Source organism: Podarcis bocagei (genome assembly GCF_964188305.1).
Source record: "Podarcis bocagei genome assembly, chromosome: 11".
NCBI lineage: Eukaryota > Metazoa > Chordata > Lepidosauria > Squamata > Lacertidae > Podarcis > Podarcis bocagei.
Genome location: NC_138136.1, coordinates 43,582,521 through 43,870,878, shown reverse-complemented (window position 1 = coordinate 43,870,878; position 288,358 = coordinate 43,582,521). Strand labels below are relative to the sequence as shown.

The window sequence follows — 288,358 nt, the reverse complement described above, 5'->3', positions numbered from 1 at the left end:
TGGGGAGAGTTCTAAGGGCCAGGTAAAGAGATTCAGAGGTCTGCATTCCACCTCCAGGCCTGAGTTCCCCCATCTCTGCCAGAGCACTTTCTCATCTGGTCAGCAGACATTGGTATAACAAACCTAACACACAGCTCACAAATTTCATTGCTCATTCTGCCCCTGCTTTTGAAGCACCTGCTGAAAACTTTTCTGCTCCGTAAGGCTTAGGAGGGCAATTAAGAATATATCTTTCCACAATAGTTATCTGATTTCTGATTTCAACTTTTTAAATGTTTTTTTTTATTATTTGTTTTTATGTACAGCTGCTGTGACCCACTTTGATTTTTTTTTAATGAATTAGTGTTGTATTAATATTTTTATAAATAAATATTTTTATTTCAGTGGGGCTAATTACTGTTCTTAACTGAACACAACACAGCAGATTCTAAAAGTAATTTGAGGAATAATCATGTTAGATACTGCACTTAATATTACTACTTATTTGTAGCAACAAGCATTTCTCATCTTTATTTCTTGAAACCAAGCCAGCTGATTATGTATCTCGAACTGTAGCCATCAAATTGATTCTTCATTTCCTTCAATCATACCTTCATCACTGAAACCAGGTCACCATGTTATTTTATTTTTCAAAAAAAAAAATTTAAAAAATGGAAGTAATTATTTTAGCTGCACGTATTAATCAATAGCATCATTGTAGCATAGGAAGGGTCAGGAACCTATGATTGATGTGTTCTCAGGGACCGTGGTTTCAACTGCCAACATTTTGGTCCATTAAAGTAGTTTCTGTTTACCTTGGCTACTTTATAATATGTTGCCTGTGGGAAATATTGGCAATTATCTCAGCCATTAGGGACAGGAAGAAGCAAGGTAAAGACACTTGTTTATTATTGTTGCCTAGCAGGGATATGCCCCAAAATCAAAACACAGAAATTCAGTCCATTGATGTTTGTCAAAGATGAAAGTGAACCATTGTCAAAGTGCATCACAAGATTTAAAGAGCCTCTTTAGTGTATATGGAGGCCTGATTTCAATGTGACACTTGGTGTGCCAAAAAAATACACCCCTCCACAAGCATTCAACAAGCACAACCTATTGCTTAAACCAGCTGAAGTCACCTGAGAAATCTGTGGCCAGGGCAACCACTGCCATGCTACTGTAGCAGGTGCAGGATAACCACATATGCATCTCCTTAAAGAGAAAATGCAGCACCCAAAAATAGGACAAAAGAGGAGACAGATTTGCATACAATTTGTGCATACGTTATATTTATTTTTCGACTCCATTTACAAATTGCTTCCCGTAAAATATCTCAAAGTGATTTCACTGCAAAAGCAGCAGCAATAAGAACAATTTAAAATAATTCAATATATAAATATAATTTAAAACAATTTCATAAAGATAAAGGGACTCCTGACCATTAGGTCCAGTCACGGACAACTCTGGGGTTCTAGTGCTCATCTCGCTTTATTGGCCGAGGGAGCCGGCGTACATCTTCCGGGTCATGTGGCCAGCATGACTAAGCCTCTTCTGGTGAACCAGAGCAGTGCATGGGAACACCGTTTACCTTCCCGCCAGAGCATTACCTATTTATCTACTTGCACTTTGACGTGCTTTCAAACTGCTAGGTTGGCAGGAGCAGGGACCGAGCAACAGGAACTCACCCCGTTATGAGGATTCGAACCGCTGACCTTCTGATCAGCAAGCCCTAGGCTCTGTGGTTTAACCCACAGCACCACCCGCGTCCCATCAAAAACAAATTCACAGATAAAAACAATTCCAACACCAACACATACTGGGATAAAGATATCCACTTAAAAAGTCACATAGTTGCAAATCTGGAGATAATTCCTATAATTTTAAAATAAAGACGATCGATTGCATAAATAAGAACATACACAAAACCTCAAGAGCAGAATTTGCGGGGATGCAGGAGATTGTAGAGAAAGAAGATTTCTATGAGCAGACTTCCGGGTTAGCGCCTCCGGCAATGGCGGATTTCCTCTGATCGGGAGGAATCCGCTTTGTGGAAATTAGGGTCTGGACCGCCATGGCGAGGCGGAGACCCATCAAAAACCACAGGTGGGAGAAGCCTGTGGACGTGGGATTCGGCAGGCACCTTTCGCGCCTTCCCTACTCGCGGGGAAACCCGGTTTCGGGGATCCGGAGCGACGTGGGGTGAGTGGCGCGGTGCTTCGAATCGACTGCTCTTTTCACAGAGTGAAGCCGCATTGCTGTTGCCGGAGAGCGCTGACTTTTTCCTGTGGACAATTGGACTTTAAACAACTACCCGTGAGTAGAACGGAAAATTGGACTATGAAACATCTTAATTTGGCACCGAAGCGGGAAGGTTCTAAACAGGAAGTCTGCCATCCGCTTTTGTAAATAGTTTGAAACAAAGACATTGCAAGCTAAAGTCTGGAAAGTCTTTTGTAAAGGATTAAATCTCCATCGGCTAAAACTACTAACCCCCCCCCCCTTGGAAGCAGGAGAAGAGGGGGGAAATTTTAGATTGTTCAAGCCTGAAGGAAATTGGATAGATCCTCCTATGCAGGGCTGTTCTGGCTTCTGGGATCTGGTTCTGCGCCAGGGGGAGTCTGGAGTTGTCGGGGCCTTTAACTTTGGAGGGACTTTGAAACATGCCTTGAAATACCTTTTGGATTTTAGTGCTGACTATGGAGAATGGGCTGACCTGTCGAGAAGGGATAAAGACATTGTCAAGTTGGAGTCTCCCCGAGATCTACTCCTCAGCGATAAAGGAAGGAAATTAAGAACAAGATCAGCAGAAGACAAAGTAAAGTGCAGGTATAAATATGAAGAGGATCTGCAGAAGGGACATGGAAAAGAGTTAAGAGCCTCGGATAGAAGATCACCAGGTTGATGGACTAAATGGAATGGATAGAAAGGACTGACAGAACCCGAGACCAGGAAGAAGAGACGGTGGATGAAGATTGGAAGAAAGTTTAAAAATACATTTAGAGAAATATTGTAAAATTAATGAGTGTTAGAAAAAATGTTGGAATGAAACTATTTGGCTTTAGTAGAAATGCTATAAGGAGTTATGTACAAATAAGTTTTAAGTTTTAGGGCTTTTTATGGTAAGTTAAGATTAAAATAAATTAAGACAATTTAATGACAGAACATAGTGAAAGATGGAAAGGATTTGCTGAGATAATTAATAACTAGAATACAAAAAAGGGAGGTGTGAGGAGGTCGATGAAACAAGATAACGAAAGATAAAGATTTGGGAATATTGAATTTGTTTTTAATTTTTGTTCGCTTTTGTTTTTAGTTTTGATGTATTGTGTGTTTTGTTCTCTTCTTTCTTTTTATTGACTTGTATTGTTTAACTTCTTTTTTTCTTTCTTTTCTTTTTCTTTTTTTCTCTGTAATTTTAAATTCTCAATAAATATCATTATTATTATTTTTTAAAAAAGAAGATTTCTATGAGCAGATCTCCCCTCATGGGATCTCTGAATCCAACCCAATGGTGCTGATGATGGCACTGTATATAGCTAACCTGTCCATAATATGAATTTTGGCTACAGGGTTAATTTCAGTGGGACTAAATCATTGCAAAAGCCCACTGACTGACCCCCCCCACCCCACCCCATCTTTATCAGGAGCACAACATGAGTATGGTCACTAAGCTTAAGCCAAACGAGGCACTAATGGCAGTGTTGGATGTTTATCAACATTCAACTAAATCAATGGTCCCTTAGCCTAGTTACAAAGCGATGCAAAAACTAGAGATGGAAAAAACCTGGGTGAGCTCTTACTGCCTCTAGAGCAGGCGACCGCATGCAAATAAACATGCAGCTCATTGAATTGATTATTGCTGGCACTAAATGTATAAAACACTCGATGAAGAAGCCAGGCAGGGTAGCAGCAATCTGTCCCAGTTCTTCTCAATCCAATGGAAACTAGAAACTGAGGAATGCGAGTGTGGCCGCGAAGGGCAAGGCAGCCTTCTCTGAGTGCCCCTGCCCCTTAATGGCATCTTGAAAAACAGCTGGTCAAATGCACAAATATTGATTCAGTTTATGGAAATCTGGCATTACACCGTTGCTGTCTCTGGGCAAACACCTTATCTAAACAGATCTGACATGATTATACCATCTGGTTTTATTTCCGGAGTGCTTTCCCCCACATTTCTTTCTCTCTCTTTTCCCTTCTGAAATGGGTAGCCCAGGTGATTAATTGGAGTGATTTATAACTTGCATGTTCTCCCACACCAAATGTGCCCATTTGCTTCCTTCAAGGTGGCTGATCACTTTGCAGTAATAAAATTAAAAAGGCACAAATTTCGGCATCCAAGATGAGGAGAGTTTGCAGTTAATCGTTAACTGCATATAACAAATCTTGGCTCACGCATTCATGGGTGACTGCAGTGAGAGGTTGATAAGGTCTCCATCCTATATTTTAGGTGCTGTGTGCTTTTGACCATGCCACATTTACCACACATTAGTGAGAACAAACAAAAGGAGATGAGTGGTTCTGAAGAGACAAACAGGTAGCTGCCAGGCCTTTCACAGGGATTAAGAGGAGAACTGGAGATGAGACCAGGTGTGGGGCTTGGAAGATGTGATTTGGAGCTTCTTTTTATCTGTATGAAACTCCCCACACATTGACAGCGAGGCACAACATATTGACACCCCTTAACCTGCACAGGGCAAATGTGACTGAGGTGTGCATTCAGTAGGGATCGTATAGCCACATTCACACCATAGATTTATATCATTATGATACCAATGGTACTTTCCCCCAAAGAATTCTGGGATTTGTAGCTCATTAAGGGTGCTGAGAGTTCTTAGGAGATTCACAGAGCTGTAGTTTGCATAGTGGTTTAACAATCAATCCCTCTTCACAGGTTCCCCGACAACTGCTTTATATGGAATACTGCTTTGTCTTGGGGTTGCCATGTCCCAAAGATATTTGGCTAAGGGAGGGTGGGCTCCCACTGGTCTATATAGCCTACTCTATTCCCCCACGATGCTTGGGAGAATGATGCTACAGCATGACATTTCAAATGAGACACTGTGGGGGATTGAAGGAACACATACAGGCCTCAGATTATTTATTATTATTATTATTTATTAAATTTATATACCACCCTATACCCGGGGGTTAGGCTGAGCTGGATGAATCCCAAGCCGGAATTAAGATTGCCGGAAGAAATATCAACAACCTCAGATATGCAGATGACACAACCTTGATGGCAGAAAGTGAGGAGGAATTAAAGAACCTTTTAATGAGGGTGAAAGAGGAGAGCGCAAAATATTGTCTGAAGCTCAACATCAAAAAAACGAAGATCATGGCAACTGGGCCCATCACCTCCAAATAGAAGGGGAAGAAATGGTGGCAGTGAGAGATTTTACTTTCTTGGGCTCCATGATCACTGCAGATGGTGACAGCAGTCACGAAATTAAAAGACGCCTGCTTCTTGGGAGGAAAGCAATGACAAACCTAGACAGCGTCTTAAAAAGCAGAGACATCACCTTGCCAACAAAGGTCCGTATAGTTAAAGCCATGGTTTTCGCAGTAGTGATGTATGGAAGTGAGAGCTGGACCATAAAAACGGCTGATTGCCGAAGAATTGATGCTTTTGAATTATGGTGCTGGAGGAGACTCATAGAATCATAGAGTTGGAATAGACCACAAGGGCCATCGAATCCAACCCCCTGTCAAGCAGGAAACACCATCAGAGCACTCCTGACATATGGTTGTCAAGCCTCTGCTTAAAGACCTCCAAAGTAGGAGACTCCACCACACTCCTTGGCAGCAAATTCCACTGTCGAACAGCTCTTACTGTCAGGAAGTTCTTCCTAATGTTTAGGTAGAATCTTCTTTCTTGTAGTTTGGATCCATTGCTCCGTGACCGCTTCTCTGTAGCAGCAGAAAACAACCTTTCTCCCTCCTCTATATGACATCCTTTTATATATTTGAACATGGCTATCATATCACCCCTTAACCTCCTCTTCTCCAGGCTAAACATGCCCAGCTCCCTTAGCCGTTCCTCATAAGGCATCGTTTCCAGGCCTTTGACCATTTTGGTTGCCCTCCTCTGGACACGTTCCAGTTTGTCAGTGTCCTTCTTGAACTGTGGTGCCCAGAACTGGACACAGTACTCCAGGTGAGGTTTGACCAGAGCAGAATACAGTGGCACTATTACTTCCCTTGATCTAGACGCTATACTCCTATTGATGCAGCCCAGAATTGCATTGGCTTTTTTAGCTGCCGCGTCACACTGTTGGCTCATGTCAAGTTTGTGGTCAACCAAGACTCCTAGATCCTTTTCACATGTACTGCTCTCAAGCCAGGTGTCACCCATCTTGTATTTGTGCCTCTCATTTTTTTTGCCCAAGTGCAATACTTTACATTTCTCCCTGTTAAAGTTCATCTTGTTTGTTTTGGCCCAGTTCTCTAATCTGTCAAGGTTGTTTTGAAGTGTGATCCTGTCCTCTGGGGTGTTAGCCACCCCTCCCAGTTTGGTGTCATCTGCAAATTTGATCAGGATGCCCTTGAGTCCATCATCCAAGTCGTTGATAAAGATGTTGAATAAGACCGGGCCCATGGGACTCTTGAGAGTCCCATGGACTGCAAGAAGATCAAATGTATCCATTCTTAAGGAAATCAGTCCTGAGTGCTCACTGGAAGGACAGATCATGAAGCTGAGGCTCCAATACTTTGGCTACCTCATGAGAAGAGAAGACTCCCTGGAAAAGACCCTGATGTTGGGAAAGATGGAGGGCACAAGGAGAAGGGGATGACAGAGGACGAGATGGTTGGACAGTGTTCTCGAAGCTACCAGCATGAGTTTGACCAAACTGTGGGAGGCAATGGAAGACAGGAGTGCCTGGCGTGCTCTGGTCCATGGGGTCACGAAGAGTTTGACACGACTAAACGACTAAACAGCAAAAATACCCGGGGGTCTCAATCAAGATATAAAACCACAAAATACATAATAAAAACAAAAACCCAATAACCCCCCCCCAAAAAAAAAAACCCACACATTTTAAAAGGGCATAGGATGTAAATCAGATCAACCAAAGGCCTGGTTAAAAAGGAACGCTTTTGCCTGGCACCTAAAGGTGTATAATGAAAGTGCCAGGTGAACTTCCCTGCTAATAGGAAGTCAATTGATGTTTGTAGCAGGGGCCAAGCTATGTTTAAAGGAGATTGGAACTAATTCAGACAATGATTAGATTTGAAACTAGAATTTCTCCTGTCCCTTCCCTCAACAGTCCCAAACTCTCCCCCCCCCCTTTTGTAGCCTGCAGAAGTATGGGGACTTTTTAGCTCAGCAGTAGATGACACCCTTCATCCCTAATTAGTAAATTGTTGTCTGTACTCTTTCTGCCACATGGTCACTGTAGCTTGAGCCCGCATGTAAGTGCAGCACCAAACTCAAACCTTCAAAGGTAAAGTGTTGTGCTTAAAGCAAAGGTAATTCTTCCTTCCTCTTTTCCAACACGTGGCTTGCATTTCCAAACCAGGCATTCGTTATCTCATGTAGGCAGCAGGCTGTGCTGGTGGAAAATGGAGCTAGGGTACGAATTCCACTGCAGATGTCATTAGACCAAGGCAGCAAGCGTTCACAGAACATTCAGTGTGACAAAAAGGAGACAGGGTCATTTCAGGGGAACTCAACTTATTTCGTTTCTTACATTCCAGAACCCTGGATAGTTCACTGTGGGGAGGACTTGAACTTCGGCTATGTGCTAAAATGTATTTTAATGTTTCCGAATGTGTGTGTTTACAAGATTGTATTGTGGATTGCTTTAGGGACAGAAATATTGTTTGGGAAGATGTGGACGAAAGAACTACAAAACGAAACCCCTTTTTTTCCTTCCCTTTCAAAATGTTGCCCAGTCTAGCAAATCAATAGTGTGTCTGACAAGACAATAACAAGCACCTAGAGAGGAATCTCAGTGCTATGGCAATCTTCTTCCATACTCCCTTCTTTCATGAGAGGATGTAAAAGTCAGGGCTCAGTCTGCTCATGGGAAATGTTTTCCATCATGTGGAGGGGGTTCCTGAACACGTTATCTACTATGTCCTTCTGCTTATATATACTGTTTGTGTGTGTGTGTGTGTGTGTGTGTGTGTGTGTGTGTGTAAATTTTATTATTACATATAAAAAACTCCTTGCCTCCAAGGAGATCTAGATGACTTACATTGTTTTACCCCTCCCCATTTTCTCCTCACCACCACCCTGTGTGGTAGGTCAGGCTGAGAGACAACAACTAGCCCAAGGTCACCCAGTGAGCTTCATGACTGAGTGGGAATTTGAACCCCAGTCTCCCAACATTATAACCACTATGCCACACTGGCTCTGCTAAATTACACTGAAGTTGCCAAAGAATAAAAGGAGGGAAATACTGTATTTTTCCATGTATAAGACTAGGTCCCCCCCCCCCAAAAAAGTCAAAAATCAGTGGGTGTCTTATACATGGATAGTGGCGAGGGTGGACTGGCAATTGGTTGATTCCCCCCCAAATAGGGGTCATCTTATATATAGGGGCATCCTATAGACAGAAAAATATGGTACACTTAAAAGGTCAACTGTGTAGCTTTTCATCTGAAAAGAAATCCTTCCTCAACCGCAGAGATACTGCTAAAAGAGCATTTGGCAAGTCCTCACGGACCAACACAACTGAAGAATGTATGTGGGGGATTGCACATTTGGAAACACCCTCACACAAAAATATTTTTTCGTGTGTAAAGCTTATGCCTCTGGGAGAAGACTGCCTAACACACACACACCCTCCATGTGCCTTCAGAGTTTGTATTAGCTCATGAGGACATCTCATCATGTGCTCTTTTAAAATGTTTTAAGCCAGGTCTGATCTGAAACACACTTATCTGTGTATGTGCACCCCTTGATGTCTTGCCCCTCACCTACTATCCTTCATCAAGGATTTCAGATTTCAGATGAGAGCATCGTTTAGGTCCTAGAACATGTGTGGTCCAGGGCAAGGTGGTGCTACTGAAATGTGCAAATAATGTCACATTCATGAGGGTGCCATGTTGGTACAATCCGCCCTCTTGAAGAAGACGAATCATGCAAAAACACAATCTGTGTCGAGTTTGTGTAGTGTTAGTCCTAAGGTGTCGTGTGCATGGCCAAGTGGGAAGTCCTGTTTCCGCACAGTTAAGTTATAATTCTGGTGGCAACAAGCCCAAGAGATATACTGTACTGAAAAGGCATTGCTCCATTTCACCACGACATTTTGCAGTAAGTCTGAGGAGGAAGGCAGTTTTCTCGCACAAGACCCCTTCTAATTGCACAACCTGAATTTGCTAGTAAACGATTGAATCCCACCCCAAAATAGCAACACTCTGGAAGCACCCATGGGATACCTCCGAGAAGGGCTTCTGCAGAGGAAATTTTTGACCTGCCCAGGTGACAACACAAAATATAAAGAAAAGATGAAGGACCACCACTATGATACAATAGATAAAATCCCCCAACTTTGGGGGGCAATTGGCTCCCCACCAAAAAGAAAAAGAAAAAAAGAATCGCCGCAAGTTTGTCCCTCTTTCTACAGCACCTGATGAAATGTTAACCTAAGCTCAGAGAACTTTTGCCTGAGTATTCAGTGCTCTAGTTATCCATTGGATTGTTCCCAACCCACCTTTCCTTTCTTTGGTTCTTAAATCTCAGTTGGGAAGTTAAGATAGTGAAACTTAGTCTTTCCCCTCCCTAATGTAAAGTCAGTGCAAATTCACCAGGGATAATTTTGCCCACAGTCTGAAAAAAAAGTGTGTTATTCGCAGAGCTAGATACCAAGGGTGGAAAGGCATCAGGTTGAGAAGTAATCAATATGTGTGGGAGGCTGGAAGGGCGAAGCAACACCAATGTCATCAGAAAGTCATGAAAGAGGAGGTGGGAAAAGAGTCCCCATTGCAAACTTTCTGCTTCCTCCCAATTAGAGTGTTTGACCTCTTTTGTTAACTGGTTCTTTTGTTTTGTTTTTCATTCTGTGGTTAAATCCCAAACTTATGCGCATGGTACTCGTTCCTACTTACACTTCTTTGCGCAAGGAAGTCTTGTGTGAGAAGAAGGAAGAAAACACTTCGAATGAAAAGGAAAAACTCCATTGGCATTTGTCTCCATTTAACACTAACTATGATCTCACAGGTGTTATAAAAATAGCTCCACAGCCAGTCACCCACCAAGCAAGGTCTGACTAATGTATTATCAAGACTACAGAATGCTTGGAAGATACATGGGCCAGCCTATAGCACCCAAATTGTTACAGGTTGTTGAGAAGGGGCCATAGCTCAGTGGTAGAGCATCTTCCTTTTATGAAGCGGATCTCAGATTTAATCCCCAACATCTCTAGGTAGAGAGATGAACCACAGAGAGCTACTGTCAGTCCATGTTGGCAATACTGAATGAGATGTATGAATGGTCTGACTTGGGATATAGTAGAGGATATAGTGGGATATAGTGGGATATAGTGGGGATATAGTAGGCTGTCCTTGCATACTATAGTGGGATATAGTGGGGATATAGTAGGCTGTCCTTGCATACTATTAGCATGAGACAATGGGAAACAGCTCATCCAACAGTACTTTTTCACCCAAGGCACCATGTCTCAAGGGCAATCCTCTTCAACCTGGTGTCCTCAAGATATTTTAAACTGCAATTCCCATCAGCCCTGGACAGCATAGCCAATGATCAGTGATGATGGTGCTTGTTAAAATAAAATAAATGTGCCTTGATTCTGTTTATTCCACCCTAATCATTGCCACCAGTCAACATAAGAGAAGGAAGAAAGCTATTTCATTTTCCCTGCCCTTCAGAGGATGAAACTTTGTTTTGGTACTTCTTAGAGGCACCATTGCAGAGGAAATACTGGTCTTACATTAGAATTTGTACTTCTACAATCTGAAAAGCAAAACAAAGAAGCACATTCTAAATATCTGCTTGTTGGGAGAGGAGACCTTCATGGTGAGCTCTGGGACCTCTTTTTCTATAAAATTAGCACTGATTGTATTGACAAGCTGCAATGTGTGCATAGGAGGGTGACCAAGATGATCAAGGGTCTGGAAACCAAGCCTTATGAGGGAGTTGGGTATGTTTAACCTGGGTAAGAGACGACTGTGAGGAGTTCTGATAGCCGTCTTCAAATATCTCAAGTGCTATCACACGGAAGATGAAGCAAGCTTGTTTTCCCCAGCTCAAATGGGTTCAAGTTACAAGAAAGGAGATTCCAACTAAACATCAGGAAGAACTTTCTGACAGTAAGAGCTGTTCAAAAGTGGAACGGACTCCCTTGGGAGGTTGTGGACTCTCCTTCCTTGGGGGTTTTTAAGCAGAGGTTGGGTGACCATCTGTCATGGATGCTTGAGTTGAGGTTCCTGCATTGCAGGGGGTTGGACTAGACGACCCTCAGGCTCCTTTCCAACTGCCCGGACACTGAGGTCCAGCGCCAAGGGCCTTCTGGCGCTTCCCTCGCTGCGAGAAGCCAGGTTACAGGGAACCAGGCAGTGGGCCTTCTCGGTAGTGGCACCCGCTCTGTGGAACACCCTCCCACCAGATGTCAAAGAGAAAAATAACTACCAAACTTTTAGAAGTCATCTGAAGGCAGCCCTGTTTATGGAAGCTTTTAATGTTTAATGTTGCTGTTGTTTAGTCGTTTAGTCATTTAGTCGTGTCCGACTCTTTGTGACCACATGGACCAGAGCACGCCAAGCACTTCTGTCTTCCACTGCCTCCCACAGTTTGGTCAAACTCATGCTGGTAGCTTCGAGAACACCATCCAACCATCTTGTCCTCTGTCGTCCCCTTCTCCTTGTGCCCTCAATTTTCCCCAACATCAGGGTCTTTTCCAGAGAGTCTTCTCTTCTGATGAGGTGGCCAAAGTATTGGAGCCTCAGCTTCAGGATCTGTCCTTCCAATGAGCACTCAGGGCTGATTTCCTTAAGAATGGATAGATTTGATCTTCTTGCAGTCCGTGGGACTCTCAAGAGTCTCCTCCAGCACCATAATTCAAAAGCATCAATTCTTTAATAGGTTTAATAGGTTTAATAGGTTATTGTTTAATAGGTTATTGTATTTTAGTGTTTTGTTGGAAGCCGCCCACAGTGGCTGGGGAAACCCAGCCAGATGGGCGGCATATAAATAATAAATTATTATTATTATTATTATTATTATTATTATTATTATTATTATTATTAGCATTATCATCTACAGTTCTATGAAATGTTCCCCATCCTGTGCTCTCATAATTTAATCCCATACTCAGATGTACCCCACTATCGATTTACCTCCCTGAACTTGCACCAGTCTTGTACACATTTTTGGTTGCATACATCCACTTCAGCCTCAAACTGGCGCATAACAAGCACATAAAAATTAAACCCGCAATGACCTCGTCCCAAAGCTACACGCAAGCGCCAGCCTCTCCTAGGACTTGATTCTTCTCACTTGCGCTCGCCACTGTGAGCTCTCTTTTTCTCTGGTGTCAGCTGCTGCCATCTATCAAAACAACACCTTTAAGAAGAACAACTGAGTGCCAGCACAGGGCTGCCAACCCTGAGAAAAATCAATCATAATATTGAATGTCCTGAGCTGTCTTTGCTTTGCTTTATGGTTGGAAAAGGAGGGGGGAACTGTGACAGAGGGCATGCTGACATTTCTTGAGCCATTCTTTTTCTTTTAGTTGTGGGCAGGTTTAAGAGGTGGATATTGAAGTCTACTCTGGACGCAGCGTGATAGGGCTGATAAAGAGCAGAAGCCATGCCCATTTGGGATGTGACCTTTTTCTGACTTTATCTATTCCTGACGCAAGGCGGGTGGAACGCACCCTTCTTTTATGGACTAGAAACGTTGCCGTCTCGTGGAATAACCAGACTCTGTTAATTAGACTTCAGTCATACTGGAGATCATTAACGGGAAAAGGTCAGCCTTTGGCAAAGGACGAAGGCAGCTCTATCTGAAATGTGCCATCTCCCTCTCCTAAGCCAGCAACGGGCAATTATCGATCTCCTTTGGGCTGCTTTCTGTGTCACAGCTTGCAGTTTCTAGTCTGTAGAAAGATGTAGCCATAATGCAAGCCTGTGAGCGAGCTCACAGGGACCTCTTTACTCTTTCTTAAGAAGTGGGTACCGTATTTTTCGTCCCATAGGACGCTCCGCCCCATAGGACGCACCTAGTTTTTTGGGGGGGGAATAAAGGGGAAAAATTTGTCCTTTATTCCCCCCCCCAAAAAAGCAGGCCGGGGAAACCAAACTAGGTCGAGGAACAGCGGGATGGCGGTGCTGCACCTCCCTGCAGTCCCCCGAGCTTGTGGGGCTGGCCGATGTCTGCCCGGAACGAGGGGCGCTCTGCTTCAGGGTGCCCCACCCGCCGGGCGGCAGGCTGCTATCCGCACCGTGGGGAGCCCTGCGGGGAACTCCCGCAGGGCTCCCCACGCTGCGGATGTTTGCCCGGCACGAGGGGCACTCTGCTTCAGGGCGCCCTGCCCACCGGGCGGCAGGCTGCTCCCCACGCTGCGGATGTCTGTCCGGCGCACGGGGCACTCTGCTTCAGGGCATCCCGCCCGCCGGGTGGCAGGCTGCTATCCGCAGCCTAGACATCCCTGCGGGACCTCCCGCAGGGCTGCCTAGGCTGCGGATGTGTTCCCGAAGCGCCAGGCGCTCTGCTTTCAGGGCGCCCAACGCTCCAGGAAGCAGGCTGCTATCCGCAGCCTAGACAGCCCTGCGGGAACTCCCACAGGGCTGCCTAGGCTGCGCACCGACCCCTCTCGCTCTCCAAGCTTCAGCGAAAGCCTGCATTTGTCCCATAGGATGCACCCAGATTTCCCCTTCATTTTTGGAGGGGAAAAAGTGCGTCCTATATGGCGAAAAATACGGTATTCTGATCATCAGTCATTCTCTAAGCAGCCAACCCACATAGAACTAAAAGAGCATCTATGGTTGAGAAATCAATTTTTGATTAACTATATTAGGGGGTGAGCAAACTGTTTCAGCTGGTGGGCCAGATCCCAGGATCCCCAGATCCTCCACCCCTGGCAAGTTTCTTTGACAGGGGGATAGGGCCAACTATCTGTCACTCACCTGGTGTGGTAGTGTTTGGATTTTATATCCTGCTTTATCACTACCCTAGGGAGTCTCAAAGAGGCTAACATTCTCCTTTCCCTTCCTCCCCCACAACAAACACTCTGTGAGGTGAGTGGGGCTGAGAGACTTCACAGAAGTGTGACTGGCCCAAGGTCACCCAGCAGCTGCATGTGGAGGAGCGGGGAAGCGAACCCGGTTCACCAGATTACGAGTACACTGCTCTTAACCACTACAACACCCTGGCTGTAACCACCACCACCTGCTGTCCATAGTCCCATTTTCCCTTTGTAATGGCTGAGTTCCCAGCAGAAGATGGCTGAGCTACAGAATTCCCCATTTCACTTGACGTCAGAATTCCCAGCAGGTTTAAAGTCAGTGCCTATCAGCTGATAGGGGACTAACACAAGCCATGCTGTTAAACCTTACAGTACACAGAATAAGTGGATGTGAAGCTTAGGACGTAGAGAAGGATTGACCTCTAAATTTTAAATGGTGGGAAAGAACTGTATACGAGGATATTGCCTCAAATGTTGTCACATGAAACTATCATGCAAAACTCCCAAGTTTTTCTGAGTTAACAGGGCAACAAAAAATATATATTTTTCTATAAACAATTAACAAAGAAATGAGCACTAAACCTCCACTAGATTTCCAGCAGTGGCTTTTACATCATGTGAATAATCACATAAAATATGGAAATTATCAGGAAACAATCCAATTTGAAAAAGAAACAGTAGCTAATGTGGCAACAGAACTAGACATCTGGTGATAACTTTACATCGTCTTAATCACCTAGGTGTAGTTTAGGTAGGTTTTGGATTCTTGTGGACCAGCACCAGAAATGTACCTTTACGAAACCATCTGTTCCTTATCTATTTATCTTCAGGCCACCCTGTAGCAAGGATCTCAAGGAAATGGGCAATGGGATGGACAAGTGTGAAAAAGCAAAAAGTGAAAGCTGTCAAACCATCCAGGAGTAAAAAGAGAATCCACAGGAGTAAAAACAAAAAGAATGCAGACCTTACCACCTAGGGGGGAAAGGGATAGAATTATGCAATGGCAGCTGCATGAGAGGTAACCAACCAAACTTTGCTGCTACATGGTCCAGAGAATATTTAATGTCTAAATGGAACTTTTAACATTTAAAAAGCCCCAACAGGAAAACCTTTGCGTTCAGAAGGACATTTAGCTATAACTGTGCACTTTGAAGAGGCGGTAATAGCAAGCTGGAAGTTCCTTATAATACCCCTTAAGAAGTTCTGCTGGATAAATTATGTGCAGTTTTTTAAAGGATTTATTCAGGTATGTCCTTTAAAAAAAACCATACAGAAAAAGGATGGAAGAGATTGCTCCAGTGAGCAAGTAATGGCAGTCAGAATATTGTTTCAAAGATCTCTGGGAAGCACTTAAGCAGGGCAGGAAGGCAATAGGTGTCTTCCAGAATTGCTCCCCAGAAGCTGGTCTTCAGCCAGATCCTCTGAATCTTAAAGTTCAATATAGCTATCAGGACCAGTAACATTTGATAACCAAATCTTACTAAGATGGAGGGGTCACTACTAGCTTCTGTTGAGAAAAAAACTCATGGGGAGTATCTAATCACCTTTCAGACCAGTTAAGCTAGTAGTCATCCCCACACCTTCTGGCCCCAAATTTAATAAATTGATTCTGCATCGTGCAAGTAAGTGCTTTCCCATTTCTTGGTTCATAATTGCAACACAAGCAGAGAAGCTCTGCTGGAAGCTGCTGGGGTGGAGGGGAGACAACAGGATAATTGTCCAGGTGCATATAAATAAATGCATATGTATGAAGCACACAAAGACAGGGCGCTGGGCACAGCCAGCCATTTTGCAAACTGAAGCTGCTGAAGCATACTCTGAACCAGACAACGATGCACCCCCCCCCACCCCAGAACTTCCTTAGCCAAAAGAACAACCAACTTCTTGGTTTTTAAACCCTTTTGAAGTATAATAATATGGCGAACAACAGGTGGAGCAGAGACTTTGGTAGAGTTTGGCATCAGCACCTGGCATTCTAGGGCAGCAGTCAGCCCTGATATTTGCTCCAGGCCCATCTCATCAAGTAGCTGTGTCTGCAAACCTCCATTGTCATTTCCCATAATGCCCTGGAGTGGCACTACAGCAGGCATACCCAAGCATTGTGGAAAATTAAAATGACACCTCCCTCCATGTTGTGCTACCACCATCACTCTAAGTAAGCTTGAGAGAGTCCATGAGCCTAAGTAATATTAACCACCTCTGACTTCAAATATGATTGGAGGCTGGAGTTGGGGAATAGGCCTTGGTATTCCATGTTGGCATCTCAGGGTCGATAGGCCAGCTGGCTCGGCCCAGCTGGAACGTCTCCCTCTTAGCCTTGCCGCTGCGAAGGTTTCCTCGACCTCTGCTCCAACGTACATCAGCGACTCAGGCTTGCAGACTTGAGCACACTTTACTTAGCAGTATACAGTGGTACCTTGGGTTACATACACTGCAGGTTACATACACTTCAGGTTACAGACTCTGCTAATCCAGAAATAGTGCTTCAGGTTAAGAACTTTGCTTCAGGATGAGAACAGAAATTGTGCTCCGGTGGCGCGGCAGCAGCAGGAGGCCCCATTAGCTAAAGTGGTGCTTCAGGTTAAGAACAGTTTCAGGTTAAGAACGGACCTCCGGAACGAATTAAGCACTTAACCTGAGGTACCACTGTATACTGTGCAATAGTAGAGGCTTGAGGCTGTAGATACATACTAAGCTATGGATTTATTAAACATAAATCAGGACAAAGAAACATGTCGTCTCTCCTTGCCATCTTCTCGGAAGTTCCGCTTACGCCAGCAATCTGTGCTGGAATGTAAACAGAAATGTGACATGCAACAATATCATGTCTGCAGCAAAAGGTGGAATGGAATATCCACAATGTAGTATATGTAAGGAGCATGTCCCCATTTTTATCTGCAAAATGTTGGGGATCCTGCTTTCCGAACAGGAAAATGTGACCCAAGAATCAGCAAACTTTATCAGCAGGGGGCCAGTCCACTGTCCCTCAGACCTTGTGGGGGGCCAGACTATATTATTTCTTTTGGGGGGATGAACAAATTCCTATGCCCCACAAATAACCCAGAGATGCGTTTTAAATAAAAGGACACATTATACTCATGTAAAAACACGCTGATTCCCAGACCATGTGCGGGCCGGATTGAGAGGGCGATTGGGCCGGATCCGGCCCCCAGGCGTTAGTTTGCCTACCCATGACAATTTGTGAGCTAATGGGACTAGCTTTCTTTTCTGTCAGTTTTTGCTATTATACTTTCACTATGCCTAAAATTCTTTTATCTTTTTTTTAACCAAAATGTTGAATAAGGGGGAAAGGCTGGACAGATGCTGAGTCTGCTTAAAACAGAATTTTTTAAAAGAGGAGGAGGAGGAAGAAGAAGAGCAAAGCCTAGCTTCTTTAATCTGATGTCTAGGCTGCATTTAAAAAATTGGATTGAAAAGAATTAGATTAGATTAGACCTTCTGGATTTAAAAATGTTAAAGCTCCATTTAGACCTTAACACAATCTCCTTCCATTCTCTGGAGCCATCAAGCTGAGCAGCCCCTCTCACAACTTGCCCCCTCCCCCAGTGTTATTAAATTTGCTGCTGCTGCTTCTTTTTTTTTCATTTTTATATATCCTGGTTTCATATTGGTAATAGCAAGAAATCCTCTGAGACAGATCTAAAAGTTCCTTTTTGACCTGAGTGGAAGAGCTAGCATTTAAGCTCTGGATTTTACACATATTGTACGCCACTGCAAATATATAAATATTAATAGCTAGGTGGTGGTGGTGCTTTTTTTTTTTTCCTCTCCTCCCCAGAAGCGGAATATGTGAGAGTGCTTTTAAGTGCTTGGGGTTTTTCAAAGAGCAACGATGTTTTACAGGACGGCTTATTTATAGTGCATTATTATGAAGAAATGTACCATTAAAAAGCAGCCGTACACTTTATACCATTTCTGAAGTACCTCTCTCCTGCAGTACCTATAAACAAAAATTACCCAGTTATATATGCAAGCTACTCTATAGCACTCCAAACATGCAGATGGAGCTACACTTATATCGTAAAAAAAAAGGTATCAGATTGCATTTCGGATTAACACTCACCCTGATCCAATGGAAGTTGGATTGACTCTTGGCACAGGAGTGCAACAGACAGGGGGAAAATAACATTGCACCACTGTGTGGGCTCTCTGAATGAGGCTCCTGTTTGTGAAGGTGATCAAATGTTAGGCAGTGCCTAACATGGTGGAGGTTGTCTGTTTAGATCAGGGCTGGTGGTCCTTCCTCCTTCATTTTCCATGCCCAAGATATAATCAGTGGCATCTGAGAGGCATCTAAGGCAGAGCTATGGTATCTTTTTCAGGCTGAGGGCCACATTCCCTTCTGGGGGCCACATAGAACAATGAATAGGGATTTTGCCTTTGTTTCCACTTACCCACCCATCTCCGTTCCTTCATCCAGGCAAGCGAAAAACACAATCAGAGTTCAATGAGAGGGTCCAGCCAGGCAAAAGCCATTCAAGGAAGGTGCAGATCAGGGCTGGTGAGAGATTTGACTTGGAAGGAAAAGCCTACATGCTTTTCATATGAGGGTGTAGATTGGTCCTGCTAGATCATCAAGGGGGAAAGACAGGCTCTGGGGTCAGAGGCCTCTCTGTATAGCCTCTTCTGTTGGTTACGCTTTCTCATTTTTCCAGTCCTAAATTCAGTTCTCCATAATTCCAGTTTGTTGATTTATTTTATTCTTTTTTTAAAAAAAAAAGTCCTTGTGAAAATCCATAAGCATTTTAAAAATTCATAAGCAAATTTCTCCTAAGTACACATTTTTAGTATACTTTTTTCCCCTAACATACACATTTCATGCAAGGCAATTTCCCCCCAATATAATGCATTTGGGTATGCTGTTTTCACAAATATATGCATTTTTATGCACCATCTCCCCTAGTATATGCATTTTTGTACATATTACTTGGCTGGAGAACTGTACTGAAGAATTTGTAGAGCTGCAGATTTCCAAAGGAAATTCTGTTTTGCAGATTGTTTTGCAAAGTGCAAACTGAATTGAATTGAATAACTCGTCTCTACTGCCCACCCCTATATGGGACCTGGAAGAACGCCTGAATTTCCCCTTCATCTGGGGAAATTTTATTCGCAGCTTGGGACCTTCAAATGGGCATTTCTGCCATTGCCCCTATACTCTGGCATGCCTTTCCCTCTACCATACCTGAAGAATCATGTGGCATTTCCTTCATTCACATTGCCCTCACATATCTTTCTGCCCAGGCTTTTTCGTGACCCACAAGGCTAAGCCCTGTTATTACTGAATGTCTGCTTTTATCTGTTTTATAATAACTTTATTGGTTTTATGTTTGTGTCTTTGTTTTTATGATACCGCTTTACTGTTTTTATGTTGTACTTTTTATGAAGCATAAAAGATTTTTAAACACTTAGCAGTTTAGAAATGCTTCTGAATTAATTTGTTTTTATATGCAATGATGGCAGCAAGAATATTATTGGCACAAAAATGGAAGCAAGAAGAATTACCGACGAAAGAAGATTGGAGGATGAAATTGATGGACTATGCAGAATTAGATAAACTAACGGGAAGAATTCAAAGCCGGCGGGACCAGAGATTCACAGAAGATTGACGTAAATTTATGGACTATCTGAAAAGTAATTGTGATGATCAGATTACATTTGTAGGTTTGCAGGAAGTTTTGTTAGGTGAATAATTTGAATTATTGCATAATTGGATGAAAAGGAAGACGTTAGTTAAGATAATTAAAGGCAATATGAATTTAAGAAATGCAGAAGAAATCATAAAAATGGGGGAATCATCAGAGGTGCTGATGGAAGTCCAAAAGATTGTATAAGATGAGAAATTTTGTGGTATGTACGACAATTAATATGTTTTAAAATGAATAAAAATTATTTTTTAAAAAAAGAATTAATTTGTTAATAAAATGACGTTTACAAATGTACAGACTGAACTGGCATGGCAGGATGGCGGGAGTGTTGCCAGTCCGTGTAGACAATACTGAGCTGGCTGGGACGGTGGCCTGATTCAATATAAGGCGGCTTCGTATGTTCCTAGAATTTGGCACTGAAGTACAGTATTGACCAGAAGTTTCCTGCAGGAATTTCAGCGATGTATCAACCATACATTTCTCTTTGAATAACCTATTCACTTCCCCAGCAGTGCATGTGTAAGATACAATTCAGCAATTGCCCCTAAGAACAAAGCAGTGAAAAATGGACACAAAAGGCTTGTTCATACATTACACTAGACACGGGTGCAAGCTGCCTCGACAAGTGTAAAAGTGTTCATGTGAAAGATGGTGGATTTGTGGATTTGCACATCTCAGCTATTCTGCACACACTGTACACTCGTTGAATGTTACGTGTGAATAGCAGTAGTAGTAGTAATAATAATAATTTATTATTTATACCCCGCCCATCTGGCTGGGTTTCTCCAGCCACTCTGGGTGGCTTCCAACAGAATATTAAAAACACTATAAAACATCAAATTTTAAAAACTTCCCTAAACAGGGCTGCCTTCAGATGTCTTCTAAAAGTCAGATACAGTGGTACCTCGGGTTAAGAACTTAATTCGTTCCGGAGGTCTGTTCTTAACCTGAAACTGTCTTAATCTGAGGTACCACCTTAGCTAATGAGGCCTCCTGCTGCCGCTCATGCAATTTCTGTTCTCATCCTGAAGCAAAGTTCTTAAACCGAGGTACTATTTCTGGGTTAGCGGAGTCTGTAACCTGAAGCGTCTGTAACCTGAAGCATCTGTAACCCGAGGTACCACTGTAGGTGTTTATTTCCTTGACATCTGATGGGAGGGCATTCCACAGGGTGGGCACCACCACCGAGAAGGCCCTCTGCCTGGTTCCCTGTAACCTCATTTATTGCAGTGAGGGAACTGCCAGAAGACCCTCAGCCCTGGACCTCAGTGTCTGGGCTGAATGATGGGGGTGGAGACACTCCTTCAGGTACACTGGGCCAAGGCAGTTTAGGGCTTTAAAGGTCAGCACCAGTACAAGGGCACAGCTCAGCTATCTCTGTATCTCTGTACAACAGACTGTACACTTGTTGAATATAACATCTGAATACCCCAATAAGTGTGAGCTGGCATTGGCTTTTATTTTGACCAATTTCTTCCTTGAAATGATTTTCACCTACGCCCAAGGCCTTTGCACAAAGTGCTATTGTGCTTTAGTTGGAATCTTTGGGTACCAGACTTTAATTTGATTTAAACAGCACATTGGATGCACTTATCCTTATGTACTGACACACATTTCGCTGTGCATGTTGACAAGTCCTCGAAGCGCTGCCTCCCCCAGCAACCGCTGTTCCTTCTAGTGCTGGTAGCTCTTCTTGACCTCCTTATAAGTATTTTCCCTCTTTGTTCAGCTTTAATAAAAAAATAAAAATCAAGATCACACTGTGAGATGCCTTGACTGACACTCAACTGCCATTCAGAATATATAGAAAGAAAGCTGTTTCCTTGGCAACAGTGGCTTATGTGTTGTTGCACGTCACCCCAATCTTCAAGCAGTGTGAGATTCCAGAGGTCCCAAAGGACCCTTGGGAATGAGGCACCGTGGAGAATGTGGTGTCTTTATGCTATATGGTTTATTTGCACATATATACAACCTGGGCCTACAATGGAGGGGATAACAGCATTAATATCCCAAAAAGGTCTAATAATAATAATCTATTATTTATACCCTGCCCATCTGGCTGGGTTTCCCCAGCCACTCTGGGAGGCTCCCATAGATAGTACAGGAAATTCAATATTTTGGAGTGGAAATAATATGCAGTTGAAAAGAAAATTTAAGAAACCAGGGGTGGGGGAAAGAAATATATGAAACCAGGGGAGGGAAGTCACGGGATTCAGAGAATCCCATTTTATGGATTTGATATTGTTTTTGTGTATATTTTTCTATGTTTGTTGTTGTTGTTGTTGTTGTTGTTGTATTTGTTATTGTTTATTTTTGTTATTTTTGTTGAAAATTTTAAAAAGAAAGAAAGAAAGGATCACGCATACGACCATCTTCCTCCCCGGGAAACTCATAACTGTATATACACTACTTTGCCTTTACATTTTACTCTGTGCATTTCAGATTTTCTCCCATGTGTGGATACGTGCATAAAGACTTGTGCAGATGAAGAAAGAAGCCACAAAATGAATGGTAGTCAGTGCAGAGGGACTTTCCAAATATACAGGGAAGTAACCGCTCCTGAGAATTTCTTCCAGGAATGCAGCAGCAGACAACCCTGGCATGCCTTTAAAAATATTACACAAACATTCTCATATGAGCAATGTGAGTTTGGAGTGACTCATAGAACATGTCTTCTTCTGTTGTGTGAACTAGAAAATATCAATGCTAGATTTGCCAGTGAAATAGAGAGAGCAGCTGTGATCTTACTATGCTGTGGCACCCTTTGTGTGAAAAGTCTTTTGTGTAAGTTTTTATTTTCCTTGTAAAAGCAAGCCATATTGTTGGAGCTGATCCAGGAATCACACTGATATTGTTTGAAATTCTCCTCACCTCCACTTTACCAAGAAGCGCTATAGGCAGTGCTGGCTCTACCATTAAGCAAAGTGAGGCAATTGCCTCAGGCGGCAGATGCTGGAGGGGCAGAGGCAGAAACACTCTTCCTAGCCATTCCCTAACATACACCCCTAAACTAGATTTCTGACCAAAGAGAGGTGGGATTCCTACTAAGTTCCTGTCAGTTTCACATGGAAATGGAAATGCAATGAAGTCCCTTAGAGCAAGTGCCTGAAAAAAGACTGTCTGGCAGGTCTTCTCTCTTGACCATGAAATGGAGAGAAGAGTTGTGAATGGGAGGGGGCGAGTACCCATTACTCATAAGGCCACATCAGTGTTGTATCCAAAGGACAGCAAAATTCATTCCTCTTTTAACCTAGAACTCAGCTCAAGTTTTCATGATTTTTCAATTATTTTAGTATGAACAGTTTTATACAGTGGTACCTCGGTTTTCGAATGTAATCCGTTCTGGAAGACCATTCGAGTTTCAAAAGGTTCAAAAAATGAAAACTCAATGTGGAAGCCTCAATACAGAAAACTCGATATGGAAGTCACGTGGCATGTTCGACTTCCAAGGCGCGTTCAAAAACTGAAGCATTTACTTCTGGGTTTATGGCGTTCGAAAACCGAAATGTTCGTCAACAGAGTCTTTCGAAAACCAAGGTACCACTATATATGTAAAAAATGAGTACCTGCTAATCTACATCCACCTTCACCAGTCTCGAGTTCTACAGATGTTTTCGATGAGGGCCCAGGTTGGGGAAGAGTGTTCTTTGCAGAAGAACTATGTTATAAGGAAAGAAAGGGTTTAGTTCAGTATTTGCGTAAATCAGACTTTGATCCATGTTTCCCTCTCCGACCTTTCATTTGTGAGCATACATTTTTTTTATCAGAGAAGGAGTTCTATGAAGTAAGCCCTTGCAAGCAATTTATCTTGAACTCTGGGCTTAGCCTTATGAGTTCCTTTCTCCACCATTTCATTGTTGCTTTTTAAAAATACAACATATATATGCTTATTTCTCATTATAAAAGATCTTCATTTTCTCTGAAGGGTATCCATATTCTTTCTTCTCTTTCATGGTCCAGATGGGAGGGGGTGGTGGAAACAAAAAGAAGAACACTTTAAAAAAGAAAAAAAGATGAAAGGATGAAAGAAGATCAATGTTCCAATTAAGGGGAATATAAAATTCTACATCCAAACTATACTTCACTGAGTGTGCTTTTGTGTGCGCGCCGTGCTTTCTGAAAGAAATGTATGCATACTAATAAAAAGATAAGGGTGGATCAGAAGCCAAACACATAGGCTGGTCAATATATTACTGGAAATAATAGAAAGGAGTATTGAAAGAAAGAAAGCTGTTTTTGAAATTGGCTTGACTGTATGAGCATGAAGCAAGTAGCTTGTTTATTTGATATATGAAAACCTAGTAAACATAATGTGCTCTTATATACAGTGGAACCTCGAGTTACATACCGTCTTCCTTACGAACACTTTGGGTAATGAGCTCTGCTAACTCGGAAGTAGGTGCTTCTGGTAGCGAACTTTTCCCCAGGATACGAGCGGAAGTCGCGCAGCAGCGGCGCAGTGGCAGTAGGAGGCCCCATTAGCGAAAGCGCGCCTCAGGTTAAGAATGGTTTCAGGTTAAAAATGGACCTCTGAAACGAATTAAGTTCGTAACCGGGGGTACCATTGTACTTATGTCAGGAAGGAGAAACCTGTAGCCCTCCAAATATTATTCAACAATAACTCGCATCTCTCTTCCCTGACCATTGGCTGTGCTGGTTGGTTGAAGTCAGGAATCCAGCATAATCTAGAAAGCCACTGAGAAACTATCCCTGATTTAAATTTATCAGTCTATCCTATGCTCCTACGCAGTGCTTTCTTTCTGAGGGGATTCAGGGGTACGCATTCCCCTAAACATTTTGTGAATCTAAGTTTGGCCTCATTGAGGGGCAGTATTTCAATACAGTGGTACCTCGGGTTACATACGCTTCAGGTTACAGACTCCACTAACCCAGAAATAGTACCTCGGGTTAAGAACTTTGCTTCAGGATGAGAACAGAAATCGTTCTGCAGCACAGCAGCAGCAGGAGGTCCCATTAGCTAAAGTGGTGCTTCAGGTTAAGAACAGTTTCAGGTTAAGAACAGACCTCCAGAATGAATTAAGTACTTAACCTGAGGTACCACTGTATGTGTAGGAAAATGAGCGTACCCCCAAACATCTTTTTTAGAAAAAAGCACTGCCCCTACCCCAGGGGCTCAGAATAGTTGACAATGTCCAAAATCAAAATGAACCATTGAGCTACAAGATACCTTGAATATCATGTAGCACAATTCTCTAATTTTGCCACCCACAAGTATGGTGGGATTTTTGAGGAGGACATCACTGGCCACCTCATCTCCTGGTAAGTTGTCCCCCCTGCCCTCAATGTACAAGGACTTCCTCTAGCTTTCCTCCCTCCCTGCCCCAACCCAAAATGGCAGTGAGGGGCGGTGGCAGTGCCAGATTTATGTACTGTATAAGCTAAACAAGCTACAGCTTAGGGCCCCACTCTCTTGGGGGCCCCAAAAAAATTTAAAGGGAAATAAACTGGATGTACATTTCCAAAATATAAGATAAAAAACAAATAAAATAAAACCTACATACAGCAACAGAGTTTTGTGTTGTAGGGGCTCCTTTGATGTAAGTAATGGACCCTGCCTGTCAGCCTGCTCCCTGAAACATCACTGGTTTTCTCATTTCTATATAATAGGGTGCCTACATTCTGCATGGACTGGTTGTAACAATTACTTTGATAAAATAAATATTTTGTTATGTGCAAATGGCTTTAGATACCTATTTGTTGTTGACAAAGGACAGCTGGACATATAAAGGGCCCCATTACCTTCAGTAGCTTAGGGCCTCACCAAACCTAAATCCAGCCCTGGGCAGCGGGATGGAACCCCCAGCACAACATGTGGGAAGAGGATAGGGCAATATTGAATTCCTTCCTATCTCCACCACAAACACACTGCAAGTGCCTGGCTCTAAGGTGCAGCCTGCAGGATTGCATCCTCTGGTGAGTGGAGAATTCAGTTCTCCTGGGTTCTGCTTCCCCAGTTCATTCCTTGCAGGGGAATATATTGGGGCTGCCTGCCTCTCCTTTTTCCTGCTCTCTGACTGCCCTAGATTGCTCTGGGAACAGGGCGATCCAGGGTTGTCTCCGTCCAACTTGGGCAAAATCCAGATTCCATCCCCCCTCCCCAAAAAACCCCCACCTGGCCCAATTCAGTTTGGGATAATTCCAATGCACAGCCGTACTAAATCAACTGGCATGAATTACTTAAATTCTCAGAATCTCAGAACCAGCCTTTTCCCCCCAATAAAACCACCCTGATTTTATATTATTTATTACATTTATATCCCACCTTATCTTCAATGAGCTCAAAGCAGTGTACAAAGTTTTACACTCTCCATTCTTACAACAACCTTGTTAAGTAGGTAGGCCTGAGAGACAGTGACTGGCGCAAAGTCAGCCTGTGTGCTGAGACTTTAGCGTAGGTCTTCCCCAGTCCTTTTAGGTTTTTAGCTGGCATTGCCAAATTGTGGAGTAAAGCAAGTGCACTTAGAAGCAGCTGTGCTGAAGGATAGCTCCTTACGACACCAGGACGGGTCACCAAACGCAGTTGCAACAAAGGGCTGTGACTTGGATTGGCTGCCATTGGCAGACAAAGGTGGAAAGGTCCACGACATTGCTGCAAATTGGGAGCAGAAACAATTCCCACAGTGCTGCACTTACCAATATTAGTTCATAAAAGTAAAAGGAATTTGTTTTAGTCTCGGATAATCCTCGTACTTCTTCAGTAATAGAAATACAGAGATGGAGCTGCAGCCGTTTAATACCTCGGGTGGGATGCACGCAGGCCACTTTCCTGCAGAATGGTGAAAACTGTTCTAATTCCATCTGACAGAAGAGGAGATCTCTGAATTTAAAGAAGTGTAACTGCAATCACATTTGGCCCATAGCGTTTGGCCAGCGGGGGATTCCTGAGGATTTTGGCAGAGGGAGGGAATTCTATTATCTCTTTCCCCGTAGGCATCTCTTAACAGCAAATCAATGAAACTTAAAAGAAAACCCACAAATGTCTATTCCAAAATTAGAAATACCATTAAGGGGACAGAGACAGGCTAGAGGCCATCTTTAATATATATGAAAAGCTTTCTGTAAAATTTGAAATGTTTCTAGGTGATAGCCAAGGAGCAAGTTCATGGATTTCATGACCACTCTTGGGCTTGCCAATCGGAAGGTCGGTGGTTTGAATCCCTGTGTGCTTGTCCCGGGGGTTAACCAAGAGGCGAGGTCCAAGTCCAGTCCGTGGTTGATGATGCAATAAGGAGGCAGTCCGTAAAAGTTGACACTGGGTGCAGGGCAGGGTATAGGCAGGAACTGACAACCAGCAACGTTGCTCCGGCAACTTGGGACTGGGGCTGGCTGGCTGCCCCGGGGCATAGGGCGGCCCCGATCCTCAGGTGACTCACCTCTCCTGGCCTGGAAGCAAGCACTCCTCCTGTGGGAACTTAGTTCCCTCCGCCTCTCTGCCCTGAGCCTCTGCAGCTCAGGAGAGGCTGGAGGGTTACCGGACCCAGAGGCAACCTCAGCTTCCTCTGACAGGGCTGAGAGTGGAGCACCTGCAGGCAATGGGTCCTCGGGAGCCAGAGCAGACTCAGCTGGTGCCTGCACCTGAGATACAACTGGATATGACAAAAATCAAGGGTTGAAGGGTCCACAGGTGAGGACCCTTCAAGCTCATGCCCCAACCCCGGCTCAGCTGGTTCTGGAGGCGGGGAATCCTGTGCAGGCTGGGCTTCCTCAGGTTCAGCATCCGAATTCGAATCCCAGGCCATCACACCTTGCAACAAAGTGAGCTCCCATTACTCTGCCCCAGCTCCTGCCAACCTAGGAGTTTGAAAGCACACCCGTGCAAGTAGATAAATAGGTACTGCTGTGGCGGGAAGGTAAATGGTGTTTCCATGCACTCTGCTTTCTGTCATGGTGTTCTGGTTCACTAGAAGAGGCTTAGTCATGCTGGCCATATGACCCGGAAGCTGTACACCGGCTCCCTCAGCCAATAAAGCGAGATGAGCGCCGCAATCCCAGAGTCGGTCACGACTGGACCTAATGGTCAGGGGTCCCCTTACCTTTACCTTTAAGATATATTGCAGGCCTCATCACAATGCAGATTGGAGTATGGCAATCAGTGCTATTTTCCTAGAACAAAAGGTGCCGGAGCTCACCACAAACTTCTCCCTTGTTCTCTTAGAATGGCAATGGTGCCCACCTGAGAGGTGCTGGAACTCAGCTCTGGTGAGCTCCAGATAAAGAAATGTCCTGATGGCAATTAGTGCCATGTAAGAGGTTGTCCACGCTGTGCAACATGCAATGTTAGGCATACCATTAAAAGATACAACTGGATATGACAAAAATCAAAAGTCAAGACCCTCCAAGTCTCCCTGTTTTCCACGGACACTCCCAGATTTACAGAAGCCGCCCATTTCTGATTTGATCCCAGAATGTCCCGCTTTTCCTTAGGGTGTCCCTATTTTCATCAGAGAAATGCTGGAGGGAATGGAGCTAAGCTGCCCCTGAGCCAAGGAGACAAGTAACTACACAACCTTTAGAAAGTATCTGAAGGCAGCCCTGTATGGGCAATTTTTAAAATGTTTAAGGTTTTATTATGTTTTTTATTTGTGTTGGAAGCCACCCAGAGTGATTGGGACAACCTAGTCAGATGGGTGAGGTAAGAAGAAGAAGGAGGAGGAGGAGGAGGAGGATGTCCCTATTTTCAGCAGCGAACTGTTGGAGGGTATGAAAGTTACAGATGTCATAGAAATGTTAAAATGGATATGTGCAGGACATTTGGAAAGAGACAACTCAGGTTGATGGAATAAAGCAGTGTTAGGATAGAGACACAATAATTTCAAAAACCAAGGGGGCATCTACCTATGTGATAGATGGTTGACATATATTCAAAGATGGTTGCGAGATGTTGCAGGAGAAGAGGTTGTCCACTAGGGGGCAGCATTTCAATAAATGACCTTTGCACACAGTGGTGTCTTAAGACTATATAAAAATGTAAATTTGGGAAGTCTACTTCTAAGAGGAGGCACACATTAAGCAAAATGCTGCAAGCAGGTGAAATCTCCTCAAGATACGAAGTGTGAACTTCCTACCCCTTGTAGTAATGTGGATGTCTGGATGAGCTATTCTACTTTTATGAGTGCCATAAAATATTTACCAGGCCTACATCTTTGTGGATTTTTCTCTGTGAATTCCGCATGCAAATAGTATTGTCATGGTCAGTTTATTCCTATGCCGCATGCTGTACTCAAAACAGTTCACAAAACGTTCAAAGTCTAAATACAACAAAACATAATAAGGCATGTAATACCATGGCAGCATATCACTAAAAATTAATAATCAACAATTAACAGTTCATTTAACTTATATAAACATTTAAGTAAGCATACAGCTTACTAAGAGGTCAAGTCAAAGTATAGTCATACCTCGGGTTACAGACGCTTCAGGTTGCATTTTTTTGGGTTGCGAACCGCCGAAACCCGGAAGTACCAGAACGGGTTACTTCCCAGTTTCGGCAGTCACACATGCGCAGAAGCGCTAAATCACACTTTGTGCATGCGCAGAAGTGCTAAATCGCACTTTGCGCATGCGCAGACGCGCAGATGTGGGTTGCAAACGCTGCAGGTTGCGAACGTGCATCACATTCACAACCCGAGTGTCCACTGTATCCATTAAGCAGCTCCCTCTCTCCCAAGCAGTTCAGAAGGGGAAAGGTAGGTTTGCCATATTTCAAAAAGTAAAGTTCTTGAGCTTTTAGGAAACCACTGCTTTTTGGGGGGGGAACCTAACCCCAAAATTGTGATTTTAAGCTTTTTGAGCTGTTTCCACTGCTTTTTCCATTGCGTTGCCATACACCTGGGTTTTCCCTGACATTTTGCCAAATTGAAAAGTGTGGGATGAAGTTATCTGACCACCACCCCAAACCGCCTGAAGGCAATCCTGTATAATGATCAGAGTGCTGGGACAACCCCATACAATATGTGGGGCATAAATAGTAAAATTATCTTTATGGAATGGGACCTCCCTATCTTCATCAGAGAAATGTTGGAGGGCATTCAGGTGCTCTGCTGCTAAAATGTGTGGCCCTGCCCCTTGTGCAAGTCAGTCAGGATGACCGTTTACTAAATACGTCCTGCAACCTCTGGAGGGCCACTTCCTTATGCATCAGCTTTTCTGCGAGGAGATTGTCCATGTGGGGAAAACTGTTGTGTGTGACACAACCTTGAGGACTGAATCCTTCCTTACACCTAAGAACTCAGGACCAAGCAAGGGAATTTATGACGCTTCCCATCCCCTCCACCCCCCTTTAGCCACCAGCTAGATTTCATTCATATTCAGCATCAGCAAGGAAGTGCACTCCAGGCATCCAGAGCTACATACCCAGGTACCAGTTTGTGATTTGATTAACCAGCTTAATCCCATTAGAAACTGATCTTTTAAACAGCAGGAAAACTGCTGACAAAATGCCAACAGGAACATTAAAATTCCATCCGTGGATGGAATTTAATATCACAATTAGCTGCAGCAGTGCACAAGCATGGCAGGCGTTTATTTGTATTTAGCTGTTGGCTCAGTCAGTTCTGGGCTGGAGGAAAGGGTGCCTCTGGTTTTTGATATTTGCTCATTGTCCAATAAAATCGAAGGATTTTAGGACTGGAAGGAACCTCAGAGGTCATGGAGCCCAACGGCTACCCCAGCGTAGGATCTAAAATGCCAGATGCAACTGCAGCATCCCTGAAAGGAGGGCACTCTGGATTTTCACACAGGTGAAGGTCCTGTGTGAGTGTCTTGAGGTGGTTGGAGGACGGATGGTGGCTAACAGATTGAGGTTGAATCCTGACAAGACAGAAGTACTGTTTTGGGGGACAGGGGGCAGGTGTGGACGATTCCCTGGCCCTGAATGGGGTAACTGTGCCCCTGAAGGACCAGGTGCGCAGCCTGGGAGTCATTTTGGACTCACAGCTGTCCATGGAGGCACAGGTCAAATCTGTGTCCAGGGCAGCTGTCAGGGCAGCTGTGTCCAGGCCACCCGCCCTGTGGAACACCCTCCCATCAGATTTCAAAGAAATAAACAACTATGTGATGTTTAGAAGACATCTGAAGGCAGCCCTGTTTAGGGAAGTTTCTAATGACTGATGTTTAAATGTATTTTTAATCTTTTGTTGGAAGCCGTCCAGAGTGACTGGGGAAACCCAGCCAGATGGGTGGGGTATAAATAAATAATAATAATAATAATAATAATAATAATTATTATTATTATTATTATTATTATTATTATTATTATTATTATTATTATTATTATTTCACTAAATACCTATCACCACAAGAGACAGACTTGCCTATTGTTGAATGGACTTTACCAATAGGAAATCTGCTTCCTTGCAATTTCCACCCACGGCTTCTAGCCCTGTCCTCTAGAGCCAGAGGCAACAAACTGCTGAGCTGCTGCCAGGCCAAGTCTGGGGTGATATGATGCAACCTTGGGGGCTGCAGGAAGGGAGTTGGAGGAGGGAATGGCTAGGTGGCTGCATGGGATTCAGGAATCCATGGAGCTCCTGAGCCAAGGCAGCTACTAATGATATTGCTGGGTTGGATACTACCCAGATTCTTACAAGTCTTATGGCCCTTTAACAGCAAAATGACCGAAATATCCCTCAATCAGAATCTTTGCTTTGTCAATAAATGGAACAGGGAAATAAAGACCTAAACCTAAAATTCAACCCTAAAGCTTTAAAATAGGAAGCATCTTCCTGTTTTATTGAAGCATGCGTTTTGTGCAATACACTTCTTAATGCACAGCACTGAATTATATACCTTTGTTTTCTTAACTAGATTTTTCATAATGGGCCCTGTAACTGAGACCAGGAGCAGAACAGAATAAATCAAGCAGCTTCTGAATATGCATGCAGACCTGCTTCAGCACATGTGGCTTCTTAGAAAAATGGGACGATGGCCTTGGAAGTGTGTGTATTCTGTAGAGCCCTGAATATAATTTACCATGTCTGTACATAAACATTTTTATGCTTATAACGTTGCACTACAACCACCTGAGCTTTTGAGAGCTCTTTTTTTATTATTTAAGAGGAAGAGATATAAACCACACATGTAACCTATTCAGTGCCGGCTACTAACAAATCTAAAATATCTGTAGGTCATTTACTGCCCTCTTTTGGATCAATAATAAGAAGTAGGGAATGAATAAGCCTCAATTCATCAACTGTTAATAAACACTGCATATTCAGTCCAAGCTATAGTATTCTATACAGTATATTGATCGCTCTCGTTTAGTTACAACAGCACTTCTCAACCTTCCAGATGTTTTGGGCTGTAACACATCAGCCCCAGCCAGTTTGGTAGTCCAAAACATCTGGAGAAGTATGCTGTATAGTTATGGGTTTATCAGCCCCAGCCAGTGCTATTTTTCTAGAAAAAGAGGTGCCGGAACTCACCATGAACTCCTCCCTTGTTCTCTTATAATGGCAATGGTGCCAGTGGCGTAGCGTGGGGGGTGCAGGGGTGGCCAGCCGCACCGGGCGCAACATCTGGGGGTTAGGGTTAGGGGGCGCAAATCCACGGGTTAGGGCGCGCAAATCCACGGGTTAGGGGGCGCAAATTACTTGCCTTGCCCCGGGTGCTGACAACCCACGCTACGCCACTGAATGGTGCCACCTGAGAAGAGCTGGAACTGAGTTCTGGCTGGGGGAAAAAGCCCCAGCCAGGAATGATGGGAGTTGTAGTCAAAAACATCTGGAGGGCACAATTTTTGAGAAAATAGTTGCACATGCCACCACAGAAATCTTAAAACCAGTAGCATAAAGTGCAAGTGTCACGTACACACAGAGATAAAGTCTAGAAGTTCATTTTAAGGAGGCTATGCTGTCTGGGCCAGTTTGCTAAAGCATGTTCACATCAAAAGAGAGCACGTGTTGCGGTTGGGGCCGAACAAAACCCCATGTTAGTGACCAGGCCATAGATGGCTAGAGGCCTGGGAGCAGATTGGAGGTTGTTGTTACTGGGTCAATTTGGATGTTGCCAATTTAGGGGTGGGATCAATGGCTTTATAAGCAAGGTCCACAGCTTTCTCTTTCTCTTTTGCTGTGGACACCGGATCTCCCGCCCGCCCTCCCTTGCTTGGGCTTGCGCCTTGACCTTGCTCTGCCTGTCATGGGGTCGTTCGCCTTGGTGCGGGGGCCCAGTAGGAATTTTTCCAATTGGCTGATTAGTGCGTGCCTTTTGGGTTTTGCCTACTGCTTAGCAAATCGTCACAACTTGTAAGGTTGGCGGTTAGGCATTGGTTTAAAATTGGTTGGTGGAGGGGTATGGATTGGCTGTGCCTGCCCCTCCAATGCTGCTGCAGACGGGTATTCCGTTAAAGGAATTCTGAAGCTTACCATCCCCTTCGTCCAAACCCTTGGAGCAGGGTGCGGGCCGCGTAAGCTTCAAGGAGCAAGCGCGGAGTAGCTGAGGGCCTGTGACGCAGCTCCAGCTGACTCTGTCCCTTGTTCTTCCGGGACTGACTAGGGAGTCAGTGCTGTCCCCCATGGCGGGGGGGGGGACAGATAGTCATAACCAATGCCTAAGCAACCACTCTCAATTTGTATTCAAATAAAGTTGTGGCCAAAATTATGCCAAAAACCTAAACCAAAAATTATGTGTGATGTGTGAGTTATTGGGAAGGGGGGGTTTTGGTGGACCTCAACACGCAACACACACTAAGATAAAATCTAACTCTTTTGCAATGGGCTTCCAGAGAATTGCAAAAGTATTTTGCCCTGACAGGCCCCACCAAGGTAGCAGAATTTCCCATGTGAAGAGTTACAACACAGATACTGTAGCGGGCATAGGGTAGGAAATATTGCAGAAAATCTTCAAGTTTTTGGAACAATGGCCAATCATTCCTGAATAATTGCCCCTTCTGTACTGGAGCCAATGGATGAATTTTAGTTTAGGAGGAAAAATTAGTCATAAAGCGGGATTCCATATCAGAATATAAACAGCACGCTTTGTCGCCTGTTTCTCCGCAAGGAAAAAAACATTGGCCTGCTTGCCAGAAGATCTATTTGGGAGACCAGAAGGAGAATAACAGTAATAAGTTAGGACGCTGGCCAAGGACACTGTGATTAATATCAGCAGCTCAAATTGCCCATTAGGCCATCTTGCAAGAGCCTGTTTTGAAACGACTGCATTTCTAAATTAAGGAGATTGTGCTACAAAGGACAGGTTGCTAAAGATAACATTATTGTGTGCTTAAGGAACGGCTGTTTGGACCACTTCTGAGCCACTGTGTGGTGCATAGGTTCAAATGGAGTGCTGGACTGTCCAGTAGAATCTGTTATACTCCTTGTTGTGGGGAAGAGGGGAAGAGGAGAAAACATTATCTAGGTCTTCCCCTGTTTTTTTAAATACCCAGTACAGCTATCTATATTTCTGTCTTTTATCCTAAACAATGAGTTCAGGGGCTAGAGTCACAATCTCAGGAGATATAAGCCTCTTTGCAAAAACACTCGCCAGAAAGGAGGAGTTCACAGGTACATCACAATGTGAAGCATAAAGAATCATAGAACCCCAGAATGGATCCCCAGGGTCATCTAGCCCAACCCCCGGCAATGCAAGAATCTATATGGAGCATCCATGACAGTCTTAAAACCTTCAGTGAAGAATCTACAATCGTCCATGGGAGTCCATTCCAATGTCAGACAACTGTTACCAAGAATGTTCAGTGTAAGTCTAGAATGTGATCCAGATACAAGATCATTTAATATTTCCAGATCAATATCACCCAGAGTTCAGGAATCATACAGGACTATGGTATCTGTCGTCTCAACCAGCAGGAGACAAAACCTGTGTTATTTCTACCAACTGGAAGGTTCAAGAGAGACCTTATATGGTCTGGCCTCCTTTAAAAAAAATTAACATATACTTTTTATTTATATACATTACAACACTTATTCAAACATAATTCTAACATTTCAAACTTCAACTCCCTTCCCCGTCTTTTTGTGGTACTTTACATTTATTTTCATCCTTTCCTGCATACTCCAAATTATCTTAATTTATTTTTTATACACCTATTCTCATATGTATCTCATATGTGTTTTTAAAACTACAGGTTTCTACAATAATTCTGCCAGTGTCTTAATCTGTTTACAGTTTGTTTGTAAATACTCAATAAACCATTTCCATTCCTTTCTAAACAGCTTATTATCTTGATTTCTTATTCTCCTGGTAAGTTTTGCCATTTCTGCTTACTCCATTAATTTCTGTAGCCCTTCTTCTCTCGTCGGGACTTCTACTTTCCAATTTTGGGCATATAACATTCTTGCAGCTGTAGTTGCATACATAAATAAATTTCTAAACTGTTTAGGTAGTTTTGAGCCCATAATTCCCAAGAGAAAAGCTTCTGGTTTGGTTTGGTTTTTTATAAATGTTATCTAAAAAATCTTTTTCAAGGTTCAAGAGAGAGACTTTATACAGTCTGGTCTCCTGGATCACACCCTAACCACAGCTGATGGCAGTGAAGGCATTTAAGGGATTGCTTTAAAGGTAAAGGTAAAGGGACCCCTGACCATTAGGTCCAGTCATGACCGACTCTGGGGTTGCGGCGCTCATCTCGCTTTATTGGCCGAGGGAGCCGGCGTACAACTTCCAGGTCATGTGGCCAGCATGACTAAGCCGCTTCTGGCGAACCAGAGCAGTGCACAGAAATGCCGTTTACCTTCCAACTGGAGCGGTACCTATTTATCTACTTGAACTTTGACGTGCTTTTGAACTGCTAGGTTCAACTGCAGGAGCAGGGACCAAGCAGCGGGAGCTCACCCGTTTAACCCACGGAGCAATGAAATCCCTTACTTATAAGGGTGCCTGGATGTATGCTTGTCATGGTTCTGTGGCCCAGACACAGACTTTTTGGAGTTGGTGAGGATGCTGAGCATTAGGATGGATGCTCTTGTACTCATGTCCTGCTTGCAGGTTTCCTACAGGTACCTGGATGACCACTTTTGATAACAGGATGCTGGACTAGATAGGTCTTGGCCTGATCCAGTAGGGTTCCTTTCATGTTCTTATACATGTACCATGTGATTTTCATGATGAAAACAGAGCTAATCCTAGTTGCTTCCCAGAATCTTCCCCCCATCTCTTGTAGCTACCATTAACACAGGTGGCGCTGTGGTCTAAACCACTGGGCCTCTTGGGCTTGCCGATCAAAAGGTCGGCAGTTCGAATCCCTGCGACGGGGTGAGCTCCCGTTGCTCAGTCCCTGCTCCTGCCAAGCTAGCAGTTCGAAAGCACACCAGTGCAAGTAGATAAATAGATACCACTGCGGCGGGAAGGTAAACGGCATTTCCGTGCGCTTTGGTTCCCGTCAGTGTTCCATTGCACCAGAAACAGTTTAGTCATGCTGGCCACATGACCCAGAAAGCTGTCTGTGGACAAACACCAGCTCCCTCGGCCTGAAAAGCGAGATGAGCGCCGCAACCCCACAGTCGCCTTTGACTGGACTTAACCATCCAGGGGTCCTTTACCTTTACCTTTTACCTATCCCATAAGTTGTTGTTCTATGTATATGTGCCTCTCTCTCTCTCTCTCTCACACACACACACACACACTAGCTTGGCTTGATTTTGCTTAATATGGAAATGCATTCCTCGGGTTTTCAGAATATTTTCTTCCTTTTCCTTTGTGCATTTTTAAAATACCACCTTTAGAGGAAACAACTGGAAAAAGACCTCAATCTTAAGAAAAGGAAGTGATTATCTTGTGCGAACTAAGGACTCTTCTCTGGTTGCACAGCATCATAGCTCTTTCATTGCCATTCCCAGGCTGCACCTCTTTTTAAGAAAGAGGACATCCATTGTCTTTCAAAGAATGTTAGAACCAGTGCTACTTTATCACATGTATAGTCAGTATATACCTTATAGTAGCTTGAGGATACTCAAGGGGTTAAGATAATAGGAAAGACAGAGAGAGAAAGAGAGAAGGTGAACCACAGCTGTCAGCTATTTTATGCTCAATTCTAGTTTCCTTAAGGGGTTTCAAACTGTCACTGTGATCAAAGGCTTGCCACTTAAGGCAGCCCCTCTGCAGCAGAAGGAGAGCAACACTGATCTCTTTAGTGTCTTCTCTATCAGAACCCATAATCTAGAGGTGGTGCATAACCTTCATCTTAACAGCATTTCCATATTGGAAATAAAACATATTGGCAAATGTATGCCTTGCCACAAATATGCACTTTTCCTGCATCAGCAGAGTAGCAGCAATATGGAATTATAGCTCAATATAGTGAACAGCTGCCATTTATGCAGGTATGGGCTCAGCCCATCATCTGTGCTCAGTGTGGAGGCGAAGGGAAAATGTGTGACACCATCTTTGTGTTCCACTAATCCTGGAAATAGCCATTACCCAGCCATAAATCTAAGCTGCAACTTTCCATTTTTACAATGTGTGCCTGCTTTGGAAAGCCATCGCTCAGCTAAGCCTGCTGCTTTCAGAATGGTACTGCTACCCAACGGGACAGCTGGCTGAAGTTAGATGCAATGCAATGCAAAGCGGGGGGAGAGAGAAAAGGGAGCCAAACAACTAGTATATTGTAATAGCTACAGGGATGTCTTTGTGCCAAAGGCACAAAACCTAACAAAAATGAGTTTGTGAAAGGGGATCTAGCTCTCACCTAACTCAGACTGAATTAATTCAGACTGCAGAGGAAAGTCCTTTACTGAGAGATACTGTCACCTCAAGCATTCCGTCAAATGTCCCATAGTACTGAGGTTCTGGAACTAAACCTTGAATTAATCCCTGCCAAGACAGCCTCGTGCACTATGGATAGCCATAGTGAACTATAATGGTGAACTATAATGGGTAGCCAATGATCGTCCACCAGCAAAGATACAGAGATGACTGGGCTGGTATGAAGTGACTCAGCAAAAGCAACCTTCTTGGAGCAGTACCCAATTTGCTTGCCCAGTCCCATGGCTCGGGATGCCAACCACACAAATGACTGTGCCCACCTCACTCTTCAAAAGGAAAGCTTTGAGGCCATGTCAAGTATTGGATCAACATCTTGAGAAATGACATGAGAGCCATTTTCAAGTATCTAAACAGGCCTTTGGCTGTTAAAAAATCCATGGCCTTTTGAATGTGCGTGTTGTGTTATTGTTTGTTGTTCTTATGTTATGCATTTTCTGTTTTTATGTTGTAAACTGCCCTGTGCTCTTTGGATGAAGGTGGGTATATAAATGTAATTAATAATAATAAACGGCTGTCACGTCGCAGTGCCAAATTTACATATAAGCTAAGCAAGCTATAATTTAGGGCCCCACTCTCTTGGGGGGCCCCAAAAAAATTAAAGGAAAAAACTGGATGTACATTTTCAATATATAAGATAAAAAACAAATAAAATAAAGCCTACATTGTTGTTGTTGTTGTTTAGTCGTTTAGTCGTGTCCTACTCTTCGTGACCCCATGGACCAGAGCACGCCAGGCACTTCTGTCCTCCACTGCCTCCCGCAGTTTGATCAAACTCATGCTGGTAGCTTCAAGAACACCATCCAACCATCTCATTCTCTGTCGTCCCCTTCTCCTTGTGCCCTCCATCTTTCCCAACATCAGGGTCTTTTCCAGGGAGTCTTCTCTTCTCATGAGGTGGCCAAAGTATTGGAGCCTCAGCTTCACGATCTGTCCTTCCAGTGAGCGCTCAGGGCTGATTTCCTTCAGAATGGAGAGGTTTGATCTTCTTGCAGTCCATGGGACTCTCAAGAGTCTCCTCCAGCACCATAATTCAAAAGCATCAATTCTTCGGCGATCAACCTTCTTTATGGTCCAGCTCTCACTTCCATACATCACTACTGGGAAAACCATGGCTTTTACTATACGGACCTTTGTTGGCAAGGTGATGTCTCTGCTTTTTAAGATGTTGTCTAGGTTTGCCATCGCCTTTCTCCCAAGGAGCAGGCGTCTTTTAATTTCGTGACTGCTGTCACCATCTGCACTGATCGTGGAGCCCAAGAAGGTAAAATCTCTCACTGCCTCCATTTCTTCCCCTTCTATTTGCCAGGAGGTGATGGGCCCAGTGGCCATGATCTTTGTTTTTTTGATGTTGAGCTTCAGACCATATTTTGCGCTCTCCTCTTTCACCCTCATTAAAAGGTTCTTTAATTCCTCTTCACTTTCTGCCATCAAGGTTGTGTCATCTGCATATCTGAGGTTGTTGATATTTCTTCCGGCAATCTTAATTCCGGCTTGGGATTCATCCAGCCCAGCCTTTCGCATGATGAATTCTGCATATAAGTTAAATAAGCAGGGAGACAATATACAGCCTTGCCGTACTCCTTTCCCAATTTTGAACCAATCAGTTGTTCCATATCCAGTTCTAACTGTAGCTTCTTGTCCCACATAGAGATTTCTCAGGAGACAGATGAGGTGATCAGGCACTCCCATTTCTTTAAGAACTTGCCATAGTTTGCTGTGGTCAACACAGTCAAAGGCTTTTGCATAGTCAATGAAGCAGAAGTAGATATCTTTCTGGAACTCTCTAGCTTTCTCCATAATCCAGCGCATGTTTGCAATTTGGTCTCTGGTTCCTCTGCCTCTTCTAAATCCAGCTTGCACTTCTGGGAGTTCTCGGTCCACATACTGCTTGAGCCTTCCTTGTAGAATTTTAAGCATAACCTTGCTAGCGTGTGAAATGAGTGCAATTGTGCGGTAGTTGGAGCATTCTTTGGCACTGCCTTTCTTTGGGATTGGGATGTAGACTGATCTTCTCCAATCCTCTGGCCAATGCTGAGTTTTCCAAACTTGCTGGCATATTGAGTGTAGCACCTTAACAGCATCATCTTTTAAAATTTTAAACAGTTCAGCTGGAATACCATCACTTCCACTGGCCTTGTTATTTGCAGTGCTTTCTAAGGCCCATTTGACTTCACTCTCCAGGATGTCTGGCTCAAGGTCAAAGCCTACATAGTTAGATGGTTATGGAACACCGGTATCAAATTTACGGCATGTAATGCCTTAAAGGAAAACATTATGAAAATGGTATACAGGTGGTACATGACCCCAGTCAAGCTGGCAAAAATTTATCATTTGCCCGATAACAAATGTTGGAAATGCAAAGAGACTGAAGGTACCTTCTACCACCTTTGGTGGACATGCCCGAAGATAAAGGCTTTCTGGGAAATGATCTATAATGAAATAAAAAAGGTACTTAAATGTACCTTTCCTAAAAAACCAGAGGCCTTTCTCTTGGGCATTGTCGGCCAATTGGTGTCAAAGAAGGATAGAGCTTTTTTCATGTACGCTACAACAGCAGCAAGAATACTCATCGCAAAGCATTGGAAGACACAAGATCTACCCACTCTGGAAGAATGGCAGATGAAAGTGATGGACTATATGACACTGGCCGAGATGACAGGCAGAATCCGTGACCAAGGAAAAGAGACAGCGGAAGAAGAATGGAGAAAATTCAAAAGTTACCTTAAGGACTATTATAAACTCAATGAATGTTAGAGTGTTTTGGTTCTTAGGAACAAAGGGATACAGTGACATAAGGTTAGAATATAGAGAGGACTAAGATGACTGAGGTTGGAAAGTAACAACTGGGAGTTGCTATAAAATTATGGACATTGGGATGCAGAAAGGGGGGGTATGGGGAAGTCCCAGAAAAGAGGTTTATGAAAATATGTTACGAAATTATACGTGTATGTTTGTTTTTTTAAGTGTTTGTTTGTTTTTTAAAAATTTGCAAAACCAATAAAAATCTTATAAAAAAAAAAAACAAAGCCTACATAGTTAGAGCTTAATAATTATTTCACTATTAATATACTTCTTCTTAATTGTACTTCACTATTACTATACTTCTTCTTAACAGTATTTCTGTTCAACAATTACATTGATAAAATACATATTTTGTTATGTGCAAATGGCTTTAGATACCTATTAGGTCCATAAATTACCATATAGCATATATTCAACACAAAAAACAGCGACAATTAGTTGTTGACAAAGGACAGCTGGGCATATAAAGGGCCCCATTACCTTCAGTAGCTTAGGGCCTCACCAAACCTAAATCCGGCCCTGGCCACGTGGAAGATGGAGCAAACTTGTTTTCCTCCGCTCCAGAGGATAGGACCCAAACCAAGGGATTCAAATTATAAGAATGGCGATTCCAACTAAACATTAGGAAGAACTTTCTGATGCTAAAAGCTATTCATCAGTGGAATGGACTCACTGGAAAGGTGGCAGACTCTCCTTTCCTGGAGGTTTTAAATAATGGTTGAATAGCCATCTGACAGGGACTCTCTGGCTGTGGTTCCTGCACTGCAGGAGTTTGGACTTCCAATGCTACAATTCTATGATTTTCTTAGCTTAAGTCTAGCCATGTATTTAGACTGCTGTCACACCTGTAAACCTGAACAGCTACCCCTGTCTCAAACTGGCCTACACATTAAAGTTGGGAAGCTAAGTACTACACCCACCAGTGAGGGTTGAAGCATGTACTTGAAGCATGTTTGAAGATCAGGGCAGATGGGAACAAGCCAGAGAGTGCACACAGTGCCTTCATATAAAGAAACACTAGCCTGTGAGTGCTCCAGTTGGAGAACAGCCTTTACCAAAGGTGTCATGGGCTTTGAAGACACTCGAACTCAGGATGCAAGGGAGAAACGTGCTAAGGGGAAGGTACACTTGGCAAATCCACACCGTGATCAACTCCCACCAATGTCCTCACTGTGGAAGGACGTGTGGATCCAGAATTGGCCTCCACAGTCACTTACAGACTCATTGTTAAAACCGTGTTTATGGAAGACAGTCTTACTCAGCTACGAGTGATCGCCAAAGAAAGAAGATAAAGAATCAAGAATCCCTGAAAATTCCTGCACATCTAGAATTAGGGAAGAGCTAATTGACTGCACACTTTCCAGTCTGAAGATATGAGTTTTAAGTCGTCAGCACTAGGGATGGGCAGATCAATGTATTTGCAGTCCATGTCAGTTTCGAATGTTCAGTCATCAGTCCACCTTCTCTTATTTTACTGTTTTTGTTTTGTTTTGTTTAAGTGCATGGAAATCTTCATTTAAATAGCATGCATTCCCCCCTAAAAGTAGACCATATTGATCTACTTTACAGGATTGTGAAAGGGAAGTTTGTGTTAATGAATGTGAAGTTTGTCACACTTGATTCAAAATGGCACCTGGCATCCCAATGGTACACAGATACCACTGCCTTTGCCTTGGGAAGCCTCATACCAGGATTGCTGCTAATATCGTGAAAGGTGTTTATAGCCACAGACAGACAAGCTACTTTATAAAATATATAGCTGATTAATTATAATACCTCTTGCACATCATGGTGTTTTGTTTCCAGAATTCTAAATGTTTTGTTATGTGGGGGGTGGGATGTAGACTGTAGAAGTAAGAAGTTTCTGGTTCTCTTTTGGGGAGAGGAAAAATGTCCCTTTTTATGGGAGGGAGGGAATAGCTCAGGCCACTGACATTTCAAGAAATTGCTGCTCACACTGAGAAGGCCTCCCGCCTTTGTTAGGCAGTGACATTACTGTCGCAGCTTGGCACTACAATATAAAGAAGATGTGCTATTGACATCTTCCTTTGAAGTGAACTCCCAAAGCTTTAATGCTGTCGGGGGTAAAAAAAAAAACACCTTTGCTGAAGTGTCACTCTGGTCCTGTTTCCTGTAACTCAAATATATATAGTCTTCTCCACAAATCTATCAAAGCCCTGGTAGAAATCCAATAAAAGATGTTAAAGGCTGCTAAGACTATTTCAGTGCCATTCTAGTCTCTCTCTCCTTCCTTCCTTCCTTCCTTCCTTCCTTCCTTCCTTCCTTCCTTCCTTCCTTCCCCTCCCAACTTTTGAACTGTTTTGTACAAGTTTGCAAGAGCTAAGTGCTATGGCACTTCATGTCATCCCCTGATTGGCTCATTTCTGTCATGCTACGCTAGATGGAATGTGACAGAACTTTCCATAGCATTAGAAGACAACATGGCCCCATGGAACTCGGGACATAAGCAACTTCGCTTCAGTGCTTCTTATTTTCTACCCTCCCGATAAAAGTTTAGCGCAGCTTGTCGGACAACATCAGTCAACTCAAATGAGTGATTTCATGACAACGTCCGGTATAATTCAGCACGTCTGGAACTAACGGCAAGTAGTTTCAAAAACAAATGCACTCTCTGAGGTACAGGCAAGAAAGTATCACACAAATGGAATGGTATTGGTAATGTGCACTTCAGACTGGGGTGTGAATGGGTTACCATGTTTGGTACCCCAATAGTGGACACCCCTGGGTCTGTAACATACAGGAAGAGGAGGGAAATCACCACAAGAAATCAAAACAGAAAGGAGAACAGGCCCTGGTGCTTGCTGGTACAAGACTTTTATTTTAGCTCTATGCATTGCAGAGTGAAATGCTCTTTCTCCAGATGTTTGAAAATCTTGCAAGTCATGTCCTCCATCATGGAAGGCATGTGTTGCGGTGAGATCACCAAAACTGGCTCCTGGTTGTTGGGGAGGGACCGTTTGGATAGCCTCAACACCCCATTGGACGCCCCTCGGTTGCTGGGGCAGAAATTTGGCTTTGGGGGAGGCTATTGGCTACCAAAGGGCTATTTAGGCAGCTGCATGTCACCTGGAGCTTCCTCTTCGTCGCAACCCTCCTCTCCCTATATTTAGGGTTGTTTTCTGGCCTTGCTATGCCTGTCTAGGGGTCGTCTGTTTTGGAGCAGGGGCCCGGTAGGAATTTTGCCATTTGGCTGATTGGCTGGTGCCATTTGGTTTTTGCCTACCGTGTAGCAAATTGTCACAACTTTGTAAGGTTGGCAGTTAGGCATTGGTTCAATGTTTTTTGGAGGGGAAGTGGTTGGCTGTGCCTGCCCCTCCATTGCTGCTGCTAGGGAATTCCGTTAAAGAAATCCAGGGGCTCGCCTTGCTTTCATCCAAACCCTGTCAACGGGCCTAGGGCCACGGCAGAGTCCCTGAGAGCATCTGGGGTGAGCTGGGAGACTGAAGCCAGCTTCGGGCTCCCCCAGAATGTTTTCCCTTACTGACATCTGGAGGTGCCCAGTTGTCAGTGCTGCCCTGCTGAGGTCGGGTGCAGCCTAAGCAACCACTCACATGCTGTAATCAATAAAGTTGTGGCCAAATTAATGCCAAAAAACCTTAAACTAAAATTCTGTGTCTATTGTCTATTTATTTGGGGGTGGTTTTAGGGGTCTTCACACACAAGTCCTTTAAATTCAGAAGCAGCTTGTTCTGAAAATCTAAACCTTGCACAAATTGTGAGGCAAATCTTTTTTATCTCCTCATGAACTCATTGGAAAGCTGTTAGGGACTGGAGCTGTTCTCCACTCTTTCTGACATTCCTCTCCTGCTCCCTTTTGCCACTGCCACTTTCCCCCTCTCTCCTTCTCTTGCTACGATTTTCTCTTTCTCTTTTTCCCCCTTCTTGCTAACCACATGAAATTAAGCCAATGACTACATGGAAATGGGCTGAGGCTGAAATTTCAAGTTGCCCACCTGTGATTTAAAACAGCCCTTACCATAAAATAACATAATACAGTAGTAATGGGGAGGGGGACAAGTGCAAACAAAAATCAATAAATGAATTATAACCAATTCACAAAGCAAATGCCATTCCAATGAGAAATATTAGTTCCAGATTGCAGAAGACCAATTTTATATTAAAATTATACTTAAAATGATCTAATTTTACATCACCTTAGCTTTTTTAATAAGGCCATGAAATCATTAAAATAATGTATTGTTAAAAGCTATGCAATCTTTGGGTTTGCCAACATAATGCCATATAAACTGATTCAGACCCTGAGATCCTCATCTGAGGCCCTTCTTTGTGTGCCCCCTCCATGAATGGTCTGGAGGGTGGCAACACAAGAACAGGCCTTTTCTGTGGTGGCCCCCACTTGCCGAATATTCTCCCCAGAAAGGCTTACCTGGTGCCTTCGTTACATACCTGTAGGCACCAAGCAAAAACATTCCTATATGGGTCCATCCCACCCCTTCCTTATCTCTTTGTGTTCTTTTGCTTGTGTGCAAGGTGGGGAGGACAGTTAGGTGGCTCTTGCCATTCATGGCCTTGTTTCTGGTACTTTATTGGTCTATCAACAATTTACATTATTAGTTCAGGGGTTCCTTCTTGATGTGTGTTTCTGTGGAGGTGGAGGGATCAGGAATCAAAAGTTTTGTGTCTCTTTTGTAGGAAATGTATACTTGTTTGTGCATTCTGCAATTTCCAGTGAGGGTGGAGGCATGCTGTAAAATTAATGGGGGGAAATGTCAGTAGAATGTTGCTGTTGTTGTTTTTTTTAAAAAAGAATGGCTTGTAATTTAATGCAGTCTGAAAGACAAAAGCTGGCCACAACACCATTCTATAGATTTTGTTTGTTTGTTTGACTTATATATACTGCTCATCATCATAAGATTGCAGGGCAGTTCACAAGATAAAAAAATACAAGGCAGGGGTGCCAACTTGAATAAAATATTGTGGGGGCTTAGGTAAGCCCCCACCCCACATAATTGATCACATGGCACAGTACACAAACACCATTTGAATGAGGATGCTCATCAACTTTGTGGGAACCCAGCCCCCTGAAATACTTTATTGTGGGGGCTAAAGTCCCCAAAGCCCCTAGGAGTTGGCTCCTATGTTACAAGGTAAAAGCACAAATAAATAGATGAAGCTGTACTAAATATATGTGCACAAATGTGCACCTTTTTTTTTTTAGCATCTCCCTATAACATTTATCATATAAATTAACTGACTGCAAGGAGAAAGCAAAAGTCAAAGAAAAAGAGCATGTGCTCATCAAGCGGCTGATGACTGTAAGTTACTGTCTGTATTTTTTCTGGGGAACACTCTCTCTCTCTCTCTCTCTCTCTCTCTCTCTCTCTTATTATGATTACCATTATTCACACCCAGGGCCGGTTATGACTATACTTCAAATTACAGTAAGAGACAAAAATGGAAGAGGTCTATGGAGCCGTTCTGCGGGAAGAACATTGTGTCATGCAGCCCAACAGCAAAATAGAAAAATTGCATGTAATTATTTCCGAAGCTGAGCTTGATGATGATGATGTGCATGGGAAGAACTAATGGTGATGCACTCTGCTTGTTAGACGCCTTCCTTCCTGGCACCTCAAGGTTACAATAAGTGCACTTTGCGGGGGCTATTCCCCCGCCCTTCCTGCTACAGCCAGAATGTCACATCCACAAATAAATTCTGCATAGAGGGGGTTAATAATAATGTCTCCAAGATATTCTTAAAAATAATTTTAAGCAAAGTCTGGTGCAATGCAAGGCTGGCAGCAATTTCTCCGCTTCCCCCTTTAACTTCAGGCATCCTGTATTGATTGATTAATTATTCTCCCAATGAACTAACAAATATTGACCTCATACAGTTGAGCAGCATTTAGCCAAAAGTCCATAATCTACATTGATCACTTAATGGAACATCAAAGCTCAGCAGCTCTGACAGTTTTATGTCATTCAGCAAAAATCCACCCAGGCCTAGACGATACCCTGACCTTTCCTGTTAGGCATCCTTCGCAGTAAACTCAAGCAGCGTAATAAAATTAAGGATTGTTGTGGCTAACGCTTTGTTGCAGGGATAGGAGCTGTTGTTGCCCTGATCACATTGGCCATCCCAACAGATTTACCAGCAAGATCACGGAATTTGCGTGAGCAGGCAGCGACCACCCCAGCCCCCAGGGACCACCAGAAAGGAATAATGACTCGTGACAACGTGTTATGGAATCTGGCCACAACTTTATTAAACTTTCAAATGTAGGAAGAGCTTGGCTTAGGCATTGGGTGTGTATCCCTCCCAGCCCCCCAGCCAGGGGAACTGGGGCTCCTCAGGCTAAATGGGATATGGGGGTGTCCTGCAAGACGCATGTGTACGCAGGCAGCCCACCCCCATATCCCCGTACACAGGGTAGTTCACTGACAACCTTTCAGTGTATGGCCAGTGACACCCATATTACAACCCCTTTAAGAAGGGACCCTGGAATCACCGCCACGCAGGGGCACCAACTTATAAAAAATATTGGGGGGGGCGGAGGAAAAGAGGCGGCGTCTGTGGGCGTCCTTGTTCAAAACTGGTTCCCTCTGGCCATTTGTCTACACCCTACCATTCAGTTACGAGCTCCCCTTCCTAAGCCACCCTTGGGGGGTGTCATTCAGTGCCCCCCATTTCCCTCCTGCCTTGTCCCCCCCTTCCCCAGAGTCCACGGGTGGAGGGCGACAGGAGACCCCTTAAGGGTAGGGCGAGGTGGAGGGGGCTCGCGCCCCTCTTTTCTCCCATGGGGGGGGGGGAGAGATGCTTTTGCCCAGCCCTCCTCGCCTCCCTCTTTCCGTGGCTGACTAGGCCGCGTCTCGGGCTCACCTCCGTCCTGCCTGCTCGCGGCTCCGCCTGGCCGAGGGATCTTCCGCTCGCCCCTCTCCGAGAGAGAGAGAGAGAACATAAAACGTATAAGGTATATCTATATCTATATATGGCTGCTGTCCCCTTCATCCCTCCTTTTGGTTCCTCAGCATCAGCGGTCGCCGAGAAGGCGCCGGTGGAGGAGCGAAGCGCCCGTGTAGACGGGCCTGGGCCTAGGCTGAAGCGCCTGCGCGCCCCTCCGAGCGGCGGGGGGCGCTGGGGGCCGGCCCGGGGAGGGTTCTCCGGGCGGAGACAGGGCGAGGTGCGTGGGTCGCCACGTCGGCAGGCGCCGAAGGAGCAGCTTCCACAGCAACGCGAGGGGAGCCCGAGTTCGCTCCGCGGTGGGGGAAGACGCTGCTGCCGCCGCCGCCGGCTTACTACCATAATAATTATTTGTTTTAACTCATTACTGAATGTATTTTAAAAGGTAACTATCGTCAAACAAGGAAAATAAAAAATACCAACATAATTTTGTGATTTTACAAAGCATAATATAACTAATAATTTTCTTAAATTATTGGGGGGGCAGAGCCCCCCCAAATGAATTTTTGAGGGGGCTCGGGCCCCCTCAGGCCCCATGGAGTCGGTGCCTATGCCACCACGGGAGGGGGGGTGAGTCACCACTTCACGCTCCCCCCCCCATTTTAGGGAAGAAAAGACAAAAGGATTCCGCCCAAGGCCTTAAACCACCAAAGTTGTGGCGAATTGCTACGGGGAAGACAACACCTGCCAATGCAGGAAAAAAAATTCCCAGTTCTTCAACAGCAACCAGTCAAAAGACCGTAGCAGCACCCGCTAAACAGGAAGAAAAAAGGTTAAGAAAATTTTTTTTAAAGGGAAGGTTGGGTGGGTGAAACTCCTGAGCTGACTGCCTAGCTGCTGCTGACTCCACCCCCTATTTATGCGACTGGCTCCAACTCCCAGCCATGTAAATTGACCTCCAAAGAATATCACTGAGAGGCAGGCCAGCTCATACAACTGGTAAGTTCCCTGGGGTCCGAAGCGCCATGCGTGATCCTGTAAAGGGCACCCACGGTGTAAAGTGTGAGTGCTCATTATCTTCAGTCAATGTTTCTCTCCCTGAAAGTGGGAGGGTTTTTAAAAAGCAAAAGGCGGAAGGAAATCACTGAAATTTTGAGTTGGAAAGGACCAATCAGGCCCTAATATTGCCTGGCCTCTTCCTTGCTGTCCTCTTCCTTCCCACAGGGCAAATTATAGCCTTCCTACCCAAATCTCCCTCCCTCTCACCCAACCAACCAACCAACCTGTGAATCTCTATCCTACCCAGTCATCTGTGCAACTTGCTACTCTTGCCTTGACTCCTGCTCTGGCAGAAGAGAGGCCTCTCTCTTTCCTCTTCTCCCAACACTTACGGGACTCCCATAAGGCTTACTGCCGAAAGTTCATGAAACAGTTTAAACAGTATAAAGCATTAGATAAATGCTAAGATGGTGACAATGATCCCACTTGGATCAACTTATTTTATTTCCAGAGGACTCAGCTCTCATTAATCTTCTCGGGGACCATTTCATCGTATTTAGCACATGTGAAATTGCAGGCTATTTTCAACACCTGGAATAAAGGACATTGTTTGTAAATCACCTGCACAAAAGGCACAAATGACCTTTTCGCATGCTGCTGCTGCTGCTCAAGTGTGTCTTTTGTATTTTCTGCAGGTTGCAACCCCAACACAAATCTGTTTGGGGGTGTGTGACTAATTTATGTTTGCCCAAGTTGCAGTCTTGAAAATGGTACATTCTGCTGCCGCCTGACGACATCCAGCAATCAGTGTCAATTACGCGTGGTTGCCATGGTGACTAGAGAGCCAACAGTTCTTAAATCTTCATTGGACCACGAGTTTTATAAATACAGTGCCATTACGAAGGGCTTGCTTACAATGGGCAGGAGTAAAATTGCTCCCAGGTCTTTCGCACAAAGTTTAAGAAACTGCTTTGTACAAATAATTCTATAAATAATGCCATTCATTTCTCGAATAAAAAGGATCACACTGTGTTGCCTCAAAGATAACAGATGTGTCGTCATCCCCTCATCTTCCCAATGAATGAAAGAAATACCAGTTAATTTTCTATTTCAGGGTATTGTAGCTTAGGAAGGTATCAGACAGACAGACAGATATTAAGAGTCAGTTTTTGAAAGTTTGGGCAGTGTGACTAAGAAAACGAATTCTGTATGGGGCTATGCAGATGCAAGTGTTAAGCAATACAGAGAGGATCAGGCTCAATTTGCAATCACTTATATGGGGGGAGTAACCTGAAGTGTAGGTGGGTTCAGGCATGACCCAAGACCAAGATTCAGCTCAAAAGGGATTTATTGGAGCATCAGGAACAAGAAGAACAAGAATGACAAACATGGGCACTTGCCCATTATATATACCTTAAGCCGGCCCAGGCAGGTGGGATGATTAACAATAATCTAGGAATTGAGAAACACTTGAGAGAATAAGGTATTTATAATGTGACCTATTGCCATCAATAACATGGCATTCCTGTCTCCTTTTTTGTTTGTTGATAAGGGGCTTTTTTCTTCTGTTCTTCTTACTGATCTGCTCAAAAGAACGTGTGCTTCACAGTGGGTTGGTGTATAAAACATCATCTACATGCTAGGTATTCTTTTATTTGTCCTGAACTTACTGCCAAACTTCATTGGATGGTTTCCAAATTCTAGAGTTCTGAAAGAGAGACGTACACAGAGAATTATTTCTTCCGCTTAGCGCTGCCATACTGTTCAAGGATGCACACTTAAAAGAAAATAGCCTTCGTTAGGATTCCCCTTGATTTCTTTCTTCCCTTGCCTGCAAGTTGTAGGCAAATATAATGGCAAGGGATACATCAAAACCCACTAAAAGGCTCCGTAGTGCAACCATTGTCAAACCACTTTAAGGATTTTCTAATACGCGGCTCCTATTTTTCTCAATTGACATCATAGTGGGTGCAGCTAATGGAAAGAGACATGGGACATAATGGACCAACTAGCTCCTGGCTGGGAAGAAGCAAATGGATCATGAATCCAGCTCTGCTCGCTAAAACAGGCCTAACACTGAATAGGAGAGAGGATAATTCCCCCCCCCCCCGCTCCTGCCAGCCACATTCCCTTCCAGACAGAAACCAAAAAACTGCCTCAAAGTGTTTTGCTTTCCTCATTATCCACCTCCCCACTCCATCATAAAAGCCAGCCAGGCAAGCTCAAGGCTGTTTGCTTTTAAATGAATCATAGCAGTACAATAAAGATGCAACACAGAGATTAAGTATAAATCAATGACATAAGCTGATGCTCATATCCAAATGTCCCAAAGAGCAAAAAATAAATAAATGCTCACAGTCATGAAAGGTTCCACCCAATAATGTGCCACAGAGGTGAGCTTTGAGTAGTATGGTGAGTCCTGTATCAGACCTGCTGCTCCTAGGACATGATTATGGGACTTGTGGGCATTTGGTCATGTGATCCTGTCAGCAGTTCACAACATTTCCTGCCAAACATGGAGACCTGATAGCTGTTTAAGGAAGACATGAGTTCTCATTAGCTCAGGTAATTTGGACTCTGGGAAGGGATGTTGCAAAAAGACCTCTCTCAAAAACACACCAACCTATTCATGGGCAGAAGAATCAGGGTGTGTGGGCAGGGGGAATAATTTCTCTGAATTTTTCCAAGGGGTGGAGAAGTGGTTTGTTGGTTGGTTTGCAGCATTTTTTAATAACATTTAATTTAATTTCCCAAAAATAGCAAAAATAAAATAGTAGCAATATCAAAACAATACAAAACAAATTGACTTCCCTCTAGTCCCTTCCTTGGTTCCATTCTTTATCAAAATACTGCATGTCCGTTGTAAAGTTATAAACCATTGTATTACTTATTATCCATTCAAAATTAAATTACAAGTAGTATTAAAGCCCTGCCAATGTATTAACCTGAGTACATTGCTTTTGAATATATGCAATAAACTCCTTCCAATCTTCCTTAAATTCGTTATCGTCTCTTCTTCTTAGTTTCATTGTTAATTTTGCCATTTCAGCATATTCCATTAATTTAACTAGCCAATCTTCTTTAATTGGGACACCTTCTTCTTTCCAATGTTGTGCTAGTAATATTTGTGCGGCTGTAGTTGCATACATAAATAAGTTCTTTAGTGATCTTGGTAAAGCCACTCCAGTAATACCTAGTAGGAAAGCTTTTGGTTTTTTTAAACAAAAGTTGTTTTAAACATCTTCTTTATTTCATTATAAATCATTTTCCAATATTTCTTTACAATTACACTATCTCACCACATATATAAAAAAAGTCCCTTCTGTTGTTTTACATTTCTAACACTTACTTTTATACAATTTTGCTAATTTCACTGGAGTTAGATACCATCTATAAATCATTTTAATATAATTTTCTTAATGCTGCAAGCAAGCAAACAAAATTATATGTTTGCAGCATTTATACCCTGCCCTTTAACCAAAAGGGCTACTAAATGGCTTACAAAAATCTTTTCTAAGACCGTTCCTCCCTTGAGGCTCATGACAGGCGAGGAAAAAGGAAAAGGCAGGAGAAGGAGGGGAAAGCAAGCTCAAGCTACAGGGTCAAATTAAACATCGTGCTATGACAAATGTTCTGTCTACACAAGCATTTCATCTTTCCAAATGAAATCAGCCCCCAACCCCCCACACTGCATACTGTTTTTGGGGTTCGTCTGACATCCCCACCACCACCACCTTGAGGGGCATGAGAGGCACAGCGCAAGGAGGGGGGAACCCATTGCACAAGTGGAAGTCCGTACACAGGGCTTGCACAGACAAGCTTGTGAGGTGAATCCTGCCCACAGTTCTTGAAATCACAGCCGATGTCAGTGATGGTTCTCCTTGCCTTCCCTTTGATTTGGCCTGTGTCATGTTTGGAAGGTATGCGGTCCTCCTGCCCACTTTTCAGAGTGGCTCATGGCCATAAGGCTGGCCCTAGCATGAGGTAGGGGCATGTGGCGGCCTCTGGTGGCAGTATATTGATGGAGGGTGGGGAGAAATGGGATAGTTTTAGAAAACATCTGAAGGCAGCCCTGTTTAGGGAAGCTTTTAATATTTAATAGATTATTGTATTTTAACATTTTGTTGGAAGCCGCTCAGAGTGGCTGGGGAAACCCAGCCAGATGGGCGGGATATAATTATTATTATTATTATTATTATTATTATTATTATTATTATTATTATTATTATTCCATTTGGCCTCTTAGCCAGCCTGCCTTCAGGCATGGTGAAGGACACTAAGTGTGGCCAACTGCAAGAGCAGAGCCCTGCATTCTGATAATACTAATTCCTGATGGGGGTGTAGATTTTGTCCCTTCCCCCCTTACTGCCCTCCTTTTAAAATTGCCCAAGCTCTGAATGCAATGCTTATCCCTTTAAGACCTGAAAGACTTGTACATATATCAGCCCTCACAGTGAACTTGCCACATGCTGCCACAGAGCTATATTAGCCTGCTTTTCGACAGCCTTAAGCCAGATATTCAGAAATAGAGTCCCTGCCTTGGCAAGTAATATGTAGCCATCTAGGTGGTATGCCCTGATTTACATTTGGCTTACTCCATATTTTCCACGAGTGCATAACTCTTTTCTAGGTTTCCCTGAGTAAGTAAATTTAACTCCTACTGAAAGCTCCAGTAACTGCTTTAAGCAGGATGGATTTAGCATTTGCAAATGTTACCTTTACAGCACTTTTTGCAGCCTCTGCATTCCTGAAATTTGCAAAAGGACAGTGATAATGGTTGCTGCAAACATTTTCCAATAGCAGATTTTTACTAGTTTCTTCCTCTGAAACTGTCAGTAACAAATGATTCAGTAATGATAGATGGTTGCTCTCGCCGTACACTCTTATGTTGATTTCTTGTATGGTACACGCAGCTTTGATTTCTTGGGTGCCTTTAAAGCACATTTCTTGTAATTGTTTTCTCAGAACGACACCAGCAAGATTGTCAGATAAAACAGTGGCCTCGTCCTCCACCATTTCTTTAAGGCCAGAGGTAGGGCAGTGTTGTGAGGTGGGGCGGCTGCGGAGCTCTGGATAAATGTTAAATGGTAAGAAATGTTCACATACCCTGGGCCACCTCACAGCAATAAGGTAAGCTGAAGCTCCACCCCATGCCCACTTAAATTATGAACAAAATAAAGTGCCCTGTAAATGATGCAGAAAAAACAGAAACATCTTTTGTGGGGAAGAAACCTTTAGAGAAATTAGATAAAAGGTTTTGGCACAGCACCGGCACACATGGTAGACTGGCCATGTCAACAGTTCGTTATAAGCCTAGATCACAGGCAAATTGTTTACTCAGACTAGAGTTTCGCTAAATCCACATTCAGTCCATGCAAATGGAACATGTCAGCACCAGTGGTGGGGGTAGGGATGGGGTGAAATTTCAATTCCGTTTGCCTCTCAAGGTGAGCCTACCTAATTTGGAGTTTCCAAAACAATGGATGAACCAAAACACTGTCATCCTTCATGATTTGCATTTCTCTGAATTTTGCAATACAGTTCTCCAGTCAAGTAATGTGGGCAAAAATGCATAGACTGCAGTTGAGTGTCGATAAAAATGCATATATTGGTGCAAATAACATACAAAAGTGCATTAGTTATGGGGAAATTGTTTTGCCAAAAATATTTATTTTAGGCAAAATTGTGGACTTTTCTCTAAAGGAAACTGAAGTGGGAATGTGAAGAACTGGATTTAGGACTGGAAAAATAAAATAAAAACTACATGCAACCAAAACTGACAGATTCATCCATCTTTAGATGTGTGCATGGAATCGATAATACATACTAAGGAGTACAATTCTGATGGCTTTAAAAGGAATTTAGACAAACCCAAGCAGAAAAAGGGCTATCAATGACTATTGGTCTGTATTGCTTTCAAATATCTTTACGTTGCTGTACACTTTCCCTCTGCAGGAGGGCAGTAAATAAATACTTACGTGTGTGTGTGTGTGTGTGTGTGTGTGTGTGTGTGTAATACAAATATTAGTCATGATGGGTTTGTTCTACACCCTGTGTCAGAGGCAATATTCCTCTGGGAATCAGAACTGTGGAGACTTCTATTGCACTTTGGTCCTACTTCTGGGCATCACCACTGGTGGAGAAAGAGGAGTGCGGGGGGAGCGCACCACCCCCGGCAGTGTGATCCCCAGGGTGCCATTGCGCCTCCCCCCCCCCCGTGCTGGGCACCATGCCCCCAGGATGCGCACCACGCCCCCGGGATGCACACCAGCCCTGCCCCCGCCTGCTCTCCGCCCCCAGTGCCAGAGCATGAAGCTCCACCACTGGGCGTCACACAGAAATCTTGGTTTGCAACTGTGAGAAGAAAGTGCTGGAATAAAATGGGCAGTAAGGCTGTTCTTATGTTCTTAATCCAGCCAAGTCCCGTGCTGGGACCTTCATTTTTCAAGCCTGGAAAATGTATTTGTTTTAATATGGATTAAAACCAAATTGTTGTCTGAGTGCAGTTTTATCTACCATCTAGAGTTCTTCTCTGCACTTATGGTCAACAGAAACCTGACTGCGTTTCTCACCAGTTATGATAGCTATTCCATAGTGTGTCCCTTTATTTTCTTGGGAATTAAATCTCCTCTTGGGAAGTGCAGTGGTCCACACGGAAAGTCAAGGCATATGGCTCTTCAGCTTGTCAGTGAGTACAAGACTAATTTCCTCTGAGTATTGAAAACCTTATCAGATGAAGGTAGATTCTCTGCTCACAAACCGAGGAGGTGGGGAAAACACCTGCTAGGTAAATTGGAGTCATATTATTAATACATAAATTTAAAATCCAAGCAGAGAGTTTCTCCTTGGGAAATTAACATTGCCATTTTACTTAAAGTGAAATGAATGGCATGAGGTTACTCTTCTGCATATCAGATGCATCAAACACAGGAAGGGGGTGGGAAAGAAACTCGGTCCTCGTTCTACTGAATACAGAGAAAACCCTGAAGTCACCATTGGGTCAATTGAATCAGGGACGATCCGATCGTCAGAGATAAAAACAAAACAAAACCACATTAAACAAATGAGGGTCTTTTACAACCGGCTGTGTGATTTAAAATTCACCTTCTCCCAACTCAAGGTGAACCATGTGGTTAGGGGTTGATTAGACGAGTTGTCAGATTTATTAATAAAGCATTGGGTTTTTCAAGTACCATTCAGGACCAAAAGAAACTGGACTTTAACAGCAGTTGTGCAAAAACTGAAATAGCACTGCCCATTTAAACAGATGGTTGTTTGTTTATTTTGCTAATTATGCTTAGTATTAATGGTGGCCAACAATTTGGTGTGATATCTTTTTCGTTTTTTACCAACAACTACAACAACAACTATTCCTATCTGGTAGAACCTCCATTCCTACCTGGTAGAGCATATTGGGTGGAAGTCAGTGTCACACAATTACGAACATTTGCTCTGCACAAGCATTTCCCCTCACCAGGTGGAGTGATTCCTCCTTTCCTCCCCCTATGTGCTGTTCTGGAGGTTCTTCCAACCGCTCCAAGCTAATTTCAGCTACTGCAGGGGAGAGGGGCAAAGCTCCATTGAGCTCTATTAGCTGCAGATAAGTAAGGACTAGCAGGTGGGACCATTTATGGTGACCAGCAAGCCAGAAGTGTTCCTCTTCCTGTTCTAAATGCATCAAAGGCTCTGTTGATCTCAAGGTCTTAGAGCTTCAACACTCCTTTTATATGATTGGCTAGGGCCAGTTCTTACACTGTAGGATTGCCAGAATTGCTATTTCCCCTTTCTAGATACAACCCACATCATATACACTCCAACATACCAGGACACATGTCATTCATCACTGTGCTCTTGCGGCAGCCAGTTGACTCATGCGAGAGCACGGTCCCCAAAAATGGGTGTCTTTGGAGGCCGCGCTCTCATGGGAGCCAAAACAGGACAATCAGAAGTAGGGGTGGCTTCTGTAATTCCAGCATGTCCTGCTCAAAGCGAGGCAATAGATAGGCTTGTCATGTTGATATTTTAAGATGGGTGTGGGACCTTTTTCAGCCTGAGGGCCTCATTCCCTTCTGGGCAAGGCCAGTGGGGCCAGAGGCAAATATGGGTAGAGCAAAGAATGTAAATGTTACCTTTGTGTAGCAGGTTAGCTTTTACATGCACCCCTCTGTATCCTCCATCCAGGCAAGCAAAGGGCATTATCAGAGTTTAGGGACACATTTCAGCCACACAAAAATCCTCCAGGATGGTATAAAGCAGGGGGAGTGAAGGATATGAACTTAGAACATGGGATGTGGCATGAGAAGATTTCCAAGGGCCCAGAGCCTTTATCAAAGGTCATTGCAAGGTGGTGGTGGTGGTGGTGAACGGGTGGGTCAGTGCAGTGCAGGCAAGTGACTACTGAGCAGCCAGCACTAACTTTGTGATAAATAAATATGGTAGAGGGAAAGACAGACAGACAGAGAATGTGTCCCACTCATACGTTGTCATTGGTAGGTGGCCAGTAAACCCTTCCCTCCAAGGGAATGAGGTCCCCAACTCCACAAAGGTACAGTTGGAGATGATCATAAAATTTATCAGTGGGGAAATTGGCTGGCCAAGGGCTTAGTTAGTTGTTTTCTTTGTCTAGCAACAACCACAACACTGAAACTGTCTCCTCTCGTCCTACTTTCTTACAACGGCCATCCCAGCATATAGGAGCATGATAAATCCTCATAGAAGGTGAGTGTTATTTTCAATAACGATGAAATATGGTCTTCCCACTTCCACCCCCAAACCAGCTAGATTCCTCATAAATATTATACATCCATGCTCTTGCATTTCCTAACACTTGGTAATCTAGAGCACATTGCTGTGGAGATGCAACACCTCCCTCCACAAAGCTCATATGTAAATGCATGGCACTGCTGAAATTTATGAAGGTGCTTTAGGCTGTCTTGAAGTATTTACTTGGAAGGAGACCAACAGAGATAAATTTAGTTGGTACTTTCTCTCAAAAATGGAGTTATTTGTTACCCAAATAAGCAAAACTTTGGCCAGAAGTAGACAAAGTACTTCAAATTTATTACTTATGCATGAAGTGTGACTTAACTTATATTGGGGGGGGGGTTTCCATAGACATTCCTGGTTTTTCACTTTTCGCTTGCTTTTTTTCATTGTGTTCTAATTGTTATGGTTAAGAATGGCCTTTTGGGGGGTACTGTTTAAAGAGAAACTTGCAAAGAAATGAGGGTTTAGGCCATCAAAAGTTTAATTTGGCAGACGTCAAGGGAAAGACAACCCTACCACAGCAAATGAATAATTATTCAGATGCATAGTTTGAGCATCCTCTTACTTAGCTATTGTATACCCAGTACTGTTATTAACACTCCTATAGGGCAGGATTCAACTAATGAGTCCCTTTCAGTGGAAGCCCTGTAATTTGTTTGCACAATGGGGTTCCCCCCTTCTCTTCTCCAACATGCCCCTTGCCACCCCCCCCCCAAATTGGGAGTCAAGAGAACCCCAATGGGGGGTGGGGAGGAATCAGTTCATCCAGCAAACCAATCACAGAACCATCGCCTTAGCACAATGTTCAATTCCTCCCATAATCCTTCATGGCTGGTTGCTGCCACTTACCTCGATTTAGCATAGAGTTGCTCCCCTTAAACCATGGGTCCCAACACACTTCCTGGAGTTTCTGTATTTATTCATTTATTTCCCTTCTGTTATGTACTGAAGTTCTCACCCTGGGCTAGCAGGGGGATACTGTGGATAGTTTTCACTCAGGTCCACATATGCAAATAAGGGATTGAAAGTGACGTTCAGTGATTGGATAGTTACAGAAAGTGGTTACAGTTACATTGTACTGGAGCTCTATATAAGCAGGCTGGCTGAACCCTTCAGTTCAGTTCTTTTCTGGCCTGTGAATAAAGAAGAGTTGTTTGAAGAATCGCTGTGTCTGATATGTTCACTCACAACTTAACATCTTCTTCCCAAGAGCTCAGGGTGGTGCACTTGCCCCTCTTTTATTATCACAACAGCCCTGTCAGGTAGGCTAAGCTGAGAAGGAGTGACTGGCCAGAGGGTTTAAATAAGGACCTGCCTATTTAAGCTCAGCACTCTTAACAACTGCACCACATTACACTGCCTGATTTATAAATGCAGACTTGAGCCAACCTCAAAGGAACTGAAAATGTCATGCCCTAATGTGTGGAACATGTGACATATTTTCCTGAGTTCAGTCCCAGAGCCCTGCCCTGTACATAACAGATCATAGAAAAGCAAATTTTATGTATTATCACACATTTAAATATTAAGGTTTCCTAAGTTTCCAGACATGATTTCCAAATCATGCACAGCAGTGATCGCACAGCTGGGGGGAGGATAGCATGTAAATCAGCTCTTTGTATCTGAATTCTTGGAAGGATTTACAGTAAATGGAAAATCTGCTGGGAATTACGTACGTATCTCAATTCCCAGTACAAGCACTAATATAAAGTAGTAAAAATGCAGACCGAAATTCCAGAAGAAGTTGACTAATACAATGAGATACGTAAAAGACTTTTTTTTATTTGCCATAGTTCGGTTTTTCATTTCCTTACTTCCCTGACTGTTTCATTCCCGACTGTCATTATTAAGTCCCAGAGTGGAACTTAACCTTTGAAATCATTTGCACAGACCTACAGGAGCTGTAGCAAGTTATAGATGCACAAACACTGGTGGAGCACTGCACTTGTTCTGTGCAGAACTCTGAGTTTTTCCTTGACCAAAATATGTAATTCTGTCCCTGTCTTTCTCAGTTCTACCTGGAAATACCCTGGATTGCACATGATGCCTTTTGCATACAAAGTGTGCTCTCTGCCAGTGAACTATGGGCCTCCCTTCAAAACATCACATAACTATCAAAGCCAGCATCATAATCAAACTTAACATCTGCATAATGCATAGGTCTAGTGTCAAAACAGAATCCAGAGCCCAGGCAAAGTCGTCCTTAATATATTTTATTCTGTAAAACTAATACAAAGTGAGAATGAATTTCTTTAAAATCTGGCTCTTGCAAAATCTTTTTATGATGCTCATTGGAACAAAACTTTCCATTGGAAATTGTCAGTTTTAATTACAGCTGGAAGGGCAGCTGCAGTACTTTTTATAGACCAGCAATGAAAACAGACTAAGCCACCTACTTAGGCAGAATGATTACATAAAACATAGAATATACTGAAAACAGTAAACGACCCTAACAGGCCAGGCTAAGGCTGCAACAGCAAAACAAATCAGATTTGGGCAGGAATGATGACAGTGTTGCACATTTGTAGGAGAAGAAAAGCAGGAAAAAGAAAATTATATATATATATATATATATATATGCTTTCGTAGATTTTCACGGGTACAGGAATGCAGGTTTTGGTGTCTTCGGGTGTCTTCCCGTGTAAGAGTTGGGGTGTCTAGGCGACGTTTCGACGAGGTCTCACTCGTCATCTTCAGGCTGGTGCTTTCGGCTTCTTGTTACTGGAACAGAGCAGGATCTCAGTGTTTGAGTTCCTATAAATACTGTTGAGGGGGTGTGGTGTATAGCCTCCAACGTTCTGGGCAGAGAGGAAGTTTCCAGGTTAGTGTGCCTTTTCTTCTTTTGTTCATTAATTACTTGAGGGATATCTTGAGTGATTTCTTGAGTGATATTCTGAGTACCACTTAGGAGGGTCGTTAGGTGTGGATTAGTTGCTAAAGCTTTCGTGTCTTGACCTCTTGAGCTTGTGAAGAGTTTTTTCTGAGAAGATGGCTGTACTGCACTTAGTTGTGCTCTGGCTTGGCTTCGTGTATAGGGGCGAGCTGTGGTTTTGTGCCCTGTGTCAGCCGGATCTGTGTAGGGATTGCAGGGGGGTGCAGCATCCGGAGGTGCCACTATGGTTTGGCTACTGGATGGTGTCTGTAATTTATCTGTGGAGAGGGTCTGGGTTTGGGTCTGGTGTGGTTGATTGGAGATGGCGTTCTGTGTGCCTCTGGTTCTGGTGTCGGTTTTTGTGGGGAGGGCTAATTTCCAGATGTCTGGCAGGCGGGACGTGTCGTCACGCTTGTTCATGTTGTGAGGGTGTTTCTCTATCTCGATGGCTTCCATGATTATTCTCTTGTGGTGATGTTCCATGTTAAAGAGCAATTTGGAATCTGCAAAATTAATTTCGTGTCCTGTTTCTTTCATGTGTTGGTAAAGAGAGGAAGTTTTTTCTTCTTTTTTGACGGCATTCTTGTGTTCTGCGATACGTGCATTTATTCGTCTGTTTGTTTGTCCAATGTACGTGGCTGGGCAGACTTTGCAGGGTATTTCATAGACCCCTTGGTTTTCTAATTGGATTTTGTCTTTGGGGTTTCTGAGGATATTGGCTATTTTTTGGTTGGTGCAAAAGGCTGTTTTGATATTGTGTTTATGGAGGATTTTGCTAATTTTATCTGTAGTGCCCTTGATATAAGGAAGGAGGGCCATGCCATTGTTTTCTTCTGTGTCTTGGTTTTTGGGGGGTGTTTCTTTTTGGATTAGCTTCGTAACCCTGTTTTGCTGGTATCCTAGTATTTATAGGAACTCAAACACTGAGATCCTGCTCTGTTCCAGTAACAAGAAGCCGAAAGCACCAGCCTGAAGATGACGAGTGAGACCTCGTCGAAACGTCGCCTAGACACCCCAACTCTTACACGGGAAGACACCCGAAGACACCAAAACCTGCATATATATATATATATATATATATATATATATATATATATATATATATATATAAAATTTCAGTGGGGAAATAAATTGAATAAATTGAAGGAAATAAAGAAAGGGAAAAGGAAGAAGTGCTTGAAACTGTAATGCAATGCAATATACAATATATAAGTAGTATGATTATTCCAATTAATATAAAATTATTAACAAGATGATGATGGTATCTTAACAGGAGGAACGCCACAACATGTCTCTCACATGGGTTAATACTTAAGAAATAAAATGATAGGAAAAACCCAAATATGAGGATGTGAGTCCTGGGTGAAATAAATGGGGTTCAACTTGCTCCAGTCAAGTTTATTTGCCTAAAACTGACCTGGAAATAGATCAGTACAGTATAATGTTCATCATAAAGAACTGCATTTATGATGGAAACCTTTCAGAGCTAAAACAGCCCAGTGCCCCCTAATCTGAGACAACAATCTGTCTTATTTATTTTCCATTATATAACAACCGGCACTGCTCTTATCTTGAAGCAATTAGCTTCAGTTTCTGATACTAAATCCCTGCATTAGGGTTTTGAGGCAATCAGAAGGGCATATGGGAGCTGCCAAGGTTCCTGTGAACAACATGATGCTGTGGTGAGGATATATCTTTAATCACAAGCACCTGATCTGTGTATATGAAATAGTACATGTAACCAAGGTAAGGGATCAGCCTTAACTACTGAGTAGAAAAAAGGCTGTTTATATGAAATTAGCCAGCATACAAGATGAGACCCAAAGCTGTGAATATGAGGTATTGGATAAGAAGGGAGAGGTCAACAGAAGGTAATGTCCTTCATCTTTTCTTTCCTAGCATAAATTCAAAACAGATGCAGTACAATGTTGTTTTTTCCTTAATGTTGTTGCGCCCCCAGGCCCCCAAGCCCTTCCCCAAGTAAATAACTTCACACTGACACATAATTTTGGCTTAAGGTAATGGGCAAAATTTAGGAAATTTAGACCACAACTTTACTGATTACAGAAAAGTGAGTGGTATTGGCTTAGGCATTGGCAACAGACTATAACTGACTCCGGCCTCTCTGGCTGGTAAACACCAAATGAGAGAGCAACATTGATGGAAATCAACCGAAGCTCATCCTGTGGTCCTGGCATGGCCCTAGCCCAGGGGTAGGCAACCTAACGTCCGGGGGCCGGATGCGGCCCATTCGCCTTCTCAATCCGGCCCGCGGACGGTCCGGGAATCAGTGTGTTTTTACATGAGTAGAATGTGTCCTTTTATTTAAAATGCATCTCTGGGTTATTTGTGGGGCCTGCCTGGTGTTTTTACATGAGTAGAATGTGTGCTTTTATTTAAAAAGCATCTCTGGGTTATTTGTGGGGCATAGGAATTCATTCATTTTTTCTTCCAAAATATAGTCCAGCCCATCAGATGGTCTGAGGGACGGTGGACCAGCCCATGCCTGAAAAAGGTTGCTGGCCCCTGCCCTAGCCCCTCAAGTGGACTTCGGACGAGATCCAGGACCCCCAGATTCCTTTACCAGAATACCCTTATAAATGGAGGGGCAGGTGATGGCCACACCTCCTCTCCCACACACTTCAGTAAGCCAATGCCTAACCAACAAACCTTACAAAGTTGTGACGATTGCTAAGGGGGTAGGTGAAAACGAAGTGGCCACTGCCAATTTGCCAAATGGAAAAAATTCCTACCTGGCCCCTGTTCCAAAACAGGTGACCAACCAATATCCAAAGCAAGGCCACAGCAGCAACACCTACAAATAGGGATGGGAGGGCGGGTATTCAGCAGCACGAAGCAAGTGCCTCATTCACATCGCGCTGCCATTTTTATGGGCCCCACCAATCACGCCACCTGTGTTGACTGGCTCAAACAGCCTGGCGTGATTGTGGGGCCGACTGACAAGGCCTGGGCCACACCCAGCACCTTCAACTTAGTGGGGGGGGGGGTTCTTAGAGGCCTGTGAACAACCAGGACCCTCATTAAAGAGGATCTCATTTATCCATTGGATCGTCCAGTGACTCATCTGAAGTGACGCACTGGCCGCAACTCATTTGACCATAAGTAATATGGCCATAAAACAAGCACAAATGGAGTAGATAACCATGTTGTGCATATTCATTCTCATATTACTTTCGGCTACAGTAAAGTTTCAACAATGAACATTTCTTCTGAATATGCAAACCCCACCTCCATTACAACCGACACTGTGGATTGTGTTAGCTCCCTGTGGAAAAGAAGGCACCTTTCACCATATGTGGTGGACATGTAAGGCAGTAAAAGAATTTTGGGAAATGATATATAATGAATTGGGGGGGGAGTTAAAATAACCTTTTCTTTTAAAAACAAACAAACGAAGCTTTTCTTTTAGGAATTTTAGGTGCCGAAATCCCAATGGAGCAGAAAAGACTATTTATATATGCAACCACTGCTGCTCGGATGTTAATCGCCCAGAGATGGAAAGAAGATAAAGTCTCTACCAGAGAAGAACAGCAGATTAAGTTGATGGATTATGCCAAATTGGCAAATATGACCGGAAGCACCTAAATAAATAAATAAATAAATTTGTATACCACGCTTCATCCATAGATCCCATTATGCTTCTGCAGAGCAGTTGATGGGAATTGCAAATCTGGAGAGCACTGTTGTTCTCAGTCCTGCTATCAGTGGCAGACTGACCAATCTACATGGTTACTTCACCGCCATGGCTCTTGACTGGCTCCTCTCCACCCTGCTACAGAACACCAGAGGTGTCGAGTCTGGGCGGAAAATACAGGAAGGTTAAGGTCTGTGGAAGGTCAAAAGAGAGCAGTCCTGCTATCACCATCATCTTAGCAATACCCTTGGTGCCTTACATATGGCAGAACATGGAGGCCAGTGGGGTTCAAGGATATGCATGTTTTAAGTCAATATATACAGTACTGTAATTTGGTGGTTCTGACCTGATCAAGCTTTTCCCCTATCAGCCCACCTCTTGCACTGAGAGCCCACTTATGTCTGAACTGCTTATGCATTGCCAGTTTTTTAAAAAATAAAAATAATTATTATTATTTTGTGTGTGTAAAATTTTGCATAGAATTTTGCATGCATAGAAGATTTACATGTATATAATGCATATGAAGGATTCAAGCTGCATGCATAACTTTAGAAGTATTAACATACGTATTATTGCCAATTATATGCATTGTTATATACATTTGTCTATGTGCCTCTATTTTGGGAAACCTCAAGTAAGTATGCTTATAACAATGTGTATTACCGTATTTTCGCCCTATAGGATGCACCGGCCCATAGGACGCACCTAGATTTTTTTTGGGGGGGGGGGGGGAATAAAGGAAAAAATAAATGAAAAAAATTTTATCCCCCCCCCCGAGCTTCCCCCACCCCCAGAACAGGCAGCTCTCCACAAACCGTGGGATCCCAGCGCGAAGTCACGCCGGGCTCCCACAGCTTGCGGAGAGCTGCGCGAAGCCCGCTCTGGGAGCATGCGGGGCCTTAAACAATGTCGGGGGACAGCAGGAAGGCGTGCTGCGCCTCCCCGCTGTCCCCCGAGCTTGCGGGGCTGGTGGTGGGGCTCTCCTGAAGCCTGGAGAGTGAGAGGGGTCGGTGCACACCGACCCCTCTCGCTCTCCAGGCTTCAACGAAAGCCTGCATTCGCCCCATAGGACACACACACATTTCCCCTTCATTTTTGGAGGGGAAAAAGTGTGTCCTATAGGGCGAAAAATACGGTATATACATAATACATATTATAAACATATAAAAATGGTTTGGATTTTTGGTAGAAACGGTGGGCGGGAAACCTCATTTCTCTTCAAGTTCAAGGAGCAAGAAAAAATTGCATGGATAAGCTCAACATCAAGATTGTTCAGAAAATTCTATCTCTAATTATCAGCATGGGAAACAGTTCCCTGTATGTCAAGAGCCATGGATTGCAGTAGGAGACTTGTCTATGCATGCAGCTCTGAATCAAAACTCCAATGTAGTCATCATTTTCTGGTATGAGATCTAACCTTTTAGAGAAAAAGTTGTAATTCCATGATTATTACATGCAAAAAGTAGGCAACAAGATGTCACAGCATGGAACAAAGGAACATTGTGACATTATTGGCAGGTTCTTGGGAGAAATGTATAATCTCCTGTTTTTGTTATTATTTTCAAATCCTCTATAAATCAGAAATCCTCTATAAATCAGGAAAAAAACTGGTGATCTATGAGTATTTCCACTTCTTAATAAACAGCTTCCTGTGTTCTGTGTACTTCCTGTTTCAACAATTTTAGGCTGAATTGTCTATTATTATTTTTCTGTGTGGATTTAATTGGGTCATGCTGCTATCAAAAAGTGGGTCACTTTCTCCTATACAGAATCTGTTTTGTGCCTGCCCATTTATAGTTCAGTGGCTCTATTGTTTATTGGCCAAACTCTATTGTTTGTTGGCACTGTCCTCTAGCTTAGCCAAGAGGCACTGATGTCCCCAAAGAGCAGTATATATGGATTGTCACATATTAAGAAAAGGGTATGTTTCAAACAAGCCCAAGACTTGTGCATGTTATAGGACAACCATGAAACATGGACAAATCAGAATTTGCTTCAGGCTGACCCCACAATACCCGCTCTCTTTCAGTATAACACAATGCGTCATCTGAAACAATGCCTCCCTAGATTGCCAGGATCACTGGCAATGAGCTCAGTTTTAGGTATATCTTAATGTGACTTTGGCTTTGTTGTAACTCCCAGAACTTCCAGACATGCTCAGCCAAACCACAAAATTGGTAATAAGCAACTTCCCATGGGGAACCAGTGTGCCTCTTCTTTCTGCAAAATACTTGCCTTTTTAGGTAATGAAGACAGAAGGACAGAGGAACAACTATTATTATTTGGAATACAACTAAATAATACAACAGCAGGTTCCAGCCATGCTCAGTCCTGCACCAAACTCCCATCCAGTTCTTGTTTATGTAACAAATCTGTATTTTTAGAGGGCTGCTGGAGGCTGGCTTAAAACCACAAATAACAATAAACCACAGAGACTCAGCTGCTGTTTGGTGCCCTTTAACTCAGGGCAAGGTACACCATCATCTTTGTCCCAGCTCCTGCCAACTTAGCAGTTTGAAAGCATAGTGGCGCTAGTAGATAAATAGGTACTGCTGCGGTGGGAAGGTAAATGGTGTAACCATGTCATCACGGTATTCTGAGCGCCAGAAGCAGTTTAGTTATGCTGGCTACAGGACCTAGAAAAGCTGTCTGCAGACAAATGCTGGCTCCCTTGGCCTGAAAGCAGAGATGATTACCACACCCAATACTCAAATTCAACTGGACCTAACCATCCAGGGGTCCATCCATCATCTACTATTTAACATCTGTACTCCATAACAAGGTATTTGTATCTAACTGAAAGGATATCTGGTAATCAAATGGATTCTTCCCACTGTGTCTGCTCTCTTCTAACCTTCCACAGACCTTAACTTTCCTGTATTTTCCACCCAGACTCAACACCTCTGGTGTTCTGTAGCTGGGTGGAGAGGAGCCAGTCAAGAGCCATGGCAGTGAAGTAACCGTGTAGATTGGTCAGTCTGCCACAGAATCTTAGGACAAATATTTATCACAAGGATGGGGAACTCCAGATGTTGCTGGGATACAGCATCCATTATCCCTCACCATTTGATATGCTGGCTGGAGCGGACAAGAGTTAGGGTACAACAACATCTGGAGGTTTATGGAAATGTCATGTTCCACAGAAGCTTTAGAAAAAGAAAAAGGTTTCCATATTGATAGAGGCTACCATTAACCCAAAATTCAGGTTATATATCTATTTGCTTAACATCTTACTATGGGAAATCATTTTAATAGTACTTTAAGTCAACAACGTTATCATGCTTTTATGGACTGTTTGATTGACATAAGCAGCAACTCTAGCTTGAAACTGAACCCACTTTTTCAAAAGCAGTATAAATCATCAGCTTTTACAACTTCTTGATTACCTCCTAATGTTCGCAGAAAACAAAGATAAAAACTAAACAAAAATCACCCTCTGATGAAAGCCTGCTGAGCACTCGAAAGAAACTTTTATTAAACAATATCTAGTTAGCAACACCCTATTGGGCCATCAGTGAAGAGTGGTGATTATGGAGTGCTTTTCTGCATAAACAGAATGCATTTCATAAACTGTTGATGAAGGCTCTCTGGTGTATCATATATCTACCAACTTGCTCCCAGTAACAGAGGGAAATTTGATGCAGTTTGTTGCACTTTTAGGACATGCAGTAGCATATAAGAAAAACCCTGCTGGATCAGACCAAAGGCCAGCAGCAGACTTTGGTAATGGGACAAAATTTGGTGCCCCCGCAACTTTGAGTAGGTACTCATATAAATATGGATAGTAGTAGTAGTATGATGCACCCCCTCGATTCGGCACCCTTTGTGGGGGAACCACCCACACCAACCTAAATTTGGCAATGCCGAAAACCCATCTAGTTTTTACAGCAGCCAAACAGATGCCTATGCAAGCAGGACCTGAGGGCAGAACTCTTCCCACTTGCTGTCCAGCAACTGATATTCAGAAGCCTTCCTAATGGATATGCCACTCAGGGTAGAGAATTGCACAAGAGAGATCTTCCTTGGACAAGTGTCTGAGCCACCAGCAGGCCTCTCTATAGAGGGCTATCAAAGGGCATCCCTCTAGTTAAAGGCGTTCTCTTTTTGAAAGTTTGTCTGGTTTGAGGATAAAGAAGGAAGAGCAAAGACATTGAAGTTGCCCATCCACAATTAGAACCTGGGCAGCAAACTCATCAGGCACACAGACCAACAGGTCACACCTTTCTTTCCTCAGTATGGCGAGGTGTATTTTTATTTAAATTACAATAAATGTAGAAATTATCTCTAAACTTGCATCTCCTTACAAAAAATAGCATGTGCATATATTATGCAAATCACTGTCATCTTGCATTATGCATTTGCTCTTTGAGAGGGCAAGTGGCAACCCTACAGATAATTAAAGCACATATTACATTTGCCACAGGAATGCCACCTAAAACCACCTCCTTTTGGTGACTGATCCACACCTCCATAACTTACGAAAGTTGTCACCATGTGAAGCATGTCCAGTGTGTGTGTGCGTGTGCGCATCCGCATGTCTTCAACAATTGCCTGGAACATGGAACAGGTAAGTGGAGATTCACAATGTGAACTAGATGGTGAGAACTTCCATCTGGTACAGCAAGGAGAAGGTCAGTCATCCTAGAGAGGCTGTTTTCCTCACCATTAAATCACAAGGAAAGCCCTGGAGGATCAAATCATAGATCTGTATCATCCTGCTTCCCACAGTGGTCAACCAGCCACCTTTGGAAAGCCCAGAAGCAGGTTGTGACAGCAATACCTGCTTTAGTTCCCATAAAATGATACAAGCTCCCTCTGATCCTAGAGGTAGCATAAAGCCATCATGAGTAATAGCCTCAATAATTTGGCTCACCCCCTTTTGTAGGTATGCACTGTATGAAGAAGTGCTTCCTTTTGCCTTTTAGTTCTGGATCTCCCACCATTCAATTTCACTGGATGACCCTCAGGTCTTACAATATGAGGGGCAGGGGACTTCTCTCTCTCCACTTTCTCTGCACCAGCCTTCCACAATTTGGTGTGCTCCAAATGTTTTGAAATACAACCAGGAGTGACTCACCCAGTGGGGCAGATCCACAGGTTGCAATTTATAAAATTATTTAACCCATATCTGCTTCGTAATACCATTTTTTAAAAAGTCAGTTGCACAACTCACATGAAACACAAAATCCATACCATAGAAATCAACACTTGGTCCTTAGAATACTATCCAACAGGTCCTAGATATGTTTGCTCCAAATCATATCCTACTGAGTTCAGGAAGACTTATTCTAGTTCTTAGGGCTGCAGCTTAATATTCCTCCACTGACTTCTTTGCTCCTTTGGCACGATTCATGACTCCGCACAACACCAGCCATATAATTTAGCAAAGAAATATGTTGGTGGATGAGATGAGAATGGACAGAGTCCAACTTGGCCCTGCAGAGGTAAGCAGAATGTAAAGGCCTGATGTCCTTGGCTGATGTGGGAAGGCACAGTACAGAATAAATGCTTGAAAAAGCAGATCTATCCAAGGAGAAGGTGTCATTGCCCCCAAAGCTATTGTTTCTGGGTTAGATATTGATTTAAAGGACAGCTGATAATCCAGCACCAGAATTTCGTGGTTACTGAAATTACAAATGATGCAATATCCCCATAAAAGCTGGAAGCTGCAGTGAATTCAGAAAGGTCACCTTATTTTTATAGAAATACAATATTTATTGTATGGTAATACCACCTGTCATTCTGAAGCCCATATTTCTTCATTCTCGTGTGCTGGATCCATGCCTAGTTTTTGTTTCTATTGGAGTGGCAAAAATATCAGGTTTCCATCAGAAGCATCTGAAGGGGGAAGGCAAGTTACTCTAGGCTTGAAGTTAGCAGGACACACAGGAACAGCAAGAGAATGTGAGTTGTGGCCTATTTGATCAGTCCCATAAATTGATTCTGTACCTTGTCACTGAACTGACCAGTGCCCTGCAGTATTTGCTTAAAGGAAATCACTCTACTTGAGATGGGAAGAAGAGGCAGGGAGTTATTTTTGTTGGAGAATTAACTGCATACCATGAGTGATCCAGGGTTCAGGAAGGACTCTGATCAAGCACTGGTCTGTTTGACAATGATAGCTCCCATGCTTCAGCCCTCCACTGTTTCTGAGGCATCGGTATTTTACAACAGAACTTTTGCATAACATAGTGCTATATTATTTAGCAATGCCACTGTCTTTATATAATATTTACTCTCAAGCACATCCTGCTCAACAAAGTCCCTTTCCGATGTGAATTAAACTTGCCTGTTTTCAGGTCCTGCCTACAGAAAAAACTGGACTGCAACATTGTTTTCGAGAGGCGAGTGAGCAAAACAAAAGTAATTCCAGAGCAAAGGGCTTGTGTGGAATCAATAAGAGCAGAGATTGGAACATGCTATTTTGCTATTACTATTAATATCGATTGGATTTCCCACCCAACCTTCGCCATAAGATTCCAGGGTGGTTTACACAACGGTAAAATTAATATGAGTCAAAACAGTTTACAACCAAAAGATTAGGGTGGGATAAATATACCAGGTGTCAAAGCCAGGGTAAAGAGGCGTGTCTTCAGCATATGGCAAAAGCTATATGATGAAGGTGCCATTGGCACTTCTGTGAAGAGGGAATTTTATAGTTTAGCTGATGCCTTCTCTTGGACTTCCACCCCCACCCCCAAATGTCTGAGAATGGCCAGAGATCCTGGAAGTTGCAGTCCAACAATGTATGGAAAGATACAAATTCTCCATGCCTGAACAAGAGAGGCCAACAAAGAGCTTCTACCAGCACAATCCTTGGCAAAGTTGGCACAATGCACAGTGCCAACTTTGACCTCCCAATGCTGAAACAGTGCTATCGTCCTCCACAGTGCATCCCACGCCTATTTACATGTTTAGAAGAATGGAATCCTAACCCACTCATCTGGGAGTAAACCCCGCTGAATTCAATAGGACTGATTAAACATTCTATATCTATCTATCTATCTATATCTATCTATCTATCATCTGTCTGTCTGTCTATTTGCCACCCATTTGACATGGTTGCCCCATCCACTCTGGGCAGCTCCCAACAAAATATTCAAAACATCAAACATTAAAAACTTCCCTCTACAGGTCTGCCTTCAGATGTCTTCTTAGGATTGCTCTGATTATGTCCATTGGGTCTATCATCATAGTTAGGGTTTAGACTGCTGCCCTATATATTAGTTGTCCTTTGTGGCAGCTTAGAACTTTGAACAACTTGCTTGCCTTCCCTGTCAGATGATCCTATTTGAAACCTGATAGTTTAGTCACTCCAATAGAAACAAAGGCTAGGTACACACATTTACTCCCATTTACTCTACCTCTCATTTGCTCCCACCACTGGTTTGGGAAGTTGTGCACATGCAACATGACCCGCAACCCATATCCATCCTGTATCCTTCCTTTTGTTTCTTATGGAACACTGTGTTTTGATGTGTCCCCCCCCCCCCCACAAACCAGCTTCAATCCGAATTGAGTAAAAGAACATCCTAGTTGCGTTTTTAGACGGTAATGTGTACACATCCAAAGCCTAGGCACAGATGCAGTACGTGAGGTTGAAGAAATGGGGGCCTCAAAAATAACAGAAGACATCACCATACAGCAGTTTCATGTGCTGACTTCCTCAGCAACCTGTTAGCAAGAGGCTTCTATATGTCTCAAAAAGACTCTGCAACTATGTATGGAGATTTTAGCAGGGGGTCAAAAAACACCTCCCGTTCTTCTTGCTTGCTTGCTTGCAATAACAGGGGGCTTTCAAGAAACTGGTAGGCCATAATTTGATGGTGGTGGGATGTTTTCAGCTTGATGGGTCACGAAGTGTGCAGGCCTTTGTCTGAGGGATTGTTATAAATGTGCCCAGCAAGCTAGCTTAGAGCGTAAGAACATAAGAAGAGTCTTATGGATCAAGCCATTGGGCCCATTGGTCCAGCGGCATCCTGTTTTCACAGTGGCCAATCAGATGTTCCAATGGGAAGCCTGCAAGAAGGAGCCAAACACAAAGGCAGTCTCCTCTCCTGCAGATTCCAGCAGCTGGTATGCAGAAGAATTAGTGCCTCAAGCTTCTTCTCAATGGTCTCTTTTGCCTGAAAATTCCTGCTTTCCCCAGGTCAGCCTTTGATCCATCTCAAGTAACGGTTAGCTTTTACCATTTGTTAGACTAGCTGCTGCTATTAACTAAGAAGACATGCTTTACTGGTTTGTATTGGGAGAATCTAATTAGACATTATTGTGTCTGCATTGATTTTAGCTAAAGTAGTGGAGCTCAGTCCCTCTCTCTTTTAATCAGAGCCTAATCTAAACAAATGAATGCATCATTACTTCAGGTGTCTTTGAGAAACAAACTAATTTTGTTTGTTGTATTTATTTAAAAAAAACCAAACCACCACCGTTTAGCATTTAGCACTTGAACCTTAGTGCATAGCAGCACTTTTCAAAGGGTGTGCGTTTCTTATAGATTACTAGAAAGCAATTGTGTAATTCAGAATTATATAGGCTGTGATTCATATACCCACAAGCATATGAGTTCCAGCTGGAAAAAAGCCCTGCATTTCGGGCTTTAAACACTGATATGAGCACCTTGAATTCAGCCTGCAAACAACCAGGCAATCCATGCAGCTGTTTTAGAACAGAGACTACTATCAGCAGCAGCAGCAGCAGCATCTCTCTCTCTCTCTCTCTCTCTCTCTCTCTCTCTCTCTCTCTTTCTTTCTTTCTTTCTTTCGTTCTTTCTTCATATTGAATTTATATACTGCCCTATACCCGCAGGTCTCAGGGTGGTTTACAGAATAAAATCAAAATATAAAACCACAAAATCCATAATCAAAATAAAAACAACAACAACCCAATACCCCCCCCCCAATTTTTTTTTAAGGCATGTCAATCAAATCAATCAAAGCTTGGTTAAAAAGGAACGTTTTTGCCTGGCACCTAAAGGTGTATAATGAAGGCACCAGGTGAACTTCCACAGATGGGGAGCCACTGCAGATAAGGCCCGTTCTCGTGCTGCCACCCTTTGGACCTGCACAGCTCTGGCTATGTGAAGTTTCCAAAAACTTTGCTTCACAATAGATGAAAAACCCTTCCGTTTTCGGAAGTGCCTTAGTAAAGTCCCTCAATTTCTCATCCAAGACCTTGTCACTAAAAGGAAGTCTGCAAAAGCCCTCAAATATGACTGTCACAGAGAGTTGGGAAATTTAGGGTTTAGTTACAGAAAACACCTAAATATTTAAATCCTATCGTAAGTAATCTGTGGATAAAGCTTACTGAGAATATATAAAGGAGTGTCACCTAAGCTTTAGCTCAGACAGGAGCTTTGTCAGACAAACTCAGGGATTTCACAGCTCCTTTATGCTCAAGCCTGAGGCACCATCACTAAAATGTGCCCTGTAGGCTGACTCAAGGACTACATCATTTACTGGAGCCTTAAGAATCAGCCTTTAGGGGCTTTTGCACAGCTCTTCACTGTGATTATTACTTTCCAAGATGAAAGGTGCTCAAATCTGTCAATTTTTGTTTTTCTCGGTTTCTCATTTTTTTCAGTCATAAGTTCAGTTTTGCACATTTCCACATTGGTATGATTAAAACTTCCTCACGAAAATTTATTTACAAATTTATCCCGGTATGCACATTTTTGTGTGTGCAACTTGGCCTAATGTGCACATTTTAGCAAAGCATGTTTCTCTAACAGAATATATAGGAATGTTGTTCTCGCTAACGTACGCTTTTTTGTTCACACTACATTCATTTTTGTACACGTTACGTGGTAGAAGAACTGCATTGCAAAATTCAGAGAAGCTCACATTTGGTTCGCATGCTATTTGGAAAGTGTGGGGTAGCTGGGAATATCTTTAAATATGAACTGGGTCGAATTTCTCTCCCACCCCATCCAGAATTTGGATAAAAAGGAGGTGTACACTTTAGATTTGTGTGTGTGTGATTTGATTTGCTGTTCTCTCTCATGAATGTGTTGGCATACAGGAAGAGAGAGAAAAGTGAAGTGCACAAAATTTGGCTCACCTCTAGCACAAATCAAACTTCATTTATGAAGCCAGTGTAATTCCTTGGGCTTTTAAACAATGGCATGTGCTTGTTTGGTTTGCTTCCCTTTAGCCCTGGTGGGCCCTGTCTGAATGTTCGTTTCAGTTGCCTTCATATTAAGCACTGGCATGATGGCAGCCTCTTTAAATAAATGCTGGCCCTGCTTTTCCACCTGACTGGAGATTAAATACTCAATGACCTCTTGCGAGCACATCCAGCTCTTCAGACACACAAATCCTATTAAAAGGAAACAGAATTTATGTATGTACTTCACACAGACTTCTTTGAAAAATATTCACTCTGCATCTCTCTCTCTCTCTCTCTCTCTCTCTCTCTCTCTCTCTCTCTCTCTGTGTGTGTGTGTGTGTGTGTGTGTGTGTGTGTGTCAAAGCTTACAACTTGCAATCCTAAGCACACACACACAATCAGGAGAAAGTCCTACTGAATATATTGGAACTCGCTTCCAAGTAAGCAGGTACAGTGGTACCTCAGGTTAAGTACTTAATTCGTTCCGGAGGTCCGTTCTTAACCTGAAACTGTTCTTAACCTGAAGCACCACTTTAGCTAATGGGGCCTCCTGCTGCTGCCACGCTGCCAGAGCCTGATTTCTGTTCTTATCCTGAAGCAAAGTTATTAACCTGAAGCACTATTTCTGGGTTAGCAGAGTGTGTAACCTGAAGCATATGTAACCTGAAGCGTATGTAACCCGAGGTACCACTGTACAGAATTGTGCTGAGCTACTTCTAGCATCTTATTGTTCAGAAAGCTGAATGCAGCTGAGCTTTTTGCCAGGATTTGTAATAAATAGTGCTGAATTAGTAACTTCCAGAAAAGGGGGGGGGGGAGAGAATATCCTTTAAAGCACTCCATCCTTTCTGTGAACTCCTTGCTTAATAACACAGTCTCCATCCCCTCTTATAAGCATTTTCATTTCTTGCTGTTCTTCTTTCTCCTGACCCTCCCATTCCCTCCCATCTTCTATTCTCTCCCCATTGTTAAAATGTATGTTGGTTGTAAGGGCCAAACTGGCATGATATGGCAGGTGTGGTCGTCAAAATTCTTTGTGTTTGTAAAACAATAGCAGCTGACCTCTCCCGCTTCCCACTCCAACAAAGCATACCTTCTAACATTTCTCTGAAGAAAATAGGGACATCCTCTCACTTGTGGGGTGCCTCAGGGTTCTGTCCTCTCCCCCATGCTTTTCAACATCTACATGCAGCCGCTGGGAGAGATCATCAGGGGGTTTGGGCTGGGTGTCCATCAATGTGCAGATGATACCCAGCTCTACCTTTCTTTCAAATCAGAACCAGTGAAGGTGGTGACGGTCCTGTGTGAGTGTCTGGAGGCGGTTGGAGGATGGATGGCGGCAAACAGATTGAGATTGAATCCTGACAAGACAGAAGTACTGTTTCTGGGGGACAGGAGGCGGGCAGGTGTGGGGGATTCCCTGGTCCTGGATGGGGTAACCGTGCCCCTGAAGGACCAGGTGCGCAGCCTGGGAGTCATTTTGGACTCACAGCTGTCCATGGAGGCACAGGTTAAATCCGTGTCCGGGGCAGCTGTGTACCAGCTCCATCTGGTACGTAGGCTGAGACCCTATCTGCCCGCGGATTGCCTTGCCAGAGTGGTGCATGCTCTGGTTATCTCCCGCTTGGACTGCTGCAATGCGCTCTACGTGGGGCTACCTTTGAAGGTGACCCGGAAACTACAACTAATCCAGAATGCAGCAGCCAGACTGGTGACTGGGAACGGCCGCCGAGACCATATAACACCGGTCTTGAAAGACCTACATTGGCTCCCAGTACGTTTCCGAGCACAATTCAAAGTGTTGGTGCTGACCTTTAAAGCCCTAAACGGCCTCGGTCCAGTATACCTGAAGGAGCGTCTCCACCTCCATCGTTCTACCCGGACACTGAGGTCCAGCACCGAGGGCCTTCTGGCGGTTCCCTCACTGCGAGAAGCCAAGTTACAGGGAACCAGGCAGAGGGCCTTCTCGGTAGTGGCGCCCTCCCTGTGGAACGCCCTCCCACCAGATGTCAAAGAGAACAACTACCAGACTTTTAGAAGACATCTGAAGGCAGCCCTGTTTAGGGAAGCTTTTAATGTTTGATGTATCATAGTATTTTAATATTCTTTTGGAAGCCGCCCAGAGTGGCTGGGGAAACCCAGCCAGATGGGCGGGGTATAAATAATAAATTATTATTATTATTATTATTATCCTATTCCATAATGGTGATGGTGGTGATGATGGTGATGATGATGATGGTTTTATTTTATTTTATTTTTTATACCCCACCCATCTGTCTGGGTTGCCCCAGCTACTCTGGGCAGCTTCCAACATATATAAAAATATTTTTAAAAAACATTAAAAAAAACTTTCCGCATACAGGGCTGCCTTCAGATATCTTCCAAAGGTTATATAGTTACTTATCTCCTTGGCTGATAAGTCACATAACTCCATACTCTCCAGCATTTCTCAGATAAAAATCAGGATATCCTAAGAAAAAGCGGGACATTCCAGCATCAAATTAGAAACTGGTACAGCTTCTGTAAAAAAATATGCATTATAAAAAGGGGGGTTTGTTTTAATTTTATTTCTTTAACAACATTTATATGCCACTTGATTTGTTGTAAACCTCTAAGTGGTTTACTAGAAATGTTTAAATTATCAGTAAAAAGCATCGCTTGTTGTTGTTTTTCCTGTGCTAAACAGTGTGCAGGTTGTGCAGATAGTGAGAAGAAGCTCTGAAGAGGTTAGATGCTTTCTGGCATAATTATATTTATTGAAAAGAATGGCTAGCACAATTTCCTCGGTTCAGAATATGGACCATTTCACGTGAACTCCCAGAACATAACACCTGCACAAGGTCCCTTCTTCGTCCTGCCATCAGTCACTTACAAGGCACAAAGGCTGCAACTTCAAAGGTCGATACTCCCACCTTGTGGCTGATGCAGGTAAAGTATATGTTAATAAAAGTCCTGAAATGAGCAATATCACTGCAAGCCACGGATTTCTATTGTTTACTATTAGGATTGCATGAAAAGCAAGAGCTGGGGTACTATAGCAGTCAAGAGCATCAGTTATGAGCTATAAAGTCTCTTTGTTCAAGAAAGCTCTCCTAGTGTGTGATCTAGTCACCCATGGAATATTGTTTGCATATATGTAAATATGGTTTTATTGCTTTTAGAGCTTTTAAGAAGTGATTTTATTGGATTTTTTTATTTTTTAGTGCTTTATACTATTTTTACTGTGATGTGGGTGGCACTGTGGGTTAAACCACAGAGCCTAGGGCTTGCCGATCAGAAGGTCGGTGGTTCGAATCTCTGCGACAGGGTGAGCTCCCGTAGCTTGGTCCCTGCACCTGCCAACCTAGCAGTTAAAAACCACGTCAAAGTGCAAGTAGATAAATAGGTACCGCTCCAGGGGGAAGGTAAACGGCGTTTCCGTGCACTGCTCTGGTTCGCCAGAAGCGGCTTAGTCATGCTGGCCACATGACACGGAAGCTGTATGCCGGCTCCCTCGACCAGTAAAGCGAAATGAGCACCGCAACCCCAGAGTTGTCCGCGACTGGACCTAATGGTCAGGGGTCCCTTTACCTTTTTATATTATTTTTATTTTGTACACCCCACTGATGGCCTAGGACCGTGAAGCAGTCTTCATATCTGTTAAATAAATGCAAATGTAAAGTGTCTTCTTCTATCTCACCTTAGCCCTAAACTCACTTAGGCAAGACTCATTCAGTTTACCATGCCCTCCGACATTTCTCCAATGAAAATAGGGACATCCTAAGGAAAAGTGGGACATTCCGGGATCAAATCAGAAACCAGGGCGGATTCTCTAAATCAGGGACGTCCCTGGAAAATGGGACACTTGGAGGGTCTGATAGCAGTGTCACAGCTTGGTTTGCTATGTTACTTAAGGGCATTTATAGGATTCTTTCTGAGTTCAGTTGTTGAAGAATTTCTGCATAAAATATCACTGGGAAGCAAACCCTTGATTTATCTCCAGAGCACTTTCAGAGCACAGCGGTGTCTCGTCCTGCCAGTGTGGCCTAGCTATCTTAGAATATATGAATCTCTGTCAAACTAATGAATAAGTATCATGTAAGCACCTGAGTTGGAGAGCCTTTTTTCTACTTAAAGTGTTTTCATATTTTAAAATAAAAGGAAGCATTTGAAGACTTGAAAATGAAGACATACATATGACTGGATCCTCCTGCATGTTTGCAGGAATTGAATTCTTGAGGAACGTATAGAAGTCTACTTGCTATCTCAGCTGGCAGAATATTGTTAACCATAACTTACATAGTGTATTGGCAAGGCAGCTACAGCAATGGCTCACCTCTTCAAAAGGGGATGGGAGAATGCAATGCTCATGTTCAATACCACGATGAAGGTCAACCAGGCTTGGGTGTTGAGCACGCTGCTTCATGGAAGTGAGTCGTGGGCAACTTACAACAGTCAGGAGTGACGCCTCAATGCCTTCAACATCAGGAGGATTTTGGGCAGTGCCGGATTTACGAGAGCCAGTGTGGTGTAGTGGTTAAGAGCGGTAGTCACGTAATCTGGGAAACTGGGTTCGTGTCTCCGCTCCTCCACATGCAGCTGCTGGGTGACCTTGGGCCAGTCACACTTCTGTGAAGTCTCTCAGCCCCACTCACCTCACAGAGTGTTTGTTGTGGGGGAGGAAGGGAAAGGAGAATGCTAGCCGCTTTGAGACTCCTGAAGGGGAGTGAAAGGCGGGATATCAAATCCAAACTCCTCCTCCTCTTCTTCTTCTTCTTCTTCTTCTTCTTCTTCTTCTTCTTCTACGTATCAACTAAACAAGCTATAGCTTAAGGCCCCACTCTCTTGGGGGCCCCCAAAAATTTAAAGGGGAAAAAACTGGATGTACATTTCCAAAATATAAGATAAAAAACAAATAAGATAAAACCTATATACAGTGACAGTGTTTTGTGTTGTGTAGGCTCCTATGATGTAAGTAGTGGGCCCCGCCTGCTAGCCCGCTCCCTAAAATATCACTGGTTTGCTCATTTCTATATATACGGTGCCTACATTCTGCATGTGCAAATGGCTTTAGATACCTTTTAGATCCATAAATTACCACATAGCATATATTCAACACAAAAAACAGCGACAATTTGTTGTTGACAAAGGACAGCTGGACATATAAAGGGCCCCATCAAACCTAAATCCGGCCCTGATTTGGGGTTTTACATGGCAGGACAGAATTTAAAACAAAGATGTGCTCTCCGAAGCCCACATTCCTAGCATCTTTCCACTGCTGCCTCAGCAACTTCTGTGCTGGCTTGGTCATGTCCAAACCTTGGTCGAAAAAGAGCTCTGCCTTGGGCCCAGGGAATATTTGCCACCTCCAATAAGACTGAGGTGATTAGCATCCTGCTGACCTCAGTCCTCCTCAAAGGCATCTGAACAGGGGCTCTCACTTTTGCAAGAGCCCCATAGCAAACGCTCGCAGCATCCCTAGGATAAAAAGCACCTAGAGGGCAAACTACAGGAATAAGGGCAGTGGGTCCAGCACCCAATTGGCCTGCAAAAGAACAACTCGCCCTGGTTTCGCCTGCCTGAAGGGCCTGCTGTCTTCACATGCAGCTTAGGCCTATGGAAGGCTGAAGGCAAGAGAAAAAGAGCTCCACTTTGAGCTGCCAGTCTCTTGTCTGCTAAGAGAACACAGATGAAGGACCCGTTATTAGGATTAGTCCCAGAGCCCAGATAACATGCTGAGACATACACAATGACCCAATTACAACACCAAGACCGAATAATTTCAGTACACGTCGTGCCTGGAGAATTACACTGTTACCATTTTACACTGAGAGTAGAATTGCACACTTGTTAATTAGCATTCCTACTCTTCTTTTTCACATATGCAATTATAACGTATTTTGTACTTGGGTTGAAAGATGCATGCATGGTGTGATATGGGAACGGCCCATGCCAGTCTAATTTTTGTCACAGTGTTTGCTTAGCAGGCACATTAAGGAGGCATGACATGGGCCAGCTGCCTGAAGACACAACTGTGGAAAATGCTGAACTGGTTGACTTTTTTTGCCTGCCATTCAGCTGTTAAAGACATCACCTCTCTAGAAGAAAATGAAAATGTGACCGCCCTTTTTTGTTACTGTCCTTCAACTACAGAAGGTCAATGGGTAATGCACACTATATACACCTTAGGCTTTTTTTTTTTTAAGGAAGGTTTAAAATCTAGCCTTGGTGGAATGTCTCTGTTTATACAGAATCATAGAACTGTAAAGTTGGAAGGGATCCTCTGAGCATCATCATTCTAGCCCAACTCCCTGCAATACAGGAATCTTTTGCTCAACATCAGGCTCAAACGCACAGACCCTGAGATTAAGAGTCTCATGCTCTACCGACTGAGCTATCCATAATTAGGCAAATTGAACATGGAGAACAAAATGGTCATGGGAGAAGGAGGAAAAAGAAATCATGTTGTGGGGAGTACAGAAAGAACCTACAGACTTTGGACTAGCAACAGCAGCTCCTCCTCTCCCAACCTGGTGCCCTTCAGATGCTATGGACTAGAACTCGTGTCAGTCCCAGGCAGCGTATCTGGAGGGCACCAGATTGCCAAATGTTGTTCTACAACATTGCCTTCTCAGGTGTGATTATAGTTCAGCAGATATTAATGCTAGAGTCTGTGTATCACATAGCAGGAACAGAAACCAGCTCTTCCACTGACTTAACCTTGCAGGTTAAGTGCCACCTAGTGGCTCATCTCTAACTGATGTCACATCTATTTAGGACCGTTGAACACAATCTTTATCTATATAAGGACATGGTTTCTAAATGTAAGGGATAAAACCATAGTTATTTTGAGGTAGGCAGGTATTCAAACCATCAACTTTATTTTAATCGCATATACCAAATATACGTGGATCCCTAGTTGTGATAGCAGATGTCACAGAACATGTGCTTTATTCATTCAGATAGGATAGTTCCTCCTGGCTCCTCCTTTATGTCTGTGTGCCACTTAAAATGCTGAGAAACTGAGATGGGACAATCTTTTGATGGAACTGTACCAGCTCCAGATTTTTTATTTTTTATTTTTATTTTTTTGTTTAAGGTGTTGGAGGTTAGGTGTTTCAAAGCATGATGCCACAGGAATCTTTTTTTCAAATCTGCAACCATTTCCCACACCAACATTTCCCACCTGATGCTCTCCTGATCCATGGTTGCATTAGCTGGAGCAGATGGGAGTTGTAGTCCAAAATATCTGGAGAACATCGGGTTGAGGAAGGTTGTCCCACACAGTCCCACACAGACACATGGAGCAGTAGCACTTACCGTACTTTACGTTATAGGTGAAATCCTAACTTTACGGTTTGTGCCCAGAGAGAAACCAACAATAAAATCAAACATCCCCTACAAATAATAGTCATTCCAAATCAAACTGTTCTTAAAAGCACTCAGGTTAAATTTTCAGGGATTTGTTTGATTGTTTTATATCCCAATCCTTCATAAATTGCTCTGCACACATTTTCCTAAACGTGGATAAATGTCATCCAGGTTCACACTGAGGACTGGGAAAGAGGAAATTGTAGCTCTTTGAGGGGAATAGGGGTCTCCTAACAAAACCCGGAACCCTTAACAAACTACAGCTCCCAGAAATCTTTAAGGGAACCCATGACATCGCATGTGCAGTGTGAATGTAGACAGTGGGCCTCTGAGATTTCACACATCAAACCGAGGACACATTTACTAAGGTGAAAAGGAAAACGACATTAGTTCCTAGAGATGGTTGGACCAATATTGTAATCACATGCCATATTAAGCACGGATCTTTCCCAAATGCTAAACTAGAATGTGTGTGTGTGTGTGTTGATGTATGTTGACAGATGTACATAAAAATACAGAGCGATGATAAATATGCAGTCCACATTGCAAGCTCAGTGTAATTGCTATGGTCGCACTGCAAAGAAGCTCTTCCACCTGAGGACAGATCACTCAGTTCTTCCTTTACTGGCAAAGAAAAGATCAACATGGCTTATTTCAGTATTAGTGCAATAAACACAATATCCTAAGGAAACTGGCTGGGCTGCCATCTGGATAACAGGTGTGCTGCCATTTATACAGTCCCTTGGCAGGGGTACATATGCTATGCCTATCTCAACTTCCATTTCAGATAGCTTCTGCCCTGTGTCACCTTGAGCTCAAGAAGGTGGTACTTAGTTTCAACAGCTGGATCTTGTTTCCACTCCACCAAGAGCAACTTCTAGGAAGTACAGAATTTGCTTCCTAGTTTTAAAAAATAACCATTTATATCCTACTTGAGGAACAAACCTATTGACATGTTGTGTACATCATATATTTAACACAGAGAGAGAGAGTTGTTCTTCAAAACAGTAGTAATATCCTGAAGAAGGAAGTGATAAATAATGGGGATTTCCTCGGCCTCTTTTAAACAAGAGCTTCCATGGCTGTCTTCTTAATAAGTTTCAGGTGCAGCTGATCCCTGGAATCTGCCAGAGGAAGTGAAAGCTTTTAAGATGCCTGCAGATAAAACACGCCAGGGCAGGAGAACAGATGTGCTTCTTTCTTGTGGTTGCATTGGGAGATGCCGTAAACATAAAGTGCAAGGAAAAGATGAAGCATCATTCATTGAATCCGTATGACCTCCCACGGTCACACCCTTCAAGTTTGGTTGAAACATTGCCATCCTATTTGGTGATCCAGTCAACACAGAATCAGAAGTATGCATTTGATTCATCAAACTTGGTTTGGTTTGCTTGATTATTAGTGCAACTGACAAAATCTGTAGGCTTGGGGTGGCATTCAACTACCGCATCCCAGAATAGGATGCTGGATTAGATTGGCCTGACAAGGGAAGTAATAGTGCCACTGTATTCTGCTCTGGTCAGACCTCACCTGGAGTACTGTGTCCAGTTCTGGGCACCACAGTTCAAGAAGGACACTGACAAACTGGAACGTGTCCAGAGGAGGGCAACCAAAGGCCTGGAAACGATGCCTGGAGAAGAGGAAGTTAAGGGGTGATATGATAGCCATGTTCAAATATATAAAAGGATGTCATATAGAGGAGGGAGAAAGGTTGTTTTCTGCTGCTCCAGAGAAGCGGACACGGAGCAATGGATCCAAACTACAAGAAAGAAGATTCCACCTAAACATTAGGAAGAACTTCCTGATAGTAAGAGCTGTTCGACAGTGGAATTTGCTGCCAAGGAGTGTGGTGGAGTCTCCTTCTTTGGAGGTCTTTAAGCAGAGGCTTGACAACCATACGTCAGGAGTGCTCTGATGGTGTTTCCTGCTTGGCAGGGGGTTGGACTCGATGGCCCTTGTGGTGTATTCCAACTCTATGATTCTATGACCCAGCAGAGCTCTTCTTATGTTCTTAATAATGCAATCTGTATTGATCTGTGGTCCCTGCAGCTGCTCCCAGTTACCAGTCTAGCTGCCGCATCCTGGATTAGTTGTACTTCCTGAGTCACCTTCAAAGGTAACACCACGTAGAGTGCATTGCACTAGTCCAGGCATGGCCAAACTTGACCCTCCAGCTGTTTTGGAACTACAACTCCCATCATCCCTAGCTAACAGGACCAGTGGTCAGGGATGATGGGAATTGTAGTCCCAAAACAACTGGAGGGCCACATCTGGCCATGCCTGCAGTAGTCCAAGCGGGAGATAACCAGGGCATGTACCACTCTGGTGGGCCAAAACTAACAAAATGGATTTCAATACAGTCAAATGTAAGGTTCTACACACAGGCAGAAAGAATCAGCTGCACAAATATAGAATGGGGGGACCCCTGGATTATCAGTAGTATATGTGAAAATGATCTAGGGGTCTTAGTAGACCACAAGCTAAACATGAGTCAACAGCAGGAAAAAAAGTGCTAATGCTATTCTAGCCTGCATAAACAGAAGTACAGTGGTACCTCGGGTTACATACACTTCAGGTTACATACGCTTCAGGTTACAGACTCCGCTAACCCAGAAATAGTACCTCGGGTTAAGAACTTTGCTTCAGGATGAGAATAGAAATCGTGCAGCGGTGGCACAGTGGCAGCAGGAGGCCCCATTAGCTAAAGTGGTGCTTCAGGTTAAGATCAGTTTCAGGTTAAGAACAGACCTCCAGAATGAACTAAGTTCTTAACCCGAGGTACCACTGTATAGTGTCCCAATCAAGAAAAATAATGGTGCTGCTCTATTCTGCCTTGGTCAGAATACACCAGGAGTACTGTGCCCAGTTCTGGGCACCACAATTTAAGAAAGATATTGAGAAGCAACAACGTGTGTAGAGGAGGGCGACCAAGATAATTAACGACCTGAGAACCAAGCCTTATGAGGAACGATTGAGGGAACTGGGTATGCTTGGCCTGGTAAAGAGGAGACTGACAGAAGATATGATCGCCATCTTCCAATATCTAAAAGGCTATCATATGAAAGATGGAGAAAGCTTGTTTTCTCCTGCTCCAGAGGCTACGTCCCAAACCAATGAATTCAAGTTACAAGAAAGGAAATTTTGGCTAAACATAAGATGTTAAGAGCTGTTTGACAGTGGAACAGGCTCCCACAAGAGGTGGTGGACTCTCATTCCCTGAAGAGGTTGGATGGCCAACTGTCATGTATGATCTAGCTGAGATTTCTGCATTGCAGAGGATTGGACTATATGATCTTTGGGGTCCCTTCTAACTCTACAATTCTATGATTCATGATGTACAGGCTCCAGGATCAGATGTACCATGCCTCGGAATACCAGTTACCGGAAACACAAGCGAGAGAGTGCAGTTGCATTCATGTCCAGCTTGTGGGCGACCCAGAGACATCTGGTTAGCTATTGTGAGAACAGGATGCTAGGCTATGTGGGCCTTTGGTCTGATCCATCAGGACTCTTCTTATGTTCATGCATCCATATGGTGAGCAGGCAGTTTGTGAGGGAAGCCAGAAATATATCCAGTTACAAAGGATGAACCCTAGGAAATGGATATAACAATAAACATATGTTCAAGGTACACCATCAGTATCTATGAGAAACTTCAACAGATATCAGACTGCTATACAAAAGACTTGGCCCCAGGAATACATTGTTTAATATCTGTTCTATTGTGCATTTCTTGTGGCACATTAAAGGCAAGAAACACAGGGACTTAGGTGGTCTCCCACTGGCCATATTCAGACCTTCAGCAAGGTTCCTGTATCATGGGCCTTCAGCCCATACCTTTAAAATACATAAAACAATTGTCAGAATGGTTTCTCCACTTCACCACTTGGTTTCTTTATGGATTTGAACAACTTCTGATTGCTCAGTTGGGTGCTGATCATCGTAGGCACCTTAAAATCATTGTAATCATGAGTTGGTAGATTAAATCAGGAGTTTATCTGAGATGGCACTAAGCTTAATATGTCTTTCTCAAACATAATGGTAGAAGTCTGCTGAAGCCTATGAACCTGTCAACAATAGTTGCCTCTTCAAATATATAAAGTTACAGAAAGCTTATTATGGAACCACTCAGATACGCCTTACAAGGTATAGGTGTATGCAACTGAAATAGAGTAGACCCATTAAATTCAATGCATCTACTCTGAGTAGGACTAACATTGGTTATAACCATTTGTATAATGAGGGAAGAAAAGTGAGTGTAATGGTTATTATAGACTTGGGCTGTTCTTGTTTTCTAAAAAAGATATTGCATCCTTGGGTGTTGTTTTGTGCATCCTTGGAGTTCCCCCAAGCCTGCTGCAACCTTCCTCTTGTTTCTAAGTGTCCCCATTGTGGCCCCTACCCTATCAGCACTACAACTCACATTCACTACGAGAGGGAGCAATATTGCAGATGAAGGCTGAGGCTTAGAAAGTATGTCTTGCCTAAAAAAACTACTAAACGAGTCTGTGGCTAGCGTAAGACTTTCTGCCTCACACTCTTAGCCACTATAGACTGTATAGCATAAGACATTCACTCTGGATAGCTTTAATTTAATGTTTATGCTGTTTTTACAATGTGGCATTACCAGCATGACCCTTCAAGAAAGGGTTAAAAACCTGACTCTCATAGATTCTGATGCTGAAGGTTTGGCAAGGAGTCAAACACAGAGATACATATTAGATGGAAGGGAAATTGTCTTCAGCAATTGGGCTTCTGAGTTTGACATTTCACTTTACAGCCACCAGATAGCAGAAGAACCGTTGACTTGATCTGAATTCTGGATGGAGCAGGAAAAGTTTGATTCTAATGCAAAGTGAAACAAAACATATCCCAGACATTTCTGAGTGACCTGCATGCCAATATTCTGCTGTGCTTGGAAATACAGTGGTGGGAACCTTGAACATGGTTTAGGTTACTGTGTTAATCATAGGAGTACTTCACTTTACTACTTCATAATCCCCACGTTGCTGTGTCATTGCCATGTAACACAGCATATGTTTACAGTAGGGAAGGAATTCCATTCTCTTTGAATATGGATTGAAATGCAAGTTAAAAAGAACTCATCAATTATCCTTCTGCATCCATCTTGGAATGAGCTTTGTGTCCTGATGACTGATACATAAAATGACACATTTACTGGATCTTTCACCTGTGTTTGTTTTTAGTTCAGGGTTGGGGAAGGTTTTTTCAGCTCAACAGCCACATTTCCTTGTGATTGGCTTGCCTGCCTTTTCCACTAATTGGTTCTAGTCCTGCCCTCTAGAGCAGCAAAGAACAAGACTGTTCTCTCTTCTGTGTGTCGCAGCCCTTCATATGTTTGGTCCTCATCCAGCCTATCATTCAGACACTGTGTGCAGCTGAAGAGGCAGAGGGGAGTTCCTTACCAACCATTTGTCAAAGAGAAATAAGTGCTTTGTCTAATACAAGCACACCTGAGTTTGTTCTCTCCCTAAATCACACCCCACCTATGTGTGAACTGTCCTGCATCAGTTTTGTATTAGATAGTCCTATGTGGCAATGGCATTGTGATGGACCTACAGTATATTTGCGGGGGGGGGGGGGGTTGCTGAAGCTTGAACTGTTAGGGGAGGCCCTTCACAACCAGCAACGAGGTCTGGGTAACCACTCTTCACTTCTTCAATGGGGTTGTTCCATGACAGATATTGTTATGTACTGAAGTTCTCACCCTGGGCCAGCAGGGGGATACTGTAGATAGTTGTGTAAATAAGGGATCAAAAGTGACGTTCAGTGATTGGATAGTTTTAGAAAACTGTTACAGTTACGTTGTACTGGAGCTCTATATAAGCAGGCTGACTGAACCCTTCAGTTCAGTTCTGTCCTGGCCTGTGAATAAACAAGAGCTGTTGAAGAATCTCTGTGTCGTCTGATATGTTCACCCACAACTTAACAGATATCACCACAAATTTTCTGTGAATTTGTATTTTTGTGAACTCGTCGTCATTCCTCTAGGGTCTTGACCTCTGTTAAAAAGGGGAGGGATACATTAGCCACAGCAGAGCAGCCAAATTACTGCAACACTCCACCTTTACAACATCAGTGCTACTGACAGATGCTACTGACAGTATTTTTGTTGTTGAAATTACATATATATATATATATATATATATATATATATATATATATATATATAAAATTTGCTTTCGTAGATTTTCACGGGTACAGGAATGCAGGTTTTGGTGTCTTCGGGTGTCTTCCCGTGTAAGAGTTGGGGTGTCTAGGCGACGTTTCGACGAGGTCTCACTCGTCATCTTCAGGCTGGTGCTTTCGGCTTCTTGTTACTAGAACAGAGCAGGGTCTCAGTGTTTGAGTTCCTATAAATACTGTTGAGGGGGTGTGGTGTATAGCCTCCAACGTTCTGGGCAGAGAGGAAGTTCCCAGGTTAATGTGCCTTTTCTTCTTTTGTTCATTAATTACTTGAGGGATATCTTGAGTGATTACTTGAGTGATATTCTGAGTACCACTTAGGAGGGTCATTAGGTGTGGATTAGTTGCTAAAGCTTTCGTGTCTTGACCTCTTGAGCTTGTGAAAAGTTTTTCTGAGAAGATAGCTGTACTGCACTTAGTTGTGCTCTGGCTTGGCTTCGTGTATAGGGGCGAGCTGTGGTTTTGTGCCCTGTGCCAGCCAGATCTGTGTGGGGATTGCAGGGGGGTGCAGCATCCGGAGGTGCCACTATGGTTTGGCTACTGGATGGTGTCTGTAATTTATCTGTGGAGAGGGTCTGGGTTTGGGTCTGGTGTGGTTGATTGGAGATGGCGTTCTGTGTGCCTCTGGTTCTGGTGTCGGTTTTTGTGGGGAGGGCTAATTTCCAGATGTCTGGCAGGCGGGACGTGTCGTCACGCTTGTTCATGTTGTGAGGGTGTTTCTCTATCTGTTTGTTTGTCCAATGTACGTGGCTGGGCAGACTTTGCAGGGTATTTCATAGACCCCTTGGTTTTCTAACTGGATTTTATCTTTTGGGTTTCTGAGGATATTGGCTATTTTTTGGTTGGTGCAAAAGGCTGTTTTGATATTGTGTTTATGGAGGATTTTGCTAATTTTATCTGTAGTGCCCTTGATATAAGGAAGGAGGGCCATGCCATTGTTTTCTTCTGTGTCTTGGTTTTTGGGGGGTGTTTCTTTTTGGATTAGCTTCGTAACCCTGTTTTGCTGGTATCCGTTGGCGATTAACACATTTGAGAGATTCTGTAACTCAGTTGTCAAGTGGTCTTTGTCAGCCAGGCGTTTGGTTCTGGAGATGAGAGTCTTGGCTACGGAGTTTATTTGTGCAGGGTGGTGGTGTGATTGTGCATGTAAGTAGCGGTTGGTGTGTGTTTTTTTCCGGTAGATAGTGTGTCCTAGGGAGCCATCAGGTTTTTTGTAGATTAGGACGTCAAGGAAGGGAAGTTGGTTGTTGGCTTCTATTTCCATAGTGAATTGTATTTTGGGGTGTAGGCTGTTGAGATGTGTGAGGAAGCTATCTAGTTTTTCCTTCCCGTGTGGCCAAATTACAAAGGTGTCGTCAACATATCTGAGCCAAACACAAATATATATATTTGCTTTCGTAGATTTTCACGGGTACAGGAATGCAGGTTTTGGTGTCTTCGGGTGTCTTCCCGTGTAAGAGTTGGGGTGTCTAGGCGACGTTTCGACGAGGTCTCACTCGTCATCTTCAGAGTTTTTCTGAGAAGATGGCTGTACTGCACTTAGTTGTGCTTTGGCTTGGCTTCGTGTATAGGGGCGAGCTGTGGTTTTGTGCCCTGTGCCAGCCAGATCTGTGTAGGGATTGCAGGGGGGTGCAGCATCCGGAGGTGCCACTATGGTTTGGCTACTGGATGGTGTCTGTAATTTATCTGTGGAGAGGGTCTGGGTTTGGGTCTGGTGTGGTTGATTGGAGATGGCGTTCTGTGTGCTTCTGGTTCTGGTGTCGGTTTTTGTGGGGAGGGCTATTTTCCAGATGTCTGGCAGGCGGGACGTATCGTCACGCTTGTTCATGTTGTGAGGGTGTTTCTCTATCTCGATGGAGATGGACGATACGTCCCGCCTGCCAGAACACTAACCTGGGAACTTCCTCTCTGCCCAGAACGTTGGAGGCTATACACCACACCCCCTCAACAGTATTTATAGGAACTCAAACACTGAGATCCTGCTCTGTTCCAGTAACAAGAAGCCGAAAGCACCAGCCTGAAGATGACGAGTGAGACCTCGTCGAAACGTCGCCTAGACACCCCAACTCTTACACGGGAAGACACCCGAAGACACCAAAACCTGCATTCCTGTACCCGTGAAAATCTACGAAAGCATATATATATATATATATATATATATATATATATATATATATATATATATATTTCAGTCAGACTAGACCCCCACAATTTAAGCAATGTGGATTAAAGTCATCTCTGGAGCCCCTCCAGGATTAGGGGCCCTGAAGCTTAAACTTCATTAGCGTCCCAGTGGCTTCAGATTGGATGCTTATGCAGTTTAATGATGAAGCATGTTGCTGTTGGCACTGCAGCAGCTACAAAAAAACTCAGGGAGAACATTTGTTATATTTTCCCTTCCCGTTTAACACACAAATGTAGCTCTCCCTTACTTCAAAGACAAAAAGAACACTTCTAAGGCTTACCCAAGTGCAGCATGACACAGGGGCCATGAAACAGAAAGTCTGAAACCTTGTTATGGTGTGGGTGGGAGATTACAGCAGCAGTAGCTGAACAGTTACACTGTCCAGTCCCGGAAATGAGGAAATGACGTTTAATCAGATGCAGATGGCAAGCAAATGCACCGTTTCCAACTATAAAGCACACGATTCTTCTCTTCCCCTGGAAACATGTATGCTGGCGCTGCAGAACTTCTCTTGCAAAAGTTCCAGGGAGGGGGGAATTGCAATGTGGGTGACCGTTGCCAACAGCGTAGGTCCAAATTAAGAAGCAGTGAACTGTGTTCCCAGGATCGAAAGTATAGCACAGCTTATTCTACGTTGGGAGCGGGGAACCTCAACCTCCCCAAACAACTTTATGCTTACCATGGGAAGTCAGCTGTGTCCTTCTGATCCAGATTGTAGAGATCATTGTTTATTTATTCCACACAATTTATACACTGCTTGACTGAATGCTCAGTACAATGATGTACCGTATTTTTTGCTCTATAAGACTCACCTTTTCCCTCCTAAAAAGTAAGGGGAAATGTGTGTGCATCTTATGGAGCGAATGCAGGCTGTGCAGCTATCCCAGAAGCCAGAACAGCAAGAGGGATTGCTGCTTTCACTGCGCAGCGATCCCTCTTGCTGTTCTGGGTTCTGAGATTCAGAATATTTTTTTCCTAGTTTTCCTCCTCCAAAAACTTGTGGTCTGGTGCGTCTTATAGAGTGAAAAATACGGTAATTGATAACATGCCATTTTATAGATTCTGCCCCAGCAAAGAACTCTGTGTAAAATGTATACTGCAAGTCTCATTTTTCCACAAGCCTTGGAGAGAACCTGTAGCTTTGGGTGAAAATGTCTGGTGGTTTTTCTATTCTTGTGCACTTAAGAAAACACTAATCTGCCGCAAAAGGTTTGGGCCTTGAACCAGAAATGCTGGTATAACAGAAACACTCATAAGTATTCATACAAGGAGACTCAGATGCTCCAGAAGGCAGGACTGGAACTAAATGGGTGGAAATGACAAGGAAGCAGATTTCAGCTGAACGGTAAGAGTTGTTTGCCAGTGGAACAGGCTACCTTTAGGTGAGGGTTTGCCTTCCTCTTAGCACATTTCTCCATTTTCGTCCTGAGTTCAAGCATCTTCAAAGTCCATGACACCTATGGTAAAGGCTGTTCTCCAATTGGAGCACTCGCAGGCCAGTGTTTCCCAATTGTTGGTGTTTATGCTACATTTTTTTAAGATTTTCCTTGAGAGAGTCTTTAAACCTCTTTTGCTGGCCACCAGCATTATGCTTTCCATTTTTAAGTTTGGAATAGAGTAGTTGCTTTGGAAGACGATAATCAGGCATCCGCACAACATGACCAGTCCAACGAAGTTGATGTTGGAGGATCATTGCTTCAACACTGGTGATCTTTGCTTCTTCCAGTACACTGGCATTAGTTCACCTGTCTTCCCAAGTGATATGTAAAATTTTCGGAGACACTATTGATGGAATCTTTCAAGAAGTTGGAGATGGTGTTTATAAGTGGTCCATGTTTCGCAAGCATGCAGTAAGGTTGGTAGTACAATAGCTTTGTAAACAAGCATTTTGGTTTCCCTGTGAATGTCCTGGTCCTCAAACACTCTGCAGAGTTCTGATGTGTTGACATTGATATGACAGGTAGATTTTACTTCTAGCATTCATGTGTTGCATTTGTACTCTCAAAGCAACATGCAGAATATTAAATAAAAATAAAAATCACAAGGAAACAAATGATCAAAACAGGTAATAAAGGCAACATGGAAGCATATAATTCATCAAAGTGATCAGTGGAACTGTCTCTCTCAGTGGCTGTGGACTCTCTGTAGTTGGAGGTTTTTAAAGCAGAGGTTGGATTGCTATCTGTCATGCTTTAGCTGAGATTTCTGCATTGCAGGGGGTTAGACTGGAAGACCCTTGGTTCCCTTCTAACTCTATAATTCTGATTCTGTGATCAATTACATCATACAGATGACTTTAGAAAGAAAGTTTGCTTTTGATCAAAATCACATGTGGAATGGTCAAACCGAAGGGAGATCCAAAGGGTAAATGTTACAACTGCAAAGCCCCCAGTGTTGACCCCCTCCTTACTATTGTAACCAGACTAGAAGGAAGGTACATCAAAAATCCCAAAAGGTAACTCAGATTAATGTCTGGTGAGATCCCCAAGTCTTCTTAATATACACTTAAATCAATAGGTTCTACTTCTAACTAGCCTCATGCATGTTTGTGTGTCTGTGTCCTCGATGTATGTGTGTTCTCTATATGCATATGTTGGAGCTCCTTGGGTGCTCAGTGTCTGAAAACAATCAATAAGTAGGAGAAAGTGTGTTAACACAGATGCTTTGTTAGGCAGATTTATGGGAGAAAACAACTTTCTCATAGATACTCAAGACACAAAGGGAAAGGAAGTGGAGGAAGCTGATGAAATCAGATCCATCGTAGCTTTGATATCTCATTCAAAAACAGAATGAGATATGGCTCAGTTTCAGAGGCAGGACCTTATGATTCCATGTTTCCTGCTTCACTGGAATCATTGACAAAGGACAATGACTATCTATTCCTTAGAAGCAGGGGGTGGAGCAGAGAGCCATACATGGGCCATCAAGCCAATAAGAAAACAGAAAAGAAGCAGAGAGACTAAGCCCAGTAATTTCAACAAACCATGCTGGATTCTAAATGCAGGCAGCTGCTTTTCATTCATCCACCCATTTTAATTGCTTCAAAATCTACCTATTTCTTAGCATGCCAGGGGCTGTGTCGATGCCATTAAAAAATACTTTCTAGATCATCACACACACTTAGTTGTGTTGAGTTCAGTAAAACTGCACTCCACCGATGTCTAGAAAAGCTTTAACTCAACAAATGTGATAGTGTTGTATTGTCTTATTTATGCAAATTGATTCTCGCTGGAGTTAAAGATCTGACTGGGACAAACCTTGCTATGCTGAGCTCATATTTTGCACAATTTGTATACGGTGTCTGTGTGACAATGTGTGGTTTGCTATGCCTAATAAAGGATTTTTAAAAAATGTCAAAAGGTTAATGCAGCTTCTCGACCCTCTGCTATCAAGGTGTTTTGAACTGTAACTTCTACCAATCCCAGATAACTGTAGCTGTAGCCTAAAATACCTACAGTAGAAGGAACTAGCTTGGGGAAGGCTGGGTGAATGGTTTCTCCTCGAGGATTAATAAAACAACAACTGACTTCATGCAAACTTTATGGTAAGAAGCATAAATGAGCACTTGCCTGCATAGGGTATATGTGCAGTGCTTTGAGATAAAGGACAGATTGGATTTGAGTCAACGGCTGGAATGCCAGTGGAGAAAAAGCAGAGGGGTTGGAGAGTAGTCTTCTGCCAGATGCCAATGAGAAGGAAGTGATGAAGGGGAAATCCTAGGGAGAACTAGGACCACAAGAATTGGTCATGGTAGAAGACAGTCTTCAGCAGCCTAAAACACAGGTGAAGGGAAGGTGCAGGAGCAAGACATAATAATATTTAATGCTGTATTGTTTTTCACTTGATTGGAAGCTGCCCAGAGTGGCTGGGGAAACTCAGCCAGATGGACGGGGTATAAATATATTATTATTATTATTATTATTATTATTATTATTATTATTATTATTATTATTATATCAGACTGATTGGTAAGCAGCAGTGAGGAGTGTCTTTGTCACAGTCTGGGTTACAGGCAGTCAGAGTCCCGGCTTGGTACGTCGGGACCAGGGTAGAGGTCAGGAAGCAGGAAGCAGCAGTCTAGGATCAGCAGTCCAGGAGTCAGGAAGCCAAGAGTCCAAGGGTCAGGAAAACAGTGGTCAGGAAGCCAAGTGTCCAAGAGTCAGGATACCAGGAATCAGGAAGCCGAAGCACAGCTAGATGGGTAGTGTGTTGCTGTGGCAAAGAGCCATCGGGAAATGCTGGCCTTATATACTCCTCCTGGCCCTTGTCAGCAGGTGCTATGAGTCTTCTGTCAAGCTTCACCTGTGCAGCCACCGCGCCTTGCCTTTCCAGGCCAAACTCAGGAAGGCCCCAGTCCTGTGAGGCCCTACCAGTCACAGGGCCTAGCTCCTGCACATACTCCTGACAGTCTGCAGCATATTGCAAGATGTGATGAGCCTCAAATGAAGAGCAAAGGATATTCCAGCTCCAGGTCTCCAAAGAAGGGTTGGAGACCCTTCACTCTATTCATCTGATTAGGAACCACTGTCTCCTTTAAAGTACTCAAAGCCCACCATGCTACTCAGCATAAAAGAGGGCTATTTCACTCATGTCCTGCTTTAAATGTAAAATAAAAACATCAAATATTAGGCACAAATGCCTAGACTTTCTGGAGAATTATTTAGCCTCATTTATGTCATCCCTCTCCTGCCAACCTAGCAGTTCGAAAGCACGTCAAAGTGCAAGTAGATAAATAGGTACCGCTCCGGCGGGAAGGTAAATGGTGTTTCCGTGCGCTGCTCTGGTTCGCCAGAAGCGGCTTAGTCATGCTGGCCACATGACCCAGAAGCTGTATGCCGGCTCCCTCGGCCAATAAAGCGAGATGAGCGCCACAACCCCAGAGTCAGTCACGACTTTACCTTTACCTTTATGTCATCCCTACTAGGTACGAATCTGAATGCTTGTTTGCATTGATTCACCAATTTATTCTATTTGTCCCATTCATTTGCCTTTTTCTTTTAGTTAGATGTTCATGAAAATGCCATGAACTTACCATAGACTGAAAAGCTTTCACAACTGCATTCATTTACTCAATACATATCTATTACAATATGCAAACTTCAACATGGAAATAATAATGTAAATGTAAATCTACTGCCAAAAATGGAACCAACATCACCAGGATCATTTGGGAGGATACAGAATAGTTCATAACATAAAGTGTTAAGCCCAAGTTCAGACCTTCCCCCAGAGCTGCCATTCAATTTGCATTGATGAGCAATGTGGGATTCTTCAATCCTCCAGACACTGAATATCAGTGGTGAACTAGACTCTGCATAAACACCTGATTCTGTTGATGAACCAGTCCTTCAAGTGGAGTTTCTTATTCATGCTCAGTGTTAGGTGCATACTAAGAGGGAATGAACTTGCACTGTTACTCCATCACACAAATAGAACAGGTGAACAGGGGCAGGTGTAGCGAACTTGGCACCCTCCAAATGACTGCAACTCCCATCAGCCCTTGTCATCATGGCCAATGGTCAGGGAGGGCAGAAGTTGTAGTCTACCACCATCTGGAAGGTGTTGCATTGGCTGGTCCAAAGGTACAAGCAAACTTGTGGGAATTAAGCAGGCCTAGGTCTGGTCAACGTCTGAATGGGAAACTACCTGAGAACAATATGTGTTCCATTATGACAGAAAAGAAATGTAATTAACAATGCATAGCTTCCAACTTTTGATGGATAGAAGAAATTCATGGTCAATTTTTATTACCAGTTTCTTGGTGTATGCAGTCAAAGATCATTTGAAACATTATCTTCTAAGTGTACACTTCCCGGTGGATTTTTGCATATATTCATTTCATTAAAGACAAAAATGCTTGTACATATTTAGTGTCTTTTAACACTCTAGTTTAAACATGCTGAGTTCTCAAGCAAAACAGAAAGTGGTGTGCCATCAAAACTAGCTTGGTGACTAAACTCCAGTATTAGCTATAGCTTCAGAACATATCACCAACTGATGAAGCCAAAGATAAAACATGACCTGAGCAACTTAAATAAGTAAAGCATGACAACATGAGGATGGATCCTGAATTAGATTGTGTCACATCCACTGCAAGTAGCTTCGCCTTCTTATGTGGTTAAGAGATTCACCAAGCATCCCAAAAGCAGAAACCAAACATCCAGATGAGCAAATCCTGCTTCTTCTTCTTCTTTTGACAGCTTTTTCTTCATATTGTATGTGGCTTAGAGCCATCTCTGCGAGGGCATACAATGGCTTCTCTTTAAAAGAGAAGATCCTCGCAGAGAATTTCTTTCCCTTTTGGCCCTCCACAGGAGGGGCCAATCACACCCATGTTTAGCTTGTTTGTGTTATCAAACCATCTGTAAAAACAGCACAAAGTTCAGAAAAGGACTCTGGGGCTCGGTCACTTGGAGACATTTCCTGTGCAACACATTTCCTTTGGGTAACAGCAAGCATAACATGGGATACAGTTTGTTTACCTATTGTGACTCCCCGTGAGGTTATAGCAGCCTTCCCCACACTGATGCCCTCCAGATGTTGTTGGAGTACAATTCCCATCATCACTGGCCATTGCTTGTGCTGACTAGGGCTGATGGGAGTTGTAGACCAACAATTGGAAGGCATCCCATAGCAAAAGGTTGAGTTTTAGTAACTGAAGCTGAACACCTCAGGAAAGGTACTGGGTATTTTTACTTGTTTGGTGCAGCAGTCAGTCACCATGGAGGGCAGGGACTATCCTAAGAACAACTTCATCAGCTCAAGTCTTGGGTCTCAGTGATAATACTGTAGATAGAAGCTCTCCACACATTCTGCTGATGTGTGAACTTGGAATCACCTTAGCAATACCAACTTTCTTGCTTTTTTTAAAGATTTCATGAAGGTATGCAAAATACTACAACAAACAAGAAATAATGCCATGTTCTATCACTCAGATAGCATCAAAGCATATGGTTATGTCACTGGGGGAAGTCTTCAGATGTCCATACTTCATGCATTGGGAAATTGAGAGAGTTATGGAGATCCTTTGAAGTTGTGCAAGAAATAAAGTCCCACCGTGCAGCCTGGAAATGCTCTGGGCTTTGTAGTCCATTATAGACTCTCATATTGTGCATTGTTCTTTCGGCAGTTTTTAGATTCCAGATGTTCTCCTATCACAACGGTATTTGCAGACCTTACAGCACCAACAACTTTCTCAGAGAATTCTTGGGCAAAGCTCAGCTCTTTTCCAGGATTACGCTCCTCCCATCTCTGAGTGCCTCTCCCACTTCAGGGTTGATGGTGCTGTGCACATGTGGCTAATCATATCACACAGTGAGCAATTTACAATGATACACCAAAAGCCAACTGAGACTAAGGGTATGTTCACATCGCCACTTACTCAACATCCAGCACGCTCCTCTGCTCGTTTTTAAAGCAGGCATAGGCAACCTTGGCCCTCCAGATGTTTTGAGACTACAATTCCCATCATGTTAACTAGGGATTCCCAGGTCCTGTTAGCTAGGGATGATGGGAGTTGTAGTCCCAAAACATCCGGAGGGCCGAGGTTGCCTACGTTTTAAAGCTACATTCAAACAACATTAGCCACAGTCCATATAGATCCTGTAGTTTATTGAAAATAGAAACATTTTCTTTTTCTTAAGCCAGCATCAATCTGACCAGAAAACTGAATGTGGCGTAAGTGGTAAAGTGAACATTTGAGACAGCCGTCATGTGTGTACATGAGTTTGAATGCTCAGATGACAACTTCATAGATAGAAATTCAGGGTGTGGTGTGTGCAGTGGAACCAAAAGGGTCATGCCGTTGGGTGAAGACATCCCCACCCCCTCTCTGGTGAACAACAGCATGTACATGCAGCTTGAAATGCAGTGGAGGGAAATGTGAACATACCCTAAATTTGAAGATATGACAGTGGCATAACATAAACACTAATCATGGTCTAGTTTTCTTCCTGTGGTTTCTAGAACCACCTGTAGTGTAGTTCAGCTTAGCTTAGTCATTGCCCACAGGCTTTCGGGTAAACTCTGTGTCCATGGATAGAGGCAGGGGGATATGTACATTCCCTTCCCCCAATGCCCTTGAACTCCTTGTAGATGCATTAAATAGAATATAGCAAAAAGTCTAGGCCAGGCATAGGTAAACTCAGCCCTCCATATGTTTTGAGACTACAATTCCCATCATCCCTGACCACTGGTCCTGTTAGCTAGGGATGATGGGAGTTGTAGTCCCAAAACATCTGGAGGGCCGAGTTTGCCTATGCCTGGCCTAGGCCATGGCAACTTTCAACCCTTCCATGGGCTAATTTCATTCAATCTAGATTGACTATTGGCAAAGAACTGCAAATGGTCAAAAGGGAATTTGTAGTGAAAGTCAATCCAAGCTGAGTTCCACTTATGGTGAGGGCACATACATAACCACTTCATTGTGAGGCGATGCAGTTGTGAGCCTGTATGGACCTGTATGTTTGCTGCAGCCATTATAGACTAAAGTGGCTGTAAAGATGAGGCCATAACTCATTCTGACTTAGAATGTACAAGGAGGGGCTTTCTTTGGTAAGACTGCCATTAAAGAAGTGCAAAATAAGACGGCCTGCCACTGTGCAACCCATATATAACCAGCTCAGCTTCTCCACTGTCTTCTTAAGGTGAGCTCTCTTAAATTGCTTAACAAAACAAAACCTTTCAGTACTGGCAAAAAAATAAATAAGGAAATAAAACTGCTCCTATTCCCTCCTCTGACACTCCCCCAAGGGTTTTTATTCATACCCAAACAGCATGGGATTTATGGCTGACACAAAGGAGTTTTTTCTTCCAAATGAATTTCATTTTTATTATTCTGCCTCTGTTTTCTTCTCCCTGTCAGGCTATTGCTCAACTAAATCTTCATTTTATTACCTAGGGAAGTTGTGCTCTATGGTGGTCTATCTGCTCCAATATCGAAAGAGAATCTTTCCCACCCCCCTCTCTCTGTTTTGAAAACTCATTCATCACAATGGAGACGGCTCCATAACGAATCCTTCAAGCAGCTATCACCACAGTCATTAAATGTGCAACACAAGCCTTAAAAGGCAGGTTTGGATGCACTTTGATGCTTTGCTATAATCGTTTTATTGGGCCTGCAATGGGTGTCCAGATAGCTATCATGGGGATCTCTTCTGGTTGATGCACTGCTACCATAAAACTGGCATTTAGTTTCTATGAACTAAAAGCATTTGGGAAATTTAGGCAGCATGTCAGGCCATCAGGAATGCCATACAATAAGGAAGGATACACTATTGTATTTTTCAGCAGAAATATGTCTGGTGCTATATATGTTTTTATTTAGGCACATGACAAAGCAATGTCCCTAGAATCCTTCCCCAATGTAATTTCACATGTGGCATGAAGCATCATCTATAGTGCGAGAGACACCCGAGCTTGTCAGATGCATGTCCTTACATTCTGAGGTCAGCCAAGAAGAAGTGTGAGAGATAGCATTCCTGGGTCTTTCAAAGAGTGGGAAATCTGGAGACTGGGTTTTCCCTACTTTCCCAGGAGAAAGCATAAATATTAAGCCAGCCTATTTGAGAGACAGAAACAAACATCTGGAGTTTAAGAAGAGCACCGCTGCTTCACATGTTGGCATGAAATAGAGCGGCCTTCCCCAACCGGGTGCAATCCAGATGTTTTGGAACCACAACTTCCATCAACCCCAGCTAGCGCAACCATGCTGGCTGAGGCGGATGGGAGCCGTAGTCCAAAACATCTGGAGGGCACCAAGTTGGGGAAGGCTGCATCAGAGGTTTAGATGCTTCTGTTTGTTGTCATAGTTGTCAACATCACCACCGGCATTGGCTTGGTATCAGCAAATGACAAGTGTCAACAGAACTGTGTCACCAGGGAATGGCGTCTACTGTTCTTTGGGAGTTCTTTGGGAGAAGTCATGTGGTTTAAAGCTGTATTGGATGTGCTATAAATGTGTGGTGTGGACCCACCAAAAGGAGATGGTAGGAAGTTTGTTGTCCTAAGCAACTGGTTTCCAAAGGCAAATGGGTACAATTGTATATTAAGGGAACCATAAAGTTGCTGCAGAAGAAGAAGCACCTTGAGAAGCTTCTATTTTCCATTTCTTTTGAAGGGCAAAAAGGCTGCATTGATGTTCCTTTCTGAAAACATTTCAAAAGTTTGCAATGAGGAAACAAAACTTCATTTCATTAAGTAAATTCCGGAAGTAACATTCACATCTATGGGTCATAGTGGTGTAATAAGTTAGTTAACCACACAAACTATTATGTTTAAAACAAGAAATCCACATCTTTTTTCGTATGATCCTTGCTTTGTGATAGAAGCAAATGTTCAGACATAAAACTAAATACTCTTTTAGTAAGTAATTAAATCCAGCAAGTCAAATTAAATTATGTAGTAAATGCAAGATTGCCAAATAACTGTTCTTCCAGTATCTTTAATATGGAGCGTTTAAAAAACAACAACTTGATTTCAAAACTTAAGATGAACATTAATTCAGTTTTCATTTTCTTAAGCTTTTAAGAAGAAAAAATGACTCAAAAAACTTTAGTGCTTTGAAACCACAAGCAGATACAACTTGTATACATGATTCACAAATACATTTTGTGAAGGTTTTGTGAAGGTTTTCGGGCTGCAAATTCTGCAAACACTTTCCACATGCCTGCTAAATCAAACTCAGTTGCCTAAAAAGAAAAAAGGAAAACACATGGGTACTTAGAGGGGACTTAGAACTCAGAATGAATAATTTCCGCAAACACATTTCATGTTCCAAAATTTCATCTGGTTACACAAGCCTCACAGACTGTGGCTGGTATGCACATTTCATCGCAACCAAGTTACAAAAAGGACCAGCAACACTTTGCGTCATTTGGGGGGGGGCACTAATGTTTTGCATAAACATCAAAATGTTTCCATAACTTCTGGAAATGTATCTTACGCGATGTTTAGGAAATCATAGATGAACAAGACATTATGGGAGCTAAGCTATTGCTTTCCATTGTATTTCTCCTTGGCAATAAGAAAACATGAATTCAGGTTCTCACCCATCTATGAACTCTGCAAGATATGAGCTTTAGGCTGCAACAGTCCCACTGAAATTATTTATTAATCACTATTATTTATATCCTGCCTATCAGGATCCAAATCCTTCCAAGGCAGCTTAGAAAAAAATTAAACTACATTAAACACACACCCCAATTTATTATCAGCATTAAAAAGTCATCAGCATGCTTTCCAGCAGGATACTTGCCGTATTTTTTGCACCATAACACTCACTTTTTTCCTCCTAAAAAGTAAGGGGAAATGTCTGTGCGTGTTATGGAGGGAATGCCTACGGGTGGCATGCCTACGGATTTTCCTCCTCTAAAAACTACGTGCGTGTTATGGTCGAGTGCGTGTTATAGAGCGAAAAATACGGTAATATGTGTCTTATTTTTATTTCTTAAAAAAATTGCCTACTCCCTCTTTGGAGGAGAGGAGTGATGATTTGGTCGCATACTGTTTGGGAGGATATGAGCTGTTTACCTTTCCTTCTCACCTTTACTATTTTATAATAGATTGCTACTTATTTTAATAAGCTGACCAGTTTGATCACTAGGAGATTTAGTTTTGTCCTGCCATTACCTTCCATGTAATATTTTGTGTGTTCTCAGCTGCACGTCTGCTTTGTATCTCTTTTTGGCGGGTGAAACGCAGAAGAAACAGGAAAGGCCGGTCAAATTATGGATGTTTTAAGAGGTCAGCGTTATGCCTTTCAAGGCATGTGGAGGAATTTTAAGTATATAAACTCATTTCATGTTCTGTTATGGGTAACTAAAACAGAAAGGAACATGACATGACCTCTTAGTCTTGCAGTCAGTGACACTCTGGAATGAGAAAGAAGACAAAATTTTGGATAATATCACTGTGTCCATAATCCCAGTCTTGGCTGCTGGCTTAGTCTCAGTAGTTTTGCAGGAGCTAGCATATACCTAAGGAAGGGAGAGAAATTTGTTCACTCTTCCCAAAACCAACATGTTAATGAAAATTCAGCGTGTAAGACCCCTTCAACTGTGTAAATAGCTAGGTTGGTTAGAGCATCGTGCTTAGTGCTTTTTTTCAGGGGGTACTCAAGGATCTGCAATAGCAGCACTTTTGTTGTTGTTGTTCTTAAAAAGTGTGGCACTTACTGTAACGACTTCATGTTAAGTACCAGCACCTATTTTTCTAGGAGGGAAAGCACCGATCATGCTGAAAATGCCACAGTTGCAGGTTCAATCCCCATAAGGGACAGCTGCATATTCCTGCACTGCAGGGGATTGGACTAGATGATCCTTGGTGTCTCTTCCAACTCTATAATTCTATGGTGTTAGCTTTCCTCTGAGTAGATTGCACTGTCAAAGACTGTGTTCTTTCATCAAGCCTTTTAGCTCTGCATGCTTTCTTAACACCAAAACCAGACATTTCTGCTGTTTACTCCCTCTTTGATCCACAGCAATGCTGATCTGTGGGGCTGAATAGCGACTTTAATTACGAACTATAAATAAATCTTTAGAAAGCCATACGAAAATGCAATATAATCTTAATTGCCACTGCAGATACTAATAACTGCCTTCCAGGAGAGAATATATATCATCTTCAGCAGAGCGCACTGTAACTGGTAGTTATGGAGCAAAATGAGATAGCCTGATGTATTGGAGAGCTAAATGAGCATTTCCTCTTATTGAGTGCTTGCCGCTGCTCTCTGAAATGAAGCATTTACTGAAAAAGAAGCAGACGAAGGTAGCTAGAGACCTAACATTATGCAGCAAGAGACTGGCAGTCTCATACTGATCAGGTGTTCCAGGTCACTTCTTATTGTACCTTCCTAACCTGAGTTCACAAAACATGTGTAGGAAAAACACAGTAAATGGCCTCCTTTCCCTCTACAAAAGTACATGTAACTGCATGTTAAACACAAGGAGAACCCTCTGTGTGTTCAGGGAAGGCCCAGCTTCAATGCTTGGTGATAGGAGCACAGTGACTGGAAAAGGAACCCTAAGTGGATGGAACAGATCATGGTTTACATGCAGGCTTCCCAGGTGGGGTGGGCCTTGTATTCTCTTCATGGGGAAGTCCACAACCACATTTCTTAATTTGCTGAGGTTAATCTGGTGCATGTGAAAAGTTGCCAAGAGGTGGTACAGTGGTACCTCGGGTTAAGAACTTAATTCGTTACGGAGGTCGGTTCTTAACCTGAAACTGTTCTTAACCTGAGGTACCACTTTAGCTAATGGGGTCTCCCACTGCTGTCGCGCTGCCACTGCGCATTTTCTGTTCTCATCCTGAAGCAAAGTTCTTAACCCGAGGTACTACTTCCGGTTAATGGAGTCTGTAACCTGAAGCGTTTGTAACTTGAAGTGTCTGTAACCTGAGGTACCACTGTATCTGTGACATCAAGGTAGGCTTGCCACAGACTCAGGATCTCATTGCCCTGAAATCCCAGGCCAATGGTCAATGTCTCCAGGCTTGTGAGGACATTGTTGGAGTCTTGTGGGGGGCAGGGAGAAAACCAGCCCTGGAAAATGTGACCTCAGGAGAGTGGGGTGGTCCATCATGCACCCTCTACCAAGGAAGAGGCACCGTCACAGTTTGAGGACACATTGCAGCAGAGGAAAGCAGTGAAGAAGGGTGCAAAGTAGAGCTGGGGTGGGGTGTGTTCTAGGTTGAGACCATGGCCAAGGAGAATCCCAAGGGCCCTAGAAAGGCCTGAAGGGTTGCACTTGGCTGCTGTGCCTGACATTCCCCACCTCTGCCTTACCATAAAATATAAATTGCCAGTGTGGTATAGTGGTTAAGAGCGGTAGTCTCGTAATCTGGTGAACTGGGTTTGATTCCCCACTCCTCCACATGCAGCTGCTGGGTGACCTTGGGCCAGTCACACTTCTCTGAAGTCTCTCAGCCTCACTCACCTCACAGAGTGTTTCTTGTGGGAGAGGAAGGGAAAGGAGAATGTTAGCCGCTTTGAGACTCCTTCGGATAGTGATAAAGTGGGATATCAAATCCAAACTCCTCCTCCTCCTCCTCTTTATTCTTTATTCTAGGCGATAAATTGAATTTTTGTACACACACACACACACACAATAGTTGTAGAATAGCGTCTTAGAGCACTTCCTTCCATGTTCTGGGTCAATTTTAACAAAAGGAGCATTTGCATCCTGCATTTCAGGAAAAGGAGTGGCTGGCTTTCGGCACTAACTTTCAGCAACTGCTGTTTCCTAGGACTTGCTTCTTGGTCACAGCTGCCACAGAGAAACGTTGAATGCCTCCTCCACAGTTCTTCCAAGTGTATAGAATCCGTCTGTCTTATATTTCCTGCAGCCAAATAAGAAAGACGTGGATTCCCTGAAAGATATTGCTAGCATGTGAATAATCATTATATGAATCATGTGATAAATTCAAAGCCAGCCAAGGCACATCCTAAATGAAAACTGTAGTTTATTTAGTTTTCGTTAGCATGACTGTGCTGTGTCTGTTGGGAAGGAACGAGATTAGAATTTCTTGGTCTTTATGTATTTGGAAATATTTATAAGCTGTTCTTCATGTAAATCAGGTGTGGGAAACCTTTGTCCCTCCAGAGTTGCTGAGCAACAACTCCCATCAACCACAGCTAGCAATGAATGCTGGGAGCTGTAGCTCAGCAACACCTGGAGGGGCAAAGGTTCCCCACGCCTGATCTGAATAATACCAGAGCTGTTGCGTGTCAAGGTCCCCAGGGCCACCCCAATAACTCACACATCACACAGAATTTTTTGTTTAAGATTTTTGGCATAATTTTGGCCACAACTTTATTAAAATACAAATTTGTGAGTGGTTGCTTAGGCATTGGTTGCGACTATCTGCCCCCACCATGGGGGACAGACTGACATTCCGCACGATGCGAAAGTCAGAATAGGGGAATACACTTGGGGGTAGCGACGGAGCAGGGAACCTGCCCTCACCCCAAATGCAACCAGGAGCTCATTGCTATGGCCCGAGCCCCCTTGACAGGGTGGACAAGCAATAGTTAGCCCCCAATTCCTTTAATGGAATTCCTTGCAGCAGCAGCATTAGAGGGGCAGGCACAGCCAATCCATGCCCCTCAACCAACTAAACCATAAACCAATGCCTAACCGCAACCTTACAAGTTGTGACGATTTGCTACGCAGTAGGCAAAAACCAAATGGCCCCAGTCAATCAGCCAGATGGACAAAATTCCTACCGGGCCCCTGCCCCAAGAGCAGACAACCCCATGACAGGCATAGCAAGGTCAAAGCGAACAACCCTAATTCTAGGGGGGGGGACGGGCAATCCGATGCACGGGCGAAAAGAGGAAGCCCTAGCCTCGTGCAAGGAGTTTTAGCATTTCTGGCTGTCAATCAACAAATGGCAACATTAACTTCTCCCCAACAACAAGGGAAGCCCCAATCGCATCAGTGGCCAACGATCAATTAGCCCGCCCCCAACTTTGGAGTGTCCTGGCGGCCCCCACCGCAACACGTGCTCTCCATGAAGGAGAACACGCTTTCACAAAATGAAATAGGATGAAATACGCATTAAAGCCAATTTGATCAAATCGTATTGATTTTTATTATCAATAGCACAATAATGCCACATACTTAAACCAGAAGACCTGTTTTCAGAAACCATAGTAAGTTAGGCAGATTCCAGAAAACTGAAAATCTACCTGTAGATAGCTGACTCATTGCTATGCTTGTTTCTGTGCCCTTATTTTCTCTAACAATTATCTGTTTAAATCCTAACCGGTATTTTATTATATATTTTTCTTATGCTGGTCTGTGACAGTAATAAAGTTAAGAGGAAGAAGACTCGTTGCTAGATTGAATGTGGGTGTACAAGCACCACCAATCATCATTGTTGTCAAAGGCAATTTTTTTAATATATCACTTTCTCCACAAGTAAATCTGTGCTCAAAGCAGTTCACACAAAAATCTAAGTCTAAATATAGGAACACGATAACAAAACACAATACAATCTTAATGTTTAGGGAAGCTTTTAATATTTGATTAATTGTTGTATTTAATATTTTGTTGGAAGCCACCCAGAGTGGCTGAGGAAACCCAGCCAGATGGGCGGGGTATAAGCAAATTTGTTGTTGTCTTCTTCTTCTTCTTCTTCTTCTTCTTCTTCTTCTTCTTCTTCTTCTTCTTCTTCTTCTTCTTCTCTCTGCCACTAGAGAGGTCTGGGTGTCTGGCTGACTTATGAACAGCCATGTACAGGTTTGGCAGGAACACTGAGGTTTGGCAGGCCACCCATCCCATTTGGGCTTCCATTCATGGTTTCCATGGCATCTGACCCATGTCTCCCTACATTCTGGTTTCCCTCTTGACTAACCTCAGTTCTGCCTTTGCTGACCAAGCAACTGGGACATGGTTGGATTGAATCCTTCTCCTATTGAACCATGAGGGTGGTCTTCTACATGACCACTGGTTGACCATCATTGGAGTCGTAGCAGGAAACTTCCTGCTGCATCCCTGCATGGCTCACTACTCTGGCTTTCTCTCTTTGCAATTGGGTTCAACAAAAGGTGAGTAACTCTACCATCTCTCTGCATCAATTTTGAATGGAACATTTAAGCACGTCAGACTGGCTGTGCATCTCTCATCGTGTTTTGGACCATTGCTTTTCCAACCAGGAGGCGTTTACGGAGCACTAACTCACACAGAATGCAAGGGGTGTACTTTTCTTAGGGAAGGGCTCTTACCAGTTCCACATGCTAAAGTCAACACTGGAGATGTTAGCAATGAAAAGTGCTGCCAGTTATCAAGGCTTATCCTGATACATTCTGGTGCCCTTCTCCCAAGCCAAGGTACCTTAGTACCTAAGGCTAGTCAAATTATTTTGGTACCTTAGCGGAAAATCCTCACAGGTGCTTCTCTTTAATACAGATATTAAATTCCTAACAATTTCCTTCCCTTTCATGATACCCGAAATAGCTGCCTGCAGTGGCCACCTCATTCTGCAGAATGAAAAAGGAAAGGAAAGAGGAAGAATGCCTGCTTCAGTTATCAGAAAACAGGGGAAACACTAGGTTATTGTCTGTGACAACATTAGTGGAGAACAGTGCAGTTTGCTTGCCTTTGTGAACTTCTTTTTTCTCATTTTCATGTCCTTGGTGGCTGCCCCAGCACGTGAGGAATTGAGTCTCTCCCACCACCACCACCACAAAGACCCTTAGTTCCTTCTTGTCATTCCTTATTTCATTTTTGTCCTTGGTGCCTTCTTGTACTACAATAACGGAGCAAAGTGGTGGTTCAACCTTACCTGCCTATTTTCTGATAACTAATATTAGCACACTTAACAACCACTCCAAAGAAACTTGAATGCAGCAATTCAAGTTTCTGCTAAGCCGCCTACATGCATGTATTTGGAAAATTGTAGGTGACCTCTCAAGTCAGCTCTCATCTCACCGCAAGTCATACGTATTGGCAAAGCCTGAATGTTGAAGGTTAGACTACCAGAGTGAGTGGAGGGACCTAATGCTTTTTCCTACAATGTGAAGAGCAGAAGTGTGCCGTGCTAATAAGCTTTGTAGATCACATTTTCCCCCATAATTTTATTTTCCAAAGGTACACAATATTCAGTTAGCAATAACAATACAAAATAATAACCAAACAAAAACAAATCATACACTCATGTGGCTTCCCTCCCCCAATACTCGTCATCTCTTAATCTTTAGATTTATAACATTGCATCTTTAGGTCATCCTTAATATCCTTAATATATTACTTTTTTCTAGTTCTGCTTTACAAATTTAGTCTATACATATCAACATATTATCCTTAGAACAGTGGTTTTTCATGTAATCCTCAAAGCATTGCCATTCTGACCTTAAATTCTGATTAGTTTGATGCCTTATGGTTGCTGTTAACTTTGCCAACTATGAATTTGCTTAATTTACATATCCAATCTTCCTTTGTGGGAATAATATTTCCTTTCCAGTTCCTTGCAAGTAGTAGTCTAGCATATAATGGCATATAATGTGAAGAGCAGAAGTGTGCTGAGCTAATCTGCTTTCTAGATCACATTTTAGCCCCCCTTTTCCTAAAAGTACCATAGAATGCTTCTCATCCTCATTTTTATGACTTTTCATAAAAACCTAAGAAGAATCCTTCTGGATCAGGCCAAGGATCCATCTACTATAGCATTCTGTTCTCACAGTGGCTAACAAGATGCCTGTCAGAAACCCATGAGCATAGGGTTAGCTTGAGCTTTTGGAGGCCAAAGTTGTTGAGTTGGTTTGTTTGTTGTTGTCGTTTGCAAAATCTCCCCCCAAAAAGAAGTTTTTGAGCTATTTGGGGGGGAAATCCACAACAAATCTTCACTTCTAATGTGGGCTGCCTATACATTTTAACCAGTTTTTGAACATTTCCCCCGGATGCTATTTTCGACAGACGAATCCTGGATATGTCCTGGAAAATCTGGACGTATGCCAACCCTACATGAGCAGGAAATACAATACTTCTCTCACACTTACCCAAGCAACTGATGTTCAGGATCAACCTGCCTTTGACATTGGATGACAACATAGCCAGCAGCCTTGAAGCCATTCTCTTTCATAATTTGTCTAATGTCGTTTTTAAGCAATCCAAGTTGGTGGCCATCCCTGCATCCTGTCACAGCAAATTCCATAGTTTAGGTGGGCACTGTGTGAAAAAGGACATTCTTTCTTTATCTTGGATCTTCCAACAGTCAGCTTCAGTTTCTCTCTCTCCATTTACTCTACACCATACATGATTCTATACCCCTCTATCATGCCACCCCTGACCCTCCATGGCTTTTTTCACAGTGAAAAGGCCTCAGATGTTGGAACCTTTAGGATGCTAAAGGAGTTCCTTTCTAGGACCTTCTTCATGCAGTGCAGATGCTCTGCCATTGAGTTACAGCCCTTCCCTAATGTCTGCCCTAAGTTCTCCCGCCATTTGCCTTCATTGAATGGATAGCTCCTTGGGAGCCAACTCCTAGGGTCTGAGGTCCCTTCGCCCCCCCCCCATAATATATTTGAGGGGGCCAGAAACCCCCCCAAGTTGATAGGCACTGTCACTCAAATGGTGCATGTGTGCAGTGTCTTGTGATCAGTTATGTGTAGCGGGGCTTACCTGGGTCTCCCCCCCCAATATTTTGTTCAAGTTAGCACTCCTAGATAGCTCAATCTATGATTCCAGGCTCTGGTATTTCTAGAAGACGGAGAGAAACCTCTCCCTGTCCACTATGCATATTTCTATAAGCCAAAAAATCTATTTTTATTGTGGTTTGTCAATTTGGGGTCAGGGGGAACACACACGATGTTTACTTTGGCTCTACAATTCTACGATACTTCAAATCAATGTCATCAAGCCACAAATATTCACAAGCTGAATGCACGTTCTAGGTTTAGGGTTAATGAATAGCTAACCATAATTCCTAAAACAGTTTTTTTTAAAAAAAATCCTTTAAAAAAAATCAACATCAAAGCTACGTACTGATTTTTAAACCAAATATTGCATGTATATTAACAATGGGCAATTTCCCCCAGTCTTGGAATGATCTGGCAGCCCTGAATGAATATGGATGGACGTAAGAGCATTCATTTCTCTGTACCTTCTGGCAGGGTATTGCAATTTAGTCTTAAATAGTTGCAGATTCCTGAAAATTGCCTCTTTTAGAGCACTGACATAGAGAAAGTAGGTTCAACATGTTCTCACAAAATCCAAGACCGAAATAGCAGCTACATTTTAACTAGTGCTTGCAGTCATTAGCAGCCGTTTTTTATTACTCTCAAAGGAGCAGAGGAAAATTCCATGAACTTCCGATTATTCGCCAAAATCCTGGCTCCAGCTCAGGAGGGTGTGGGTGAAGAGAGTCATTACTAATCCCAATATCTCCAAATATTTGAGATAAGTCTGGTTTGAGCTGCATGCTTTTGCAGCGCTGCAAAAAGATGTGCTCTTAGCTCCTACTGTTTTGCAAACAAATAATACAATGAGATCAAAAGCTGAACTGCAAAAGAGGCACTTTGAAAGGAAAGTGATTAGAGAAAGGACTGTATAGAGAAAGTTTGGGTGGGGGAGAGAGAATTGCAAACTAGAGAGCTAACATTGCGAAGCAAACATTTAAAAATGGCCAGAACATGATAACAGCTTAGGAGTTTAATGCTAGCAGAATATATGGAGAATTTCCAAGAGGAAGGGTTTAAAGGACCCTGAAAAGGAATCTAAAATCTGTATACTGAGTTGAGTTAAGTTTTGGTTTTTGCTTTTGTCCACACTGCAAAGCATGTCAGAATAAGAGCAACTATCTCTACTGACTTCAGGGTTTGGGGGGCCCTAAGCTGAGACACGGGTGGCGCTGTGGTCTAAACCACAGAGCCTAGGGCTTGCTGATCAGAAGGTTCAAATCCCCACAACAGGGTGAGCTCCCATTGTTTGGTCCCTGCTCCTGCCAACCTAGCAGTTCAAAAGCACATCAAAGTGCAAGTAGATAAATAGGTACCGCTCCAGCGGGAAGGTAAACGGCGTTTCCGTGCACTGCTCTGGTTCGCCAGAAACGGCTTAGTCATGCTGACCACATGACCCGGAAGCTGTCTGCGGACAAATGCTGGCTCCCTCAGCCAGTAAAGCGAGATGAGCGCCGCAACCCCAGAGTCGTCCACGACTGGACCTAATGGTCAGGGGTACCTTTACTTTTACCTTTAAGGTGAAAGAAGTTGCAAACTGAGAACTCTCTGAAGCTGTATCTGATCTCCTTGAACAACCTGTGCAAAGTGGAAACAGCACTCTGAAGGCAGTGGGCCCACTGTGGGTTTTGGGGTCCTGGCACATGCCCAACCCTGTCATCCTCTAGAGCCAGCCCTGGCAACTGTGGGTAATGCTGGATAAGATCTGGGTTTCAAACACTATATTCTCAAGTTGATTCTTCAAATGGCTCTGGGCAATGTATTGTTAAGCCCAAGGATAGCCCTGCCCTGTTTAATTACTTTTAGATGAGAGAGATCTGGAGACTTAGGGTGTCTTTGTTATATTTAGGTTTCTTACATTCAAAGCTGGAGAAAGTTAATAAATCATATATCCTTAAATCTCCCAAAGCAGCAGGAGCTAAGGCAGCAGTTATGACTTGCCCTGCCTGTCCCCCTTCCCCAGACATGTAAGCAACCCCTTCCCCCAACCTGCTATAACTGATCAGGCATGGAAGCTGTAGAGAAGGGCTGCCTGAGACTTACTGCAGTGCTTCATTCCCTGCCCCTTTCTCTGTTCTAGGTCCATTATTTAATGTATTTTCTAACATCAATGAATTTACCAATGTGGTTACAGCAAAGTGTAGACATTCTCTCTTACCACCGAGAGCCCTAAATGTCTGTGCCAACCCCCCTTTTTTCCTGCTGCCCCCAAAGGCAAAACATTTGGCAAGCTAAAGCTTGCAATTCCTAGACATCCCAGTGCTCTATTGCTGGGAGCATTGAGCACCACCATCCAAACACATTTCCCCATGCAGAGTAAATTACTCCACACTGGCACAAATATCTCAAAAGGGTGCCAGCAAAATCCTTTGTGGTCAGTTTTTGAGGCAAATGCATATTCCCCCTCCCGGGCTTTTGCTATCGCCAGTCCCCTGAAACGTATCTTTGTTCCAGTCGATAACTTCTCGTTTGTCTCAAATGTCAGTTTATCATGATTCTAACATACCCCATTTAAATCGGGTGGGGAAGGGTTGTGTTCACCCAGTACTATTCCCTTGATGAGCTTTGGCTTCTCTTCACTTTTGTCCTTTGGCTGAATAGAATTGTTGTATGCTTGTGTGTGATTCCTGATGCTTGGCAAATGATCTCTGGCTACATTTCCATCATAATCATCTAAAAATTCCAATCACATTCTCAGTGAAGTGGTCTTTGCCAAGGTCTCCCATCATGCGTCGCAGCAGGCATCTCCATATGCCCCAAAATCACAGGACTCCTCTCATCTACTCCGAAAAGGGTACCTCTTTCTTTCTCCTGCTGCTCCTGAACTGATTCCCAGGCCAATCTAACTCATACCCTAAAACCAACTGTAGATTTAAGGCAGCCTTCTCAAAAACTGGTGTGCCCCCCAGATGTTTCAGCTACAACTCCCATCAGCTCCTACCAGCATAGTCAGGAATGATGGAGGTTGTAGTCCCAAACCTCTGACATGTGCCAGGATGAGGAAGGCCAATCTAAAGCCTTGAACAATTCCTTGCCCCAGGGTATGCTGTGCCAGGTCCATTCTGTCCAAGCAACTGCAAGTAAACTCATTTTCTCTCCATTGTCCCAGTCCCTATAGGGGCAAGGGTCTCTGCTGAGGAAGATAGGCTTTGGGTCTCATTATTCTTGCAAAATTCATGATTACACAAAGGCGAGATACCAGCTCAGAACTGCGCCACTGAAATCAATTGACTTAGGTTATTTAAGTCCATTCATTTCAGAGGGTTTACTCTGAGTATGACTGGCATTGGATATCACCCTAGGCACCTGCCAGTATACATGAGTTTTAGGGAACTGATCCCACCCACTAAAATACTCATAGGAAACAACTGGATTAAAAAAAACACAACTCTATATGGTCTCTTTCTTCAGCCAGGTCTGCAGTTTGTAGCTCAGAACTTGTGACTCTCCAGATGTTGCTAGACTATAATCCCCATTGTTCCTGACCACCGGGCATCCTAGCCAGAGCTGTTGGGTGTGAATCCAACAACATATGGAGGGCCACAAGTCACCCATTTCTGCTCAGCCATTCCCTTAATGAGTGGGCTGCTAATCATTTATCTCTTCCTGTAATTTGATTTCCTAGCAGCTTCCATTTCTTGGGATTGTTCCACCACCTTTGCATTCCCACCACTGTTGGCAGTCTCCTGATTAGATACTGGCTGTAATATTCCACAGTCCAAGCATATCAGTTGCTGATCCGCCTCCCGGAATTCCTCAGCTAGGCACAACTGGAATCTCTCTAGCTAGATGTTCACCCTTCTCTTTAAACCCCCCTGTTCTCCTTCACTTTTATTTTAGGTTCTTCCTCAAATGCCTTACTTGCTTGGTTTCTCAAGGATGTTCAGATTTATGTTGACTGCTGTGATTCACTCCATCCTGCTGCACACACCTGCTCAGTTACTTTCCAAGGTTGCAGAGCTATGTGATCCACAATCCCCAGTGGTAAGAAGGGCTATGTTGCTTGTTTTGAATTATTTACGGATACAGTATACAAGCAGTACATATTGGAAGTGCATAAACAGACTATCCATGTGCCAGATTTTCAGGCAAAGATTCTGAAAAAGGCAGCTGTGTTGATCCATAAGGGACTCCACCCCCACCCCAAAATCCATAGTTGGCCCATATCTTTATTAGGTCCAACAAAAATGTCACACAATAGTGAGCAAGTTTTTGAGTTCACCAGACTTCTTCCTCACATCTAGCCTCAGGAATAGTTCTGGACAGTTCAGAAGCCTGCTTGCTGTTTTGGTTGGTTCCTTAATCCCAAGGCACTTCATCTGAAGGCAAATCACACCTCTCTGCCCATCTCTCTGCCAAGAGGGTGCCACCTTCACAAACCCCAGTGTGTTTTTCATTCTAGGCTGTGCAGGGACTCCCAGCTGTCAAAGAACACTGAAGCAATACTATGGCAAAATCAGAATAACAAATTGGTACAGAAGTGGATTGAACATTGTTGGTCACTGAACAATTCAGAGTATATAGGCTGTCATGGGGGGTGGGGGTGGGATAGTCACCAAACAGGAGACTAGAATTTTCATTAATGATATAGCACTTTACTTGGTCTTACTATAGCTCTCTGAGAGCTGTCTCTGTTATTCCCAATTTACAGCTAGGGTAACTGAGGCTGAAAGATAGCAGCTTGACTGCAGATTTAAAACTGTATGTGACAAGGCCTGTAGAGCAATTTATGCTAACATGAATGATCCAAATAAGCAGTAGGTGTTAATCTTAAATGCAAATTGCATGAGAGAATTTGCAGTCTCCGCCACTGCCAGCGCCTGTATATACAGAACAGAAACATTTTTAAAGAGTGATGTAAGTGGAGGAAAAATTAGACCCACAAAGGGCAGCTTCAGCGTGGAAGTGTCTTGAAATCTGAATTTGACACACACACTTCTTAATAGGGACCTCTGCAGTCTTGCAAAGAAGAGAGTATTATTTAGGACCGCGGTTTGGGAAGAAAGGTGGGGGTGGAGGGAAAGAGAGAGGGAGAGAGAAGAGGTTGTTCCCAAAACCTGCCTTCTCACTGTCAGCATTTGGTAGGAGCTGGCTGGTAGCTGGAGACACCCATTAATTATAAGCATGCAGATGTCCCTTTAAGGTTTGCTTCGCAGCCTGCCGACTTCAGCCTAAACACGAGCTGTTAAAGATCTGACTTTATTTGTACATGTCTCTGAGCTCCGGGATCCAGCCACGTGGGGGTTTCAAAGGCTCAGAGCCCACTTGGAAGAGGAGAGGGAGGGGGGCTGGGGAGAGGGGGGTGCAATTCATCTTGATGTGTAGGGGGAAAGAAACTTAAAGGGCTTGAACAACAAACAGGAAATGCCTGGCTGGGCTGCTGCTGCTGCTGCTGCTGCTGCTGCTAATGCAGAAGGGACCAGAAGCAAAAGCGGCAGCGGCAGCAGCAGCAACAGGACTGTGAAGTTAACAGCCGAACAAGAGAACCCCTGTTGCTAACAAGGTTGCCTCGTTTCTTTCTTATTTTTCCCCTGCACGGGTTCCTTTTGCAATTGCAACCATGGGCTCCTGTCCCAGCGGCAGCATTCCAGGTGTCGCTGTCCCCTGCTTGGTACTGACAGGTGAGAACATCTTTCTCTTCTTTCCGAAGGCTTCGCATCTGCCAAACTCTCCTTCTGCTTTGGGATTTCCCCAGAATTGAGCAATTCGTCATTTCCACTTCTTTCAGTCTGTCTGCTTTTCAGCCAATTCCACACACACCCCACCCCGAGTTTTAAGTCAACTTTACAACCAGCGATTCAGTGATTTTGGCTGACAGAAGCCTTAAAACTAAACAGAAAGGTGCAAAGAAAGAGGAAAGTGGGAAATAAGAAATCATAGAACTAGGCAAGCAAGGAAAGGGTGACCGGGTTGAAATGTACTGTTGTGCAAGCTTGGTTTTCACTTTTGCAAATCATTTTGGACAGTGAAGCAAATTGCGCCCCCCTAACTGCACAGGAGATAAGGGAGCTGATTTACTCTTACTTAGCATAACACTGCCAGTGAAACATGTGGTGTTTCCATTTCAGGATTCCCTGTTCTCGAGGATTTCTTAGAGCACCATAGACTCAGGGGAGTTCAGCTTTTCCTGACACAAACCATTTTCTGTTTTGGGGTGGTGGAATGGGAGGAAATGGAAATGGGGGTGGGAGAGGAAATGAACACAATTGCAATTGCTCGATGCTTTGTGGGTCTCGGAGGGATGGTTTTGCTGAAGTATGTGGGCGAAGCAAAAAATAAAAAAATAGTGGGGAGGGGAACATCACATTGACAAAGGCTGAGAGTAGCCAGGAAATCTTATAGTAATCACCCCAAGGGGAAATGAAAATATTATTTTCTGTTGCTTGTGTCTTTTGTAATGTTTGGTTCTAGTTTGTAACTCACTTTTGACAGGCTGGTTTTATTTATTTTTAATAAGACAACTCTGGGATGAGTGGTTTAAATTTTCAACTTTTTGTCTTTGCTTTGGGGGTTGTTCTTTGGAAATGTGCACTGCAGTTGCAGCAATGCCTGATTATAGTGATCCCAGCTTACCAAGCAATGGCATCACAAGTCATATTATTATAACATCCAGAAATTATAGCATGGTACTATTCTCCTTCCTATACACAGTGTTGGCGATGTTTAAGGATGTTTTTCATACAGATAATGAACTGTTTTGTTACTCCGTTTCTGGATTTCTTTTTCAACAAGCTCTGCAACACCTTCGAGCCACTAGTAGTTGAATAATTTACTGTTGAATTTACTCTGAGCTCTCTGAGCTGAACATCTAAATACAAAGGTAGGCCACTTGGTTGAAAGGAAGTATTGGACCTGTACAGCAGTATATAGTCAGTGCATAGATTGTTGGTCATTAGGTACCATCCAAGCTCCTGGAAGATAGCAGAGAGTAAACACAGGGTGGAATATTCCATTATTGCTTTAGGTGGTTGGTTATTTTCCTCTTCAGTATACAGTGGTACCTCGGATTAAGTACTTAATTCGTTCTGGAGGTCTGTTCTTAACCTGAAACTGTTCTTAACCTGAAGTAACACTTTAGCTAATGGGGCCTCCTGCTGCTGCCGCACTGCCGGAGAACGATTTCTGTTCTCATCCTGAAGCAAAGTTCTTAACCTGAGGTAATATTTCGGGGTTAGTGGAATCTGTAACCTGAAGCGTATGTAACCTGAAGTGTATGTAACCCGAGGTACCACTGTAGTATCCATTTATGTCATTGTTGAAGACAGGATGGAAGTTAGAATTTCTAAGAATTGTGAACGTCTAAGAAGTGTGGGCTGCCACATGTCACGCCCTTCTCATCACTTGATTCGCCAGTTCTTGATAACTTGCAAGCTGGATGTCTAAACTGTTTACCAGATAATGTTTAACATAATGTGAATACAGAAATTTAGGCTGGTGTCGTGTCTCATTCATACACGCAAGAAGCCGCAGGCTTCAACTGATGAACAAAAGTATGAATTGAGCTTCAGGTTAAGTTTTTGCTTGTTTGTTTTCTCTCCCCCCCCCCCCAACTGATGCTTTGCCTGGGTTCAGTTTTTACGTTCCTTACATGCAGAACCAAAACTGATGTAGCTTAAACATACTGAGTAAGAGATGGATATAGGGTAAAGGAAGTATAGAGCAAGATACCCTTGTTGATTATACTGAAAGACAAAATCTGATAAAAGCCAGCTCAACAGCAACATCATAGCCATTGCCAACATCTAACTGAACAAGAGTTGAAGCTAAGATTACAGATCTAAGAATGCTTCATAGAAAGCCGGTCAAATATGTCTAAGGATTGAGCTATAGGCCTGATAGGGTCACTGCCTTCCAATTTTCCTTCCCCTTTTTGAAAACCAAACAGAATATAAAAGTTAAGGATTTGCAGGATAATTCTGCACACTTGCCATGGTAGTTTCTGAACTGATGCTAAGCAAAATATAAACATGAACTTTAAAGATTTTCAAATGTGACTGAACAGGAAAGGGTACACAGCAGACATAAATGAAACTTTTTTCTTAAGGCCAAATTCTGATCCCAAATACAGAAGCCCCATTGTGTCTTTTATTAGGCCAAAATTATAGTCCAGTAGAAATCAGCTATTTGGCATTTTCGAGGATTTTATTTAAAGTTCTCCAAATCTTTCTTTTTAACGTAGGCTCATCGACTTGGTATCTTTCTCAGAATATTTATTTCCCTTTTCCCTGTGCATGTGAAGAACTGAGCTACAGGTGATGAAAATCTGTGTTTTTCTGTACTGAAATAGCATATTGTTGCAGAGGTTGCATGCCACCCCCAACCTTTGCTGAGCAGTAGCGAGATTCCAGGGGGTTCCAGACATTTACCCAGGGCCATGTTTCCATTGGGAATTCAGGCCTGTCAGAAATGGTAGTGTTTTAAGATGTATGATTTATTTTACACCTATATACACCTGGGTCTAGGTGGAGGAAGAGAATTCACAGCATTATCTCTCAAGAGGGGCTTGTTCCCCATAGCAGCATAGCATTGGGGTCCAAGGCATTTTGCACACCATTACTGTGCCTCTAACCCAGCCTGGTAAGATGGTTCTGCCCCGCATGCCCTCTGCCTCAGTTCTAGCACCATCTTTCTCCCTCCCAAGAACCTTTGCTAAGTGGCCCCTCCCCTTCTCCAAACCTATTTCAAAAGGGACACATTTTTCCTGTTTGGCACCATACACACCCGGTAATAGCAACCCCCATTTTGCACAGACTCAGACTCAGGGTTATTTCTTCAATGTGTTGATGACTCACCATTGTTTCATCACCATCATAATTTATTACTTGTACCCCACCCATCAGAATGGGTTGTCCTAACCACTTCCAACAGAATACAAAAAACACACGATACATCAGACATTAAAAGCTTCCCGATACAGGGCTGCCTTCAGATGTCTACGGAAGGTTGCATAAATGATTATCTCTTTTGACATCTGATGGGAGGGCATTCCACAGGGCGGGTGCCACAACCGAGAAGGCCCTCTGCCTGGTTTCTTGTAACTTCGCTTCTCCCAATGAGAGAGCTGCCAGAAGGCCTTCATAACTGGATCTCTGAGCTGAACAATGGGGGTGGAGATGCTCCTTCAGGTATACAGGGCATAAGCCTTTAAAGGTCAGCACCAACACTTTGAATTGTGCTCAGAAACATACTGGGAGCCAATGTAGGTCCTTTAGAACTGTTATTATATGGTCCCAGCAGCCTCTCCCAGTCACCTGTCTGGCAGCTTGCATTCATCTAGTCTGGCCAGGCTAGTTTGTAGGAGAATTGCTGAAGCCTGTATATTCCCATCAATATTCCAAGTTTTAGCTAAATTCTGACATTCATTAATTTATAACATTCACTGACTTCCTAGAATTATGAGCGCCTTTGCACCCCCAGACTTGTTTTAAGAAGTATAGGTAGCTGAACTGCAGAAAATGTTACAAATTTCTACCGTAAGACCATCTGTTTCTCAACAATCTCCTTTCCTATCTTATTTGCTACTTATCAAGCATTTTCTATTCCTATACTGTATAACAAAAGAATAGTCTAATAATTTGTTGCTATTTCTCCCTCCAGCAATTGTTTCCAAGTTTGGGTTTCAGTTGAGATAATATCATGATGTATCTCCATAATAATGGCAATAGTATTTCATATTAAGCCTCAGTACTATTATTGTTTTGAAAACACGATCCTCTACTTCTGCCTTTAAAAGCTGTTTTTTTTAAAAAAAAAAAGTAAGCTAAATGACAAAAATGGCTTTTGAAATGGCTGACGTTACAGCTGTAAAATAATGCCATCAATTTAAATATTTGTCAGACTAGGAGTTATAATAAAAAGTGGTGAACCAAGGGGCTGCCATATGCTGCAATGGAATAGTTTCACTGTTTATTACCTGTTTTTAAAAAGAAAAGATGTTAAGGCACATCATTTTCTATTCAAATGTTCTTAGAACTGAAAAAACAATGACTTGACTTGCAATGAAACCAGTTACTAATATATTTTGAGACTGTTGTTTTCAACTGAGTCCTCTTTTGCATAGCTGGTTTTCCTAATAAATAAACCAAAGTTATTGCAAAAGTATTTCCTAATCATTTTCTGAACATTGCACAAGGGTCAACTGAACATCTTCAACTGAAGACTGCATAACCCACTTCTTATTAAAAAAAACAACCACAATTTTCTGGGTTGCAAAGTAGATCAGAAACCTAATCTATTACCTTGAACAGGAGGGCTAGTCCTGCAAAAAATTTTACTTGTTTAGTTGGTTTTTATCACAGATTGTTGATTGCACCATTCTAAGAGTTAGAATGAAGTCACTTGCAGACTACCTGTTTACTGGTCACTGATCCTGATTTGTTTGCACAAAGTTTGTGGGGAGGTTATATGATGTCGCCTCAACTACCTGTCTTCCCACACTTTCCCATGCATTCATTGCTGCAAATGTCTGTTTTTAATTTTTTAAAACAGGGTCCGTTGTGCAAGAGCCCAAACCTATTTTAAATGCACAACCTGAATTTGCGGTTATGCGTGGAATCCCACTAGCAAAAAGCAAGTCAGGAAGCACACTGAGATTCACATAGAGCTACAGTTTTTGCTTTCAGAGTAATTTATATAGGTAATTTATAGCAGAGGATGCTTAAGATTGGCTGTTTCTATTGCCTTTATATGGCATGCAAGGCACTATGCAGAAACAGTGGCTCTGCCTCAGTGGCTCAGCAGGTTTCCTACTAATGTCATCTCTTCCCACAAGCAGGATCTGAGCACACTGGAAAGATGGTGCAAAGCATAGGGTTACTGTGCATATAACATACATTTAAAGCACATGGCTTCTGCCCCCTACCAAATTGTAGTTTGTTAAGGGTGCTGCGAATTGTAGCTCTGTGGTGGGTAAACTACAATTCCCACAATTCTGTGGGGGAAGCAATGTGCTTTAAATGCATGGTGTGTATGCAGCCAGTTTTTCCAGACCAGCGGTTAACAGATCATTTAAATATGGCAAACAGGATACTGGAAACCAGTTTTGAGTTTTTTATGGATTTTCCATAAAAAGGATGAGGGGGAATATAGTCTAACAGTCTGATGCTATCAAAGTAACGTGGACGCTGTGAAAAACGTGCATGCATGAGCAGCAGCAATCCCTTATTAAATACCAGTCTTTAAGCATCCAGCGGCACTTAAGCCAGAGTATTACCAGCTCCATTTAAATGTTTTGCTGTTCGGGGGCTGTTAAAGCAAGAGATCAGGAGCTGGGAATGTACAATAGTTCCAAAACATAACTGTCAACTTTTCCCTTTTTAAAAAGGAAATTCCCTTATTCCGAATAGAATTCCTCGCAAGAAAATGGAAAAGTTGACAGCTATGGTTTAAGAACCAGCTATGCCAGGAGAAGTGCCGAACAGCTGAAAAACACCTTATTTTAATCATATTTTTGCACAGCCCGCTTCTCCTGTGCATATTTGCGCGCAAGCAATTCTAACTGAATAGGGCTTACTCCCAGGAATGTATGCACTGCAGAAACAAAGTCTTTCTGGAAATTATGTGGCAAGAATAAACTCCACTGCATGTAACGGGATCTACTCGCCTTGTGGGCGAGCAAAAACTCGCAGTGTCACGCAGCTCGAGCGCATTTCCTAGAAGAGGCTATTCCCTCTTAAACTTTTTAAACCAGCAACTTGCGCGGCGGAGGGCAAACGACGCGCATGCACTGTATAGCACCAAGTCAGCGAGCCGCTCCCAACTCTGCTGCGACCGCGATTCCCGGGCAGAGCCGGCCGGCCGCTCCGCGCATGCGTCGCGGGGCGCGGCTGGCGGAACGTCCGGCCGCCTTGCCAGCCGGCGGCTTCCCTCTGCCGGATGACGCGACGCGAGGAGCACGGCGCAGGCGCTCCTAAGGCGGCGGGAGCGCAGTGACGCCAACGCGCGTGCTCGGAGGGAGGGGAGGAGGAAAAGCCGCCGACTCTTGGCCTATCAGGACCCGGCGGGCGCGCAGGCGCAGGGGAGAAGCGGCCGGAGGGCGGCTGTTGGGCCGCCGATGCTGAAGTGATGGGTTGCTGAGGGGAGTTTTCTCTCACACGCCGCATCGAGAGGCCTCGCCCTCGGCAGCCCAGTCATGAATAGCTGACCCCCCCCCTCATCCTTTTCACTCACTGAGAGGAACCAGGCCTCTGAGGCGGCGGCCTGGCGTGTTCCGCTCTTCCCGGGGCTTGAGCGGCGGGTGCGGCAGGGCCGCCCGCCTGCCCCCTGAGGCGCCGGCGGGATGAAGCTGGTGCGGAAGGACATCGAGAAGGACAACGCCGGGCAGGTGACGCTCATCCCCGAGGAGGCCGAGGACATGTGGCACGCCTACAACCTGCTCCAGGTCGGGGACAGCCTGCGGGCCTCCACCATCCGCAAGGTGCAGACGGAGTCGGCCACGGGCAGCGTGGGCAGCAACCGGGTGCGCACCACCCTGACGCTGTGCGTGGAGACCATCGACTTCGACTCGCAGGCGTGCCAGCTGCGCGTCAAGGGCACCAACATCCAGGAGAACGAGTACGTCAAGATGGGCGCCTACCACACCATCGAGCTGGAGCCCAACCGCCAGTTCACGCTGGCCAAGAAGCAGTGGGACAGCGTGGTCCTCGACAGGATCGAGCAGGCCTGCGACCCGGCCTGGAGCGCCGACGTGGCGGCCGTGGTGATGCAGGAAGGGCTGGCGCACGTCTGCCTGGTGACGCCCAGCATGACCCTGACTCGGGCCAAGGTGGAGGTGAACATCCCTCGGAAGCGGAAGGGCAGCTGCGCGCAGCACGACCGGGCGCTGGAGAGGTTCTACGAGCAGGTGGCGCAGGCTATCCAGCGCCACATCAACTTCGACGTGGTCAAGTGCGTGCTGGTGGCCAGCCCGGGCTTCGTGAGGGAGCAGTTCTGCGATTACATGTTCCAACAGGCTGTGAAGACGGACAACAAGCTGTTGCTGGAGAACCGCTCCAAGTTTTTGCAGGTAAAGCTCAAGGCAGCGTGCTCCGTTTAAGTTCAAGGGAGGGGTGATCGTTATTCGATAGTGGAATGGATTATATATATATATATATATATATATATATATATATATATATATATGGGCGGGTGTGCAAACATGGTTTGCCAGAACATGCAAAATATCAGCACGTGTCTACATAGAACTAGGTGAATGCATCTAAGACAGCCACACACAAAAATGTTCACAGTACATTAATGGCCATCCTATAATATTCACTTGTTTTAAGTAATGGTAATAATAATAATAATAATAATAATAATAATAATAATAATAATAATAATAATAATAATAATAATAATTTATTTATTTATACACCGGCCATCTGGCTGAGTTTCCCCACTCACTCTGGGCGGCTCCCAATCAAGTGTTAAAAACAGTACAGCATTACATAGTAAAAACTTCCCTAAGCAGGGCTGCCTTCAGATGTCTTAAAGATAGGATCCAAATCCTTTCACAAATGCTTATTCAGCCAACTTGGGCATCCTTTCACAAATGCTTATTCAGCCAACTTGGGCATCCTTTCACAAATGCTTATTCAGCCAACTTGGGCATCCCAAGTTCAATGCTGTGGGTTGGATGTGGATGCAGGCTTATCTGGGAGTAAGTACCATTGATTTAATGGGGCTCACTTCTGAACAGACATGCATTGGATTGGGCAATTATTTAAAGTAGACCTGTCAAGATAAGTGGGACTTAAAGTCCTTTGAAGACTTTCTTCCCATCCACTTGGGATAAGTATCTGTAAGACTGATGCTTTGAATCCCTTCCTCTGAAGGCTTCAGCCCTAAGCATGGTTACTTTTAGGTAAGTTGACTGGCTTTTGTGGAACTTATTTATGAAAAAAGCATGTTTAATTGGCTGATATACATCAGTTTCAGATGCCAGTCTAATACAATCTCATCTTGTTACTTTGGTTGCAGTCCTGTGTCCCTTTACCTGGGGATAAACACCATTAACCTTACTGAGACTTACTTTCTTAGTTGACATGTGTAAGATTGCACTGATAATCACTTCTCCAGACCTTTCCCTTTTTTGATGCCAGTTCCCTTGGAACTTGTATTTAGTGTACATTGGTTGAAATAACCAGAAAACTAGTTTGTGCCTAAAGCCCTGTCATGAATGATGTAAGGAGACCCACTCTTCAACATTTATTTGATACATAAATCTGTAGTATTTATGCATGCTAATATAAGTTGCATTGCATTATTAGATTGCTCAGATTTATTAATTTCTGCTATGCAGTATTGTAATTGGTAAACTTAATATCTTTCAAACTGTATGCATGGTCCTCTGGAAATTAATGTACTTGTAGGCTTACATGACAGAGCTGAAACTTTTGGTATAAGAAGTAATAAGATTAAAACAGCTTTAAAGCATGGCTGAATAAATACTGCTCAACAAAAAGAACAAAATCTTGTGGGTTGTATGTAAATCCATCAGAAGTATTATTTAACTTTACATGTAGCTTTTGGAAAGGAGAGGTGCAAGCATGCTTCTAATGCCAATGAAACCTTCCCCAAAATTAAGATTCTTTAACTATATATGTGAAAGGAGAGTGGCAGTATTAAATACCAGTTTTTTATTCTATATTTTAAAAATGCCTGCATGAGCATGAAATGTTTGAGCTTTTTGAGGCAAATTCTCATTCTAATGAAACTGTGTCCTATTGTGCTACTTGCACTTAATATGGAGGGTGTGATTAAGAACTCTTCCTAGCGGGCCATAAAGTTTGTGAAGTAGTGTATGATCCTACATATGTTTACACAAAAGTTATTCTAGTCAATTAGACTTAAAACTAGTAAGGATGCTTAACATGGCAATCCTTCTGATGGTTGTAAAAAGTGAAATGCTCTGCAACAGTGTTGGAGAACCTGCCACCTTCCAGATATTTTTGAACTACCAGCATTGCCAGTGGTTAGCTTGTGATGGGAGGTGTAGTCTGGCAACATCTGAAGGGCTATGCATTCTCAACCCTTACTCTATGTGGTATGTGCATCACTGAAATTTGTTCAAAAAACCTTATTTGTAGGAAGTCACCAGTAGCACTGTTGTTTTTAACGTATCTAGCAAAGCTAAGCATAGGGCATAGTTACAAATGGTAGGATGTAATCTCACAACTTTCCAGTAACTGAACATAAAAACTTCTTTGAATGATGTAAATAGTTATCATTATCGTCAGTCATCATGTCTCACCACAACAGGCAATCCTGTAACTTCAGGGGCTTTTGCATTCGAGAATCTTTACCTGACTTGAAAACAATTCAAATTTAAGGAATTCAGTTTTCAAGAGAAATAAAAGTCATTATCAAAGTTGTTTCTTTTCTTTCTTTTTTATTCTAGGTACACTCTTCCTCTGGACATAAATATGCATTAAAAGAAGCTCTGTGTGACCCAGCTGTGACTAGTCGACTTGCTGATACTAAAGCAGCTGGTGAAGTCAAAGCCTTAGATGATTTCTACAAGATGCTACAACATGAGCCTGACCGGGCTTTTTATGGTCTCAAGCATGTGGAAAAAGCCAATGAAGCCATGGCTATTGATACCTTATTGATCAGTGATGAACTTTTTAGGCATCAGGATGTGGCTGCACGCAGTCGTTATGTCCGGCTAGTTGATAGTGTGCGTGACAACATGGGCACTGTTCGCATCTTCTCTAGTCTTCATGTGTCTGGGGAACAGCTTGGACAACTAACAGGTGTGGCTGCCATTCTGCGTTTTCCTGTTGCTGAGCTCTCTGATCAGGAAGAAGATTCCAGTTCTGAAGAAGATTGATGGTGTACTCATTCACCCTTCTCATGTAATGACTGCTTCAGCAGGGAAGGGTGTGTCTTTGTCCCAAATATTTTATGCTTCTGTACCATGCCTTACCAAAAGGAAAAAAACAATGGGAACACTATTTTTTTAAGTGACTGGTAAGGTGAGCATTTAGTGTGCTGCTCTAGAAAATTGCATATTTATACATTTTCCTTGTGTGAGTGGTAATGATTATGATAGTTCTCTCTTAGCAAAACTGGACTGACATAACTAATTTGAAAACATTGCTGGTGCTTTGTGGAACATGTGGAAAACCAATAAACTGAAACCATGAAAGAAGATAATGTTTTGCTTAAGTATTTTCTGTGTTGCACACACACAAAAGTTTCTCTCCCCTCCCCCCTGTTATCATGGGAAATTGTTTAAATGCTAGGATATTATAAATGATTATTGTTGAAGTGTTTATTAAGTTGAGATTGTGTGACATACTGTAACTGTAATTGTGTTTTATTTGTAATTTGTGTGTCTGAAAGATTGTGGCTGATTTTGCACAATCCTTTCAACTTACCACTGAGATGGGCACAAGCTACAGGCACTCACATGTAGCTGTTTTATTCCTTTCTTCACATGAGTGGCAAAACAAAGGTTAATGGCTTCCAAACAAGCCAGTATACAAAGCCACAATTTAAAATTGTTTGGAAGCCATTGATTCAAGTAACAGGAAGGTATGGGTAACTGGATTCCAGTCTTGTTTCCTAACTTACATGAACAGAGAAGTGAAGTGGGAGCAAAGGGGCTGGATATGGGTGCATGATGCTTGAGTATAGATTGCTTATTAAGTTGTGATTTGATCATGCCAACACGGCCATTGATTTACTTTGCTGTTGAATTGAGAATTTTAGTTGCAACAAATAACTATTTTAAAAAATGAAAAGCAAAAATAATACTTGATTTATTAAAAAAGGATTTTAAGCAGAACTCCCATGGACACTGTTAATGCATAAGGTGGGTCGTGTGTGGCCTACCCATATTTTATTAAATACTGTTATTGCTGGGTTAATCATAACAATGGCACATTTCTCATGGCCACCTAGATCATAAAAGGCAGTTTTCATAGAATAGCGTAATCACTAAAAAGCTAAAACCTATGTTTTAATAAAATGTTGGCAACAAACTTATTTTGTGAGGATTTTACTAGTCTTGCTCATGTGTCTTATTAGTTTATTTTATTAGGAAGTAAGCACGGATTCAATAAGTGAACAGCTAAACAAAATCAGTGAAAGAATGAGCTGGGAGGTGGTTGGGTTTGGGGAACCAAGTCTTTGTTCCCTGTGTGCAGTCTGCTGATCTAAGGCCTCAGTTCTAGGCACCTTTCTCTAAAGATAAGTTCCATTGAACTCTGTGGGCTTACTTGCAAGTCAACATACATAAGATTGGGCTGTTATTCAGGAATATTTTCTCCTCCTTGTGGGATTGGATTCTGCAATCCCAAAACTTAACGTGTGTGTCTAATCTTCTGGATTTGGATTATAGTCTCTTTACTTGAACTCTAGACCTAAGACCACCAGAGGAATACTGATAGCCATTTCCCTCTCTAAATTGGGTTTATTTCAATATTCCTACAGTATTCAGTACTTTCAAGGACTAATTAGTGTTTTTTATGAGAGATGAAAACTTTTACAACACACAAGTAGCCTCTTTGGACTAGAACACTGTTTGCCTTGTGCTAGGTGAGTTTTCACCAACCTGGCAATTTCCAGATGTTTGGGATTACAACTTCCATTAGCCCCAACCACCCTCAGTTTGGTAAAGACTGGGCTAGATTATAAAGAAGGATGTTGCTGTGCCAGGTCCATGATATTTGTATTTAGCTATATTATTTATATCACTCAGCAATTGCTGAGGTCTTATGTTAGTCATAAGTACTGATTTCAGTAGGCCTACTCTGAATTTGACATAGTTGATTCCTGTAACTCGTGAATGTTATTGCAGTTAATGATCAATTAACATACTAGTATTTTAAATGAAATATCTGAATGCAAGACCACATGCAGGCTATGCTAGTTGCATTAACATGACAAGATGGTTGAGATACAGCTAGAAAGGATAAAAACAGTATGTAAAATCTCTCCCTAACATTTTGCACAAAACAGGTATTTGCTAAATATTCCCAAATCTTTTTTACTTTGATTTTGGGGGAAGTAGTTTTGGGTTAAGAAAAAGTCTAACTTAACAAGGCTGCTTTTTGTGGCCCTTTTAATAATTAATTTAATAACCTGTCATTGAGGAAATTCTTAATGAATTTACACTCTGGTACATTTATTCTTTGATGTATTCATGCTTTGATGTATTCTGTATTTATTAAAACGGATTTGCTGCAAGTAGTTGGATATGTGGAAGGTGGTGTAGGCCACAATCCAATGCACACAGGAAGGAGAGTGGTCTCCATGGAAGAAACCCTTGCATGGCTTAAATTTATGATTGATTTTTATTTATTTATTTATTTTGCAAAAGCACTGTTAGATAACTGTCCTTAACCTCCGCTTTATCTCTTTGATAGTTATCCATTTATTGTTGAGGCGTATACTTGTATCAGTTTCTCACAACAGTTTTTCAGATAGTTCCTTCCCTTATTTATTGCACTTGACCACCTTGCTTTTAAGGAGCTCAAGACAATGTCTCATAATTTTTCTCTGCTCCTCCCAACCTTTATACAGTGGTACCTCAGGTTAAGTACTTAATTCATTCCGGAGGTCCGTACTTAACCTGAGACTGTTCTTAACCTGAAGCACCACTTTAGCTAATGGGGCCTCCTGCTGCCACTGCGCCGCCGGAGCACGATTTCTGTTCTCATCCTGAAGCAAAGTTCTTAACCCGAGGTACTATTTCTGGGTTAGCGGAGTCTGTAACCTGAAGCATCTGTAACCCGAGGTACCACTGTATACGGTACCTTTAACAGCTCTGTCATACAGTGTCCACCACCTTCATGCCTTCCATCATCCTTGACTATTGACCATCCTGGTGGGACCTGATAGGAGTTTTGGTCCAAAACATTTGGAGGGCCACAGGTTGGGGAAGGCTGGTATAGGTCAATAGAGTGGTGAATATTCAGCTAACTTCATTGCAGAAAAGCTTTCTTCACTGGCTTATACTGTTATTTGCACTTCTCACTGCTCACCAGTGCCTTGTTAAACTGATAAATGTACTAAATCAAGGCTTTGTATCTTTTCCCAAGCTGAGAAAACTGGGAGACTATTTTGTGGGGGGCAATAAAGCTCAAGAAAATGGAACTCAATTAACGGTATACCAAGGCAGTATGACCTAGTGCCTTTTACCAGTTGCTTGACACCACAGGAGGGGAGAGTGCTCTTGTGGTCTGTTTCTGCCTGCAGGTTTGCCACAGGCATCCGTTCAGTAACTGTGAAGATAGGAGGCTGTACTACACAGGCTACTGGGTTTATGCAACAGACTCTTAGGTTGAGATGAATTAGAATTAAGGTGCCCTGAGTTTTGAATTCCCATTATTTGCTGAATTTGAACAAAGCCTAGTGTTGGATCTGAACAACTGTTAATTATAAAATCTGAGTCATCTGCAAGATCCTTAGCTCTGTTTTGCTCTAGTAGACAGTTGTCTACTTTTTTACAAACAGCATTCTATTTCTTTTGTATAGTTTACTGGAAATTCTCCAGAATCTTAGTTTATTATTCTGCAAAGGTTAAAGATTAAGGCAGAGAAGCTCAAACAAAAGTTCTTTTATGGTCTGTAGGGGGGGGGGGAATTGGCAGATTTGAATTCTGAGCTAGAAAACTGAAAGATTTGTATAAGGTTTTATCTGAAATACTGGTGTTTAGTCACAAATGAAATTAATTGCTGTATGAATTTCAGTTGCAGCATTTTGAGAGAGTGGGTGTGGCGTTTGCCCTCCTAGGTGTGTGACATCATACTGGGTTCATAAGGAAAGGGTTAACTTATTGTAAAATGACTAACCAATGGGAACCCCAGGGGGCAGAGTTAACAGGTATAAGGTTTAAGCACAGAGGGTTTTTGGAGGAGTTAGAGTTAGGGTGGTAGAGAAGACAGTCTGGAGTTAGAAGAGACAGAGAAGATAAGTCTGTGGGTTGGGCTAGTCTGGTGTGAGTGAGTGAGAGAATTTGTTAAGAGGAGTCAGTCAGACAGTTGAGATAATCAGTCACTAGGAATTAGGAAGGTATAGGCCAGTAAATAATAATAATAATAATAATAATAATAATAATAATAATAATAATTATTATTATTATTATTATTATTATTATTATTATTATTATTATTATTATTATTATTATTATTTTATATACTATACCCATCTGGCTGAGTTTCCCCAGCCACTCTGGGCGGCTTCCAATCAAGTGTTAAAAACAATACAGCATTAAATATTAAAAACTTCCCTAAACAGGGCTGCCTTCAGATGTCTTTTAAAAAGAAGATAGCTGCTTATTTCCTTCACATCCGAAGGGAGGGCGTTCCACAGGGCGGGCGCCACTACTGAGAAGGCCCTCTGTCTGGTTCCCTGTAACCTCACTTCTCCCAATGAGTGAACCGCCAGAAGGCCCTCGGCACTGGACCTCAGTGTCCGGGCTGAACGATGGGGGTGGAGACGCTCCTTCAGGTCCTAAACTAAAGTTAAGATACTGACAGGAATATTACCTGAGAAACCGTAAACTTGTTAATGTTTGTAAAATAAACTTGGTTTTTTGGTTCACTTTTAACAACTGACTGGACTCCGTGTTTTACCAGAGAGTAACTGGTTGGTGGCAGCAGGGAAGCGAGCACAGTGGTGGCACAGGGATCAATAGACCGTTAAACGTCCGGGGACCCTGTGTGATCGCCACAGTGGGGGTTACAAGAGCTCTGAAAATGCACATATTCTGTATGTGATGTACATTTTGCTGGAGGAAAGCTGGGGTTAGAGTAATATGTGACAACCCAGAAATGCTTGCTGTTGCATTATTCTTGCATGTTAAGCATCCCCCCGGGAACTGCAGTGTGCTGTGAAGTTGATTGTATCAGTGGTGCAGTTAAGGACTGGAAGAAGTCAATGAAAGAATTAATGGTTTCAGTGTTTAGGAGATGTCTGGATGCCAGGTGTAACAATGGAGGAGTAGATTTAGTGTACAAGAGAAGGCCAGAGCTCAGTAGTACAGTATCTGTTACACATGCACAAAGTCCCAGGTTCAATCCCTAGCATTTCCAGGTAGGGCTAGGAATGTCCTGTTTGCAACTGAGTACCGTCCGTATTTTTCGCTCTATAGGATGCACCAGACCATAGGAGGGGGAGAACAGGGGGGGGAAATTCTCCCCCTGTCTGCTCAGCGCCCCTTCAGCGAAGCGGCAGGAGAAACGGAGCCCCTTCCATTTCTCCTCCCGCTTCACTGAAGGGGCGCTGCACAGCTCTCCCTCTCTGCTGAAGCCAGGAGAGTCTTGCTCTCCCGGCTTCAGCAAAAGGTACCTGAAGCCTTCGGAGCGCAGCGCGAGTTCCCGCTGCGCTCCAGAGGCTTCAGGCGGCCATCCCTGAAGCCTGGAGAGCAAGAGGGGTCGGTGCGCACCGACCCCTCTCGCTCTCCAGGCTTCAGCGAAAGCAACGCGAAGCCAAGGAGCGCGGAAGGAGCTCTCTGCGCTGCGGAGGCTTCGCGTTGCTATCGCTGAAGCCAAGGAGCCTGCATTCGCTCCATAGGACGCACACACGTTTCCCCTTAATTTTTGGAGGGGGGAAGGTGTGTCCTATAGAGAGAAAAATACGGTAGTTGCATCGAGCTACTGCAAGCAACACTGGACCAATTCATTACTGTTGCTAAAAAATAAAACTCCTGCAAATGTCCCTGGGTGGACACACTGTTGCCCAGCTGACAATTGCAGACGGCCCTATCTTATATCCCTGGGAACAATAGTTTTTCAGTATGAAGCAGGAAATTCCCTATCCAGGCACGGAGATAGGGTCCTCCCCCTTTTTTATATCATTGTCTTTGCCCTTCAGGTTGCTCAAATCCATTGCCTCCTCTCACCCTTTTGACAGTTCCCCATGTGGTGTCTCAACATCTCATGCCATTAAGTTCTTATGCAGCCTTTTTGGGAGCTCTACCCCAAGGGGATTTCTTCCAATATATGTGTGTGTATTTCTGAACACCTTGAGAATACCCCGAATTTGCCGATGCTTCCCTCTTGTTTTGGCTGCATAAGCATTGGTGCTTGGGGAAAATTAGTTGGCAATAATATATAAGTAACAACAAGAGACTTCACTTTTTCAGTGGCTTTCTCTCTCTCATGACAATAGTTTTCTTTGCATTCAGGTTTTTACTTCTACAGCCTTCTAGCGGGCTGCCACCTGAAAGTATTTTGTTAGAGAATACAGTAAATAACACAGCAGTGTGATTCATTTTCCTTTTATTTATTGGTCAAAAGAGCAGAGCCAACAAAACGTCTCTTCCTCTCTCCTTTACTGACAATAACTTTTAAAACTACTTTTTTGCTATTTTCTGGGGATCATAAGAGCACTAATGGAAACAACGAGACTTTTACAAGCAATAATTCTGTTCTTTTTATCCACTTCAACTACTGTAAAAGGCACTGAAAAGCTTGATCATGGCCTCATAAAATGCATTGTGAATCCTAGCATCACTTAATTATCAACAACTTTTTATGAGATGCACTCTTCTTCTCCAGAGAACATAACCCACAAGAAACACCTACATTACAAGGCCCATTAAAAGGAATGGGAGGAGCAAAATAAACGGGATCATGCTCCTTTTGCATCTCTTCTTCATTTTATTTTGGCTTACATAAGACGGGGCCCTTTGACTCTTAGCCTTTACTTGGAGATCCTGTAGTCCTCTAGAAGTTTTGCACTACAACCCCAGAGAGCCAGTGTGGTATAGTGGTTAAGAGCGGTAGACTCGTAATCTGGTGAACCGGATTATTTTATTTAACCTATTTAACCTATGAGAGCCATTGTGGTGTAGTGGTTAAGAGCAGTAGATTCATAATCTGGGGAACCGGGTTCGCGTCTCCATGCCTCCACATGCAGCTGCTGGGTGACCTTGGGCTAGTCACACTTCTCTGAAGTCTCTCAGCCCCACTCAGTGTTTGTTGTGGGGGAGGAAGGGAAAGGAGAATGTTAGCCGCTTTGAGACTCCTTTGGGTAGTGATAAAGCGGGATATCAAATCCAAACTCTTCGTCAGTCAGCAAGGCCATTGTTTGAAGATTGTAAGAGTCGCCGTCCGAAACATCTGGAGGGCACCAGGTTGAGGAAGGTAGCCACTGAAGAACAGAGTCTGTTGTTTAGATAAAACACCATGATAGGCAGTGTGGTCTTACTTTGTTCCACTTGAATCAATCCTTGGAAACCTATGATGCTGAGCTTCTCCCATCAAGCCCCTCCCCTCCCCAGCCTCATGCTGTTTTCCCACTGGGTAAATGAAGCGCTGGGCTTTGGGAAAGGGATGTAAGGGCTCTGACAGTCCTAAAGTCCTTCATCTTCCTTTCCAAAGCCTAGTTAGTGCTTTCCCAGCTTTGAGGAGGAGGTAGAAAAGTTCAAGGACTCAGACATGAGTCTCACGCCTTCCCCAAACCCAGTGCCTCACTTAGCCAGCTTTGGGAAGACAGCATGAAGGTTGGACATCAAATTTTGGACTCACTTCCCCCCTTCCTTCTGACACGACAAGGCAGTGTGCAGCCCACAGGTTCCATGTCAAAATACTCTTGCAGCCCACTTGGTATGAAATGTTGGACCACCCTCGTCTAGCCACTTGATAAAACTGGCCATTGGCTGTCACAAAGGCAGAGTAATCACATTTGCACATACACTGAACACACCATGTGTCATCTAGTTCCATATCCTTCTCTTATAGTGGTCAGCTGTGACTACGATGACTGTGGGAAGCCGCCAAGCAGGACATGAGCACAACAGCCCCCTCTCTACTTGTAATTCCCAGGAACTGGTGTTCAGACATTGACCCCAACAGTGGAGTCACGGTGATTCATATTCTTTCCCCTACATTTTTCTTTTCTTTTACACAGTGCTGCTGCATCTTGTTCTGTCGTTCAATGTTGATGTGAAAGATACAATGACCTTCAGTGGCCCAGTGGAAGATATGTTTGGATACACTGTTCAACAGTTTGAAAATGAAGAAGGAAAATGGTAAGTTTTGGTTTTTTGGGATTCTTCCCCTGCCAGAAAAACATACACACACATACATAAATGTAAACCTTTCTCACCTATGTTTTACTCTGGGAACTTAGCTCTGCATATTATATGTTCTGTGCAACTGATCACATTTATTTTATTTTATTTAACCTATTTATACACTGTTCTTCATCTGAGCAAAACCAGAGCTGTTAACAGTATGTAAACGTAAAACAACAGCCCCACACATATTAAAATATTTAAAGCCACATTAAAATTACTTCCATTGTGACACAATATATATATAGGAAGCTAAGGAGTTGCAGTCCAGAAATATCTTCAAGACCACGGACTCCCTGTTCCTGCTTTATAGGGAACAACAGTAAAATTACCTGCTATATTGAAAAGATGACAGGCTCTTTTCTTGTTGTTTTTTCAGGGTGCTTATTGGTTCTCCTTTAGCTGGCCAACCTCAGAAGAAAACAGGTGATGTTTATAAATGCCCTGTGGGACAGGGCCACGGTTTGCCATGTGTAAAACTAAACTTACCAGGTAAGAATGTAAGTGGCTGGCAGAAATTTGGAGTAGATCCAACATAGGAATGTTTAAGACCTTGTCTGTATTTTCTTTGTAATTCTCTGCATCATCGTAGGGTTGCGTCACATATGGCATTCTTCCTCGATCTATATTTATCCATGGAAAATATTCTCATGTGCATCACTACATGTAAAATATGATGTTTCTTCTCTCATGCAGGCCCATGTTTGTTTTTAAGGCAGGTTTGCACCTTGTCATTTTCCCATACCCATGCAGATTACCTGACGTTGTGAAAAAGTACAAAGCAAGGCAGTATATGGGACGAACCAGAGCAATTTGTGGAATGGGGTAGCTTGGGGATAAATGCAGCTGAGATCACAGAGGAGCAGCTCCATGATGCTGCAGTGTTAAAACTAATGCGCCTCCTTACAGTCAAGCACCTGAATGCAATAGTGTGGAGAAAAATAAGCAGGCCTTGAACTAGTCTCTATGAGATACACACAATATAAACAAGATATTTTGTGGTTCGTGCATTTTGCTCTCCCTTTGTTAGATCCCTCCTTTTGTTACTGTAAACAACATGCTAAACCTTGGCTTAATACTGCACACTACTGCTGAAACAAGCCTGAGCAAAGCTTTGGGCTTGTGTGTTCCTCTTACTTCTCGCCGGCAGCTGGGAGAAGTACTTTGGCAAAGTTTAATTTTAGTTTTCGCAGAATCCTGATGAGGTTCAGTGAAAGTTCTTGCTTAATACTAACGGGCAGGGAGTTCCAGAGCATAGGTGACACCATACTAAAAGATTGATTCCCTGCAAGTGCAGAAAGAATATTATATGGAAGTTGTAAAACTGCCACTTCAACATATCAGATCAGTCCAGTGGGTACGTATGGTGTAAGACGATCTTTTAAGTAAACTAGTCCTAAACTGTTAAGGGATTTATATACAAATAGTAACACCTTGCTTTTGGCCTGGTAACAAATCAGCAGTCAATGCAGATCTTTGCATAGAAGTGTAATATGCTCTGTGTCCTGTTGACAGTCCTGCTGCACCATTCTGTACTAACTGCTTTGGCTGCTCTCTGCCTTTCTTCCAGAGTGTGAAAAACGTTTAGCTATCAGGCAGGCCTCTTAGTTTTCAAATCATGCATTAAATTCCTGCCTGTTTCTTTTCTGGAACATTTGCAAAGCTGTTGACAGACCTGACTTCACAGGACTTTTATGACTGCACATTTATACATAAAAGCAGGAACAAGTGTTTTGGGGTGTTTTTTATTTAAAAAAAACATTTTTTGACACCTTTATACATACCTGGCTCTAGAGTGAAATCTGAATCAACTCTTGAAGAGGCTCAAGAGGCAAATTGTTTACTATGCTTTCAGACTGCTCCCGCCAAAGTGCCTGGTATAGGGTGCCATTCAACTAATTCTTACTAAGTCCTACTCTTAATTTTAACGATCATGACTAAGTTTGGTCCATTTCAATGGGTCTACCTGAGTATGATGTTGTTGAGTCCAACCCATATGTCAGCCAGATAGTTGCATAATATATGTGGGCCCAGCAAAGGCTGAACATCTTAGAAATATGAATTTATTCTATCCAGAGCCGAAATCAAAGCTCTGGCTCTCCAGCCCAGATTCCATTAGCCTGGAGGCTGTTTTCTCCTGGAGATAATGTTATTAGCACACCACCCTCTTCTGTGGATTGAGAACAAAGACTCATACAAAATGGATGCTCACAGATTAACATATGCATAGGGCTAAAATTCAGTCTTTTTCATGTGACTTAAGTTAAACACCTTGTGTCAGAGCAGCAGAGATACATTATCAGTCAATAATTAACCTGTTAGGCGCTCTGAGAGATTTTGTTTAGCTCAACAGATGTTTCCATATTATCCCTCTAGCAGTACACATACAGAGTGACAGTGGTACCTCTGATTACAAACTTAATTCGTTCTGGAGGTCTGTTCTTAACCTGAGGTATCACTTTAGCTAATGGGGCTTCCCACTGTCGCCGCGCCGCTGCTGCACGATTTCTGTTCTCATCCTGAGGTAAAGTTCAAGGTACTACATCCGGGTTAGCGGAGTCTATAACCTGAAATGTTTGTAACCCAAGGTGTTTGTAACCCGTGGTACCACTGTATTTTCCATTTCAACGTACAATTAAACAATTTTACTTAAGTGTGTCCCTACATGGGTCAACTTACTAATAGGGGGACCGGTGTGAATCCTAATACATTTCCTGTCCAATAACTATTTCACCTTTCTACCCATTGAACTGTCATGAATGCTGCTGATTTTTTAATATCCTATCAAATAATTTAGTAGTTTTACAAGAGAGGAGCTGGAAAGGTTTGATTTGTTCTCATTTGTAATTTATGTGAATGCTTGTCTCCTGTTGTCACTGCATTGCTGTTTTGACATCCTCTTTGAGGATCAAGAAAACTATGTGAAGCAGTGTCCCAGACAAAGTTTCTGGGATGAGAGCCAGGCCTTTGACTTGTTCATCAGAATCTGAATCAAGAGGGAGGAGGAAGGGGAACAGAAAAAGACTGTGTTTTATATATAAAAGGTTGGGTGTTTTAGTTTAGAGAAACTGCTACATGATTTAACATCTTGCTTGCACGTTTCCACATATTTTACATTTCTGATCTATTTATAGATGACATCTCCATTCCTCACGTTGCGGAAGTAAAGGAGAACATGACCCTTGGAGCAACTTTAGTGACTAACCCAAATGGAGGATTTCTGGTGAATGAATAAAGTATTTTAAGGAAACAAGTGACCAGCAGCCTCATTCCCACCATTGCTTGGCAATTCTGAGCGGGGGGATATCAGTGCAGTTTTGAAATCAGTGCAGTTTTGAAATGTTCAGTCTGCCATATTGATTCAAAATGGTGTCCAACTGTATAGACGTATAGATGAAAATCTACTCCTTGATCTCATGAACCTACAGACAAAACCTTGTTACAGTATCTTAAGAAGTACCCAAATGCACCACAACCACAAAACTGCTTTCCAAAATATTCCGTAGATGTGTTTATATAATGGCTTGGACCAGCAGAGTCCTTCTATTAATGGAGGGAGTCTTTCAGCTTAAAGAAATGTCCCTTCTCTTTGCAGCATGGGCTTGGATCCAATAGAGTTTCTGCAAAAAAAGTATTGGAAAGAAGCAATACTCTCTTCCCCCTCCCCCCTTTGTCGCCTCTGGGTGGTCCCCCAGCCCAGGGTTGATTGTGTGGTACAAATTTGTTTCCTTGTGCATATTAATGTTGGCACTAAGCTAGCCTAGCAGGTCTATTGACTTCAGTGGGTCAGTCTTGAGTATGAGTGAGGCAGATACAACTCAAAGCATGGAACATCTGTTTCTTACAAGTTGAGGTCCAAATTACAAGAGGGTTCCAAATTTTGTATATATTTTTTAAAAATTAATTTTATTTTCACAAATTGTTATGGGGAACAGATCTGGTTCATGGGTCGTCTATTAGCCAGTCCAGATGTAGTTAAGGTCATCTCTGCCTGGCAATTACGTTTATTTTATGTTTTCATATACCACTTTTCATCACCAGAAGAACTCAAAGTGGTTCACATAAGGATATATAAATCATAACACTGAAGCAACGACATGATCCTTAATGTGGCATCACACTGGTGTTGCCATGTGTTTTATGCTGCCATTTTGTGATATCCCCAGACCTTGAATTATTATGAAGCTGACTTGTTTAAACTGTAACCTTTTTCTCCTTTACTTAAGGCATGTGGGCCTCTTTATGCTTACAAATGTGGGCGCTTACATTACACCACTGGTATCTGCTCCAATGTCAGCTCCACTTTCGAGGTTGTAAACTCCATCGCCCCATCTGTACAAGGTATGTATATGAGAGCGCTGCTCTTCTACGTGCTGAAATTATTGAGCACCGAGGGAGACAAACGTATACACAGAAGCATACCAAAAAGCAGAAACTATTTTTCAAGGCCACCAGCATTACCAAGTTAAGTAAATGTTATCATTGTCTGTATATTACCTAACTGCTTGCTGCTTCTGGCTGCTGCTTAGCATAAACAGAGTTTGGGATGCTATGTCATGAGCAAAGATCAGGCTAAAAATAATCTTTATGTAGTCACAGCGAACGGAGTGCCTCTTTAGATTAAGAAGACAAATGCCCTCATAAACTTGTTTTGTTGACTATTTTTTGATATCTGGAGTGCGAGAGGTCCTGCTCAAGTTTAGATCCCAGAAAAAAACTCCCTCGAAAACAAGGGGCAGTGTCTAACTCACTTGTTCCATCAGTTCAAAGATTTCTGCTTGCGAAATGGAACTTCCACTGCCTCTCCTACTCCCATGTGTCCCCTAAATCTCTTCTGGGGTTTTCCCCAGTCCCCTGGAGCAGATTTGGGGAGGGTGCAGGAGCAAAAGGAGACAGTAAGTTCTGTTGCAGAAGTAGAAATCCTTGTGCTTACAGAACAAATTGGTTCTGGTGCAATTGTGTGCATTTGGGTGATCATAAGGTCGGTGGTTTGAATCCCTGCAACGGAGTGAGCCCCCGTTGCTCTGTCCCAGCTCCTGCCAACCTAGCAGTTTGAAAGCACGCCAGTGCAAGTAGATAAATAGGTACCACTGTGGCAGGAAGGTAAATGGCATTTCTGTGTGCTCTGATTTCTGTCACGGTGTTACGTTGTGCCAGAAGCAGTTTAGTCATGCTGGCCACATGACCCAGAAAGCTATCTGTGGACAAACGCCGGCTCCCTTGGCCTGAAAGCGAGATGAGTGCCGCAACCCCATAGTCGCTCTTGACTGGACTTAACCGTCCAAGGGTCTTTTGCCTTTACCTTATCTACCATTAGTAGTAGTAGTAGTAGTACCCACCTTTTCCCTTGACAGTAGTCCATAGAAAGACATGTGATTCTATGTAGAAAGCTGGACTAGATGGCAAATACATATTTTCAGCTGCTATAACTCACCCATCATGAAACATCATAGCTATATCTCAAAGGAAGCTTTTATATTTTTTGTTCCTAAGATTTATATACCACACTTTTGCCACCAGGTAGCAGGGCAACTTATAAGAGAAAAAGTCCAGAATATATATAATAATGATACAATACTAATTTACAGCACAGCAACAATTTAAAACAGCAGTGGAATGCAGCACATAAAACCCAACAAAGCATAATAAACATGTTAGTTCTCAACAGCTTCAAATAATTCAAAGGCCTGGGAAAATGTCTGCACCAGACACTGAAATGGCATCTTCACAAGGGGCCAGGCAAGCTTCCCTTGGGAAGGCATTCCACAAGCTGCAGTATTTTTGCATAAAATGGCCTGGCGGCGGCTGCTGCTCTCTCATTCTATCTATTTCTGATGTTCAGGCTGTGAACGTCATTGGTTTTGTTGCCAAAAGGGCACCCCATGCACAAAATAAGATATCAAGCAGGCTTGGGGGAACCCCAAACTTTGCAGAGAGATGTGAAACCTCTGAAAGAAAATGCTAGGTGAGGATTTGGAATGGGGAAGAAATTTGGAGCCAAAACACAGCCATCCTTGGAAATTTGCGTTTGCCTGAATTTTGAGGTGCGGTTCTCAAGCCAAGCAGTGTGTACAAAAAGGCATATAATGGAGCAAAATGTCCATGAAAACAGATATTTTAGTAAAAAATAAATAAATACAAAAATGCATTATTGTAGGGCTGGCATCCCCAAACTTGGCTCTCCAGATGTTTTGGAACTACAATTCCCATCATCCCTGGCCACTGGGCCTGTCAGCTAGGGATGATGGGTGTTGTAGTCCCAAAACATCTGGAGGGCCAAGTTTGGGGATGCCTGTTGTGGGTGAACTGCTTTGGGAAAATGTGCTGGGCAAAACAGGATGCAGACATTTATATTTTAGGAGAAATTCCCAGTAAAATGCTGGTGAATTTTCTTGGGAACAAGAGGAAAAAAATCAGGAACCGATGTGAAACATTGAACTTTAGATTGGGAAAAAAATGAGAAAATGAGAGAAACAAAAATTGACAGTTCCATCCATCCCTAGCGAGGACCCAAAAGAATCTCTTTAGGAGTGGGCATACTCAGTGGCCATGGAACACTGACTGAATGTTTGAGGTGAAGGAATTCATAGGTGGTGCTAGATTGGAGTGGCTGGAATCCTAAACAATGCTACTTCATCCTGCAACAGTGCATTTCAGATCCCACTCATATAAACCCTACACTACTAGAGAGGTTTTTAGGTTTCTCCTGGACCTTTCCAGTATGTGACTTGACTGGTCTGCAAGGCAAGATGTTCAACACATTACCAACCTGTCCTACTGTTATTTTGATGGCATTCCATTATCTATATTGATTCCCAGAGGTAGATCCCATTGAAGAAACGCACTGTCTTGCTTTCAGAATTACTTTATGATCCGTTTTCCAGAGAGCATGCTGTGGGAACATATGGTTTTGCTTCTCCTTTCTCCAAATTCTTCTTCTTGCTCCCTGGCTGAGGACAATTATAAATAATGCCAGACTAACCATATTTCTTTGGTTTTGTCTGAGTCATCACTGAGGAAGCCAGAGCAGTTGTTTTCTTGACTTCGGGCCACTTTGAATGTTGCATACCTCGCACCCCCCTGACATATGTGACCCATCCCAGACATTTTTGCACATGTCAAAGTATGTGAGAGCCAGGAAATGCTGGATGTTATTAGTTGCTGCAATTCCTGTGATCTTGGAGGCATCCTTTCTTTTGGAAATCACAGACATTTCAGCCAGCCAGTAACAGCAACTTGGATCACGTGTTTTATTAATGTGCATAATCACATGCTCTGGGATAGCCAGCAACTGAAAAACTTGTGGCAAGTGTAAAACATCTGAACTATCTATTGGGGATGATCACTAGTGTAAAATGCCCTTTCTGAAACAACTGGGAGCTAGAATCCTTGCTGATCTACTGCCAAAACAGTCAGATGCCAACATCACCTTTGCAGTTTTGTGTTCATCTTGGTTCCCACCCCCCAAAAAATGTATGTGTTTTTATGCAAACATTCGCTAGTATACGCATTTGTGAGCACATTATTTGGCTGCAAAATAGCATCACAAAATTTGGGGAAGTGTGAATTTCAAAGGGTAGCTGTGCTTCAGTTCAAATATTGAACTGGGTAGTTTCTCATTTGGAATGCCAATGAAATCCTGAGCTTATCCCTAGTGCATTAGGGATAAGGCCAGCTGTTCCCTCTGCCTGCAACACGGTTCTAGTAGCACAAGGAAAAAGGCCCTAGTGTGCCACTGCCAAAGTGTCCGGGTTCACACTTCCACTGCCTTAGATACATCCCAACAGAAGTATCTTCTTCTATGTACGACTACTGTAATAAATTTACTGTTCCTTCCTAAACGCCACCCTCAGCTGTATGTCCACTATCTGGTTGGCAAGCATGCATGTGACAATTATTGCACACAGTGACATGCATCGGAATATAATCTATCAGGGAAATTGGATATTAACTTTTCTACTCAACTTTGTCATCCTAATGCTCTTGCCCAGCAACCAAGCTGCCCAGGCTGCTCTAGGCACTGACTTTAAAGGTCAACAACTGAGTATCTTCTTCTTCATTAGCTCTGGGATGGGAAACCTGTGACCTTCCAGATGTTTTTGAATGCCAACTCCCATCAGCCCCAGTTAGCACAGCCAGTACCCAGGGGTGATGGAAATTGAAGCCCAATAAGACCCGGAAGGCCACAGGTTTCCTCCCTATACTCCTGCTTTCAGAGTTCCCATCTAGAATCTCAGCAAGTCTCAGTTGTAGAAATTAGCTCCAGAGGAAGAAATGTCAATGGGATACAGAAGAAGAGGTATAAGTAACGCCATCAAGACCGAACAATTAAATGTTGCAGCCTGTGATATCAGCATATTTACCTAAAAGTAATTTCCCCTGAAAGTAAAGGGGAGGGGTCCTTGCAAGTAAAGTATCGAGAGTGCCAGCTAAGATTTAGTTTAGTTTTTTCAAAGGCATTATTAATTTCCTCCTGATGCATTGGGGCACTTCTTTAAGATCCAACAATTCACGTTGCAGAATGCAAGACCCAGCTGGACATTGTTATTGTTCTTGATGGCTCCAACAGTATTTACCCATGGGAGAGTGTCACTGCTTTCTTGGACAGCCTGCTGAGAAATATGGACATAGGCCCCAAAGAGACACAGGTATGGTGAAAAACACGTTTTGTCTTCCGTTTTTGATTAGGGATGAAGGGAAAAGAGTAAGGCTGAAGTCCTGAATCTACTTAGCTGGAAGTAAGTCTCAATGAACTTGATGGAGCTTACTTCTGAGTATTTGTTAAATTTCTAGCTAAAAATGTGCAGCATTACACTGTAAGCTAGATAACCAATGATATTTATGTTCCAGGCATATAGGGTTGTATCCAATGAAGTCATGTCATTAGCGCAAGGACTTCTACTTATGCAACAGAACTTCCGCTCCCTCTCCTTCCAGCCCCCTCAAATCTGCTTTGGGAGAGAAGAGGAGAGGGAGGGGAGTCCTTATGATAATGCTATTAAAAGTGTTGGTTATGGCTGAAAATATCCTTCACCGACCTGAAGGTCACTTTTCTCCAATATTTGGCAGCCTATGTCCTACCTCAATCTAAGGTACGTGGTGAGGACTTAGAAGAGGGCCTTTTCAGCGGCTACATCCAGGGTCTGGATCTCTTTTCCTAGAGAGGTTCATCTAGCCCCTTTACTGAATTTGTGTTGTTATTTACATTTTTAGCCACCTTTCTTTTAAAAAACAAAACCCCCAAAAAAGGTCTCAACGCAAAATTTGAGTACATGGAAACAAAGATCTCAGTAAACACCAGAACAAAGGTTATGTGTTGTGGGTCTCAAATCTACTACTTTTTTGTTACTGGTTCACGCAGTCCTGAATTCTATAACTGGTGGAGGAAGAATCTTTGTATCTAATTTCTTTTCTGCAGTAATAATGTGAACTTGCTCCTTCTCATCTCCTGCACCCCGGTCTTCAGCCTGCTTCCTTTTTCTTCTAGCTGTAACGCATTTGTAAAGGCATGTCACACCTGAAACAGAAACCTCATAGTGAAGGGTGGAGGTTGGAATGACTGCAACTTGCACCAGGAGTTTCAGATTTGTAATAAAATAACTATGAAGTGTCATACTAACATTTTATTTTCGTAACTGTGGTTTTCATGTTTCCTTCAGGTGAAACTCTATAATTGCAGTAATAACTGTGGTATCATTATTTTAATTTTTGCAACCGTAAAACATTTGTGCTTCCATTGACGTTATTCGGTTCAAATGGCACCAGTGAGTGCCAGTAAACAAAGATGTTTTTACTAAAAAGAGATGGGTTATAAAACTGATTGGGAAGCACATCTGCAAAGCCTAAACTAAAAATGCAAACTGGCCCGGCTATAAAAGAATACGATTAGATAAAACCTGTAGAGGCCTTATTGATATTCAATCTGTCAATGTTACAGGGCTTTTAATAATAGATGAGGAACAGATAAATATGCCAAATCAAGGTGCATTTTCACCCCACAACTGAGCAGCGTGTACTCAAAATATCAAAGGCAAACATAAACTTGAAATATGCTAATGGAACATTGCGCAGATCACCTCTAGTCAAGAACCTCCCATAACATCAAAGCAAGTGGAGATGAAGAAAGAGGTTATTTTTCGGGGTGGGGAGAGAGTTGTTTATCTTTCTTTTCTGTTTCATGTTTCTTTTACAAGCGAAGTTGGGGAAATTAAGGGACTTTGCGTACAGTGTGTGTTTGATGAGCACGCATACGTGAAACTGTACTGCCAAAAGCGCAAGGGGTCAGCTGCCACCAGCAGTGACTTCCTGCCATGTGTTCATGTGATGGATATGTAAGGATTTGTTACAAGTATGATCCATGCAAATGTCCTACCCAGAACAGGTTTTCCATTAGGAAGCTTTTGCCAAGTGTGAATCAGTTTTCACATTTTAGATAGCTTCTCTGTCTTGAGCAGAAAGCAAGAGGAACCCACTATAAGCGCATAGATGTGGGCTCTGCACAACCCCATTTGGGGCCCGATCTGGTGCTCTGGAGTGGCCTTGATTTGAAGGCCTTGCACTTCTTTAGTTGGGACCCTCCAAGTGTCCCTATTTTCCAGGGACATCCCTCCTAGGTGGGTCATAAGGAAAGGGTTAAAATGAGTGTGATGTGATTGGCCAGTGAGAATGCAAGGGGGGAGTAAAAGTTAGAGTGGGAGGTTTTGAAAGTCAGTTGAGGTTTGGGAGTTGAGAGTTGAGGTTTGGAAATTGGAGAAGGAAGAGGGAGGAATAGGCAGTGGGTTGGTCAAGTTGTATTGTGAGAGAGTGAGAGGAATTGTTAGGGGGAGTCAGATAGATTGTTGGAATAATCAGTTTGGAGTTGTTAGGAATTAAGATTAAGAAACTGGCAAGAGAAAAATAAACTGAAACCATACTCTTGTTCCTCTTGTTTAAAAATAAACTTGATTGTTTGTTAATGTTAACAACTGTCTGGACTCCATGTGTCCCCGTGAGAAGCGGGGTAGTGGCAGCGAAGAAAGCAATCACAGTGGTGGCACAGGGTCAATAGACCGTCAAACGTCTGGGGGCCCTGTGTGATCGCCACAATCCCTGATTTAGAGAATCCATCCCAGTTTCTGATTTGATCCCAGAATGTCCCACTTTTCCTTAGGATGTCCCTATTTTCATTGGAGAAATGTTGGAGGCTATGGAGTTATCCGAACCCTGAACCTCCTGAAGGCAATCCTGTATAGGGAAGGTTTTTTATGTTTAATGTTTTATTACGTTTTTATATAAGTTGGCTGGGCAAGCAGCCCAGTAAGATGTGTGGGGTATAAATATTAAAATTACCATTACGGATTCAATATGTTTAAAGCTAAATTAGAAAGAATGAAAGATGTATGTATGTATGTATGTATGTCTGTTTGTTTGTTTTGAATTTTTGGGACATCAATAAAAAATGGAAAAAATTATCATTACGGAATGGGACGTCCCTATTTTCGTCAGAGAAATGTTGGAGGGTATTGGCATAAAGCATGCAGTTTGGAGGGCAGGAGAAGGAGATGCATGCAGACTGCCACTGTGTGTCTCCTTCTCTCTCCCCCCCCCCCCCGCCATTTGTCAGAGCAGGTGCCAAGAGTGGTTCTATTGTGTTTTTGTATATTCTGTTGGGAGCCACCCAGAATGGCTGGGGCAACCCAGGCAGATGGGCGAGGTACCAAAAAAAAACAACAACCTCCTCCTCCTCCTCCTCCTCCTCCTCCTCCTCCTCCTCCTCCTCCTCCTCCTCCTTCTTCTTCTTCTTCTTCTTCTTCTTCTTCTTCTTCTTCCATCATTGCAATGCTTACTTTAGCAGACATTATGTGTTATAGGTTGGGATTGTTCAATATGGAGAAAATGTCACCCATGAATTTAACCTCAACACATATACAACTACGGAAGAAGTGCTTGTTGCAGCAAAGAAAATTGGTCAGCGGGGAGGACGCCAGACCATGACAGCTCTTGGAATTGATACAGCAAGGTAAGTACTGCATACTGTGCAATATTTATCAAGGTTAAGATGCAATACGAGCCCCCATGAGCTACCATGCTGGTTTTTCATATGCTCACCAATTGTCACCAATTTACAAGTTGGTTTTGTGCAAGTTGATATTTGTAATGCGGTCCTGTGATACTAGAATTAACTTGGTCTATCTGCCTTGAAGGTAGGGTTGCAGGATCTGGAGGAGTGTGGTGAAAAGAAGGGGGAGGTAAAATTCTGATCCACAAGTGGAAGTACTTGCACCAACTTTGTTGGATATAACTCCAAGTTTGTTTACTTATTTAGAACATTTGTTTACTGTTCTTCATAATACAAAGTGGGTAAGGAAGGGTGACTGACCCAGTGAGCTTCATGTTTCAGCAAGGATTTTAACCCAAATCAAACACCCCAACCTAATGCTGGGGAGACTGTGACCTTCCAGAGGTTTCTAGACTACAACTCCCATGATCCCTGACAAGTCGTCATGCTGGCTGGGGCTGATGGAAGTTGGGAGTCCAGCTACACTAAAGGGTGACAGGTTAGTCATCCCGGTTGCAGAGACTCTGTTCAGCCAATATAATTCTCTTGGTTCTACAGATGTAGTATTAGGCTTTAATAAATGATTACTTATTGCATGCCATACTAGCTACTGTTGATCCTGCTTAGTTTGGTACTTGCTGCTTATAATTGGTTGCGGCCCTTAGCTGGGAGAATGCCTGCAGCTGCTTTTCTCTTGTGCATCGCTCTCTTTCTCTGACTTTTTTTAGGAAAGAAGCTTTTACAGAATCTCGTGGAGCACGCCCAGGGGTCCAGAAAGTCATGGTAGTTGTGACAGATGGAGAATCTCACGACAACTATCAATTAAAGAAAGTAATTGAAGATTGCGAAAAAGAAAATATACAGAGATTTTCGATTGCTGTAAGTGGCACTTTCAGGAGCCTAAAGATCCATAGAATTCTCTCCTTCCATTCTCCTCAAGTTTATCTGGAAACATGCTACATTAGCTGCATGGCCATCTTTTCAGAATAATGGTGTAGCACTTTGCCTACAGCATCTCAGTAATTCATACCACATACAAGGTAGATCTATATTATTTTCTTCACTTTGCAGATGAAGCGCTAAGTGAGGGAGGACTTTATGTGCTTGTACAAACTGTGCACATAAGTTTGATTCTCTTTGTTTGGGTCTGAATAGAGATAATGGCCATGGAGATCTGTTTGGCAAAGCTTAGCTCCTCTTTGGGAAATGGATATGTTTAGCTTTGGGCTTCTCCCAGTTCCCACCATAATAAATCCATGTAGCACGTTTCTATAATATAGATCTTATGGATGATTTCCATAGGCATCTGGTTGGCGACAGTGAGACAAGGATGCTAGACTAGATGGGCTGTTGGCCTGATCCATCAGGTTCGTCTTACGTTACATGGCCAGCTCCCCTTGTACAATCACCTATTTGGCACCCACAAAGCTTTTCCTTGCTGTGGCATATTGTTTCTCAAAATTACAATGGCCAGTGAAGCAATAGTGGTACAATACGGTTGGCTTTGCAACCTTGGACAGTGCTCTCTAGATCATGGTCAACATCAACAGATGACATAGCCAGGCATCTGCCAAGGACACACATCCCAGCAGAAGGTTCAGTAATGGGAGCCTCCCAGACTTTCTCCATCATGCAACCTGATTGCTGATCTCCACAGGCCAGGTCCAGACTTGAGTGGTGTTTCTGGCTGGGCTGGTCACAGCAGGTCAATTTATATAGTTATATAACATCCATGACTAAGCGATCTCCCAAGGCAATGGTTCCTGTATTTGCTTCTTCAGTTTTCCATGTGGTACCACTTGTGAGCTACAGGAATGTCTTTTTGAACCTTGCAACACTAGCATGTCTTTTTGGAAATGCCATAGATTCTTGGCCACTACAACAGAGGCAACCTAAGCACTGAAAAATTGGTTGAGGAAATAAAATCGATTGCAAGTGAGCCAACAGAAAAGCATTTCTTCAATGTCTCGGATGAATTGGCCCTGCTTACTATTGTTGAAGCTCTTGGAGAGAGAATATTTGCTCTAGAAGGTATGTTCGGTCGCCTCTTTTCTTTAATTTGAATGTTTTCCTGCATTATATTCATGAGGGAGAAATGGTTTCCTGCTGCTGGAGTTTTCCATTATGCAGTTGAATCAAGAAAGGGCAATTCTGGAATTCATCTTCTTTTTACTCCAGGGTCAACAGTGAAATTCCCTTTTTTCATTTTTCAGGAATACAATAAAATAACAATTGCTGCATGAAGCCAGACTAATCAGAGCTGGTCCTATCATTAGGCGGTTTGAAGCATCTGCCTCATGTTGCACAGTGTCTTGGCCAATCCTGTGACCAATGGTCCATTTGGTCCATTTGAACTTTCATGATGTGGCAGCAGGATTCAACATTGGCTAAAAACTATTTGTTTTGGACTACAAGTCCCATCAGCCCCAGCCAGACTTCAGCTAGTAGGGAAGATGACACAGGGGTTTTCTGCCACAGATTCAATGACTGTTCTTAGGCTAGTTGGTTAATATTATGCCTCAGTGTTCCTCAGCTGTTAAATGTCAACTTAAGTGACATAAATGCAGTTTAGTGTCTGTGCAGGATCTGCTTGCAGCTTGCTTCCCTGCTTTTCTCTTCTGTAACCGTGTTCTCGCATGACTTTTAGTTGTTACTTTCTACTCAGGGTGCTGTTGAGTCTGGATTATGTCTTATCGCCCCCTTGACATGGTGCTGGATTCGATACTAGCCTAACCTCTTTATATAGATCGTCATCAATCTATTACATTCCAGAAGCCAGAAAAATAAAAGCATCCAGTATACATACCTTCATCTTAACAACAGAGCAAAAAAACAAACAAAGCAAACCATATTGCAAACACCATCAGCTCAAATATTCACATAATGATTATTCCAGCTTCAGATGGTTAATAGGTTCTCACTACCATTGCTAGAAAATTGGTCGCTGCTAACACCGATGGGATTTTATTTCCCAGCAAATATTTAACATAGCATTGAGCTGACCTTCCTGCTACTTGGGACAACAAGGGGAAATTATTTGATGACGAGCTTCAGCATTAAAAGGGCAAAACATGTTGTGCAAATTCCATCTCCTGGTTATACAGGAGTGACCCTAATCTGTGAAAAGGTGGGGAGGGTATGTACTTTTTGTCATGCCACCCTTCCCCACAAGGCTACGTGGTGCCTGGCACTACTCAGACTCACCCCAATGCACCTGTTTACTCTTTGTAAGATGTACGGATCTGAGCTGGGTCTCTGATAGAAAATCTGTTACTGCTGCCACCACAGTACCTCGACATTTCCCACTTCTAACCATCATGTGCTATAATCCAACAATTTATTAAGACAAATTGTTGGGAACTGCCATCGGCTCAGGGGCGAGAGGGGGAAAGCCGGATGGATTACAGAGAGCCCCCAAAGATTGTGGGAAGCAGCACTTCCTCAGTGGAGAAAGGAAGCCACACCTCTAGTGGAGAGGAGATGCAGGGCTCGGAGGAGGCAAGGCGGTGCCAGGACACATTGCCTGAGCAAAGCAGGGAGGAAGAAGGTCCTCCTTTACCCAAGCCGTCCATGCGCAGTAGGCTTCCGCGCAGAGAGGGGAGGTGCAGACTGGGGGTCAAGAAACTACTCTGCTGGGGAAGATTTAGGCACCGCCCACTCTCAGATTCTGCCAGTGAATGAGCAAGACACGGAATAGAGGCGCTCTGCATTCTAAAGGTTTTTACCACCAATAAGAAAGCTTTAGAACAGACTAACTGGACCATAAAGAAGGCTGATTGCTGAAGAATTGATTCTTTTGAATTCTGGTGCTGGAGGAGACTCTTGAGGGTCCCATGGACTGCAAGAAGATCAAACCTATCCATTCTGAAAGAAATCGGCTCTGAGTGCTCACTGGAAGGACAGATCGTGAAGCTGAGGCTCCAATACTTTGGCCACCTCATGAGAAGAGAAGACTCCCTGGAAAAGACCCTGATGTTGGGAAAGATGGAGGGAACAAGAAGAAGGGGGTGACAGACAAGATGGTTGGATAGTGTTCTCGAAGCCACCAGCATGAGTTTGACCAAACTGCGGGAGGCAGTGGAAGACAGGAGTGCCTGGCGTGCTCTGGTCACAAAGAGTTGGACACGAATAAACGACTAAACAACAACAATTGAGGCATATTGCCTGATTGCTCTCGAGCAACCAACCGATACATCTAACACAAATAAATAAGCATTTTTAATCACTTAGTGTACAGAGACATATGGGGTCAATTCTGTATTATTTGATTTGTTATTTCTTATCACCAAAAACAATGACTGATATAACAATGCTGAAGTTACTATCAAACCAATCCTGCTGCCATCCAAATGCTCTCTCCACCTACAGCTTTCACTGCAGCTACCACCCATTCCCAAACTCAGCTGACTCTTAAACTGTCTCCCACCAGGATTCAAACTTTCTAACCCTTATCCAATCATTTCCAACTTTCCCAGATACCCTCTCCCACCCACCTACCCCCAACCTACACCTACATGTTATACTTACAAACACTTTCACCCTAAAGTCACTTGTATTGTTACATATTGTTGTCATCCATCTGTCTCAAGAGACAGTGGAGTGTGCCTCCAGGGGTGAAGTCAAACCACTGCGTAGCAGCATCAAAGTGACCTCCCTGGACGCAAGCCTGAGCAGTGTGTATGGAGGCTCTGGGCTGCCCAGGTGACCTCTTAGCTTAGCTGATGTGGTCTAAAGTAAAGCAGAGCAATCACGTTTGGCACCAGCTTGGCTGCAGGAGTTGCCAGAAGGAGGCATAACAGGGGTCATCCAATCACCTTTGGGACAAATGCAGAGTAATTTGTTTAGGGTTTACTCCTTAGCCTTTTCTTCTCCTGAAAACATCCCACAAGGCAGCAGAAATATTATATATGCACACAGTATTATTTACAGAAACACCAGAAGATCACAGCGTTGCACAGGCTGGAATCTTTGGAACCAAGATTCAGGGCCTGCTGTGACCCAAAGCCCTGGCATGTTAAATATCAGTCAAACTTCTGTTCTTGTTAATCTTTTGCAGGCCTCTGTTCTAATCTGTTCGTTGCTTTCTAAGCCATCTTGGCATGAACAGTGTTGCTTCTGTGTTCTTTCTAGTGCTTAATGTGCTAGTGGTGCTTTAAAATGTTATGCAGCAGTACAAGTAATTTGTAAATGATTATATTTCCTAGCAGGGAAAACATCTGTGGATACTTCACATTTAAAAATCTCAGTCTTTCCTGAATAATCATTATAGACTTGCTTGTGGGTGACATTTGCAGCAGTGTCAACAGAGAGCATAAATATAGGAATTCACTTATGAAAATACACAAATTAGCATTTCATTGCTAACAAATAATTAGGAACCGCATTAGAATGATTGGATTTGTACAGAAACAATGTTTGCGCACAATGGCTTCTCAGCATTGCAGCTTGTTTCAATTAAGGGGGATATATATATTCTTGGCTAGTGAAAAGTATTCATTTCCTCACTTATAAATTGGTTGTATTCCAACCAAGCTCTGTGTATCTGTATGTGCAAATGGAAAACAATCTATACAGCCAGATATTTTGTTGCCATTTCCACAGCAGCGCTTCATGCTGCTGAAGAGGACAGCTGCATTTTCTGCAGAACCATGGCTAGCCTCTTCAGTGGTGTGACGTGGGGATTAAGCAGAGGCTGGATGGCCAACTCTGAGCGATTCTGTGGAAGTAGTAGAATTCCTATGGCAGGTGATGTCCTTTGAAGTCCCTGTCAAGTCTATGAATAGCTGGCGTAGAAATTGCAAACTGTAACGTTTTAGTGTTGCTTTTTATTTTGTAAATGACTTTCAGCTTCTTGACTGGAAAGAAGACTATTAATGATTTTAACAAATAGCTAGATCCAATATTATATTCTTCCTCTCAACTTAATGAGACTGCCCTTAGTTCAATATACCAATGCCTATGAGTGAATCTTCCAGTTGGATTTCTTTTGATGTCATAACTTCCAGCCCACAACTGGTTAAGTTGCCTGGTAGTGCAATCCATAAGATAATAATTCTGGTAATACATGTGGTGTTCACTCTCAGCATTTATAGTCTGCTGTTTTAAAAAAACAAAATTGCAAAATAATCCAGCTGCATGATATTCCTATCCTCTCGTCCTACATGTAACTGGAGATGTTAGTCAACTTAATGACCTGATAAAAATAACTTTCAAACCGCAAGATAATGAAACAGAGAACACATCTGTTACTTATTATCCCTGATTGTACTTTTGAAAATTAATAGCTTTGGCACTTTTAAAGAAGGGAGACAGTTTGTGAGTTGCCAAAAACAGTGCATCCTCCCCAAAGGGGAAGACAGGGCACAGATTTGCATAAAATGTTTGAGTTGTATTCAATTAAGTTTAACTTTGAGTAGACCGTACTCAATGGTTCTGAGTTAATCATCATGCTCTCCCTTAAATGACTATGTTTAAACCAGACTTGGACAAGACACCTTCAGACATTTTATTTTCACAGCAACCCTGTGAAAAGGTTAGTCTGAGAAGTAATGACTAGCTCAAAGTCACCTAGTGAGCTGGGTAGGGATTTGAAGACATCTGATGGATGACAAGGCGCCTGATGGGAAGAATTCAGGATTTTGCTACTTGAGAGAACTGGATAGATTTTTGACATTTCTTCTAATAAAATATATCTGTTTGAAATATTTCTCTCAGTGTCCAAGTTAAGGTGCTGGTAACTCTTAATAAACGGTCTAGTCTTTCCTCTAGTTTGGAATTATTTATAGTCAGCATTTTGATCCATTTGTGTTGAAACAATAAGCATTTCCTGTTTTATAGCTACGAAAGACCAGCTGGCATCCTCTTTTGAAATGGAAATGTCTCAAGCTGGAATCAGTGCTCATTATTCCCAGGTAAACTAACCAGTCATCTATGGCTATAGCTATTCTTTAAAATAAATTGTTCTTCAGAAGGAAGCTCTTGAATATCCCCAAACAGAAAGATCACTGTAATGCTTTGGCCAGGTTTGTGTTATTTAAAAAAATTGCCATTAACCCACAATACGGATACCTCCCTCCTTTCAAACTCCATACTGTACAATTTCTAAACACTTCCAAACAGTATCATTGCGCCATTCAGACACGTCTCATTGCATTGCTGCACGGTACAACTTGATGACTTTCCCCCTTTTGTTCCCGCATATGAACATGGCAAAACATTGGGTGTGTGCAGAGACTGCATTTCTGATGATCTGGGGACACAAGCCCTATTCAAAACTAATGTTCAAGCAAGAAGAAGGGAAGCACTGATGGGTCCAACCCTCAATGGCTTAGCATGACAATATGCAGTGGGGTAGATTTCCTGTATACATCTGTGCATGCAAAGTCATCCATGCAACCTGGAATCCTGTGCAAATGGGGTTGCAGATCACATGGACAATTTTGCACATACAGTTGCACATGTTGCTCCCTGCAGGCGTTTGTGCTGAATGTGCAGGTGCCAGGCATGGGGGCAAGCTGGCATGTGCAAGGTTAGGGCTGGAGCTAGTTGGCATTTTGATTTACCACATGAGTGCTAATTGGGGGGAAAGTGTGGAATGAGAGATTATTAGCCACCTTGAAAACAGGGGCAACATATCGTAGTTGAAAATGAATAAATAAATAAATGAAATTTATATCTCATCTTTCTATCATCATGGAACTCAAGGTGGCATGTGCAGTGCTTTTTTCTGGGGGGACGCAGACCCCTAAACATTTTGTGAAGCTAAGAGGAGAAGAATCTTAAAATTTTTAGTTTCTTCTCTAGCACAGTGAATTGTCAGTTCCGTTGCTACCCCTGACAGTAGCCTCATTTCCTGTCACGGTGTTTCCTCAAACAGAATGAGAATACCCCTAAACATTTTTATTTTATTTTTTTAGAAAAAAAGCACTGGGCATATGTACGTATAATTCCTATGAAGTCACCCGCATAGGGTTCCTATATATCCTCTTTTTCCAGGACACGTCCTCTTTTTCATGGATATGTAAAATGAGAATTGTCGTAGAGATACATAGTTAAAAGTAGATGGTTTATGTAACTAATTGATTTCTCCTGCTATGTAAGGATTGGGTTATGCTTGGAGCAGTCGGAGCATATGACTGGAATGGAACTGTCGTCATGCTAAAGGACAATGCCTTTCAAATCCCGAGAAATGACACATTTTATAACAAGTCTTCAGAAAGAAACGAGCCTCTTGCAGCATACTTAGGTGACTCCAATATTCCAGTTCATTCTTTTCTCTCAGCTAGCCAACCTGCTGTATACCCTTAGTTAGGATTGCACTGCATTGGCCTATTGGAAATATATTTATGCATTCTTTTCCTTTTTTTAAAGAGGCACAAGTAGCTATTATCAAAGTATCCTGAGAATGAACGTTGTCTCTCCCATTCTTTATTTTAGGTTATACAGTAAATTCAGCTTCAGTGCCTGGAGATGTGCTGTACATTGCTGGCCAACCTCGATATAATCACACTGGTCAAGTTATCATATATCGAATGAGAGGAGCAGATATAGAAATACTTCAAAGATTAAATGGGGAGCAAGTAAGTAAGTGGGGTTATTGCAATTCACATACTTCAGAATGAGATATATTTGTCCCATACTGAATATTGCCAGAAAAAAAGTGTAGAGAAAAACCAACAGAGCATGAATCATTGCTGCAGTTCTGAACAATTCTACCCTGTGTCTGAAGCCGCTTATAAATCAGTAATGCTGAATGTGTGACTACACAATGTTCATTTCAAGTATTAGATGCAGTCATGTATTCAGATAGTAAATTCAGCAACAGATAATTGAAGGAGGTGGTGCCCTAGTGGTAACTCTCTTTGGGATCATACCTCGAGAGTTCCTACAAATTGTAGGAATTGAGCCTCCAGGGTTAGGCCAGCAACAACCTACCACACTGCAGCAACCCTCTTATCTTTTTTGTGGGTGGCACTATGGGTTAAACCACTGAGCCTCTTGGGCTTGCTGATCAGAAGGTCAGCGGTTTGAATCCCCACTATGGAGTGAACTCCCGTTGCTCTGTCCCAGCTCCTGCCAACCTAGCAGTCCGAAAGCACGTCAAAGTGCAAGTAGATAAATAGGTACCGCTCCAGCGGGAAGGTAAACGGCATTCCTGTGCACTGCTCTGTTTCGCCAGATGCGGCTTAGTCAAACTGGCCACATGACCTGGAAGCTGTACACCGGCTCCCTCGGCCAATAAAGCGAGATGAGCGCCGCAACCCCAGAGTTGTCCGCAACTGGACCTAATGGTCAGGAGTTCCTTTTTCCTTTACCTAGACAAGTCAGTAGCTGCCGCTGTTTCCACTCTCCACTTCTAGAACCAGAAACAGCATCCTCCTTCTTTTACTTTTACTGAGTATCTTTTCATTTTGAACACACTGCTTTGACATCTTTAATGATACGTGGTTTATACATTAAATAAGAATAAAATGCGTATTGAATACAAACAGGAGGGGATCCTATTTTGTACAATTACAGATTGGCTCCTATTTTGGAAGTGTTATCACAACCATTGACATTGACAAAGATACATTCACTGATCTTCTTCTCGTGGGAGCACCTATGTACATGGGGACCGAAAAAGAAGAACAAGGCAAGGTGTATGTTTATTCATTGAACCAGGTAAGGAAGAAATGAACTGTGTTGGGATTTAAACGTCAAGAGCATAAGACAAATCCAGCTAGATCTGTTATATTAGGAATCTTAGGTGAGATACCCATGCAGTGGATGTTGCTCCCAGTACCAGTCAGAAGCAGAGGAAGGTTCAGATTGTTTACTATTGCAGAAGATAAGGCTCAGTAAAACAGTTCTGAATGTAGATATATATAGCTTGCAGGCTTTTGCAGATACAGATATATATATAGATACATACGACGACAAAATATCTCCGTTGCACTAAATAAGTTCAGCAATTCAGGACATATCACTGGAAAAGTAGTACCAACAAAAGACAGACTAGCTTCAGTCTCACAGACTGACTCACCGTTGAACTGACATGCATTAATCACAGATATAGTTGGGATCCTCTTCCATTACCATAGCAACTGGCTTAGCTGAACTTGCACCTGCAATTAGCTTATCCATGGCGAAATTTATGGCCATTAAGCCTTTCTCATGTCTGATTACTCCAACATGTCCAGCATCCTTTTCTCACGTTGGCAACCAGATGCCTGTGGGAAGCCTGTACTGTAAGCCAAATTTGGGTACAACGATGCGCTCCCCAATTGTGATTCCTAGCAAGTGGTTTGAAGGTAGAACATTACTATTGTGGCTAGTAGCCATTGATAACTTTATCCTGCATGAATTCATCTAGCCCTCATTTACAGCCATCCAACCCTGGTGGCCAGTCTTGGAGGGAACAGATTCCATAGTTGCATTGTGGGAATAAGATCTTCCTCTGGTCTGTTCTGAATCTTCTAAATTAGATGACTCCGAGTTGTAGTATTATGAGAAGGACTTCTAGAATTATGGGTGAGATGCACTAGAAGAACATCTACCAGGAAAAGTTAGCAAAGTAGACAGAAATCCATTGTTATTTTTTCCACAGAAGACATTTGAACATCAGATGACCCTTGAGCCTATAAAGCAAACATGCTGCTCGCTACTGAAGCACAATGACTGCACAAATCACAACAAGAATGAACCTTGTGGGGCCCGTTTTGGAACTTCAATTGCTTCAGTAAAGGACCTCAACCTTGATGGGTTTAATGATATAGTCATTGGTGCCCCCCTTGAAGATGATCATCGAGGAGCTGTGTATGTTTACCATGGCAATGGAAACACTATAAGGAAAGAATATGCCCAGGTATGGAAGAAAATTAAGAGTATGTCTAGATACAAGAATGGGGTGGGGGTTGATGGTAGGAGAAATGGGGCACTGTTAGAAACTTGGGAGTACTCAATTTTGCAAAATTCACAGACTCTAGACTGACTTTTTATGTTTAGATTAATTTAATATGTTAGCAAATGACACATTTTGATGAATATCAATCTGAACTTGGCTTAGATTCATCTCTGAATGTCAGCATTAACCAGATTTTAGATACTTCCTGTAATGTGAATATTTGGGTATTTATAAGGCTCTAAAATTCAATTTAAATAGTATTTTTGGGACTTGGTGCCTGTCTGGTGTCATTCATTTTTAAATACAGGAAAGAATTTAATTATCCAAGAGTGTTGAACAAAAAAGTAAAGAAATAAGTAGTATCCCTATCCACACTGCCATCTTGAAGTGTTAAATCTTCTGTATTTCCCTGTTGACTATAATAAAGTCATTGTGCTTTCCACAGCGCATTGCATCAGGTGGTGATGGGGAAAAGATGAAATTTTTTGGCCAATCGATTCATGGTGAAATGGATTTGAATGGAGATGGACTGACAGATGTCACTATTGGAGGCCTTGGAGGGGCAGCACTCTTTTGGTATTTATGATAAAGCTTTCACTTTAAAGAATGCTCAGTTTTTCAGTAATTGTTACCTGGGACTTTTAGTTAACTCGTTCCTTAAGTGTGTGGATCCTTGTCTCGCCAAAACAAGCACAAACATCATTCATATTGGCTAGGACAGAGGCAAAATTATCTACACTATTTCTGGGTGGCAAAACTGCAGCGAGAGGCCAAATATTATGAAGGGAGAGGTGAAATTCTCCAGCTGTTTTGCTCCAGAGACTCTCTTGTCTGATAAATTTCAGCTTGTTTAATTTTGTATTAACAAATTGTTAGTTCATATTGGTAGATGAAGGAAGGACTGGGGGACAACTGCAGAAATGTAGGACAAGCCCATTGTATTACATTCAGTGTTAATCCTACTCAGAGTAACATGACTAAGGGGGCAATTCTAGGGCAAAGATCCACTGAGATGAGCAGAATAGGAGGCAGCAGATTGCTGGCTCAGTCAGCTGATTCCCAGCTCAGCCAACATCTGCAGTTCTGGCTCAGCCAAAGATGCAACAGTGTAATTTGCTCATCCTTGCTCAGCCAGGGCTCAGCTACCTAAATTGAAGCTGGCTGATCCAAGACTTGTGAAAGTCCCCCAGAAGGGGCATTCTGGGGATGTGGCAGGGCAGGACCAGAGAGGGAGGTACTTAGGTTGGATCCTAAGCCCATATTGCTTAGTCATATGACCTGGTGTAGAACACTATTCTAAAGCAGGCATAGGCAAACTCGGCCCTCCAGATGTTTTGGGACTACAAATCCCATCATCCCTAGCTAACAGGGCCAGTGGTCAGGGATGATGGGAATTGTAGTCCCCAAACATCTGGAGGGCCAAGTTTGCCAATGCCTGTTCTAAAGCCTTGTTTTCCCTCTGCTGAATGGGGTTTGGATCTAGTATAACTTTATGCCAGCTAATTTACACTAACTTGCTTCATGCTAGCTTCTTATGTATAAGATTGCTCTCTACCTTAGGTCCATTAATTTCAATGGGTCAACTCAATAACTTAGATGGATGCAACCTATTATTTCTTTCAACAATATTAAAATACTGAACAGTTTTGAAAGTGAGTCCACATTAAAAATGACAAAATTGGGGAGTCCATATCTGTTATAATCTGGAGGAGGACTGAAATTCACCAATAGGAGGGGCTCTAAGAAGAAAGAGCATTTTTAAATTTAAAAAGTTAGAAAATGCTTTTCTGAGGAATCTCATGTTTGTGTTTCATGGACGGCATCTGTCTTAGGTCTCGAGATGTTGCTGAAGTAAATGCTTCCATGGAATTCACACCCAGCAAAATTAATATCCAGAAGATAAACAATGACATGCAAAAGCAACGGGTGTTCATCAACGCCACAATTTGTTTTAAAGTCAAATTAAAATCAGAGGAGGCCACAATGAATGAAACAAGTAAGTAGATTGCACTGAATTTTGCTATATAGATTGTCTACCAACTTTTCTTTTTTATAAAAAAAACCCTCTCACTTTAGAACAGTTCCTCGAGAATTTGCTGGAGAACCTACAGGTAAATGACTGTAGGCCAAAGGCTTTACTGCATATTCATTTGCTGCCTGCAAAGATACAATAGAATTACTGTTTTATAAACTGTTCTTTCCGTTACACTATTGTATTTCATATTAGACTAAAGCAGTAATCAGGAGATTCCATCATCTAAAGCATGGTAAACATTAATAAAGAGAAGGTCAGTTCCCATGTCCTAAAGAAGCAGAAATAAGGGAAACATTATGGATTTGTGTTTCCTTTTCCATGCTTGATTGAACCAGGACTGTGGGGTTTAAGCTTCACGCAGGCATTCATAATTTAAGTTATTTTTTTACAATGTTATATAGAGCTCCCAGGCCTGGGTAGAGATTCTCTTAAGATGGGACACAGAGGAAGGCCTCTCCACTAGATTCTAGGGAGCAGGCAGGTCAGCATGGAAGATGACAGCCTTTTAGATGGTAGTGTTTGTTACTCATGTATCTTCTGTCACTCCTTCAGACTATCTGAAGTGGCCGAGAAAATCAAGAAAGCAAAGGACAGAGAAAGAGACAATGGATTGTACCCAATGTTGTCATTCCACTCTTGCAAGAGGCTTCTGCTTCTCCAATGACACTTCACCCTCGTCTCCTCTCGCCTGCAACTTTCACACACCTTAATTTCTTGTCCAGGGAGTTGGGGAACCATTTGGAGCAGATTTGGGGGGCTTTCAGGGAGGAAAACTATTCTGGGGTCAAGCTCTACAAATGCAATTAATTGTACCTGTTCACCCCCCCCCCCTTAGGTATCCAGTATTGGATTACACTTGACGCCCAAAGAAAGTTGTCACGAAGCCTTTTCACAGAAACTCTTGAACGGAAGATGCAAAAAAATATCACAGTCAAAGGGTCAGAATGTGTTAACCATAACTTCTACATGTTGGCAAGTAAATCATATCAAGTGGCTCCCCTCCCCTCATTGCCTTCTCTCCCCCCCCCCCTTTTTTTTTTTGCATTAGTGGAAAGGATGCATACAATTAAAAAATAATGGTGGTTTTTATGTAAGGGATTAGTTAGAGAGAATTTATACTGTTCTTGTATGCGGACAATATTCTCTTTACTCTCTCATTTCATTTCTCTTTATCAGAGCTCGCAAACAGCCCAACAAGTTTGCCATGTATTGATTTCTGTATATTAGACTGATGATTTATTGACAACTCCTGATGTCTGTTTGATTCCTTTTTAGTATGAAATGAAGCTGCGTATAATTCTAAGCACCCTATCTTATGCACACCTTTATAAGCATTTTTGTACAAATGATTCGATTGGAGGACTTAACGGTGTTATTTTTATGGTGTTCAAGTTCCCCAACTCACTGAGGAGTCTGATTTGCATCCCTGTGTGGGACAGGCAGAGGGTTACATGCTCTTTTCATATGCAGCTTCCTTGTGGGATGGGATGGCTCACTTTGGGAGGGGAGAGCCAATCCGCTCTAGTTCTTGGACTTCCCAAGGCAGGGAGTGGACCAGATTGAAGACTCCGTTTGGTCTGGTCCAGTTCCAGATTATAAAATGGATTCCCCCCCCCCCAATTGTGATACATACTCAATTGTGGTACACAAGTAAATTGTATAAATAGATAAATGCAAACCGAACCAGATTTCTCTCCATCACTTTTATATCCCAGACTAGCTATATCTGAAGACAGTGGGACCCTCAAGAGTATCATTTTATTTGATGATAAGGGTTGTTACCAAAACAAAACAAAATCATTACACAGGCACTTTGTACATGCTTGAACTTCTTAGGACCCCAGCCTTAAAAAATTCTGTTGGTCTCTTACTAAGACCCAGCCATCTTCTTTGGGATGCAGAAAAAAAGACCTGTGCTCCTGGGGATTATTTTCCATTGTTGTCATAGCTGGCACACCAGACTGCATCTTAAATTCTCTCTATTTTTTAAAAGTGTTTGTGGTCTGAGGCCTGCTACAATGAGCCTAGCTGAAAAACCCTGAAGGTTGCTTTTTATTCAGTGAAACCTGGGCTCTGACTCATAGTCTGCAATTTCAAGATAAGAAAAAGGGTCAGTTGGAGTCCATAAGAGAAAATCCTTTGGCTATGTTGTCTAGTATGGTCCTTAAGCTCCCTGTTTTGTCTTGAATTTGCTGTTTGGCATGTTTCCTTTTAGGTGAATAATGCAAAGTATAGACCACCCACCAATAGTCATTTTAAAAGCATGCCTCTTTTTTTTTAGTATTCTGATGATTGGAAGAAGGGGAAAGGTTGCAATGACTGTTTTCTTTGCCTTCACTTTGTCTCTAGGACCAGCCTGACTTTCGTGATTCTGTAAAGGTTTTGTTGGACTTCAACTTTTCTGATCCAGAGAGTGGACCGATCCTGGACAGTGCAATGCCCAACTCAATATATGAATATGTGAGTCGCTACAATGTGGAAAGTGGTCTGGTTTCTTGATCTGATGTGTGAATTAGTGCATCAATATATTTCTGTATTTATTTAATTTATAAACTCACATAAAAAATATCAAGGAGGTAGAGAGCATAAGATACCATAAAACAATACAAAATGATGCAATAAGATACCACAAAACAATGCAAAATAATCACAAAACTGACTGGCTCAACTAAAAAAGAAAAGAAAAAGAACTGAAGAGCCTTGTCAACATTAAAACATTAAACATTTAAAAAAATATATACAAGAAATATCTAAGGGTTAACATTGAGCTAAGCTGGAGCAGTAATGTCCCAAATTATTAGTACAGTGGTACCTCGGGTTAAGAACTTAATTCGTTCTGGAGGTCTGTTCTTAACCTGAAACCGTTCTTAACCTGAGGTACCACTTTAGCTAATGGGGCCTCCTGCTGCTGCCACACCGCCGCCATGCGATTTCTGTTCTCATCCTGAAGCAAAGTTCTTAACCCGAGGTACTATTTCTGGTTTAGTGGAGTCTGTGACCTGAAGCGTCTGTAACCTGAGGTACCACTGTATGCTCTTCAGCAAGAACTTCTGAGGCATAGAGGAACTTGTTGCAAAGTCCATAAACTGCTTTGTAAACCACTTTGAGGTTTTATTACAGTCAAGCAACATATAAAGGTTGTGGAATATATGAATGAATGAATGACTAAACTTCTTGCAGATCCCTTTCACAAAGGATTGTGGAACCAAAGAGAAATGTATTACCGATCTTCAGCTGACTGCCAATGCAGCCATAGAAGGAAGCAGGTAACATGGACAACGCTAACTTTCTATATACACACGTAAAATTATGCTTGTATAGATATCTTATACAACATTCAGCATGGTTGGGTCAATGAAACTATTGTTACAGAAATCATAAGCCAGAACTGTTTTAAAATTGTTTATTACTTAAGAATGTTTTGATTTCTACTGATTAAATTGATGGATTATGCTGAAATGGCAAAATTAACAGGTGTGCTAGGAAACCAAGAAGGGGGCAAATTATTAAGGAGTGGGGAATATTTGTGGAATATTTAAAAAAATCATGGTATAAAACTAAGTGCATTGGTATGGTTGACTTAATTGTCAGATAATTCAGAAATGGAATAAAGTGGAAAATGCAGTTTTAAAAATTTAGGAACCATAAAAGGGGGCGAGGGAAGTCTGATATGTATTTGTATTGGAAGTATGTGACTGTAAGATGAGTATTTGTAAACTCTTGAAAACTGAAAATAAAATTCATAAAAAAATAAAATGTTTTGTTTATTTTTCAGTTCATCACCATTCATTATCAGGGCGAGCAATCTGAAGTTCTGGGTCCAGATGCTTGTTAAGAATAAAAAAGACAGTGCTTATAATACCAGAGTCATTGTTCAGTATTCTCCAAATATTATTTTTGCTGGGATTGAGGTACCTGCTTTAATTTTAATAATAATAATAATAATAATAATAATAATAATAATAATAATAATCCTCTTGTCTTGTTGTGATGGAGAACTAGTAGAGCCAGCTTGTCTGTTTGATGGAATTTATATGTATAATAATTCAAGTTAGAGAGCCAGGGATTCCTATGCAATTGTTGATTTTTCCTTAGGTAGATATTGGTACTTTGCAAACAGTACTAAAGAAAAATATGTGTGATGTAAGAAAGACACATATAACTGTATATTATTGTGTTAGAGCCAACATGATGAAGTTCAGGGGCAGGGAACTCATGCCCCTCCAGATGTTGGCCTCCAACACCCATCAGTCCCCAGCCAGCATAGTCAGTGTTCAGGGATTATGGGAGTTGTAGTCCAACAACTTCTGAAGGGACCTAAGTTTCCCAGCTCTGTTGTAGTGGCTTGAGTGTTGGACTTGGACATCGGGCTGGGTTCAAATACCTGTTCATGTATGAAGTTGACTTAAGTCAGTGTCTCTCAGCCCAGTTCACGCAGTGTTGGTGAAGATACCTCTTCACCATGAGCTCCTGAGAAGAAGAAAAAGGTGGCATGCAAATATGCCTGTTACAGTCTTCTTTGGGGATATATTACTGAATTTATGGGATGCGGGTAGCGCTGTGGTCTAAACTACTGAGCCTAGGGCTTGCTGATCGGAAGGTCAGCGGTTCGAATCCCCACGACGGGGTGAGCTCCCGTTGTTCAGTCCCTGCTCCTGCCAACCTAGCAGTTCAAAAGCACTTCAAAGTGCAAGTAGATAAATAGGTATCGCTCTGGCAGGAAGGTAAATGCTGTTTCCATGCGCTGCTCTAGTTTCGTCAGAAGTGGCTTAGTCATGCTAGCCACATGACCTGGAAAAACTGTCTGCAGACAAACGCCGGCTCCCTCGGCCAGTAAAGCAAGATGAGCCCATGACTGGACTTAACTGTCAGGGGTCCTTTACCTTTTTTTTTTTTTAACTGAGTTTATATCTTCAGATTTTGCAGGTTTTCACTTCAAAAATAAATCAGAAATAACTCACATTACATCAAGATGAAATAATTTCTATCATTTTATGTGCAGAAAATATCAAAAGATAGCTGTGAATCTGGGCCTAATATCACTTGCAAAGTGGGCTACCCTTTCCTAACACCTGGAGAGGAGGTAAGTTGTTGTGAATGGACTGTTTTGGTTACTTAGATTTTTCTAACATCAGGCTCTTTTTGAGCCAAAGCTTGCTAATGTGTTATTAATGAAAAATATGTATGTCCCTGTCTTCATGCCCCACCATTGGCAGCTAATGACATTTAAAACACCATAATGTGAAAACAAATACCATAGATCAAACATTCAATAACAGTACAGAGGCTGAATTCTGACCCACCTAAAGACTTGAGTAAATAGAGATGCTTTCTATATTGCTTTTTATTCGTACAAGTAATAAATACAGGAAAATGTCACTTTTCAGAGGTGAAAAGCGCTGCAGATCTGTGGTAGAGCATATGTGTTACAAGCAAAAGGACCCTCACTGCCACGCCGTGGGCAGAATCCTGCTCTCTAGGGCATGTTTAAGAGTATCTATAGTGATTCTTGTGCCACTTTCCCTGTCCTATTCATCACCTGTTTTCATACCATCAGAACACTGGATTGGAATTCCCACTCTACTTTTAATTGTATACTGGAGATTGATTGAATTTGTGTTCCTTTAGTATTGCTGCTTGCTAACCACCACAATTTTTCTCTCCTGGTTACTTTGAGTGTCACCCATGAACCATGAAGCATACATTTGGGACACAGGAAGTGTTTTTACAACAGGGCTGAAGAAATAGCGTGTGATGTTTGCCTTGGACATTGCTTTGAAGCTCTGACTGTGCCAGAATTTGAATCCTAGGAGCATGGTGTACATGGGAATATATAAACAGTAGCTTCTAGAGTGGTCCTAGTATCTGACGGCACCATCCTGTAGCCAGCATATTTATTTATTGTTTAATCCCTAAGTCAGAAAGGGTCCTGTTGCAGAAGTCAGAGGACCTTGCAGTCTTTGCCTTGGGATCTTCTTAGTCTCAGCAGCTGCCCTTGCAACCTTTGTACAACGGAAGAGTCTCGTTTCTGCAGATGGACAAAGTTTATGCAAAAGATCCCTTCATTCAGCGCTTCCGCTGAAGACCAGAGATCTTATTTCAGTGTATGTAGGAGGAAAAATGCACTTTGGCCTACATGCGCACACTACAAACTTTCCTTGTTAGCAAGGCTTAGGTCACATCATTTATCCTGTGCAGAGGACATAAACCAAGCCCATTCGTCCAACCAGTGGAAATCATATACAGTGATTTCTCTTCATTAGGCCTTGCTGACATACTTTGAAGCTTATCTTCACTGAGTAATGGCTAGAAAACAACCAGTATGGATTTGAAAATGAATCCCTATGGCAGGAATGGGAAGTCGCAGGCCTGTGAGCTGCATCCAGATCTTTAGACTCTCCCCACAGCAGACACTCGCCAAAGCCACACTCTTCACAAATTGCCAGCATGGGGGCCCAAGCAGTTTCAGGATCCTAGCATGGGGTGGGTAGAGGCTCCAAGCCTACAATGTGGGCTGGGGAGCTGCATTCATTTCAAATCAGATGACTCAGATATCAGGTCTGATAAACGCTGAGACCTTGTGTTTCTGTATTCCGCCTGAGGGTCTAACAGATGACCAATTACAATCCTTCAGCATGTCATCTTTTTTTGCTTTGGGGGCACACAAAAAACCCAAATTAAAAGATTATAGCACACTGTATTGGCCATATGCAATAACAGGGGTATGTTCTTAAGGTGTGAAAATACAGCCTGAAAAGGAGATTTGTGTAGGAGGTGAAACTACCTATTACTGTTGCTAATAGGATTTCTCACCTGCCCTCAGGTCCCAGGGTGAGTTACAGCAATATTAAAATGCAGTATTTAAATCAGTAGGGTAGTTCACAAAATATATATCCCTCTGGTGTCAAAGATAAAGAGTCGCATCTTCAGGATATGACAAAAACTAAGCAATGAAGGTGTCGGGTGAATCTATGTGAGGAGGGGATCCCACAGAGTTGCCACAGAGAAAGTTATTTCCAGAGCACAATGAGGGCCCCCTCTACTAATCTGAACACCCCAGAGGGTCTGCAGGGAAGGAGTCCGTCTTTCGGGTATTTGGGGCCTCAGTCATGTAGGGCTTTAAAAAGCAATGTGAACACAGGTGAACAATGCAGCTAGATCATGGAAGTTCTGGAACCCCAGCCAGCAATCTGGCTGCTGTGTTTTGGACCAGACAAAAATTCCAAGTTGTCTTCAAGGGCCATCCCACATAGGGCGTAATGCAGTCTAGAAGTTACCAGAGCATGGAATAATACAGTGGCCAAGTCACCTCTGTCCAAAACAGGCCATAGCTAGAAGCACACACTCCTGAGCCTCCAGTGACAATGGTGGAGCCAGGATCAAAATCACAATCTAGGAAAGCCCCTGACCAGTCCACCAAAGCCTCTGCTGGAAGTCTAAAAGCACTAGGAATTAAAGTGCTCAATGTGTTAAAACGTTAAGTTTATCTGATTTTCTTCACCCTGGTTATCTGGAAAGGCTCTGAGGCTGAGGCTGACAGCAGCTCTACTCTGGTGACCTCAAATATTCAGCTTTTATATTAGCCATGGAACTCATTGCTCTGTTTTTAAAAGTGAAATTCTACACTTCGCCAAGGCTTTTAATAACCTTACAAAAACAACTTGTGTGGAATTTCAATTTAGTCCCAGTTCCTCATTCTGTGACCTGGCTCTGTTCTCTTGACACTAAATTGGCTGACGGCAAACTTTCCCACAACTTCTTCTCCAGGGACTTAAAGGCAACACGATTAAACAATTGCAGTGTCTCTGTGCATTGTTTGCGAAATACTTTTTAAAGGCCCCGATTATGCTGTGGTAATTCAGAGTCAATGCGAGGGAGATAATAGCTTGGATCCATGCTGCAATAATGGAAAATACGCTGCCAATTGCCACTGGCCTCTGTATAGATCAAAAAGTCTCTCCAGGCGGTTGCAGGAGAACTACCAAATGTTGTGGACCGTTAACTTATGGAGTAGCAGTGCGAGAGGGGACTTGTCGAAATTGGGCACCTGTATGGTATCAGGCAGTTCCTTGCAAGACACAGACTTTGATGTTTGGAGGGTTCCCCCCACCAGCCCTCTGGATATGCTTTCCCACTGATAAAGGGGGCTCCGGGGGGAGAAGGGAAAGAGCCATTGCGAGCTGCCTTCCAGGACAGATAAAAGAAATCACGACTTCATGGGTTGCATGGGTAAGCTATGCTACCCACGCCCACAGGAGCCAGGGATGACCACCAACTTGAATGGCTTTAAAAGAGAATTCAACAAATTCATAGAGGATAAGGCTATCAGTGGCTGCTACACATGATGGCTATGCTCTGTCTCCACCATTGAAAACAATGTGCTTCTGAATACTAGTACAGTGGTGCCTCGCAAGACAAAATTAATTTGTTCCGCAAGTTTTTTCTTCTTGCGAGTTTTTCGTCTTGCGAAGCACGGTTTCCCATAGGAATGCATTGGAAATCAATCAATGCTTTCCTATGGAAACCGCCTTCAGACCAGGTCCGAGGACAGTCTGTCCCCCGACCTCTTCTGAAGGCTGGGGGGGGGGACAAGGGCTTTTCTTCCCACCGCCAGCCTTCAGAAGGCTGTTCTGAAGGCCGGCGGTGGGAAGAAAAGCCCTTCTCCCCACCTCCCGCCCCGCAAGCTCCGGGGACAGGAGCGCTTTGCTGCCGACCGCCAGCATTTTAAAAGCCCCCGCTGTCCCCATTTTAAGATCGCCCAGGACAGCGGAGAAGTCTCCGTTGTCCCGGGAAGGCAGGCGGGGGGGGGGAGCAAAGACTTTTGCCCCCCGCCGGCCTTCAGAAGAGGTCCAGGACCTCTTCTGAAGGCCGGCGGTGGGCGAAAGTCTTTGCTCCCGACCGCCAGCATTTTAAAAGAGGTCCCCGGAGATTTCCCTATGGGCTTTCTTCTTGCGAAGCAAGCCCATAGGGAAATTCGTCTTGCGGAACGACTCAAAAACGGAAAACTCTTTCGTCTTGCAAGTTTTTCGTTTTGCGAGGCGTTCGTCTTGCGAGGCACCACTGTAAACTAGAAACTACAGGAGAGGGCTCTGGTGCTCAGGTCCTGCTTGTGGGTTTGCCATGGCATCGGGGTGGCCACTGGAAGGACAGGATGCTAGGCCATTGACCTGGTCAAGCAGGCTCTTTTTATGTTCTTAGGTTCACTCCTGCAATCTTCGGTACAACTCGCTATACAGTGGTACCTCTGGACGTGAACGGGATCCATTCCTGAGCCCTGTTCGCATCCTGAAGCGAACATAACCCGCGTCTGTGCATCTGCGCGGGCGTGGGTCACGATTTGCTGCTTCTGCACATGTGTGTGACATCATTTTGACCGTCTGCGCATGCGCGAGCAGCGAAACCCGGAAGTAACGCATTCCGTTACTTCCGGGTCGCCAGGGAGCGCAACTCGAAAGCGCTCAACCTGAAGCATATTTAACCCGAGGTATGACTGTATAAAATTGGAACCAATGTTCCGAGTTAAGATATTGTACTGACTGAAAATACAGCACAACATTACGCTAGAGTAATTTTCCTTCCCCTCCCTCCCTCCTTCCCTCCCTCTCTCTCTCTCTCTCTGTAGGTGGGAAGGTGGTAGAGTAAAGTCACCAGATTTTTTTCAATGATTCCGGGGACACTTTTCAACTTCAATGGATTTTGTATGGGGACTGATTTGTAAATCCAGGGACTGTCCCCGGGAAACGGGGACGTCTGGTAACCTTATGGTAGAGGGGAGGGAGGGAGGGAGGGAGAGAGAGGCCACTCCAGTTAGGAACAAATGAAATGGATATTTCCCCCCTTGAGATCTTTAATGGAATACAACATTGCCCCTTCCATGTTCAGATTTTAAAATACTACTGGAAAGGTCTAGACATGCATCTGTAGTTGAGAGTCACATTTTCTTTGGCGTTTGTGTCCCTCCTTTCAGACCAGCACCCAATTCTAAATGATCAGAATTTGCGGCTGTATTTCCTGACAAGGTTCAGTGGCAGCCTGAGGGCAAACTTGGTGTGCAGCCCTCATTCTTAATGGGGTGGGTCTCCAGTCTTGTCATTTACAGTCATACCTCGAGTTACATTTGCTTCATGTTGAGTTTTTTCAGGTTACGAATGCGGCAAACCCAGAAGTGTTTACTTCCAGATTTGCCATTTCGTGCATGTGCAGGAGCACTCTATCATGTCACGTGCACACGCAGAAGTGGTGCTCTACTTACGGACTTTTTGGGGTAAGAATGGCACCCCAGAACAGATCATGTCCGTAAGTAGAGGTACCACTGTAGTTCCACTAATTTACAGTTCTGTGTGTCTGCACATAGGACACCTGATTTATTAATATTTATTATTTTTTTATTTCTTACCGTAAATTTCCATACCGCTTTATATTTTTAATAAAAATCTCAAAGCAGTTTACAGAATATTAAATCAATAAAACAATAGCCGGGCAATGTTTCTCTGGCCTCATGAGGAGCCTCTTTAGTAGAGCTGGTGAGTCTGGGCCCCGCCCCCTAGGCCAGGTGTGGCCATTTTTAGGTGCTATTTTCATCCTGTCTTCCGTCATGGAACCCAAGGCATTGTGCATGGGGTTACAAGGCAGTCATCCATCCACATAATCACCAAACCCAGATCTGCTTAGCTTTAGCAAGGTGGTAGTCTCACGTGCTTTCAGCCCATACTCTGCATCTGGGGAGTGACTATAAACTGCTTTCTATTTCTATTAACATTATTTTACAATTTAGACATTTTGTTTCAAATAATTGTGAACACCATTAATTTGATGCACTTTTCCTTTAGATCTTCTTCGACATAGCATTCCAATTCAATGTGTCTTCACTTCTGGAAAATACTGTGATTCAGTTTTCTGTCACCAGGTTAGTTCTGACCATTATTTGTAGTGTATTGTTAATCTCCCCACCAATGCCCAATTTTGCTTCCTAGGCTACTAAGTGAGATACCATTTCCATAAGAACGTTTATGAAGGCCCCATTTATAAACTGACAGTAGCTGTTTATTACATGGATGGTAACAAATCAAGTAGGTTAAAGAAATAGATTCCGGCTAAATATTAGGAAGAACTTTCTGACGGAAAGAGCTGTTCAGTGATTGAATGGATTTCCTCAGAAGGTGATGGACTCCTCTTCAGAGGTTGGGTGGCCTTCTGAAAGGACTCTTTAGTTGTGATTCCTGCACTGCAGTGAATTGGACCAAATGATCCCTGATATTCCTTCCAACTCTACAATTCTATGTGTCTGTATTCTTGAGGTACAAGTGCATCTGGTTTTATAGCTGCCCCTTGGCAAAGTGTTCAGAAAAATGATTTATACTTTAACATAATTTAATGTCTGTCAAGTTGAGCTCTGTGGTTCAAACAACTGCTCAGCTATAATCATTTTATTTCCTGATGCAATATTTGTTGTTGCCAGAAATTCCAGAGAAGAAAATTATTGGGTAGTAGGACAATTCTATGTCTTCAGCAGTTTCTCTTCAAGTTTTTTACCTGAATGTGGAGCTTAGTCCGATATAATTTATTTTTGGACACATATCTCATTTTATGCTAAAAACTGCTGTAGCTTAAAGCAATGGACAAATAGATGTGTTAATCCACAACAGCAAGCATTTCAGTCTAGCAAAACCTGACCTACCTATAGTGCATGAATTTCATATTTGATCTTAATTTTTCGTTTCAGTGACAGTGAAGAACACGAAGAGACCCTCGCAGATAACAGAGGAAGCATTGCAATACAAGTCAAATATGAAAGTGGATTAATATTTAAAAGGTACCTCTATATATTTTGCCAGAGCAAAATTGTCCTACTGCACAATTCTATACATATTTACTCAGAAGTATCATCAAACGGGGCTTGCTCCCATGTGGGTATAGGATTGCACTCTGGTGGTATAATTTTATGCAATTTTACTTAGACATAACTCCCACAAGACTTACTAGGGATGTAAGAAGCATTGTTTTCTGTCCCACCCTGTATTGGTCACATGCAGCACTGTTTTCATTCTGCTGCAGTTCATCTGACAAAAACTATATTATTCTACTTGGTGTCTGTTTTGGTGTATGTAAGTTACATCATTTATGTAATGAATTACATGCATTGCTACATCATTACATGATTCCACCACATAAGTTTCAGTGCAAAGGAAACACAGTGAAAATACTGTACACATCAAACTGAAAGCAAATACAGCAAATGCCAATCATATTTGGTGATTTGAATTCTGTTCTAGACATGGGACACATAAGGGAACAATTTCTGCTCCCATTTCTGTTTTCAGCTGAATTCTCAGACAATCTTGCTTCCTAATAACCATGTTTAGGATTTCAGCCTTAGACATAGCTTCACCTGAAGCAAAAAGGCACATATTCTATCCCACATAAGATGTAAGAAAAGCCCTGCTGGATCAGACCAAAGGCTTATCTAGTCCAGAAATCTGTTCCCACAGTAGCCAACCAGATGCTTATGGGAAGCCCTCTCAATATTTTAATTATTTATTACCTCTCTTTCACCCTAGAGTCCCAGGGCAGGTTACAACATTAAAACAAAATATTAAAAACAGTTTAAAACAATTTACAGTTGCAGAAATAAGGTGAGGCCTAAAAATATACATCTCAAGTGTCAAAAGCCAGGATTAAGAGGTGCATCTATTCTCCATGTTCACTAGAAGCTGTATTTGACATCTATGGATGTTAGTGAAAGAGCATGATTTTTGTTTAATTACTGCATGGTTTTCTCAGCATCAGCACCAGCCCCTATCTAAAAACATGGGTATATTGAGCACTGATCTACCTTTTGAGGATTTTATGTTACTGCATTGATGTATGTGGGAAATTTTGAAAACTTTTGTTTCTTTTTCAGAGAACCCAGTTCATTTCACATCATTATTGCTGCAAATGATACTTTCCCTAAATATATTAATTCCACTGAGAACATCGGAGATGAAATTAACATAAACTACATGGTAAGAAAAAGCCTGCAAGCATTTACTGGCTGCTGTTCTTTTCCGTGTGTGTGTGTGTGTGTGTGTGTGTGTGTGTGTGTGTGTAAAAGTGAAATTTTGCCTATGTAAATCTACCCTAGCCTTTGACGGTTGAAAAACAGGTTGTGGTGGTCAACTTTCTAATTGTCAAAATATGGGTTTTGTTTCATACACTGTTTTTATTTGGTTTTGAACTGTATCACTTGTGTTTTGTAACCCACTCTTAGGCACCTTAGACTGAAGGGCCATTTTCGATTTCAGTCAGTGTGTTGGCATGGGGTGAAAGAGATTCAGTGGGAGACAAGAGTGATAGCAAAGTCAAATCCTCACTCATGAATATATTCAAAATTTAATTTCAAACAGAGCCAAAAGTAAGATAATTACCCCCCACTTACATTTTAAATGGATACATCCATACATTTCAAGACCATTTGTCCTGGTTACATATTTGTACCTCTGTGTATTAATCCAGGAGTAGCATATTTAGCCAGAAAAAAGAGCCGAGATACTTCTTGGCACATCTTTCTTAGCCATTTATTTATCAAAAAGTATGACAGCTGTTCTTTATAATTTACCCTTTTATGCCATTTAATTTACCATTTATGAAATTATATAATTTATACAGAGTATACTATGATCTGATGTTGTAAGGCTTTGGGATTGCAAGAACTAATAATATCCTATGGGCAGGTGCCAAACCATAGCTAGTATTCTGTATTCTGCACAGTCAATAGGCATTGCCCCCCAGCTTATAGTTCAAAGAGGTCTGGAGTAGGATGGTGCTGGATATTGATGAGGCCATTGGCACTGAATGGACTAATCAAAGTGAAACTTCCATCCTTTTGTCCATAGATTGAAAAAGGTGACCATTTTCCAATGCCGCCGCTTACACTGCAAATCTTATATCCTAACCTGACTTCAGTCGAAAACTATATCCTCTACCTGACTGCAATATCTTTCTCAGAGGTAAGTTAGTTATATGCAAACAGCATTGCCCAGTAATTGGAAGTTAAGCTTCTTATCTGCATTGTGTGGATTTAATATTGTGAATGACAAGAAGTTCCATGTCTCTTTCCTTTGACTTTTCTAAATGGAAAATGGAAAACCATAATCTTTAATATTTATTGCAAAACGCTTAGAAGTTTTTGCTACAAGTGGCATATAAATTTTGGTAAATGAAATAAAAAAAAATACTAGAAAGTTTAAGGAATAAGAATAGAACAGTCTCCTCTGTTCAGGTTAGAAACCAGAAAATCCATGATGTCGTCTCTAGCTTTGGACCAAATATTGTGGTCTGGGCAAGAAATTTCTTTTTACATGTCCAAGCACACTTTGCTGTACCCTTTTCTGTTTATTATGGTAAATTTTTCTTAGCACAGCACTATTGTGTTATTTCTATTTAAAATTATTTTGCTTTTTAAATTACTATTTTCTGATCCTTTATACAGCTTATAACAACTGCAGAGACATAAGCCAACTTATTTGTGAAATTAACTTAAACATTGTTAAAACTGTCTTGGACTGCCAATAATATTTGTTTCGTGGTTGCTTTCTCCGCTAACAGAATGTAAACTGCAATTCCAGCCACTCCACAAATCCTTTGAGAATTGGTGGTGACCCTCCCTTCGAGACATCAGGAATAAGACACCCTCTAAAGGATCCAAAAATAGTACGTTTTTCTGAATGTCTGTCTGCTTGGGGAGGCTGAATATTATCACAGACATGACTAGTTTCAGTTTGGGTTATGTTAGCAAACATTTCCCTGTCATTGTCACCTGTAATCATAATCATATTTTTCTTAGCCTTTGCTGGGAATATTATGCACAGGAGTAAGAAATGCATAATAAGGAGAAGCAGGTTAGTGGGAGGGGCAGGAAGGGGCAGTGAGATGGTAGGGAGGTATGTACAGTGCAAATGTACATAGAGCCAATCCAGCTCTCCTGCTGGTGCATTTGCACCATGCTGACCTCACCATTGCCTTGCCGCTTCCAATAACTCTTACCTATGGGACCGCCTCTCCCGGTATGCCCCACGGAGAGCCTCAAGGTCCATAAATAGCAACACCCTAGTGGTCCCAGGCCCTAAGGAAGTTAGATTAACCTCAACCAGGGCCAGGGCCTTTTCAACACTGGCTCCGGCCTGGTGGAACGCTCTGCCTCATGAGACCAGGGCCCTGCAGGATCTGATTAATTTCTGCAGGGCCTGTAAGACAAAGTTGTTCCTACTGGCCTTTGACTTGGAATCAGCCTGATCCCCTCCCCCTCTTTCCTTTTCCTTCTGTGATGGAACCCCTATTTGGGGACTTCCTTGGCTTTTTTCTGGCCCACGTAGGACCAGTCTGGATGGTTGGCCTTGGTGAAGATTTGACATTTTCTCCCCCAAAACAGTTTTTGATCTGGGCTTCCACTGAAATGAACTTCCACTGGGCTTCCACTGAAATTTTAAGTTGTATTTTAATCCTGTTTTTAAGTTGTATTTTAATCAGTTGTTTTTATACTTGATGTTAGCCATCCTGAGCCCAGTCTTGGCCGGGGAGGGCGGGGTATAAATAAATAAATAAGCAAAAGCAACTCAAATAAATAAATAAATAAGCAAAAGCAACTCACCTGCCTGGAAACAAGCACTGTGGCTCTGCTCCACCCAGTAAGCCACTTCTGATAACCAGCACATGCAATTACAATAGCCCCATTGACAGACGTTTTCACCTTATTTAGATATGGTGAGCATATACTCTTAGGAGTATAATTTTGAGGGCCTTTATAGCCTTTTGGATCTGAGTTTCCTCCATCTTTCCATTGCAGTGAACAGAAATACACACTGATTCTTTTTTCCATTATTTTATGAGTCAGAAATATGCGTACTGGTTTAAGTTGTTCTCTGTCTCAGAATCTGTGGGACCCTTTTTCACCACATACCCTATACGATTGCCACTCTATGCATTTCAGTAGAAATAATATATAATAATAGATGTTGAATAACATGTATTTCAGTGGGGTGAAGAAAATGGCTGTCAGGATATCTGAAGTCAGGCTCTTTGGGGCAGTCATGTTTGGCAGAGGTTTAATTAATAATGTCTGTCTATTATCCTTCAAACAGAACTGTGATTTTTATCGCTGTGAATCTATTAACTGTACGGTGGCCCCATCGAATATAACTCATGTGAACATTTCATTCCGAATCTGGAAACGTACCTTTAAAAAGGTAAGTGAACTGCCAACTTTGTTACAGTCGTGAGTCCAAAACCATGCTATGCCACTGTCACAGTTCTATATGTAGGTATGATTGCCCAATGTATCTATTAGGGTTGCGCACTGGATTTGGCCAAGGCCTGAGTCCACAGCCACATCAGCTCTACCTAATTTGGGTGTCAGCTGCAGTGCCGGATTTATGTATAAGCTAAACAAGCTATAGCTTAGGGCCCCACTTTCTTGGAGGCCCCCCCAAAAAATTGTGGTTTTTATGTTGATCTTTTCTGTGAACTACCCTGAGGCCTCCGGGTATAGGGGGTATAGGGCAGTTTATAAATTCAATAAGTAATAATAATAATAGATACTGTTAGCTTTTAATAAATGAAGAAGAGGTTAATGACAGACAATCAGCCTGTTATAAAGCAGGACAAAGTAGCAGAGAATGTTTTGTTTGCTTGTTAAAAACACACACACACATGCAAATGACACACCCTATTATACATCACTCATGCTGCAGTTAGCTTTATGGGAGAAAGGTATCATTGGAGCATACAGGGATGTTCATTGGGATCACAGCTGCGGGAGAAAGGGTTAAACATCAGTACAGTCCCAGTGAAAATTTCCCACTCCACCCTCTATTCTGGAGCCTATGGTCGAATAAAATAAATACACTGGTGTAGTTCTGGTGGTAGTGGAGGGGAACAGCTGGGGGCAAGTGTTACAAAAAAGCACACAACTGAAGGAACCACTAACTTGCTCCTTTATTTCCCACATTTTACCAGTGAGGAAGAGGAGCTGGACAAGAAGCAAGTGCCAAGGCAATCTCAGCGAGACAGCAGACAGTGGCAATGAATGTCATAAGTCAAGGGAGGGGGCAACTTTTATCAGACAGAGGGTTGCACTGGTACATGCTCAGCACATGGCTGAGTGGGTGGGTGGGATAAGAACTGTAGTTCTCAGAACCACCTCTCAAGCAGGTTTTCCACCTGCTGTTCTACACAGTTTTAAACAATTTCCTCTTAGAAGCAGAAATCATACTCTGTTCTGATTCATCTCTGGAAACTAATGCTTCATCAAACTGCTTTTCTTCTGCTTTATTCTAGGCAAATCTTCATAGTGCAGAGGTCAATGTAAGAGCATTACTTAGGAGTGGAAACTCATTACTAATATTGAAAAAAGAAAATGAAAGAATAGAGGTAAGTCCCACCAGACTCTTTATTGGAAGCTCAATCCACAAACCAGTTAAGGCAGGAAAAAAGGCTGCCATCCTAACCTTATGAATTATGCCATAAGGCTCACTGAATTTACTTCTAAGTAAACATGCAGACTGGCTGCTCATTTGTCCAGAAATATTTGTCCAGATTCACAACTACAATCAAATGGAAAGGTAGTAAAAACATTCTGTTCATTGATTTTCATGATGTGGAAAAGTAGCCACCTAATTTCTTCTCTGCCACTGCACTCTTAGTTAAATTAGTGCATAATAAGGGTGCTTATTTTTAACATTCGCGGCTTTGCAGCACAATTCTCTGAATATTTATCCAGAAGTAAGTCCAATGGGGCTTTCTCCCAAGTAAACACTTACTTCTGAGTAAACATGCCTGTGGTTGCATCACACAGCAGCTGCTCAGATCTCTTGGGATGCAGTTCATTACAAAGTTTATCGGAAGGAAGTCTCATTAAACGTATTTGGATTCACTTCTGAGTTAGCATGTATAGGATTGTGCTGCTAGTATGCCTTGTTTGTGAATTCAGCCTAAAGTGATTGGTAATTACATTTCATTGACTTCAGCAGTACTTGTATACACAAAACCTTGAGATCATTTGCAGCCGTTTTTATTTCAAAACACTTTTTGGGACGGCACTAATTTGCACAGGTAACTAGTAGAAGCAAAACTCTCACACAGCTTTCCCCTGGATATTATCCCACATAATAGGCTATGAAAAGCCTCTCCTCCCCTCCCCCTCACTTGCTTTTGTGTATTTGCATGAAAACTTAAAAATTAAGTACAACTAAAAGTTTGTGTGTGTTAAGACACAATTAAATACAGATTAGACCTAGAACCTTGTTCCATCATTACTGAAATACTGATTTATTTGTGTGTGTATTTTCAATTTTCAGACCATTATTAAAATTTCCAAAGAGCTTCTTCCTGGTCATGTACCACTATGGGTTATTCTGCTGAGCGTTTTTGCTGGACTTTTGATTCTTACGCTGCTTATATTTGCATTATGGAAGGTATGGTATATACATTGTTCGTTCCATATTTGAGTTTAGTGTTTCAGAATTATTCCCCCCTCAGTGAAAAATCAGGGTGATCAGTAGTAAAGCAAAATCTGATTGCTCCCTACATATTATCTTACTGATAAAGATAGCCTTGTGCCTCTATTGTTGCAGCAGGAATATCATATAAAGGAATAATGATCTCAGTTCCCCAAATGTCGGTTCTTATACAGCCAAAATAGCACTATCCATGCATAAGGAGGGAGGTGTTAGTGGACTTCAACAAACCTGAAGTTTTGCAGAAGTTAAAAAACATATTTTAAGGGAGGGGGGACCCTAAAGGGTGAGGAGGGCTCCTGAAACAGAATGCTGACAACAGCTACAGCTACAGAATGCTGACTAAATGTTACTCATACTCATCCACTGGTTTCTAACATTGAATATCACCCATAGTACATAGTAACTGATTACTTCCATTGCAGTAAGCATCTGGGTGGCATTAAGCATTTGACCACAAGTGGGAGCCCTTGTCAAAGCCAAAGAAAGAAAGAAAGGGAAATAACACAAAGCAGATTTAATATGTATACAGTGGTACCTCGGTTTAAGAACAGTCCTGTTTACGAACAATTCAGTTTATGAACTCTGCAAAACCAGAAGTAGTGTCCCAGTTTGCGAACTTTACCTCGGTCTAAGAACGGAATCCAAACGGTGGAAGGGCACCGGCGGCGGGAGGCCTCATTAGGGAAACTGTGCCTCAGTTTAAGAACAGTTTCGGTTTAAGAACGGACTTCCAGAATGTATTAAGTTCGTAAACCAAGGTACCACTGTACAAAATTTGAATCAAGTACCTTAGGAGTTGCACAATGATCGTCTTAATTCAAGTCTTTCTGTTCTTTGCGTGACTGAGTGTCCTATTTCTGATGTTTTATAACAACTAATCGGTTATTCCAAACTGAATTTTGATGGCAAAACCTCTCTTGACAGAGAAGTGCATGTTAAGTAGTTTGGCCTTAAATACAAACGGAAATGAATTTCTTCCCCCATCCCTGTACATCCCTGCAAGTTTTCAAAGCTGGATTAAAATGTTGTTACCACTTTCCTTTCAGGCTGGGTTTTTCAACAGGCCTTTAAGGAAGAAAATGGAGAAATGAGAAGGGGAAACCCTCCAGAAGAAAACTAGGAATTCTACAAGGACTTGTCCTCAGGTCTTCCTCAGAAATGTGACTGTAAAACACTGACTTGGAGCAATCTAGGTGGTCACAAAAGTTTTCTTGAACACTAACAGAAAGTGCCTAACACTAAACACACACACAAACAAACACACATACAAACACATGAAGCCAACAAATCAATGATAGAAAAGGGCACACAGCACATTTTGTGTGTCTAAGGAGACTTTGGGCTTCTGCATCTCAAGCAACCCATTTCCATGGGGCATACAGACTCCTTTTAAAACCGAGGAGAGCTTTAAAAGCAATCTGGGATATGGCCAGAATGGAGAGTGGTCTACAGAGGAAAGGAAACAACAGTGGAGTTGTGGGTTGGGACCAACTGGCTGAAGGTAGCTTAGCTTAGCTCTGCAGCTCTGTAGATCCCAGTCATCCCCCCCCCCAAAAAAAAATAAAAAATTGGTGTTTGCTTTCAGAGCAGCACTCCTCTAAAGCTGTCACATTTATAGGGCAGTGTGTTCTGTTGAACTAAATGGGATGCACTTCCTAATAAGACAGGTTTCCTACCCATCTGGCGCTCTCCTGATATTTTGGAATACAGCCACGTTAGCCCCAGACAGCACAACCATCCGTCCCCAAGCTGAGAGCGAGTATTGGATTTGGGATCAGTCTCTGATACGTACAGCAAATGTTTTGTAAAGTTGCTGTTCTGTTGTTCCAAAAGAGGGGTGAAGTTGCAGAATCATTTCCCATAAGTAAAAGAATTCAAAGCTTGGTACTTCACTGTAAGCCTGAATTTCAAATATAGCTGTTGGTTTGAGCGGTAAACATTTGCTTCAAAGAATAGCACTCAGAATGCATCGTTTTGAAAGGGAAAGATTTCCCTGCTCTATTTATGATGAGACACGCAGATGTGTTTCGATCAATTTATTGCATGACCATCAAAATATATATATACAAGTGCAGTGCTGGTGCTGTCCATTCCTGACGCCACCCAAATTTTTCATTCATTCACTATTGTACAAAAGGAGGTTTTGTGCCTAGACAAACTTAGTTTCTGTGGTTTCACTAAGATTTTTGAAAGGATAGTCAAATCTGCACACACCTTTTTTGAACATTTAAGAGATGGGGAAATATATATGGGTGGTTGTGAGCTCTATGGTGCTGGTGGGCATTTAACCGTGGTTGTCATATATTTCCTCCATTAATCTGGCAATTATATTGGGGGTGGGTAGGATTGTAGACAATGCTGTTGCTTAAAAATAAAAAAAAAAGCAGTGCCGGTCAGAAAAGAGCCTCTCATACATGTGGCTTGTAATGTAATATTTGCTTAAATATTTGTTTCCAATTTAACTGGCACATTGGGATTTTGGAAATGTGAGCAAGTATTTCATGGAATGACCAAATATAATTATGTCTATTGGAGGGAGTGGGGTCCAAACCCAAAACTTATCTATGTTGCCCTATTGCTATAAGGTTACAAATCAGCTGTATTAACATATAACTACATGAAGATTGCAAGTGGCCATAATTGTGACGTGTGAGGAATTCACAGCATGAATAATCACACATATTTGTTTGGTACGGCATACATTTCACACTGGAGATTCTGTTGCTTGCCATTTAAGACATTGTCAGAAAAACTCGCCAAGAATCCTGTTATTTGCACATAAATTAAAAGGAATGGAAACTCAGATTTGGGATTATACACTGATTCCTACAGGGAAATGCATCACAGTATCAAGCAATTAAAAAGAAGCAACAGTCTAGCACAACAATGAAGCAAGGTGATCTCCCTTGGTTTTCATTTTTTGCTACTTATGTGTCGAGGAATTATTTAAACAGTAGCTATGTTAAGTGTCTGTCTGAAACACTATTATGTACACTGTATCTATAGAAATACACTGAAATAGATAGAATGTTTAAAATCCTAATAGAGCACAAAACACAGTGGCCCAAATCCCACTAAATTTAGCCACAGGTGACTGAAAGCACAAGAAGGTTATTTAGATACAACTAACTTGTTCCAATTAGCCGTTTTAAAAAAAGGGAAATCCATTCATTTTAATGGAACTCAATTTAAAAGTAAACTTGCTTAGGATCGTGGCCTGAAGATTGCACTCAATGGCCCATTTAGTCTAATTTAAGACAGTGAAGCTCTACTGGAGAAAGTTGCCTGCATATTTTTATCTAATACTGTTTAATGCAAGTCTAATTATCTTTCCCCAAATATATCACCTTTCTTCTGCACTAGGAAAATGTTTTGCTATACATTCACAATTTGAGTAGCTTGGTGTGTATATAAATGTGGATATTTTAAATGTAAGCTTGGTACATATTGTTTAACTTCAAAAGTTTTATCTCTTTTATGTTACCCTATCTGAATTTTTCACTATTCTTGGTTGGTAGGTTATTCCTATACCCAAGAATGAACACGTACATGAGAGCTAGTTCACACATGACAGCAAACCACAGGAACCAGCCTTGTCCCATCGTATTTTCAATTAGTTACTTACTGTTTGGCAATAAATAAATAAAAGCTTGCCATTACATCTGATCTGGGAAATAACAGTTTGCACTAATCCTTCAACCTAGGATTGTAGAGCCAACTTCAAACTGGCTTACAATCCTAGTTCAGAAGGAAAGCACAAACCATGGGTTACCGATCTGGGTGCAGCAGCAAGCTATGGTTTGCACTGAAGTGAGAATTAACTAATTGAAATAGAGAGCACAAGGAGACAGGAAGAAGGGCAAAACAATGTGCTAGCTCAAGGTTTATTCCAGTAGTATCAAACTGTTAGTTTTAAATATATTTGAGTATACACAGAGTTAAATAAATTTTCATTTATTGTTTTAAGTGATTATATCAAATTGATGTAATGAGTCTGATTCATGCTTTATAGTATCCGTAGCATTCATAAGTCTGAAGCAAACCATGAGTTCATTCCTGAATGCATACTGTTTGTTTGTGTATGCTTGTTCCTAATACAATTTCACAATCCTGTCTGAAGATGAACAGAGCCCTTTGTTTAGTGAATATAACTTAGCAGAAACCACAGACAGACCCACAACTTGAGACTTCTGAATAATTATGACTCTGTGGGTTGCCAGTTCTTGAGCAATTCCTCAAGATCAGTCAGCTGTGCACCTGGAAAGATGAGGTAGTGAATCTTGCCCTCATTCTATTTCACCCTCCTTATGTGTAATTTCTAGTATCGTAATGAACTGGATCCAACCTCACAACACTATCATTCAGTTTCTGTTCCGAAGCAAGTTCCACTGAATTCAATTGGGATTACATTTCTAGGAATGAAGTATATAGCATTGCAATCCAAATCAGTTGTACCTGTGACCCAGTGAAATCAGTGGGACGAAGTCGTGACTTAATTTTACTGTTTGGATTGCTTCACGTGAATTATTTCATGCAACAACCCTGTCAGGTGTAGGTATTGTTGATGGGGCAGAGAAAGTAATCACCAGGTGGCTTTAGGCAAGCCAGAGGTGAGAGATCTGAACCACAGGAAAGGATATTGCTGTTGCACCCAAGCATAGGCATCTGGTTAGCCACTGTGAGAACAGGACGTTGGGCTAGATGGGCCTTGGCCCTGATCCAGCAGGGCTCTTATGTTCTTATCTTCGACTCTGCTTCTTCACCATAATGCTAGAAGGGACATGGCTCAGTGATTGAGAACCTGGCTTGCATGCAAAATATCCTGGGTTCAGTCCCTGGCATCCACACACCCCTGTCTGAAACCATGGAGAGCTGCTTCCAGTCAGCGCTGATGATACTGTGGAGGTTGGATCTGTTTAAAGTGACATGATGATGCTTTAAATGTTGAGTGCAGATAGGGCCTCATGCTAGAGTTGAAGAAGAGGAACAGGTACGAATGAGCATTATGGCATTGGTGTTGTGCAACTTATCTGAGAAAGCTTATACCCAGAGCAAACTTAGTTGGTCTCTAAGCTGCTACTGGACAATGTTTTAATTTTTTTAATTTATTTGAGATACACATTTTTAAAGCTAGAGAACAGTGGAAAAGAAGAGCTTGCTTCTGCACAGGTTTTTTGTTTTTATTTTTGGTCTTTCTACATTCTTCTTGCAATTGCTCTATTAAAAAGAAGGAAAGCACACTCCAGGTATTTGTGTGTCATTATATGTATATGTATATGTATATGTATATGTATATGTATATGTATAAATCCCCTCTTTCATGGAAAATGTGTTTTTCCAGGAACAAAACGTTGGTGTTGGAGATTTTCCCACAACAGAAGCAGCTTTCTTGATATTTGAAAGTGTAGAAATTTGAAAGTGCAACACTACAAACCTTTTGATCACAGGTGCAGAATATGAAAAGGTTGGCATAATTAAAAGGACAAATGATTGTTGTTGCATGTAAGCGTCCAAATTCAAGATTATCTTTTGCATGGATTTCTAAGAGTTTCCTTACTGGCACAGATCTAAATGACTCACTGACTTCTCCCACACTGCTTAACAATGTTCCTCAGAAGAAGTTGCAACATTCTGTGTTGATACAGGGTGAGCACGCATGGAGGGGGTGGCCTTATCAGATGAGACGCATATCTTGAATCACCGCATCTCCAGGAAAACATCCTGCCCATTCATGGTGTGCATTTCCTCAAGTTCTTGCTGCATGAACCCGATTTTTAGAGGGCAGAGCCATTATAAAAAAAAGTAAATAAAATAAGTGGCTTGTTTCTAAAAAATAAATGTCAGAAATGAAGTCCATTTGGAAAAAAAAATATTCTCTTAGCAAAAAGATGTAGCAAAAGTCCACAAAAGTGTAAGAATGTGTATTTCAAAAAGTGATAGCCAACATTAGATATACCCAGAGGAGACCTGTTAAAATCAATGAATTTAAGTAACTTTATTTCAATGGATCATCGTCCATTATGATAACATGGTAAAACTGTACCTTTTTTTCTATGGAAATTGTCACTTGAATAAACACTTTTCTCCTTCTTGTTGGTTTCCACTCCTTTTTTGTTCATTCATGAGCTGGCGACATTAAGCCACCAGTGTTATCTTTCAAAATATTAATAAGTTCCTTCAACATTTGTTTAAAGATAAGCCAGAAATTATTTTGGCTTTATGTCTTGAAATAATCTGTAGAGTTTTTCAAACAGAAAATCCATCCTAAGACGAAAAATGCAAACACAAAACATTTGGTAAGACATAAATGACACTGGCTTCATGGTGTGCTAAGAGAGTCCCCACCCCAACCCAGCTATTTACTATGAGATTTTTATGGCAAGTGTTTCTGAGTAGTCTATTGGCTACTGGAATTGTATCAAGGTTAACATTCAGCTAAATGTCTCCAATATGGGCAGGAAAATTTGTTGTTGCTGTTCTTTCTGTTCATCTATTTATACAATATGGGTTGCATATGTACCATACATTTAAATAACTATTAAAGGTAAAGGGACCCCTGACCAGTAGGTCCAGTCGTGACCGACTCTGGGGTTGCAGCGCTCATCTCGCTTTATTGGCCAAGGGAGCCGGCGTACAGCTTCCAGGTCATGTGGCCAGCATGACTAAGCCGCTTCTGGCGAACCAGAGCAGCGCACGGAAACGCCATTTACCTTCCCGCTGGAGCGGTACCTATTTATCTACTTGCACTTTGACGTGCTTTTGAACTGCTAGGTTGGCAGGAGCAGGGACCGAGCAACGGGAGCTCACCCCGGCGCAGGGATTTGAACTGCCGACCTTCTGATCGGCAAGTCCTAGGCACTGGACTTAACACACAGCGCCACCCACGTCCCTGTTCATCTATTTATACAATATGGGTTGCATATGCACCATACATTTAAATAACTATTACACTTTAATAGTCATGGCTCCCCCAAAAGAATTATGGGAGCTGTGGTTTGTTAAGGGTGCTCCGAGTTGTCAAGAAATGCCATTTCCGCTCACAGAACTACAATTCTCAAAGTTCCCTGGGAAGAGAGGATCGTTAAATCACTCTGGAAATTGCAGCTCTACAAAGGGTACTAGTACTGGTGTGCATATTTCAGGGAACACTTATTATGGTCTCTAGGGTGCACCTGTCAGAAAAACCTGAGCCATAGACACAGGTGATGCTGTGGTCTAAACCACTGAGCCTCTTGGGCTTCCTGATCGGAAGGTCAGCAGTTCGAATCCCCGTGACGGGGTGAGCTCCCATTGCTCTGTCCCAGCTCCTGCCAACCTAGCAGTTCGAAAGCACACCAATGCAAGTAGATAAATACAGTTGTACCTCGGGTTACATATGCTTCAGGTTACAGATGCTTCAGGTTACAGACTCTGCTAACCCAGAAATAGTACCTTGGGTTAAGAACTTTGTTTCAGGATAAGAACAGAAATTGTGCTCCGGCAGCGCGGCAGCAACAGGAGGCCCCATTAGCTAAAGTGGTGCTTCAGGTTAAGAACAGTTTCAGGTTAAGAACAGACCTCCGGAACGAATTAAGTACTTAACCCGAGGTACCACTGTACTGGTAGGTACTGCTGCAGTGGGAAGGTAAATGACATTTTCGTGCACTCTGGTTTCCGTTATGGTGTTCCGTTGTGCCAGAAGCGGTTTAGTCATGCTGTCCACATGACCTGGAAAGCTGCCTGTGGACAAACGCCGGCTCCCTCGGCCTGAAAGCAAGATGAGCGCCACAACCCCACAGTCGCCTTTGACTGGACTTAACCATCCAAGGGTCCTTGACTTTTTTTTTTTTTTTTTGTACCATGTGAGAGCACCTCTTGTCCTCATTACTCTTGTGTCCCTCTAGGGCAACACTTTCCATCTTCCCAACTGCAGCCCCTTTCAGAAAGAGCTGATTTGGCCATGGTACTCCACACTCAGTTTACTTCCAGACTGGATTATTGTAAATAGCTTGTGTGGGACTTCCATTGAAGACAACTTGGAAAACTGCAACTGGTTCAAAATGCAATAGCCAGATTATTAGCTAGGGGTCCGTTTAGAACTGACATAATAACCCTTGTTTTAAAATGGCTGCCAGTGCCTATCTGAACTTAATGTAATCCTCACAGCACCCCTGAAAATTATAGGCCAGTATAATTATGCCTATAGTGCAGGTGGAAAAGGCGACACTGAAAAAGTATGGCTTGGAAGGCCAGCCAGCTTTGTGATGAAGGCAAAATTTCAGCCTTGGGACTTCCAGACTCACATCATAGATCCCGACACTAAGCCAGTTCTCAGACAGTGGAAGGAGCTTCCTTACATCTGTTTATGGAAGCTTAGGTGACGGATATCTCAAAGGAAACTGCGGTACAAAAATGGTCCTCTGCTGGGCGTCTCTTTTGCATGCAGTGGCAAAAGTGGGCATGAACAGGCAGGTACAGCATACTAGGAAAATTCTGTGGAGAAGCGGTAACAAAAAGCCCACACATTCTTAGTCATCCCTCCGCTCAAGAAGGCACTAATGGGCGCATTAAGGAATTTTACACGAGTCTTTGCCAACCTGGTGCCCTCTAGGTTGTTGGACTACACATCCCACCATCCTTGACCATTGGCCCTGCTGGCAGGGGCTGATGGGAGTTGTAGTTCGAAAAGAATCAGGCTGGCACCTCAGGGTTGTTTTAGACACAGAATCTCCTTTTTTATGTTCACTTCTCTTTAGATGTTACTTCACTGGCTTTAAAATATAGTTGCGCTGAATAGGGTCCTGGCCATCCGCCCTAAAGTCCTGCCCTGGCAGCACCACGGGCGCCAACCAAAACAGCCGCCCGTTTTCGTCACTCCTGGCCGGCCTGTGAGACGAAAAAGTTGAGCTTTCAGAGGGGGGCGTGCTCGGAGTTCGAGTTATGAGGCAGGTGAATGAAGGAAGCTCGCGCGTTTGTGGTGGGAAAGCGCGGGCCCTGAGAGACTTTTTGTCTCTGGGCGGCGACGTCGGTCCGCAGGAGGTGTTTGTTGGCGAGGGAAACGGGGAGGGGCTGCCGCCTTCTCTCCCTGGGGGCTCCTTCCACCAGCAGGAGCGTGGCGGGGGTGGCCGGCGGTGGGCGGAGCTGCCCTGCCCTCTCACGACTTCTGGTGGCTCGCGCAGCTCGTTTCACTCGCCTGCCGCGGCCGAGCTGCACCTTGCGCCCTCGCCTCGACCCTCCTCCCCTCTCTCTTTCTTCGGCTTGGTACAGTCGCCAGCGCGGTCCCCTCTCCGCTGGGAACTATGGGCGCGAGAGGACGCTGCGTGAGGCGTCTGCTGCTGCTGCTGCTGCTCAGCTCAGGTAAGTCGGCGGCTTTCTTGTCGGGCAGGTGGGAACTCGCCCGCTGCAGCAGGGCAGGAGCTTCTGCTGTCGCCTCGGGACGCGCTTCTTCTGCCAAGTCCTGAACTGCAGCGGGATGCGCGGCGCTTGCAAAGCAAGGGCGCCTCTTTGCTCACCCCCCCCAAAAAAACCCCCACCAGCATCGGAAAGAAAAGTCTCATATTTGTAAATCTTTCCGGGAGGAAAACACAAACAAACCTCTTCTCTGCTGGTGAAAACGCAGGATGCCATTCAGCTAAGTTTTGCTGAGAGCAGGCCTATTGAAATTAATGGGCTTGACTTTTGGTGGATCTGGAAAACTTAGTCGCACTGCTGTCAATCATGGTGTGTGTGAATGGCACTTTTAACTCTCTTCTGTTGAAACCTGTGAGACTTGACAGCCTTTTTGGATTTGGGCTGGATCTTCATAGACTATCATAGAATTAGTTACAGGTAGGTAGCCGTGTTGGTCTGCCATAGTCAAAACAAAATTTTAAAAAATTCCTTCCAGTAGCACCTTAGAGACCAACTAAGTTTGTTATTGGTATCATAGAATTCTATTATCATAGAATTGTAAGTGTTGGAAAGGAACACGAGGGTCATCTAGTCCAACCCCCTGAAATGTAGGGATCTTTTGCTCACTGTGGGGCTTCATGGTCTACTGACTGAGTTATCTTTATAACAACAACAATAAATTGTTGTGGATTATATATAGACCAAGGGTGTAGATGAAGAGGAAGAGATTATAAATCTAGGCAGCCGATGTGGGTGCAGGGTTTCTTCTTGAACTGGGGAGACTGATCCCCATTCAGACATGACACTTGCTTGGGGACCTTATCCCAGACACTCTCAGCCTAGGCTACCCTGCAGGGCAGGTGTGAAGATAAAATGGGACGAGAATTGGGTATGCTCCCTTGGACTCCTTGGGCGGAATAATTATTACTAATTTGCTTTTTGTTTTTAAAACAACCCCTCTAGCATTTCTGTACTAGCTCTCAACTGTTGGAACCATTTTAGCTCAGTAATTATTACACCATTCTTGCAAGGTAGTCCGGTATGTTTATATCCATATTGCCATGTGATCCTTAACGTGTTACCTCAGGAGTAAGCCACCCATGAGATTTACACCCAGATAAGCATGTAGGATTGAGGTCCTAGTGAATTAATGGCTAAAGTGAAATTTTAAACAGGGACTTGATGGCTCATACTCTTAGCCACTACAGCAAACCAACTCTTATCTCCAGTTGATGGCCAAAAGTTTGGAATCAACTCTACAAGGGGATGACAGGGATTGAATCTGGGCAATGCAGATGCTCCACCACTGCGCTACTGCTCTTCCCTAAGAAACAATAAAGCAACACTTTGGTTATACTACTGAGAGCTAGATGAAGTGGTGTTGTTGCTTTTGACTTTGACATGTATGACTAGGCTTGCTTGCACCACTTGTCTAGACAGCAGACTCTGGGGTGTTCCTTCAGCTTGTATTCCTCACCTCCTTGCACAGCAGCATTCAGCAGGGCAGTGATGCTTGCCTGACCTCCTGTCACCAGTGCTGCTGCAGCACACCAGGAGGCAGAAGAGTAGGGCTGAGACAATGGTGAGGGCAGCACAGTGTGAATGCACTGGCAGAGGCAATACAGCACCCCCAGCAGTACATTTGCACCACGCTGACCTCACTGCCGACTCACTTCTCACCCTTTTGCTTCAGATACACCACAGAGGTCATGTAAACACTTCCACCATGCTAACTGCTGCTGGTTTAACACTAGAAGTCTCGCAATACCCTGTAGCCAATCATGGTGGGGGAGAGGCATTCTGCACAGGCTCAAAAAGATTCCTGTCCTTACTCTTATTTCATACCGTATTTTCTGGCCTGGAATAGGAGATCATGTTGTAAAATGTCAACAACAACAAAGCTGGGACTGATGGAGTCCAACAAGATCTGGAATGCCCACCCCTAGTTTAAGCAAACCACTGTATTCTTTCAGGTCCTAGTTCTGAAATATGGAGATATTGGTGTAGTAATGATCATGTAATTATAGGGTTAAGAACCTTAAGGTGGTTTTTAAAAAATCCTTTATAGTTGAATAACTTTAAATAATAATCTAAACTTGAGGTTATCTTACATGCCATGTTCATCCTTGGGCCAAGATGAATGTAAAGTTTGGAAATCTAAACTGCCTTGTGTTTTTGGATAAGTTTACACATATTTTTATGGGAACAGCAGCTGCGATATTCTCATGTCATAGCATTTTCCTTCAACGTTTCCAGATTGTAAAAATCAGGGTTTTTTTTAATCCTTCTGAGCTAATGGTGGAGTTGGATGGCATGCAAAAACATTTACCTGTAAGAAGTTCCAACATGTTATTTCAGTAACTATGGGAAACATTGTGGAATGCAGTGCCAGAGGGAATGAAATCAGATACAAAAGGCATTAACCTTTTGGAAGAATTGTGGCATGAAAACCACCCTGTGATTCCCCTCCCCCCCCAAGAAAGGATGAAGTCTCAGTTCATGAAATGTTCTATCTGCATTTTTGTCTAATCTGGCTTTTATTCTCATGGTGAGAGTATTTGGACTATAAACAAAAGCACCAATTCACGTTGTAAAAGCACCCAGCCTAGAGTGACAGTGTGTACCAATACTGTCAAAACAGTGTAGATCAGCAGTTCTCAAACTTTGTGTGTGCGTGGACCACATGGAAATTGCTGGGGGACTTAGTGGACCACTGTAGAACCACTGTGGTTCTACAAAGCAAACCACAAACCGCAAATTTTAACAACCATAGTCTTCCTTTGCTAATATGATGGATGTGCCAGTTTTTGTTGTGAGAAAGTACTGTGAAGTCTTGTCAGCTTTCACCTCAGGTCAGGTTCAGCATTCACCCTGATTTTGCATTTAGACTTGAGGACTTGAGGCAACTGATGAAAACGCAATCGTTCACCGTTATGAGAAAAAGAAAATGTTTTTTAACCTTCAGAGTCAAGCGTTATAATTAAACCCATCATAGGAGCCAACTCCTAGAGGCTAAGGTCCCTTCAGCCCCCCAATAAAATATTTGAAGGGCCTGGGGGCCCCAAAGTTAATGGGCATTGCCATTCAAATGGTGTGTGTGCCGTGTCATGTGATTATGTGGGGTGGGGCTTATCTGCCCCCCCCCAATATTTTATTTAACTTGGCACCCCTGAAACACATCACCATATTATGAAACCATGGACCCTAGGCCATGTCACTGAGGAAGGCCCCTGCCCCTTTCACTGATAAATGTTGAGGGACAAGGCCTCCTTAGCCTGTCAAAAAGCCTATCCCTGGTCAAAACAGCCATGATTTTCATTGTCAGTAAAAGCTAATACAGTGCAAATACAGATGTTCTGGGTTACTTGAATTAAGTGGTTCACAGACCACAATAGTTAACCAGATGGCTGTGGGAAACCCACAATCAAGACCTGAGTCCCCACAGCAGCATTCAACAACATTTTGGAAATGAAATCAGATAATATGTAAAGGACAAGAAGTACAGTGGTACCTCGGATTACAGACGCTTCAGGTTACAGACGCTTCAGGTTACAGTCTCCGCTAGCCCAGAAATAGTACCTCGGGTTAAGAACTTTGCTTCAGGACGAGAACAGAAATCATGCTCTGGCGGTGCGGCAGCAGCGGGAGGCCCCATTAGCTAAATTGGTGCTTCAGGTTAAGAACAGTTTCAGGTTAAGAACGGACCTCCAGTACAAATTAAGTTCTTAACCCGAGGTACCACTGTATGTACTTTTAAAATGTATCTAGACAACCCCTTTTCAGATAATTTCTAAGCTGAATTGCAACTTTATTAGCAGGCAGATATAAATACAGTGGTACCTCAGGTTAAGTACTTAATTTGTTCCGGAGGTCCGTTCTTAACCTGAAACTGTTCTTAACCTGAAGCACCACTTTAGCTAATGGGGCCTCCTGCTGCCGCTGCGTTGCCGGAGCATGATTTCTGTTCTCATCCTGAAGCAAAATTCTTAACCTGAGGTAATATTTCTGGGTTAGTGGAGTCTGTAACCTGAAGTGTATGTAACCCGAGGTACCACTGTATTAAAAAGGTTTCAAAACAAATTGAATGTAATTAAATTTGGGCGCAGAGGGGATATATATATATATATATGGGTTTCTAAGTTGATTTTACTTCAGAAGGCTAGACCAAGCCATTAGCACTCTGAAAAGTCTTGAACATTCACAATTCCCTGTTGTCATTTTCACTTACTCATTTCAAGGTTTCCATTGTTTGGCTTTGTGCAGGCTTGTCCCCATTTCCATGGTTACCGTGTTGAAATGCAGACAGGACACAAGCTGCATTCCGATCAGAGTTCTACATGCTGCTCCATGCCAGCAGCATATGCTTCGGTTGTTTTGGGGCATATTGTTTAAGGGCCCATGTATGCAGAGCAGTCAATATTTCTGTGTTTAATCCTTAAATCATTGTTAGCCACTGAAAGAGAGAGGGTTGTAGCCAGTGTTTCGCTGGCAGAAAGCCCACGTAACTGATCTTCCCCTTCCCATCCTCCCCACTGCAGCCTCCTTCACCTTTCCCCCCAAGCAAGTCTCACAAGAGAGCTAGGGGAACCTGCCCAAACATTGTGGGCCAGGTCTTCTGCAGCTGCACTGGGAGAAGAGACTTGCTCTAAATCAGGCACGTCTAACTTAGTTTGCAGGTGGGCCATTGAGATACAGTACTGCAAATGAGCTCTTGGCAACAGTGTTACTTTTTACATACAAGATTTCCCCTAGTAGATAGGTAGCCGTGTTGGTCTGCCATAGTCAAAATAAAAAAATTCCTTCCAGTAGCACCTTAAAGACCAACTAAGTTAGTTCTTGGTATGAGCTTTCGTGTGCATGCACACTTCTTCAGATAGGTATCTGAAGAAGTGTGCATGCACACGAAAGCTCATACCAAGAACTAACTTAGTTGGTCTTTAAGGTGCTACTGGAAGGAAATTTTTTATTAAGATTTCCCCTGGAAGGCAAGAATGGGGGAATATAGACAGGCATTTTCATGCCAGTGATGTTGTGTAGATGCTGAACAAAACACGTATGCATAGAAAGTGTCAATGTGTTACTATTAGTATAAAGGTAAAGGGACCCCTGACCATTAGGTTCACTCGTGGCCGACTCTGGGGTTGCAGCGCTCATCTCGCTTTACTGGCTGAGGGAGCCAGCGTACATCTGTGTACAGTGTACAGCGTACAGGTCATGTGGCCAGCATGACTAAGCCGCTTCTGGTGAACCAGAGCAGCGCTCGGAAATGCCTTTTACCTTCCCTCCAGAGCGGTACCTATTTATCTACTTGCACTTTGATGTGTTTTCGAATTGCTAGGTGGGCAGGAGCAGGGACCGAGCAACGGGCGCTCACCCCGTTGCGGGGATTCGAACCGCTGACCTTCTGATCGGCAAGTCCTAGGCTCTGTGGTTTAACCCACAGCGCCACCCATGTCCCACTATTAGGATACAAAGCCCTTAACAACCCTAGAACTAGTTTACCTGTGAGATGTATGCCTACTCAACTGCTTCGATCTGAGGAACTGGCACTGTTACAGGTGTAACATAATACCCATTCTGCATTTCAAAGAAATTGATATTTTAGTGTCACTTTGGAACTCCCTGCTTATTGATATCAGACAGGTGCCTTCATTGTACTATTTTTGGTGCTTGTCAAAACCATATTTGTGTAGATAAGCCTACGCAGATATCTAAAAAGTGGATGCATTTTTAGTTTATTGCTGGTTTTATTTTATATTCTAAATAGTTTTTTTAATCGTTCTTGCTTTTTGTAAACTGCTTTGAGGGTTGTTGCTTTTTTTTTTTTACAATCAAGTTATATATAAATTTAATGGAATAAATAAAAGCACCAATCTCACAATAAGCACCCATTTAGATGCACTAGGAAGTTGACCAGAAGGTAACATCATTTTAGTCTCTGCACTGTTGCAGATTGTGTGAGATGGTTTGGAGGGAAGCAAGAGCAGGCATGTAAAAAAGCCACTTTGCTGGTTTCTTGTGATGACTAAGATCAGGCAAGGGAACATAGGTGTAGTGGGGGGTGAGGAAGTGTGGTTACTTCTTTTCATTGTACTGTTATCTGTGGTCTTTTGGCTTTTGTAGACATACACGCAAGGTTATGCATGGTTATCTCAGTACCCCCTCCCTTTAATTCATTCTCCAAATGAGAAAAATCTTTCTTGATAAATACTTTTATCTATCCTGTAGAAGAAGCATTCTAGATAAAACATTGCACATGGATGTATTTCTTCTGGTTTAGGGATGAGGAAACACATTCTGATACGTTTGGTAAGAGCTTCAAGAAGCATCACCATTTAAAGGAGATAGCCTGAAGGAAGCAAGTTTGTGATGGGTACGACTATGAGTACTCATATTATTATTATTATTATTTATCTACAAGAAACACGTTGCATTTTTGTGTGGTTGCACTACTATTTTTGGAGCTGGCAGCAAAGCCAGCCTTACCAGGATATTTTATGCATTTTGTTTTGTTAATACCTGTATTTTCTTCCTCGTTTTCTGAAGGCTGGCTTGGGGTTTAAGGCTGGATTAGAGGCAATACAATACTTCAAAATCCTTAAAGGTTTACCTAAAAGTATTTTAGGCAAACAATGTACAGAAATGTTTTTTTCTGCTGGTTTCTGTATGATGAAACACATTTCCTTTACTTCCTTTTGAGGGCAATGCTTCATAATTCTATGAGGTGCAGCATGAGGTTGCAACACAAAGGGAACATCAGCAAATAATAATAATAATAATAATAATAATTATTATTATTATTATTATTATTATTATTATTATTATTATTATTATTATAATTTCTACCCTGTCCATCTGGCTGGGTTTCCCCAGCCACTCTGGGCGGCTTTCAACAGAATGTTAAACTTCAAACATTCAGAATAAAACTTCAAACATTAAAAATCACTCCTCTCTCCTTCCCCTGCCCGCTTCCAAGTGGACACTTGGAAATGCTTTGCATACATGTTCAGACTTCTTTGGACCCAACCATTTGTATGGCGGTGACCATTTTGCACATGTCCAATTGATGCGTGGCCACTGACACATGGGTATTTTGGGACCTGGAAGAGAGTAGAACTGGGGCAGAATGGGGGAAGGGCATGGGCTCCACCAATGCATGCGGGAGCCAGGAACGGACCACCCCCGCAAAATGGTTGCTGCCTATACTATGACCATAGCTGTCAACTTACAGATTTGAAAATAAGGGACCAGCAGCCTTGAAAATAAGGGACCAGCAGCCAAAATAAGGGACCTGCAGCCTCACCTGTTCCAGGCACTCCAGTCTTCCTGTCCTCCTGCCGTCTGGTCAAACTCATGCTGGTAGCTTCGAGAACACTGCCCAACCAACTTTGTAACCATAGGTTCAACTGAATAGAATCTGAATCACATGCACCACAAGGCCTATGCAGCCTCAACTTAAGATGGCTCCCCGGCCTGGCTTTGCACTGCAAAGTTTGCAGCAGCACGTGCAACAAAATGGCGTCCAGCATTCGAAAAACTCCTCAGCTTGCATTAACTAGCCACACACAAGGCATGCAAGCTCCACCCCCCAGTCGTTCTTAGACTTCTTATTGGGTGAGCAACACAGCCAAGCAACACAGTTGGAGCCTTCCTCCTCCCTGGCCGGCAGAGAGGGAGGGAGAGGAGCTGCTTCCTTTGAAATTTAAGGAACATCATTTAAGGCACATTTAAGGGACATCCATCAATAAGGGACAGCAGCGGGACATGGCACTGGAATAAGGGACTGTCCCTTCAAATAAGGGACACTTGACAGCTATGACTATGACTTTATTGAATAGTGTTAATCATTTTGATTAATGATTTCTGACATTTTCTGACATTTTGAATTACTACGACTTTATTGAACTGTATCATTTTGCTGAATTTGTTGTTGTTTTCTTTATTTATGTTATTGTGTTTGATAGTATGGTAGTTGCAATGTTTGTTTTTAATGGTATTGTGACTATTGTGAGCTTCTTTGTTGGAAAATTGGAATGTAAATATAAATATTAAATCATATTTATATGCTTACTATTTTTAAATAAAGGCGTTGGGCTCTCCTGTGCTGGAACTGCTATTTATTCATCTATAACATTTATATCCTACCTTTTCACAACCACTCAGTAAACCTATACCAGGTGGGGATTTGAACCCTGGTCTTCCAGTCCAACTCTTAATAGCTATGCAGGAGGAGGGTACGTGGTCATGGATGCTGTAGTTGTGAGATTCCTGCACCGAGCTGCTTTATCATTCTGTGATTCTAAGTTATTTTTCTGGCACAATATTAGAAAGTTGCACATAAAGTCAATTGACTTTTGCTGTTATCCAGCAAAACAATGCCTTACTGTACTCTGACAACTGCCATTCAACAGCAGGAAATTGGAAATAAGCAGCTGGTGTTACTAACAGGTGTGTACAGGGTACAAAGTACAGGAAGGTAAGATGGGAAGGTTGAGGAGAGAAGGATATGTAAATTCTATTGAGAGAAATGTAAGTGTCACAATACTAGCAAAAAATCCTAGCTTGTAAATCTGTATAGTATTGTTCCTTGCTTGAAATTTAGATGCTCAGTGACTTGGCACTCTATAAATGTAAATTAAAAAAGAAGAAGGCCTTATTTGTTTAGAGGCTAAAAATAAGTATGAAGCAAGCTTAGCTCGCTCTTTTTTTTTTTAGGACAGATATTAAATATGATTTCCTGTGCATTGCAATTTAATTCAAAGTACAAACCAGTAAAGAAATCCTAGAACAAAATATACCCACATTCCGTTTGCATCACATTTTGTGTACATTCAGCAAACCTACAGAGTTATAAATAATTTCTAGCAAACAGTTCACTTCTGCACCAGTACTGTTATTGATCTATTTACTTAGGAAGGCAACTGCTGTCATGATGTTTCACTTCATTTGTTTGGGTTCAGGTCTTAAACAAAATCTTGCTAAATTGATTAAGAATGAGGACAGCTCTTCACCTCCAGTTGGTTTTTATAAAGACTAGTTTTCAAGTTGTGATTTAGGAGCACTCTCTCAAACCATTTGCAGCATGATGAATTGCAGGCAGACTCTCATAATAATCCATACAAACTCTAATTCAGAGGAGACCTCATCTAACTTCAATGATTTTAATTTTTTAATTTAATAATTTTTATTGTGCTAGCCAAAGGCCATGGCAACATCCAAAGAATGAAAAAAGCAGTCACTACATATGCAGTAGAACCATGATCAAATCCACCCAAAATTTCTTGTCACGCAGAATAAAAAATAATTTTCAAATAAAATGTGCAAATTAGATCTCAGAGTCCCCTTTGCAATTGACCGCTAACCCATTCAGTTCTTTCTTCCTAAACTTCCTAGCTGCCAAGGCATAGAGAGCCACCTTATAAGTCACAGAGTCATCAGTATCACTCAGCTGCCATTTCACCCTCTCCGCCGAGGTTAGATTTGTTTCCTTCATGAAAAGGGGTTTTATGAATCAGTTTCTTGGGTCTGTATATACAGTGGTACCTTGGGTTAAGTACTTAATTTGTTCCGGACATCTGTTCTTAACCTGAAACTGTTCTTAACCTGAAGCACCACTTTAGCTAATGAGGCCTCCCACAGGTACTATTTCTTGGTTAGCAGAGTCTGTAACCTGAAGCATATGTAACCCAAGGTACCACCGTAGTGGACATTGTAGTAAGCAATTGCAAATGTCCTCTGCACATAGTTGCCCACGCAGACAGGGTCTCTCTTCATAAAGTACTGTATTCCATTGTATCACCCATCTAGAACCACTGAGGGCATAGATTGAAAGCGTAGTTCTGTGAAGGTGACTTTTAATGAGGCAGACAGAAGATTTGTAAAATATCTGGCTTGAAAGTGCATTGTTTTAATAAGTGGAAACCATGGTGAACACTTAGAAGAAGTAATAATAATAATAAAATCTATTTCTGCTTCAATCATATAAAGGTAGTCCATTAAATGCCTCTTCCCCATGTTCAAGGACACCTGGAGCTCTTGTAGGTAATATTGGGTCAAGTAGCGTTGGATACCAACCTTCCAGTGTTGGGTCTGATCCAGTTCTTGGCGGCACGAGGTGGGAAATCTCTCATCTGAAAAGGATCTAGGTCCTTTCACATAATTTAAGCACAGATAGTTGATTCTATGAATTTAGAAAGGGTCTGTGTGCGCTGGTGACTGCTCTGATGACAATGGCTTCTTGTTTGTGCACTTGCAGCAATGTGCTATACAGTATACAGAAATGATACGGTTAACAGATTGAAGTTGAATCCCGACAAGACAGAAGTACTGTTTGTGGGGGACAGGGGGAAGGTGGATGTGGGGGACTCCCTGGTCCTGAATGGGATAACTGTGCCCCTGAAGGACCAGGTGCGCAGCCTGGGACTGTCCATGGAGGTGCAGGTCAATTCTGTGTGCAGGGCAGCTGTCTATCAGCTCCATCTGGTACGCAGGCTGAAACCCCTACCTGCCCACAGACTGTCTCGCCAGAGTGGTGCATGCTCTGGTTATCTCCCGCTTGGACTACTGCAATGTGTTCTATGCGGGGCTACCTTTGAAGGTGACCTGGAAACTGCAATTAATCCAGAGCGCGGCAGCTAGACTGGTGACTAGGAGTGGCCACCGGGACCACATAACACCTGTCCTCAGAGATCTGCATTGGCTCCTAGTACGTTTCCGAGCACAATTCAAAGCATTGGTGCTGACCTTTAAAGCCCTAAACGGCCTCAGTCCTGTATACCTGAAGGAGCGTCTCCACCCGCATCGTTCAGCCCGGACATTGAGATCCAGTGCTGAGGGCCTTCTGGTGGTTCCCTCATTGCAAGAAGTAAGGTTACAGGGAACCAGACAGAGGGCCTTCTTGGTAGTGGCGCCCACCCTGTGAAACACCCTCCCAGATGTCAAGGAAATAAGCAACTGTCCTATTTTTAAAAAACATCTGAAGGCAGCCCTGTTTAGGCAAGTTTTTAATATTTAATGCTGTATTGTTTTTAGTACTCGATTGGGAGCCTCCCAGAGTGGCTGGGGAAACTCAGCCAGATGGGCGGGGTATAAATAATAAATTGATATTATTATATTATTATTATTTATGGAGGTAAGGAAGGTAGAAAAAGTCAGGGGCTGACAAGTGGTGGGGATGGAACAGGGTTAAGTCAGGAAATCGTTAACAAGGTGGCAGGTGGCTCAGGAAAGCTGTTTACTTGCTTAGTTTCATTTATGAATTGCTTCCAATAAAACATCTCAAAGCAATTTAACCATAATAACAATCACAGTAAAAACAATTTCCGGTCTGGTACAGATACAGACTGGCATTAAAATCTTCATTCTAAAGTCTTGTTGGAAATAGAAGGCCCTAAATAGGCACCGAAAAGATAATTGAGACGGTGACTGTTAGATGTGTGAACTTTTCAAGTGTTTAAAGTGATGGGTGATATGAATGTTCTTTCTTTGATCTCTAATGGATGCTTCACACATAAAAGACATAGCTGTTGTAGTCAGATGCACTTATGAACTTGACCTTAGCTCGTTGTTGCTAAAGATGGCTATAAATTCAGCTTTTAAATTCAGCATTTGCTAAGCAAGGGTCCATGCTCATTGAATGCTGGAAACATAGTGGGCTTGAAAGGGGGGAAAGGCATTACTAATTGATAAATATAAAGGACATGAATATATTTTTGACTGTGTTCTGATGGGAAACAGGTCTATAATGTAAGATGTAGTCCCAAAGTCCTATAAATAAGATGTAGTCCCAAAGCCTCACTTACAAACAAGAATACATCTTAAAAATCAGCAGAAAGTATACCATTTGTTGGTGATAGCAGGCAAACATTGGAGCTTCACAGAGCACTACCAACCCAAGACTTTAAAAAACAGTTTACATCTTCAGTCCAGACTGTCAACACAGCATAGCCTTGACTTGCCTGGGAATGCCAAACACCGTTGTGTTGTCCAGGAAGCTCTTATATCTAAGCAGTTTGTGTCCTCATTTTAAAAAGTCCCCAATTCCCACAACAAATCTGAGTGTTTCGTTCTTGGAAACACTAGTTGCTTCATCAGATCTCCCTGTTTTCATTTTATTTTCATGAGGTCTTCCTTGGCCACTGGGCGCAGCTTGAACCAATCAACATATAAACTGTGGGTGCCATGTGCATATACTATGCATCTTAATAAGGGTCACCACTCTTAAAAGAAACAAACAATTCTTCTCTGATCAGCTGCCCTTGTGTTATATTGAGTAAGGAAAACAGTGCCTGGCCTTCAGGGCTTTCAGTCTGAGCTGTACAATTCCCCACAGGAGCCCAGTGGTTATTTTCCAAGAGCTGCTCATTGACCAACCCCTTGTATCTGAAACGTCAGTAAAAGATTTGTAAGTGGTTGTGGCTATTTCAAGGAGGAGTGTTTGGAAAATGACTGCATTATTATGTCTCTTGCTGTCCTCCTACACAATTCCAGTCCAGCAGTTAATGAGACAGGAAGTGGGGTTGTGTGGGGGTTTTTTGGTAGTTTATCTTTAGATGACAAATTATTTCACCCCATAGCAATTTTGTATGAGCCCATATATAGATATGCTTAGTGTTATTACTATATTACTGTACTTCCTGTGGGCAATAAAAGTTTACATGCTCCAGCTTTGTTGAATTTGCTGCCCGTGGGCTGGGTTCAACGTCACTCTGTGAAGAAAGGTCTGTCTGCACAAGCATTGCCAGTTTGCTGGAAGGAATTGCCTGTCTTCCCCTTCCCCTTCCCCTTCCCCTTCCCCTTCCCCTTCCCCTTCCCCTTCCCCTTCCCTTTCCCCCTCCAAGCTGTTCTGGGAGTTCTCCTGATCCCCTCCCCTCGAGAGAATTCTGGGAGAAAGACCCATTGCATGAGCACAAGCCCCTGTGGCTTGGTTTGGTGAATCCCACCCTATATCAGGAGCTCCATAGAATAGATGGTATTCAATGCTAGTCCCACTCAAAGTAAGCCCATTGAAGTTAATGAATATGGCTAAAAGGTTCCGTAATTTCAGTGGGTCTACTTTGAGTAGGACTTAGTTGACTACAGCCTCATAATTATGGGCTGAACTCAACTGACTGTTACTCAGAGTAGATCCATTAAGATTGCTGGCCATGTCCAACTTTAGACCCATTGATTTCAGTGGGACTACTCTGAGTAAAATCTAGTGGACTATAACCCTGTTAAATAGTCTCAGAGACTTCCTTAAGCAGAGAAAATGATAGCCTGGAAGGTGCAGCATTTATTGTTAGCCTGTGTTTTCATTCTGATCCTTAAAAAGCATACTGTGTGCAAAGTGCATTCTGCTGTTATAACTAAGGTGGAATCTACACACATATTAAAAGAACACTCTGAAAATGCTTTAAAAAAAACATTTTGAAAAATATGTTGAATTTGGCATAGCTGATTGTCGCCATCTAGTGTCACATTTGTATATTGGCGCTGTGGGTTAAACCACAGAGGCTAGAACTCGCTGATCAGAAGGTCGGCGGTTCGAATCCCCGCGGCAGGGTGAGCGCCCGTTGCTCGGTCCCTGCTCCTGCAGTTCGAAAGCACGTCAAAGTGCAAGTAGATAAATAGGTATCGCTCCGGCAGGAAGGTAAACGGCGTTTCCATGTTCTGCTCTGGTTCGCCAAAAGCGGCTTAGTCATGCTGGCCACATGACCTGGAAGCTGTACACCGGCTCCCTCGGCCAGTAAAGCGAGATGAGCGCCGTAGTCCCAGAGTTGGTCACAACTGGACCTAATGGTCAGGGGTCCCTTTACCTTTAACTGAGTCCTAATTCTGCATGCTGTTGAAGACACCTCCTATCTTGCTTTGTTGCTTGCTGTTTCTCATTTATGTAATACCTTCTTAATACCTTTTACATATTGCTAGTTCTGGGCACCACATTTTAAGAAGCACATTGACAAACTGGAGCTTGCCCAGAGGAGGCAACTAGGATGCTGAGTGGTCCATTCTAGTCCCCATAGGGTCTGAGGAACAGTTGAAACTGCTGTATTGACAGGACAATACAAACCCAAGACCTATCGGGATAAAGAAGTTAGGATCTGGTCAGTCTTAAGCCAGCCAATCCCCAGTGCAGCTGAGCTATGCCAGCATAAGCCCAACATCTTGGTTCAGCTGGAGCTACACAGATGAGAAACCCTTGTCCCTGGAGAGCAGGGACTCAGCCAACTGAGCTGTGATTGGATGACTTTATGCTGGTGTAAAATGGGTAGTGGAGGCAGGACCATGCAAGGGGGATGGAGTTAACTCTATTTAGCTTGATCACATGAGAAGAGGAAATTACTGTAATGTCCTCATATATCTGGAGGGCACACAGAAGGCGGAACAGACTTCTTCTATGTTTCTCCAGAGGTCAGGACTAGAACCAGTGGGAGGAAATGGAAAGGAAGCCACTTTCAGATAAACATTAGGACAGACTTCCTAACAGGAAGAGCAGTTTGACTGCCTTGGGAGGCAAGCTCATCTTTGTTGGAGATACTTAAGCAGTGGCTGGACAATTGTATTTCAAGGATGCTATACACTCACCCTTCACTTACAGAGTCAGCATTGAGCAGGGGTCAGCTCTAACATTTTAAGATCCTATGTATGCAAAACCATCCCTTGAGGCAGAGTGCTGTCACTTAGGTTTTTTCACATGAGGAATTGAAGCCAGTGTCTTTGACCCTAGAGGTCCCGGGCCCTAAGGAAGTCAGATTAGCCTCAACCAGAGCCAGGGCCTTTTCAACACTGGCTCTGGCTTGGTGGAACGCTCTGTCTCATGATACCAGGGCCCTGCAGGATCTGATTTCTTTCCGCAGGGCCTGTAAGACAGAGTTGTTCCGCCTGACCTTTGGCTTGGAATCAACTTGATCCCCTTCCCCTTTATCCTTTTTCCTTTCTCCTTCTGTGATGGAACTCCTACTTGGGGACTTCCCTGGCTTTTTTCTGGCCCACGTAGGACCAGTCTGGATAGTTAGCCTTGGTGAAGAATTGACGTTTTCATCCCCCAAAAAGTTTTTGATTTGTGTTTCTACTGAAATGAGGCTGCATTTTAATGTTGTATTTTAATCTTGTTTTTTAAGTTGTATTTCAATCAATTGTTTTTATACCTGGTGTTAGCCGCCCTGAGCCTGGTCTTGGCTGGGGAGGGTGGGGTATAAATAAAAATTATTATTATTATTATTTTCAGGGCTAGGGTTTTTATTTTTTAGAACAATAAAAAAATCTGCTCCAGCTGCTTTATTCAGCCCCAATACCATTTGTGGGAATACACTAATGTGCCATGCCCTGCTTGTGGGTTCCCCATGGGTTGGCTGTCTGATATGAACAGAATGTTGGACTAGATAAGCCTTTGGTCTGATCCAACGAGGCCCTTCCTGTGTTCTTATGCTGGTGCCTTTCCCAGTGCAGTTGTGGAAATGAGATATATACCCACAGTGCTGTTTTTCAAGGAAAAAGAGGTGCCGGAACTCACCATGACTGAGGCCTTGTTCTCTTGTAATGGCAATGGCACTCACCTGAGTGGTGCCAGAACTGAGTTCCGGTGAGTTCTGGCTCAAAAAAAAGCCCTGTATACCCACATGCTGAGCAGAACCGGCATGAAGAACCAGGAGTACGTTGGCTTATTTTCTTAATTGTTCTATTATGGTCATATAAATCACTCTTCCTCTCAATAGGCATATTTGAAAACTGCTGTGAAGCATACAACGTTGGGCTCCAAGGAGCAAGAGTATTTTCTGGCCCCTCGAGTGAACAATTCGGATATACAGTCCAACAGCTTTTAAATCCAGAAGGCAAATGGTAAGCATTTCCTGTTCTTCATTCATAGTGCAGGGAGAAAAGCAGAGGGCAACTATATTAGGAACACAGGAAGGTGCCTTATACCGAATCAGACCCAGCAGCCCATCTAGTTCACTATTGTCTACACTGACAATTTCTGATGGGTGTCTGGGGATCAAACTTGGGAACTTCTGCAAATTGGTTGGTTATGTAGGGGATGAGGTAATCTTTCAGGATACCTGAAAGATACCTGCCCCAGTGAGCAGTTGAGCTCTGGCCCAGGGGTTAAGTATGGCTTTTCTCTCTGACCCATAGGGCTCTCCCCAGGCCACACATCTTGCTAGCTCATCTCGCCTTCCTGGAATGTGTCCTTGAACTATGCTGATGCCTCTTGCTTGCCTGAATAGAGGGAAGTGTTTGGGCATAGGCGTAGAAATTCTACTTCTGCGTGGTGGAAATAAGACATGCTGGACAAAGGCATGTAATGCTCCATCTGCTTTTGCCTCCAGCCATGCCAGGACTGGCTTGCAGGCCCTGAAGCATTGTCCATGTGGGACAATCCCTTGGGCTGTAAAATAATGTTTCCCACCCTTGTGCTAAGGCAAACTACCATTGGATGCAACCCCTAGTAATGCTAATCTGACCTTTTCGTGCTAATATTTTACCACATAAGAACAATTTATTGAAAACGGGGGTTTTCAGAACTAGAATTGTTGAATTTAAAAGTCTATGCTAAACTTTTTAGGTGTTGGTTTTTTGCTTATTCAGTGAGTGTTTCCTGATTGGGCCACCCTGGCGATAGAAAGTAACTGGTGCTTCTAAATTGCATCACCTTGGCTTGTTGATTAATTTCTTTGTCAACTTTCTTCTTTTAAACAATGCAAGGAAAAGAGAAAGGAGTGCCAACAACTGCAGATTGCAAAGGATTCAAAGTCAACTTTGTGTTTGCAAAGGATTTAAAGTTGACTTTGTGCTGCACCCATTTCTGATTCGGAGCTACGTCACAATTTGGCTCCTAAAAGTAACTGATTGTACTTTCATCTTCTCCCTCCCACGGTCTGCTGTATGTTTGCAGTTGCGTCTGTTTAGTTGTGGACTTCCTAAAATCCAGACCCATTAAAAGAATATTTAGTGGAATGATGCTTAGAAAGGTGACTAATAGTACTCCACAGTAGTATTGTACATTTAGTCATAGCATTGTGTAAGGTAGGACAGGAAGTTCATAGAACAGCAGAATCAGAGTATAAAGTAAACAACAAGCAAGCCAAATTATATGAGAATGGGGAACCGGTGACCCTCCAGGTATTGCTGAAATGCAGCTCCCTACATCTCAGACCACTGGCTATGCTGTCTGTCAGTGATGGGCATTGAAAAGAAGAAGAAGAAGAGTTTGGATTTTATATCCCGCTTTATCACTACCCTAGGGAGTCTCAAAGCGGCTAACATTCTCCTTTCCCTTCCTCCCCCACAACAAACACTCTGTGAGGTGAGTGAGGCTGAGAGACTGCAGAGAAGTGTGACTAGCCTAAGGTCACCCAGCAGCTGCATGTGGAGGAGCGGAGACGTGAACCCGGTTTACCAGATTACGAGTCTACCGCTCTTAACCACTACGCTACACTGGCTCTCTGTTTGGCTCTACTGTTTTTGGAAAAGCCAACAACATCTGAAGGCCATAAGTTCCCCACCCTGAAATTAACAAATAAGTAAATTTAGCTTCTGAGATTAACTGTACTTAATCATCTGTATAGATATGGAAACTAAGATAGATGTTTCCATATTCTTTTGAGATCTCTCTCTCTCTCTCTCTCTCTGCTTTTTAAAAATGTCATGTTGTTTTTAAAAATCAAGTTGACTTTCAAGCTATTTTATGTTCTTCTGTTCTGGATTTTTAAAAAGCTTCACAAACTGGAAATCATTTTAATCAACAGGGTCATGATTTGGTGTACTGCTATATAAAAATACCCTTTCAAAGCTCACTCTTCTGAGTGACCATGTGGTGTAGGGAGAGAACTTTTTTGGGTGGGTGGGGGGAGTTTTCTGGGTGTTAACTTGGAAATAGTCACAGTGACAGATTTTCCAAGTTTCCACAACTGGAATAGTAAGTAACCTTTACTTACTACTGACTTCATTGTTTGCATAGCAAAGATTTAACCCTTCTTTGCAGAGAGGGAGGTGTGCCTCAAGTAATAATTATATTGTCACTAATGCCTACTCACTAGGGTCCCAAACCCTTGGTGAATTAGGGACTTTCCCTGCATGTGAAGAGAGGCTCTAATGCATTGAGTGGACGAGATCAATAGTGGGTCCAATGGTCAAGAAGGCAGTTTCTGCATGTGCTGTAGAGGGAAGTAAGGGGCAGATGGGGCTCATCAACCTGGAAAGGTAGCACATCTAGGAGAAGGAAAACTCTGATCCTAAACCTCCACAGCCTTGTGGGATATCTTGATGAGAAGAAAAGGCTAAGGAGTAAGCTACAGAAATTGGGAGTAGAGTCCCTAAGACAGTTGAATGGTGCCTTGTACACCTCCTTCCTGCAACTCTTGCAGCCCAACTGGTGCCAAATGCATTGCTCTGCTTTCCTTTGGACCACATCAGTGAGGCTGAGAGTCAGGTCTTGTCATCTAGGCAGCCCAGGACCTCCATAAACACTGCCCAGGCTTCTGCCCTAGAGAGATCACTCTGGTGCTGTTAACACAGCAGTTTGACTTCACCCGTGGAGGTGCACTCCATTGTCTCTTGAGGTGGATGGATGCCAACAATAATGCCTACTCCCTAGTTGAGGCAAGTCACTCACACAAGTGAAAATGAGGTAGTAAAATTGGCTAGATGATACCATGTAAAAAATGAATTGGCCAGAAGGAACGCAAAATTATAAATACATTTCTGCCATATGATGACTACTCAGTATGTTTGCATGACAGATGTTATGGACTACAGTTCCCATGATTCCTGACCATTGGCTGTGCTGCTGGGAATTGTGGCCAACAGCATCTGGTGTGCAGCATATTGACTACCCTTGTTTTACAGAGACCAAAGAAATAATCATAAAGATAATTATTGTAGTAACCTTGAGCTCATACTTTCAATTACTGTTTACAGAGTGGAGTCTTTCAACTGAAATGACCATACAGTTTATAAATATATGTCTGTTTTCCAGGTTGCTTGTTGGTTCACCCTGGAGTGGATATCCAGGAAACAGAATGGGCGACGTCTATAAGTGTGATGTTAATCAACCAGGAACCCAATGTTCAAAGATGAACTTGCAGAGTAAGTTCTAAATTCAGCAAATAAATTAAAGAATAAATTGTATAGCCTGCCTTTCTTCCCATGGACCTCAGCATACGTCATTATCATCTTGATTATTGTACTTCTTATTATTATTTCTTATCCACCCAAAGTTGGTTATAACATATAAAAACACAATGCACCACCCATAATTGCTAAACATGGACGCCACTACTGTCATCTCTACATATATGTAGGCTCAGTTCTATTTAGAGACTGAAAACCTACATTTTGTTTTGTGAAAAATCTGTACATAGCATGTATGGTCATATATTTTGGCTGCCAAGTGCAGGAATAAACTTTGAGCACATCATCGCAACTGCTTGGGGTGCCAACTCGAATGCACATGGCAGAAATCTATGACAATTTGCCACAAGTTGGGAAGAAATGCACATGGACTGTGTGAGAGAATTAGAGTCCCTAGATAAGAAGTGAGGAACATTTATTTGAGCTTGTGTTGTGCTCAGTAGCTCAATGTGTTTAACGCAAACCAGAGCATTGTTTGAGGGCACATGATGGAGCTAATCAGGATTGAGTCTGGTTGGTGTCTGGATGGGAGATTCCATGGGAACCTCATGTTTGCTATCTTGAGTCCTGTGATGGAAGAATTGTGGGATCTAATGACTGTACTAAATAAATAAAATACGTAACATTCTGTTACTAAAAATAAAGCTTTTTACATGATTTATCCCAGCCTCAAATGGTAGTCAGAACAGTAAGGTCCTGAGTTGCTCCCTGTGCTGAGTTTCTGAGGGAAAGCAACTTCATGAATGGAGGATACTTGCCACAAACAATTTTTGAGAGCCAGTGTGGTGTAGTGGTTAAGAGCGGTAGACTCGTAATCTGGTGAACCGGGTTTGATTCCCTGCTCCTCCACATTCAGTTGCTGTGTGACCTTGGGCTAGTCACACTTCTCTGAAGTCTCTCAGCCCCACTCACTTCACAGAGTGTTTGTTGCGGGGGAGGAAGGGAAAGGAGAATGTTAGCCGCTTTGAGACTCCTTCGGTTAGTGATAAAGCGGGATATCAAATCCAAACTCTTCTTCTTCTTCTTTTTCTAATAGTTCACAGATGATGCTTATTAAGAGAGCACACATGTATTGTTTTAGGGGATTATATGGGACATAGGTAAGAGATATACAGGGTTCTGGCTGCTTACATTGAAAATGGTAGCTTGAATTTTTCTTGATTGTGTGTATTGTTGTATTGTGTCTTTTTAGCTTTCGCAAGTGTCCCAAATGCCACTGAGATAAAGAAGTATATGAATCTAGGATTAACCCTAGTAAGAAACTCAATAACCGGAGGATTTTTGGTAAGTGCTGGAGATGCAGTATAAAATATAGCTTGTTTGGCAGTCAGTGGGGAAACTATAACTTTTTCTAGCTTTTCTTGGGTCCCTTCTTCAGTGCAGTTCATCCAAATGAGTTAAGATACTGTCAGGGAACTGACATCGGAGCGAGAGGCGAAGGGGAGGCTCCCAGATGATGCGGGCGAAGGACCCAGCAGTAGGGGGAGAAACAGCTCAGGAGAGGGGGAAGCCAATCAGCGCAACACCGGGGATAAAGGGAGGCAGACGGGGGAAGTGGAGAGAGGGCTCAGGGACTCTTCACTGGACATCAGCAGAAGACTCCCACACAGTGAGAGGAGGAGGAGACTGGGTGTCAAACAATTTTTATGTTGGAAGAGGTTCAAGAAATGCCCACTGACGGATTCTGCCAGTGACTGAGGCAGCCACCATGAGAAGGGGCTGCGCAGTCAGAAAGTTTTAACAAGGCAAATTAACCGAGAAAGCACCAGTTTACGCACGAGTAACTCATACCTATTACAGATACATATTGCAGTGATAAATGGGTTTGCTTATACGTACATAAAACATCAATCCCGGTCCGACTACTCTGGCTGTTAATTAGTTTCTGGACTCAGTTCAAAGTGCTGGTTTTTACCTATAAAGCCTTAAATGGCTCAGGACTGCCTCTCCGCTTGTAAACTGACCCAGAGCCTGCAATCATCATCTGAAGCCCTTCTTTGTGTGCCTCCTCCGTGAGAGGCCCAGAGGGTGGCAACATGAGAACGGGCCTTTTCTTCGGTGGCTCCCCACTTTTGAAATGCTCTCCCCAGGGAGGCTCGCCTGGCGCCCTCGCTACATACCTTCAGGCAGCAGGCAAAAACATTCCTCTTCTCCCAGGCCTTTGCCTAATTATGGCCTTTTAAACTGTAGGGGAGGGTATTGTTTTTGTATGCTACTATGTTGTGCATTTCTGTGTTTTTATATTGTTTCCTTTGGAGGAAGGACGGTATAGAAATTCAATAAATAAAATAAATAAATAATAAATAACATTTCCCTCTAATTTAATGCTTTTTATTGTCTTCTAGTCAGTTCCAGACAAAGGGTGGAATATGATTGTTGTTTATTTCCTGCTGCTGTAGGTGTTGTTTCATTAGCTCATTGTTTTCATATTGTAGCATTGCAAGCAGCTGGTATTTTATTGTACGTACTTTTGTATGTTTCATTGCATTCATGTAAGTTGCCTTGAGATCTTTGGAGTGTAAGGCAATGAATAAAGAAAGAAATAATAATCATTGACCTAGTCTAAAATTCCATATATCTCGTAGTGGAGGAAGTGATTAATAATAGTTGCTCCTTTTAGTGCTTTGCTGCTTTTCAGAAGGATCATCGAATAGCAAGGTACTTATCTAACATATCCTACCCACAGTTGAGAAAAGCTTTCATGGAATTAAGATTTCAACAGATGCTGTCTGCTTATTTGGATGGCAGATATAATCATGAAGAATGCAGCTGTTTAGGCTGGTAACTGGGACAACCTGATGGGACCATTTGCCACCAGTCCTGAAAACGCATTGGCTACCAATGAGCTACTGGACTCAATTCAATTCAATTTCTTCTTGGAATTTCAGTTTATTGTTTCTGGTGGTTTTCTGACTGGGATCAAGCCTTGCAAAGCCAATTGCCCTTAGATAAGAGAAAATAATTGCAGCTAAATACTTGGAGTTATTGTTGGCAGGGAAGAATTTGAGTGAAACTTCTTTTTCCATCATCTAGAGTCTAGACTTTAAAATGGGATTCGTTCTTTGTTGTGCATATTGCACTATATAATGCTGACGCACAAAATTTACAAACATTCAAAGTTGTGATCACTTTCAGAAGCATTCCCTGTGCTTGTTGATAATGAAGTCTGAAATTATATTCCGAGAAACCTTTTAGTGCATGTTATTTGCATAGTCTTGAGAAGCATATTCAGTATGTTGAGCTTGCATGCTGCAGATGCAACAAAAACAAGTCCCTTATGACTTGTTTGCATTATGCACAATGTTTCTTATGCTATAGAGACCAGTCTAAAGCTGCTCTAACATTTGTGGGAAATGTTTTTTTAAAAAGCAGATGTACCAAAGAGTTATGCATATTGCAATACAAATACTTAAAATTTCGAACATGAATACACAATGGGAAAGGACTAATGTGCTGATGATATAGGAAATCAAGACAAGGCTGTAATTTTATCTGTGGCGTGGATGAAAAATAGCCATTTAAATAAAAGTTTTGCAGGAGGCATACTATGAAGGCTCTGTGTTCCAAAATTCCTATCACTGCTATGTGCCAACTCCTCCATGTGCCTATTCAGCAGAAATCATCCGGAAGGCAAGGCACTCCAACACACCATTGCTGTGCACATATCTGAACCAATAGACCTTTACATTGCAATCCAATACCCAATTATTCAGAAGGAAGGCCCATTAAATCCAATGGGACTTCCTGCCACGTAAGCAAGTATAGGATTTCAGCTATAAACGTAATTACAGTATACTGCCTACCCTTTCCATACTGTTGTTGCCTCTGCTTTTTAATTATCATTATTTTAAAAAAACAAGTTATTTGATCTATAACATTGCAACTGAAATACTTTAATAGAACTGCAGTCCAGAATCTGAAGCAGCTTTCATCGCCATGGCTCATGGAAGGGTTGCCTCTATTTCATCTCGCAGCCAATGCAATAAATAACTACAACATTATTATGCTATTTCTTGTGCTCCAGATATTTTAAAAGAGGCCTGGGGAACCTGCGGCCCTCCAGGTGTTGCTAGACTACAGCTCCCATCATCCCTGACCATTGGCCATGCTGGCTGGGGTGGACGGGTGTTGGGGTCCAGTAAGTTCTGGAAGGACGCAGCTTCCCCATCCCTCTGTTAAAACAACAAAAGAGCTTAAGGACACGGTCCTAAATATGCTTAACAAGGGAGTGACCTCCACGGAACTCAGTGGAACTTACTTTGAGGAACAGTACCATAGGATTACACTGTTGCAATGCAGTCCTATACAGTGGTACCTTGGGTTACAAACACCTCAGGTTACAAAATCCGCTCACCTGGAAGTAGTATCTCGGGTTACAAACTTTGCCCCAGGATGAGAATGGAAATCGCGCGGCGGCAGCGGGAGGCCCCATTAGTGAAGCGCACCTCGGGTTAAGAACGGTTTCGGGTTAAGAACGGACCTCCGGAAGAAATTGAGTTTGTAACCCGAGGTACCACTGTAAATCAACATACCCTCAGATTATTGAGGATTCTTCTCACATTCTGCCTCCACCATCCTTTCCCTTCCATTATGGTCCTAGTGCTCTTCAATGCTCAGCCCACCAGGATGCATGATGCACTAAAGCCCACTTCCACAGGCATTCACATTTGCTTTATAAGTCCAATTACAAGATAGAGTTGGACAGGAAGGCAGTGGAACCTTTCCATGGGATCTCTCTACCGCTAACTCTATACTGTACACTCAGAAGTGAGTTCCTTGGACTACAGTGGGGTTCACTCCTTTGCAAGTGTGCTTAGGATTGTAACCTAAGTGATCTGTGAATAAGAAAAAAGATATATTAACTTCCTTTCTAACGAAAGAAGCAGGACATTTTCCTGAAAGTATTGCTGCACAGAAAGGAGTAAATGTAACCCATTCTCCAGCAGAGCAACCTTCCCCGACATGTTGCCCGTCATCTGTTTTAAACTACAACTTCTATCAGCCCTAGCCAGCATGATGGAAGCTGTGGTCCAAAATATATTGAGGGCACCAGGTCAGGGAAGGCTGCAGGATTGCTATAGAAGAATGTCAGACTTGCAGAATACTTTCGCCTAATAATTAATTACACCCCTGATTGTAGATTTGATTCAGGGGGGGGGGGCGGAATGTGGCTACACCTGACCTGTTCCTGGGCTTTTACAAAGCATGGCATGATCTGAAAGGTTAGGGCTGAACTTCTTTATTGCTGGTCCTCATAAAAGAATGCAGTGAATTGGAAGTAATGGAGAACTTACTAGTATAAGCTCACTAGAATGATGCCATCTTCTGGCCAGTTCCAGTTAATGTGAAAGAAATGCCGGGGGGGGGGCTATCTATGGCTGAGACAAACAATTTCAGGTGACCTTTACTGATCTGAAATGGATTTGGGGTTTGTGGGCGTGAAAGATTTAATGGAAGGGCCCTTGCTGGTTTTTTCCTGCTGCCTGCTTGGGGTTCTGGTGGTGGCAACAATCCTAGTCTCCACCGCTGATGGGCATTTCCCCCCTTTGCCTACAAGATGCCAGAATTAGGGCAGGAACTGTTGGCCTCACTCTGATTTGGCTTCATGCCAATACTATCTGGACCCAATTTGAATGAGGGCAATGCTTTCTGGCCTCACTCTGTGACTTGTGAGTATGATACAAGGACTAGTGCACTAAGCTACGCATGGTTCAGAGCCATTTATCATGCAAATTGGTCCACTAGATGATCATTGACAAGGTGCAGAAAATACTAGCTTAAAGGCCTCTGTCAGCCATACAATCCTGCCTATATGCTAATATCTGTTTCAGGGGGTCCTTCTCAAAAGCCCACCATTACATTAGGCTAAGCTGTTGGTGTGACCTTCTTGGTGGTGGCCCCAGAGCTATGGAATCCCTTCCCATTGACTTGTGCACATCTGTACAGGCATTTAGGCTTTCCTCTTCAGTGTTGCCTTTAACTGAGATTCTTATTAACAGGGTTTTACACAGCAGCTACTTAAAAGTATACCGTATGCTTGGTAATTGAGACTCCTGCATACTGCCCTGCTCTTGCATGCTGAAGCCTGAAAAAAGTGATAAAACATATTTTAAATAAACAAACAGCAGGCATCCAATGCTTAACTGAACCTGGAACCACTAACTGATTCAAACCTACACTCTGGCTTAGGGCTCAGATTTTACCCTCACAGGAACTGCAAAACCAGGTGCAGATTCCTCAGTAAATTGCACTTTGTTTACATTTGAATCATTTGTTGCTTCGAATTGCAGAATGCACAAAAGCTATGCATTTCTTACAAAAGAGACACAAAACTTTTGATTCCTGAGTATGCCAAATATTAGAAACTATCCAATATACATGTCAAGAGTACATGTGGAGATGCAGGTGGTGCTGTGGTCTAAACTACTGAGCTTCTTGGGCTTCCTAATCAGAAGGTTGGCGGTTCGATCCCCATGACAGGGTGAGCTCCCGTTTCTCTGTCCCAGCTCCTGCCAACCTAGCAGTTTGAAAGCACACCAGTGCGAATAGATAAATAGGTACCGCTGCGGCGGGAAGGTAAATGGTGTTTCCGTGCACTCTGGTTTCCATCACGGTGTTCCATTGCACCAGAAGCGGTTTAGTCATGCTGGCCACATGACCCAGAAAGCTGTCTGTGAACAAATGCTGGCTCCCTCGGTCTGAAAGCGAGATGGGCGCCGCAACCCCATATTCGCCTTTGACTGGACTTAACCACCCAGGGGTCCTTTACCTTTACCTAACATGTGCATGGGTGGTCCAGCCTTGTATTGAGAGAGAGACTGCAGAATGCACCTTCTAGCACAATATTTCTGTCCCACATTGTAAGAGGGAGATTAAATGCTTTGTTGTAATAGGTACTTCTAAAGACTTATTCTTATTCTTCTTCCTCTTCTTTTTAAAGACTTGCGGCCCTTTGTGGGCACAACAGTGTGGGAGCCAGTACTATGCAACAGGGATCTGCTCTGAGTTTGGCCCAAGTTTCCAGATCCTGAGAAGTTTCTCCCCTGCTGTGCAAAGTAAGTACTTAAGTATGATTCAGTAAGCAATTTCATTGCTTTAAATACGAGACAAGAGACTATGCTGCTAAAATAACTGGCTCAGACTTTTTCTATCCCCTTCTTTTGCAGAATGTTCTTCTGCCATAGATGTGGTGGTGGTATGTGATGAGTCAAACAGCATTCATCCCTGGCATGCTGTATCGGATTTCTTGAAAAAGTTTGTTCAAGGTTTAGATATAGGTCCCACAAAAACTCAGGTGTGTAGAATTGGGGCACAGGGGGTAGGGTCAGCAGAACTGAAGCGCCATGCCTTATTGGGGGGTGGTGTCTTTCCTGTTACTGCAAAGCCACCATTGGATACAGCCCATTATGTATGAGTTGGCAGTGTAAAGCTTCATTTTTTAATGTTAGGCGTGGAGGACATGTGTCCCGCTCCCACCCCCCAGATTCTGCTGAATTTAGAACTTCCATCTTCCCTGGCCATTGGCAATGCTGGCTGGAGCTGATGGGAACTGGAGCTTATAGATGTATTGCACTGGTTTATTTAGTTAGTACTATAACACTTTTCCCTCTTAATTTTATTTGAAATTTTAGGTAAGCTTGATTCAGTATGGTGTTGACCCAAGAGTAGTGTTCAACCTGAATACTTACCAAGATAAAGGAGATGTTGTACGAGCAATGTCAGAAACCTTTCAGAATGGAGGGGTCCAAACTAATACATTCCGCGCAATTGAATATGCCAGGTAAAGCACACCGAATACCAGCTGATGCTCAGCTAAACAGAGATCTTCTTTTTAATTTAAAACAGAACAACTCTATCACTGACAAAAATATATATATCTGTATGTGAGGGCAAATTAAAACAATGTTTGAATACGACTTTGAATGGTAATGTACTTGATATCAGCTAAGGATTTTGTAGTGATGCTGTTTTTCTGCATCTTCACTCTGTTGGTGGTAAAAGTACTATGTGAAAGCATGCATAAAAAGCAGTATTTGTATATAGTAAATCACACATGCTGTTCATTACAGACGTAACGCTTTCTCAAAAAAAGCTGGTGGGCGGCCAACAGCCTCTAAAGTCATGGTTGTTGTGACAGATGGTGAATCACATGATGGCTCGAGTATGCAAGAAGTGATAACTAAATGTAATGAGGACAACATCACTAGGTTTGGCATAGCTGTAAGTAAGGCTTTCATTATTGTGACTGTAACTTAACCCCCCCCCCCAATCTTTAATGCATGGATTACAAGGGGACTAAAATAATTGTGACAATGAGTCTAGAATGTAGCTCTTCTGTGAGGAATATTCATAAGGGATGGGGGCGGGGGGGCGGAATTGTTTGAGTCACATTTTCATGCAAACCTGCCTAGTTCACACTTCCCAAACCTATAAACAAGATGGACCACAGCTATCCATCAGATTTTTAACTTCTCCAAATTTTGGGACGCAGTTCTCCAACCCAAAACTGCACAGAAAGATGCCTGTATCAGTGAAACTATCGTACAAAACTGCATTATATTAGGAGAACTTGCTTGTAAACGTGTATATATTTGAGGGAGTTGCATCCATATATGTACATATTAGGAGAAATGTGCATGAAAATTCTTTTGAATTTTCAGGCAGACTTTTAAACCAAAACTTTGCAAATTGGTGCGGAAATGGAGTGAACTGTACTTAAGCTTGGAAAAATGGGAAGCACAGAGAAACTGAAACTGAAATATATGTTCATCCCCAATGTGCATTTTTCAAGTTCATAGCTGTATAGATGCTGCATTCTTCATACAGAAGTCTTCAGTGTGGTCTTCTAGATCCATTTCAAAAGAGATGCTTTGCGTATTCATCTTCACACAGTTATCTGCTTCTGTGACCCACCTAATTGTAACCTCGCCAGCTGATGGGAACAACGTAAAGTCTAACCACATCAGGAAAATGTCACATTTTAAAAAGTTTCCCTGATTGTGGTTTACACAAGGAAATAATTTATAGTGAGGCACAGATGAAGCAATGTCTGAAGTGGGCATCAGTGAGAACTGCTGAAATGCCCTCAAAGTGCTATTCCCCCCCCCCCCCAGTATGACCCTAGCAGAGAAATACATGGTGCCGAGACAGAAGGAGTAACAGGAGACAGAGGTAGTAAGAAAAGTGTGATTTCCTTTGTGTGATTTCCTTTAGCAAGTCACTTGCCCTCCAAATGCATGTACCCTCCACCCAACATGCTCACCACTGGGTTAGCATGTGGTGACTGGGTAGACAGCCCTTTTCACTGGATCTGCTATGCCCAGTAGAGGTTGTGTGAAGGGACAAAATGGAGACAAAAATGTTCTGTAACAAGTACGTAATACAGATGTGTCTGAATGCTTCTTATTAAAATTCACATGATCATTCTTCCCCCACCCCCTTCAAGGTATTAGGATACTTAATTAGACAAGACATGGATACTAGAAATTTAATCAAAGAAATCAAAGGAATTGCCAGTGTTCCCACATCAAAATATTTCTTTAATGTGTCATCTGAGGCGGCACTTTTAGAAGAAGCCGGAACGTTGGGAGAGCGAATTTTCAGCATAGAAGGTACTAAATTAAAGAGTTTCCCTTTCTACTAATCAATCCTATCCAGCGCTAGCTAACCTGTTACTTGCCAGATGTTGCTGCGTTACAAACCCCCATCATCCTTGGCTTTTGACCATGCTGGTTGGTTCTGACAAGAGTTGGAATCCAACAACATCTTGGGGGGGGCACAGGTTTCCCACCTACTGAAATCAGTGTGTCACAAAATTTATTTGTAACTGTGGTTATAGACATATGAGTAAACATCATTTTTTTTCCCACCAGGTACTGATCAAGGTGATTTATTCCAGATGGAAATGTCACAAGTGGGATTCAGTGCTTCATACTTGCAGCAAAAGGTAATGAACAGCTTGTAAACCAACACTGCATTTAACTTACATTGCCAACAATACTACCTTTTTTTTACTTGAAGAAGAAACTGTTAGAATGGTAGAGAATCACAAAACGATAGAAATGTATAAGTAGAAAAGTATATTGAAAACTACTTGTGTTGGGGATGTGTCACTGCCTCTTGTGTCATTGAAAATCATTCACTGAAAATACCTGAGTATATTTTAATTCCTGTTTGCCTTTGTTTTGCTTTCTCTTAAGGAAGTTCTGATGCTGGGTGCTGTGGGGGCCTATGAGTGGACTGGAACGGTGGTGCAGGAGACAGCAAAACAAGCTGCTATATTTCCCAAGGAAGCATTTGAAAAAGTTTTGCAAGACAGAAATCATACCTCCTATTTAGGTGAGGGTGGTGGTTCAAAGGGCAGAGTGAAATATTTCTCAAATGTTCTTGGGTACTCTTTATCACATTCCTGATTTAGAACTGTGGAAAGCCAATTAAAGATTTATCATTCCAGAGCATTTTCTTTTCTTTTAGATACTTGAACTTGAGAACTGTTGCCAGAAGTTTCAAGCATTTGCTCTCTTTAAATGAACAGTAATTTGTATTTTATCTAATTTATTGGTTAATAAAATACAGTTTTCTAAAAACCAATATGGGTGTTAGGAACTTGTTTTGACTCTTATCTACATGCCTTTTGAAGGGGAGAGACTGCAGACTCATGGGGGTCCTTGAATATTCATGTGGTTTACAAGTACAAAATGAGTCTCATAAGGCAGTCACTTCAGAATTATATTGGCAAGTGATGGAGAATTCTTTCTCCTGATTTCTATGATTAAATATTCTAATGGGGAAAACATTATGGACTTCAGAGCTATTTTCTTGAGATGTTACCAAGCCCTATATGCATCCATAAGCTTGCTAAAACTCTAAAGAGTTCTCAGACCAAGACTCTGGACAAGAAATAATCAAAATAGAAATAGCTGAGGCAAAAGCTATAAAATGGATTATGTGGCAGCTAAGTAAGGGCTGTGTCTGGTGGATAACTTTGCGCTAGCAGAAAGCACTTCCACTCACAAAAAGCAGGACACCCAATTCTTGCCAATCCCTCTTACTGAATGCAACCCCCCCTCCCCAAGCCAAGTCCTGTACTGTTCCAGAGGATTTCAAACAGCCAGAAACAGCTTTTCAGTGGGTACAATGGGCTGCAGGGAATAGGAAATATTGTCAAAATTGGGTACTTAAGGTTCCTAAAGCCCAGAATCTGGGAAAGAAAAAGACCCATAAAACCATGGGGTAGTAAATTGTCTATTTGTCAAACTAGAAATAAAGTGGCACTCCACTTCCTGGTCCATTCAGGACAAGAACGGAGCTCCCCCAGTGTCTCACCTGAGCAGTGGCGTAGCGTGGGTTGTCAGCACCCGGGGCAAGGCAAGTAATTTGCGCCCCCTAACCCGTGGATTTGCACCCCCTAACCCTAACCCCCAGATGTTGCGCCCGGTGCGGCCGGCCCCCCCTGCACCCCTCACGCTACGCCACTGCACCTGAGGGCTATGGAGTCTTCACATGTGTGTTAATAGTGCCGCTGTGCATGTGTGTCTTGACATGGGTCTTTCTGAATGCAGTTGCGTTCCACATGACAAGAGAACATGAAGCTGTATGTAGGGGGAACATAACACCCCCTGCTCCATTGTTGCATCTGTTTCAGAGCCTGGCATTTAATGTGAATGGTCCCAGATCATCACTTGTCCTAAAATATATGTATCAGAGTGGTTAGGTCACAGGGAGCAATGCTCCCTGTGAAGTTTTTTTCAGCAAAGGTTGCAGCTAATCAGAACCTCCTTTCTGTAGCTGGACCAGAAGTCATAGGACCTTGGCATGCAGCAACCGAAATAGAACCTACATTTCACTTTTAGAATACTTTTCATGCTCGGTTGCCTTTTTGAACAACTGCACCACTGTTACTTGATAACGATAACTATGACTTTGCTTTTCAGGTTATTCTGTTGCTGTTCTTTCAGCGGAAGACACTGTCTATTTTGTTGCTGGTGCTCCACGGTCCAACTACACTGGCAGAGTGGTGGTTTATGAGATTGATGTCCACGGCAAAGTAACTATTGTTCATTCTCAAAGAGGAGAGCAGGCAAGTGCAGAAGTTGGCACTGAATTTTCTTGTTTGTGTTATATATGTATAAATGTCACAGGCACCAGCTGTCGCAAGTAGGGTTTAAAACTGATATTTACTTGCATTGCAAGTTTGCCTTTCCAAAGTTGTGTATCTTGTCTGCACAAATCCAACTACAATGTATGGCTGTAACTGGCACTGACATGCGCCGTCTGATAAGAATGCTCTATCATTTCAGATTGGCTCCTACTTTGGTAGTGTACTATGTTCCGTGGACGTTAATGGCGATTCAGTAACAGATGTGCTCTTGGTTGGCGCACCAATGTTCATGAATGAGTTAAAAAAAGAAGAAGGGAGAGTCTATATGTTTTCAGTCAGAAAGGTACATAAAATATATTGGGTTGCCAAGAGAGCAACTCAAAGCTCTGATGTTTTCCTAAATACTTGGTCTATGGAGAATCCAGAAATTCCATTTGGCTCTCATCCATCCAAAGCATGTATATGGGGTAACTACATGCATGGATATCTTTCAAAATGTTTGAAATTCTACTAATTGGTCATTTGATGCGCAAGGGAGAATGGGGAGATGAAATCCACTCCTTGTTACCCCTTGCAAATAGCTGATAAGTGGTGTTGTTGTTGTTTTAAATAAATAAATAAATTTCAAGCTGTCTGCATATCTTGGTGAGCTCTTGGAATGAATGGAATGGCAAGAGACCCATTTGAACACAGTATCCTTCAACCCAATAAGGATGACTTTCATTTAAACAGTCCCCTTAGTTGGATCAATTAGCCTGATAGAAGGACTGCGCTATTTTACGCAGACAGCAATAATTACTGATAATATTGGGAAGTATGCAGAAGCTACTTACCTTAGCAATAATTCCTGAGATGCTTAATGGAAAGTTTTTATTACTTGTGTCTGTTTTTAGGACTTCCTATATAGTTGGCACAACAAAAATAGACAAGGGAATAAGATTTTCCACATCTGATTTTTCTATTTTGTAAGAACTAGGAAATTCCATTTCTTTTTCAAAGAATTGCATTCAGGTTCAAGAATATTGGTCTAGTGTGTTTCATAAAACTCTAATGCAAGAACCCCCCCCCCCCTCTGGCCTTTTCTCTCTCTCTTTTTTAATTTTTTATTAAATTTTCCAACGTACATTTATAGTATCCAATCTAAATTTATCACATATTTTCTCTTTTAGACTTCCTTCAACCTCTCTGACAATCCTCCATTATTCAAATTTTTAAATACGCATTTCCTAATTTTATATTGCATTTTATAAACCTTCACACACTTAGTTTTCATCAATACAATAGTCCTCTATCATTTACAGAACTTCTTGAAATCCCACTAGCATTATTTGCTCATCACATACACATTGCAGATAGTTTGAAAATTTTCCCCAGTCTTCAATGAACTTTTGATCTCGTATATATCTGATCTTTCCTGTTAGTTTGTCCAGTTCAGCATACTCCATCAGTTTCATTCTCCATTCTTCGAGCGTCGGCAGTTGTTCCTGTTTCCATTTTTGGGCCAATAATATTCTCGCTGCTGTTACTGCATATTGGAAAAGTTTACAGTCCATTCTATTTATTTCATTTCCTACTATTCATAGAAGAAAAGCCTCTGGTTTCTTAACAAACGTATATTTCAACATCTTTTTCATCTCATTATATATCATTTCCCAGAAGCCCTTCACCTTCTTACAATCCCACCACATATGATAAAATGTTCCTTCTTTTTCTTTACATTTCCAACACTTATTACATATTTCTGGCCTTTTCTCAAAGGGCATTTTGGGCAAACAAGAACTCCTAGAAGGGCCTCAAGGGACTGAAAATGCTCGGTATGGATCTGCTATCGCTGTTGCTTCAGATATCGATTTGGATGGTTTCAATGATGTGATAGTTGGAGCGCTACTAGAAAACCAGAATGCTGGTGCTATCTACATTTACAATGGTAAACAGAGGACAATACACACAAAATATTCCCAGGTAAATTACTTTTTTTTTTTTTTACAGAATGCTATAAATTAGGTCTGAATCTAATTACCCTGGTCTGAACCGTTCTCTGGTCTGAACAGTCATACCCAGTCATTGGCTGTGTTGGCTGGGATTCAGGGGAGCTAGAGTCTAGCAATATTTGGTGGGCCATAGATTCCCCAACCCTGATTTAGAGTTTTGTCCAGGCTCTGAGCATGGTTATTTGTCCTCTCTTTTTGTTGGTATCTTGCATGTTTTATGGGGCCTTTTCTGTCATTACAGTGGTACCTCGAGTTAAGTACTTAATTCTTTCCAGAGGTCCGTTCTTAACCTGAAACTGTTCTTAACCTGAAGCACCACTTTAGCTAATGAGGCCTCCCGCTGCTGCTTTGCCACCGGAGCACGATTTCTGTTCTCATCCTGAAGTAAAGTTCTTAACCTGAGGCACTATTTATGGGTTAGCAGAGTCTGTAACCTGAAGCGTATGTAACCCAAGGTACCACTGTACACTGTATGACTCTGAGGAACAAAATCTTTCATTGCAAATCCTAGTTCCTGTTCCCATGTGAACCTCCCTGTAGTTTAAGATCAGATGAGGAGGCCCATCCAATAGGACCTCAGATCTGGTGGCGCTCAAATGATCTAATAATCCCCAGCCTCTCATTAGCATTGCTTGATAGGGTTGGTTATGAAGTTCATTGTGTGACTTGGCTCAGTTTCTGTCTTTCAGCCTAATGTACTTCACAGAACTGTTGCAAAGATAAAATGGGGTAGGAGAACAATGTACATCAATTTGAGCTCCTTAGAGGAAAATGGAATATAAATGTAGTTTAGTAATTAAAAAAACTATAATAATTAACCATATAGCTACTGATTCTTCTTATTCTCCTTCTCCTTCTTTTACTGTTAAGGTCTTGTGGCACTTTAAAGATGAACACATTGATTGTGGAATTATGTTTGCAAGGCTAGATACTACTTTGTCAGATGCATGTGCTTTTCAAACTAACTCAAAAGCCAATGATGAAAATCAATAACTCCATTGCTAATATGAAACATTTGAGCAAGGGAGAATCCTCAAAATAACCCATATGTGAATGAAAACATCAACATGCCTGATACAAATATTTCTCTTCTCAGAAAATTTTGGGATCAGACCCTGCGTTTGGACAGCAGCTCCAGTATTTTGGAAGATCAATAGATGGCCATAGTGATTTAAATGGTGATGGGATCACTGATGTATCTGTGGGCTCTGATGGAAACGTGATTCAACTCTGGTAAGACATGGATTATTATTTTTTTAAAAGCAACAAATATCTTTAATCAGCTCTGGATCCATTCCAGTCCGGCTTCCGCGCTGGTCATGGGGCCGAGACGGCTCTGGTTGCCCTAACAAATGATCTTCGTAGACAGCTGGATCAAGGTGGGTCGGGGCTGCTGATTCTTCTAGATCTGTCAGCAGCTTTCGACATGGTCGATCACGAACTTCTGGACCACCGCCTTGCCAACGTGGAGATCCAGGGCACAGTCCTTCAATGGCTGTGCTCGTTTCTCTCTGGTCAGGGACAGAGGGTGGCACTTGGGGGGGAATTGTCATCGCACCACTCTTTGGTGTGTGGAGTACCTCAGGGTGCGATACTCTCCCCGATGCTTTTCAACATCTTTATGTGCCCCCTCGCCCAGCTTGTCCAGAGTTTTGGGCTGGGTTGCCATCAGTATGTTGATGACACCCAACTCTATCTGTTGATGGATGGCCATCCTGACTCGGCCCCAGACACACTGACCAGATGTTTGGAAGCTGTGGCTGGATGGTTACGTGGGAGCCGGTTGAAGCTAAATCCTTCAAAGACAGAGGTCCTGTGGCTGGGACTGGACGATATGGGATTGGGGGGGCAACTCCCATCTCTTGCGGGGGCGCAATTAGTGCCAGCACCGTCTGTTAAGAGTTTGGGTGTAATCTTTGACACCTCCCTTTCCATGGAGGCGCAGATTGCAGCTACAACAAAGGTGGCATTTTTCCATCTCCGCCAAGCTAAGCAGTTGGCTCCTTACCTCTCTCGCCCTGACCTAGCCACTGTGATCCACGCGACGGTCACCTCCAGACTTGATTACTGTAACTCGCTCTACGTGGGGCTGCCCTTGAGACTGACCCAGAAACTCCAGCGGGTGCAGAATGCTGCAGCGAGACTCCTTACGGGGTCTTCGCTGCGAGATCACATTCACCCGGTGCTATACCAGCTGCACTGGCTCCCGGTGGAGTACAGGATAATAATAATAATAATAAATAATAAATTTTATTTATATCCCGCCCTCCCCAGCCAAAGCCGGGCTCAGGGCGGCTAACAACAATAAAATAATCAATCAAATAATCACACAATCTAAAAATATCTCATTATAAAAATTAATTAAATCAAATTGATGGCAACCAATTAAGTAGAATTATGTGCAGGTTGCCAGAGGAGGGAGTCAGGCTGCGCCCTGACCAAAGGCCTGGCGGAACAACTCTGTCTTGCAGGCCCTGCGGAAAGATGTCAGGTCCCGCAGGGCCCTAGTCTCTTTTGACAGAGCATTCCACCAGGTTGGAGCTGCAGCCGAGAAGGCCCTGGCTCTAGTTGAGGCCAGCCTAACCTCTCTGAGGCCTGGGACCTTGAGGATGTTATTATTTGCAGACCGTAGGTTTCTCTGTGGGGCATACCAGGAGAGGCGGTCCCGTAGGTACGAGGGTCCTAGGCCGTATAGGGCTTTAAAGGTTAAAACCAGCACCTTAAACCTGATCCTGTACTCCACCGGGAGCCAGTGCAGCTGGTATAATACCGGATGAATGTGCTCTCGCAGCGAAGACCCCATAAGGAGTCTCGCCGCGGCATTCTGCACCCGCTGGAGTTTCTGGGTCAGTCTCAAGGGCAGCCCCACGTAGAGCGAGTTACAATAATCCAGTCTGGAGGTGACCGTCGCATGGATCACAGTGGCTAGGTCAGGACGAGAGAGATAAGGGGCCAACTGCTTAGCTTGGCGGAGATGAAAAAATGCCGCCTTTGTTATAGCTGTAATCTGCGACTCCATAGAGAGGGAGGTATCGAAGATTACACCCAAACTCTTAACGGCCGGTGCTGGCACTAATTGCACCCCCGCAAGAGATGGGAGTTGCCCCCTCGATCCCATATCGTCCCGCCCCAGCCAGAGGACCTCTGTCTTCGAAGGATTTAACTTCAACCGGCTCCCACGTAACCATCCAGCCACAGCTTCCAGACATCTGGTCAGTGTGTCTGGGGCCGAGTCAGGATGGCCATCCATCAACAGATAGAGTTGGGTGTCATCAGCATACTGATGGCAACCCAGCCCAAAACTCCGGACAAGCTGGGCGAGGGGGCGCATAAAGATGTTAAAAAGCATCGGGGAGAGAATTGCACCCTGAGGCACTCCACACATCAAGGAGTGGCGTGATGACAATTCCCCCCCAAGCGCCACCCTCTGTCCCCGACCAGAGAGAAACGAGCGCAGCCATTGAAGGACTGTGCCCTGGATCCCCACGTCGGCAAGGCGGTGGTCCAGGAGTTCGTGATCGACCATGTCAAAGGCTGCTGACAGATCTAGAAGAATCAGCAGCCCCGACCCGCCTCGATCCAGCTGTCTGCGGAGATCATCTGTTAGGGCGACCAGAGCCGTCTCGGTCCCATGACCAGCGCGGAAGCCGGACTGGAATGGGTCCAGAGCAGATGTTTCATCCAGAAACCTACCAAGCTGTTCAGCAACCGCTCTCTCAATCACCTTACCCAGGAATGGAAGATTCGAGACCGGGCGGTAATTGGATAGATCTGAGGGATCTAATGATGTTTTCTTTAAGAGCGGACGCACCACCGCCTCCTTCAGTTCCCCTGGGAATATCCCGGTGCCAAGGGACAAATTGATGATATCCCCCAGGGGGCCCCGCACCTCGTCTGGACACGCTCTAATCAGCCATGACGGGCACGGGTCCAGAGGACAGGTGGTGGGCTTTCCAGCTTGGAGGAATCTGTCCACATCGGCTGGAGATATCCGGTCAAAGTGGTCCAATACTGGACCCGAGGACAGTCGAGGGGCCTCCAGTTCCTTTATTGTATCCAAATTGGCAGGGAGGTCATGGCGGAGCAACAGGACCTTCTCCGCAAAAAAGCTCGCAAATGCCTCACAGCTGTGTGTCAGATTGTTATTTAAATTTGGCTGTCCTTCAAGGGACGTTAAAGACCGAATTATACTAAATAATTGCGCCGGGCGAGAGCTAGCGGATGCAATGGAGGCCGAGAAGTAAGACTTCTTAGCAGCCTTCACTGCCATCTCATAGGTTTTCATAAAAACCCTATAAGATGTTCTTGAGGCTCCGTCACGGGCACCCCGCCATACTCGCTCTAGCCGTCTGAGGTCCCGCTTCATTTTCCGAAGCTCCTCGGTAAACCAGGGAGCCCGGTTTCTGCGGGGTCGCAGAGGGCGCTTAGGTGCGATCTCATCGATGGCTGCCAGGAGCTGGGTATTCCAGCCCTCAACAAGCTCAGTCAATGAGTCGCCAGGGGGAGCATGGTCCCGCAAGGCTTGACGGAATCTATCCGGGTCCATCAGCCTCCGCGGGCGAGCCCAAATCGGCTCGCCACCTAAGCAGGGTGGGGGTGGAAAGTCAATCCTGGCTTTCAGAGCGTAGTGATCAGACCATGGCACCTTCATCGAAGGAGACATGATCACATCTATACCGGCGCCAAAGATCAAATCCAGCGTGTGGCCTGCTTGATGTGTGGGGCCCGAAACAAACTGGGAGAGCCCTAGTGTCGCCATGGAAGACACCAGGTCCAGAGCCTGTGAGGAGGGAGTGGCATCAGCGTGGAAGTTGAAGTCTCCCAATACCAATAGGTTAGGGAACTCCAAGGCCCAGCCGGCCACCGCCTCCAGCAGGCCTGACAGGGTGGCTGCTGGTGCGCTAGGTGGCCGGTACACCAGCCAGACAGCCAAGCTCTCCTCGGAGCCCCACACTAGGCCAACACATTCAATGCCGGGGATCGATGGCGATGGTAGAGCCCTGAAAGAACAATCTTCCCGGATTAATACTGCCACCCCTCCCCCCCGGCCCACAGTCCGTGACTGGTGGAGGACGGAGAAACCCGGGGGCGCCATCTCTCGTAAGGTAACAGTTACCCCTTCGCGCACCCAGGTCTCCGTCACACAAGCCAGGTCAACTCCCTGCGAGATAAAGAAATCTCGCAGGGTAGCAGTTTTGTTGCCTATAGACCTGGCATTGCACAACACCAGTGAAGGAGGTGAGTAATCCTTGCTCACCCTACCCTTGTCTCTCGGGATGGGGCGCAGATTGGAAGGGGTACGAGCATATCCATATCTCGATCCCCTTCGCCTATAACATCTGCCCCCACCGCCATACCTCCCTCGCCCCTCCACGGTCGCAATCCCAAGCCTCATACTAACCTCCATTTACAAATAGAAAACAAAACAACCAAAACAATTATACCCAAACAAAACCAATCCCCGCCCCACTCAGTGTCCAACCCCCCCCAAAAAAAAACAAAATGGAACAAACAAAAATACATAAATAAAAACCACCATTCACGGTGGTACAACAAAGTAAACAATAAAAGCACCTTTAAAACACCTTAAAATATATAAAAACATCTTTAACATTTGCAGCAGATAATGAAATAATATAATATTATAAAAAACAACAACCCCCATTTAAGGTGCTGCAAATTAAAGCAATTAAAACATTTAAAACTATTTTGTCCATTGCTGCCGGTAGCTGCTCTGTCCTCTAAACCGTGATGGTAGTGCAGGCCCTGCCCCCCAGGCCGGATGGAGTTGGCAGGAGAGGGAGCGGTCTTCCCGGCACTCACAAAGCAGCAACAGCAGTCGTGTCCCGGAGGCCTCTCTCAGGCCTCTTATGCTGTGGCGATGAGTGCAGGCCCCGCCCCCTAGGCCAGATGGAGTTGGCAGAAAGGGAGCGGTCCTCCCAACACTCACGCAAGCAGCAGCACCAGCAGTCGTGTCCCGGAGGCCTCTCTCAGGCCTCTTATGCTGTGGCGATGAATGCAGGCCCCGCCCCTTAGGCCGGATGGAGTTGGCAGAAAACGGAGCGGTCCTCCCAACACTCACGCGAGCAGCAGCACCAGCAGTCGTGTCCCGGAGGCCTCTCTCAGACCTCTTATGCTGTGGCGATGAATGCAGGCCCCGCCCCTTGGGCCGGATGGAGTTGGCAGAAAGGGAGCGGTCCTCCCAACACTCACGCAAGCAGCAGCACCAGCAGTCTTGTCCCGGAGGCCTCTCCCAGACCTCTTATGCTGTGGCGATGAATGCAGGCCCCGCCCCTTAGGCCAGATGGAGTTGGCAGAAAGGGAGCGGTCCTCCCAACACTCACGCGAGCAGCAGCACCAGCAGGATCAGGTTTAAGGTGCTGGTTTTAACGTTTAAAGCCCTATATGGCCTAGGACCCTCGTACCTACGGGACCGCCTCTCCTGGTATGCCCCACAGAGAAACTTGCGGTCTTCAAATAAAAACATCTTGAAGGTCCCAGGCCACCGAGAAGTTAGGCTGGCCTCAACTAGAGCCAGGGCTTTTTCGGCCGTGGCTCCGATCTGGTGGAACACTCTGTCACAAGAGACCAGGGCCCTGTGGGAATTGACATCTTTCCGCAGCACCTGCAAGACCAGGCCTTTGGCCAGGGCACAGCCTGACTCCCTCCCTCGGCAATCTTCGCGGAGCTCTGGCCCAATGGTTGCCAGTGGCTTGAATTAATTAATTTTATAATGAATGATTTTAGAGTGTTGTTTGTGCTGTAATTTTGTACTGCTTTATTGTTGTTAGCCGCCCTGAGCCCGGCTTCGGCTGGGGAGGGCAGGATATAAATAAAAAATTTTGTTGTTGTTGTTGTTGTTGTTGTTGTTGTTGTTGTTGTTGTTGTTGTTGTTATTATTATTATTATTATTATTATTATTATTATTATTATTATTATTATTAATGGCCCTTCTCCCACTGCTTCTCTTCCAGTCCCTAACTTAATTCTGAATGAGAGAAAGAAATTTAGGGTGGTATTCAACTCAGTGCTGAATATATGTTTAGCCTGAGGTCTCACTATATTCTATGGGACTAGCTCCCTATTGTGTATACGAATGCAGCCTAATTGACTGTTGATTTTGTAAGTATAAATTCTAGATAGATGCCTCCTCAGAACAAATCTCCCTTTTTTGCAATTATGTTTACAGGCAAATCTGCCTGTTTGTATTTCAGGTCTCAGAGTATTGCTGCTGTGTCCATCCATGTATCAGCTACACCAAAGAAGATAAGCTTGCTAAGCAGGAATACAGAGGTAGTTCTCCACATATGTTTCAGTGCAACCTTTAGACCTGCTCACAGGACAAATCAAGTGGGTAAGTATTTCTACAGTCTTGTTTTACATGATTATTATTTTTTTAAAAAGAGTATTACTTGTTGGGGCAAGATGACTACTGTAAGGCTGCAATTGCAAGATCCCCTTATGGGCATAAGCTTCACTACACTCGGTGGGATATACTCCCGAGTAGACATGTATAGGGTTGCATTGTTGATTTAAGTAAAATTCTTACTTCTGATTAAGGCTGGGATGAAAATATTTTCAGTAATTGCAAATAAAAGAATAAAGGAGATATGTGTGGTTGTGCCACTGAAAAGCTGTATCAAAAATGCAAAATTTCTTGTCCTTCTGTGGACAGCACCAGTGCATCACCAGAGTAGGTTTAGTACTGAATATTCCAGTTATTTGTGTATGAACAAATATATGTGAACTTAGGCTCCCCCCCCCTCACAGTAGGGTAACCAGATGCTCCTTGAATAATTGTGTAGGAGAGATAATTTTATCTGGTGTTCTTGACAATTCATAATAGCTGAAATTCCCTTTCCTTCACAACTTTTTCTCTTGTCTTCTTTTTCACTGGGCTGCCGAAGAGCAGTTATAAAGGATCATGAAGATATGAAGTGTTTTTCAACTGATGTTTGAAGTTGTGTTTTTTTTATTGTTGTAAGCTGCCCCGAGTAATACATTTACATTAGAAGGGTGTGATGTAAATTTCTCAATGAACAAACAGATTCCTTTAAAATATGTACCTTTTTTTCCTTTTTAGATATCAGATACAACCTGACATTGGATGCTGATCTCTTGTCTTCTCGAATGACTTCCCGAGGATTGTTTAAAGAAAATAAGGAGAGGTATCTACAGAATAATATCCTAGTCCGCTCCACGGAGAACTGCAAGGAGCATGTTTTTAATGTTCAGGTAGATATTAGCTAACTGATCTATATGTTATGCATATTTGTGGAAATGAATGGTTGTGGCCTGGCCCTTGCAAACAGCAGGTAACAGTTGCAGCTTGCAGCTAGTCTGCCTGTACAACTTCAGACAGCCATTGAGAGATCATATGATGGAATGTTCCTTTGGCATCTGTATATAAACTCCATCACCTATCAATAACAACCATCGCAGACCTTAGGATTGGCAGAGGAGGTCTGCTGCCACTGGGGGCTGCCCAGTTGGTGTTGACAGGGCCTTTTCGGTGGACGTTGTGGGATGCTGTTCCTGGTGTGGTGTGCCTGTATCCCTAATTGTTGACTCAGGAGGAATATAAAGACATCCCTGTCTAGGCATTTGGTGGCTTAAAAACACTGCTCCTGGTAACCCTGCGGTAGCTAGCTGAGATAATGTTTTTAACTGCAACAGCTTTTCTTTTTTATTTTTTATTGTGGAGGTGTTAGCCACCTTGGGCAGGGCCGTCTTTAGCATATGCGGCGCTGGGAATTGTAGCCCGGAGTGTCATCTCTTTACTAAAACTGCCGTGTGTTCAATCACTCAGCCACTCCCCACCCATGGTTTGGGTAAATGTAATTAGGAAGGGGTAGTACTGTGATAAGTTAGTCTTGTACAAAAACAAAATGTTCGGCAGAATGCAGTGTATTAAAAAAAAATATTCAATATTATTTATCAGAGCCAGAAACTCCTGTCTTCCACTGCTTTTCGCAGCTTGGTCAAACTCATGCTTGAAGCTACCAGCATGAGTTTGACCAAGCTGCGGGAGGCAGTGGAAGACAGGAGTGCCTGGCATGCTCTGGTCCATGGGGTTACGAAGAGTCAGACACAACTAAACGACTAAGCAACAACATCAGATCATTTGGACCACTGAATTACAGATATTCTCAGCCAGCAGTTGTGTATATGAGAAATATTAACTGAACAGATTTCAGTTGGTGGTTTGTATTTCTATGTTTGTGTTTATAGGAGCCCTCTGATGCTGTCAACTCTCTTAGTGTGCGTGTTGATATTGGCCTCAATAATCCTGGTTCAAGTCCTGCTCTTGACAAAACTTCCCCTGCATCTGTTACTTACAGTGTAAGTATATTAACACACATTACTCTTGCTGCATAATCAATAAGTTGACATGTGATCAATATGAGTCCCACTATAGTAACAGAAAACTAGGTTGTTTTAGTGGCACTGATCGGCTAAATCTATCAGTGCCATGACTAGACTAAAATATAGAATTTGTTAACAAGCACAGGAGTCAGCATTCTTTGGACCCATATACAAGGTTCAGGGACTAGCAATGCCTCAGTTGAGAACAGCTTTACAAGCCCCCAAATCCTGACTCACATTGAAAATTTCATCAGAGAATACTTCCTGACTTACCATCCATTTGCAAAATGTCTGGTGGAAGCAAATAGCAACCTGCTGCTGTCAGAAAAAGATAGCCTTCAATGGCGAGTTTCTGTCTGCTCAGCAGCAGCAGCATGTCAACAAAGAGAGCTGTAAGTCTCCTTAAATCGGCGCTGTGGTCTAAACCACTGAGCCTCTTGGGCTTGCCAATCAGAAGGTCGGCGGTTTGAATCCCTGCGACGGAGTGAGCTCCTGTTGCTCTGTCCCAGCTCCTGCCAACCTAGCAGTTTGAAAGCACACCAGTGCAAGTAGATAAATAAGTACCGCTGTGGCAGGAAGGTAAACGCCGTTTCCGTGTGCTCTGGTTTCCATCACGGTGTTCTGTTGCGCCAGTATCGATTTAGTCATGCTGGCCACGTGACCTGGAAAGCTATTTGTTGGCAAATGCCGGCTCCCTCGGCTTGAAAGTGAGATGAGTGCCACAACCCCATAGTTGCCTTTGACCGGACATAACCGTCCAGGGGACCTTTACCTTTTTACCTATTGAAATGTATAGAGAGATTGATTTTTCCTTTGACTTCAGATTGACTCAGGAAAAGGCTGGGCCACTTCCTGCCTCACCCACCCACCCAACGAGGAGTTGGGAAGCTCAGTTTATTTCTGAGTGTGAATTGAGATCTAAGTGTGAATTGAGATCGAAGTGGAGCTTTCCCATCACTAATCCCAAAAGTCTCAACTTCCATTTAAAGTTGAGGTTTATTTATTTATTTAATTAAAGTACTTTTAAAAATTTTAATAGTTATATTTTCAGAAAACAAAAAAAAAACCCAACCTCATGATACACTTGAAAGCAGACCAGGTGAGGTCTTGGAAAGATACTGGGAGACAGGGAAAGGATTTGGAGAGGATGGTGTGAAGCTTAAGTACATTCAACATCTCTTTGTCAGCCTCATTACAATAAAAGCAGAAAAAGAGGTACGAAGAAAGGCGAAGCGAGCATATTTTCCTGAACTTACATAGTTCAAAAAATTTGAGTAGTCTTCGGGCAAGAGTTGGGTTAAAGGTAAAGGTAAAGGTACCCCTGCCCGTACGGGCCAGTCTTGCCAGACTCTAGGGTTGTGCGCCCATCTCACTCAAGAGGCCGTGGGCCAGCGCTGTCCGAAGACACTTCCGGGTTACGTGGCCAGCGTGACATCGCTGCTCCGGCGAACCAGAGCCGCACACGGAAACGCCGTTTACCTTCCCGCTGGTAAGCGGTCCCTATTTATCTACTTGCACCCGGAGGTGCTTTCGAACTGCTAGGTTGGCAGGCGCTGGGACCGAACGACGGGAGCGCACCCCGCCGCAGGGATTCGAACCGCCGACCTTTCGATCAGCAAGCCCTAGGCGCTGAGGCTTTTACCCACAGCGCCACCTGCGTTGGGTTACAGAATTATAAATGTGTTAATTTATTAGCATAGAATAGACAGAGAACCATAGAGACCCTTATTATGACACTTAGGAACTAGTAATAACAGCTGTTTGGATTTTTATTTCATTTTTACTCAATAAATTTATTTCCCATTCTTGCTCCCAAAGACGACCAAAAAGAAATATAGATTCCCCTTACCTTGAACAAAGAAGATGGGAGTAATTTTTAATTTTATTTTAATGTTATTTTGTAGATACCATTTGTTAAAGATTGCGGTGAGGATGAAGTATGCAATACGGACCTTGTGCTTGATGTTCAACAGAAAGCAAATAATGGGTAAGACCCAATTTTGCATCTTGGTTCAACATTTCAGGTTGGGTTTTGTATTACACACACACACACACACAGTGGCGGAGCTTCATGCTCCGGCACCGGGGGGGGCGGAGACCAGGCGGAGGTGAGGCTGGCACACGTCCCGGGGGCATGGCACCCGCAGGGGCACGGGGCACGTCCTGGGGGCGGGGGGCGCCCAGCATGGGCAAGGGGGCACCCACGATGGCACCCTACCAGGATCGCGCTGCGGGGGGAGGTGCGCTCCCCCCACACTCCTCTTCCTCTGCCAGTGTGTGTGTGTGTGTGTGTGTGTGTGTGTGTATATGACCATATATATATATATATATATATGGTATATATATACACCTTGTAAACTCGAGTTCAACCACATTAACTGTGTGTTTCTGTTCTATCTTTTTCCTCCCTGGCAACAGCAAACAACACTTTGTTATCAGCAGTAAGAACAAAAGATTGATATTCAGCGTGAAACTGAGAAACCAGAAGGAAAATGCATACAACACCAGAATTCAAATTGCTTTTTCCGAAAACTTGTTTTTTGCTTCATCTTCTTCACCCGTACGTGTAATGTTTATTTCATTTTCTACCGCTGTCATTGGTGGTAGTGATACAACTTTTTATTTTTAGAAGAGTATTTACCGTACTTTTCCGTGTATGAGATGAGGGTTTTTTACTCTAAAATAATGTTTAAAAATGGGGGTCATCTTATACACGGATAGTGCATGGGGGGGATAATTGGTTGCAGCCGCGAGCAAGAGCTTGTCAGCTGCGATTTGGTGGTTGATTGGTAGCTGCTGCAAGGGCTGCTTTGGATTGGCTGGTGCTGTGGTAATTGGGTGGGTGATTGGTTGCTACAGAAAGGGCTGTTGTGGATTGGCCGAGATTGCAGGTTGCTGTTTGCGAGCGGGCAAATGCTTGTTTGATTTGGCAACACGAGGGATTGTAAGCATTTTGATTCTGGTTAGTGATTTTCATCATTCCCCACCCCCACCCCCCAAAAAGCTCAACAGCCCTGGGCCATCTCCCCCCATTTTCTTAAATTTGAGTCCCCCAAAATAGGGGACGTCTTATACAGGGGGCGTGTTATACACGAAAAAATACGGGACTTTTAGATTTGTGCCCTTTTGTTAGAGCGTGAATCCCACCCAATCTCTTCACCATTGGAAAATATATGCCCTGAAATATCAAAACTGCATAATGTTCTATTTTGTCACAAATCAGACCTGTGCAGTGTAGTCCTAAACATGTTTACTCAGAAGTCCCACTGAGTTTAGTGGGACTTTCTCCCTAGTAAACATGTTTTAGAATTGCAGCCTAATTCTAGTAGTTCAGTTTGCCAAGCTTAAGAAAGAAACGAGCCAGCCATCTTAACGCTTAGTGGAAAAATCAACTGACTTGAGCACTTTTTCTCCCACGCCAGTATCTGAGCCTTTCAGTATTATAACCACTTACTTCAGAGTAAGCACTACATAATGCAAGCATCCTCTGTTTCTGTTCTACAGTTTAACGCTGGAAAATGTCTGCTTGTTACTTTTAGGTAGACGGAACTGAAGTTTCATGTCAGATGACCACTATCCAACAGCTTGTCGTCTGCCAAATCAGCTACCCTGTGTTTAAAACAGGACAACAGGTATGTCTTAGAGTTCCTGTGTATGTCTAGGTTTTACAGAAACAACCAGCTTTGACTTCATGCACGTGTATTGTAGCTCTGCTGATGTAAACAAGCATCCCAGAATGCTCTATGCCTGATTCTAACCAATTGAATTTCCTTTGTGGAAAAATTGGCTCCATAAGATTCCCAGTGAAAGAACTATAGTCTCCTTATGGTGTGCATGTCACAGGTGAGGGGGGATAGTTGCCCTTATTCACCTTAGGATAAAATTCAGAGGTATAATGCACCTCTTGGCCTTCCAGTTACAGTCAACAAGGTAAGTATTAGGAATCAGTGTGGTTTTCATTGCATCAGTGCCAATGCTTCTGATTTGGTGGTGTTGGGAAAGCAATGCATATTTACAGCTGACTCATCAATATTTCTTTAAGGCAGGCCCCTTGGTGTTTAGCTTCAGCACATAGTAACTTGCTGAAATATTTGATGGCTAAAAGCTGAACACAAACTATTGCAATACTTTTACTATTAATATTTATAGATGAAAATTAAATTCTAATTTAATAGCTGTGGTACTTATTTCCATGGATAGCCCCTGCTTTATAACTAAACTAACAAGTTGATACTAGTATAATATATCAACCTCAGATCAGCTGAAGCACAGAAACCAACTGTAGTATGTACAGGTATATGTGCTTGGAGCGAGACAGACAGTGAACCTGGGTTCAGGTGTAATGCTAAGCCAAACAATGGCTTAGCCCCAGGAGGCCTGGCAAATGTGGGACTGGGGAAGGTGCTCTGAGAACTCACGTTTGCTCATTCATTCCAAGCCATGATTTGGCTTAGTGCTATGTGCAAACCAGGTCACTGTCATAAATGATAATTGAAAGCAGCTTTGCTTATTTTAATTTCATCTTTTATCTCTGTTTTTCATAGGTAACTTTTGATGTTCATTTTGACTTTAATTTGAAAAATCTTCAGAATCTGGCAGTTCTGCGTTTTCAAGCTCTGAGGTATGGTATAATATTTCGTATAACATTTTTAGCGCGTTACTTGCAGCTTATAGCAACAGTTAAGGTATTATTATCAGCCTGTGTTTATAAATGCATTGGGCGTTTAAAATATGCAGTTCTTTTTGTTACTGATAGTGCAAGCAATGAAGAGGATGATACCAACAATCAGGTCAACCTAACTGTTCCACTTCGCTATGATGCAGAAGTTCACTTAACAAGGTAACTATAAACGACCAACGTTTTTTGCATTAACAAGACTAGTCAAAATTCTGGGCAACTGTAAAAACTAGTGATCCCACTTGTGATTCTACGCAACTGGCATATAGAAGCATAGGTAAAGGTAAAGGTAAAGGGACCCCTGACCATTAGGTCCAGTCGTGGCTGACTCTGGGGTTGCAGCGCTCATCTCGCTTTATAGGCCGAGGGAGCCAGCGTACAGCTTCTGGGTCATGTGGCCAGCATGACTAAGCCACTTCTGGCGAACCAGAGCAGCGCACGGAAACGCCGTTTACCTTCCCACCGGAGCAGTACCTATTTATCTACTTGCACTTTGATGTGCTTTCGAACTGCTAGGTTGGCAGGAGCTGGGACCGAACAACGGGAGCTCACCCCGTCACAGAGATTCAAACCGCCGACCTTCTGATCGGCAAGTCCTAGGCTCTGTGGTTTAGACCACAGCGACACCTGCATCCCTATATAGAGGCATACTGCTGCCAATACTGGACACAGTACACTGCCATCATGACTAATAGCCACTGATAGGCTTATCCCCCATGATGGCGTAATAAAAAGAAACCAATATATAAATAAATCTCTTCCAGATATGCTTCTGAACCCAGTGACTCTGATCTAATACAAAAAACATTAAGATTTCCAAAAGAATGCTTATTGATACTCTTATTTCTGCTCAGGTTTACCCAAATGAACTTTTATGAGGTTTATTCGGATAACCACATACCTTCAACGGTGAACACTTTCAATGAAATTGGACCCGCGTTCAATTTTTCTGTTAAGGTTGGTAAATATTTCTGCTAGCTTTTAAATGCCTAAGAAATATTTGCCGTATTTTTCGCTCTATAAGATGCACCAGACCACAAGACGCACCTAGGTTTCGGAGGAGGAAAACAAGGAAAAAAATATTCTGAATCTCAAAAGCCAGAACAGCAAGAGGGATCGCTGCACAGTGAAAGCAGCAATCCCTCTTGCTGTTCTGGTTTCTGGGATAGCTGTGCAGCCTGCATTCACCCCATAAGACGCACACACATTTCCCCTTACTTTTTAGGAGGGAAAAAGTGAGTCTTATAGAGCAGAAAATACGGTAGTTTTTGCATTTCCTCCTAAAGCATATTGAACTAAGCACTAAGTCAGGGGCAGCTTATTGGGCAGGAGCGAGAATAAGCAGGGCATGCCAGTCCCAAGGGCAACGGGGCCATGGGTAGGTTGCCACATATCTGCTTCTGCACAGCCCTGGGCAAAGGTGGGAGGGAGCAAACTTGAAAGTCAAACTTACCCCATCTGCTCAACATGGTCTACTTTTGCTCTAGACTTAAGGTCTTCCACCAGTAGCACTGCTATTTTATGTTTAAAAAGGTAAAGGGACCCCTGACCTATTTTATGTTTAGGTTCTTAATTTATCTGCATTTATTAATATGCTGCCTTTGCTGCAAGTATCTGAAGACCACATACATGGCCTCACCCTGTTATATCCTCACGACAATTCAGTGAGGTGTGTTGCACTAAGAGAGAAATGACCAGGGATCCTCATCATCTGACACAATGATGATGGGTGTGTCTGACAAGACTGTGCTGAAAGGACTCATTGAGTTTCACTAGTGAACATCTGGGATCCTTTCCACGTTGCAGCTGTGCATACAAAGCCCTGTGCCTATGCTTTGCCTGAAGGCATAATGTTTTGGAAACTTTGCCAGTTTTAAGCCAAATGCACACATGCCATCACACCCTGACTTGACACCCAGAAAACCCAAACATTCTATGCTTAGAATTTTTTGTTTGGATCCAAGGGTTTCTGAATTTTGTTTTTGAAAATCCAATGTCTTAAAAAAATGACATGTTAAATAATGAGGAATGGGAAGGTATATGGGCCAAGAAAAGCATTATAGAGAATGAGAAGAGGAGCTAGGAAAACTGTATGGAGCACTGAAATCATATCCCTTGGCTGCTGGAAGCTTTCTACAATCCTCGTTCTGAATTCAGTGTCTTGAGAAAATACTCCCTGCACATCTTCGTAGAATTGTTTTGACACTGAGAATTAGAATGCTGTTTTTCTTTTCTTTTTTTAAGGTTAAGTGAAAGCTTTTAGGAAGGCAAATTCTGCTCTAGAGTCTAAATTCTGCACTGTGCTTTGATTGTGGTTCTACAAGTCCAGTTCATAAGCACATATATTTTCTAGTAGTAACCATTTTTAAAACTTGCACTTTCCCACTGTTAGTAATAACAGAAAACAAGTCTTACAATATAAACCAACATCTGCAGGAGGTTATCCAGATAATTATTTGTTTTTCAGGTCACAACAGGAAGTATTCCAGTAAGCATGGCATATTTAAAGATCCGTATTCCAGATTACACCGAAGGGAACAGTCCATTGATGTATGTGACAGCTCTGCACACCAGTCAGGTGAAAAGATAGTCTAGATATTTTAATTACAGTTTACAGTTTGGTCATCTACCTACTATCCCTTGCTTTTTCCTGTAGGACTAATTGCAGTTGTCAACAGGTTTACCATACCCATTGAGTCAATCACCCATCTCCTACTACCCTTCTGAGAAAACCCCCACCCCACCCTCCCACTATATATAAGGGTCTGGTGACTTCTGTTTGAGTGTATCTGAAGAAGTGTGCATGCACACGAAAGCTTATACCCAGAACAAACTTAGTTGGTCTCTAAGGTGCTACTGGACAATTTTTTAATTTTTTAAATTTATTTTGACTGTGTCAGACCAACACTGCTACCTACCTGAATCTAGTTTACAACGGTGACATGAATGCAATGCAGTATGGAAAGATTAACAATGCTAGGACATCCTGCACCACCATTCCATTGTTTTGCCACTGATTAAGGCTGCAATCCTATACATACTTACATGGGAGTAAGTTCCCTTAAACTGGTGAGCCTTAATTCTGAGTAGGTATGGATGCCTGTAGTACAAGGCTGCCATCAAGTATGGGAGTAAAGCTATCTGTGCTCAATTGGACTTTACTCTTAAGAGATTTGAAAAGGATTGAACTTAATGCAGCGGGGGCTGCAAAACAGAAATGCTGCCTTCTGCTTGTGTGAAATGTCCTGTCAGTTCTAGTTCAATAATACATTTTTTATTTGACACATGCAGTAAGGCCATTGCATAGGTAAAAGCAGTGGGCATGAGCTAATCAGCTAGATAAAATCTCCATGTCGTCCTTCACATCTATTATTATTATTATTATTATTATTATTATTATTATTTATTTATTATACTCTTCCTAGGGTACTGATATCAGCTGTGATGCACGGATCAATCCATATAAAATAGGACAACAAAGCTATACTGTGTCATTTAAGAAGGAGAACTTCAAAGCTATGAAAGAACTGGTGAGCTGAATTTATGATAGCAGGAGCTGAGACCCTAGTTATTTCATTGTTATTTATAGAAAGTGAATACCTAGACACTTCATAGTTCAGTTTAGGGGCTTCTTACACCTCACATGTCAATCTAGCACCTATGACTTAAATCATCATGTGGTTCGGGTTAACCAGCTCTGTCTTAACTAGAAATTGCCCTGTCTGAAAGGAAATGGAAAATTCAGGTTGACTATATGTCAGAATTTACAGGTTGCTTGTAGTAACCCATGGAAAAATTCATGCAGCTGGAAGAGTTGGTGCTTTGGGTAGCAGACTAGAGATGAAATTATAGATGAAATTATATGTTTTCCTCCTTTGCTATCTCAGGTTGTTTACCTGACATAGAAATATGACTGTAAAACTATACTTTGATATATTCATTTGCCATTGATTTTAAGGTGTTGCTATAAGTGCACAGTTAGATTTAAATGCACACTTGGAATTGTAAAGTGTGAATGAAACAAACATAAGTTTGAAACACTTGTGTCATACAGGCACACTTATGAAGAGCCCAGGATATTGATAGTATGTTCAGTGGCAACCCAGATCTGTTAATGTATAATGTGTGGAGCTCTTCAAATCAGCAACATAGCTTTATGTTCTACAATAACTTTTAATGAGAAACGATGAATTCCTAAAATAGAATAAAATTAGTGAATTGCTATACTGATGCATTTTAATGTTATATTATCATCATCTCCCCCCTTTTTTTGCAAAAGAACTGCAAGAATGTCCGATGTGCTACAATTACTTGCACACTAAAAGACATCGCACTGAAAGCAGAGTATTATGTTAATGTTTCTACCAGAATCTGGAATGGGACGTTTGCAGCCGTAAGTAATATCTATGTTTTAATGAGTTACTGGATATTTTCTGTTGTTTCATATTTATGGAGCTAAAAAAAAAAGGTAAAGGACCCCTGGATGGTTAAGTCCAGTCAAAGGCAATTAAGGGGTTGCGGCGCTCATCTTGCTTTCAGGCCGAGGGAGCCGGCATTTGTCCACAGACAGCTTTCTGGGTCATGTGGCCAGCATGACTAAACCACTTCTGATGCAACAGAACACTGTGACGGAAACCAGAATGCACGGAAATGCCGTTTACCTTCCCACCTATTTATCTACTTGCACTGGCGTGCTTTCGAACTACTAGGTAGGCAGGAGCTGGGACAGAGCAACAGGAGCTCACTCTGTTGTGCAGATTCAAACCGCCGACCTTCTGATCAGTGGTTTAGACCACAGCACCACCCGCATCCCTTTAGAGCTAAGCACTAAAACACAAAGTTTTGTCTTCTGTTACTTTGCATAACATTGTAAAAAGAAAACATAAATGTAAATGGAGGCTAAATTAGGTGCAATTAGGGGGAAACTTTGTTGCTACTTTAAAACGGGAAGAGATGCTTTGAACTGCTAACTTGGAGACATGAGCTACACAAGCTGTCAAATGGGATGTTGGAGCGCAGAAAGCTAGAATGGGTTTTGCCACTTTAGTCTGCGATTGAGAGACATCACTTTTAGATTCAGTCTCATCTTAAAAGCTTCCTGCATGTTGGAAGCTTGCATATCAGGGAGAAAGGTTCTAGCCTAGCGCTTTACTAATTATGCTGGCTTTCTCATTTACAGGGAGAGTTATTTATTTTTTTAATGTATCAGGTGTGATTTCCTGCACATGCAGTCTGAAGTGGTGCTGCCAATTTTATTTATTTACTACATTTGTATACTACCCATCCAACCAAATTCTCTGGGTAGTTCACACACACACAAAATAAAACAAAATGCACATTACAAATACAATATAAATTGCAACAGCCGAAAGTCCAACCAAAAAAAATCCGACAACTGATATTAATTAAGCACAGAAGCTAAAACAATGTGAAACAATGTAAATTAGGCATAAAATTCAGCAAGGAGAAACTTAGTATAATAACATAAGCATTGAATAGATTCTGCTTTAAAGGAAGAACAAGGAGACCATTACCTAGTACATGAAATACCACCTGCAAGTGTAAACCAGGCCAAGATGTTCAAATGTTCTTCCACAGACAAAGCTGCCCAATTTGCAATTGCTCGGAATGGGAAAGATGTCTCGAATGTCACAGTGGGACAATTAGCTTAAGAAAGTACTATATGCATCGCTATCCTGGAACGAAAGCATTAAGTGGAAACACAGATCCTGAAGACTTTGCAGCTGTTTGGTGGACTTTTATGACATATATGAGCAATTGTCCCCATATGAATGTTGCAGCTGCCAAATATGACTGTATATGGAATTATTCACGATATGCCTTGATGTGCAAACAGCCTTTAAAGCCTGCTGTGTCTTTGGTCTTCTCTTGGATCATATGGTGACCTCTTGCCACCCATGTCTAGATGTTCTCTTTTCTTCCAGAACAAGGGAGAGGGGCAGTTTTAATATCTCACAGCACATAGCTTTAAACGAGGTTTAGACCAGTGTTTCCAAAACTTGGGTCTCTAGCTGTTTTTGGAGTACAACTCCCATCATCCCTCGCTAGCAAGACCAGTGGTCAGAGATGATGGGAACTGTAGTTCATAAACAGCAGGAGACCTACAGAGGACAGGGCAATCCATAGCAGCATGCCTCTGAATGGCAGCTTGGAAACCACAGGAAGGAAGAGTTGCACTCAGGCTGTGCTTCCAAGCTTCCCATAGGTATTTTGTTGGCTGCTGTGAGAACAGGATGCTGGACTAGAAGGGTCACAAGCCTGATCATAGCTGTCAACGTTTCCCCTTTTTAAAGGGAAATTCCCTTATTCCAAATAGGATTCCTCGCAAGAAAAGAGAAAAGTTGACAGCTATGGGCCTGATTCAGCAGGATCTTCTCATGTTCTTATCAGATTTACAGTGCAATCATATAAATGGCTACGCAGAATACCGCTGAAGTCCCATTACTCCCAGATAAGTGTGTATAGGATCGCAGTCTTAAATCCTTAACAGACTCAGCATGGAGCTTAAACGAGAAGCCAAGTTACAGGGAACCAGGCAGGGGGCCTTCTCGGTAGTGGCACCCGCCCTGTGGAAGGCCGTCCCACCAGATGTCAAAGAGAAAAATAACTACCAAACTTTTAGAAGACATCTGAAGGCAGCCCTGTTTAGGGAAGCTTTTAATGTTTAATAGGTTATTGTATTTTAGTGTTCTGTTGGAAGCCGCCTAGAGTGGCTGGGGAAACCCAGCCAGATGGGTGGCATATAAATAATAAATTATTATTATTATTATTATTATTATTATTATTATTATTATTATGCCTCCTAAGATGGAACAATTAGCACTATGACCCCTTTATATAAACGTTGAAAGTCGGGAGGTAGCTGTGCATGCCCTTTCTCTAATACCATTGTGTTCCTTTTTAAAAAGGCTCTGTGCCTTAAATAATTGCCTACAATTTATGAAAACCATATATACTTTAATTGCGATATGCTACATTTTTCTGTTGCAGTCAGCGTTCCAGACAGTAGAGTTATCGGCAAGTGCAGAAGTGGATACAAACGATCCAGATCTATTTGTGATTGGAGAAAATGCTTTATCAGTGAGTCTGACTGTTTTATGCTCCAGTCTTGCCACGCTAAAAGCTATTATGTCATTTTCACGCTCATTTAAAAACACATGGCGCGCTGTATCTTCCTCTTATAAAAAGGCTACACTGCTGTTACTGACATGTATAAATTGTTGTGTGAGTTTTAAAGTTACTGGAAACTTAACAGTTTTATGGCATTTCATCTGGCCAAGTTTTGGCTCAAAGGAAACCTAAAGCTATCTATAAAACTTTAAAACTTTGTTATTCAAGACAGTTTTATTCAAAATGGATGTTTGCATGGATCTGATAAAAGTTGGTACAAAAGCATTTTTTTTAATATTAAATTAGGAGCTTGCAAACCTTCAGAAAAGAAGGTGGCTTTAGATGAATAGATAGAAAGGGAAGCAGCAATGGGATATGGAAGTTTGATTCCCAATGCTGACACGATGTATGGTAAGGTCTACTTATGGAAAAGGGCTAACTTGTATTGATGCCTCTCCATTCTGCCAGATCTTCAGGAGAGACTGTAGTCTGTCAGGTGTCTCTCTCTATGTATTAATGGGATATATTATATAATATACTGTATAATATACTGCCACATTGAGCCTGCTGTCCAATGGTGTGATGGAAAATGAAAATGAATAAATGATGGGTGTGTTGATTTCAGAGCAGGGCTTAAAGGTTTTATTCAGTTGTTTCTCTCCACTCAAGGAAGACACTTCATTCTAATGATGGTTCCTTGAATGGAAGGAAAAAGCACGGGTGGGCCATGGTAATATGGTAATTGGAGGGGTGAGGCCATCTACATGGCCTCTTGATCCCTGTCTGTCAAGACTCAGGAAAGCTAGTTGGATGGGATTGGCAGGATGGGCTGGTGTATCATTACACAAGAGGCATCATCCTGAAGCAGGGAGTAGTGTCCCCACTCCTCAGAGTCCTCCCAGGACCTGGAAGAGCTGAATAACTACCACTCGGTCTTGAATGTCCCTATTTCTTGTGTAGGTGATTGAAACTGCTACTGTGGGAAGCAGCCCACCCCCTCTGGCAGATCCCTTTGCCCTAAGGGTCTGCCACAGGAGGTAGGCTTTTGCCTCCAAGTCCCAGTTTCCCTAGAAGCAGCCCTTTGTAGCAGCAGCTATCAAGAGCAAGGGAGGCATTTGAAATGCTGCAGGAGGGCAAAATGTCCTGCATGGACACCATTGCCACACGGGTCTCCTGTTCCCCAGTGGGCAGTCATTGAAAGCAAGCCTAGGCAAAGCAACAAATGTTGATTTTGTTTTGCATTTGGTGCTGTGTTGAAGGGCTGTCTTCCCCAGCATCCCAGTGAAACTGGGACTGCTGGATAACTGACTTTCTCTTCCCTTTGCCCCTGATGCCTTTTCCTTGCCTGGATGGAGGATATAGAGAGGCAAGAGACTGTGTATAGTAACTAGCCTAAAATTTACATTAATTGCTGTGTCCACTTTTGCCTCTGAACCCCTCCTTACTGGCATGTCTCTCTCTCACACACACACACACACACACATGCAGAAGGGGTTGAAAAATGTTTCCAGCCTCTGCTCTATATAAACCAGGCATAGGCAAATTTGGCCCTTCAGATGTTTTTGGGACTACAATTCCCATCATCCCTGACCACTGGTCCTGTTAGCTAGGGATGATGGGAGTTGTAGTCCCAAAACATCTGGCAGGCCGAGTTTGCCTATGCCTGATATAAACCTTCCCATTTTTAGATCTGCATCAAGGCCTCACTCCCAGTGTCTTCAGAGCCGAGCAGGGACTTTTTCTTGGTGGCACCCCAGGTGTAAAATGATTTCACCAGAGATGCTCAGCTGGTGCCTATTTTCCTGTCTTTTCAGCAGTATGTGAATACAATTACATCCCTCGCCCAGTATTTTAATAGATAATTGATTACATTAATGCTGTTAAAGCTGCTTTTACTGTGGCTTTATAATTATATGGTTTGTAATATTAAATGCTTGATTTTATTTTTATTAGCCACTTGGGAAGATTCCCCCACCCCCAAAGATGGAACAGAAATCTCTTTAGCTAACTTTAAAAACAAATAATTTTCAATTTATTGTGATTTAATTGAATGTAATTGCTGTGAGAGAAGTCTTGATGCATGAATCAAATTAAGGAAATTGTTGTGGTTTCCCGCACAGAGAGAGCGAGAGTTAAAATGGGCTATTTGCAGACTGCAATAATGAATGATTCCGCCTCTGCAAAAATCATTATCATGGTCATTTTGTTGCAAAGTACTGTATGTAGAAGACAGACACAATGAAATGTATCAGTGTGTCCACACCCAAAACAGCAGAATAATCATAACAATAAAGCTCTACTGGCAATACATCTGAAATATCTAAGTGGTTTACAGGGTGGAATTGGCCATAAGTTATGAGATTATATTTCATCAAGCAATTTAATTGTAACTTTGCCTTTGGAAGTGAAAAATACATTAAAATGTCCTTCCAGATTTTCAGAGCTAAACCTGAATTCCCATAGATCTTTGAAAACCCTAAATATATTTCGAAGCCAACAAGATCATCTGTATTTATAATTATATTCACTTTATGGAAAGGCTGCCAGCTCCTTGGTTAATGTCAGGATATATTGGATGATGAAGAAGAAAACAGCAAATCCTTAAAGTTATATTCTTCCAATTATCCAACCTGTGGGTACAATGGCTGTTTAGGAAGGATTTATTCCATATATTTGATTTCATTCATTAGGTGCATCCTAAAATATTCTCTAGGTGGAATACATTGAAACAAAATGCAGTGACTATATCAATTTGGAAATTAAATCATTCACCACCCAGCAACAATTCAACAACAACAAAATCCAAGCAGAGCAAATCCTGCAGTCTCCCATTTTCCGTTTCCCCCCTCAAAGGGAAATACTGACCCCAGAATTTCTGAGTTCAAGGAAGCCTGTTATGTAGGGATGCTGCTGGAATCTGCCTTCACTGAAATTCCGTCATGGAGTCTGGAGTATTTTAATGGGATAAATTTGCATAGGTGAAATGTAAAAAGTTGGAGTATCTTATTCCTCCAAAGGTGCATTTCTAATACTTTGCAAGATATTTGAAAGCAAATAAAAATGATAAATGGCATACTTTTAAGTAATTTTCAGCACCCAATATAGTTCCTTCTTTTGTTCTTGGCAGATTAATAATAATAATAATAATAATAATAATAATAATAATAATGTGTGTTTTGTTAAAAGTTGTGAGTGTATGTGTCAGTTTCTGCTTTCTTCCTTTTTAACTTGTTTCAACAGGAACACACAGAGACCTGGTTCACACTACATAAGCCAAGCTATCTGGAGATGAGCTTGCAGTAACTTTGCTGTTCCTTTTTACTGCCACAGAGTTAAGACACACTAAGTTTAGCTTAGCAGGTCATCTAAACCCAGTCTCGTAGTTGACCTTTCTCCTCACTAACTACAAACTGTAGCCAAGAACAAACCCCCCGATACATTTTGTGGTTAGTGAAAAGAGAGATTCTTAACCGGGTTTGAACAACATGGTAAGCCAAACCTTGGTTTAGCTCAGTTCAGTGTGGTGGTCAAAAGAACCAGTAAAGAGGGATGCTATTGCAAGCATCTCTCCTGCAGCCTGCATATTCCCAGTATGCTGAACTTCGGCTTACTGTATCGTGTGAACCAGGGCACAGTGAAATATTTTTGTATCTTAATTATTATTAAAGTGCAAGTGCAAAATTTATTACCAATGTTCTGAAACCCAGAATTTCTGCTGGAATTCAAACGAAGCAGAACAAAAGGCGAGAGCACAATTACACTTGCCGCTCTCCAACGAGTGGCCAAAGAATGCATGCAGAATGCATTGATCACTTTTGTTTGAGAATTGCTGCTGCCTTACCTTGTCTAACTACAACCATTCTTTCTTTTAAGATTCCGCTCACAATAACAAAGCCCGATGAGAAAGCAGACGTGCCGATTGGAGTTGTGATAGCAAGTGTCCTGGTCGGTCTCCTCTTGCTGCTAGCTCTAGTTGCTGCCTTATGGAAAGTAAGTTAACGATTAGGAAGCAATCGTAGGGGAGAAGGCAAATTGCCACGGAACTCCCACTCGTGAGGTGAGAGGCATAGATCCACCACTAGAGGCAGAAAGCTCCTGCACAATCCACTCCGCTCTAGTGGTAAACAATTGAGCTGTGCTGCTCTTATGTCTTGTAGTCATTTTCTCAAATATATTTCATTGTGTGGTTCCTGCTCAATAGTAACCCAGTCATTCCTGGCATAGCAGAACTTAAGAACTGCTTTCCAAAAATTTCCAGAAACCACTGAGAAATCAGCCGTGCCTATCTTGAATTCACATACTATAGCTTTATCTGTGGCTGGATTTGAGCATAATGCTAAACTAAGGTTTAGGATTATGTGCATGGAACACCCATTTTCATGGTTTGCCATTATGTCTGAACCCAGAATTGCGATTAATCTTAACCTTGATTTAGAGAAAGAAGCAAAGGTCAGAAACCAGAGTCTGATGTTGGCTTGTTTCTGTAAGCCATAGTTTTCTGTGACAAACCAAGGTTAGTTGAAAACGAAAGCAAAATCTTCCATTCTCATAGCATGCTGTAGGGAAACAGGTGCCCTTGTCTGAGGCTTATGCACATAGCACTAAGCCTTTAATTAAACGTATGAGCTAGCCTTAAGTATCATATACCATACATTATTTTAAATAAATGTATTTCAGTGGTGTTTGCTAACCTCCTTAAAAACTTCTCAAAACATTTTCTACAGCTCGGTTTCTTCAAGCGAAAATATGAGAAGATGGCAAAGGATGTGGAAGATGTGGATGAAATTGCAGAACTCACTAAGGACAGAGAATGAATATAGCAGGAATAGCACTGTGTACACCGACCTTCTGATTCACAAACATTGCTTGCATTCACACTGGTTCAACAACTTGGGAGTGCCTTATGGATTATTTTAATTTCTTATTTTTTTTTCAATGAAAATGTCCTTTTTTATAGTTGAGGAAAAATTTTTACAGGTACTATTTTATTTTAGCAATAACTGCTGGTCAGTTTGGGGTTTTGTTTACAAGGGTTTAAAATATGTTTATTTTTCTTGTTTGTATTTTTTGTATTTTATTAATAGCTGTTCTGAATCAGCAGGACCAGAAGCAGTAAACACTGAATTGTGCCAGAAATACTATGGTGTGTATATATATATATACACACACACACACACACACACACACACACACACACACACACACCATTGACTGTCAGGATAATGTTGCAGATAGGTAGCTGTGTTGGTCTGCCATAGTCAAAATAAAAAAATTCCTTCTATATAGAAGGATCTGGCAACTTCTGTTTCAGTGTATCTGAAGAAGTGTGCATGCACACGAAAGCTCATACCAAAAACTAACTTAGTTGGTCTTTAAGGTGCTACTGGAAGGAATTTTTTTATTTTGTCAGAATAATCTTTGTTAAAACATTAACACAGCTGCAGTCTAGAGCTGCTGGATGTGTACAAAAGGCCTACAGCAGCATACTCTCCAACCTATTCACACCTAACACTAAGCCAAACTTAATATGAATAAGCAAGAATAGTGTCATACTCAGATCCTGCTACAGATAGGTAGCCGTGTTGGTCTGCCATAGTCAAAATAAAAAAATTCCTTCCTGTAGCACCTTAAAGACCAACTAAGTTAGTTCTAGGTATAAGCTTTCGTGTGCATGCACACTTCGATGGACTTCTTGTAAGCCTCTGATTGGCTACTATGAGAACAAGATGCTGGATGAGATGGGCCACTGGAGTGATCATGCAGGGCTCTCTTTATGAAGGCTGTGGCTGGAAGCTCTAAGGCAGCAGGAAGTATCCACTCCTTCTGCTGCGGCTATTCTCTCTTGCATTTGTGGGTGACCATTTTTATTATCACCCACAAATGCAAGAGAGACCGTTTTTATTATCTAGACAGCATCTTAAAAAGCAGAGACATCACCTTGCCAACAAAGGTCCGTATAGTTAAAGCTATGGCTTTCCCAGTAGTGATGTATGGAAGTGAGAGCTGGACCATAAAGAAGGCTGATCGCCGAAGAATTGATGCCTTTGAATTATGGTGCTGGAGGAGACTCTTGAGAGTCCCATGGACTACAAGAAGATCAAACCTATCCATTCTGAAGGAAATCAGCCCTGAGTGCTCACTGGAAGGACAGATCGTGAAGCTGAGGCTCCAATACTTTGGCCACCTCATGAGAAGAGAAGACTCCCTGGGAAAGACCCTGATGTTGGGAAAGATGGAGGGCACAAGGAGAAGGGGATGACAGAGGACGAGATGGTTGGACAGTGTTCTCAAAGCTACCAGCATGAGTTTGACTAAACTGCGGGAGGCAGTGGAAGACAGGAGTGCCTGGCGTGCTCTGGTCCATGGGGTCACAAAGAGTAGGACACAACTAAACAACAACAACAACATTTTTATTATGTATTTATTAAATGCTTCCTGGGACAGAGTTCCATGGCCAAAAGACTGTGTTTCACCAAAAAATGCATGGGAACCCATAGTTATATCTACACCTGGGGCCATATTCTAGAAGTATTTAGGCTATTATTGGGCTATTGTTATTGCAAAAAAAATCTGCCTGATAAACTGTTGAGCCCTTCCAAAGGAATACAGCCGTCCAGCCTCCAAATTTGTGTCTTTAAGATCAGGGAAATAACTTTTGTTGAAGATTTGAAATGATAAGTTTTCCAGCCCTTGAAGTTTGCAATCCTGCAGCTTTCATTCATTTCCATTAAGCCACATGTTGCAATTTACACACTCCATAGTTTCTACTGCCGATACTATCTTATTGCACTTTTCAAACTGGCACGAATCTGCAGTCCTGCTGTAAATCTAATGTAAATATATAGGTTTATAAACATGCACACCTTTTTAAAAAAAGGTATTTTAAAATGTGTTTTTGTACTAAAGAATTCAGTAAGGCATTATTTTAGTGGAATTTGAAGCAATGTTAAGTGTCACAACAGAATCAGATGTTCCAGAGGCAAAGGTCACTCAACTGCACAATTGACTTTCCCTACATATAGCTCCTGTTTTGTTTGTTTCTCAGGTGCAAATTCATCTAACTTCCTTTACAATGGCTTGTTAAGGGTAATCCTATCTGTCCAACTTTACCCACCCAGAGAAAGCAGGGCACATCCTGAACCCAGGATTCCTTAACCCTATTTAATGGCAAAGCTAGGATTTCAACTGCACCAGCACTGTTCATTTCAAACTAGTGTACTGAATACAGCATTTATTGGAAATTGTAACTCCAAGGAGCCTGGCTCTACTAATATACATTCTGCTGTGTCAACACCAATTGAAATTACCAGGAAGCTGTGAGCAATTCTCATAAAGGCTTTATTTGTACAGGGCAAAACTTACCTCTGTGAAACTACTCTAGGGTCTTCTGCAAGTAACCTGAAAGATGGTGCTGGCACAAGCTGAACTCTCTGCATTTGGGGTTTGTGCAGAAGTTCAAAGTAAACCTTGTCCTCCCCACATTGTTATGTACATTTGCACTACCTTTTAAATCCATTGTATATAGCGTGTTCTCATTTTTTATATGATGCATCCAGGTGTAATAGTTTGCCTTTGTGTATGTATATTTTGCACTTTTATTTCAGAATTTCAGAACGGAAATAAAAACGGATCTGCCTTGAGTAAAATTGAAACAAACCTGGTGTAGACTACACTGAACTCTTATTTTATATGCCTGCAGTTAGTTAGTTTCTATTCACTGTGCTGGGCATGTAGCTTAGGACAGTGTTTCCCAACCGGTGTTCCGCGGCACACTAGTGTGCCGCGAGATGTTGCCTGGTGTGCCGTGGGAGTCTAACGGTTCTCAGCACCCTTAACAAAATACAGTTCCCAGGATTCCTTAGGGGGGGGGAAGTCGCCGCTCTTTAAAGTGGTAGGAGATACCGCTTGAAATGTGAAGGGCTGTTGTAAGAGAGGGAGAGCCGCAGCTGGCGCGGAAGGTGTTAAGGGGAGTCGGAGGCTCCTCCTCCTCACGGGAGTTCGAGTGTCGCTCTTTCTCCGGCTGTACCATTCGTCCTGGAAGCGGGGGGGGAGGAGGAGGGGAGGAACCATTAAGCCTTCGATGACGGAGAGCCATCGCGAGCTTCCAGCGAGTGGCAGCAGCAGCAGCAAGCGCCCGCCTTGTCTCTAGAGGAGGAGGAGCTGCAGTTGCCACCGCCTTTTGCACGTAAGAACGGGTGCATAAGCGTGCGGGAAGGAGGCGCGTGCAAAAGGTGAAGGGATGGGGCGCCTGGGTGAAGCGAAGGCCTGCTCGTGGAGGCGGCGGGGCGAAATCCTCCCTCGTAGCCGCCGGAAGGCCGCCCCTCCGACTCGCGTCTTGAGCAGCCTCCCTCCCTCCCTTGAGACTGAAAGCCAGGCAAATCCCAGCAATGGGAAGCGCAGCGGGGGAGGCCTGGCTGGGCGCGCATTCGCACGACTGAGGTGACCCGGGTTACGACATGCGCGTCAAGGTGGTCCAGGGGAGTGCGTGCCTCCGTCTCTCCGGGGCAGGCCTCCAGATGACCGACAACGTCAGCCCCGCCCCACGCCCCTTCTCCAGCCCTGCTCTAAGCATACAGTCAGACAGCAACCAGGTCTGCTCCTCTGCCCTTGCTTTCCATCTTTGGGTAGGCCAGGCATCCAGATACCCAAGGCTGAAACCTCCAATCTGTCCCCTGCTTTCACAACTGTGCCCGCTGACTCCAATTTCCTGAAAAGGCCAATGCACTAGGATAACACAGGACTATGCTGCTGGACTGTAACTCCTTCCTACTCAGCTAAACAGGTATTAGCAAAGCAGAGCTATTTTGCACTGCTGGCAATAAGCGGTGCACCCTCAGCTGCATAGCCCAGTGTTTCCCATCCTTTTTAAAAGTTGCATGTGGGATTGTGGCATTGTGCAAAATGCATGAATAAATCTTTCATGGAAATGGGCAGTGACACAAATCCGTAGTCTTTATATATACTTTATATATAGTCTTTACATATACTATATATATATATATATATATATATATATATATATATATATATACACACACACACACATACTTTACTTTATATATACTTTATATATAGTCAATATAGGCACAGAGTTAATTTTCTAAACATTTTCTAATGGTGGTGTGCCTCGAGATTTTTTTCATGAAACAAGTGTGCCTTTGCCCAGAAAAGGTTGGGAAACACTGGCTTAGGAAGACTTAGCCCAGCTCTGCCTGCAGATAAATATGCGTTCCAAGTGACGAGATTAAGTTATACAAGTCAAAACTTAACTGTAAATTGATAAGATGTCCTTAAACATACAATTTGCTTTTGTTATCATGGAAACAAGCATCGTTTTACACCTTACAGTGCTTACAGTGGAAACAAAAAAAATCTGCTTTTCTTTTCCTTTGGTAAACATAGAAAGTATGTACTGTATTGTCACAGGCTTGTTGGCACAGCAGTTTCTCCACTGACCCCTACTGGTTGTTCCCAGTACAGGACCAAGTACTGCTCTTCCAGATGTGTATTGCAAATTCTCTTAGAAATGTTGCAGGGAAATTCAGAATGTGTCTCTTTACAACACTGTACAGAGTGGTGCTCTGTTGTATCAAAAATTCACATGTCTGGATATGCAAAGCCTGGCAATTCTCCCTTACTATCGTTTTAATGTAATTCAATGTATGTATAATTTAAATATAAATATTTACCATTCAGATCTTAAATAAGATATATATTTTCACCCTCCTTTTTAAATTTAGGATTCTTAAACTTCAATAAAACATGCTGATCACCCAACCAGGGAAAAACTGTAAGCCTGTGGCCAGCATTCGCACCTGATTTTATCCCGCTGAGTGCAGTAGCTCTTTTAAAGTGCATACCCATTTACCTGGGAGTAAGACCCACTGAACGGGACGTGGGTGGCGCTGTGGGTAAAACCTCAGTGCCTAGGACTTGCTGATCGCATGGTCAGCGGTTTGAATCCCCGCGGCGGGGTGAGCTCCCGTCGTTTGGTCCCAGCTCCTGCCCACGTAGCAGTTCAAAAGCACCCTTAAGTGCAAGTAGATAAATAGGGACCGCTTACCAGCGGGAAGGTAAATGGCGTTTCCGTGTGCTGCTCTGGTGCCGGTTCGCTAGAGCAGCTTCGTCACGCTGGCCACATGACCCGGAAGTGTCTCCGGACAGCGCTGGCTCCCGGCCTCTAGAGTGAGATGAGCGCACAACCCTAGAGTCTGTCAAGACTGGCCCGTACGGGCAGGGGTACCTTTACCTTTACTAAGACCCACTGAATTAAATAGGACTTATTTCTGAGTGGACATGCATACGACGGTGGTTGCCTGCATTACTGCAGGTCCACAACACATTTACACATGGCTTCACAAAATGTATTGGTGCATCAAATAAATAAACAAACATAAAATCTGTTGCAGGCTTTGGGGCACAACTGAGTTTAATCTGCTTCTAAAGAAGAGTCCATATTTTCAGAAATAAAGGAATGGGCTAGACATAAATAATGGTTGAACAAAAAAATTAAAATTAATTCAGTGCTTTTACATCACATTTTTAACCATCTAAATCTGTCCACAAACTCCCAGCAGTCTTATGTTTGAAACCAATAATCAAAACATGAATGCATGATGACAGAAGTATTATCTTCAGACACTACCAAAAGGCACTTAAGTTTATTCTGTTATGAGGCAGCACTTTTAAAAAACAACAACACACTTTTTACTCCTCAACTGTTCCCATTGATTGTGATTATCAGCCTAACCCTTTTGACCTACACTACTTCTAGGGTTACAAACGGCTTGCGCTTCTGTAGCTGCAAATTATCCTACACATAGTCAAAGGAGCCAAAGTCACCTTCCCATGGCCACTGGTATGTACTAAACCCATCTGAGAGTTATGACAGCATTCGGACTCTAATAAGCCCCAAAAGCTCCACCCAGTGCTGGAAAAAGTCCATATGCTGCTAGCAGCATGGCAGAAGTAGTTGCCCTAATAACTTTACAGGGAGCGATGGCTCAGGAGTGCCTGTGGCTTGTGTTCAGCAAATGCGATTCAGTCGAACTGCAACTATGAACTATGATGAGCCCCGGTAACCCAGCAGAATGCTGGGCTGATGCTTTGAACTAGCAGCATTGCAGACATCCCATTGTTACTCAGAACGAATCCGCTTTAATGAGCAGGTTTGAAATAAGAATTTGCTAAGTGTGAACAACTCCACGGGGATAGTAACTTTTATGTTTACATACCTTTGACCCCTAGAAGAAATCACTAGAATAAAAATATATATATTCCACTACCATTAGTGTATTTCCAATTAAATGTTTGACAATCTTTTTTAAAAAAAAATTGACTGTGTGGGCTATGAAGCTGCCTTAATCAAATGACAGAAAGTGGCTTAGAGTCCAGTTGCCATGTGAAAGAGTTGTTAATCTGAAACAGAAGTTTCTGTATTATTTAAGCACAGTTAGGTAGTCTTGTCGGCAGAGCTTTATTTCAGTGTCTTGGCCCAAAAGCACTCCTTGTTTTTCTTCCAAGAGGATTCCTCTTCATAGACCTCCTGCAACCAGAGAGCATCATGGATGATAACTGTTGCAAAGCTGATCACACAGATCAGCAAACACAGATGAGGAGAGAGAAAAATGTTCCTGTGACTGCAACCAACCTGAAGCATCTAGATTTTTAAACTTCCTGTTGATGATGGGTTCTATTAAAACCTAAAAAACAACAACCCCACAGCACAATTCAGGAGAACAGCTAAATGATCAATTTACAAAGGAGCCCTGGAGAGCAGGGAAACTGGCTGCATATATGGATGAATGCATAGACTCCCAAAAGCAAAGGTCAGTGTCCTTCAGTGAACAAGCCTGAAAGGCAGCTCTAGTGGAGCCCAGAATCTCTGCCCCATTACATATCCTCATTCACAAAAGATATCTTTTATATATTAAGATCAATCAAATACCTGGATCAAACTGATGGGAGCTTTGGTGTGTGTATGTAGCACATGTTTTTAGAAGTCGCAGCAAAACTTTGCGGACACATGTAGATTGACACTTTTGTTTGTTTGTTAAATAACCCTTGGAGAAACTTCACCCTTCTTGCCAAACTGTCCCTACCAGGCACACATGGAATACATGTAGTTTATTGTATTGAAAAAGGAAAGATGGAAGAAATGTCACATACACATACCTTTTTCCATATAGGGACGGTTGCTTTCAAAGCGTTGATGCCATACTGCACAGCCTCAAGAGACTCTGCTCTGTGAGGCGAAGAGATTGCGACCATCACACTCACTTCACTAATGGGAACCGAACTACAGAGGAAAGCGAAAGGAAATATTAGTTGTTTTTATCCGTATTCGCTTAATCTTTAGAGGGCTAAATAAAATCCACTGTCTTTCTGCTAATTATTGCACACTCTCACACACTGCAGGCAAGCTATATCCTAGGAATCTCAAGTCAGAACTGTCATGTCCCTCTCTTATACTTTCTGAGGCAGGATTCAACAGGAAAATTAAGAAAACAAGAGACAGAAATTACAAGAGCAACTTGACGTGACAATAATTGGATCATTGGTCATACATACCCAAGTCTATGGTGTATAGCTATATGTTTCACCAAAGGCCATTTTAATCTAATATCTGTGCATATTTTCTTGATTTCTGCTTCTGCCATTGGTTCATATGCTTCATATTCTAAGTGTATGACCTTTCTCCCCTCAAAGTTATTTCTGGTAGTGCCTGAAATGAAAGGACGTGTTCAACTGGCTGGTTGGAAAAGGTCAACAGGACAAAAACATTCGCTTCAACAGTTTTGTTAAAGTTGGTTAACAAGGTTATCAATGATTTCCCAGATAGTGGTTCCAGGTCCAAATGAGACTAGTCACCTGAGGAGGGTCCACAGCACACTAACAGAACAAAAGCTCTGTACATGCAAGCCTAGTCCCCAGCCCCGGAGACGTTGCAGCACTTCTGCTTGTGGCTGCAGACATGAAACTGGCACAGTGTTGGAAACCAATAGGGTTCACCATGAAAGGTTGTTTTGACAGGGTTTGAGATATACAGTGGTACCTCAGGTTATATACGCTTCAGGTTACAGACTTTGCTAACCCAGAAATAGTACCGCGGGTTAAGAACTTTGCTTCAGGATGAGAACAAAAATTGTGCTCCGTTAGCGAGGCAGCAGCGGGAGGCACCATTAGCTAAAGTGGTGCTTCAGATTAAGAACAGTTTCAGGTTAAGAACGGATCTCCGGAACGAATTAAGTTCTTAACCCGAGGTACCACTGTAACTGTCTCTGGATGTTCACATGCTTAGAGGGGTAACTAAAAAGGACAATTCTGACAGAATATGGATGATTCTTTCTTTCTGGGAACCAGCTGCAACCACCTATGTAAGTTCTGTAAGGGTGATTTTAACAGGGCTTTTTTAAAAAAATAAATACTGGGTTTCTCTCTTATTCCAAAATTCATACTACGTGCATCAAACCTACCTATAAATAAAGCCACAGCTCCACAGCAGGGGGAAACCACCAGTGCCGATATTTCATCTGCCGAGAGCTTCTCGTGGCTCAATTTTATCAAGTCCTTGGGCTCATCCTCACTTACGCTCATGGCTTCTCTAGGAATAAGCGGTGGTGAAATGAAAGTTATTACCATATTTTCCCGTGTATAAGACAATATGTTTTCCTTAGATATAATATGCAAAAAATGCAGGTCGTCTTACACACGGATATCAGGCAATTGGTGGCAGCAGCCAGCAAGAGATTGGCAGCGGCGATTGGGCATGTGATTGGCTGCTGCGGCAAGGCCTGCTGACGAATGGCTGTGGCTGCAGCAATTGGGCGTGCTATTTACGACAGAGGTGAGGCGTGCATGCACTCGGCTGTGGTTGTGTCGAGTGGGCAGGTGGGCTTTTGGCGGTGAGTGTGCAGACGATTGGTGGCCGCGGCGATGTGTGCATTTGCGGGCAGGTTGTAGAGTGATTGGGGGTGGTGCCCCTCCCCCCAAAAGCTGAACAACTCTGGGCAATCCCCCCCTTTTTGTGGTCCAAAAAAATAGGGGTCGTCTTATACATGGGGGTGTTATACACGGAAAAATATGGTGCTCCAGTTAATGGGATCATTTGCAAAAATGCTTCTTGACCTGCTACTAGAATAATAGAAATTCCAGGTCAAAGCCTTAAATGAGTGTATTTAGAGTGCGGATGCTAGAAAGAGAGAGAAACCAGCATCACAGTGTATCTGGCATGTGCAACTTGGGCCTCATCTGCATTGTACATTTAAAGCTGTGTCATGCCACTTTGAATAGTCATGCAACCAGTTCAACCAGTGTGCTGTGACAGCCTGGGGTGCCTTGAATGATGGTCAGGGGTGCTGCTGACAACACTGGCCCTCTTTCCTCCCCTCCCTTCTCTGATGCCCTCTTGTGTCTCTGCCTGCCAAAAGCTTGCATAGCCGTTTGTTGCAGCAGCCCTGGCTAGAAGCTCGAGGGACGAATGGTGCCTCTGGGGCTGGCCAGGGGGCGCTGGTTGCCAGGAGCTGAGGTGGCCTCAGAGTAAGCAAGCAAGCAGGCAGGCAGCCAGTCCTATAGCCCTTGCTGTTGGGATTGGACAGACAAGTCCCAGGCCCCTGTTGGGCAGTGTGAGGAGGCACCTCTCTTTGGGGCAGGAGGGCAGCTCAGAGTCCAGGGGCAGCGGCAGCGGCTGCCCAGAGGACTTCCAAGGAGAGAGGAGAGGAGGCTGAGGGAACCCTCCACAAGGGAGTGTGTTTGAAAAAGGATGAGAGGCTGCCAGCTCTGCAGGGAAGGGGTGATATAACTGGGCTCCTGAGCCCCGCAGGGGTGCCGCAGAAAGAATGTAGTTGGTCAAGGGAGCCATGGACTCAAAAAGGTTGAAAACTTCTGTTTTAGATTTAGAAATTCAGGGATTTCTCCTCCTGTGAAATTGTGCGGGGAGCTCCATAATTAGAGCTAGCTTCCTACTCAGAAATTCATCCCCCAAATGTGGAAAGTAGAAGGAACATGGTTGAAGAGGGCAAGTCTGCCTAGTGGGACTTTGCTTCCCTGCTTCTAAATCACACAATTGGAAACATATGAAGAAGATCTGAACAGGGATTAGGTTATTCTTAATTACTTCCACAGGACACAACTCCTGTTTGTGTAGAGAATCGTAAATTTGGCACCTGTACCCATATCATGTGTGCAGACACACCATGTTCATACCTCATCGAGTGCCGAGAGGTTCGTTCACATGTTACACTGAACACAAGAAAAAGCAGTCTCGACACATGCACAAGCACTGGTTTCCAAGGGTGTACACTTGTTGATTTGCACAGCTCAACTACTATGTATACACGGGACACAGAATGCATATCCACTGAATGTTACCTGTGAATAACTGAACCAGTGTACAGCACAACTCTTTCTGTGCACTCATTTAACGTAACATGTGCACTCCCCTAATCGAATCGCCCTTTAGGAAGACAAGAGCACACACCTGATGCCGTCTTTCCAGAGCTAACCTCCACTAATAGGGGGGATAACGGCAACCTCGTCCCCTGGGTTGAGGACCACCAGCTGATCCCCAAGAAGCACGTACTCCTGGCGGACAGCAAAGACGACTTGATCCTGTATAGCAGCGAGCCTAAAGAACGACATCAGGAGAAAGAGTAATGTTTCCTAGGACACCACGGGCCTGAGGCTAAACAACTCAAACCAGCTGAAGCAGAATCAGGTATCCCAAATGTGAAACCGGTTCCTGAAAAGAGCTAGTGGCAGAAGAGACTCACAAGGTGGGATAGAGCTGCTATGCTAGCTTTCTAGCAGGTAAGCAGGTGTGGCTTACCAGTAGGGAGAAGGTTAACGCAGTCAGGAAGTCCTGGCTACCTTGCCCATCCTGGTAAGCAACAGGGAACCACCTGCCAGGAAGCTAGCATAGCAAATCCGCTCCCTCTGGTACGCCCCACAGGCTCTGTGACACTCACTTATCAAGACCAGTTCCTAAACTCTGATTTCCCAAGCAACCAAGAATTCAAATGGACATTAACAATGCTGTTTGCCACTTGTTTCTTTGAGGAGACCATCTGCCTACAAGGAAATAGAAGGACCACCAGTACAAGTGGTGGGAAATGGAATCTCAGTGTGATGGTCACAGCAGCCTTTTCTAACCTGGTGAATGGGTGTAGCCAAGGAGGGGGGCAGCTGACCACGAAAATCTATAAAAATACCTAAATAACTGAGGTTCTGCCCCCTCCCCAACATGAAGCCTGCCCCCCCAATAAATCATGACCTGGTGCCCTCTGAAAACTACAAGTCCCATCAGCCTCTGCACTACCTAGGCCGGGTTGTTGTTGTTGTTGTTGTTATTGTTGTTATTATTATTATTATTCAACTTAACACCTCCCTATGCCTGGAGGTCACAACAAGACCACAACATATAACATCAAACCAAAAGCAGTAACCCAATAATGCCCCCCCCCCACACACACATGGCATGCTAAGTCTAGAACATCTGGGCAGCACCAGGTTGGCAAAGGATAAGTTAAGAGGGTCAAACAAGGACAAGCAGACCCAAGTTTGGCTACGATGTTTTCTGGGTGATCTTGGGCCAGTTACACACTCAAGAGGCAGCATCTTTTACCAGTCGGAAGTCATCATACCTTGAATGCCTCTTGACAATTTCTTCCCACAGCTGCAGGGATGTTATCTGTTGGGGCACGGAAATGGTCTCAGTGCGGACACCGGCTAATTCGGCACTTTTTGCAAAGTACAGCACTACCACCTTTTAGAAATGCAAACCAGATGGATAATGATAGTTACTCACCTATGCCTATACAAGCTACTATGAGTTCTTCAGAGGAACAAGAGCAGGGGTGTGAGTGAATAAACCTACCCTTTTCTTAGTTGCCCACAACATACGTTATCTCAAATTCGTACAACAGCCCGGCACGATCAACTAGCATTATTATTCCCATACCGGCTGAAGATCAGGATAAAAATACATTCTTCAAATTGTGAGACTACACATTGTAGCAATGGCTCACCTAAGGCCATAGGGGACTGCGCTGGACCATCAAGAAGTAATTTTTTCCCGCCTTCCTTGGTCAGCAAACCTGCTTGGAAGTAAGTTCCACAAAGGCCAAGGCAGTCAAGTCAGGCTTTTTAAACATAAGCACAACAGCAGTGCTGGTCTCCAGTGTAAACAGACCAAATGCACTCAAGGAAAATAAAATGAAAAAAGATTCCCTGCAGCTCGGTTCACATCAGTTAAGAGCATGGAACCAATGTATATATGGATAACTTCTAATAAAGGGATAGTGGGTAAATGTGCAGAATTGCAAGCTTTTATTAATAAAATGGGAAGTGCAGAAGTCCTTCTCTGCACACCTGTGGGATTGAACTGCACAGCACAATGCCAGGACCAAAACAGCATGTTTACACCCACTTCTAAATGACTGGTCTGGGTTTTTGAGCTGTCATTTAACTCCTACTGCTGCTGTTTCTCCATGAGTTTATTCTGAGGCTTTTCCCGAGGAAGAAATTGTTGCTGTTGGTGTGGAACTTCTACTTTATTCTCTTAGTTCGTTTCACGCTACGAACCACCACCTTGGGCAGCTCCGTGATGATCCCGAAAGGCAAGACGCGGAGCTTGCATTTCAAGCAGCGCTCCCTAAAGCCCAAACCCCGGGGACCAAACTAGAGAAGCTCGTGCCTCTGAGCGCATGCAGAGGGCTTACCGCCCAAGCAAACCGACGCTCCCCTCTCTCCCCAAGGCTTCCGATCAGAGGCCAAGGCTAACGGGGAACCAGGTGCCTCCCCACCCCGACCCCTGCTCAGAAATGCCCTCTCCGGGTGGCAGGGAAGGGGGCGGCGTCTCATGGCGCCTAGAAGCCGAAGGCCCAGGGGCGGATCGTGATCGAAGGGACCGAGGGGGGATCGCAAGCCAGCGATCGCGGAGGGAGGCCGGGAGGCTTGCAGGGGAGCTCCTCCTTCTGCGTACCTCGCAGCTCATGGGCGCGCCGTCCCGGGCAGGCAGCTGCCCCGCTCTCCTTTCCCAGCGATCGGCTTGCGGGTTTCTCCTTTTTTGCGCCTGCGTCGGCTCCGGGAAAGGCCGCGGAGGCGACTAAGCCGAGCCGGCCTCTTTCGGCGCCGCCTCCCAGCGGCTCCACCTCCCCGTGGGCTGGCTTCTCGGAGCGGAAAACCGGGGGAAAGCTCGGAGCGGGAGGGAAGCCGGTCGCTTTGCTGCGTCTGCAGTCCAGGGAAAAGGACGGAAGGCTGCGATCCTGCACCCACTTACCTAGGAGAAAGCCCGGTTGAACTCCGCGAGGCTTGCTTCCGAGTAGGCAGGCGCAGGATTGTGCTGTAGGGCTGCAGCCTTGTAGAGATCGTGGGGAAGCACTTGCGAGTATAGATGCGTAGGATCAGGCTGCACAACCCGGGCTTGGCTAGGATATGAGCACAGGCGTGCAACTAAACCCCAGCTTGCTCCTTTCTTGCGGGATATTTGTACAAGGCCCGGAAGGCGTGTGTCCTTGTCATTTCATACGCACGTGATGTAAGAGATGTGCTGTAATCAGGGCCGGATTAAGAGGTCCTAACACTTAAAAGATTTTGGTGCCCCCATATTTATCTGAATCAAAATATAAACAATAATGAACCGTGAAATATATATATATACACACACTGTATATGTGTATATATATTTTTTTTCAAAATAAAAAAGCCTACAATAAGATGGAAAATCATGTTTATTTCTGTATACTTCCACTTTGCAGTTAGAAAAAGTAGGAGAACATTTTTCAGATATAAAGTCTTTGATCAGAGCCTCAAAACTAATCTTACACAATACACCTGCTTCTATATTTAGTTGAGATATTGTATCCAGCCTCTCTTGTCACATAGTTGTTCTGTTGATATTTTTAATATACTTCAACTGAGAAAATGAACACTCATCTGAGCAATTTGTGACCATTAATGTTAAAAATCTGGCAATGGAGCATTTCCGTGGTGCCGCCCCTTGCCTTAATGTCCTAAACACGTGATTATTATGCTTAATGGTTAATCCATCCCTGGTTATAATCCACACACCATATTTATATAGATTGCAGCAACTAATAACAATTTGTAGAACGCTTCTGCTCTCTATGCCTACCTCACCTGAGGGAGGTGGAACTGCCAAGATCTTACTGATCTTAGCATCCAGGATGGTTGGTGGGGAAGGAGGTGGTCGCTCAGATATTTGGAACCGAAGTCATTTAGGGTTGTAGAGCACCTTGAATTGGGCCTGGGAAAGGCCAGGCAACCAATGCAGCTGTATCCAAGTCATCTTCAAGGGCAGCCCTATGTAGAGCACATTGCAGTAATCTAATCTAGAAGTTACCAGAGCATGGAGTACAGTGGCCACTTCTGCCCAAAGGAAGCCAGAGCTGGAGATTTTAACAAGAGAACATTTTCTTTAAATAGGGAAGGAAGAAGTGCAGAGTGGACCTTTCCTCCAGGGCTTCCCCAACCTGGTGCCCTCCAGATGTTTTTGGCTACAATTCTCATCAGCTCCAGCTAGCATGGCAAAGCACTGGTGCTTATGCTTTGTTTGTTTGTTTTAGCAATCTTTTTTATAATTTTTATTAAGTTGTTCTGTTTTACAATTTGGAATATTCATTTAAACAACCTTAAAATATCAGTGACTTCCCTTCTTCTTTCCATGGTTCATTTTACATATCATAAATCCCTGCATATTTTACATAAACTAAACAATTCCATTATTACATCCATCAAAACTTATTTACACTGATGAATTTATATTAATGCTGCCAACATTTTCAAATGTACACAATTTTCACCCATATATTCAACAAACATTTTCCAATCTTTAAACATATGTTCTCCTTGTTCCCTTATTCTATATATTAAGTCCGCAAGCTGCACATATTCCATCAGCTTAAGTTGTTTTAGCAAGCCTTAAATGTTTTTTTGTGGGGGGATAGCATATATTTAGCTGAAGTTTTCAAACTCCACCAGTTTTAATTTGTTTTAATTTGCAAGCCCTATGAGAGACAAGAATAATTCTGCACGCAGACACAATGCGCAGACACTGTGATTCTCTTAAACTTCACCCCATTTTTGTTCCCTGTTTGCAATTTTATTTAGCTGTGACATGTTTTATTGCCCATTTCATTGCTATGAATGACAAAATTGAAAATGGGAGGTAGAAGGTGCTGAAAGTGGGTGCGCTGGATGGGGATGGGGAGAATAAACCCATTTTATTGACTAGTGTCCTGTCTAGATCATTAAAATAGTGTGTGTTGCTGCCAGAATATAGTTGTGTCTCTTTCCTTGATATGTTTGCCCCTTTGCCCTGGTTCTGCCAGTTCCCATTGCTTTAACAATGGAGGTACTATAGAGCTTATTTATCCATGTTGACATTTACTGTAATATTGATTTCTTGCTAAAGTTCCAACTACGGTGCACATTTTATGCACTGCCCACATTTTGACTTGTTTATATACAGGTCTGCAGTAAAGGGATAAAATAAAATAAAAAAGCTGGTGGGGGGTGGGGAGCTGAGTGCATCAAAGTGTTCAGGTGAAAGAGAGAAAATGCTGCCTTTTTTGAAAGCTTGGATTAATGGTATCTGACAGCATTTGCTGGGAAAAGAAGTTGCCCATCCCATTTCTTGCAAATGCCATGAAACTTCTCTTAATATCTCTTTGCTGACTGGAAAACTAGACTTTGCTGAGCAGTTTTGCATGTGCACTGAATCTTCATATACAGTGGTACCTCTGGTTAAGTACTTAATTCGTTACGGAGGTCCGTTCTTAACCTGAAACTGTTCTTAACCTGAAGACCACTTTAGCTAATGGGGCCTCCTGCTGCTGCTGTACCACCAGAGCACGATTTCTGTTCTCATCCTGAAGCAAAGTCCTTAACCCGAAGTAATATTTCTGGGTTAGCGGAGTCTGTAACCTGAAGCGTATGTAACCCGAGGTACCACTGTATATGGAAATGTTGGTGTATGGTTTATCATATACAGTATTACCCAGTGGCGTGTGGTCCAGTTGGGTGAATGGGGCATGTGTGATCAAGCTTCATTCACATCTCGCAGTGAGGGAACCACCAGGAGGCCCTTGGAGCTGGATCTCAGTGTCCCAGCTGAACAATGGAGGTGAAAATGCTCCTTCAGGTATACAGGGCTGAAGCCATTTAGGGCTTTAGAGATCAGCACCAATGCTTTGAATTGTGCTCAGAAACGTACTGGGTGCCAGTGCTGATCCTTTAGGACCGGTGTTATATGGTCCCAGCAGCCACTCCCAGTCACCAGTCTAGCTACTGCATTCTGGATTAGTTGTAGTTTCCAAGTCACCTTTGAAGGTAGCCCCACGTAGAGCGCATTGCAGTAGTCCAAGTGCAAGATAACCAGAGCATGCACCACTCTGGCGAGACAGTCTGTGGGCAGGTAGGGTCTCAACCGGCGTACCAGATGGAGCTGGTAGAAAGCTGCCCTGGACACAGAATTGACCTGCACCTCCATGGACACTGTGAGTCCAAAATGACCCCCAGGCTGCACATGTGGGGCACAGTTACCCAATTAAGGACCAGGGAATCCCCCACACCTGCCCGCTCCCTGTCCCCCCAAAACAGTACTTCTGTCTTGTCAGGATTCCACATCAATTGGTTGCATTAAACAAGAAGAACAAAGTGCACATGAAAATCCATTAGCGTTTTAGTGTCTACTTTTCTAAATATGCACATTCTGGCAGGCAATTTTCTCTAATGTAATGCATTTTTTAATGTTATTTTCACTAATACACGCATTGTTGTGCATACCTTCCACTGCTACATGGACTTTTTGTACATTTTGGAGGCATAGAGAACTGCACTGCGACATTAAGAAAAGTGAGACTTTTGAAGGATACCTGTGTTTCTCTTTTGTGTTTTGTTTTGGGAGGTTAGAATGGTTAGGATTCTACTGAAATACATTTTTTTCCACCAATCTGTGCTCAGAAGTAAGCCCCACTGAATTGTGATTAAGCTCTATTGAACAGAATCATACATTCTTCTGAGTAAATGTGTATATCGGATTCCCCTGTGGGGTTGCAATCCTGTACACGCTTTACTTAGGGGAAAGCCCTGTTGAGCTCAGTTGGACGTCTCCGTAAACATACTCAGGATTGTGTTCTAATTCTATTAAATGAGGAGACATTTTGGCAGAAACAGGATCGGCTTTTAGTTTGACATGAAGCGAGTTTTTTAAAACACACACACACACACACACACACACACACACACACACACACTCCAGGAAGGTTTGTCAGCATCAAGCTAGTCATGCTCTGTTAAACCAGTGTGATCTCTGTCCAACTCCCTCAGGTTAGATTAACTCTGAAGGCCCTAGATTTAGAATGTTACCCTTTTGTGTTTTGATCTCCTGTACGGAGAATCTGAAGAGGTTAATTTTGTTGCAGTGAAGCATGATCTCCCATTTGTAAAAGACATGGATGATTAACTGCTGTTACAAATTGAGCTCTGCTCAAGACATCATGTGCCGGGTAAAAAAAAAAAAAACTTGACCACTTGTAACCATGAATAACCGTTTCCTTTTATTCTTTGCCGGGCTGCATAATCTTGGATCTAAACATCTGACATTAAATCCATCACTTTCTTGGGAGACATGGAAACCATCCACAGCTAGGGTTGCCAGCTGACCAGGAATAAAGAAGCAGAAGCTGGTTTGGTCTGCTCTCGGGCCTTTACCAAGTGGCCTCCTTTGCAGAAATCTGCTTTCCGTGGCCGCATGACATGGGGAGAATGACTGCCTGCCAATGTCTGTAACTCAAGCTGCCATTATAGGCAGAGGAGCAAAGCCCATTAAAAAGCTGGCAACTGTGCAAGAATTCTATAGAGATGGGAAGGAGAGGGCAGTGCCAGTTAAACTGAAAAACAGGAGGCAGGTTCATTACTCAAATGTCCAAATTGCATAGATTCTCATGAATAAGCATTTCACGAAAGCCTTGCAAAATCCCACCCGTCTCTCTTCTTCAGGGAAAGACAGTAACTTTAAAAGATTTGCAGTCTTTGATGGATGAGAGCCAGGTGTCTCTGAAACATCGTTCCATACCACCCTCACAGTTGATGCACTAGCTGGAGGTTTTCTTGGAGGGGGCAGTGCAAAAAAATAATAATGTTGCGGTTTGAAGTGCTGGGGAAATGTTCCACTCCTAGTCTTCCAAATATTTTGGACACTGTGTCTAAGCTACTTAGATTAAAGCAGGGATGGATCAGATTTTGGTTTAAGATAGAAATCGCACTTGTGGAAGAGATGATGCTGCTAAAAAAAAAGAGAGGAAAATGATCATTTTCTGCAGTGTAACCATTTGGGGAAATTAATGAGATAAAGCTTTCTGCATCGCCACCCTGCTGGCAAGGTTTCGGTTCAAAAAGTACTAGAGCAGGGACAACTGTGGCTGTTATCTGGGTCTTCAAACAGCAGTTTGAATTGCAGGCATTTTCAGATAAAATCCCCTTTCAGAGATGCTATTCTGCATGCAGAAGGGAGAGCAGATCAGCTACGCACGAGCATGCCTGTCAGCTGCAGCTATTTGATCAACCGTCTAAACAGAGAGCTTATGCAGGGGTAAGCAACCTTTTTACATTCAAAGGTTATTTAACCTTTAGGAATAGGTGTCTCCTAATAACTCTCAGGGGACATGGGTGGCGCTGTGGTCTAAACCACAGAGCCTAGGACTTGCCGATCAGAAGGTCGGCGGTTCGAATCCCCGTGACGGGATGAGCTCCTGTTGCTTGGTCCCAGCTCCTGCCAACCTAGCAGTTCGAAAGCACATCAAAGTGCAAGTAGATAAATAGGTACCGCTCCAGCGGGAAGGTAAACAGCATTTCTGTGCGCTGCTCTGGTTCGCCAGAAGTGGCTTAGTCATGCTGGCCACATGACCTGGAAGCTGTACGCCGGCTCCCTCAGCCAATAAAGCGAGCTGAGCGCCGCAACCCCGGAGTCGGCCACGACTGGACCTAATGGTCAGGGGTCCCTTTACCCTTTACCTTTAACAACTCTCAACACCCTTAACAGACAAGAGACCTAGTGCTATTTTCAGATCTCTCGCTGCTAAAATGCCACTTGAAAATGAACAAATGGCAGTAGCCACATCAACATGCAGATCAATGTAAATCCTGATGACTTTCCTTAAGGACCCATCGCATTGGCTTCAATATTAAAATGAGCACAACTTTTTTCTTTCGGGCAACCTGGTCCTTTGATCCTGCTGCAAAAGGGTGTCATTGATGTACAAGAACCGTTAGCTCAACACAGGATCAAGTCCTAAAAGCAAGCATGATATAAGATTTGCTGGGAAGCCCTACCTAACTAGATATTGGAGCATTTATTATTATTATTACGGCCTGGCTTTTATTTTTGCCAGTGATTCACTTCCTATGAGCAATATATTGGATAGGTGTCTTTAAGACTGTAGACTGCCTTGTCAATTATCCCACTGGAATTGTTGTCTCACAAATCACCCTGCTAGCTGGTTTTGTTTGTGCTTTGTGTTCCTCTTGGTTTTAACAATCTCTGACCTTTGACAAAAGAAAATGGAAATGCTTCTTCATAGTAAAAGGAATACAGTGGTACCTCGGGTTACATACGCTTCAGGTTACATACGCTTCAGGTTACAGACTCCGCTAACCCAGAAATATTACCTCGGGTTAAGAACTTTGCTTCAGGATGAGAACAGAAATCGTGCAGCGGCAGCAGGAGGCCCCCTTAGCTAAAGTGGTGCTTCAGGTTAAGAACAGTTTCAGGTTAAGAACAGACCTCCAGAACGAATTAAGTTATTAGCCCGAGGTACCACTGTAAAGGGTTAAAGTGTGGTAATACGAACATTATTACCATACCATGTAGAGCTGTGAATGGCCAATGAATGTAGAAAATGTGTGTTTTGAGATTCCCAGTCTCCTCTGACTGGTGCACCAATGAAGTGATCTGAGGCCGCTGGCTCGGGGCAGCATGCACCTCCAACTCCACTGAGGCATGGGCCCAGATCTTGGAAGGCTGTGTGTCAATGGCATGTCTTTCCTCAGGTACCAACAGATCTCAGGATCAGGTGCGAGAATGCACATCTCCAGTGCTTACGGTATATTCAACTCCCCATGTTGAATTTGCCACCTTACTGTATTGAGAGGCAATAACAACCTAGAACATGTGCTCTCTCTCTCTCTCTCTCTTTAAATCCTTACTGAAAACTAAGAATTCTTCCCAGAGTTTCAGTGGCAGCTGGATGAACAGCAACTTTAAAAATATGAATCATACCAAGGTTCTGTGACCACAGTGTTTTTTATGTTTAAAAGAGACATCCATAGTCCGTTGACCCATGTTATTAACATTGCCTTGGCACCCTTTGATTTTGTCCATTACCAAACAGATGGTACAATAGTTACTTTTTGAAGGACTAAGCTAGTATAATAACCACATCTGGAACTAATTTGTAGCTCCCTAAACCAATAGATCACCCAGGTTTAAGAGGGCCCTTTGGTCTAAAAGTCTCAAACAAGCACAGTCAAATAATCCAAAAGCCTTATGGCTGGTTTCAAGTTGTATCTTGCAGTCCAAACATGGGTGCTTCCCCTCGCCCTCATGTGGACGATGTTTTGACTAAAAATGGAACATGGGTGGTTCTGTTTTCTTGGAGCTTGAATTTGTGGCCAGTAGGAGTGAATTGGGTGGGGGCAGGGAGAGCCAAGGAAATCATCAGTCATTTTTTCTTCACAGGGTATTCTGAGAATTGTAGCTCTGTGAGGAGAATAGGGGTCTCTCAGCACCCTTAACAAACCACACTTCCCAAGATTCTTTGAGGGAAGCCATGACAACTTTAAATCTATTGTGTAGATGGGACCTCAGCCAGTTGGAGTAGACTAACTTAACCGAAACATTATTCATCCATTGAACAATAACTTGTCAAATCACAGAGTTGCAGAGCTACCCGGCGTCCTGTCACCATGCTAACCTTGCTGCCCTTTGACTGTCTCCAAGCAATTTGCAGTGAAGTTGGTGGCAAGATGCCAGCTAAGCCCAGTTGCCCTACGAACCTCTATTGTGGGACACCCATAAGTTGACAAACTACTCAAGATGCAGCCTAACCAGTGCAGAACAGAATGGAAATAGTGACATTTCATTTTCAAACCTCAGGCATGTTGACTTTTAAAAATCAGAAATATAGTAATTCCCCATGCCCTGCAGACGATGTACAGGAGGTTTGGCCTTTGTATTTGTGATTGGGGGATGTGGCTGTTCTTGTAATCTGTGGCTTACTTATTATCATTTTCTCAAGTTCCATTTTGAACTAAAGACTCCATCTTGGAGTGTCTGGAGCAGCTGGCTCCAGAAAGCTGTTTCTGCTACACATTCTCCTCGATTGGCCTTAATGTTGAGAAATTTTCTATGCTTATTAATGATTTTTTAAAAAACATCCCCTTACAGTGTTCTTATTTTTAACAAATCCTGGAGCCACCACTATTTTTTCATCTTAGCATAATGAAATCTATCACAGCAAGCACTCAAGTACATCCATATTGCCACCGCCACGTGTGTCATCCAGGTTCACAGTAGCAGCAGCAAAAGGTTGGCCGGGGGCGGGGGGGGGGGAGGCAGGACCCAGTAGACCTTGGACTGGCTCAACATCACCTCTTCCCCATCCTCAGAAACCCCACTTTGGGGCTTTCAGCCCACAAGTTTGGTGGCTGGCAGGAGGCTGGCAGAACCAGCAAAAGTGAATGGAGGGATGCCTCTGCCTTGTCCAATCCTCTCACATCCCAGAGTAAGGGGGGGTGGATGGATTGCAGCCTACGATAAGTGACCTACAATAAATTAAGAGTCAAAAAACAGCACAAAAACAAAAAGAATACATTAAAACAAAACCAGCACAATGATGCATAAACAGACAAAGCAAAACACGAGCAGGAGAAAACAGCACCTTTATTTCTGGTATTTACACACCGCTAGAGATGTTCCCTGGACCATAAAGAAGGCTGATCGTCGAAGAATTGATGCTTTTGAATTATGGTGCTGGAGGAGACTCTTGAGAGTCCCATGGACTGCAAGAAGATCAAACCTATCCATTCTGAAGGAAATCAGCCCTGAGTGCTCACTGGAAGGACAGATCCTGAAGCTGAGGCTGCAATACTTTGGCCACCTCGTGAGAAGAGAAGACTCCCTGGAAAAAACCCTGATGCTGGGAAAGATTGAGAGCACAAGGAGAAGGGGACGACAGAGGATGAGATGGTTGGACAGTGTTCTCAAGCTACCAGCATGAGTTTGACCAAACTGCGGGAGGCAGTGGAATACAGAAGTGCCTGGCGTGCTTTGGTCCATGGGGTCACGAAGAGTCAGACATGACTAAACGACTAAACAACCAACAACAACAACAGAGATGTTCCGCTTCCCATCAAAGAAGAGGTGTTAATGATGGCTCCAGGTGGCCCTCATTGTAACCACATCAAGATTATTATGTGCAAAGGGGGGGGGGGTTAAGTTGGGCCTTTGCTCCTGAATATTTGGCATTTCTTTGTGCACTGCAGAATCTGGACATTCTAGCCTCGTTGGTCAGGACACCCATCCTGCTCAGATAAGCACAGATAATAACGAATCCTGAGCCAAAATTGCTACCCAGCTCCCTGCTTCATCTTTTCGGGATCCCAATTCCTAGTCAACCCAGTTCGTGTTCCTGCAGGCTGTTTCCTGTCACCAAGATCTAATGAGGGATTCTCAAGGTCTAATGAGGCAGCCCAGAACTGCAGATAGTCTTACAGTGGGCAGGGAAGACTGCTTTTATTGGTTACATCTGCCCTGCAGATTGCCCATGAGTCATTGCTTGCTCTATCCATTACTTGTTCTGTGGTTTCTCTTTAATAGAAGAAAAGAAGACTTGGGCAAAGCCTTTCCTCTTGCTTCTGTAGGCATTTCCATGTGCAAAAAAAGTGGTATTGGCTGCATCCAGATGCAACAATAACAGCAGGGTCATCAACATGGTTCTCTCCAGATGTTTGTGGATCTCAACTCCCATCCACCCATGCCCATTAGCCATGGTAATCTGGCCCCAGATCTGGAGCAGATAAGGTCTGCATGCTCAGAGGTACTATTTCAGTGAATAGGACATGCTGGAAGAATCTTCATGTCTTGATTGTGGGCTTCTTAGAGGACTCTGCTTGGCCATTGTAGAAAGCAAGATACTGGACTAGTTGAGAATGTCATCTAATCCAACTAGGATCTTCTAGTGATGTTGAGGTTCACACATAAATACCATTTTCTAGAATATCATCTTCATCATCATCATCATCACAACACTAAAATCCTAACAAGTGGGAATGTGGTAAAGAGCCAGCTGGGATAGCTTGTCAGAATAAAACTTTCTGGAAAGTGCAGATAGTGGACCCCTGTAGAATGTCAGCAGGACTGTTGTTCCACAGAATGGGGCAGCCACACAAAAAGCCCTGTTCTTAGTTATTGTGGTGTCAGCTTCTGAGAGCTTTGGAAATTGCAGGAGAGACTCTCCCACAAACACTGCCAGGTGTATAAGGGATAAAGCAGTCTCTCAAGTAAGTTGGTTTTGAGTGTTATAGGGTTGTATATGTTAGGACCGACAGCTTGAACTTGGTGCAGTAGCAAATTGGCAGCCACTGAGAATTGTGCAAGAAAGGTGTTCTATGCTATGGTCATCCACACAGAATGGGACACAAGTTCTACTACAGTGGTACCTCAGGTTACAGACGCTTCAGGTTACAGACTCCGCTAACCCAGAAATAGTACCTCGGGTTAAGAACTTTGCTTCAGGATGAGAACAGAAATTGTGCTCCGGCGGCGCAGCAGCAGCGGGAGGGCCTATTAGCTAAAGTGGTACCTCAGGTTAAGAACAGTTTCAGGTGAAGAACAGACCTCCGGAACAAATTAAGTTCTTAACCCGAGGTACCACTGTATTTAACCCAATTTGTTGGTGTAACTTGCTGGCATCTGCTTAGGTCTATGAATAGATAATTGTTTGTGAGGCGGGGGATGCAACCCACAATTACACGGCACTTGAAATGGGATTGTGTCTCCAATATTGATCATCACTTTGTCTTTTAAAAACATATTTTTAGTTTGATTTCAAAGAAATAAAATTGGCCGTAATAGCTTTTATTCAGTTCACAGGAAACTGCTTTGTCGAACAATTTCACTGTTCTCGTTCATGTGATCAATGAAGAGTTTCCACTTTCCTGAATGTAAGAATAATCATCTCCACTTGAGGGCACCAATTCACATCCTATTACCAGAGTTAATGGCCTCAAGTTGCCTCTGAAATGAACACACTTAGTGGCTATTCATATTCTTTTCCCACAAAATTGTGGCTGAAGTGACTCACAACGTATCAAATGGATGACAATGAATACAGTGGTACTTCGGTTTTCGGATGTCTTGGAAATCGAACGTTTCAGTTTTCGAACGCTTTCCGGAAGTTGAACATTGCACGTGTCTTCCGTATTGAGTTTTCTGTAAATAAATGCTTTTGGGAGTAATTGCTTCGGTTTTTGAACATTTCGGAAGTTGAACGGTCTTCCGGAACGGATTACGGTACATTTGAAAACCAAGGTACCATTGTATAACAATTTAAGAACACCTCTCACACTAGGAACAATTAGATACAATCGCATTGTCAGTTATGAGAGCCAGTGCAGTGTACTTATCAGAGTGGCAGGTTAGGACCTGGGAGACTTAGCTTCAGCCAACATACCTCACAGGGCTGTTGTGAGGATGAAATGGAAATGACAAGAATCAGCAAGACCCCACCTTGAGCTCCTTAGAGGAAAGATCTTTGAGGTCCTTGGAGAAAAGGTCTTTTAGCTCCCAACAACAGTCTCTAGCAGGTGTAGGACCAGTTCCAAAGGCAACCCCGTACGGAGCTCATTACAGCAATCCAGTCTTAAGGTTACCACTTCATAGGCTACAAGGGGCAAATTACCATGAACCAGATACAGCCAGATGAAGCTGGTAAAAGGCTCTCCTAGCCAGTGAGGTCATTTGGGCCTTGAATGCCAGAGATGTATTGAGGAGGACCCCCAAGCTATGTATCTGCTCCTTTAGAGGGAATGCAACTGGCCTTAACTTCTGGAACAACCTTACATTTATTAAATGTAACTATCATTTTTGCTTTGCATTTAATACTAGATTGCTCTGTTTGTATGTAACACTAAATTTATCTCATGCATTGTTTTGAATTTTATGGTGTGTCCTCTATTCTGTATATCTGCATTTCCAGCGTTCTTTGTTTTGATGTTTTGAATGTTTACCATAAGCCAGTTTGGACGCAGCTCTTTGTGGGAAAGCAACATACAAGTAAAATTGATTGATCTATCAATCACCCACCCTTTTCCTCAAAATAGCCCAGAGCAGCAAACCTTTCTGTGATTTAAAAAAACACGATTAAAAATAAAATCATATTTAAAATGTTTTGATTTGTTACTCACCCATTGTTTTTAAATTGTGGATTAAAATGCAGGGCAATATTCAACAAAGGTGTCCCATCAGTGCAAGGATTTCAGCTTGCACAATGGAACTCCCACTCCCCAAATACAGACCCTCCAAGTGTCCCTGCTTTTTCTTAGGCCGTCCCTATTTTCAATGGAGAGATGTTGGAGGGTATGGAGTTATTCGACCCCTGGGTCTGAAGGCAGCCCTGGATAGGGAAGGTTTTTTTAAAATGTTTAATGTTTTGATTTTTTTATATATATATGTTGGAACCTGCCCAGAGTGGCTGGGGCAACCCAATCAGATGGGTGGGGTATAAATAGCATTATTATTATTATTATTATTATTATTATTATTATTATTATTATTATTAAATAGGGAAACCCTATTTTCATCAGAGAAATACTGGAGGGTATGCAAATATGCTCCATAGTGGTGGAACCCTTAGAACAAGTTTGGGGGGGGTGCACAGGGGTAAGGAGAGGGTGGAAGTTCTGTTGCACAAGGAGCAATCATTCTGCTAATGGAACATGTTAGTTGCATACCTTCCAATGCTTTTCAATGCATTCATCTGTAAAATACACATTGTATACACATGCACATTTTTTTGCGAATGCTTAGGGCATTGCAAAGTCTAGAGAGGTGAATAATCTGACTGGAAGCATCAGGCACCTGAGGGATAGCTCAGTCGGTACATCAGTCTAATGTGAAAAACAGGCCAAATTCACCCCTCTCCCCATCCCTAGAAATAAGCATATGTGTGAGAGGGATGTGTGTGTTTGTGTTTCATGCCACAACCACTGATGTATCCTCAGGCCAAAGGAACTGAAACTGATCCCATAAAATGAAACCAGACAGTGCTCTGGAAATCGCCAGTGGTACAGTACCAACAATTTCCAAATGTTTCCACACCAATTTCCCATTGCCCACATCATGGCTCCTACTGAACAAATGCCTTTGACTCAGCTCTGACTTTAATTAACAGGGAATTGAAGATGTCATTTCCCAAACATTTGTGAGAATGTTCTGGCTCGCTGGGCTTTGGGAGAGTAGTAGCCATCCTTCTTTTCCGCATAGTTCATGAGAGCAAATCAACAGACAGTTGAATATGTAGCCTTTGTATTAGTGACTTATATGTTCTACATCTGAAATTTGTTCAGAAGATGAAGGAGCGGTGATGGTGTGTTTGTTTTGGTTTATTATATCCTGAAGCTGAGGCTCCAATACTTTGGCCACATCATGAAAAGAGAAGACTCCCTGGAAAATACCCTGATGTTGGGAAAGATGGAGGGCACAAGGAGAAGGGGACGACAGAGGACGAGATGGTTGGACAGTGTTCTCGAAGCTACCAGCATGAGTTTGACCAAGCTGCGGGAGGCAGTGGAAGACAGGAGTGCCTGGCATGCTCTGGTCCATGGGGTCACAAAGAGTTGGACACGACTAAACGACTAAACAACAACAGCAATCCAACTTGTGTCACTGGACGTAAAGGTGGGATGGGCACAGAAGTAAAAAATTTAAAAAAGGAATAATTTGGGACTGGGTTCAGCTAGCTAGTCCTGCTAAGGGAAGCCCTTGAAAGGACTTCTGCTGCCACTATGGTGCTTCCCTCATCTCTGTCCTCCAAATTCGCTTGGGGTGAGTGGAAGAACCCCCAAAACAGCACACAGGGGAAGAGAGTAGGGGAGATAGTTCAATCAGGCAAGCAGAAACGCTTGCACTGAAGGAGCGAATGCCTTAGCACTGTGTTGAATCCCTCCCATGGTCCTCAAAAGAATAATAAAATTAAGATGGAAAGGACTCCAAATGTCTCAAAAGCTATAAAATACATTTCTGTAAGTACTGGGAATGTAATATGTCTCAAATAGATGAAAAAATCCACACAAACACACACAAAAATGATACTTTGTTTTGTGACATGTCCAGTGTGGTCAGTTTTATTCACAGAACATGGAGAAATATTATTTTGCTGTGTTCCCATTAAGGGATGAAGTTGCCTCCAACAACAATGAAAATCCAAGAACAAATGGGCTGCTCAGTTCTATGTCAGAAATTCAAACCTTCACAGATAATCACCTTTGCCTTACCACTGCTCTGCGGGGTAAGATTTTTGTAAGCTGTTGCGATGATCTGCTGTATGCATTGCTGATTCCAGCGGCGAAAGCGGCGCTGGGAGAATTGCTCAAAGCATTTTTCTGTCTGAAAAGGAGGGCTGATATTCAGTGCAGGTCCATAGGTAGCACAACCTGGCCATATTGTGAAGCAGGCTTAAACACATGGAGAGACCTGCTGGATCAGGCCCATTTAGTCCAGTGGCCAACCATGGGAACCCTACAATGCAACAAGAGGAATAGGGCAAGATTAAATGAATGAGCCCTGCGAGGGGAGACCTGAGCAAGGACTTCTGGTTGTGAAACATGGCTTTCACCCCCTCTTCTCCTCCAAATTGGCTCTGGGGGAGTAGGGAGAACCCCTGGAAGAGAAGGGAGATTGTAAAAATGCTGAATTCTTCCTCCTATTAATGGTGATGCTGGAGTATATTGTCATTGTGGAGCAGAGGTCTGCTGTTGATTAAAAATGGGGCAGGGGGAGTCCCTACGCCTACTGGGTGTACACAGTCCATACTTCAAGTGGTTTTTGAAACTAAGGGGATAGGAGGTCTGTGGCTCCTAGAAAAACAGGTGATACACACATGTTCTCAGAGCACCTCGTATGGTGCTTTAGTTTTGGATTAGTAGTAAATAATAGCAGCAATTATAATCACGCCTCACAGTAGTGCTGTAGGGTTGGCATAGAGTAAGTGCAAGATGCTTCGTGGATCTAGGGATTAGGACAGCACTCATCAATGCCGGGATCAATTTAAACTGCCCTTGAAAACCAGACGGTTTCATTTCAAGTAATGCCAGAGGTTATTAGCTTAGTCAAGCTTACACGAGGCCCTGCTTCTTCTTGTTGTTTTTTTGAGATGAAACACTTTTAACCTTGTAATAGAATGACTCGCATCCCAAATGGCGTGTTTTGTGAATCAAAGTTCCCAGAATTTCAACATATCTCTGGAGGGAATGACGTCTCTGCTGGCGTTTGTTTTCCTCTTCCCACCTCAGAATACCTTGTTTAGTAGTACGTTGCTAAAGAGTGATTGATCTCTGTTATCTGGAAGGGAAGGGGAGCCAAGCAAAATAGCAATATTTTTCAATGTCCCGTTAGATTTGTCCTGTGTTTCTGCCCCATCCCACTCCACAGATACATCTGTAGATTACCCATGTCAGTGAATACACACCTCCCCCGTATTTTTCCGTCTATAGGACACCTCCTTGTTTAAGATCCCCCCTATTTTGGGGGACTCAATTTTAGGAAAATGAGGGGAGATGGCCCAAAGTTGTTGAGCCTCTCCCCCCCCCCCCCGCACAGCTGTGGGTGGGAAACACTCCCTAGATCATTTCCCATGCGCAGCGGCATCGGGGGAAGTTGCGCTCCCAGGAGCACAACCTCCTCTGATGCCGCTGCGCATGGGAAATGACAACCCCAGTTTTTGACATGCTTTTTGAGTAAAAAAACTTCATCCAATACACTGAATATATATATATATATATATATATATATATATATATATATATATATACACGCACCTTTATTAAACAATGTGTCACAAAAAGTAACACTGGGGTTCAGTTGATGTCTCCATCCAAAGCCGAACTGTAGTTATTTCTGCAGGACGTCATTCAGAGATACGCATGCTGGCATGGCTGCTGCTTACGTGGTGAGGCTGGGGTGGCAGTGATGTCAGAGCTGTGCAGTTACACTGGTTGGAGCACCAGATCGATGCAGCTGGTGGCATCATGTGAGCCTGACCTGGCCGCCATCCCAGCATCAGGAGGGTGGCTCTGTAGTGGTGTCCCAGGACCTGTGCCCCTATATCATTTATGTACATGTCCCTTGACAAATAACGAATATAAGAGGTTTCTACTGCAACAATGGAGAATGGATTGGGAAGAAGGATCAGGATGAGAGGTAGACTGTGTGCAACATGCTCAGGATACCACTATCCCCTTAAAAAAAACCCTTCTAGTGTAGCGAATGTGCATGCAGAGAACAATTCCCTAGAATTACAAAACCTTTGAAATACAATAATGCAACACTCTTCTTGAAAATGCAATAATTGCATACTTTCCCTCCATTTGATACAGTGGTTATTGCTCCTCAAGGGGCTTCTTGTCCAAGGCGTTACTGAAACCAAAATCCTAAACCGGAATCCACCACAACCTTCTTGAATGGACCTAACTTTCCAATGAACCAGACCCAAATGCAATAAGACACTATTTCCCAGAGCATGAAGATTGCAAACTCTTGAAGAGATCCAGATTTTGTGGCTCAGACTCTTCTCTCGCCAATTAGCCCTCCTGATAAAATTGTGAGGGTGAAAGTAAAGCAAAATGTTGGACATTAATTGTTCTATCTTGCCTACTTCAAAGCTCTCAAGATGGTAAAAAAAAAAGCCTGTGACCATTAATAAACAAAACAATACCCCACCCAGACAATGAATGTGACTTCTTCGTTTAAAAGGAAAGAATGAAAGAACACCAAGGACAAGTTCCAGATAAAGCATTGTTTATGACTGTATTATGCTAAGAGTAAATGACTTTGGACCACAGTAGATTAAAAGCCATGAGTGTTTATTTATATTAGTAGTCTGGTTTTTCTCCTTCAGAAAGGTCGGTTTTTTTGTTTTGTTTTGTTTTTTAAAAACCTATTGTCTTTTCGAAGCACACTAACATTGAAAACCACACTGACCCAATTCAAAGATATTTACGTATAACAAAGCATTGTGCGCAACTACTGCCATGTATTAAAATCCCACATGCAAGCAACTACATGGTCATCAGATGTGGGTACATATTTGAATCCTCAGAGATCAAAGACTCAGAAAGGGATGACTTCATCTAGCCAGTGCAGGAGTACCAAATTGGAAAGTCACACAAGGGCTCAGTCACCAATTATACATTAGATAGATAGATGATATAGATGATAGATGATAGATGATAGATGATGATAGATAGATAGATAGATAGATAGATAGATAGATGATAGATAGATGATAGATAGATGATAGATAGATGATAGATGATAGATGATAGATGATAGATAGATAGATAGATAGATAGATAGATAGATAGATAGATAGATAGATGATAGATAGATATAGATAGATAGTGTCAGGGAACTGACATCGGAGCCAGAGGCGGAGGCAAGGCTCCCAAGTGATGCTGGAGAGGGACCCAGCAGGGAGAGAGGCAGCTCATCAGCGGGGGAAGGAAATCAGCATAACACCAGGGATAAAGGGGGGGCAGATGGGGGAATCGGCGAGGGGGCTCCAGGACTCCTTGCCGGAGACCAGCGGGGAGAGCACGGGTCCTCCGCTACCCACACCCTCCCTGCACAGAAGACTTCCACGCAGGGAGAGTAGGAGGAGACTTGGCGTCAAACAGCTTTTATGTTGGAAAAGGTTTAAGAAACGCCCACCGACGGATTCTGCTAGCGACTGAAACAGCCACAAAGTGAAGGGCTGTCCAGACAGAAAAGGTTTAACCAGGCAACCTAGCCAGGAGTGACGGCAACTTACGCACGAGCAACCCCTATTATTATTACAGATAGATAGATGATAGATAGATAGATAGATAGATAGATAGATAGATAGATGATAGATAGATAGATAGATAGATAGATAGATAGATGAGAGAGAGAGAGAGAGAGAGAGAGAGAGAGAGAGAGAGAGAGAGAGAGAGAGAGATATGATAGATGATAGATAGATAGATAGATAGATAGATAGATAGATAGATAGATAGATCCCATTATAAGAACAGGGTGAAGAAAACAAAAAAATAATAATCAAAAGATATACATAAAAATGTGTATCAAGCAATGATGGCGGCAGACATGTCTCCTCTTGCTCTAACATCAGGCCTGAAGCTGTTTTTGCTGTAATTACCAGTATTTTGCCTGCGTTTATTTTAATACTGTTGCTGATAAACAAATGCTTGACTGTGAGTAAACTATATGCTTTAGACTTACTTTCCAGTCTGTAACCTGCTTCACTGACGAGCAGGGGAAACAAAGGGGGAGATCAGCCTAATGGCTAATTCCTATGCTTTCAGTTAAACTGCCTAATAAAATGGGGTTTAAACTCTGTCAGTCCTGTGCTTTTAAGTGCAAGTGATAAGCTGATTCTTTTGGCATTTAGCTCACACATGTGGGTCATGGAGGATAAAATATAGTTAATACACCTCCTCATCTACCTAATAAAAACCCATCACTCATTAGCTCTAGCCAGCATGGCCAGTCAGGGATGATGGGAACTGCAGTCTGGCCTGCTGGTTTCCCACCCATGATCTAAAATACGAAACAACAGACAGTGCAAACTTATTTTTTAATATGATTTTTAAAATTAAATTTCCTGTTTTACAAATTCAGATAAACATTTTACATACTTAAGATGTCAGTGACTTCCCTTCTTCTCTTTCCATGGTTCATTTTACATATCTTATATCCCTGCATATTTTACAAAAACTATGCCGGTCGGTTTTCCATTATTGCATCCATCAAAACTTATTTACACTGTTGAATTTATCTTAATGCTGCCAGCGTTTTCAGCTGTACACAATTATTTTCCACATATTCAATAAACGTTATCCAATCTTCTTTAAATGTATGTTCTTCTTCTATTATTCTATATGTTAAATCTGCAAGTTATGCATAGTCTGTCAACTTAAGTTGCCAATCTTCTTTGGTTGGGACAAGCTTCTTTCTGAAGCTTGTGGTCTCAACTTGCAATGGTCTTTTTCTAATTTCAACTGGTGTACTTGGAAGGTGAGGTGCAACTCATTTCACTTAGAAGCATCTGTGTGGGGTTAAGGCAGATAGAATGGAAGACCTCCAGATTCCTAAACTGTCTATGTTTCTTTCATCTCTGTGCTGACCTGTCCTTTGAAGTCAAAGTGATGTGTGTTGAGTTGCATCTTCTATGATTTTGGCTCCTCTCTCTCACACTTTTATTAATGGATGGAAACAATATAAAATTAATTCAGCTGCAATTTGGTCTCCACTGAAACAACCCCAAAGATTCTCTTTGCTAGATGGCTACAACATCATTTCCATAATAGTATTTACAATATCATTACTGTTATTCTTCTGTACACATACAAAATGTACCTTTTCAAAAATCCAAGAAATTAGACAGATGTGGTTATCAACGTTAATAAGACTTGCATCCCCAGTTTTTAAAAAGGTGGAAATAAACTGGTTCAAATTCATTTCTTAGCTGTTGTCTTAAAGAAAAGAAATATATTTCTGTTTGAAAAGAAACAGACTGGTAAAAAGCTTAACAAACTGTTTCATAATTTGCCAAATAGATTCCATCTGTGTAAGCTAATATAACATAAACGATGGTTTGTTTTATTCTGCTGAATAGCATCAATTCCAAGTCTGGCATATTAACATGTGTCATAATGTAGCTGTTCTTCAGATCCTCCACCACACAGTCCATTGGTTAATGTATCGATTTACATGCATTGTGGTGGGTTTATTAACATATGTCTGTATTGTGCATTAATATCCCCCTTGTAGCCACATGTCTTAACTGCAAGGTCTGCGTGTTAATAGTAAACTTACTCTTAAAAACAAAAGGCAATATCTGTTCTCTCAATTAATGCTTTGACGTTGCTATTAATTTTGGAGCGTTTCGCTGTTAAGACACAAAAGAACAGGATCATATGGTGTTATGTAATATAGTCAATTCTAGGATCAAAACCCCTTGGATTTAATGGGAGAGAGGGCATTTACAAATTCACATGCACTGTTAAGCTATGAAACTAAAGGCGCTTCCTTCAGTCATGCTAGAAGCAGGCATGTTCTACAGCAGTCTTCCCTGACCTGGTGCCTCCACGTGTTTTGGGCTCAAGGACGGTGCAAAAGGATGTACTATGCTTTGCTGCTGCTACCCCAACTCCTGATCTTCCCCGCCCCCTGGGCTTTTTATCTTGTTCTTTTACCAGTGGGGTAGCGTGGGGGTGCAGGGGAGGCCGGCCGCACCGGGCGCAACATCTGGGGATTAGGGTTAGGGAGCGCAAATCCAAGGGTTAGGGGGCGCAAATTACTTGCCTTGCCCCGGGTGCTGACAACCCACGCTCCGCCACTGTCTTTTACCACTGGTTAGTGGTCTCTCTGCTGGTGAACCACTCATTCAATGAGGGTCTCTGCCACTCAGGTGACTTTCAACTTTTTTGTAAGTCTAAAGAACATTGCAAACCACAGCAGCAGCACAGGCCCTTGCCTGGTCACCTTGCGCTGTAGAAGGACCCTCTTGACCTTTCCTATAGTGAGGCATGGAAGAGGAGGTGGTAACTGAGGACCAGCTCCAAATAAAGATATCAAATCCAAATGTCAGCAGAAAACAATCAGTAATTTTTGTTGCCATCTAGAAATTTACATGCTGGCTTACATATTGCCTTTTAGTTCCTTCTGCAGGTTCCCCACCACCACCACCACCTTGGAAGGACATCTTTGCCACATGCCTCTCTTAGGGGTGTGCAGATTTCAGTGAGGGTAAGAGGCTATTTATTTATTTAGGGATGCGGGTGGCACAGTGGGTTAAACCACAGAGCCTAGGACTTGCTGATCAGAAGGTCGGCGGTTCGAATCCTCGCAACGAGGTGAGCTCCCGTTGCTCGGTCCCTGCTCCTGCCAACCTAGCAGTTTGAAAGCACGTCAAAGTGCAAGTAGATAAATAGGTACTGCTCGGGCGGGAAGGTAAACAGCATTTCCGTGCGCTGCTCTGGTTCGCCAGAAGCGGCTTAGTCATGCTGGCCACATGACCCTGAAGCTGTACGCCGGCTCCCTCGGCCAGTAAAGCGAGATGAGCACCGCAACCCCAGAGTCGGTCATGACTGGACCTAATGGTTACCTTTTAAGAGGTTATTTGCATGTTGTCTCCAAATTTGTTTCATGTGTGTGTTCAGTTGTGTTCATTTGGACTTTTCTAAAAAGAGGGAAAATAACCAATTTGGAGGGGAAGATATGGTCCTTTCCTCACCCTGTCTCCTGCCTCTAAGTCCTCCCACATCAGTATATACTCTTCCACAATGATTTTTAAATGTGTGCCTGTCCTTGTAGATGGGGAAAGGGGAAAGGGTTAAGCCCTCCAGCCATTTCGCTCATAAGTGCCCCGTCCAAAGTTGACTTTATTCTTTTTCCGTTGGCATTGGTCATGCATGCCTGTAATATTTGGCCAGTGCCTCCATGACCACTAAATAACATCTGCTTAGGGACCTTTGGGCTCTTTGTGATGAACAAAACAGTTGATGTGAGACTACAGCCTTCTCCAACCTGATGCCCTCCAGATGTTTGGGACTACAGCTGCCATTATTCATGGCCATTGGCCATTCCACTTGAGGCCGATGGGAGCTGGAGTCCAAACTGGCCAGTCCAGTCATTAGGCAAATTGGGACAATCGTCTCAAGCAGTGGGTTCAGGGATGGAGGAGACTGATGCTCCCTGTGTCCCTGCCTCATTATTTGCATCACTGCCCACCAGGCCCTGCTCCCATCATCAATGTAATCTACTGTGGGTATTAACATTGCCATATTACAGTAAAACAAAACAAAAAAAAGTTTGTTGGAAAAGGGAGACTCCAGTTAGTACAAAGTCACTTACAGTGGTGCCTCACAAGGCAAAAATAATCCGTTCCATGAGTCTCTTCGTCTAGCGGTTTTTTCGTCTTGCGAAGCAACCCTAATAGCGGCTTAGTGGATTAGCGCTATTAGCTGCTTAGCGGATTAGTGGCTATTAAAGGCTTAGCGGCTTAGCGGCTAAAAGGCTATTAGCGGCTTAGCGGCTTAGAAAAAGGGGGGAGCAAAAAAAAATCGGAACACTCGCAAGACGTTTTCGTCTTGTGAAGCAAGCCCATAGGGAAATTTGTCTTGCGAAGCAGCTCAAAAACGGAAAACCCTTTCGTCTAGCGGGTTTTCCGTCTTGCGAGGCATTCGTCTTGCGGGGCACCACTGTAGTTGGAATTCGTTGGCAAATTGTACAGTGTTTATATTGGTCTCAAAAACTTGGGAGCTGATCGCTCACTACCAAAAGTACAGCTTCCAGAAAATGGGAACAACTGGAAGGGTTTCCCTGTGGGCTCTAAAATCAGGCCTACTCAGGCTGGAAGAGGCCAGTGGGAGGCCATGATGGACTCTAGCTTGAGCTATGCTGCCCATAGCACTGTGACATAAGAACAATATGAAGAACCTGCTGGATTAGGCCAATGGGCATCTCACAGTGGACACCTGATGCCCATGGGAAACCATCAAGGAGGACCAAGCAGGAACCTTCCTGCAGTTTCCAGCAACTGGTATTCAGATGCATACATCCTCCAAGCATGAAGACAGAGCAGAGCCATCGTTTACTAGTAACCATTGACAGCCTTCTCCCCCCCCCCTGAATTTGCCAAATCCTCTTTTAGAATAAGGTTACCAGATGTCCCCGTTTCCCGGCGACAGTCCCCAGATTTACAAATCAGTCCCCTGACAAAATCCATCTATTTAGCAGGAAGTTGAAAATTGCCCCCCGGATTCTTTGAGAAAAATCTGGTAACCTTATTTTAGAATCACCCAAGTCAATGGCCATCACTGCCTCCTCTGGGAGCAGGCACCGTTTGTGCCGTGCAAAGAAGCACTTTTTAAAAAATCTGTCCTAAAAGAAAATTAATGATGTATGTATCTACTAACTTTTGCATTGGTCGAGCTGTTGGCATAAAAAAACCACCCCCAAACATGTTCTTCTTATGTTATCCATATGTATCTAACACATGGCTCCTCCAGACTGGTGGAGGCTTGTTTGTTTGTTTGCAAGTGTATATTCTGCAATACGTCATTGGAGCAACAATAGTGTATTAGTGGTGTATTCATGCTGGACCATCCACACCACATTTTGCTTTCTTAGTTGTTCTGCCTCCTCAACATTATTGCATTGTTCCCATCTTGAGGGGCAATCTTGCGCGAGAGTGCAGCAAAAGTCGAACAACCATAATGAGTGCAAATCATCACAAAGCTCATGAAATCTTATGCAACAATAACGGTGCATGGGTCTACTCAGTAGTATGCCCCACTGTGTTCCCTGGGACTTGCTCCCAAGTAAGGGCACAAAGGGATGCAGCTTGACTATGTTAGTCTTTAAGGAGCTAGAATACTCTGTTCTTTAGGCTATGGCCATTTGGCTACCCTTCTGGAACAGCCAAACATGTGCAACATCCATCATAAAAACATAAAAAGAAGACCTGCGTGCCTTGACCTGTCTTTGGCTACCAACATGGTGGGGGGGGGGTTCATAAATATGAATGGTTAATGGCAATGGATAAGGTTACTTGTAGAGTGTCATAGGACTAAGTGCTAATCCCCACTCTTAAATTCCACATACGATTAGTAAATTTGCAGATGATACAAAATTAGAAGGTGCTGCAGGCACGGGCAATGACTGCCAAATTGCATCATATTTCGAGGGGGGCAGGAAAGGAGCTGGAAGTCACAAACTGTGATTCAACACCAAAAATATGTAAGAGTACAACTGTAAAATAATGATCTACATAATAATGATATTCTTCGCGGAGCAGCGAAAAAATTAGAAAGCCGGTGTGAAAAAGAAAGGCAGTGTGTGATGATAGCTGGCAGCAACCTACGGCTCTGACAATCTGGTCCAGCCACTATCCAGTCTGGGGTGGTGGTGGGGTGTTGCATCTGGCCCTGGATGGGAGTGAGAAATGTGGGCACGTGTTATATACTGAGTTGAATAGGATCCAAAATGCAGCAGTCTGATTGGTCCTAGAGCAATAGGATCCAGAATGCAGCAGTCAGATTGGTCCACAGGAGCCACCCAATCCAACTCCAGGTGGAAGTGAATCCGCAACCTGATTGGCCTACAGGAGAATCCCAGAATTAGCCAATCATGTGGGGCCCATTGTGTAAATAATGTATATAAAGCAGACATTTTGGGGGAACTTCCATTCCTCACTACTATGAGCTGAATAAAGAGCATGAAATCCACACTCGACTCACAGTATATTTCAGCATGCATGCAGGAGATGGAGCCAGGAGGGCTATATAAGCCCAGCCCATTGCACACAGCTGTTTTGGTGCTAGCGAGATCAGCCATGATGATGAAGAAAAAATAGTGGTGGCCCAAGTGAGCCATGGCCGGCAGTAGGAGTCTGATTCCCCCCTATCTGCAGTGGAAAAAGCACCAGCAGGATTTAGAGTGGCAGGAGCAAGCAAGTAGGGAGGGGGGAGAAGGTCTGAGGTTATTAGCCAAGGGATTCTGGGCACAGGCAATGCCATTGCCAAGTGTTCTTCCCCAAACCCCATTAAACTGTCCAAAAGAGAGGTGGCAGCAGCTCAGAGATGACAGCAAGGGGAAGAATGGAACGATAGAGTGAGCTGAAGTGCCCAGAGAAGCAAACCTGAGCTGAGAGCCCAAGGAAAGGAGATGTTGCTGCCGGGAGGCTATTGCAGTGGCTTCCCGCTACCCACACAAGGCTGGACAAGCAAGTCCTATGTACCCTTTGAATGCTCCTCCATCTCTTTTGCCAGCAATGTATTGTCTACATTGCCATCCACTAGAGTCTAAAAACTAGCTAGTACAGTGGTACCTCTGGTTAAGTACTTAATTCGTTCCGGAGGTCCGTTCTTCACCTGAAACTGTTCTTCACCTGAAGCACCACTTTAGCTAATGGGGCCTCCCGCTGCCGCTGTGCCACCGGAGCGCCATTTCTGTTCTCATCCTGAAGCAAAGTTCTTAACCCAAGGTAGTATTTCTGGGTTAGTGGAGTCTGTAACCTGAAGCGTATGTAACCTGAAGCATATGTAACCCGAGGTACCACTGTACTACGAAGAGCATGCTAGTGCTGGAGTTAGTTGCTCTTTCATAACAGACTCTTTCCTGTTACACCAGTAACCTAGAATGACCTAGAGTGCATTTTTTTCGAAAAAGAAAGACCTGATCAAACTCTGGTTTTTGTTTTGTTTTGTTGGATGAACCATCTGTAATCAGTAAAATGACATTACAACACTCCCGTTTGTTCTATTCGTTGAGTTCATCTAAGTGGGAGTTCAAGAGTGTTTGGCTTCTCTCTCTACGACTTTGGGCCAAGAGGTAAGTCCACAAGCCACTGTTGATTCTGAGACACGAAGCCCTTTGATGCCTCATCGTACAAACGCACAGTTAAGTCACAGAACTGCAGGGGCTTGTCCTGGCTTTGGTACATGAACTAAGCCAAAACTACTCGCAGTTCCAACAGTGTTGACAGACACTTCCACTTCCTGACAATTTTTCAGCACTCTCTGCGCACACAAACAGCAGTTCACCTGTATGTTTCAGTTGCCTCGCCATTGTAATGTTGTCCCCAAGACAACAACCTTATTCTGAGATGCTTCTCTGTGTTACCTTGCGGTACAGAATTGGGCACGCGACATAGGCATTCTCCAGTTGGGGTTCTCAGCACGTGAAAGAATCTCACCAAAAAGGTCCTCTGCTTCCTTTGCTGCTCACTTTTAGATGGCAAGTGAAAATGGCTGGCAGACATTTTCTGACCCCCCCCCCTGAGTAGATTCAGTCATATGACTAATCTAGTTAGAAGAAAGCAGCACCTAGACAAGGATAACTGTGATTTTAAAGATGAATGGGAACCTTTTACAAAATATTGGAAGAAGCAACAAAATGAACTGGACTCTTTGGCAGGTTTTGAATAAACATTCACAAACCCTTTATTGTAATATATAGATAGATAATTTGAGGATTTTTACAATTTTACAACATGTAGACAGAAAGATGTGTTGAGAAACCAGAGCAAGGAGCTGAGGGAAGTCCGGGGTGGGGGGGTGAGAGGTTGGGTTCCTTGTTTAGGGGGGAGGGGGAAAATGGAGGGGGGGACAATGTGGATTATGTATTTTTGTTAAAATCATTGTGTTGAAATTTCTAATAAAATAAATATTTTAAAAAGAAGAAGAAGTAGCACCTAGAAGGGAGGAAATGGATGGAGGGAATGAAAATCTGGGGGAATGTCTTCCCACTTAAATTGCTAGCTTCTACCTGAAAAGCAGAGTGTATTGAATACAACACAATTCCCTTTGCTCAAGTCAAGAGCTGTCACGGTGTCCCATCTGCAAGAAGCTGACAATAACAGGCTGGGGGTAATTGGCTGTATGTGATTCAGGCCACAGGACCGCCATAAACTATTTTCCTTTTTTAATCATATACTGTAGGAACTGCGAGCTGAATCTTACATTACCTGCAGAATTTCCGAACAGCAAGAAAAAAAATCTTTATTGGGCTTTCAATGGCTGCAACAATGTTATACAAGTGATGTAGGAACTGTGCTTGCATTAAATTTTAACTGTGTGTGTGTATATATAGTCATGGGCTTAAGTCGTTTTAACAATAGCCTCCTGAAACACATTGCCAGATGCAGATAAGAAAAATGAGTTATGAACTGTAGCAATTAGCTCCTAAAAGGGGAAACAATAGGAGAGTGAAGATGACAAATTTAGGAACTTCCAAATTCGCCCTGTAGTGGGATGATTTCTTTCTTTCTCTCTCTCTCCTTCCCTTAATTCTTTTAAAATTAGGGTTGAACCAAAAGTGCCTGTGCCTTATGCAAACACTTGGCAGTGTCAACACACCTCTTTTTGAGTCCTTTTTGGCACTCTTAAAGAAAATGTTAGACATGTAAAGTATCTTCAGTACTGTTTTAAAATAAAAACCTTTTTCTTTCTAGTAAATCACATTTACATGCAGCCAATCAAGTCTGGGTATGTTCCTGTGTCATTGATGGCAAACAAAGCTCATTCAGAGTAAGGATAGTCATGCCTGGGTAGGCATTAGGTAAAGGTAAAGGGACCCCTGGCCATTAGGTCCAGTCGTGGCCGAGTCTGGGGTTGCAGCACTCATGTTGCTTTATTGGCTGATGGAGCCAGCGTACAGCTTCCGGGTCATGTGGCCAGCATGACTAAGCCGCTTCTGGTGAACCAGAGCAACGCACAGAAATGCCGTTTACCTTCCCGCCAGAACGGTACCTATTTATCTACTTGCACATGCTTTCAAACTGCTAGGTTGGCAGGAGCAGGGACCGAGCAATGGGAGCACACCCCGTCATGGGGATTTGAACCGCCGACCTTCTTATCGGCAAGTCCCAGGCTCTGTGGTTTAACCCACAGCGCCACCCCTGGGTAGGCATTGCTATCACTCTGAACTACTTTCATTTACCCTCGCATGACAGGGGATGCAGTTTGCCTGAATGTTTCTCAGGGATGGCACACAACTTCCTGCACCACCACCAATTAAAAGCTGGTAGATTCATGAACAAGAGGGAACTACCTGCGGGCTAGGAGAGCCCAAGGTTTTCAGTACCGAAAAAAGATAGGAAACTATGAAAGAAGGAGGGAAACCCAGAAACAGCTTAGTGGGGACTGAGTGTGCCCAGAGGCCATAGATTGCCGATTGATCGTTGGGGAAAATAAACTGAACACAAGTGGGAATGGAGTAACGTATACCAGGGCATGGCTAGCTGGCTGGCATTCTGAACAGGAGCACTTGGCACTGCAAAATTTATTGCGGAAGCCACTTGTTCAACAGAATTCTAGTTCTATTTGTCCATCTGGTTGGTGCTATTCTGTCATATTCCATTTGGTGGCAGTACTTGTTAAGAACAACCTTCTGTTGCTGATGGTTTTTTGCTTAATTTTAAGCCAAACTCTCTTCATTCCAAAAACGTCTGTCATTTCCAAACTGCCATAAAGCTGTTCAAGATTGTGCAAGGAGAGTAGGGTAGGCCTTTTCTAAAATCCAGTTGGACATCATAAAACAAACTTCATCCAAACTAAGAGAGAGAGAGAGAGAGAGAGAGAGAGAGAGAGAGAGAGAGAGAGAGAGAGAGATTTATATTACATTCAGTAGCACATGTTATCATTCTTTGCTTTACTATATATATATAGTAAGGTATATCTATATGCATCTATAGGTTTTCTTTCTATCTATCCTTGTGACTTTCCTCCACCTGTGCTAAGCTTCATTTAATTATTTTTGTTTCATTTAATATTGTGTTAAAGAATGACATTTTACATATTAAGTCATTGTATCTTTTCGATCTACTCACCTTAACTTTGCGAACTTCAGTCCATGCATATCAATAAATTTGTTTTGGGACAATGTTTTGTCATGTATTCTTCCACACATTCCCACTCTTTCCTTCGTTTCTGGTTTGACTGGAATCTTAGCGCTGCCGTCATTTTGGCCAGATTGATAAACTCACAAAGCTTATTCTGCCATTCCACCACTGAGGGGACATTGCCTCCCTTCCTGTTTTCCGCTACTAGTATTCTGGCAGCAGCTGTCGCGTATAAAAATATTTCTTTCTTGTCATTGGGGATGTCCTTTGTGTCTGTACCTAGAAGGAATGCTGCTGGCCTTTTCTCAAATGATGTCTTAAACATCTTTTTTAGTTCTTCATGAATACTCCAACAGAACTTTTGCATTTTCCCACATCCCCACCATACATGATACATTGTTCCTTCTACCTTATTACATTTCCAACATACATTTGATTTTAATTTTTATATATTGGCTAATCTGACAGGGGTCATGTACATCATCTTCATCAGATTTTCCCTTATTGTATAACAGGCAGTAAATTTGATGTCTTGTTTCCACAGCTTTTCCCATTGCTCCCTTTGAATTACATACCTAAAATCCACATTAATTTTTTTGAAAAAAATTCTACCTTTGTGACCAATGTCCAACTTGTCTTATGTCTCTGTACCTGACCTTATAAACTACTGACGCTATTTAGTCCCTGTGTTTCCTTCTGGGAACATTTTAAAGATGCACCTAAAAACATTACTGGGTGCACAGTCGCATTTAATTAATTGATGTGATTAAATAAATTTCTTTAATTAAAGAGTTTGAAGCCATTTTCAAGGCACATTGGATAATACAACAATTGCACAGCACAATATTGCTGTACGTGCTCTCCTAATTTTTATTACCTGAAAATTACAAATATGCTAAGGGCAAAAAAGCATAACTAGATAAGATTCTATGTCAGGATGTGCTGCAAAGTTACTCTAAAGTCACACTTGTGCATGATCGCTGGTTGGCACTATGCATCAACAACTATGCTTCCCAGCACCTGCCTCCATGCAGCAGTTCTTAATAATGGGCTATAAAAGCACACACTATGCAAAGCAGATAAATCAGCCAAATAAATAACTCTAACAAACAAACAGTGCTGATATGCTTTCAGGGGCATATTGGTCATGTTTAAGCCATAAAAATGTCTGTTTTTAATTCTAATGTGTGCTTTATTTTATTAAAAATACAACATTTCACGGCCTACGTTCAAGGCACAATTCCGAAAGCAAAGAAAACCAGCTAGCTGACATCTCAGGGCACTCAGCACTGCCCCCTGTCCACCATCATAGGCAAATGCATTCTTCCTCAACGGAAGTACTGTACACTCTGCATAATTGTATGACCATTTCTATTACGTTCAGTATAGTTTGGTTAGAGAGAAACAATATCCTGTTTTTAATGCAGCGCAGGTGGTCACACAGATCATGTTTCCAAGCCCCATTAAATCATATATGCAATCTATTTTTCTATTGCTTTCCCCCCCAAAAAACCCCATTTATAAACTAGATGAAATTGTTAAAACCAAATCTAGAAGAGAGAAAGGAAGCTGGTTATAAAGCTCGGGGATTCCTGCCCCCCCGCCCCCCTCATCCTTGTTAATCTTTGTTTTGATCCAAGTAATATTTCATTTGACTGTTTGTTTTCATTAAGATGCTTTTTGAACTCGTTTATTGAGCTGTGGTACGTTTTGGAAAGTGTTTCTGGCTATGGACAAATACCATCTGCATTAAAGTAAACTTGGAATTGTGTGTGTGTGTGAATAAAAGAGAGTACAAAGTAAGGAGGAGGAATCATAAAATGGAAGACAGTAAGTAGTCTTAATTCTGCAGCAAAAGGAAAGGAAGTCGTGAGGCTTTATTTCGAGACAAAAAAGAAGGCTTTTAATAAAATAATGGATTGTGTTAAACCGAGAGATT

The 288,358-nt window shown here is 42.9% G+C and overlaps 4 protein-coding genes and 1 long non-coding RNA gene across 10 annotated transcripts; 4 read left to right on the top strand and 1 right to left on the bottom strand.

Moving 5' to 3' along the window:
• The first annotated feature begins 50,729 nt into the window (after positions 1-50,729).
• On the top strand, positions 50,730-65,144 carry LOC308597943. The gene is made up of 5 exons (XR_014013298.1): positions 50,730-50,780; positions 53,181-53,345; positions 54,860-54,903; positions 56,842-56,933; positions 64,698-65,144. It is a non-coding gene; the product is annotated as an uncharacterized lncRNA (long non-coding RNA).
• A 48,750-nt stretch (positions 65,145-113,894) lies between these two features.
• Positions 113,895-182,084, top strand: ITGA1 (integrin subunit alpha 1). The gene is made up of 30 exons (XM_081212682.1): positions 113,895-114,155; positions 132,379-132,499; positions 132,924-133,036; positions 135,679-135,767; positions 136,771-136,885; positions 141,065-141,192; positions 144,394-144,542; positions 145,310-145,460; positions 146,447-146,612; positions 151,419-151,492; positions 152,682-152,826; positions 153,018-153,160; positions 154,101-154,244; positions 155,170-155,427; positions 155,912-156,042; positions 157,299-157,462; positions 158,337-158,473; positions 159,851-159,961; positions 160,682-160,767; positions 161,277-161,412; positions 162,504-162,584; positions 168,331-168,407; positions 169,224-169,313; positions 170,403-170,505; positions 171,376-171,489; positions 172,088-172,192; positions 173,620-173,724; positions 174,815-174,907; positions 175,834-175,950; positions 177,042-182,084. The coding sequence occupies exons 1-30, from the start codon at positions 114,095-114,097 to the stop codon at positions 177,084-177,086; spliced, it is 3,552 nt and encodes a 1,183-aa protein (XP_081068808.1). The 5' UTR covers positions 113,895-114,094; the 3' UTR covers positions 177,087-182,084.
• Positions 120,501-125,501, top strand: PELO (pelota mRNA surveillance and ribosome rescue factor). Its single transcript, XM_081213385.1, has 2 exons — positions 120,501-121,537; positions 123,914-125,501. Exons 1-2 carry the CDS (start codon positions 120,812-120,814, stop codon positions 124,343-124,345), a joined length of 1,158 nt encoding a protein of 385 aa, XP_081069511.1. The 5' UTR covers positions 120,501-120,811; the 3' UTR covers positions 124,346-125,501.
• A 3,042-nt stretch (positions 182,085-185,126) lies between the features above and the next one.
• Positions 185,127-244,927, top strand: ITGA2 (integrin subunit alpha 2). Its single transcript, XM_081213296.1, has 30 exons — positions 185,127-185,331; positions 201,060-201,183; positions 204,320-204,429; positions 205,667-205,758; positions 211,415-211,529; positions 211,641-211,768; positions 212,106-212,254; positions 212,544-212,694; positions 213,920-214,085; positions 214,347-214,420; positions 214,674-214,812; positions 216,408-216,553; positions 216,774-216,917; positions 218,333-218,536; positions 219,662-219,798; positions 225,780-225,919; positions 226,649-226,800; positions 227,797-227,907; positions 229,836-229,918; positions 230,350-230,491; positions 231,471-231,563; positions 232,476-232,552; positions 232,688-232,771; positions 233,464-233,566; positions 235,077-235,187; positions 236,035-236,139; positions 236,889-237,002; positions 239,621-239,710; positions 243,614-243,730; positions 244,465-244,927. The coding sequence occupies exons 1-30, from the start codon at positions 185,274-185,276 to the stop codon at positions 244,552-244,554; spliced, it is 3,549 nt and encodes a 1,182-aa protein (XP_081069422.1). The 5' UTR covers positions 185,127-185,273; the 3' UTR covers positions 244,555-244,927.
• A 5,212-nt stretch (positions 244,928-250,139) lies between these two features.
• MOCS2 (molybdenum cofactor synthesis 2) lies at positions 250,140-257,884 on the bottom strand. Of its 6 annotated transcripts, none has more exons than XM_081213413.1 (7): positions 257,721-257,875; positions 256,381-256,427; positions 255,219-255,365; positions 253,216-253,338; positions 252,311-252,464; positions 251,915-252,038; positions 250,140-251,285 (listed from the first exon to the last, which is right to left on the bottom strand). In XM_081213413.1, exons 4-7 carry the CDS (start codon positions 253,334-253,336, stop codon positions 251,217-251,219), a joined length of 468 nt encoding a protein of 155 aa, XP_081069539.1. In that variant the 5' UTR covers positions 253,337-253,338; positions 255,219-255,365; positions 256,381-256,427; positions 257,721-257,875; the 3' UTR covers positions 250,140-251,216. The 6 variants fall into 6 exon arrangements, with proteins under 6 accessions (XP_081069539.1, XP_081069538.1, XP_081069540.1 ...); XM_081213412.1 differs by having other exon boundaries at positions 253,216-253,343; positions 257,721-257,872; XM_081213414.1 differs by lacking the exon at positions 253,216-253,338.
• Positions 257,885-288,358: the final 30,474 nt, after the last annotated feature.

Bases quoted from the DNA above. Each gene is read 5' to 3' on its own strand.
- ITGA1 (XM_081212682.1), top strand. From the start codon at position 114,095: ATGGGCTCCTGTCCCAGCGGCAGCATTCCAGGTGTCGCTGTCCCCTGC. The intron at 161,413-162,503 runs GTACCTGCTTTA...TTTTATGTGCAG, and splicing joins TTATTTTTGCTGGGATTGAG to AAAATATCAAAAGATAGCTG. The intron at 162,585-168,330 runs GTAAGTTGTTGT...CTTTTCCTTTAG, and splicing joins TCCTAACACCTGGAGAGGAG to ATCTTCTTCGACATAGCATT.
- PELO (XM_081213385.1), top strand. From the start codon at position 120,812: ATGAAGCTGGTGCGGAAGGACATCGAGAAGGACAACGCCGGGCAGGTG. The intron at 121,538-123,913 runs GTAAAGCTCAAG...TTTTTATTCTAG, and splicing joins ACCGCTCCAAGTTTTTGCAG to GTACACTCTTCCTCTGGACA.
- ITGA2 (XM_081213296.1), top strand. From the start codon at position 185,274: ATGGGCGCGAGAGGACGCTGCGTGAGGCGTCTGCTGCTGCTGCTGCTG. The intron at 205,759-211,414 runs GTAAGTGCTGGA...TTCTTTTTAAAG, and splicing joins CAATAACCGGAGGATTTTTG to ACTTGCGGCCCTTTGTGGGC. The intron at 239,711-243,613 runs GTGAGTCTGACT...CTTTCTTTTAAG, and splicing joins TTGGAGAAAATGCTTTATCA to ATTCCGCTCACAATAACAAA.
- MOCS2 (XM_081213413.1), bottom strand. From the start codon at position 253,336: ATGAGCGTAAGTGAGGATGAGCCCAAGGACTTGATAAAATTGAGCCAC. The intron at 252,039-252,310 runs GTATGTATGACC...TTTCCTCTGTAG, and splicing joins GCTATACACCATAGACTTGG to TTCGGTTCCCATTAGTGAAG. The intron at 251,286-251,914 runs GTATGTGTATGT...CTCTGGTTGCAG, and splicing joins CCGTCCCTATATGGAAAAAG to GAGGTCTATGAAGAGGAATC.